Consider the following 286,829-nt stretch of genomic DNA (forward strand, 5'->3'; position numbering starts at 1 on the left):
AATAAGTGGCCTTTCCCCTAGGGAGTTAGGCCAACACATGACAAGGTGGGTGGGGGGAAGGACACCTCATACAAAAGGCAGAAAACCCAGTCTGAGAGAAACTACAATCGAAGAACAAAGACACTCTACCAAAAACTTGTTCAGGAACATTCACAGCGCCATTATTCATAATAGCTAAAAGGTGAGAACAACCCAAATTTCCATTATTTGCTGAACGGATAAACAAAATCTGGTATATCCACGCAATGGAATATTATTTGACCATAAAAAGCAACAAGATACTGATGCGTGCTCCAGCGTAGGTGAAACTTGAAAGCATTATGCTAGGGGCGCCTGGGTGGCTCAGTTGGTTAAGCATCTGCCTTCGACTTAGGTCATGATCCCAGGATGCTGGGATCAAGCCCATTGGGCTCTCTGCTTCTCCCTCTCCCTCTGCTTGCCCCTCCCCCTGCTTATGTTCTCTCTCTGTCAAATAAATAAGTAAAATCTCTTAAAAAGAAAGCATTGTGGTAAGTAAAAGAAGCCAGTCACAAAAGATAATATTTATATCATTCCACCTACACAAAATATCCAGAAGAGGCAAACTATATAGACAAAAAGTGGATTGATTAGTGACTCTTTAGGATTAGGGAGTGGGAGGATAGCAGAGTACTACCCAAAGGGTACATGGTTTCGTTCTGAAGTGATGAAAATATTCTAAAATTGACTGTGCTGGTGGTGGCACACATTTGTGGATACCCTAAAACCCACTGAAATGTATACATTAAATAGGTAAGTTTTGTGGCATGTGAATTATAGCTCAAGAAATCTGTTTAATAAAATAAGAGCTAGAGGGGTGGCTGGGTGGTTCAGTCGTTAAGTGTCTGCCTTCCGCTCAGGGCATGATCCCAGGGTCCTGAGATCAAGCCCCACATCAGGCTCCCTGCTCAGTGGGAAGTCTGCTTCTCCTACTCCCACCTCCCATTCCCCCTGTTTCTGTTCCCTCTCTGTTGTCTCTCTCTCTGTCAAATAAATAAAATCTTTTTAAAAAGTTTTCTTAAAAAAATAAATAAGAGCTAGTAATGTTGTCAAAGAGACTCATTTAAATCACCCCCCCCCCCAAATAGCTGCAGAAAAAATGCGATAAAGGCATGGGAAAAGATTTTTCTAAAAAAGCCACATTTTCTGCAAAAGCTTATGCTGTAATATCATCACAAAACTTTAAGAAGTCCTAGAAGGTGATGCATCAGTTCAGGACCTGTCAGGAAAACAGAGACCACATTGGTTAATTTAACAGAGGGAATGTGGGGAATTGGTCAGGCTGACAAAATAAAAGGTGTGAGGAGAAGCATGATGAGGGAGTAGAATTAGTCACTACAGCTGCCATCCCTGAGGAAACCAAGAAAAGAGGGGGACGTTAGCGGAACTTAGAAACAAAGGAGGTGGCCCACAGAGTTGGGACTTGGACCTCTGGGGAGGGGGCACCCTGGTTGCTCCTACTACCTCGGGATTTGGAGAGGAGTCCTCAGGGGAGCAGGGTCTCAGTCCTCTGAGGAGGGGGGCACTGTTCAGCCACTGCTCAGCTTTCCCAGGGAGGATCAGCAGCCTGGTTCTGGAAGCAGGCAAAGAAGTCAGAAACTGGAACCAACTCCTGCACTTGGGCTGAGGTGCTGCCTTGGGATTCTGCTGACAGGAATAACAAGTGGAAAGAGCAAGAGGCTTCTCTTTCCCATCCTCTCATCTCTTTCCATGTGCCCACTATTGACAGTGTTTACCACGTTGCCCACTGGTGAAGAAGTGCCATTTGCAGAATCCCAGTCTCAGCACCGCAAAGTTTGGAGCTGGGAGACAGTAGATTAATAGCACAGGTGATGAGGAAACATCAAAATGAGATGAAAGGGATGATTGGAGAGCTAAGGAAACATCAAAACCAACGGTGACATTGCATCATTGACATTTTGGCTGAAAACTGAATTTATAACATGGAGAAAATGCTTGATGTAATCATAGTGAATTCAGAAGAAAAAGACAAAGATAGTAAAGCAATTAACAAGGAGATGATACATGTGAAGGACAAGATGTTTCTTTTTTTGTCCCCCAATTTCTTTTTTTTTTTTTTTCTGGAGATTTTATTTATTTATTTGACAGAGAGAGAGAAAGAGACAGCGAGAGAGGGAACACAAGCACAGGGAGTGGGAGAGGGAGAAGCAGGCTTCCCACAGAGCAGGGAGCCCGATGCGGGAGCTGAAGACAGACGCTTAATGACTGAGCCACCCAGGCACCCCCAAATTCTTTTTAAGAGTGTCTTCTCATTGGCTTTAAGTTGTACAAGATGTTCCAAATAAAAATAATTGTTATCCATGAAGTAGGAAAATCAAAGGTCAGAAAAAAATATTCAGGGCTGTTATGCAGAAATATTTCCCTGAAATGATTAAAGAACGTAATTTCAAATATCACGGTTATACTGTAATAGCAAGAAAATCTGTTAGGAGCTGATTGACAGCAAGATACGTTGTGGTTAAGACATCAAACTTCAAAAGTAGAGAAAAAAATTCTTAAGTAGGTTAAAATCAAATCAGCCGAAGACTTTTCCGTAAGAGTCTTCATAAGCACAGTGTCCACAAAGTCCTGGGGTGTGAGGGCATTGGAGGGTGCGGGGAGACAGCAAGACTCGAGAATAGTTGTTTAAGTTTAAATAAAACAGGAAGGCATTTTTTAATCTTCTTTTATTTAAATTCAATATTAACATACAGTGTATAATTTCAGAGGTAGAATTCAGTGATACTTCAGTCTTATACAACACCCAGTGCTCATTACATCACATGCCCTCCTTAATGTCCCTCATTCAGTGACCCCATCCCCCCACCCCCTCTTCCCTCCAGCAACCCTCAGTAGTTTGTTTCCTATTTTTAAGAGTCTCTTATGGTTTGTTTCCTTCTCTGATTTCATTCTGTTTTATTTTTCCCTCCCTTCCCCTATGATCCTCTGTTTTGTTTCTTAAATTCCATGTATGAATGAGATCATATAATTGTCTTTCTCTGATTGACTTATTTCACTGAACATAATACCCTCTAGTTCCATCCACATCCTTGCAAATGGCAAGATTTCTTTTTTTGATGGCTGCCTAGTATTCCATTGTATATATACACCACAGCTGCTTTAACTGTTCATCTGTCGTTGGACATCTGGGCTCTTTCCATAGTTTGGCTATTGTGGACAGGTCAGCTATAAACATTGGGGTGCAGGTGCCCATTTGGATCACTACATTTGTATCTTTGGGGTAAATCCCTACTAGTTCAAAGGTTGGGTCATAGGGTAGCTCTATTTTCAACTTTTTGAAGAATCTCCATACTTTTTTCCAGAGTGGCTGCACCAGCTTGCATTCCCACCAACAGTGTAAGATGGTCTCCCCTTTCTCCACATCCTTGCCAATATCTGTCTTCTCCTGGCTTGTTAATTTTAGCCATTCTGACTGGTGTGAGGTGATAACTCGTTTATTCATTTGACAGAGAGAGAGAGCGAGAGCACACAAGCAGGCAGAGTGGCAGGCAGAGGGAGAGGGAGAAGCAATCTCTCCACCGAGAAGGGAGCCTGATGTGGGGCTCAATTCTAGCACTCTGGGATCATGATCTGACCTGAAGGCAGAAGCTTAATGACTGAGCCACCTAGGCGCGCCTTTCTGCCCATTTCTTGATTGGATTATTTGGGTTTTGGGTGTTGAGTTTGATAAGTTCTTTGTAAATGTTGGATGCTGGCCCTTTATCTGACAGGACATTTGTAAATGCCTCTCCCATTCTGTCAATTGTCTTTTGGTTTTGTCCACTATTTCCTTTGCTGTGCAAAAGCTTTTTATCTTGATGAAGTCCCAATAGTTCATTTTTGCCTTTGTTTCCCTTGCCTTTGGAGAAATGTCTAGGAAGGCATTTTCAAAACTTCAGGAATATCAGGCTTTCAAAAGATTGCAAATACACACAAATTCTTTGTAGCTTCTTTCATCAAAAGATAAAGTCTGTTCCTTCATCTTTTAAATCTGGGCTGGCCTTACGATTTGCTTTGGCCAGTGACGCAGCAGAAGGGACATGACATGAATTCCAAGCTGGCAGCTTCTATTCTCACTCTCTGCCACCGTGCGACCAAGCCTAAGCAAGTCTCCAGGAGGGGCTGTGGGTGTCTTGGTTGACCACCAGACCTGAGCCTCGCAGCCCCAGCCAGCCTCGATACCAGCTGGCCAGTTTCACAGGTAGGTCCAGAAGAGATCAGCTGAATTTCCCAGTTGAACCCAGCCCAACTGACCAACCCACAGAACTGGTAGCTAGGAAATGATAGTGGGGGGTGGTTTGTAACCCACGTAAAGGCTAACTGATAAATGATGAAATCCATGTAACTGAATCAAAATCAAGTCAGAAATGAAGAAGCCATACATGAGAAATACATTTAAATACTGAAATTAAGAAAAAGCAAAAGAAAAATGGATAAAAATAGAATGTAAATGGTATAAACCCTGACATGATGAAAAATAATATGAGCCAAAAATTAGGAAGTACGGGGAAGAGGTAGAAGGAAGTGAAAGAATGTTAATCTCTCTTTCATAGCAGGGAACTCACTACTGAGCAATGTTGGAGCACATAGTTGAAAAAGTCCCTCTGTCCTAGTATGATTTTTTTTAAATCATGTTAACCTTTGAGAAACCTTTTATGAATCAGTCTCTCTGAAAATGAAAAAATATGCATCTGAGCAGTTTCTTCACTTCTTTTGTTAAATTCAAGTAAGACTAAGTTCAACACTGTATTTTTTTTTTTTAAGATTTATTTATTTATTTGACAGAGAGAGATCACAAGTAGGCAGAGAGGCAGGCAGAGAGAGAGGAGGAAGCAGGCTCCTCGCTGAGCAGAGAGCGGGATGCAGGGCTTAATCCCAGGACCCCAGGATCACGACCTGAGCCGAAGGCAGAGGCTTTAACCCACTGAGCCACCCAGGCGCCCCTCAACACTGTATTTTAAAATAGCATATGCAAACTGAACCTATTCCTGTCTGTTACCCTACATAGCTATCTGTCCTTCTATCTGTATTTATGCTTGTAACAATGTTGTTCACTACATGTGGATATTAGTATTTCTGTGATATTAAAATTGGGGTGGTTTGAACTTTTCTTTATTTCCCGAAATCTTTTTTTTTTTTAAGATTATTTATTTATTTATTTGACAGAAAGAGAGATTAGACATAGGCAGAGAGGCAGGCAGAGAGAGAGAAGGAAGCAGGCTCCCTGCTGAGCAGAGAGCCCGATGTGGGACTCGATCCCAGGACCCTGAGATCATGACCTGAGCTGAAGGCAGAGGCTTTAACCCACTGAGCCACCCAGGCACCCCTATTTCTTGAAATTTTTATAAAGGGCTTATTTACTTTAAAGAAAAAAAAGATTTTATTTATTTATTTGACAGAGGGAGAAAGAGCACAAGTTGGCAGAGAGGCCGGCCGAGGGAGAGGGGAAAGAGGCTCCCCACTGAGCAGGGAGCCTGATGCAGGATTCGATCCTGGGACTCTGGGACCATGACCTGAGCTGAAGGCAGATGCTTAACCGACTGAGCCACCCAGGCACCCTGCTTATTTACTTTTATAAAGACAACAAAGTTGGGTGCACCTGGGTGGCTTAGTGGGTTAAGCCTATGCCTTCGGCTCAGGTCATGATCTCAGGGTCCTGGGATCGAGCCCCATATCGGGCTCTCTGCTCAGCGGGGAGCCTGCTTCCTCCTCTCTCTCTCTCTGCCTGCCTCTCTGCCTACTTGTGATCTCTCTCTGTCAAATAAATAAATAAAATCTTAAAAAAAAAATAAAAACAGCAAAGTTGTAAAAAGAGTTTACAAGAGGTTTCATTAGCAGTCCCAGTGGAAAGCAGTATTTTCATAGAGAATATTAAAATGGCATTATGCTCCAAGATTGGTCTGTCTAAACTAGTAGTATGCAATGGCTACATGTTATAATCACCAGAGAACATTTTTAAAAATATCCATATCCTGGCTTCAGCCAGAACAGAACCATTGAATCAAAATCTCTGGGAAGGGGCCTGAGAATGATACAATTCAGATGTTCCCCCAGGAGATTCTGATGTGCAACTCTGGCTGAGAACCACTTGTCTTAACAGGCCATATAGACACATTCCTAAGACACAACGTGTGTTGCTTGGAAATTAGGCTACTCCTTCCACCCTGTGCCTTTTCTGGCCCACAGGGACATCCAGAGGATCTGTTACTAAAGCAGACAAGGAGAATGAATACTCTGGGTGGACTACTAGCAGATAGGATTCCTGTTAGCACGAACTGGGGGCAAGATGCTTTCTTGTTTACGTCCAGAAGGAGAGAGAGCCAGGCTCCCTTGCCCCCCCACACCCCATGCTTTGAGTTGGCACGTTTTTGTGTCCCACAGGCTCTAAATGAAAAACACACCCACTACAGAACCAGTTCCTATCAAGTGAGAGGGAATTTTTGTGATTGGGTTACCAGTGCTTCTTATACTTTATTGTGTAGAGAAATTGCCCAGGAGTCTTGTTAAAATGCAGAATTTGATTCAGTAGTTCTGGAATGGGGCCAAGATTCTGCATTTCAAACAAGTTTCCCGGGTGATTAGAATGGCTGTCAGGCATCAATTACAATGTCCACCTTAACTATCAAGCACACCTGATATTTACAGTAGCTGAGGAATGCATTTTTTTTCCTTGTAGGTGAATATACAAGAGAAGCCAATTATAATCAGAAGGTGCCTAATGAGCAAAGCCAGATTGCAAAGCGTGTGTGAAGGCACGGAAGCAAGAACCTGCTCACGTGCCCGGTGAATCAGGAGCTGGAGGTAGGCGGAGTCAGGTCGCTAAAGGGTTGGACTTTGATCCGAATTCTGCAGAGCACAAAGCCTTGAAAAGAGATTTACCAGGAAGAAACGTCTTCCATTGTCAAATTTGTTTGGGAAGTGCTGTACACACTGTGTCCCTCACTTGCATATTTACAAAGCATAATTTGTTTTTAAAGATACTAAGAAGGCTTTTGTCAAATGAAGATAATACTTCATAAACAGTACAGGTTATATAATTTGTGGAGCCCAGTGCAAAATGATAATTTATCTTTTCCTATTAAGACTTTCTGGAAGGCGATGACAGAGCATTAAACCAATTGTGGAACTCTTTTAAAGCTTCTAAAGCTTTAGGCCTTGTAGAACTGCACAGGCCACATGCCCATGAAGCTGCCCTGTTCATGGGGATATTGAGAGCATTAAATGAAACAATGTATGAAAAGTGCTTTAGGGGCGCCTGGGTGGCTCAGTGGGTTAAGCCTCTGCCTTCAGCTCAGGTCATGATCTCAGGGTCCTGGGATCAAGCCCCACATGGCATCAGGCTCCCTGCTCAGCAGGTAGCCTGCTTCTCCCTCTCTCTCTTTGCCTGCCTCTCTGCCTACTTGTGATCTCTGTCTGTTTCAAATAAATAAATAAAACCTTGGTGGGGGGAAGTGCTTTAGTGCTCACCTACTGTTAGCACCACTACCAAAGCTACAGTTGGGTGTCAAGCCTGGAATCACCACTACCAAAGAGGCTACCAAAGCTTACATCCTGTAAGCACTAAATAAATAGTTTGGATGGTTTTCTCACAGCTTTTAGTTAGGACTCTAGGTTGTAATAGAAACCGACTTCATTTAGCTTAAGCAAAAAAAGCAGAATTTGTTAAATGATCCAGGCATGTGTTTCAGAATCCAAGGGTAGAAGCAGCTAGCAAGGTACAGGAAGAAAGGGCTCTCCTTTTCTCTCTCAACTCCAGTTTTCTTTATGGGTTCCTTGTCCACACTGTGGCACAAATCAGCCCAGAGGTGCCAGGTTCAAGAGACTTCCCAGAGGGATACTGGGGTCTCTTAGTCTTAATTCCACATGCTGAGGGAGGGCTTTGATGGCTCCATCAATTTTCACCTGGATTAGGCAACTGTACATAAAGACTCTTCAGCCATTATCAGACCAGTGGAAGGGGAAGAAGAAGGCAACATATGTGCATCTCAGTGTCTCCCATACTTACCTGATCATGAGACATTTCTTGAAGGAACATCTATTAGTATTGAATAGAACATACTCGGGAAATGCTGTCGTGGGTGATAGGAAGCAATGGAATGGCTAAAGGAGAGGCAAGAGAGCCAGGAATCAGATGTTCATTTTAGATGGCAGGGAGCAGGACTAGAGGGAACAAGACTGAACACAAGAAAGCAAATTAAGAGCTTGCTCTAGATATTCAGACCTGGGAAGCAAGGCTAGTATTAATGAGGATATACGAGGAAAAACCGTCTCCAGAAATATTTGGGAAGTGAAAATTCTATATGGGGAGAAAGGTATAAGAGAAACAGACAAGGATGGTTCAAAGGACTAACTTGGGGTACTCAATCGGTTGTGGTATACCAACTGTTGAGCTAACACAAGAATTGGGCGATGGGTCTAAGTTGTTTTTGTTTGGTGCCAGGAAGAATATTCAGCTGGAAATATCTAGAAGCCTGAAATGAGGGCCACAGGTAAAAGTCTTGAGGCAGATTCAGATGTCACATGCTTTCAGTAATAATTAAAAACCGAGAAGTTCAGGCATTCAACATATAATCTTTGAACACTACTATGGCCCAGGCCCTGGGGGGACACACACACACGCGCGCGCGCGAATGAAACACTCTTGGTCCTGCAGCCCCTCATGGAGCTTACAGTGGCCCAGGAAGATAAATTACAAAGCACTCCTTTTCAGAAGTACAGAATGCCAGAGTGTTGTGCCAACCATGGAGAACAACAGTGCCAGTGCCCCTACCACATGACAGCTGTGTAACAGGGACAGACTATGGTTGGGTCTCAAGCCTGGAGTCATCACTACCAAAGCCACGGGGATAGGACGACAGCGCGGGTTCGGTCTCCAACTGCTGCGGTGGGGATCGGGGTGCGGACCGGACGGTGCACTTGGCGAGCTCGGGTGATGAAAAATCGGGCGGCGAGTGAGAATCACTAGGCCAGTAGAACGACCTGGGTCTCCTTTGTGTTTACCCTGGCCAAGCACTGCGGGCCGGCAATGTTCTGAGCTGGGTCCACTTGCCCAGGAGGCAACTAGAATGACAGTCCACTTTAAGGGGTTCACTTTTCCACCCAAAATGCGTCTCCATCGTCTTGTTGCGGGAGAGGGGGAGGATGAACCCCTAAGGGCCTGGACTACTTTCCGGCTCCTGTGGGTGCCAGCACCCCAGAAGCGAAGTTCGAGGAGTACTGCGCGATCACAGGCAACTGACATCCGCACAGGCAGCGGCGGAGAACAATGAGCTACCAGGGAGGAAGCGGAGGGTAAGCGAATTCGGAAGTCGAGGCTGCACGCGGGAAGACAGGGGCGAACGCGGCGCTCGGCGACACCACGCCTGCGCCGGCCGAGCTCCCGCGCGCGTCCCCGCCTGGCGCAGCCCCGAGCCTAGCACCAGCTGCGAGCCCGCAAGGTGAGGGCGGGGGAGCGCACGCCCAAGGGACGGCCGAAACGCGCGAGCGCACAAAGCGTGCGCACGCGCAGAGCTCCCGCCGGCCGGCGCCAGAAGCGCGGGAGAAGCGACGGAAGCCACTGAGAAGAGCCGCACGTCGGTGAGTGCTCCCCCCTCCCCTTTCTCCCGGAGTGCCTTGCGCGCGGCCGGTGGGCGGGGGGGGAGGGGAGGGGAGGCGGCGGTGGCAGCCATGTTGTTGTGAGTCTCTGTGTCTCACCCTCGGTACTTCGGTGGTTCGGAGGAGGAGGGGGAGGAGAAGGAGGAGGTGGGGTGGGGGGGAGGGAGGTAGGTGGAGAAAGAAGATATTGCCGCCACCGAAGGCGGAGGAGGGAAGGACGGCCAAGAGCGACGCCGCCGTGTGCCCAACGGTCGGTGTCCCCGGCTGAGGCAGCGCGGCCGCAGCAGCCCCGTAAGTCATTCCGCGTTTGCTCCCTCTCCCCGTGCTCTGGCGCCACAGAAGCTGGCTTCCCGGGCTTTGTGTGGCCGTCTCGGCGGGAGCATCCCGCAGGGCGAGAGGGCGGACGGGCCTCGGGGAACCCAGGGCAGCTGCGGCCTGGGGCCCGGGGCCCGCTCGCACAATGCGGGGGGAGGGGTGCCGGAAGGGGGTGTGCGCCCGGCGCGGGTGGGGGGATGCTCGGCTCTCCCGCTTCCTTTCCTCCCCCACGCCACTGCCTTGCGGCGCTGGGGGGCCCACCCCACTAGTCCTGGGTTTCTCGGCGCTTGGGGTTAGGGACCGAGCTGTCCCTTCAGCCCCTGGTCGTTAAGAGGGGAGAGGCCGGTAGATTCAGAGAAGTGTGCGAGTTGGAAGTGGGCGAAGAGGAGGGAGTGGGTGTATGAACACAAATGTGGGAATTCTTGGGGGCCCGAGTGTGTCCAGGAAAAGCTTTCGGCAGACAGGTGTGGATATGAAAGAAACAGCGACTTGGGTTAGTTAGACTCGTTAGGTGCTATTATTAAGGAATGTTATGTTTGTTACTGGAACAGGCTTTGACACTCAGATATATAAATTAAAACGAAAGAAAAGATTAGAGGCTTCAGACATTTTAGCAGTAGTTTGGGCCACGTTTGCGGATAATTGTTCAAAGTTTTATCCCAAACGCTTGTAAAAGTTAGGCTGCTTTCTGAGAACTCAGCTAGGGAAAACCCATATTTCTTAACTTAATTTTTCATTCTAACACATATTTAAACATCATGAGGGTTAATATTACGAACATATTAGGTGTAATAAGACAGTAATGTCAGTTAAAATCAGGATTTCGGGTATTGTGAGATCTTAAGAAAAGTGGTGATGGGTTTTTTCCGGTAAAGGTTTTTAGAGAAAGCTTTATTAGACAAATGCTTTTAAACGCTTAAGAGAACTGTAATATTTGTAAAGGTATATCAAGAAAACAATTTTAATAAAGGGAGTTACCTAAGGATTTTAAAAGCTTGTTTACTGCTTAGATTTCGTGTTTAATAGGTGACTCACCGTGTGACCTGGAGTATCGAGGACAATTTAAGGAATTCTGGCTAGAAATCCTATTTAGAATACAATGACAAATATTTTTAATGGGCTTAAGTTTCTGTTCTTACTCTTTTAATACTTTTTTTAATAGAGGATTTGCTTCATCTGCACAGGCATAGTGAATAGTTGTTAATATTTCCCTTCGCATGAATGTCTTTTAAAGTTCAATTTTTGGTGAACTTTAATTATTTAGAATTGTCTTTTGGTGTCCTGAAGGGCAGTTTTTGTACCCAGTAAAGGCTTACACTGATGTAAAAAATTAGTTATATTTCAGAATCCTGGTTCTTAAGCTTTTTAAGTTCTTTTTTCTTATTTGTGCAAGTCTGGCAATTAATCTTCAAGTTAAATTTGCTATTAACAAACTTGAACATCTTCAAGAAAATTTAAACTGTTCAATTTTTATACGTAGTTTTCTTAATCTGAGTGTTAAGTTCCCTTAGACGTTTTAATATTTAGTAAGGTTTCAGCTTAAAAGTATAAATTACTGCCATGTTTAAATTGGTCTTACAAGGTTGTCCGCTGTAATAGACCAACTTTTCTTTGGCATTACAAGCATATAAGCCAAACTGTGCAGTCTCAACAAAGATAATACTAGGATTTTGTGTCCCTTAAACCTTCCATACTTGTTTATAAGTCCTCCTGGTGTTGAAATAATAATTTGTCTTCCTGTGTATGTACTTAGCAGAAGTAACTATGATCAGGGATTTGGGCCAGGTGTGACATCCAAAGCCAATCTGGTCAGTGACCAGATAGTCTTGCTTTTTATGGATTTTTTTTTTTTTTTAAAGATTTTATTTATTTATTTGACAGAGATCACAAGTAGGCAGAGAGGCAGGCAGAGAGAGAGGGAGGAAGCAGTCTCCCTGCTGAGCAGAGAGCCTGATGCGGGGCGGGATCCCAGGACCCTGAGATCATGACCTGAGCTGAATGCAGGGGCTTTAACCTACTGAGCCACCCAGGTGCCCCGCTTTTTATGGATATTGATAAGATCTTCATAATTTCAAGTGGAGGTTGGTTCCTGTCTCCTGGACTCAGGTTCTTTAAATTTGTTGGATTGCTAACAGAGCAAAATATTCTGTATTTTTTTTTCATGTTCTTAAGATTTAGGATTATTTTAAATACCTGAATTTAAATACGTGGCTTGAATTCATAGTTTGTGGCTGTTTTACTGATAGGTGTGTAATTAATAAAAAAATTGTACTAATAACTAATAAATTGGTTTGTGATGTATTAGGTAGATTTCTTGCTGTTTTTGAGAAGGTATTAAAAATAGTCTGGCTTGGCACCTCTTGTCCCGCTTTTTCACTCTAGCCTGAGGAATTTGTAAGAAGGAACTGGTAAGAGTATGGCTTAGCCTCTTTCCTCTCTTTCTCTTTGGAAGTCTGCCCCCTGCAGAAAGCACTTTGTTCTGCTTCTTGAGGCCACCATGATAGACTGCCCCTTTTTGGAGGACCATCAGTTGTCCAGTGCTATCTGTGACCAGTTTAGGATAATGAAGGGGCGTGGTGGTAGGAACCCCTCTGGCCTAGCTCTAAATTAGTCATTCGATTGTAGCTTGGTCAGTAAAAGGAGAAACTTGAATTGCTATCAGTCTAGTTCTGTGTCTCTCACTTCTGAATTCTGATGTGGTGGAAAAAGTTTCCCTTCAAACCTCATTATTTAGGAGCTAATATTTTTTTAAGATTTTATTTATTTATTTGAGAGGGAGACAGAACATGAGCAGAGGGAAGAAGACAGAGGGAGAAGCAGACTCCACACTGAGCAGGGAGCTGGATGCCGATCCTAGGACCCTAAGATCATGACCTGAGCCTAAGGCAGACGCTTAAGCCCAACCCACTGAGCCATCCAGGTGCCCTAGAAGCTAATATTTTAATAATGATATTTATATTTAGGAATATAGATGGACCTTTTTCACTTAAAATGTATTGTTTCTGTAGTGGGAAAGTGAATTTTTACAGATTGCTTTTGAAGCTTTTCCAATGAAACAGTATAGAAGTAGTACATAGGTTCATGGCAGATGCTTTTTTCTTCTCAGTTTCAGGTAGCGGTATGTTACCAGACAAAAGGTTAGTGTATTTTTTTCTTAGTGACTTTTTTGTCCAACTCAAAAGATCCAGCTTCTTTATAAATGAAAAGCTAAAACACTTCTAATTAAACAGTGTCACCTTCTAGAGAGTCATTTTATTTATTTGTCAGAGAGAGCGAGCAAGCACAAGCAGGGGAAGTGGCAGACAGAGGAGCAGCAGGCTCCCTGTTGAGAAAGGAGCCTGATGCTGGACTCAGTCTCAGGACTTTGGGATTACGACCTGAGCTGAAGGCAGATGCTTAACTGACTGAGCCACCCATGTGTCCCAAATCAGTTAATTCTTTTTTTTTTTTTTTTTTTTTTTAAAGATTTTATATTTATTTACTTGACAGACAGAGAGCACAAGTAGGCAGAGAGGCAGGCAGAGAGAGAGGAAGGGAAGCAGGCTCCCCGCCGAGTAGAGAGCCCGATGCGGGGCTCGATCCCAGGACCCTGGGATCATGACCTGAGCTGAAGGCAGAGGCTTTAACCCACTGAGCCACCCAGGCGCCCCCCAAATCAGTTAATTCTTAATGAAATTGTGGACATTTTTGTCTTCCCTTGACTTTGGGGGGGGGCAGATTTTATTTATTGATTGATTTGACAGGGATAGAGAGAGAGAGCACAAATAGGCAGAGGGAGAGGGAGATGCAGGCTCCCCGACGAGCAGGGAGCCCAGTGCGGGACTGGATTCCAGCCAAAGGCAGCAAAGGCAGACGCTTAACTGACTGAGCCACCCAGGCGCCCTTGTTGACCTTTTTTTTTTTTTTTTTTTAATTTCATTTATTTATTTTGACAGACAGAGATCACCAGTAGGCAGAGAGGCAGGCAGAGAGAGAAGGGGAAGCAGGCTCCCCGCTGAGCAGAGAGCCAACTCGGGGCCTGATCCCAGGACCCTGAGACCATGGCCCAAGCTGAAGGCAGAGGCTTCAACCCACTGAGCCACCCAGGCTCATGTTGACCTTTTTCTTTTTTTCTTTTCTTTTTGTTTTTAAGATTTTATTTATTTATTTGACAGAGATCACAGGCAGGCAGGAAGCAGGCTCCCCGCTGAGCAGAGATTCCCGATGCAGGCTCCATCCCAGGACCCTGGGATCACGACCCAACCCGAAGGCAGAGGCCTTAACCCACTGAGCCACCCAGGCACCCCAATGTTGACCTTTTTCTTTCTTTCTTTCTTTTTTTTTTTTTTTTTTAAAGATTTTATTTATTTATTTGACAGAGATCACAAGTAGGCAGAGGCAGGCAGAGAGAGAGAGGAGGAAGCAGGCTCCCTGCTGAGCAGAGATCCCGATGCAGGGCTCAATCCCAGGACCCTGGGATCATGACCTGAGCCGAAGGCAGAGGCTTTAACCCGATGAGCCACCCAGGCGCCCCTGTTGACCTTTTTTTTTTTTTTTTTTTTTTAAAGATTCCATTTATTTATTTGACAGAGATCACAAGTAGGCAGAGAGGCAGACAGAGAGAGGAGGAAGCAGGCCTCCCGCCGAGCAGAGAGCCCGATGCGGGGCTCGATCCCAGGACCCCGGGACCATGACCTGAGCCGAAGGCAGAGGCTTTAACCCACTGAGCCACCCAGGCGCCCCGACCTTTTTCTTAAATGAAGTTTTACTTGACCATTTCCTGGCTCCTTTCTGTATTTTTCTAAAGTGCTTTAAAGAATTAAAAAAGTATGGGCTATTCAAGCACATTGGTAAAGTCATAGGTTCTTTAGTATATTTCACCTCTGTGAATTTAGCTGCTGTAATCCCATCCATTTTTAGTTTACATATTATAGATTTTTACTTCTTATTCACTTACTATTTTCTTTTAGGGAGATAAAAGATGTTGGAGTAGAGTACTAGAAAAATGGAGTACTAGAAAAACATACAAATGGGTACACCTTATGTTCATATCCCGGGATTTCACTATAACTGCCAAGCACAAAAAAGGGAAAGAAGTGTGAAGGGAAAAGGGGTAGGTAGTACTTGGCATGCCAGAATACTTTGGACTGAAAATGGGATAGGGAAAGAAAAAAGGCAGTCATTATTGCCTACCTAAGGTGAAAGGTAACATTTGAACCACAAAACTTGCATTCCAGGAAGGGATTTGGTGAAATTGACTATAAAATGACATTACAAAACCAACCTTGAAGATAGATTTTTGTGATTTTTTTTTTAAACATACATTATTTGAGAGAGTGAGAGCACACAAGGTGGGGGGCGGGCAGAGAGAATCCTCAAGTGGACTCCCTGCTGAACATGGAGCCCAGGGCACTGCTCCATCCCAGGACCCTGAGATCATGACCTGAGCCCAAATCAAGAGTCGGTGCTTCATCAGCTGAGCCACTCAGGCACCCCAGATGTTTGTGATTTCTACTGTAGTGAACATCTCATATAAAGAGTTCTAGATCTCAAGGTGGTGATCTTGTGATTTTAGGCACTGGTTTTGAAAGACTTACTTAGGGATCAGTGGAATATTGTCTCAACTGTGTAAAATGCAACTGGTTTTATTCATTCAGACATTAAAAAAGGTGAATAAGTAGTAGAAATAAGCTTCCTTAAGTATAGGTCTTTGCTAGGCAGTCAGATAAGGCAAATTGTAGGTAGAGAAAAATATGGATGGTTTTGTCTGATTTTGTTAAATACTAAAAATTATATACAGATAGGAGCCACTTGTGTTTTCCATTTTGGTGACCAGGTCATTTATTACCATCTGTTTAGTATTCTGTCAGCACTTTTAAGTGTGAGTAAATGTAAAATATTAAATTTTCTGTAGTACAGTCTGAATCTTTACAATCTGATATAAATAAGACTTGAAATTTTGAGAAGATGATAGCTGAAGTTTTCCCTGGAGATGTTTTCTTGGACCACCGTGCAGTTGAAGTGTAATAGATTGCTGAAAAGGGATCCAAGGGAAAGTTTTTTGTTTTTTTTTTTAATTTATTTATTTGACAGATCACAAGTAGGCAGAGAGGCAGGCAGAGATAGAGGAGGAAGCAGGCTCCCTGCTGAGCAGAGAGCCCGATGCAGGGCTCGATGCCAGGACTCCGGGATCATGACCTGAGCCGAAGGCAGAGGCTTTAACCCACTGAGCCACCCAGGCGCCCCCCAAGTGAAAGTCTTAACGTCCCTTTGTTCACTCCTACACTAGTACAAAGGGGAGTACTCTGTCTAGGAACTTGTCAAAGATAAATTGTTTGCTAGTTTTTATTGTAAGTCTGGTTGAGAAGATAGTCATGGATTATTATTTGAGGAATATTCAGTCCCATTTGTTACTCTGGATGTTCTAAGTTTTATTTTCTCATTAAGGTAGGCTACCAGAAACTTGCACGATATTTTTGAGATTTGTAGGCCTTTGATGTACCAGACTTTCTTTATTTTTTTCTTTATTATTTTTTAAAAGATTTATTTGAGAGAGAGAGAGAGAGAGACACCACAAGTAGGCAGAGAGGCAGGCAGAGGGAGAGGAGTAAGCAGGCTCCCTGCTGAGCAGAGCGCCTGATGCCGAGCTCAATTGATCCCAGGACCCTGAGATCATGACCTGAGCCAAAGGCAGAGGATTAACCCACGGAGCCACCCAGGCGCCCCCAGACTTTGTTTAGATATTGGTGGTACCAGGTCCTTGTTATTGAGTGTAAAATTTAAAAAAAAAAAAAAAGATTGGAGAAATGAACTTAGTCAAGGGGTAGGTGAAATGGCCTCATCGAGAGGGATTAGTGTGGGTAGAGACCCTGATAGGGGAGAATGGCAGAACTTGACGTGGAAGTAGGGAAAATTGAGAAGATATGACTGGACAGGGCACCTCTGTGGCTTGGTAGGTTAGGCATCTGCCTTCTGCTCAGGTCGTGATCCTGGGACCCTGGGATTAAGCCCCATGTAGGGTACCCTGCTCAGTGGGAGCCTGCTTCTCCCTCTGCTTGTGCGCTCCCCCCTGCTTGTGTGCATGCACGCATTCTCCCCTCCCTCAAAAATCTCTATTTAGGGGCGCCTGGGTGGCTCCTTTGGTTAAGCATCTGCCTCAGGCTCAGGTCATGATCTCAGGGGTGTGGGATCAGCCCCATGTTGGGCTCCATGCTCAGTGGGGGAGTCGGCTTCTCCCTCTCCCTCTTCGCCTCCCCACCCCTTGTGCTCTCTCTCTCTCTCTGTCTCAGATAAATAAAATCTTTAAAAAGATTTTTATTTAAGGGGTGCCTGAGTGGCTCAGTAGGTTAAGCATCGAGTCTTGATCTTAGTTCAGGTCTTGATCTCAGGGTTGTTGTGAGTTCAAGCCCTGAGTTGGGCTCCATACTGAGCTTGGAGCCTACTTCAAAAAAAATTTTTTAGACTTAAATGCATGTAAGTTTCATTTAAATTCTGCTTAGGAATATTTCTTCAGAGGCCCTTTTTTGGTATATGATTTAGGTAGTCCTTGAAACTTAACAGATTTGGTTTCTCTTTTCAGACCTTTGTTTGAAATATCTGAATTTCTAGGCATTTGTTTTTTTAAGTTATTTATTTATTGTTAAGGCTTATTTATTTATTTGTCAGAGATAGAGAGTGCACAAGCAGGGGAAACCAGGCAGAGGGAGAAACAGACTCCCGGCTGAACAGGGAGCTTGATGCAGGACTCAGTCCCAGGACCCTAAGATCAGGACCTGAACTGAAGGCAGACGCTTAACCAACTGAGCCACACAGGCACTCAGAAAAGTTTTTTAGACTTCCAACATCTTTAAGAAACTGATTAGGTTAAAGAAAGAAAGAAAGAAACTGGTTAGGTCATCTCGCTTCAAGTTATTGGGAAAAAAGTAATCACCAATTCAAGGCTTGTTCATGAAAATTTGAGGGATTTTAAAAGTCACAACTCATACTTATGACCTAAAAGATTACTCTTATGTAATTGAAAAGTTTGTACAGCTCATATATTTTTTTCATAGACTATCTGCAGTAGTCATCACAGACTGAACATATTCTAAAACTTAGCTGTTGTAAGTTGTGGCTTTTCCTAGACAAAAGTTAAGGGAGTTGAAATGTTACATAATTTTTTTTTCTTTTTCTTAGAAATGACTAGAAATACTGCTCAAAATAACTTCTTTTGCATTAACATATTTACAGAAGAAAGTTATGATAATACTGGATTAAAGTTAAGCAGTTTTAACTGTGGGACTTACTGTGTGAGAATGAATTCTGGAATGACCATGTGCTCAGTTTGCAAAAGAACAAATGGGTACCAGGGAGCAGCATATCTTCAGTATATTGGACAGGGAACCTTATTTTAAAGAACATTGTGAATTGGTGATTAGGGAAAACAGTTCGGAAAATTGTGGTCTAAAGAAAAAAAATACCGGACTCCAGGGTGACTGAGTCTATCTACTAAGTGTATTCTTTTTTTTTTTTTTTAAAGATCTTATTTATTTGTCAGAGAGAGAGAGAGAGCGAGAGCAAGTGCGCGCGCACAGGCAGACAGAGGGAGAAGCAGACTCCCTGCGGAGTAAGGAGCCCGATGTGGGACTCGATCCCAGGACGCTGGGATCATGACCCGAGCTGAAGGCAGCGGCTTGACCAACCAAGCCACCCAGGCGTCCCTCTACTAAGTGTACTTAAGCTCAGGTCTTGAAGTCCTGGGACTGAGTCCCTTATCAGGCTCTCTGATCAGTGGGGAGCCTGCTGTTCCCACTGCTTTTGTGCGCTCTCTCTCTCTCTAATAAGTAAAACTATAAGAAAAATAAAAACATTTAGAAAAAAAAATCTTAAAACTGCATTCAAGTCTGCTGCTTAGAATGGGTTTTATTTTTTCTCAGTTGTCTCAGACCATGCACTGAAATGACTCCCTTTAGTTCTGTTACAACCTTTTCTTTAGGATATTTCTCCTTGGTGCTATATTGGTTCTGATTGATTATGTGTAACAATTGAAAATTACTAGATAACCATTTGAGCATTTGAGACAAGTCTTCACTTGTTGAGCATTCAACCTAGTACTAAAGTGAATTGAAAATAACACAGGATCACTCACTTGTACTTTATTCTGTGATAAAGCCTCTGAACTGTAGTGCATTTAAATAGTATTAATACAGGACCTTTAAAAAAAAAAACTTGGTTTTGCTAACTTTAGTGAGCATTACAACACAGAAAAAAATGTAAAGATAAAGCCAGTAGTACCTCCTCTCCTATCAGAGTTCAGTTCAGTGCTAATTTTGTCATAGTCCACACAGATACATAATTGTATTACTCCTTTCTTTTAAACAAAAATGGGTTGGTATGCTACAACTTAGGTGACTAGGTATTTTTATTTACTATCATAGACATTTTACTCTATTTGTACCTGTAACTTAAAGCATTCAGTACGTAGATTTTTATTTTGCTAAGCCATTTTTCTGTTGAGTTTATGTTTTTATTTTTTATTTTTATTTTTCATTTAAATTCACCTGATCAACATACAGTGTATTACTAGTTTCAGAGGTATCTTGTTCATTTCTTATTTTCTAACCCCTGCAAGCAGTGCTGCAGTAAATGTTCTGTAGTTCATTCTTTTCATGTTGGTGGTGTTTATGTAAATTCCTGAGTTAGAAGATTTTATGTTGATTTTTTAAACAAGAAAATAGTCATTCATTATGGTAGATCATTAATACTCTAGAAAGCACTTATATTTTAATTTCATATATTATTTCATTTATTTTTCACGGTAATCCTGTGAGGTAGGCATATACTCATTTGCAAGTGGGGAAACAGGACCAGTGTTCAAGTGTTCTGAGTTCATTCACCTAGTTTAGGACAAACAAGGAACTTTATTCTGATCTTTTGATTGAGATTCTTCTGTTACACCATGATGAATGATTCAGAACTTTTTATTTGGAAAAGCAATAGGGTGTTTGTGGATATATTCCTTAGCTCTGTAATGTGTAAGGGTCTCAGTCCTGTCTGTACAGGGAAGCATCATCTGGAGAACTTAAAACAAAACAAAACAAAACAACAGTAAAAATCTGCACCTGTTTCCCTGCCCAGACTAACTCAAATAAGTTTTATGTAAGTGGGAACTGAGTGTGCAGTTTTAAATCTTTTGCCTAGGTTCTGATGCACTGAGGGTTTGAGAGCCATTGGCCTTAAAATTGGGGTGCTCCATGCCAAATCTTAATGTGTTATGTTTTACTGATGGTTAAGCCTTTAGGGCACAAAACTTAAAAAGTTAGCTTCTTTTAGTGGTTAGTCTCATTTAGTCATAATTCGTTCACATTGCTGTTAGGAATGAAAACATAGAACTGGATGGAGTATTTTGGCTTCTTTTGGGAATTGAGATCAGTGATAGTCTTGGGCAGTAGGAGTAATGGAAAATTAAAAACAAAACAGGTCACTGTGGGGTGTCTGGGTGGCTCAGTTGGTTGAGTGTCCAGCTCTTGGTTTCAGCTCAGGTTATGATCTTAGGGTCATGATGGAACAGAGCCTCCATGCTCAGCAGGAAGTCTGCTTAAGCTCCTCTCCTCCTGCCCTGCTCACACATGTACTTTCTCAAAAATCTTTTTTATTTTTAAGATTTATTTGAGGCAGAGTGAGGGCAAGTGGAGGGAGGGGTAGAGGGAGAGGGAATTTCAAGTAGCCTCTGCACTGAGCATGGAGCTAAACATGGGACTCAGTCCCAAGGCTCTGAGGTCATAACCTGAGCCAAAATCAAGTCAGGTGCTTAACCAACTGAGGCGTTCAGGCGTCCCCAAATAAATCTTTGAAAAACAAAATAAAAACCTAAAAAACACTTCATGTTTTTTCTAAACCTTGCCAGCGCTTACTAAGCAGAAATAATACTATGAGATTTACTTTGAAAGCAAAAAATATGGGGGTGTCTGGGTGGCTCAGTTGGTTAGGCATCTGCCTTCTGCTCAGGTCAGTGATCTCAGGGTCCTGGAACAGAGCCCTACATTGGGCTCTCTGCTCAGCGCGAGTCTGCTTCTGCCTCTCCCTCTGTGATCTCTCTCACTTTCACTCTCTCAAATAAATAATCTTTAAAAAAAAAAAAAGCTAGAAGTATGAAAGTCAGATACATTGAGGGGTTTAAAAGGTACAATTTGGTTGGTTCCTTTTTTTTTTTTTTAACACTTTGAGAAATATATCAAAGTGTAGGGCAGAACTAACTGAGATGAAGTGGTTAGAAAACTAAGTACTAGCTACATAAGTGCAGTGCCTTTAAATCAGGTGATGAGACAATATTTAGATCTACAAATATTCTGCTTTTTTAAAAGATTTTGTTTATTCATTTCACCAAGCCAGGGGTGGGGGGTGTGGAGGGTAGGGGGGGTGTACAAGCAGAGGGAGCAGCAGGCAGAGAGTGGGGCAGGGGTGGCGGGGGGGTGGGGGGGAAGCAGGCTCCCATGCAGGACTTCATCCTAGGATCTAGGACCTGAGCTGAGCTGAAGGCAGCCAACTTAACAAACTGAGCCACCCAGGGATCCCTAGATTTCTGCTTTTTTAAAACCCAAAGTGTCAGGAAGGTGTGGCTAGAGATATTAACTATAGTAGGTATTGGGTATGCATGTAAAGTCCTCTATACTTCCTTAAAAACCCTAACAAGTTTACATATAAGACCAGAATATTTTTCTTTTCTTTTCTTTTTTTTTTTTTCCCCCCCAGAATATTTTTCTTTTAAGTGATGGCCTAGTTTATGGGAAAGATGTTTTTCTGGTATGTTTCTTTGTAAGTCATATATAGCTTATGTGTATTTATTTGCACAGCGAAGGGGGCAATACAAGCAGGAAGAGAAGCAGGCTCCCCGCTGAGCAAGGACCCCCCCGATGTGGGGCTCAATCCCAGGACCCCGGGATCAGGATCCAAGCCCAGGACAGTCACTTCACCAGCTGAGCCACTCAGGTGCCCCATGTATAGGTGTACTTAAATGTTTTTTTTTTGTTTTTTTTTTTTTTTAAGATTTTATTTATTTGTCAGAGAGAGAGAGAGAGAGAGCGCGGATCACAGGCAGACGGAGTGGCAGGCAGAGGCTGAGGGAGAAGCAGGCTCCCCGCTGAGCAAGGAGCCCGATGTGGGACTCGATCCCTGGACGCTGGGATCATGACCTGAGCCGAAGGCAGCTGTTTAACCAACTGAGCCACCCAGGCGTCCCTGTATAGGTGTACTTAAAAAATACTTGATTGAGGGGCACCTGGGTGGCTTAGTGGGTTAAAGCCTCTGCCTTTGGCTCAGGTCATGATCACGGTGTCCTGGGATCAAGCCCCATATCAGGCTCTCTGCTCAGCAGGGAGCCTGGTTCCTCCTCTCTCTCTCTGCCTGCCTCTCTGCCTACTTGTGATCTCTGTCAAATAAATGAATGAAATCTTTAAAAAAAAAAAAAACAAACTTGATTGAGTTCTACCATGTATAAGGCATTGATTTCCAAGCTAACTTGACAATAAGAACTAATGTGTTTAGTGATTTCCAGCATGTATGTATTTAAATATCTTCAAAGAGATAAGTAGTGAGTGGGACGTATTGAAGGAATAAGTAACTCCTAAATGTACAATAAAAATTATGCATTCCTTTTTCCCAGATGTGTTACTAATAACAGTTGTGTCACAGTTTCTGATTGTTTCCTGTGTACATATACATATGTATGTTTTTACCCTGTTTTTACAAAAGTTGAATGGTAGACTGCTTTTCACCTTGTCTTTTCACTTATGTCCTGGATTTTTTTTTCCATATATGCCTAAATTTATCTCGTGTTTTTAAATGGACTCATAGTTGATAATGTTATCAGTTTCCCTCCTTGTTAAACACTATCCTTAGTATTCTTCCTTTGGTCCCCTCTCTCATTTCATGGAACACTGGCGTGACCAGAATAGTTTGCATAATTGTGTTACATGTTTTTTCTATATTAATTCTGATAATAGAGAAGTTTTAAAGTCCTAACAGGTGGGTGCCTGGGTGACTCAGTTGAGCGTGTGCCTGTGGCTCAGGTCATGATCCCAGGGTCTTTGGTATTGAGTCCTGCATCCAGATCTCTGCTCATGTGGGGATCCTGCTTCTCCCTCACCCTGCTGCTTCCCCTGTTTGTGCACTCGCTCGCTCGCTCTCTCTGTCAAATAGATAAATAAAATTTAAAAAAAAGAGTCCTAACAGGTAATATGATGTTATTAGTATATTGAAAATACAAATTACATGCCATGGGAGTTAAGAAAAAGATTGTTTGGGAGTAGGTTTTGATGGAGAAAGTGGCATTTGAGCCAAACTTTGAGTTTGTAGTATTTGCATATGAACAGATAAATGGTAAAGACCTGTCCAGGGGACTTGAATAGTAAGCAAAAGGAGACTTGCGGGGTGGGGGGGGGCGGCTTTAAGAGAGTTGTATAATTAACATATAAGCTGACTTAGAGTTTATGCTTGGTTGATAGGGAAAGAACGTGGAGCCCTTGGAGTCTTGACAGTGTAAAATCTGCCATTTTAGTAGTTTTGTCTATTAGGATATGGAAATTGGCCACAGTTACCTTACTTGCAAAGTAAGAATTCAGTATCTACTTTGCTGGATAGTGGTAAGAATCAGATATAATGTGCCTAGTACAATCTCTGGCATGACATCGAGTGTTAAATAAATTTTGTTCCCTGGGGGCACCTGGGTGGCTTGGTTGAGCTTCTGACTCTTGATTTTGACTCATGTCATGATATTAGGGGTTGTGAGGTCAAGCCCCATGTTGGGTTCCACACTCAACAGGGAGTTTGCTTGAGATTCTCTCCCTCTCCCCACATGTGCATGCTCACTCAAGATTTTTAAATAAATATTTTAAAAAATATATTCTTTTTGGGGGATGGTATTTGCTAAAAATTAGTCCAAAGCTGTTTGTGTTCATTTGGAAATCAATTTGGGGGGGGGATTTCATTTGCCACTTGTCAAAAATATGGTTGAGAAAAGTAATCAGTGATACTCAGTTTATACAATAACTTAGACCCTAAGTCAGTAAACCTTGTGGAGAGTAACTACCTTTGTAAGCTGCAGTTTATAAATACTTTGTTCAAAATAGGAGGACAGGTTTCAGATTGTACTTAACCCTCAGGGCCCAGCTTGAATACCACCTGCTTCATATGGCCTTCTGTCGTTATTGTTATATATAAATTTTATTAAGCTTTATTATGGACTGTTAAACACAGAAGAAGAATAGTGCCTTGCATCTTCAGGTATCTATCACTGATATTCAACTTTATGTGAAATCTAATGTTTTACTTTTTATAGAAGAGTATTTCAAAGCAACTCCCAGACACCAGGCCAGTTTAACCTTAAATTCTCCGGGGCGCTGAGTGGCTCAGTCAGTTAAACGTTCGACTCTTGCTCTCAGTCAACTCAGGTCTTGATCTCAGGGTTGTGAGTTCAAGCCCCTCATTGGGCTCCACAGTGGGTATGGAGAAAAAATATTATATATTTTTTATATATATATATATATATTTGCATAAATTCTCTTACTAATGAGGACTTACTAAAATATACAATTCTTGGGGGCTGGGTGGCTTAGTCTGTTGAGCGGCTGCCTTCTGCTCAGGTCCTGATCCTGGAGTCCTGGGGTTGAGTCCCACATCGCCCACTCTGCTCAGTGGGGAGTCTGCTTCTCCCTCTGTCCCTTACTCCTGTCTCATGCTCTCTCTTAAATAAATAAAATCTTTTTTTTCCTTAAAGGTTTTATTTATTGATTTGACTGAGAGAGAGATCCCAAGTAGGCAGAGAGGCAAGCAGAGAGGGAGGGGGAAGCAGGCTCCACACCTAGCAGAGGGCCCAATGTGGGGCTTGATCCCAGGACCCTGAGATTATGACCTGAGCTGAAGGCAGAGACTTAACCCACTGAGCCACCCAGGCGCCCCATAAATAAAATCTTAAAAAAAAAAAAGTAATTCTCTTGCGATTATTACCACTAACAAAATTCATGAATATCGTATATACTCATTCTGTGTTTATATATTTATATTTCCCTGATTTTCTCAAAAGTTTTTTTTTATAGTTGATTTATTAAAATCATGATTCAGACAAGGTTTCCATAATATATTTGCCTTTGAACCTCTTAATCTGAATAATACTCTTTTCTGTCCTCTCCCTTTCCATATTCTGGATGAGGTGATTACTTCTTGTGTTACCTGTTGACTTTGTGCTTTTATATTGCTCATGTTTCTGATAAACAGTATTTAGATCTGGTGACTTTATTAGATTAAGGTTTAGTGGGTTACTTTTTTGAGACAATTTTTCGTAGGTGGTGATGCTGTTTCATATTTTATCATGGGGCATTTATTTGTTTATTTTACTTTTAAGATGATAGCATATTAAATCACATAAAATGTTAATTTAGAAATATTCCCATTGGGGGAGCTCATTTCATAATATATCTTTGATATTTCACTTGTATCTTTGACTCATTAGGATCACTTTGTGTTATCTAACAGTTTTTTCTAGCATACCATCTTTACTTCCATGTTAATTTGACCTGCTTCTCTCAGCTGTTACCTAAAAGTGTCAAAAACCAGGATTGATTGAGGTCGATTTAGTTTGGAGATCTTCTCTAAGGAGGTAGGGTCTTTGAAGAATTCTGGTTTCTGGAATCTATATTAATACTCGAGTGTGTGTGTGCGTGCACATGCATGCCAAATTTCATTCAAAATGTAAAACTTGACTTTTCCTTGGTATAGTTGAGTCAGTAATACTGACTGGGAAAACAAGCATATATAATTACCCTATGAAGTATGTGGACAAACAAGTAGCAAATTAAAAAATGTTAGTGTGGTTCTTGGCTCAACTACTAGACTAGCTAAGTGACTTGTTCAACACCATTAGAAAAGTGTATGATTCAAGGGAAACAAAAGCAAAAATGAACTTACTGAGACTTCAAGATAAAAAAACCTTACTCACAGAAAGGAAACAGTCAACAAAACTAAAAGGGACCCTTGAGAATGGGAGAAGATATTTGCGAACGAAAGGTTAGTATCCACAGTCTATAAAGAACTTATAAAACTCACACCCAAAAAACAATTAATGCAGTTAAGAAATGGGCAGAAGACATGAATAGACAGTTTTCCAAAGGCTTCCAGATGACTAACAGCCGCATGAAACAGTGCTCAACATCACTCATCATCAGGAAAACACAAATCAAAACCAAGATGAGATGTTACCTCACACCTGTCAAAATGGCTGCATTTAACAACATAAGAAACAAGAGATACTGGCCAGGATGCAGAGAAAGGGGAACCCTCTTGCACTGTTGGTGGGAATGCAAACCTGTGCAGCCACTGTGGAAAACAGTATGGAGGTTCCTCAGAAAGTTAAAAAAAAGAACTACCCTGTGATCCAGCAATTGTACCACTAGGTATTTACCCAAAGGATACAAAAATACTGATTTGAAGGGTATGTGCACCCCAGTCTTCATAGCAACATTATCAACAATAGCCACACTATGAAAAGAGCCCAAATGTCCATCAACTGATTAATGGATAAAGAAGAGGTATATATATGCAGTGGAATATTACTCAGCCATCAGAAAGAATAAAATCTTGCCATTTGCAACAACATGGATGGAGCTAGAGTATATTAATACTAAGCAGAATAAGTCAGCCAAAGAAAGACAAATACCATATGATTTCACTCATGTGGAGTTAAGAAAGGAAATAGATGAGCATATGGGAGGGGTAAAAAAGAGAGGGAAACAAACCCTAAGAGACTCTTAATTACAGAGAACAAACTTACAGGTTGATGGAGGGAGGTGGGTGGGGAATGGGCTAGATGGGTGATAGCTGTTAAGGGGGGCTACTTGTTACAAGCAGCACTGGTTGTTGTATGTAAGTGATGAATCACTGAATTCTATTCCTTGCAACCAGTATTGCACTGTATGTTAGCTAGAATTTAAATAAAAAATTTTTAAAGCCTCAGTATTTAAAGTTACACTTAATAAAACGTATACACACACACACAAAAGAAAAGTGTATGATTCAGTTCATACCTCGAGAAAAAGTAAGTTACTAGGTGTTGATGGTGATTAGCAGAAACTTGCAGTGTTGGGGCACCTGGGTGGCTCCGTAGTTAAGCACCTGCCTTCGGCTCAGGTCATGATCCCAGGGTCCTGAAATCAAGCCCCCGCATCGGGCTCCCTGCTCAGCGGGAAGCCTGCTTCTCCCTCTCCCACTCCCTCTGCTTGTGTTATTTCTCTAGCTGTGTATCTCTCTGTTAAATAAATAAATAAAATCTTAAAAAAAAAAAAAAAAAGGAAAGAAACTTGCAATGTAAAATCTTTTGAATGTTAATGGTCTACTACAGATACTTAAGCCTGGATAGGTTTACGTTTCTCGTGGATAAGAAAAGGTTACTAAATAAATTTGTTGGTAAATTTGCCAAAGTGATTTAATATGCTGAAGAAATGAAGATACTCTTAAGCACTTTAGCTCCTGTTTGTTTGCAGTAGATACCATTACAGCTCAATGATTATGTTTATTAAAAACTATCCAGGAAGGATGATTACTAAGAATATTTCATAAGCCTCTTAAGTAACTCTTCACATTGGCTTATAGTTAATTAAGTTTTCATGTAATTTTGTGTTTTTTGTAATCGATGCACAAGTAGCCTTCAGGTGTTACAGGACTAATATGGAAAAGTAGTGCCAGTGGGAAGTTATCAGACATTTTATGTTGATAAATGTCTTCCTTGTTGCAGAAAGTCTGAAGAAGAGCCTTGTTCACTATCCCATTAGAATGAGCATTGTGTATTAATATATATGAAGGATTTATAAGCAGTTACTATCCAGATACTTGGTTTTGTGATCTGAATTTGCATTTCATACCATAAAAAATAATTCTTTTTATTCAAGATATATTGAGCATTTATAGATAGCTAAGACACAGTTCCTAGCTGCCTTGACCCCAGAGCTTAATTTCTACTATTGCCTTAAAGTAGAACTAATTATAATACTATGAAAATGTGATTAGTGTCCTGTGGTAGTAGAAAGTGCTTTAATATCATTTATTGTAGCTCTGAGTGGTTTTCCCCCAACTTATTTTTTATAGTAGGCATGTGGTAAGGAATTGGATCAGATGTTGTCTGAGAAAAATTAGTACTCTTAATCGTATAAATGTACTTATTACTAAAGCATATTCTTGTTTTTTTTACACAAACTTACTTGAAAACCTTTTGAATTATGTGTTAGTAAATATGAAAACTTAGAGCTTAACTAAATTGTTGTTTGAGGTGCTTTATCTGTTTTTTTCATGTGATTAGCAATGATGCTGCCTACAAAAAGTTGGCATTTTTGTTAAATTTTGGAATTTCATGGGACACTGTTGTTATTTTAAGGAAACAAAGAATCAACCTCAAAACTTAACTTTTTAATTCAGATTTACGTAGGATTACAGAGTGTCTTGGCCATAGAAAAGTTTCTGTTACGTATCTTCTATAGGAACCAGATCCAGTTGTTTGTTAAAGAAATAATATTGGGGGAGTTCCATGGCTTAATGTCACAAACAAACAAAAAAAATGAAGACAGACTTTACACCCCAGGCAGTACTGTGTACCATAACTCTTGGATACATTTTCTTCAGATTAACATAGTTCAATATGCGTACCTGGATGCTAGATACTCTCCTTGCTTGTTAGAAGAAAAAAGTGCTCTTTCTTCCTAAGATCTAACCATTCCGGATGAAGTTGTTAAATTCATGTCCAAATTTTTTTTCTCTTACCACCAAATGATACCAAGATTTGTAACTGCATAGGACATAGAAGATTGGCATTTTCCAGGAATTTTGAGAGTCCCACTTGATGGTATATGTGTGACCCCCCCACCGCCTCAACTTTATTCTGTTACTAATACGGAGATTATTGGCCTGAGAGTTTGTGTTTACTTTCTATCCTGTTGTTTTGCCCACTTTCTCCTCCAGTGTTTTCATGAGTGAAAAAAATGGTAGCACCGTAACCTGCAAAGCTGAGTTCGACTGTTCTACAGATATTGTTTTCTTTTGTATTTTAAAGTCTTTTCCTCATGACCTACTGAGTCACCTCCATTTAAATGTGACCTATAATACCATTCATTAGAAGAAGAAAATATTCCTGGGGATAGTATAAATGAAAAGCTGGAAGCAAAGCCCTAATGTTTAACTTTTGGCTTGCTCATATTTGAAAGTGGATTATCTCCCTTTGATTTTTTTGTGTGTGAAGCAGTCAAACCGAATCCACTAGAGCAAAGATCAGCAAACTATAGTCCAGATCCGGCCCACAACCTGTGTTTTTTGGCTCACTTTCTAGAGTTGGTTTTTAGATTTTTTTAAGTAGTTGGGTGGAAAAAGAATAACATTTTGTTACACATAAAAAATACATGAAATCCAGATTTCACTATTCAGAAGTAGACTTTTATTGGGACACATTCATGCTCATTTATTTTGATACCTGTGGCAGCTTTTGTGCTACAGAGGTGTTGTTGAGAACAGAGATCATATGACCTGCCAAAGCTAAAATGTTTACCATCTGGCTCTTCACTGAAAGTTTGTTGACCCCTGCCCTGGGGCCTGATTCACCACAAAAGAAAGTATGGATCCTTGAGACTTCCCATGTTTATTGATGGTTCTTTAACTTAAAACCTCATTTATTTGGACCACAGATGAAAACCTGGAAGTAACCAAAGAAAGGCTTCAGTAAAGCTCTGGTCCTTCTTTACTCTTGAGAAAATTTCTTGTCTTCTACTTTGGTGTTTTCATTTTTCTTAAAAAAAAAAAATCTCCCTCCTGGGACCCCTGGGTGCTGAGCCACCCAGTCAGTTGAGCGTCTGTGTGCCTTTGACTCTGGTCATGATCCCAGAGACCTGGGATCAGGTCCTGCATTGGGCTCCTTGCTCATCAGGGACCTTGCTTCTCCCTCTGCCTGCCATTCTCCCTGGCAGTGTTTTCTTTCTCTTTCTCTTTAATAAATAAATAAAATCTTAAAAAAAGATTCTTCTTCTTTCTCTCATGGACCTGTAGAAAGGTAATAAAATACAGATAAATAGATGAAAAAAATGGTGTACTCTGGTCACTTAAGGACTGTATGAATTTTGGGTTATTTACCCAAAGTCTTTTTTTGTGTTTTCAAATACTTACTTGAAAGAGCACACTAGTGAGTGTGAGTGGGGGGAAGTGCGGAGGGAGAGAGAGAAGCAGACTCCCCTCTGAGCTCAGATCCCCAGCGCCCAGCGCAAGGCTCGCAGGACTCCATCCCAGGACCCCCAGATCATGACCAGAGCCAAAAAGTCAGATGCTTCACCAACTGAGCAACCCAGCCTCCTCTCCTTTCAGTCTTTCTTAACAACTATCTAAGCATTTTCTTAATTTCAAATTCAAATATTTTTAGTAGTTACATGATACTCCATTTTATGAATGTGTTGTGTGGCAGTTATGTGGTTTATAATTTCAGAATTTCTGTAATCTGCAAGTAACACTACTGCAAGCATGCTTGTAATAAAGCTTTATATATATTTATATATTTGTCTTTACAGGTTGTTTCCTTTCGGAGACTTCTCAGTTTCCAGCATCTCTGGTTGCCCCAAAGTCTGTCCTTTGGTTCTTCAAGCCTTTTAAGATTGGATTCTTTATAGGAATTTCGGCACCCTACCTCCAAACCCAGGCCTGTCCTCAGGCAAAGAAAGCCATTAAAAAACTCACTCTATGCCAGTCCTTTCTTTTAAGTGTAGACTCTCTTCCAGTTTGTTTTTTGTTGTTTTCTATTACCTTCAGGTTTCTGTTTGTCCAGAGTATATAGGTATCTGTAGAGGATTTAGGTTAAAGGAGCTATACCTCCAATTACCAGGAAACCTGTGCGATTCATTTTAACTCTTTTAAGAACAGTGACCATATTTTTTTTTAAAGGTTTTATTTATTTATTTGACTGACCGAGATCACAAGTAGGCAGAGAGGCAGGCAGAAAGAGAGAGGAGGAAGCAGGCTCCCCGCCGAGCAGAGTGCCTATTGCGGGGCTCGATCTCAGGACTTCAGGATCATGACCTGAGCCAAAGGCAGAGGCTTCAACCCACTGAGCCACCCAGGCACCCCAGCAGTGACCATATTTTAACTTGCTTTTTTCTCTACAAAATCTGACACATTGAAGATGTCCAATAAAAGCTTACTGAGTAAATGAAAGGGTGAATAAAATACTCACTTTGTGAAAACCATTAATGAATCCAGCTTTTCTAACAAGAGAATAGCTTATATGCCATCCATATATCTTTTTTGATGTAGTATCTGTTAGATCTTTTGCCCATTTTTTAAATTGGGTTATTATTTTTAAAGATTTTACTTATTTATTTGGCAGATCACAAGTAGGCAGAGAGGGAGGCAGTTGCAGGGGGAAGCAGGCTCCCCGCTGAGCAGAGAGCCCGTTGTGGGGCTCCATTACAGGACCCTGAGATCATGACCTGAGCTGAAGGTGGAGGCTTAACCCACTGAGCCACCCAGGCGCCCCAGGTTATTATTTTTTGAGAGTTTTTTTTATTTTTTTAAGATTTTATTTATTTGATGGAGAGAGAGTTAGTTCAGGAACACAAGCATGGGGAATGGGAGAGGGAGAAGCAGGCTCCCCACTGAGCAGGGAGCCTGGTATGTGGCTTGATCCCAGGGCTAAAGGCAGTCACTTAACAACTTAGTAGTTACCCAGGCTTCCCAAGAGTTTTTAATACATTCTTGATACAAGTCCTGTTTTGGGATATGTGATTTCCAAATACTTTTCTCCTGGTCTGTGGTCTTTTCGTTATTATCAGTGGCTTTCGTATAGTGTGTTTTTATTGATGAAGTTAAATTTTTTAGACATCGGTTTTTCTTTTATTGACTCTGGTTTTGATGTTAAAAATCATTACTAGATGCTAGGTCACACAGCTTTTCTGTTTTTTTGAGAAATCTTATAATATTAAGTGTTACATTTAGTTGTATGATACATTACTTAATCTTTACATAAAGATGTAAGGTATGAAAAAAAAATTAAAAAAAAAGATGTAAGGTATGTGTTGAGCTTCATTTTTTGCATATGGATATATCATTGTTCAAGTATCATTTGATGAAAAGATTGAAGAGCTTTTTTTTTTTTTTTAAGATTTTATTTATTTATTTGACAGAGATCACAAGTAGGCAGAGAAGCAGGCAGAGAGAGAGGAGGAAGCAGGCTCCCTGTGGAGCAGAGAGCCCGATGCGGGGCTCGATCCCAGAACCCTGGGATCACGACCTGAGCCTAAGGCAGAGGCTTTAACCCACTGAGCCACCCAGGCGCCCCATGAAGAGCTTTTTTAATAGCTAACTTTTTAAAAAGATTTTTATATTTATTTATTTATTTCACAGGCAGAGATCACAAGTAGGCAGGGGGGGGGGAAGCAGGCTCCCCGCTGAGCAGAGACCCCGATGCGAGGCTCGATCCCAGGACCCTGAAATCATGACCTGAGCCGAAGGCAGAGGCTTAACCCACTGAGCCACCCCGGCGCCCCAATAGCTAACTTTTTTAAAAAGTTTTTATTTTTAAGTAAGGTCTACACCTAATGTGGAACTTGAACTTACAACCCTAAGATCAAGAGTTGCATGTTCTATGGACTGAGCCGGTCAGGCACCACTTTAATAGCTCAGTTATGAATGCTTATGTACCCAGCACCAATTTAAGTGTTCTTTGTTACCTTTTTCAGCTTTTACAATAAGCCATGTGGCAGCTGCTGCTGTTACCCTCCCATGAAGAAATTGAGAAAAAAGTTTAGGTTACTTGTCCAGAGTTCTAGAGCTAGTAAGCTGTGAGAACTATAATTTGAATCCGGTTCTGTCCCCTTGTAAGCTTAGGAGTTTGACCTTTATCTATAAGTCAAGGATTAAAATACGGGAGTTATATGAACAAAGTATAATTCAGAAATATAACTGATTACACTTTGGAGATTAGATTATATGATGGGGAGATGGGAGAGGATCATAATATTTTAGGTAAGAGATCACAATATTTTAGCTAAGAGATGGTGGTAGTCTAAACAATCAGACAGCTGGTGGGGCACCTGGATGGCACACTTGGTTAAGCGTCCAACTCTTGATTTTGACTCAGGTCATGATCTCAGGGTGGTGAGATCAAGCCTTGTGTTGGAGCTAAGCCCGGGGCAGGGAACCTGCTTCAGATTCTCTCTCTGCCTTTCCCTTTGCCCCCCCGCCCCCCCAAAAAAAAACTTTAAAAAAATCACACAACAATAACCAGACAGATGGAAAATGGTTAGATATAAGTGAGGTTGACATTAGTGACTGGATATTGGTGTAAGAAAGGAAAGAATTAAGTTATAAGTGGGGAAGAAAGAAGAGTAAAGTTGAAATTTTGCCCAGGGAATGGGAGGAAGGAGATAGTTGGAAATTTTTATGAGGAGAGAGATTTTGGTTCATAAATAGAAATGTTAGAGCCAGGGTTCTAAGCATGTATATAACAATGAGAGTGGATTAGATTGCACGGGATAAAGGGTAGAGAGGAGACTACTATGGATAGAGTACTAGGAAACACTAACATTTAAAATGAGTTGAAGAGACAAATGGAAGTCTGGGAAGAAGCCTGAGAAAAAGCAGCTGGTGTGTGGGGGGGGGGCGGTGTGAGTAGAAGAATTTTAAGAGACAAAGTAGGAACAAAGAACTCCTCCCTTACAGGAAGGGCAGAGTGCTTTGTAATGTCATATGCTCTGGATTTTTAAAAAGAGAGAGACTGATTGGGGGAAATAATAGGATTATATTGTAAGACCCAAAAGCTTGGAAAGCTAAATTTGTAGTGGCCTCGGTGTTGAGTGATTTTTCCGCCACAGTGCTTAACGGTAGGAGGTAAGGGCCTCTGACTAAAGAACACATTGTCATGTGAATAATAAACTAAACAATTAGAAAAGGAAAGACAAAATACACTTCAGTTTTGGTGTAAGGAGAAGGGAAAGGAGCTTCTCTTAAGGAAATTTCAATACTTTCAGTGAAAAAAAATTTTTTTTTAAGATTTTATTGATTTATTTGACAGACAGAGATCACAAGTAGGCAGAGGCAGGCAGAGAGAGAGGAGGAAGCAGGCTCCCTGCTGAGCAGAGAGCCCGACGTGGGGCTCGATCCCAGGACCCTGGGATCATGACCTGGGCCGAAGGCAGAGGCTTTAACTCACTGAGCCACCCAGGCGCCCCTCAGTGAAATTTTTTTTTATCATTGGTATCAGATCTACAAATAATGAAGTGCTGAGAAGTTTTGAAAAATGTTAACTGAAGTAAAAAAGTAATTTTGTAATTGGACCTATAACAAAAAATGGACTATTTTAGTATTTGAGCTTGCTGCTTTTCTTCTTTTCTTTCCATCTGTTTTGTTCAGCTAGTAGGGGTTTCTCTTGATAGACAGACTAGCCCAAGAACCTTTGACCCCAGGGTTTTAATTTTAGTTTTAATACAGATTGCTATTATGTGCTCTCTTTAGGAAAATCTGTCTTCATAGAGAAATCTGTTTTTGCCTGTCTCAGCTCATGCTAATAGCAGTAATAGCAGCAATGTAATATAAAAATATTTGATGCAGTCTATTTAAATTTTTCTTTTATCTAATTTTTGTTTTTGTTATTCAACAGGTTTGATCTGTGGATGAAATGAATCATGATTTTCAAGCTCTTGCATTAGAATCTCGGGGAATGGGAGAGGTAAATATTTATTAATACTGAGAATGTATACCTCACATTGATTATTTGAGCCATTGAGACTTATTCTTGAAAACCATAAATATTCTTGAAAATAGTGGTTATGTCTTCCACATATGGGTTTTTTAAAATCTTGGATTATACAGTTTTATAGTTGTGGTGATTTCAGTTTTTGTTTTTGTGTTTTTAACCCCTAGTGGTAATTTTTAGTGAGATTGTGTCTAGTTGATTTGATTGACTTGGTTTAGATCATGTTTTATATTTTGGTAATGAACAATAATTACTTTGCTCTGAAAAGAGCTTTTCTTTATCCTTGTCCTGCTGTTTTATATTTGTATGCTGTTTGCTTTTGCCACACTTAATTGTTCACTATTCTCTTCTAAAAAAAAAAAGTCTCCTTGTTCAGTGTTTGCTTAATAAACTTCTAATCCTCTACAAGACTGTACTGAGAAATGAGTCTTATCTATTGTCCCATTGCTATCTGTAGCAGAATTACTTCCTCTTCTGACTTCTCATAGATCTTTGTACATATTTTTATTATATTACTTTGTTACAGTTTTTATATTAGTCTCTTATGTAGATTGTTAGCTTTGAATGAACTGACACATCGTGAGCATTCTCAATTTTTTAACAGATTTTATCAGTCCTGTTAATATATGATTTTCATTGGGGCATTCCATTTAACTGCACCATTACATAATTTAAGGCATAAAAAATGCTTAGTTTTCCATAAACCTGAAGAATATTTAGAAAACTTTAATTGCTTATAAAAACCCTTGTGGTCACATCTTTATTTTGTCGTGTTCTGTAGTACTAACATAGTTGGACTTTGCTAATAGAACATAACCGTGAACAGACATAAGATGTGTAATAACTGCTTGCTCCTGGAGATTATTTTACTTTGGTAGATTAGAGACCTTCCTGAGACTCACTCCATCCAATGCTGTGCTCTTCAGATGCAGAAAAAGAGTCCAGTCACTCCTCTGGGCCACAAGAGGGCACCCTGCAGCTAGCTAACCCTTCCCTTCTCCAGAACAGCGTTTTCCAAAGAGTTTGTCATTTTCAGAGGACTGATTTAAGGGTGAGTTAAGGTGCTTAAGCATAAGTATTGCCAAAGTAAACTTGTTAGTCTAGTGCATAAGGTAAAATTCTGGTCCCTAAGAAAGATTTGAAAGAGGGAATAATTTTTTAGACAAAAAACAACAAACTAGAGCTTCACTGCAGTACAGGGGCTACTTAGGCTTTATTTACGCTATGGGCGAATAAAAAAAAGCAGTTGAAAAGGGCTTTTTGTTTTGTTCCCTGCTATTTGTTTTCTTAGGTTATTCTGCTTTCTAAAGACCAATTAAAAGCAGGTTTGAACACTGTTTCAGCCAAGTCTGTGACAAACTTGAACTTGATTTTTTTTTAAGATTTTATTTATTTGACAGACAGAGATCACAAGTAGGCAGAGAGGCAGGCAGAGGGAGAGGGGCAGGCTCCCCGCTGAGCAGAGAGCCCTGTGTGGGGCTCCATGCAGGGCTCGATCCCAGGACTCTGGGATCATGACCTGAGCCAAAGGCAGAGGCTTTAACCCACTGAGCCATCCAGGCACCCCTCGAACTTGAAGAGCGAGTAAAGTCACACCATTAACTTAATTCTCTTAGACCCACCCTCTTCTCCAAGCACTTTACTTCCTACATCTACATTGTATGTATATTTACCAATTGGCTCTTTTCCCCCCTCCCTTTCCAAATAGTTGATAAAGGTAAAGACATCTTTGCAGATTAAAAAAAAAAGTTATGATCAGAAACAGTTGGAAGAGTTTGGTTAGTTATTTGGGGGTGGAGGAAGTATACTTGAGGTTTTTGGGAAAAAGAAGCTTGGTTGGAATAGTATGTTAATCTAAACTTAAAGCTAGGCTTTCTTAATGGAAATTTCAGATATGCCGAGTAAAAATGGCTAGGGTATAAAAGTGGCTAGGGTTAAGACTGCCTGCTTTTTTGGGCAGATAGCAGTACATCAGTGCTTCTGTGAACTTCATTCAGTAGAAATGTATTTTTAAATAAGCTGTTACCACTAATTATTTTTTCTTAACAGTTTACCAACTAATTCTGTTACCTCTAGGAGATAGCTAAGAAACCTCAGGTTTCTGTCTCTGGGTTCTCTCTCCCACAAGCCTTTCTATCTTTCCTCATCTCACAGGCAGCAGGGAACCTTCTGGGATTTCCTTCTTTGCCTGTCTCTCTCTCACCAGTCTTCTCCTCCTTTCCTGACAGGTGAGGTTTTTTTGTTTTTGTTTTATCCCAGAATTCATTCATTTTAATAAATTAAAAATAGCCCTGAGTTTCTGGCTCTTCAGTTTTCTAAAATTGCTTGTTTATTTTTTTAATGTGACATCTTTTTTTAAAGCATTGCCCTATTCTTGACTTTTTCTTCAAAAATAAAGTTTTCTTTATTATATCTTAAGTTGTTGTAGATCTTTAATGTAGGAAGCACTGCATTATGTATAGGACTGTTTTCAAATGTACTGTATAGATTGTGATACCTTTGCTGGCCCATCATCGGAAGGGCAGTCTTTTCTATTTGGTCATCCAGAAATGGGAACAGATCTGTATTCATCCATTCATAAACTCATTCTTTCCATATTTTTCATAGCATGTTCTTGTCAAAAAACACTGATTTGTATTACATCATATTGCTTCAAAAGAGCAAAGGTAATTCATAGGAGGTTGGACTCAGCTTCATTAGTATAGTGTTTTAAAACTACATTGCAGAGACGCGTATCTGTTATTTTATACGCACGCTCTGTTTTCCTGTTTATTTTTTGAAATGGGGGAAAGAGGCCTCTGCCTGAAATTCTTTAGGAAACCCAGAATTTAACTTTAAGTCACTGAGTTAATGTGTTTTATTTGGGGAGTATTCATAGCTTAGTATGATAAATAATGCCCCCTCCTTTCTTACACAGTATGTGTGTATGTATTTATTTATTTATTAAGGTTTTATTTATTTGGCAGAGCGGGGGGGTCACGAGGAGGTAGAGAGGCAGGCGGGGTGGGGGGAGCAGGCTCCCTGCTGAGCAGAGAGTCCGATGTGGGGCTCCATCCCAGGACCCCAGGACCATGACCTGATCCGAAGGCAGAGGCTTAATCCACTGAGCTACCCAGGCACCCCAGTACACAGTGATATTTAAAGAAAATTATCTGCCAAGATCCCAGGTGGTGTGGTGAAGTGGAATACTGGAGAGGGGAGTAAGGAGACTTCTGTTTTCCCTGATCTACCACTAGTGCTATGACCTCAAGTAAGACTGGCTTCATTGAAGACAGTAATAAGAATAACCTTTTGTATGAATTATATGTATCTCAAATGTTATAGCTCTGACCTGAGCTTTTAGGGATGACTGGAATGGAAACCAGCTACTTGAAGACAGACCATAGTTTTGTCTACATAAATCTTTATCTTAACAATTCTACCTTAAACTTTATCCACTATAATGAATACCCACATTATATAGGCTGAATTATGATAATACCATTAAAGTTTATTATATCTAGTGGTATTCTACTGAGAATTTTCAGAAATGCTGATGATTTAGACTGATTGAAAAGAACCATCTTCTGTGGTTCTTAAGTGTGGTAGTTAAGTGTAAGGAGAATGAGCAGTGTAATTATACAGATTGATGGATTCAAATCCTGATGCTGCCACTTACTAGCCACATGTATAACGTTGGTTCTGTTTCCTCATGCAGAATGGGACTGTATTAGGCATCTTGTTTATTTCATGATCCACTTAAAATACTCAGATGGACTTAAAAAAGAAGGCAGACAGCTATAGACAAGATTTTATAATGGATAATGTCATAGTTCTTAAATCAGCCAGTTAAATGTTGCTGGTTAGTATGTTATTTATATTTTACAATATTAGAAGGTTACTATTTTTTAGAAGTAAAGATATCTAATATTTATGTGTCTGCTGTGTGCTAGATACTGTTCTAAGCAGTTTACTTACGCTATTTCATTCTAGCCTCAAGAAACTCATGATAGTTGCTTTATTATTATCCTTACAGATGAGGAAACTGGGGCTCAGAATGGTTAATTAACTGGCCCAAGATCATGTATAGTACTGATGGAATGGATGCCTTGACTATTTACAGTAATGCTTCCTATTAGAAGTGATGACGTCTAATGTTTTCTGTTAAAGCATATTAGGAATGGAGAAGAGTTGGTGAAGTTGTAAGATTTGAAAAAATGAAAAAGTATTGCTTTCTTTTATTAACAGAAAAGATTAAAGTCTGGAAAAGCACTCTTCTGGGGTTCTAAAGAATTACCTTGTGGTTTTTTTTTTTGTTGTCTACAGATTTAGTTATTAACATCTGTGCCTCTCTTTTCTGAATTTCCATTCATAAAGAGAGTCATCTTACATCCTGATTTGCCCAGACAGTCCAGATACATATCTGTTGTCATGGCATAATTATTATTATTACTGTTTTTTAAGATTTTATTTATTTGACAGCAAGAGAGAGAGAGGGAATACAAACAGGGGGAGTGGGAGAGGGAGAAGCAAACTCCCCCCTGAGCAGGGAGCCTGATATGGGGCTTGATCCCAGGTGCCCTTGTCATGGTATAATTATTAATAGCACCCCCTTCCTCAAAAGTGTCCCACTTTGGATTTTTATGAACACCTTAATTTAAAACACCATATTGTAGACATAAAGCCTTTCAAATTCTTTTGATTCTTAGGATTATGTTAATTTGGTTGGTTATGTGATTTTTATGTAACAATTTGCATTAAAAAAATCAAGTACACCTCTAAAATTCTAGAGGAATTTAATACATATTTTGAGGCAGCATGCTAGGTTTTGACTGATTTCTTTGAAGATGGAGAGGGCAAGCCATAAATGCTTCTTGAAAGAAGGAACTAATAAAATGGTGGACAGTTGGGGGATGAATTTGTATGTTCACCCAATCATTTCTGACTTGGAGGACAGAGTTGCAAGTTGACAAATACTAAATTGACCGTGGTTTAAAGCTTCTGTGAATTGTGGAACTAATACCAAGTGGTAGTGGATCATGTATTGTACAGATCTTTAAGATCTCTTAGCCCTTGTTTTGTATAATATTCTTCCCCATTTCTACTGTAGTAAAAGAGTCTCCAGGGGCAAATCTCTATTGCTATTCCAACCAGCATACTGCCTAAATCTTTTTTTTTTTTAACTGTTCTATCCCGCATTATTGCCTTCCCCTATATTTAGCTCATTTTAATTTTATTCTTGGTCACAAACTAGTAGTTTCTGAAAGTATTTGGAATCGATGTCTAAACTGTCACAAAAAGTTGTTTCTAGAAAGTACAGGCCTCTGTCAGAAGTGGTGTTAATTTTATTAACTACTAAATTGTTTTCCTGTGCATGATAACTTACACATATTTGCAAAATGAAAAGATATTCTTAGTATAGTGCTTGGCAGAAAGTAGGCACATTGGATAAATGCTTAACATTTTTTTTTTTTCCTAGTTGTATAATTTGTATTTTAAAGCAGGAATATATGAACTTCTCTACTAAAGCACTGCATGGCACTTTATCACAAAGGCTTTGGAATGGTCTCAGAGAGTTTCTATTACTTCTGCTACCTTAGAAGATTAGTTTTAAGTCTTAGAAGACTTCTGTGTCTATGATGACTGCTTCTATTAAGTCAGAATTTTATTCTCAATTCCTTATTTGTTACTGTTACTTTGATATAGAGTCTTTTTTCATGATGTATAAGTTTATTTTCTCAGGAACCATAATTTTAAGGATTAAGTTGGGTTTTACTATGAATGAATGTTCAGTTATTTATATCAAGTATAGTTTTTTAGTATTATATTAATCAGCTTTGCATTTTGTTTGAATATTTACATGAACCTTTTATAGTGAGATTTAAAACAACAACAACAAAAACCCAAAGGAAGAGGTTGCAGATTATTGTTTAAAATGTCTGTGCTTTCAATACAAATCATTTGCAGCCCAGGGTGTTCCTAACGTGGAAAAATTATTCTTTTTAAAATAGCAGAAGTTGCTTTCCTTTAAAATCAAATCTAGTTTAGCAAAAAATCTGTAGATTAGGAACATGCACAAATTGAACTTCCCCCCCTGCCTTCAAAGCTGCTTCTGTAGTACTACCATTTACCTTATTACCCAAATTTAAAACTTTATCAGTTTCCTCCCCATTCATAATCAGATCCTGTTGACTGCTACTAAATATAAATAACTCTCAAACCATTTTATTTTTCTGGTTCTTTCTGTTACTACCCTGTTTTAGTTCTTACCATCTTGGCCCTGTTGTAGTTCTGTTAAACTGATTTCCTTGTCTGTAGTCTAGAATATCCATTATTCTTATAGCTTACAACTTGAGTTGTTTTCTGAAATGTAATGTCACTCTTAACAACCTCTCTGGATTCCCTTTACTTCAAAGTAATGTGTACTTTTCTTTAGCTTGTCTTTAAGGCTCCTCAGGATCTGATCAAGAAAGCTTTACCAGCATCATCTTTGACATGCTCTCATCTGTTCATCCATCTCATACCTTGTTGTACACACAGTGCAATTTATTAGGTTGGGCCTTTGTTCATGATTTACTTTATCTTTTTCGCCTTCCACTCACGCTTTCACCACCACCCGCCGCCCAGTTTTATTTCTCAGATCCAGTTCAGGTTTTACTGAGTTCGTTTTATTACATTTAGTATGTTTGTGAGCTCTCTGAAAATAAGGTTACCAAGCCCCTAAGGAGGCAAACACAGGTAATTTAGTGTGATAAGTGTAGTGTTAGAAGTATACAGGTTTAATTATGAGCACTGAAAGACAGGGTACCTAATTATGGGCTGAGAGGGAGGAGGTCTTAAGAATGCTTATTTAAAATGCCAAATGCATGTCTCAGAAAACCAGTCTATTGTTTTCAAACAGACATATCTCCAGTCCATCTCTGAGTGTCAGGGAAGGTAGAGAGGAGAGGCTTGGATAAGTATCATTAGGAATTAGCCAAATGTACATTTTGAATAATCAGTGAATCATTCTGTCAACATAGTTTTAATGTGCTGTGTGTGTCATATATATGGTAGATAGAGCATGGGGCTTTTAGATTATTTCAGAAGTATTTGAGGTTCCTTTCTGTGTGTCTTCCACCATCCATAGATTCCTGATTTGAAATTGATAGATTGCTAGCATTCCAGACCTAGGAAGAGTCATGAGGTTAACTTCCATTGAATAAGTAAAGTAAAAGTGAAGATGAATTTTCTATCATGGAAGCTGTGGGATAGGAGATGATCCAAGCGCAGTCCTTGGAAGTAAAGGAGAGGTTTTCATCTTTTGTATAGATGTTTTTATTTATATTGAGTACAAAATTTAGTAAGTTTTTTGAAAAAATTTACAAAGAAAGTCACATGGTGGTAAAACCATTTCAAACATATAGACAAGTCAGAAGGGGACTTTGACTAGGGTTCAGGTTTTAAATTATTAGAGCCAGTCCCCAAACATTAAGCTTGGGATTATTTTATTTTTAACAAAACAAAATAGAAAATAGTTCTCTCTGAATTTTCCTTAATATTGAAAACTAATTTCATATTGGTGGTAAGTTTGCTTTCACAAACCACGTAGAATTAGAATAAATTTGCAATTAGAATGAAACTTAAATTAATATTTTTTTCCTCCTGAATAGCTTTTGCCTACCAAAAAGTTTTGGGAACCTGATGATTCAACAAAAGATGGACAAAAAGGCATATTTCTTGGGGATGATGAATGGAGAGAGACTGCCTGGGGAACTTCTCGTAAGTTATTGCTGTTATGTGTGAGAATTACGACTTGACTTGAATTTTTTGAAACCCTGTCTATCCCCAGACAGTATTTAGAGCAAATTTGTGATGTCTTTGTTGAAAATTTTATAAGTCATTATAATGTACATTTTTAATGTAAATTAACCCTTATCTAATGGTCTACTTGATAATTAGAAGCATTTGTCACAGTAAAATACTACTGGATGATAATCAAACTAAACTTAAATTTTGAGTGTAAATTACCTGGGTGTTTCTTTATTTTCCCTCTGCCCTCCCCCCCCCACCCTTGTGCTTTCTCTTTCTCTTGCAAAAATAAATAAAATCTTTTTTTTTAATTAATTTTTTTTAAAGATTTTTTTTTTTTTATTTGTCAGAGAGAACAAGCAGGGAGAGCTGCAGCCAGAGAGAAAAACAGGCTCCCCACTGAGCAAGGAGCCTGATGTGGGACTCAGTCCCAGGATCCTGAGATCATGACCTGGGCTGAAGGCAGACACTTCACTGACTGAGCCACCCAGGCATCCCAAATACAGTCTTTAAAATAAAATAACGTGTGTTTGAAAACTTGACTGGTAGACATGTTTTGATTTTTGTTTTGAAGGTTGAGTGCTTAATTACTTTATTTACTAGAACCAAATATTTTTTAAAGCATTCTGAAGCAAAACATCTTGAGCACAACATGGTAATGAGAGATTATTTCTAAGATGGATGGTTGGGAAGTATTTTTGGTATGTTATATTTGGAGGATAAGCAATAAAACATTTAAGCAACATACTTATATATTTATTTTAGTGTCAAGTTTGTATTTTGAATTTCTTGTTCCACTTCCTTTTGTAACTTAACTTTTTTTAGTTGTAGGGATAAAATTTTAAAGATAAATATTAGTCTTTACCCAGAGATATGAGGAAATTAGGAATGAATAAAAAATGAGAATTTATTTTGTTTATAAAACAAACATTTATTGAATGCCAAGTATGTACAGAGTAATATATTCCTTGTTCTAGAGGAATTGTTCTAAAGAAGAGTCTTTCCATGACTGCAGGAGACTTTATCATATAGTTAGTTTCTCTAGCTGAAGTTACCTTTTCACCCTCATGTTCACCTGTTTTTTTGCTCACTTTAACTCTTTACCCTTCATATCACTTCCTTTGGAATTCACTCTAATACTGGGAAGGATTAATGCCCCTTCTTTTTGTTTCCATAGTATCCTGTATCATTTTTATTTTTTTTTATTTATTTATTTTTTTTTAAATATTTTATTTATTTATTTGACAGAGAGAGATCACAGTAGACAGAGAGGCAGAGAGAGAAGCAGGCTCTCTGCTGAGCAGAGAGCCCGATGCGGGACTCGATCCCAGGACTCTGAGATCATGACCTGAGCCGAAGGCAGCGGCTTAACCCACTGAGCCACCCAGGCGCCCTCCTGTATCATTTTTAATGATGCACTTTTACTCTGTTATGATTGCTTTATATTAAACCTGTGATCTCTTTGAGGGCAGGAACTGTCTTGTTCTTGGAATCCCCATACATAGTACAATGCCCAGCATACAAGAGACTATAAACCAACATTTGAACTATGTTAATGAATGGGTGAATGATTGAATGAAAAATTATAATGACTAATCCCTTGTGGATAAAGGTACTATAATGGAAATGTTTTAATATGCCTTAACAAAATAGTAGTCATTTAAAAACATAGGGTTAATGAAGTGATGGCTGAGTACCACCATGATAGTTCAGCCTCTTAAGGACTAGACTTAATATTGAGTATTACATGTGATAACAAATGAACCAGAGTTAGCTTATTGGTGCCTTAAAAAAAATTTTTTTGGTAAATCTATTTAAATGTTGCCTCAAATGTTTTATTATATTTGTATTCCATTTGTTCTCTAATCTTACTGTTTTTTTTCTTTTTGTCATAAAAATGTGTAGAAAAGGGAGGCAAAGTGGGGGGCTTACGAGGTAGGGAAGGGAAAAAATGAAACAAGATGGGATCAGGAGGGAGACAAACCATAAGAGACTCTTTTTTTTTTTTTTTAAGATTTTCATTTATTTATTTATTTGAGAGAGAGAGAAATCACAAGTAGGCAGAGAGGCTGGCAGAGAGAGAGGGAGAAGCAGACTCCCCACCGAGCAGAGAGCCTGCTGTGGGCCACGATTCCAGGACCCTGGGATCATGACCTGAGCCGAAGGCCGATGCTTAACCAACTGAGCCACCCAGGTGGCCCTAAAACAAACTGAGGGTTGGTGGGGGTAGGTAGGGAGAGGGTAGTTGGGTTATGGACATTGGGGAAAGTATGTGTTATGGTGAGTGCTGGGAAGTGTGTTAGCCTGACAATTCACAGACATGTACCCCTGGGGCTAATAATACATTATATGTTAATTTTTTTAAAAAGCATACAAAATGTGTAGAAAGGTATTCATACCAGATGAATAATTTTTTTGTTAAAAATGAAAACCTTTGGGGCGCCTGGGTGGCTCAGTGGTTTAAAGCCTCTGCCTTCGGCTCAGGTCATGATCCCAGGGTCCTGGGATCGAGTCCCGTGTCCGGCTCTCTGCTCAGCGGGGAGCCTGCTTCCTCCTCTCTCTCTCTCTGCCTGCCTCTCTGCCTACTTGTGATCTCTGTCTGTCAAATAAATAGATAAAATCTTTAAGAAAAAAGAAATGAAAACCTTTAAACTGGGAGGGACTTTTATTTATTTATTTATTTATTCTAAAAGATTTTATTTATTTGAGAGAGAGCACACAAGCTGGGGGAGCTGCAGGCAAAAGGGAAAGGAGAAGTAGGCTCCCTGTCAAGCAGGGAGCCCAATGTGGTGCTTGATCCCAGGATTCTGGGATCATGACTTGAGCTGAAGGCCAATGCTTAACAAACTGAGCCACCCAGGAGCCCCTAGAAGGGACTTCTAAAAATAATGTTTAGGTGACAGTTTTTACACCAAGAATAGAAAATTCTCTGATATTAACTGATTTTTTTCCAAACTTACTTGTTTGTGTTTATAGTCGTACAGCCATGTGTTCTGAATCCATCCAGTATATATAACTATGAGCTTGAGGTGTGCCCCTGCCAGTTTGGGAGTTATTTTTATTCTTCTAGGTTTCACTTCTAAAGGTTTTTGTTTTGAATTATTATGAATCACTAAGAAAGCTTTAGTATTTAACAAGATCCTTATTGGCAGCTGAGCCTTCAGGTTAACGTTTCTGTCTCCATTGACCTTTCTGGTTTGACTGTTCTTATATCAGCTTTTTACTTTTTTTTTTTTTTTTTTTTTTAAACCAAATGACTTGCTTTCTGTGTTCCCAAGAAATGTGCCCAGGCCAGCGAGTCTCAGCAGTATGAAAGCTTTTTATCAGGATCATAATAACATTTAAAATAAAACAAGATGCTGATTTTTTTACCTTAATATGTTAATTTATGTAGATACATTTTGATTAATTTAAAAGTACAAATGTATAATTGTGTTCTTCCTTCCAAACAGACCATTCTATGTCCCAGCCTATTATGGTACAGAGAAGATCTGGACAGGGTTTTCATGGAAACAGTGAAGTAAATGCAATACTGTCTCCGCGATCAGAAAGTGGAGGCCTTGGTGTGAGCATGGTAGAATATGTATTAAGTTCTTCTCCTGCTGATAAATTGGATTCTCGATTTAGGAAGGGAACTTTTGTAAGTATTTTGAATAAATAAATATTTAATAATTATTCAGTGGTTATTTGGTTATCTTTAAATTCATTTATTTTTTTGGCTCTTCCCAGAGCTAGAGGAAATCTTCGTGCTGTTGGGCTCTGGTTTTCTTCTCTTGGCCACTTCTTGAAATACATGAAATAGAGAACCAATGGGAATATAATCTTAGCCATGTTACAAATATCAACCATAGTAGTTAAGAAACATAATTTGCAAGATTTTAATTGTTTATTCATGGTAGTGCTTGATGTGGAAGTAACTAAACAGAATCATATGCCTTAAATAGAATTTTAATCTTGTCTGTGGTGTTACTGCTTTTCTAGCACCGCTATAGTTAAGGTTGCCTTAGCCCTTCTGTTATAAATCACTGTTTTGTGCTCAGTTTTTTGGCCTTTGATAAATTAGTTGATTACAACATTAAAATAAGATACAATGCTTTTATTGTTTACATGCACTATAGCATAGTTTTAGGTCACCTTACGGTGCCTTTTTTTGTGTTCTATTAAATATTCAGAATCAAACAGATTCTTTTTCCTCAGGGCACTAGAGATGCTGAAACAGATGGACCTGAGAAAGGAGATCAAAAAGGCAAGGCTTCTCCATTTGAGGAGGACCAAAACAGAGATCTTAAACAAGGAGATGATGATGATTCTAAAATAAATGGCAGAGGTTTGCCAAATGGAATGGATGCCGATTGCAAAGATTTTAAGTAAGACTTTAACTTTCTCAAGAAGAAAAGCATATCTTCAGGGATGATACTACTAGTTGATGTGATTGATATAGACATTTTCCAGTTTTGGTTTATTTTATTTTCCTTTGTATCTTGTGTTAATCCAGTAGATTTAATTTTTTTCATAAGGAGTATTAGTTGATTATGCACCATTTAAAAAAATAATTCCTCAAAATAGTCTCAAACAGTGCATTTCATTAAAGGAATAATGTTAGAAGTTGCTGTTATTTTTCTGCTAATATGATAGTCTAAATTTTAACTTTTTCCTCCCTGCTAAAATTTAGTGAATTTTAGGTTTAATCTGGTTTTTCTTGGCAGACTCCTTTGGGGTTGCTCTTGAGCAGCTTTCTGTGGAGTTTCCTCTTCCTTCTATCCCTGTATTGTATCCCCAACACCCCCACCCAATCTAATTCCTAATCTCAGAAATGAGGAAACATAATTATTTTAGGATCTGTGACCTTCCTTATTAGTGTATATGAATTTATGGTAATACTTAATATTCCTGAATTTAGGAGGTAGGGAACATATTAGAGATTTTAAAAAGTTAGCTTTGCGCTTAGAAATCTTTAAGTTGTTAACGTTTCAGTTCTCTCTTTATGGCAGTTAAATAAGTCTTCTAGCTTTGATCTCAGATTAGACAGTATACATTTACCTAGATAATAGGGAGTTGTTTTCTTCATACTGAATTCCTACACTTTACACTTCATTAGTCAGATGCTTTGGGGCTTATACCTGAAAAATGAGCTGTTTCATTGAGATCCTGTGAACCATGGAATCTCAGTTAACTGAATATAACCATATATGTGGATGGTATGCTTTTACATTTATTGCCTGTAATTATCAAAAGCAGAGTAACAATGCTGCTTAAAACAGTGCCATTTGTGTCTGTTAAGTGCAAAAAAGCATCCAAAACCAGTAAACCTCTTTGATAAGAAATAAATTTTAATGTTTTTCAATTTGTTTTAGAACCTTATCTTGATTTTACTTTTCTGCAATTACCTGATCTAAGTTTTAGTCAAGGGCATATATTTAAAACTGAGTTGATTATGAGCCCTTCACAGTATGCATTTATAATTGAAGTGTTAATACACCATTAACTATAGCAAGAAAATAGCACCACTTAGTAGCGCAGTGCCTTTTTTCTATTATATCCTCTATTTATTGCTATATTAGAGTTGTTTGTTTGAAAGACTATGCTTCTCCATAATAAGAACTTCATTACATTTATTAGCATTCCAGTTTTACTCCACTAAGTTTGGGGTATGCATTTAAAGTTGTTTCTGAAATATTCTAGATACAGTATTATGTTTGATAGTGTAAAAATGTTTTGGGCTAATAGCTATGGCCATATGGTCACTATGCTAACATACCACTAATATGTACATTAATTGATATAGCATCAGTATATAATCACTGAAGTGTAGAACTGAAAGGAAGTGAAGAACTATAGCAGGCTTTTTTTAAAATTAAAGAAGATCCTTTCAGGTTTTTTTTTCCTTCCCATATATTCTGAAAGAAAAACCTTCAAATATTCACATGAAAAATTAGGTATGGTTAAAAGGGGAAAGGAATTAGAAATTTCTTCTAAATATTGCAAGGATAGTGGTTGATTTTTAAATAAAATGTAAGTTCACCTAAATATCTGGAAACCAATTCTTACAATTAAGTAATTTCATTAAGTAATTACTTTGTAAAATGCTCCTTACATGTTAGGAAATTTATCTCGATGTGAAGCTCCTGAACATGGGGGAAGAATTACATAAGTGTTAACAACTGGCCCTGAAAGCCAGGTAAAATAGTTACTGTTACTTACTTAATGTATTTAATGTTTGCATATACTGTGAGCTCATGTTCCTCAGAACAAACTTCTTGTGAGGGAAGAGATCTTGCATAAAATATTTCTGTAGAAGAAAAGACACTGTAAATGAGGATAGATTATGTCTAGGAATAAAGTAAAAATAAGGTTTAGACCATGAAAGATGTTGATAAAAAGGGAAACTCTGATGCTCAGTTTTTTGAGAAAATTAAAAAGGCTTGTTAATAGGGGAAATTGCTGTTTTATATGAAGTATACTCTTTTCTATTGTTGGGAATACTTAATTCTTGGTAAATATGTTATAAATTTCCATTTCTTTCTGGTACTTTTTTTTTTTTTTAAGTAAAGATTTTATTAACTTAGTTGACAGAGAGCAGGAACACAAGCTGGGGGAGTGGGAGAGGAGAAGCAGGCTCCCCGCTGAACAGGGAGCTCAACTCGGGGCCCTATCCCAGGACCCCGGGATCATGACCTGAGCCAAAGGCAGATGTCGGCTGAGCCACCCAGGCGCCCCTCTTCCTGATGATTTAAACTGAAACATTTTTGTGTGATAAAGATGGTTTTTGGAGAGTTGTCATAGAGGCTTTTCACACTTCATTTTTTTGCCCTTACTTGAAACAAAAAGCACAAGAAGGTTATGTCTTTAGTCTCATTTAAGAAACTAAGGCCTGGGAGATGAAATGATGTGCTCAAAATCATATTTAAAGACAGACTGGAGTCAGCCTTCATCTTAGTTCATGTCCTTTTGCATTGTATCTCACATTTTACACTCTGAAGTCATGAAAGCCGTCCTTTATGGCCAGTTTCGGTTTTTTTCGGAACCGTTACTAAGCAGGATATCATGGCATAATTTTATGCTGGTGGACAAGACCAGAAGTGTGGTAGGTGGGTTTTGGTTTTGAGTCTTCCCATATTTGTCACTTGATAGTCTGCTCTTCACACTTACCATTCATTTTGTCTGATTTGAGAAAAGTTTCAGGTAGTCTAAGCCTAAATTGTGATATTGGCCAATTTCCTTAAGTGTAAAATTGAGTTACATCTTTATGCCATTCAAATTAGAGCGATCGTTAGTAGTATGAACAAAACAAAACCATGTCTGTTCTTAAGAGGAAGTTAAATTAGAAAAAATTGCTGAAGTGGAGTACGTTAGTGACCTGGTGTGCCTGATTTGCCCTCTGTATTTTACCGCCATTTGTTTTTCATGATTTTCCTACTTTTCCATTCCACCTGTGACTGACTGACTACTTTTAATCATAAAGCCTTTCTGTTTTCTTTATATAGTCGTACTCCTGGAAGTCGTCAAGCCTCTCCAACTGAAGTAGTTGAGCGCCTGGGCCCCAGTACTAATCCCCCAGAAGGATTGGGGCCTCTTCCTAATCCTACAGCTAATAAACCACTTGTTGAAGAATTTTCAAATCCTGAAACTCAGAATCTGGATGCCATGGAACAAGTTGGTCTGGATTCCTTACAGTTTGACTATCCTGGTAATCAGGTACCCATGGACTCTTCAGGAGCAACTGTAGGCCTTTTTGACTACAATTCCCAGCAGCAGGTAAAGCGTGACCCTCCTTTAAAGAAGCTCCTCTTAACTCTGTGTTGGTGTAGCTGAAGTGCTGTGAGGCTTTGACCTGAATAACAGGAGTATTCTTAAGTACTTGATGTTTTAGAAATAAAATGTTTTTATGGTTGAGAAAGTGATTGAGATCAGTGTTAAAATACACTATTCACAGCTTTCTAAATAGAAATGAAATGCTTTGAGACTAATCTTGGCATCAAATATTTTCTCTAATAGCTCTTTCAGAGGACTAATGCGTTAACAGTTCAGCAGTTAACTGCGGCTCAGCAGCAGCAGTACGCGTTAGCTGCAGCGCAGCAGCCGCATATAGGTGAGTCCAACCACTTTGATGAGACTGTTAGAAAGTCTTGTGTTAGTGTTAATTAGAACGCTTCATTTTTCTATTGAATGGTGTTACGTCGTGATGTTTTAAAACATTTCATTGAGATCAAAGAGTAATTAATTACATGGCAAGAATATAGATTAACTAGGAAAGAACCGTTTCTGATTATTGTATCCTTGATGAAATGAAAATCTGTATAACTTGATGAAAGCTGTTAGCACATATGTTTTTTTTCTCAGTGTGAAGTTGAGTCAGACACTTGGAAGTTCAAATGTAGGTCTGTCTATTATCAATCAGAATGTTTATTGTTTTTTTTTTAAAGATTTATTTATTTATTTGACAGAAACACAGCAAGAGAGGGAACACAAGCAGGGGGAATGGGAGAGGGAGAAGCAGGCTTCCCACCGAGAAGGGAGCCCAATGCGGGGCTTGATCCCAGGACCCTGGGATCAGGACCCGAGCCTCAGGCAGACTCCCTAACACCTGAGCCTCCCAGGTGCCCCTAAAATATTTATTTTAAAGAATTATATTCCCAAGAAAATTCCTTAAAATGTTTTCTTCATTAAGTTATTTGGGTCTTTGACCTTTAGCTTTCAATGTGAATTACTGTAATTATGCATTTGTTACTGCTGAAGCATTGGTACATGTTGTCCATGTTGGGGTTTTATGTTTGTTTTTTCACCTTTTTTTTTTTTTGGAAATAATTATAGATTCACTTGGAGTTGCAAGGAGAGTACAGAGAGGTTTCCCACCAGCGTTCCCTATATGGGTACATCTTACATAATTATAGTGTAGTACCTAAACCAGGAATATGACATTGGTAAATGTGTATATATATATATATAGTGTTATTTTATCACGTGTAGATTTACGTAACTGTTTTTATGCCTGATTTTAGCTGATCTTAATTTATTTTCTTGTTGGAGAAGGTGTGACTATTCTTCACATCGTAATCTATGAAAGCAGGCTGGGAGCGGGGTGGGGAGAGGTGATAGAAACTAAGTTGATTCTCTTCCCTTACCTTTGTATTGTTTTATGTCAATCCAAGAAGGTCTCCTAGGTCCCTATTTTATTTTTGGTTTTAATCAAAGGTGACCGCATGTTTCTGGATGGCTTCTTTTCTTTTCTTTTCTTTTCTTTTCTTTTCTTTTCAAGATTTTATTTATTTATTTGACAGATAGAGATCACAAGTAGGAAGAGAGGCAGGCAGAGAGAGAGGAGGAAGTGGGCTCCCTGCTGAGCAGAAAGCCCAATGCGGGGCTTGATCCCAGGACCCTGGGATCATGACCAGAGCTGAAGGCAGAGGCTTTAACCCACTGAACCACCCAGGTACCCCTTCTGGATGGTTTCTAAAAGCAGTATGCATTCTTTGCCCCCAGCTTCCTTTATTCCTATACTTAGTCCCCCTCATTAGAAATGTAGTGATTCAGGGGGCACCTGGGTGGTTCAGTCGCTTAAGCATCTGACTCTTGATTTCCACTCAGGTCATGCTCTCAAGGTCATGATTGAGCCCCTTAGAGGGCTCAGCACTGAGTTGGCTTACGGTTTTCTCACCCTGCTTGTGCATGCGTGTGTGGGTACTTTCTCTCTTTGAAATAAATAAATAAAATTTAAGAAAAAAGAGTAATGGGGCGCCTGGGTGGCTCAGTGGGTTAAAGCCTCTACCTTCGGCTCAGGTCATGGTCTCAGGGTCCTGGGATCCAGCCCTGCTTTGTGGGACTCTCTGCTTAGCAGGGAGTCTGCTTCCCCCTCCCTCTCTGCCTGTCTACTTGTGATCTCTCTCTGTCGAATAAATTAAAAAAATCTTAAAAAAAAAAAGAGTAGTGTTTTCCTGTCTTCTATACAGACTGGTATAACCCTTTTTTATTTCTCGAGGCTTTATGGTATGTTTTAATATGTGACAGGCTAGTATACCAATTGCTCTGCCTTTTTGAAGTTTTAAATTTTCTTTTCTTAATTGCCTTTTTATATGCATTTCAGTAATTTGCTTATTTATTTACTTCCAGAAGATTGGGTTTAAATTTTAAATTAACTTCTGGAAAATCTACATCTTTATTACATTAAGTATTCTAACCAGGACATGGTGTATCTTTACTTTTGTTAAGTCTGCTTTTGTGTTGTTTATCAGTACTTTAAAGTTTTTATCACCTAAGTTTGCATATTTCTTGATAAGTATGTTTTTATGTATTTTGTCTTTTGCTGACCTAGTAAATGGCCTTCTATCTTTTATTAAATCTTTAAATTGGTATCTATGGAAGCTCTTGGTTATAGCAGATATTAAAGTTTATAAGTATTTTCTAATTGAATCATTCTTGTGTTCATGGAATAAAAAATGCATATAATGTCTTAATGAGCTCTTTCAGTTTGTTCATGTTTTATTTAGGATGTTTGCATCAGTAATGTGTACATGAAATTAATCCTTAAGTTTGCATATTTTGTATTTTTCTCAGATTTTGGAATATGATCACTGCATGAAAAGAATTTAGAACTATTTCCCCTTTGAATACCTTAGAGTATTTCAAGTAACATTGGACTCACGTTGTCTTTTAAGTCTTGGCAGAACTTTCTGAAGCCATCTGGGAAACCATGCACATAAATTTGAAAACCTGAATAAAAATGGAACTATTTCTAAGCATAATTTACCAAAACTGACTCCACCTTTTAATCTTCGTTCCATAGTTAAATATGTTCATTGTTGACCATCAGTCTTAGTATCCAGGTTTGCCTAGTCATCTCTTGGCTAGCTGAAAGCCCATTTTAGAACAGCATTGTATAATAGAAATATAATATGTGCTACATAGAATTTTAAATTCTTTTGTAGGCACATTTTTTTTAAGAATTTTTTTTTTAAAGATTATTTATTTGACAGAGAGAGATCACAGTAGACAGAGAGGCAGGCAGAGAGAGAGAGAGGGAAGCGGGCCCCCTGCTGAGCAGAGAGCCCGATGCGGGACTCAATCCCAGGACCCTGAGATCACGACCTGAGCCGAAGGCAGCGGCTTAACCCACCGAGCCACCCAGGTGCCCTTGTAGCCACATTTTTAGAAAACTATAAGGAAATAGATGAAATTAATTTGAACAGACTATTTAACCCATTAGATCCAAAAATGTCATTTTAAATGTGACGAGTATAAAACTTACTATTGAGAAATTTAAATTCTTCATATGAAGCTTTCCAAATCAGGTATGGATTTTTCCACTTTAAGCCGATCTCAATAGACTAATCACATTTCAAATACTCTGTAGCTATATGTGGTTGTAACGTAATAGTGTGGCTCTAGAAGATTCTTCTAGAGTGGGGATTGACAAACTTTTTTTATAAAGGCACAGATAGTAAATATTAAAATTTTTGCAAGCTATATGGTTTCAGTTACAACTACTCAGCTCTGGTGTTAGAGCACAAAAACAACCTTAAATGACATAGGAATGAGTATGGCTGTATTCCTATAAAATACAGTGGACACTGTAATTTGAATTTTATGTAATTTTCATGTGTTGCAAACTATTATTTTCAACTACTAAAAATGTTAAAACTGTTCTTAGTTTATATCAAAATTATTTTTTGTAAATAGATATCTACACTGAAAAGGGAAAGAAAGAGAAAAGAAAAGGGATTGTTGAGGTGGTTTGGAAATTTTGTAGTATAGGAAAACGAGAGGTAATCCATGGGAGTAAATAAAAATAAACTGTATAGCCTGCAGAGGGCTGTAGGAGGCAAATAAATAGAGGGCCTACACACACCAGGATTGGAGTTTGAGTCGTGCTAACCATGGGTATAGTAAGAGCACCCAGGTCACAAATATAAATAAGACTTGGTTTGGAGACTTAACTTCATGAGGTGTAGTTGGCAGTCTTGATACCACCTGATGCACAGGTGATTATGAGAGAATCTCTCCAGTAGTATTGCAAACAAAATTCACTGTGCAAACAAGAAAGATGAGCCAGAAAGCAGCCAGTTGTGTAAAAACAGTAGAATTTACACCCAAAATGTAGAAATAAGGGAACCCTAAAGTTTCGGAAAGAACTTTAAAAGTTGATTCATAATCTTAGGAGATAAAGGACTTAAAGCCATCAAAGATCAGTCTTGAAACAACAAAATGGTGTGAAAATCAACGTTTTCAGAGTCTTGTAAGTAAAAAGACCTAGGTGGGCTTCATTATTGAGTAGCTGTCACCTAGGATGAAATGAACTGGAGAATAAAAACTTAGGAAATGTCCAAGAACACTAAACCCAAAATGATCAAAATGATCAGTACTTGGCAGAGACAGAGAAACTAGAAGCTAAGGATTGGAGTCCTACTAACTAAAGACGTGCAACGCATAGCTGACTATACCTTTTCCTGAAGTCTCGAATGAATGTGGACACAGACCTTTGAAGAAAACTCAAAACTATGAAGATGTCACTTTACCTAAATTAATTTGTAGATTTAATGTATTCTTGGTTGGAATCCCAGTAGGATTTTTTTTGGAACTTTAAAATTTGTTTTTGATGTTTGTTTTAGAAAAGTAAAATGAGAAAATTAATGGAAAACTAAAGTGGAAAGGGGGACCTACTCAACCATATGTCAGAAGTTACTGTTTTCAGTGATTGAAACAGTGTGGTACTAACCTAGGTATATACAGGTAGATAACAGACAAGAACACTTCACAGTAGACATATGTGCAAGTGTGTGTCTGTTTAGTGTGCAGGGGTAGATTTTAATTTTATTTTTTTACTTAATTTAATTTAATTTAATTTTAAAGATTTTATTTATTTATTTGACAGAGATCACAAGTAGGCAGAGAGGCAGGCAGAGAGAGAGAAAGGGAAGCAGGCTCCCCGCTGAGCAGAGAGCCTGATGCGGGGCTCTACCTGAGCCGAAGGCAGAGGCTTTAACCCACTGAGCCACCCAGGCGCCCCTAGATTTTAATTTTAATTGACATCTCAAATTAATAAAAGAATGTATTTAGAAAATAGCTTGGAGATAAATGGGTCCTTTTCCTGATAGATATAAAGTTTAAATGAGAGGGGAGCCTTGGTGGCTTAGCCAGTTAAGCATCTATCTGCCTTTGGCTCAGGTGATCTCGGGGTCCTGGGATTGAGCCCCACGTTGGCCTCCCTGCTCAGTGGGGAGTCTTCTTGCCCCTCTCCCTCTGCCCCTCCCTGCCCCACTCGCTTTCAAATAAATGGATAAAATCTTTATTAAAAAAGTGTTTTTTGTTTTAATCTCTAGTTCTTTGTCTATCAGAGAAAGAGAACTTTATCTTAAAAATTTTTAAACATTTTATTTATTTATTAGAAAGAGCCAAAGAGATCACAGAGGGAGAGGGAGACGCAAACCTGCCTCTGAGGCCAGAGTCCAGTGGAGGGCTCAATCCCAGGACCCCAAGATCATGCCCTGAGCTGAAGCCAGACACTCAACTGACCGAGCCACCCAGGCACCCCTAAAACAAAAAAAAAAATTTTTTTTTTAAAGATTTTTATTTATTTATTTGACAGCAAGCCAGAGAGCACAAGCAGGTGGGGAACAGCAGAAGGAGCAGGAGAAACAGGCTCTCCTCTGAGCAGGGAGCCCAATGTGGGGCCCCAGCCCAGGACTCAGGATCATGAATTGAGCAGAAGGCAAACGTTTTACCATCTGAGCCACCCAGGCAGCCTAGATTATCTGTTGACATAGAAAGGGACCTGTGATTAATTGGCAAGTGAAAACATATTGAAGTATCATTATAGTCTACAGTATAAAATGTGTGACTGTATATGTGCATTTAAAAATGTAGAAGGATGGGGGCACCTGGGTGGCTCAGTGGGTTTAGCCGCTGCCCTCGGCTCAGGTCATGGTCTCAGGGTCCTGGGATCAGGCCCCACATCGGGCTCTCTGCTCAGCAGGGAGCCTGCTTCCCCCTCTCTCTCTGCTTGCTACTCTGCTTACTTTGCTTCCCCCCCTCTCTCTGCCTGCTACTCTGCCTACTTGTGATCTCTCTCTCTGTGTCAAACAAATAAATAAAATCTTTGAAAAAAAAATGTAGAAGGATGTATATTTTTATTAGCGTATATGTATAAACACACAGATACAAACACATTTGTGTATATGTATGTGCAAACATAAATAAGTATTTATGTAATACACAAGCATATTTGATGTCTAGCATGTTGTAAATATTTCTTAAATGAATCGTGAGCTTAAAACAAGTAAGAAACTTCTTTCAGCAGAAGGTTCAATATGTATCCATTAGGTGGAACTAATTCCTTGTTTTTCAGCTATCTGAAATTTCATATTTAACATAAATGTGGAGAAAGCTATGTTAAAATTATTTCTAAAATTGAAAGATTTAGAAGACTATAAACCAGTGGTCAGTAGAGAGTACACAAGGACTTGGCTTTACATTTTGTATGCTCCAGTAGTATTTGAGATTTTAAAAGCAGTCTTTTAAAATCACGAAATAGGGGTGCCTGGGTGGCTCAGTGGGTTAAGGCCTCTGCTTTTGGCTCGGGTCATGATCCCAAGGTCCTGGGATCGAGCCCCACATCAGGCTCTCTGCTTAGCGGAGAGCCTGCTTCCTCGTCTCTGCCTGCTTCTCTGCCTGCTTGTGATCTCTATCAAATAAATTTAAAAAATAAATAAAATAAAATCACAAAATATGGAATATAAAAAAATTACATCTTGGCTTTGAGATTTTGTAGTGGTAGGAGACAGCATGAATATCATTGCATCCATTGTTTGCTACTGTGATAAAGATAATTTGTGGTAGAGGAACCAGAAGGAGATCTTGAAACCTTTGCCCTCAGGTGTATTTAAGGATCTAATTCTGAGGAAATGAATTTTTAAATAGTGCAGGGATTTTTTTTGGACCCTTTGATTCTTCCTCTATTAAAAGCAGATTTTTCAAATGGCTTTTTTGTGGCTGTGCATGAAATCAGTGCTGTGGGCTATGGCCACTATTTTTAGAAATGAAATAGATTTATAGAAATTAATGAAAAGCAAAATTAAGTAGAAAAATAGAAAATAGGTTATGGTAGAACTTAATAAGGATAATGTTTTTGAGATTTTTGTGGCATGTATATGTATATATGGCCACTGGGTCGATGTGAAATATATTTCATACTGTGGGTCACATTCAAAACATTTAAAAACTGCTGTAATGTAGAATGAAGTTTCTGAATCTTGATTTTAAGGTACAGATTTTAAGATAAGTGCTTCTTTTGAATACTTTTCTTAAAGTTACTTATGTCCACATGTTTTTATATTCCTATGCCCTCTTCTTAATCAAACTTACTTACTTATTAAAGATTTTATTTATTTATTTGACAGAGAGATCGGAGGCAGGCAGAGGGGAGGGGGGAGCAGGCTCCCTGCTGTGCAGAGAGCCTGATGTGGGGGCTCTGAGGGCTTGATCCCAGGACCCTGATCTGAGCGGAAGGCAGAGGTTTAACCCCCTGAGCCACCCAGGTACCCCTATTTATTTATTTTTAAAGATTTTCTTTTTGGGACACCTGGGTGGCTCAGTTGGTTAAGTGTCTGCCTTCGGCTGGGGTAGTGATCCCAGGGTCCTGGCATTGAGTCCTGTTATCTGGCTTTTTGCTCAGCAGGGAGCCTGCTTCTCCCTCTGCCTGCCACTCCCCCTGCTTGTGCTTGTTGTCACTCTCCCTCTGACAAATAAATAAATAAAATCTTGAAAAAAATACAAATAGTTTTTCTTTTTAAGTAATGTCCTCCCCCGACATGGGGCTCAAACTCAATAACCCCAACATCAGGAGTCATATGCTTTACCAACTGAGTCAGTCAGGCACCCCATTAATCATATTTTAAAATTGAACCTTTTTGATCTCTTTTAACTTTAAACACGCCCCTTTTATTATCTCCTCACCTTCAACTCGTCTCCATTATTTTCCAGAAGACACACCTCTGGTAGTTAGTACCTTATGGTAAATATTACACACAGTGATTCCTCGATACCAGCAGTTCTCTTGTCTAATAAGTACTGCAGATGAATATTTTAAAATTTTTCCTAGCCTTTACGAAGTTTACATTGGCATACATTAGATGCAGAAGTGGCCTTAAAGTCACTGTACTGCTGAAAGCCCTTCATTTTTCTTCTGTTGCTTTTGGGGTAAAGTCCAAACGACTTACCATAACCCAGGAAGATCTTTATGGGTTTTCCTTCTGATTATAACTTGTTTTGTCTTCTCTTCCCCTAGAGCCCCGCTTCATCCTACCTACTGCTTCTGAAGCTTAAGTACCCCTTCTATCTGTGCCCATAGCACTTACTGTACTTTATACTAATTGCCAATTTGCTTGCTTGTTTTTCTCATTGGATGGATTGATTTGTGAGGGCAGATTATATCTGTCTTCATTGTTGAATCCCTAGCATATTGTAGAGCTTAATAGATTTAATGAAAAACTACTGTTGAACAATAGTACTAGCTCTCAACATTTATTGTGTGCCTGTTCTAGTTTTGTGTAGTCATTTCATACTCAGTATCATTTAAATTCTCACAAAAAATCCTCTTAAGATGTGGTGATACAGCTGTTTCATAAATGAGGAATCTGAGTCAGGTTGTGTTAGTTACATGCCCAAGCTCATTCAGTTAATCACAATTTGAACCATTACATACTCTCTCCTCCCCCACTTTAGATGAAGTATAGAAATGATTTTACCTAATGAAGAAAATCATGCTTTTCATTTTCACTCATTATTTCCCCCTTTTTTATACACAGCTGGTGTATTCTCAGCAGGCCTTGCTCCAGCTGCATTTGTGCCAAATCCGTATATTATCAGTGCTGCTCCTCCAGGGACTGATCCATACACTGCGGCGGGATTGGCTGCAGCAGCAACATTAGCAGGTAACTCACTGTTCAGCCTTGTTGCTTATTATGGATTTAGTTTTAATTCTGGTAGAAGCTTTATTTTTGTCTATTTGGTCAATTTGAAGTACCTAGGAAATGAAACATTTATCTAAAATGAGCTGAAGTTTTCCAGAGTTAGTTTACTATTTTTCTTATTGTAGTGCTAGGAAAAAGCCTAAGCCTGGTAACTCTTTCCTCATGTACATAGTTGATTTACATTTTAATTTTGTAGTTTTAGAAATCTTACATTGTCCACCACAGATCTTCCCTTTTGTGACCAATGCTATTAACCACAGAGACATTGCAAAGTAAAGTCACTTCTCATAAAATAAACGGGGGGTAGGTGCTATAAATACCCATGTCAGGGAGAATATGAGGTAAGGAGCTTCAGCAATCTTGAGAGAATGAGTATCTAGAAAGTAGTTAGTTTATTTAGCTATATTAAAACATGCAAGCCGACTGAGGGGCAAAATGGAGAATTGGAGTTGGAAAGAACTAACTGCCCAAACCGAAACTACCACTAAAAATCTAAAATGAAAGCCAAAACTATACAATGTTACATGTTAGTGGTATAGCAATAAAGCTGGGGGGCAGATATTTTTAAACCCCAAACTATATTTTTAAACCCCAAACTATATTTTTAAACCCCAAACTCTGCTTATTTAAGTAAGAAGAGTTATGTGCTGGTCAGGTACCATCCTGTTGAGCAAAGCAATTTGTTGATCTTATGTAGGATTATGAGGAGGTTATTTTAGACTAAGTTGGGTATAGAGACAAATTAATGAGTCTTAGGTACGGGTTATTATGTTGGTCACAGAGGCAGAAACAAGGTGATATCAGCTACAGGGATGTATGTTCACTGGAGTAAGCCTGCCAGTTGAATTTCATAACTCTAGACTACCGTGTGTTGTTGTTGTTTTTTTACTTTGTTCACTGATACGAATTGTCACTGATGAATAAGACCATTTTAAACACCACTGCTGGTAGTTACTATCATGACCAAAGAACAGTTAGTCTTTTCTTAAAGACTTTGGTATTCTCTATTTATACTCAAAGACTTTGGTACTCTTTATTTATACTCAAGACTTAAAATATTAAGAAGTGAGAAGATAAATGTTAATTTCAAATTTTTGTTTGATAGCTTGCTTAGCAAACTGAAACTCATCTGTCATACTCAGTAGTTTTTAGTATAGATCTGCATGTGATTCCATAAAGAAGGAATGAACTGTCTTGGTGCTGGTTAACTGGGTGTTAGTATGTAAAGTTCTGGTTTATCATACAATCTATGGAATCGAAAGAAACTCCTTTAAGAAATTGTTAGTTTTGAGAGTAAGCATTCTAGGCATTCTGGGCTTAGGCAAAAGACCAGTGCTACCCAGTAGAAATATAATGTGAGCCAAATCATGTAATTTAAGTTTTTCTAGTAGCTACATTATAAAGTAGGTAAAAAAACATAGAATTAATTTCAATATTTGATTTAGCCAAAATATCTAAAATATCATTTTAATATAATTTTAATTTACTAATAGATCTTTTACTCACACACACACAACACCACTCTGGGCGGAGTCCTCAGAATCTTGCATATGTATCATACTTCCAGCACATCTCTGTTTGGGCTATCCAATTTTTTAATTCTTATGTAGCCGTAAATGGCCTCTGGCTTCTGTTTTAGACAGAGAGGTTCTAGGTAGGTGTCTTGACTTTTTTTTTTTTTTTTTTTAAGATTTTATTTTTATTTATTTGACAGACAGAGATCACAACTAGGCAGAGAGGCAGGCAGAGAGAGAGGAGGAAGCAGGCTCCCTGCTGAGCAGAAAGCTCGATGCAGGGCTCCATCCCAGGCTCCTGGGATCATGACCTGATCCAAAGGCAGAGACTTTAACCACTTTAACCAGGCGCCCCGTGACTTTTGTTTTGATAATCTATTCTTCCTTCATAAATCCTGTTAATAGTTCTCATTACAGATTTGTTTAAACTATCTTCAGAAATATATTTTATCTAAATTTTTTTAATGCTTTTTACTTTAGTTGATTCAGTCAATTGTACTGGGGTTTATTTTCCTCCAAAACAAAGTAAAACCAAGAGTTTAACTTTACAAAGTGTTAAATAACTATACTAAAATCATATCTGTGGGATTTTAAGGCCCTCTTTATTATATCAGTCAGTAATCATGACATCTTACTCATCAGCTTACTAATGGTGGGCCATGTTGTGTACATGCTCTTTCCTCTCCTAGAAGCAAATGTTACCTTAAATAAAGTAGAATAGAACAATAACAATTGATTCTATTTTTCCTACTTCGCTTTCACATGTCTTTGTCTTTGCTTCATATTACCTAGTTCGTTCTTGTCTTTTTTTTTTTTTTACGTTTTTTTTTATTTATTCATTTGACAGAGAGAGAGATCACAAGTAGGCAGAGAGGCAGGCAGAGAGAGAGAGAGAGAGAGGAGGAAGCGAGCTCTCCGCTGAGCAGAGAGCCCAATTCGGGGCTCGATCCCAGGACCCTGAGATCATGACCCGAGCTGAAAGCAGAGGCTTAACCCACTGAGCCACCCAGGCGCCCCAGTTCTTTCTTGTCTTGACTCACTAGTCCATTTTCCTAATCATACAAACACTGAAGTTTCATTTGTTTTCATGTGATTTTCAGTTGTTTGTGAGAATTGTGACTAATTCTGTTTCAAATGTGAAAAATATGTTTAATAAAAACTTAATTTAAAAAAGAATATTTTTAAATTGAAGATTTACAATTCAAGTAACAGTTGTAGGGAGCTTGGTACCAGAATGTTTCCTATTTTTATGTTACAGGTTGCAGATAAAAAGATAAAAGTGTTTTTATTGTTGTAATTCTTTTCAGTAGTCGGAAAATGACCTTTTTAAAGAGAATTTGAATTGAACATAGTAAACCCTACAATTTTAAGAAATCTAATGTTCCCTAAAAATACTATGTGTTTTCTAGTATCAAACCCATCAGCTGGCATTCAGTAAATGTTGCATTGATTGCTAAGTGTCCTGTCAATTCATTGGCCCTCTTGACTTTAGCTTTATCATCTCCATTAAGGCCATTGCTTCACTCCTGAATACTTTGTCTTTTAATAGTCATATCTGAATGAGACTGTCCCCCTAATAGAATCAGAAAAAAAATAGAAGGTATGTAGCAGGTGTTAAGTGGGTAGAGGATTATAAGGACATTTGCTCTAAGTCTTAATATGCTGTTCCTTTTTATGATCTAATGGTAACTGACCTCATTTATCTATAAAATGTAAGTAACTTTTTCTTTGGGGGGGTGGGGTGGGTTGTGGGGTTTAGGTCCAGCAGTGGTTCCACCTCAGTATTATGGTGTTCCGTGGGGGGTGTATCCAGCCAATTTATTTCAGCAACAAGCTGCAGCTGCGGCGAACAACACAGCAAATCAGCAAGCAGCATCACAAGCTCAGCCTGGACAGCAACAGGTATAGGCCTGCCTTCATTAAATTAATACCTGGAGAGTCTTTGAAATTCCAGGACTTCTTTGTTTTCAAGATCTGTGTCTTTTCATCTTCTTCAGTATGTAATACAGTACCTAGTATCTAGTTGGTATACAAGTGTATTGACTACATTTTTTTCTAATTATATAAATTTAAAGATTTGGATGTATTCTATTTCTATGTTTGTGTTATGAAACTGTCTTGAAATTTCTAGCAATTTTTAATTTTCTTTTCATCACCTCTTCAGGTGTGCTAATTTTCCTATCCAAGTAATTATTATTTCATTTTCTTCTCGGTACTTAAATTACTATTTTGAATATTACTATATATCTGATCAGGAAGGGATTCCTGCATACTTTATATTTTTAAGCAAGAGGAAAGTATTTTCACTAAACATTAGATTTAACTTCTTAAAATAGAAAATGTTTATTACACACGTGTCCCCATCCCCCACCCCTGATCCCCCGCTTTCCTGGAACTATTTTAATAAATGTGGAAACACTATTGATTTCAGAATTCTGGTTGTCAAATTCTTCCTGATTACACCAAAGAAGCAACTTAATGCCAGTGTTTACTTAACAGCTAAATTTTGTCTAAATTTCCTTTATATATTTGAATACTATATTGATGTTCTATTGAAGCTTGCCTTTGACTCAGTCTTTGTAGATTATACTACAGCGTGATTTAATAAATTCTTTGGGCAAACATGAAAATATACTACCTGAACAATACACAGACCTATGTGTGAGGCTTACACAGGTGGTGTTAACAATGAATCCCCCTTGTCCTGAATTGTTTATCTGTCTTTGTGAAATTAATATGATCTAAGATTTTGCCATTCCTCCCTCCAAATAAATTTCTCTTATTTTAATACTACATTGGTAAGTTAAAGAGCACGAATACTAGAAATAATTTTTCCCAAAGGCCTTCTAAAATCTCCATATTACTTACTTAATAGATTGTTCTAGTTGTCAAGAGCCAGTGATTGTGTTTTTGAATTTAAGTATTTTATATTTTTTCATGCTAAATCAGCATTTCATTGCACATAATAAATACGTTCAAAGACTATCCAAAGACCATTTATCATATGTACAGAGTTGCCTGGGATAAATTTATTTATCTGTTATTTGATAATTTCATTTTTAAGGAAATCATTTGTCCTTTGTAGGTTCTCCGAGCTGGAGCAGGTCAGCGCCCTCTTACTCCCAATCAGGGCCAACAAGGGCAGCAGGCAGAATCACTCGCAGCAGCAAATCCAACTTTGGCCTTTGGTCAGGGTCTTGCTACCGGCATGCCAGGTATATGGTTAGTTAATTGTGGAAGTTTGCATAGGTTTGAAATGTTAAATGTAGACACTTACATTGAAGAGTGAAAAAATCAAGAAATGTCTTTAGAGTCTCGCCTGCCTTGTAGTTAGTATTTTAGAGCTCAGATGCCAGTAGTTGAAATCAGTACTATTGTGAGACTTAGCAGGGATGGCATACATGTACTACGGTTCTTAATGTGTCCGTTTTTTTCTTCTGTTTATGGCATAAGCTATAGCATTCTCCCAACTCAACACAGCCCAGAATTCTTGAAGCAGTCCTTCAAGAAATAAAATCAGTTTAGAGTTGGCATGTAAGATGAATCTTGTTTCTGTTTGCCATTGCAGCCACAGAAAGTCATTTTGTTAATACTGAGAAAATTTTCCACTTTGAACATTGTTCCATTGTGTTCAGCTCATTTTATAGTATTTTAAACTATTGATTTTTTTTAAAAAGATTTTATTTATTCATTTGAGAAAGAGACAGTGAGAGAGAGAGAGAGAGGGTCAGAGAGAGAAACAGACTCCCTGTGGAGCTGGGAGCCCAGTGCAGGTTTGGATCCTGGGACTCCAGGACCATGACCTGAGCTGAAGGCAGCCGCCTAACCAACTGAGCCACCCAGATGCTCATAAACTGTTGTTACTTATAACCTGACAGTGTCTTTGAAAATATGCCTACAAAAGCCTAATACAAAGAAAGTTATAAAGATTTCTTCCCATTAACAGACTACAACTCTCAGAAAGGGCCAACAAAATACATTTTTTTGTGAAGTAGATTTTTTTATACAAAATTACAGATACAGAGTTAACTACTTTAATAATTATGGAAGGAAGTTATTTTTTTAAATCCGATACAAGCAGCACTTGTTATGTTTTTAAAGTGAAATTTAAAGCTGCATTTGAGGGGTGCCTGGGTGGCTCAGTGGGTTAAAGCTTCTGCCTTCGGCTCAGGTCGTGATCTCAGGGTGCTGGGATCGAGCCCCACGTCGGGCTCTCTGCTCGGCAGGGAGCCTGCTTCCTCCCTCTCTCTCTCTCTGCCTGCCTCTCTGCCTGCTTGCGATCTCTGCCTGTCAAATAAATAAATAAAATCTTAAAAACAAAAAAAAAATAAAGCTTCATTTGAATATCAGTAGGTAGTAGGTCACTTCCTATTCTACATTCTCTCCACTCCTGAAGACTCACTTTTTCTTTTAAGTATGCTATTTTTTCACTCTTAGTATATGAGTAGTTACATAGATTACTTATTAATGAAATATGAGTTCTAGTTTCCATTTAATCGTAATGTAGTTACATTTTCTATTCATATCACTTAGGAAATGTGTTTAAAGTATGGGAACATATATGTCATTGAGGGTTTCTTTTATGTGTTCTGTTGCTGCTGAATACTTCTATATGTTACTTTTAAGGATTTCTCAATTCATTGCATTCATTCTATTTTCTCTAAGATTTTATCATCCTGTCTAGCCCTCTGGATAAAGAGAAGATGTTAGTACTGCAGTCCCTGAAGTACAAATAATAGAATGGATGTGGTTCTCATTTTTTTTGTTTTTTTTTTTTACCCCAGCCATGTACTTGCTTCAGGGAAGCTACTTTCCTGGAGCCATTGTGGATTAGAGACCTTTGAGAACGTACTGTGAAGCTGAAGTTGTAGATGTGGAGAGACATGGAAACAAGGCTAAAGGGAACTGAGCTGAGAGTTTATTGAAGACACTGCTAAGACTACTTTGAGCTCCTCTTTCTTTTTTTTTTTTTTTTTTTTTAAGATTTTATTTATTTATTTGACAGAGATCACAAGTAGGCAGAGAGGCAGGCGGAGAGAGAGGGGAAAGCAGGCTCCCTGCTAAGCAGAGAGCCCGATTCGGGGCTTCATCCCAGGACCTGAGATCATGACCTGAGCCGAAGGCAGAGGCTTAACCCACTGAGCCACCCAGGCGCCCCTGGGCTCCTCTTTCTACCCCTCACTTAACTTTTAAGCCCTGCTTCCATGATTCCTTTGCAGTAATCCTAATATTAACTCAGTAACAACTGCAAATTATGACCTCCTTTCCTCCATTCTTAGTTTTCTCAGTTCTTTGTTGTATTTGATCATATTGACGATGTCCAACTCTCTACAACTCCTCTACCATTATACTACCTTCTGTGATATTTTATTCTCCTGACTTTCCTACCTTACTCATGCTTTTTATCAGTCTCACTTTCCTCTGTGTATAACGGAAAGTATCTTCCTTAAAAATGGAAGATAGTTTGGCTTAGTGATTAGACTCTGGAATCAGGTCTCCCAAATTGTTGTATCCCTTAGTTGTGTGACCTTGGCCAAGTTACTTCCTCTTTGAACTGAACTTCCAATATTGGGACAATAGATACTTTACTTTTTTGTCAGGAAAAGTTTATCTACTTTGACCTTTTCAGCCATCATTCCGACACCAGTATACTAAATGAGTTTATGTCTACATCTTGGATTCTTTGCTGGACACTTAACACATTTCTGCTTTCGTATAGGACCTACCATGTGTGTGTTTCAGCCACTCCTCAAACTGACAGTGTCAAAAAATGAACTCCTCTCTCCTAGATTTACTTACCTTTCTATGTACTCTATTTCACTAATAATTCCACTGTCTTCTTTTTTCCCTACTATCCAAACTAGTTTTATTTTCAACATTAACTAAGCTTAAGTTGTCCTAATTTCTGATACTTAAAAATGTGTATTCACTTAACTAGACACACCCACATATAAATACATACAAACATAATTCCTATCCATAGTAATACTTTGAGTTTTATCTATACAATTAATTTCAAGTCGGGTCAAATATTTCATCTTTTACAATAAACCTAATCTGTTCATGAGACTCTTCATTCTATCTGAGGTAAGGAATATAGTCCTGGATAAAACTGGGATGTGCTACTGGGATGGTCAGAACTGCCACTAGCCCATACAGGTACGTTGGTATAACTTAGAAAATGAGCTACATTGTCTCAGTAGACACAGCCATAGACCACCCATAAACTCAGCTTGGTGAGTGGAGCCTGACAGGATTTCAGCGGTCATGGGTTATCTCAGCCAGGTGCCCTTGTACAGGGCATGACCTCCATGTAGGTGGCCATCCTAGGGGGCTGCTCAGTGGTGGTGCAAGCAGAAAGGAGTGATCAGGCCACCTTTGTACAGCTTTACTCCTTGTTCAGAAAGACTGATTTAATTTGTCTGGCTGAATTTGGTCAGATGGGGGGGGTGTCTCTTCTTTAAACCATTAATGTTGATTGAGCTCAAGAGAAAGGTCTCCTGATGGAAGATCATCTTCACGCTCAAGTTTGCACATGGTTGTGCTACATGTAAGTGGACTTTCAAGGTTTAATCTTAAGAAAATAACCCAGTGTTGATTCTTGACTCCTGAAAATTATGCTGTCCATCTGGCTATAGTGTTGAAGTACAAACTAGAAGGTAGGCCTATTCCAAAACTATTAAGATGAATTCACACTTGGAGTGGGAGCTCAAACCACTGCTTTTGGGGCCTCGGCTTGGCCGCCTTTACCTAGGAGTAGTGTGGAGGGGTTGAGGGGAGGAGAGAGAAGCTAGCAAGCAATCTGCTGCACCCTGGCCCCAGGCCCATGGGCCAGAGAACCAGGGCCATGGACACCCCTAATCTGCACACCTCAGTGAGGCAGGTGCACTTGGTCCCACACCTTCGAGGCTGTCCACTATCCTCTGGAACTAGAAACTTTTGGTTTCAGCTGCAGTATCATCTTCAACTCTTGATTCTCTTCTGTGCTTCACATTAAGTAACTTGTCTGTTCTTATTCATTCTGTCTCCTGTTCATTTCTTTTATCTCTGCTATTCTTGTTCAGCCTTTTCCTTATCCTCCCACTAACTCTTCCTCCAGCCTTTTCTCTTCATCATTTTTTCTCCTTTCACTTACCATTCAAAAATACAGGTTTATACCATTCTGGTTCTTAACAGTTTTAGTGATCTAGTCCCAGACTAATTGGTAGTATCCTTCTATAGTCCTATGCTTTAACACACTAGATCATATTCTGCCCCTCAAAAATACTTGTACTTTGATGCCTCTAGCCCTACTAACTAATGGCTTTTCACTTAAATACCCTTTTATACATTTTAAGCAGAATTGAGATGTAGAGTTTAACATTTTCCTTTTTTTGATGTAGCTTAATAAATAAACATTTTGTAATTAGCTTTGCTTGTCATTCTTTAAAATCCTTTCTATGATATCTTCTTAATTTCTTTACCAGTGCTTTTTCATCAATAATTACTCTTCCTTTTCCCTTCTGTAGCACATAACTTGCACCTTTCTTTAGTACTGCTGTCTGCCTCGCATTTCATTTAGCTATCTTTGTGATTTATTTTCTTTAGTCTGCACTTATTACCATGTTTAAAGGTAGAAAATGTCTTAAAGTGGAACAGCTTTTTCTATTTCTCCCTGAAAGGTAGTTTAGTAGATCAGTGTCATGTCTTAAAATGGCATCTTAGAATTAAGGAAATGGTACATTACCTCCTCTACTATACAGTTCTCAAATGTGGAGACCATGACTGTTGTTTTTTTTTTAAGCCCCTGTGTCTTTTTAGACTTGCTCAGTAGTCGGAAGATAAATAGAAATTAGAAGCTTTTGAACTGAATAATCATGAAAATGCTAAAAATTTAAGCTTATGAACTACACCTAAAACAACATAGAAGTGGGGACTATAAGAGGTTCAAATGCGTACAGTAGAAAGTAAGTTTCTACATAGGAACTATAAAAGGAAAAGAATAAACCCAAAGATTTGAAAGAAGGAAACCAAATGATAAAGGTGAGAGCTGATGTGAATGAAATAGATGGCAAATCTACAGTAAAGAGTCAGGTTATCCGAAAAGTTATTTTCTTTGAAAAGACTTAATAAAACTGATAAAACTCTGACTTATCAAAAAATTTAAAACAGACATAAATAGCCGTTATCAGAAAAATTAAATAATCATTGGAAGCTATTAGGAACAATCTCATATTAACAAATGGAAAATTTAGACCAAATGGACAAATAACTAGAAAAATGTAACTTACTAGACTTTAGGCTATATAGAAAATCTGAAGTACATTACCATTAAGAAAATCAGTGGAGTAACCAAAATTTTCCCTCACAAAATCTTTAGGCAAACATAAGTGCTGAATACTAGGTATTTGAGGAGGAAATCATTTCTATTTTTTTATTTTTTAAGATTTTATTTATTTGACAGAGAGAGACAGTGATAGAGGGAACACAAGCAGTGAAGTGGGAGAGGGAGAAACAGGCTTCTCACTGAGCAGGGAGCCCGGTGCAGGGCTCGATCCCAGGACCCTGGGTTCACAACCTGAGCGGAAGGCAGACACTTAACAACTGAGCCACCCAGGCACCCCTAATTTCAATTTTTAAAATTCTAGGGAATAGAAAAAGAGGGTTTACTTCCCAAGTCATTTTACAGTACTAGCATAATCTAAACACTAAATAAATAATATCTATCACATTCACTGTGTACTCTATCAAAATACTACCGGCATTTTTCATAAAACTAGAACAGTCAGTCCTAAAATTTGTATAGAACCACAAAAGACCCCAAATGGCAAAAGGAATCTTGAAAAAGAAAAGCATAGCTGGAGGCGTCACGATTCTGGATCTCAAACTATATTACAGAGTTGTAATTGTCAAGTCAGTATGGTACTGGCACAAAAATAGATGCATACACAAATAGAACAAAATAGAGAACCCAGAAATGGACCCACAACTGTATGATCAGCTCATTTTCAACAAAGCAGGTAAGACTATCTGGTGGAAAAAAGACAGTCTCTTCAATAAATGGTGTTGGGAAGATTGGACAGCTATATGCAGAAGAATGAAACTGGGCCATTTTCTTATACCGTACACACTAATAAATTTAAAATGGATGAAAGACCTATATGTGAGACAAACCATCAAAATCCTGGAGGAGAACACAGCAGCAACCTCTGACATCAGCCATAGCAGCTTTTTACCAGACAAATTTCCTAAGGTAAGGGGAAACAAAAGCAAAAATGAACTACTGGGACTTCATCAAGATAAAGTTCTGCACAGCAAAGGAAACAGCAAAACTAAAAGGCAACCTTCAGAATGGGAGAAGATGTATGCAAATGACATCTCGAAGGGATTCGTATCTAAAAATCTATGAAGAACTTAATCAAACTCAATACCCAAAAAACAATCCAGTCGAGAAATGGGGAGAAGACCTGAATAGACATTTTTCTAAAGACACACAGTTGGTTATACTAGACACATGGAAAGCTACTCAACATCACTTGGCATCAGGAAAAATACAAGTCAGAACTACAAAGAGATACCACCTCATACCTGTCAGAATGGCTAAATTCAACAATATAGGAAACATGTTGGTGAGGATGCAGAGAAAGGGGACCTCCAATACACTGCTGGTGGGACTGCAGAATGGTGCAGCCAATGTGGAAAACAGTAAGGAGGTTCCTCAAAAGGTTAAAAATAGAGCTACCCTGTGATCCAGCAATTACACTAACTAGGTATTTGCTCAGAGGATGCAACAGTACTGATTTGAAGGGTACATGCTCCCCGATGTTTATAGCGGCATTATTAACAATAGCCAAACTATGGAAAGAGCCCAGATGTCCATTGAATGATGAATTAAAGATGTGCGTGTACACACACACACGATGGAATATTACTCAGCCATTAGAAAGAATGAAATCTTGCCATTTGCAATGATGTGGTTGGAGCTAGAGTGTATTATACTAAGTGAAATAAGTCAACCAGAGAAAGATAAATACCATATGATTCAGTTACATGTGGAATTTAAGAAACAAAACAGATGAACGTGAGGTAAGGGGGAAATAAAGGGAGGCAAACCATAAGACAGACTCCTGTTAATAGAGAACACACTGAGGGTGGGTGGAAGGATGGGTATTAAAGACGGCACTTGTAGAGGCACCTGGGTGGCTCAGTGGGTTAAAACCTCTGCCTTTGGCTCAGGTCATGATCCTGGAGTCCTAGGATCGAGCCCCACATCTGGCTCTCTGCTCAGCGGGGAGCCTGCTTCCCCCTCTCTCTGCCTACTTGTGATCTCTTTCTCTCTGTCAAATAAATAAATAAAATCTTAAAAAAAGAGAAGGCATTTAGCTGAGTACTGGGTGTTGTATGTAAGTGATGAGTCACTAAATTCTACTGAAACCAATATTACACTATATGTTAACTAGAATTCAAATAAAAACTTGAAACATAAGGTAACTTCAGTATTAAGTAGAAATAAAAACATGTAAATTTATATTGATTGGAAAGTAAAAATCTTTCTACCATAATCCTTCTTAGTCTTCATCTCTTCATAAAATCTGCTTTAAAAATACAAATCCTTAAACATAGCCAAATATTTTGGGGGGCCCTTGGGTGTCTCAGTCGGTTAAGAATCTGCCTTTGGCTCAGGTCATGATCCCAGGGTCCTGGGATCTAGCCCCAAGTCAGGCTCCCTGCTCAGCGGGAAGCCTGCTTCTCCCTCTCCCACTTCTCTTGCTTGTGTTCCCTCTCTCACTGTATCTCTCTCTGTCAAATAAATCTCCAAAAAAAAAAGTAAAACCTGTCAAGGACTGTATAGAAAAGAAAAATTACAGGCCAGTCACACTTAGAAATAGGATTTAGAAATCTTAAATTACATATTAGTAAGTCAGATCTAGCAGATAAGCAGGATAATATATGATGAAGAAGTTGATTTTATCCCAAGAATTCAAGAGGAACTTCAGGAAGACACATTGTAATTTGCCACATTAAAAGATTAAAAAGAAAGCAATCTCAAGGAATTCTCTAAAGATACAGGAAAGGCATAACAAAGTCATACATTGACTCTAAAAACAAAAAGCCTCTGGCAAGTTAGGATTAGAAGATAACTTACTTAATATGCTAAGGGGGGAATTGACCCCCCCCCCAATGATTAACAACTACCTCTTTATGGGAAATATTTTGAAAAGTTTTCTTAAACAGTCTTGAAACGCTGAAAAAATAAAATTAAATTTAAAAAATAATTTAAAAAGTTTTTAAGACTGGGAACAAGACAGGCTTCAACATGTTAGAGACCCTAGCAATTGCTATAACATGAGAGAGAAATGAGAAAATTCTGTAAAGGAAGAACTAAAACTCACTATGAGAAAATATGATTGTCTATTAAATGAATCTGTAGATAAAGTATTAGAATTAAAGTGTTAAGATTTTTGGATATGAAAATCAGTTTAAAATGTTTTACTAGCATATTGTTTGAAAATGAAAAATTAAAAAAAATTTTTGGGGAGTGAGTAAGAGCATGAGGGGGGCTGTTGGGGTGAGGACCAGAGGGAGAGGCTGAAGCAGACTCCCTGCTGAGCAGGAAGCCCCATGGGATTTTCAGGATCCAGAGATCATGACCTGAGCCAAAGGCAAATGCTTAATCATCTGAGCCACCCAGGTGCCCCTGAAAATGAAAAAATTTAAAGCTGGTTACTTAGAGCAGTAGCAAGTACCTCCGGCTAAATTTTAAAAAAAAAAATTAAAGATTTTATTTATTTAGGAGAGAAGGTCAGAGGGAGAAGCAGACCCCCCGTGGAGCTGGGAGCCGCATGTGGGACTCATACCAGGATTCCAGGATCATGACCTGAGCTGAAGGCAGTTGCTTAACCACCTGAGCCACCAGGCGCCCATAAATTTAAAAATTTTTTTATGGGAAGTGTGATTTCTATGGGAAGCAGGTTTGCTTAGACATTAAAGGATACCTGAACAGAGATAATTCTGGATAGGTTGATACTTTAAATATGTCACTTTTCCCCCTATTAACCTGTAGTTTCAGTCATTTTCAAACAGAATTGCTAACAGTTCTTCCTATGGTATTTTGACAGCTGGTAGGAAAATTTAGTGAAAATGGAAGGGGTCAGTCATGATAAAGCCACACAGTCTTAACAAAAATAAGTAAAAGGACTTGCTCTACTCTGACTTACTCTGGAGTCAGACTTACTCTAAAGCTGCAGTTAAATTACTGCATGGAGAGAGAAACAGACCAGTGGAATAGAGTAGAGACCCCAAGGGTGAGCTCCCCAGAGAAATGACACCTAAGAGCAAAGAAACCCTACAAAGCTGTAAGGAGGGGGAATAACTTTTTTTTCAAGAAAGGTGAAATACAGTTGATTGGGAAATAGATGAAACTGAACCTCAGCCCTACTTTGTTAAATAACCAACTCCATTTGGAATTTTAGACCTATATATGAAAAGTGGAATTTAAAGCAGTTAGAATATAGGGAACTTATAAAAACAAAGGAAATAATAAATTTGACACCATTACCGCAGACGTCTCAGTTAAAGAGAATAGGAGGTCAGGCTAGGAATGGAAAAAGATACTTGATACATATTAAAAAATAGTGAAAGATACAACAGAAAGAATTCTAAACTAGTAAGATAAGGCAGCCCAATAGGAAAATTGGTAAAAGACTTGAACAAGCCCCTTCCAAGAGAAAATCCAAATGTCCAGTTGGCGTTTGAAAAGTTGTTCAACCTCTTATAGGAAGAAATCAAAACCACAACAGATTACTTCTATTTATCTTCCAGATTAGCCACATTTAAAAGTCTAAGAATATAAAGTCGTGTTAATGTCACAGAGCAGTTGAAATACCTAAGTAGTAAGAGTGTAAATATGCACAACTGTGTCAACTCCCTAGATGACATACCTTGGAGTAGAAAAATCTGCACACTTTATGTACCAGGATACATGTACCACAGTGTTTATAGCGGTACTATAGGCAGTGTCCCCAAATGGAACGGTGTAAATGTAGAACAGATGAAGGCATTGTGGTATCGATCCAGTGAGATGTTGTACAATAATGGAAATGTATGTGTCTATACATACATGCAAATTTTTTTTAAAGATTTTTATTTATTTGCCAGAGAGAGAGAGAGTACACACAAGCAGGCAGAGAGGCAGGCAGAAGCAGCGAGAGAAGCAGGCTCCCCGCTGAGCAAGGAGCCCGATGCGGGACTCGATTCCAGGACCCTGGGATCATGACCTGAGCCGAAGGCAGCGGCTTAACCAACTGAGCCACCCAGGTGTCCCCATACATGCAAATTTTTAAATCAAAACAAATGATGGTTAAGGAGGGAGGCATTTATGGGTAGTAGAGTAGTGTGTAACATGAAGAGATTATGGTAGAGCATGAGAGAGAGAGGGTTCTGGGCAGTTTTCTATTTCTTAACTTGGATAGTGATTACAGGTTTTTTTTCGTTGTCATTATATTGTACTTTTCGGTTTTGTACTCTGTGTTTTATTTCAAAATAACAGTAAATTTTTAAACACAAAGTATTGTGCTTTGTTAGTAGAGTACATTTTCTGTACTTGAAAGAAAATTAACTCTCAGCATCTGCTTTCTCCCCTATGGCTCTTTTTACAGCAGAACTCCTTGGAAGCATTGTCTGTCCTTGTTTGTGGTTCTCCATTCTTGACTTAATTTACCACAGTTTGGCTTTCATCCCTTACTGTAATGACATCCATGTCGCTAATCCCATTGGTCAGTTCTGAACTCTTAATAGCTTTTAGCAGCGTTTGACATTTTTGATCATTGAGCCTTCACTGAAATTCTTTATCCTTTGGCCTACAAGAGGCCACATTGTTCTCAATTTCTTTCATCCTTACTGTCTATTCCTTCATGGTTTCTTCCCTGATTCCTTCTCTCTCCAACCTCTTAATGTGAAGTTCTCTGTCCATAGATCCCTTTTTAATTTTCTTCGTGATTTCATCCTTTATAGCTCCAGCCTGGTCTTCTAAAGTCAGGACTTTTATATATTAATTTTTAAGATTTTACTGATTCATTCATGAGAGACAGGGTGGAGGGGGATGGAGGCAGAGGGAGAAGCGGATTCCTCACTGAGCAAGGAACCTGATGTGGGACTCGATCCCAAGACCCACGGATCATGACCTGAGCCGAAGGCAGACACCCAGTAACTGAGCCATTCAGGCGCCCCTAAAGTCATGACTTCTCTTTGACATCTCCCTTTGGATATCGAATAATCTTTTCTCAGGTTTATCACCTTTATTCTGTGAGGAAAGGGCTTGAAAGCTCTGCATTTCCTCCTAGATTTGCCCTATATGTCTATTCATTTATAATGAAACTTGCAAAAACAGTCAGAATTACTGTTTTTAATTAAAAACAACCTTTGCATGTGAAAGTGTTGGCCTTAGTGGTGAAGGTATTATTTGAACTTAAAACTATCAGAGGTTGCCAGTGCCTTTTTGCAAATGGTTGTGGGACTGTTGAGCCTGAATCCTTGTTGCAGTATAAGACAGCCTTTCTCAATCTGACTTCTGGGAGGGGAGAAGCTTTCCTGCTTAAAGTATCTTCTGTATGTAGTTAATGTCTCTCCTGTGCTTCTGGAGTGGTACTTGTTATATACTATCCTTGGGAGAATTGGCAGAGTAGTCACTTTTCCATTCACAATAGTTCCTTTCTGCTCTGTAGTTAAGATAAGGAATTCCCACTTAGAAAGGCTGCTAAGATGTAGGCCTCACTCAGAAAGGCTGCTAAGATGTAGGCCTCACTCTCCTGTAGTTCTGAATAGCGCAGATTGTCACCTGCCTTGTGCTTAAGGCTATCCTAAAGCTAATGCCTCCATGATTTTTAGCAACTTTAGCTTGAGAACCTTCACAAAAAGAGTTACCATACAATTTTAAAGTATCTGTTATATCATGACTTAAGTTTTTAAATGGATGTTTACAAATGAAAATCTAATTGAATGCTGGTAATGAAGCACTTGGTTTAGAACTTTATTAAAAATTGCATAATAAACGATTCTTACAGTGTTCTGCCTTGCATGCCTTTGTCTTTCCTCCTCCTCTCAGAACTATTAGGTAATATTTTTCAAGTATCCGTGCTTGATAGCTGGTAGTTTTGTATCAAAGAAGGTACCTCAACATTCTGTGGTCCATAAATGGAAGGCAGCTCTTAAAATTTAGAGAAAACAATTTTATTTACACTCTATCATGTTTCCATATATTTAGTAAATAATATCTTCCCAGATTTGTTTGCTTTTCGTATTATAACTACTTAATGATTTTATATTAACAGTATGTAATTATATTTTCTGGTTGATAAACACAAAAGCAGGGGTAAATAAACATGCATGTTTCTGTAATGTTTTCATTAGTAAACATTTATTTTAATATTATCTAGGCTATCAAGTACTAGCTCCAACTGCCTATTACGATCAGACTGGTGCCTTAGTGGTTGGCCCTGGAGCAAGAACTGGCCTTGGAGCTCCAGTTCGTTTAATGGCTCCAACACCTGTTTTAATTAGTTCAGCAGCAGCACAAGCTGGTAAGTGTAACTGACGTTTTCAGGGATAATATTTTTCTGGTGTTCTTTGAGATAATTTAAAAATAGAAAATAGTCTTTTGAGCAGTTTCAAGAAGTATCTGAAATTTATTTTCCAGCAGCAGCAGCAGCAGCTGGAGGGACTGCCAATAGTCTTACAGGCAGCACAAATGGTCTCTTCCGGCCAATTGGCACTCAGCCACCGCAGCAGCAGCAGCAGCAGCAGCCGCCAAGCACGAATCTGCAGTCTAATTCATTTTACGGGAGCACGTCTTTGACTAGTAGCTCCCAGAGCAGTTCTTTGTTTTCTCACGGACCTGGCCAGCCTGGAAGTACATCTCTTGGCTTTGGAAGCAGTAGCTCTTTGGGTGCTGCTATAGGCTCAGCCCTCAGTGGATTTGGTTCATCAGGTAAGTTGCCTTTTAAGATGAGTGTACTCTGCTAAGTGGACATGAGGTATATGTATGTGTTGAATAATAAATATTAATAAATAGCTTGTAGCGTAGAAAGGACAGGAATACAACACTGGTTTATTAGTTTAATTTTGTAGCAAAAAAGCTGCCTCCTGCAAATCTTTTCAGTATTTTTGAGTGTTTAGCTCATTTCAGGCAACCCATGTTTTCCTTAGCTATAGTCATTTTTCCCTGGCTTTAAGAATTGTATTACTGAAATTTTTGTTTTAGGAAGGTTTGTTTGGAGCAATATATATTATACTAATGACTAGCTCTTCCTTATTCTCTATATGATTGAGGAAGTAAATATTTTGCCATCTTAAATTTCTGGTATTTTAAAATAATTGTTTCAGTGTGCTTATCAGTTAGTTTATTCTTATTAAATGCTAGTGGTTCATTATGATTTTCTTTAGTTGGTATGATATATAAAAATAAAATGAATGTTCTAAACAGAAGCCGCTAGGAAACTACCAATGTGCTTATCTTTTAGACTAAATAATTGGGCCTTTATCACTAAAATTTCATCTAAAAGGATGTTTCTTCCCATATCCTAGTTTTATACATACTGCTTAAAAATTTAAATTTGAAGTACCTTCACAAAATAATTTACCCACAACACAGTGATTTTGTAACTGAGGAATGACTAGCTGAAGTCAAAAGAGGCCCACATTGACTCCCCATTGACATACCTTGTGTTAGCATTCTCTGAGGTTTCCAGAGTAGTCAGGAAATATTAGAGGAAAAACAGTGTACCCTAGGTCTGTTGGTACAGTGAATTGGCAGCCTTGTCTTCATGAGGGGCAGGGCAGTTGATTCAGACCTCAGGAGATTTTCTATTTTTGTTAAGTTCTAGAATCTGTAATACCTGCTTCTCATCTGTTTTCCCACCACCTTAAACTATATGGTTTTCCGGTGAGGAAAATGGCAAAACTAACACGGGCCAGTTTTTATTGAGTATGTTTGCCTATTTTCTAAGAAAGGATCTTCTGAACTTTCAACATTCATACTTACAAGAGGAATGGTCTAAAACAAGTATAAACTTTTAGATGGAGGATGCTTTTTTGTTATAATGAAGTACAAAAGGGAAATAATTACAGTTGCAGAACAAAAAGTTACCTAAAGAATGGGTACAAGAATTTCTGAGGGAAAATCAAACGAACATGGAGACTCTTTAATCTTTTAATTTTCCTACTTGAGTTTTTCATTCCTTTTGGAGTTCAATATTTTATTTCTTCCCAAGCACTCCCATAGGACTCATTTTTTGTTTCTAATACACTTGACAGGCATTTTCCTCAAGTAATCCAACATGCTAAAGAAAACTGAAAGAACGTATAACTTAAACTTTGTAGAAATAACTAGTTTCTAGAGATTATAGAGAACAGAGAAGAGCTTTGATAAATCTCCTGTTTCCTTTTCTTATAAAATAATGTCACTGATGGTCTGGAATAGATTTGTAGGCCCCATTAATCCAGTTCTTCCAAATTCCCATTTGTCTCTTAATTGCCCCCAGCATTCAGGAACGGTTGGCATGAACATTTGTTCCCTACAGATACTCCTGCAGATGCCTCTGTCCCAAAACCTGATCTTCTTCATGCCTCCCTTATTTATAATCATTGCTTACACAATTCTGACTACTAGTCTGGGTGCCTCTGTTTATCTTGCTTCAGAGAGCATTAGCAATTGCCACTCCTGGATGCCAGTGCATAGTCTGTCATCTTCCCCTTCCTCTTGGACATTTTCTGAGAGTTCATTGAAGTGCTGCACGTGTGTACTCTTAAAACAGGTCTACCCACGGCGGTTTCACATTATGGCAATTCCATATCTCTGTGAAATCTAAAATGATAGTACGGTTATGTGCACATACACACACACGATCAGACACACATTCTCCTATCTATATGAGGAAATTATTAACACTTACAGTATTAAATACCCTAGTTTATAACACAGTTGGCTAGGAAGCTTAGCCATTATAATATAGTAATTAAATCATCCTTTCTATGACCCATTATTTAGAAAGTATTGGAAGTTTGTAATTTACCATTTTAAGCACAGTTGACAGGTGATTAGTGACTCCACTGTTGGTCTAACTTTTTAGATATTTTAGGTATACTTCGTTTCATATTTTATAGTCAAAGTGTTGCAGAAAATTTAGGCATATAGTAAAAGTTAAGGAGCCAGATTGTTTAGGTTTAAAATAAAGCTATTTCTTAATTACTTTTAAATGTTTGGCTTGGCTTTTCCTTTTTGGAGGAAAATAATACTGCATGTGTCAAAACTATGTTTTTTTTTGTTTGTTTTCTGTTTTTTTGCCAGGGGAATGACAGAGCTACTGCTCTCATTAGAGAGCTGTTGTCTTTTCCTTGTCAGTTAAATTGTTTTCTGAAATAAATAGGAATTTTAAATTTAACCATGTTCTAGAACGATCACTTTGACAGTGTCCTTTTAAATTAGCATAGTTAATGTAGCATATGTTTGACAATTTTGCCAAAAGCAACTCAAGAAGAAGTATTATTACATTAGTGTTTATATTTGGTTTTGCTGTTAGAATGCATATAGTTAAATAGTACCCCTGGTACAGTATCTTAAAATGTGCAATTTTCAATAAAACATGATTAGTCTTTCAGAAACCGTACTGTCTGGTATAAAAGGTTGACTTTTTGTTTTAATATTTTGCCTCATACAGTTGTGTGAGCCTGGTATTTTTCTTTTATAAGAATCCTCAATTTGGCAAAACCATTGTAATTGTTTTCTATCTGTATTATAAGCTTAACTTGGTCTACCCATCATGTGCTCTGCTTAATTTTTCTCTTAATTTTTTCATTTATGCCCTAATGACCTACTTATAATTGACTTGTGATTAGAAAACCAAGACCTAATAGAAACTTTAAAATTCTCTTGAAAAACGTTAATAACCATATTGGTCCGAATATAGAGCTTGTTCTTCAAAAACTTGACAGGAAACGTAGTATCAAATTCTCTCAGGTGTAAAAGGCATTTAGTTAAAAAACAAACAAAAAAAAAGGCCAGTGTTCAGAAATAGGAAAAAAGCACTTGAAAATGTGGCCTCTAAGTGAGACTTCAGAATTGGGAGTTTTGGACAACCCTTTTAAACACTTGGTAAAGAATTTGATTATCCAGATGTGTTGATTAACAGATCTTGGGTTATTTTTTTGAGCATTCATCAGTATATGGTAGTGAGATTCTACCATCATTTTATGATTTTGTGGAGTACAAAAGGAAAAAAGGACTAGAAGGTTGAATTTGGGATTAAGTAAAAAGAATTTAGTATGTAGTTCAGTGAGAGATGTATTATGAGAGAATTGTATATTCGCTAAGGGAAAAAAAGGTTTATCAGTCTTCACTTAAGTAAGGGGCTCGTAAAACTGGTAGTAGATACTTAGGAATGGAAGATCCCAAGGGGTAAGTGAAAGCATGTCTTTGGTGTGATAACAGTAATGAGAGCTAATAATTTTCTAAAAGGAAGTTTAGTTTTTCATATCTATTTTGTAACTTACTTGTTGAAGGATAGGAACTATGTGTAATGTGAAAAGTGCCGAGAAGTTAGTTGTCATCTGTATTTTGACTGATATTCGGGCCAATATGGACTTCAGGACTATGGTTTGAACACAAGCTAGAAGCCAAATTAAATGTGAATGGTGAGGGAAATGTATTAATAATCTGTTTATCAGTGTAATCCTTTCTTGGCATTGAGTTGAAGTCTAAGAACCTGATTCTAGAGATTAGGACACTACCAAAATTTAACCTTACTGGAATTTAATCTCCAGCATCTCCTAAAGCAGACACCTTACAATTTCAGGGTTTATAAATCATACCAGGGTATTAAAGCACAGTAATCATATGTGTCAATGGTAAATATGTGTGAAATAATAAACATATGAGTGCTCTGTTAAGTATTTGGTTACTTTATTGGGGTGCATTTATACCCTTTTATGATTAATAAGTTAGTTTATATAGTTATCACAGTAATTATCTTCTCCATAATGTTTCTAAAAATAATTATTGTGATCACTTCTGTTATTTCCCAGCAAGAGTTGGGGATAGGTTTTATTCAGTTAACACATGTATGTAATTAGGGTTTTTTTTATTTCTTCTTCAGTTGGCAGTTCTGCAAGTAGTAGTGCCACAAGGAGAGAGTCTCTATCTACTAGCTCTGACTTGTACAAAAGATCTAGTAGCAGCCTAGCACCCATAGGGCAACCATTTTACAATAGTCTGGGATTTTCCTCCTCTCCAAGTCCAATAGGCATGCCTCTGCCAAGCCAAACTCCAGGACATTCACTTACGCCACCGCCATCACTTTCATCACATGGATCCTCATCCAGTTTGCATTTAGGTAAAAAAAAAAAAACAAAACCCTTTTTATTTGTATGTATACATGTAAGTGTGTTTGTGTGTGTGTTTATAATATATGTAAAATATTTAATGTTGGATAAAACATGCCAAATTGCTTTTGCTTTTAGATATTAGCCTTTTGAAAAAGTTCTACTTTTGTGAAAATTCAAAGTGAGGGTCTAATGTACAGTAAGGTAAAGACCCCTATTGTATCTTATGTTTCTTTTATGAAATACAGTGGTGTGTTTTTTCTTGTCTGTGCTTTTGATTTGTGTGTGTTTTAGATCATCTGAAAAGTCAACTGTTTAAACATGATAGTAAAAGAAATTTCACTGTTGGCAAGTTTTTGCACACCTAAAGGAAAACATTAGTCACATAGTTACTGAAATTCAAATAATTTAGTTTAGTACAATGGTTTCTGCTTTGGCCTTTGAATGCCTGGCCATTTTACCAAAGGTTGTATCAGGGTATATGACTTAATACGTTTGTGAGTTAGAATCTTAAGGGTTTGGTCCATATGCTCTTACTTTTGAATATGTCTTTTAAGAAAAAAAATGTTTTAGTCTTGTTATATCCTTGAATTTGGAGCATTTAGAACTTTTGTTTCTTTCTGTATGTTAAAATTGCCCCCCACCCCAAGATTATTGAGATGGTGGTTACCCTTTTTCCTCTCCAGGAAATATTTACTCATGTAGTTAACAGAATATTTTTAAGAGATTTTGGATATCAGAGGCTATGTATGAATCTGTGTCTCTCCAAGGAAAGTATTTGATTAAAATTAGATTCCGAATTTTTGTAATTTTAGTTAACTCAAAACTGAGATTTGTGCTTGGAAAGATTAAATCAGCTTGTGATTTAAAAAGAAATGTTGCTGTTATTAGCAAAGCAAAGATAAGTTAGTGATTATATTTGACCCCTGTCCCCAGTCATAAGGGTATAGCAATTTTTTCCTAAAGTTCATTAATCTGAGTGTCCATGTAACAAAGGGATCTTTTGCAGTGATCATCATTTAGATACATATCAGTATGAAGTGGCCTAGATTTTTAAAGGCTGGTTCTGTGCCCCAAATACTGGGTCCTTGCTCTTTTGTAGATACTAAATGTATACAACTATTTATTTGGGTGGGGCCCTAAGATCTCCTATACAGCACTATTTGTGTAAACTTAATCAGTTTTTAGCCTGACACCTTTGTTCATTTATCATCTTTTCTTGATCATGGGAGCTGCTTAGTTCCTGATCTGTATTACTCTACTCAGACCCACTCACTCCCACTACTCCCATGGAAGACATGCCTTTGAAACTTTGAAATGGACACAAAAATTTGGAACATAGCAAGCCTAAGAATAGGTCTTTCATAATAGTTTTGTGTTTTATTTGTTAAAAATTATATTTGTCATGTCCTGTCCTTACATAGGTAAGTTCCAGATCAGATTCCTGTCAACTGTTACAGCTTATGTTGTGCTTTAGGGCCTGTAAAAATGGCATTAATTATTCTACATAGCTTATTTAGAAATTAGAAATATAAATGACTTTTTAGGCGTATCTGTAATTAAATAGCAGTCAAGATATTTTTCTTCAGACTGTAAAGAATCCACCTGTGTAGGTGCTTAGGAAAGAAATTCTTGTTACTTAAGAGAAATAATCATCACTTGGGCCAGCATTTCTGCATTATAGCCTGATACTTCTGTATGCAAAGTTAAACGCCTTAGTTTAGCATTAGTTGGAAATCTGTTATTTTAATACATCTCTGATTGGAATTATCTGTAGATGATTTTCTTTTGTAATCTCCCAGTTTCCTTTAGTTTTAGTTGTTGTGTGACTGACAGTGTTAACAAGGACCATATGCACCCTGCCAGGTTGGAATAATTTAATAGATTTCATAAATTTGCTCTTTACGTAGTGTTCATGGAAGTAATCTATTTGCTTTCATCTGATTGAATCACAGTACAAGACTTACATGCTCTCTGGTCTAAGAACATAATTTTAAGTTGTATGTCCTTTAGTGGATTTCATCATGAATCAAGTCATCAAAGCAGATAATTTAGAAAATACCTATGGAAATGAATTTGCATATCTATTTTTAGAAATAATCTTCCTCAGCTCACATATTAAGAATAGAGTATCATGGGGTAGGAGTTCTCAATTTCATTATAATTGGTTGGAATTAATTGGTTCCATGTTATTGTCTTGAGAGATTTTCAGACAGGTAACCATTATAGTTACTGATAGACCTTCCTGATACCTACGTTCTAAAAGTCTTGAATGGCACACTTTTTTTTTTTTTTAAGCCAGCTCTCCCTTTGCTAGTTATTTGATTCACAGAAAGGGCCTAATAGCAACATTGTCATGTGCTTCGTTCCATAAAAGATGTTTCCTTTTTTTTTTTTTTTTTTTTTTTATTTTTTTATTTTTTTTTTTTTTTAAAGATTTTATTTATTTATTTGTGAGAGAGAGAGAGAGAGCGCGAGCGAGCGAGCACAGGCAGAGTGGCAGAGGGAGAAGCAGGCTCCCTGCGGAGCAAGGAGCCCGATGTGGGACTCGATCCCAGGACGCTGGGATCATGACCTGAGCCGAAGGCAGCCGCTTAACCAACTGAGCCACCCAGGCGTCCCAAGATGTTTCCTTTTTTAAAGTAGTTGTCATTTGATCAACCTAAGTATTTTCAGTTTATGACTACTATTCACTTTTTCATTAAAGAACAAATATTTCAATTGATAGGTTTGGGTTGTTCATTTTTTATGAACTAAAATATTTCTGGTTTTGCAACCTTATTTTTTAAGATATGGAAGTCAGAAGCATGAAAAAATTTTATTCTTCCATTTCCTAGTACAAAAGATAAAATTCCCTTTCTTTTTTTTTTTTTTTTAAGATTTTATTTATTTATTTGGCAGAGAGAGAAATCACAAGTAGGCAGAGAGAGTGGGGAAAGCAGGCTCCCTGCTCAGCAGAGAGCCTGATACCGGGCTTGATCCCAGGACCCAGAGATCAGGACTTGACCTGAAGGCAGAGGCTTAACCCACTGAGCCACCCAGGTTCCCCAAAATATCTTTTTTAAAAACAAAATTATACTATCGTCTTATCCTTTTTTTTTTTTTTAAGATTTTTTTATTTTTTGACAGAGCACAAGTAGGGGGAGCAGTAGGCAGAGGAAGAGAGGGAGACCCTGGGATCATGACCCAAGCTGAGGGCAGACGCTTAACCGAATGAACCACCCTGGCACCCTATCATATTTTTTAAAATTAATAATATCTCATTATTCTGTTTTCCCTAATTGACTTAAATGTCTTTTTGTGGGTCCTTACAAGACCCGTACATTGTATTTGTTTGATGCGCCCTTCAGTCTGGAGCCATTTCTGCTTCCTCTGTTTTTTCTTTCCATTTATTTGTTGAAGAAACTTTGTCCTGTTGAATTTCTCACATTCCTAACTTTGTTGATTGCTCCCCCATAGTATTTAATGTGTTCCTCTGTTCCTGTATTTCTTGTAAAATGAAATTAAATCTAGAGGCATGGTTTTATTGTTTGTTGTTTGCTGTTTTTGGCAAAATGGGTTCTGTATTTTCTCTGCTGGCACCATATCAGAAGACCCATCTCTGGCTGTCCATTTGGGAGCTTGTCAGCCTGATCCACCTAATAGCGTAGCAGCCTTGGATCATTGTCTGTTTTTTCAGAGGTTATAAAGTGGTAATACTCTAATTCTGTCATACCTTCAGCATTTATTAGCTGGAAGTTCTTTATGAAAAAGAACTTTCCGTTAGTTGTGAGGTTGGAATATAGTTCATATAGGAGTCAGGATAATGCTTATTTTCTAACTTAAGAGAATAACTTTTGAGAATGAGTTGATGCCCTAGCAATTTCTGTATGTAACCCCTGTTCTTTTAATCGTCATTGTTACCTGTAAATTGATAACTTAGGGTAGTGGATAGCTTTTAGTCCATTGCAGTCTGAGAGGTACCAATTTCATAGCTTTTTTTTTAATCTTGAAATTTTATCATCTAGGGTGCCTGCATGGCTCAGTCATTAAGCGTCTGCCTTCAGCTCAGGTCATGATCCCAGGGTCCTGGGATTGGGCCCTCTGTCAGGCTTCCTGTTCAGTGGGGAGTCTGCTTTTCCCCTCTCCCCCAGCCGTCCTTCCACTTGTGTGTTCTCTCTCTCTCTCAAATAAGATTTTTTTTTTAATGGAAGATTTCCCTGCGGAACTCCATCCGAGGACCCTGGAATCATGACATGAGCTGAAGGCAGACGCTTAACTGACTGAGCCACCCAAATATCCCTCAAATAAGATCTTTTTTTTTTTTTTAAGATTTTATTTATTTACTTGACAGAGATCACAAGTAGGCAGAGAGGCAGGCAGAGAGAGAGAGGGAAGCAGGCTCCCTGCTGAGCAGAGAGCCCGATGCGGAACTCGATCCCAGGACCCTGGGATCATGACCTGAGCCGAAGGCAGAGGCTTTAACCCACTGAGCCACCCAGGCGCCCCCAAATAAGATCTTTTTTAAAAGATGTACCATCTTTGGTTGTTTGGAGCTCTTACGATGGACTCCCATTTGACTACAGGTTTTTAAAAGCAGCGTTTAAATACTGGGAATCAAAAACAAGTGGGAAAGGAACAAGGAAAGAGAAAAAATTTAAAATTAATGGCTTTTATCTTGAAATGCAAAGAGCAGTGTCATATTCTGTGCTTCAGATTAAGTGTTAAACATTAAATGAATTATTTTTTCATGCTATCTTAATCTGTAGAGCTGGGGGGAAAAAAATCTACCTGCAGTTGTTTCTTTAATCATTCTCTCTGATAGAAGTCAGTATCTTATTTTGAGGTACTTCATCTCTGAAAAAAACATTAAATATTCCCAGTATTATTTTGTTGTTCTTGGAGCTAGCTAACAAATTCTTTCCTTCTCTGTTTCTTTTTCCTTTTTAAATAAGCTTTTAAAATATGTTAGTGATTTCTGATTTATTCTTATCTTTGTGCTCATAGTAATCAGATTGATATGCAATTTCCTGGGTATAAAACAACATTCTGTATTTTTATTTAACTTAGGACTTGACAAACTGATGGTTTATTCCTTGTACTTCTTCATTTTTTAAAAAAGATTCTATTTATTTATTTATTTGTCAGAGAGAGAAAGAGAGAGGGAGAATACAAGCAGACAGAGCAGCAGGCAGAGGCAGAGAGAGAAGCAGGGTCCCTGCTGAGCAAGGAGCCCGATGTGGGACTCGATCCCAGGGCCCTGGGATCATGACCTGAGCCAAAGGCAGCAGCTTAACCAACTGAGCCACCCAGGCATCCTGAGTACCTCTTCATTTTTGAACTGGCTTGTTTTTCTTAAGAAAAAGGTACTAAAAAGTGTAATTGAAGCTTTGAGGTCAGTCAGTGAAATTAGTTTATTAAAAGGTAGCAATCGGTTCTGACAGTTCATTGTCTTATATTCAGTAATTAAATTCAGTACTTTTATGGATTAGGAGATTTTATAACCTATTCTCTCTAAGATTTTATTTGAGAGAGAGAGAGAGAGAGAGCAAGTACGGGGAGAGGTAGGAAGAGAGAGAAAGGGAGAAGCAGAGCTGAGCAGGGAACCTGAAGTGGGGCTTGATCCCAGACCCTGAGATCATGATCTGAGCCAAAGGCAGACGCTTACCCAACTGAGCCAACCAGTTTTTCCTCCACCTATTTTCTCCTCCAATTGCAGAAAATTTTATATTAAAAAATTAACTGTTGGGATCATTTTTCCTATTAAGTAGAAGTTAATGTCTATTAAAATTCCAAACTTTGGCCGATTTTGTCAGCTCCTTCTCTTAGAATGAAATGTTTAAAAATTAAAACAAGTATGACCAAGTTGGTTGTATGGCAGTGTGCAGTTTTTCTAAGTGTCATATGTGGTCCTTAAAGCAGAAAATAATAAATTATTTTGAAGCTTTCATTAAAAGCACTATTATCCTGGGGCGCCTGGGTGGCTCAGTTGATTAAGCGTCTGCCTTAGGCTTGGGTTGACTGAGCCCCACATTGGGCTCCTTGCTCAGTGGGGAGTCTGTTTCTCCCTCTCCCTCTGCTGCCACTCTGCCTGCTTGTGCTTTCTGTCAAATAAATAAAATCTTTAAAAAAAAAAAAAGTACTATTACCCTTTAAGTAATAGTTTCCCTATGATTGAATAGCATTTGAATAGTTTTCTAAAGCACCTTCATATTTATTATTTCATTTTCGTTCTAATTCTTAATGTAGACTGGCTGAGCAATACGGCCATTAAAGATAAGAAGAGTGTAGGTCAGGGCACCTGGGAGGCTCAGTCATTAAGCATCTGCCTTTGGCTCAGGTCATGATCCCAGGGTCCTGAGATTGAGTCGGGCTCCCTGCTCAGTCGGAACCTGCTTCTCCCTTGCTGTTTGCTCGTCATTGTCGTCCCCCCCTCCCCCCCCCCGCCCATGCTTTCTCTCTCTCTGTCAGATTAAAAAAATAAAACCTTTAGGGGTACCTGGTGGCTCAGTGGTTTAAGCCTCTGCCTTCAACTCAGGTCATGATCTCAGGGTCCTGGGATTGAGCCCCGCATCTCTGCTCTGTGAGGAGCCGACTTGCCCCCACCTCTCTCTGCCTGCTTGTGATCTCTCTCTCTGTCAAAACAAACAAACAAACAAAAAAACCTTTAAAAAAAAAAGTTTTGAGGGATAAAAGTTTATAGATGAGAGAAAATTAAAAAGTCTTTTCTTTTTGTGTGTGTTCTTATTTTTTTTTTAATTTTTTTGTTTCTGTGTTTTTAAATGCTCCCCCTGCCCTTGATAGGAATTTTACAAATTGGAGCTTCTTTAAAATTTTGCTGATTATATGTCATTATTTGCTCTCATCTTACTGTTTTCATTTTTATTTGTTGGCCCTCCCTCCACATTTGCATTTCAGCTCCCAATTCAGTTATTTACCTTTTTCTTTTTACTGACGTAACAAATAAGTCCTCAAGTGCCTTAAAAATTCTTTTAATCTACCAAGACCTCACCTAGAATTTACATCATTTTGTTGTTTATACACTAACCAATGTACATTAAATAAACAGGATCAGAAATACAGCTCTTAAAATGTATGCACATGTACTTCAGGAGAGATCTGTAGCTTTAACCAAATACTCTTTGAAAATGAAAACAGCATGTTCATGGGGTGACATTGAAAATTGACACATACATTGAGAATATTTTCATGTGTGTTTGTTTCCTTATAATGTATCCAGGAATAGGTCCAGTGGAGGAAGGGTAAAGAGGACGGGGCACCTGGGTCTCTCAGTTGGTTAAACATCTACCTTCAGCTCCAGTCATGATCTCAGGGTCCTAGAATCAAGCCCCACATCAGACTCTCAGCTCAGCGAGGAGTCTTTTTCTCCCTCTGCCCTTCCCCCACAGCTTGTGCGTTTGCCCTCTCAAATAAATAAATAAAATCTTTAAAATCTTTTAAAAAAGGAAAGAAGTTAAGGCAAATAAATGGATGAACTTACAACGTTTGGGGGTTGAAAAATTCATTATTATAAAGACAACACCTTTCTTAAGTTGATGTATAGATTTATCACAGTCTCAAGAATTTTTCAGGCTTTTTAAAGAAATTGACAAGCTGATTTAAATAATGTAAATGGAAAGACAGCCGAGAACAGTCAAGACAATCTTGAAGGACCAAGTTAATATCAAAATAATGCTATAAATTTACAGTAACTAAACTTGTGACGTTGGCACAAGGATAAGTGAAATAGAATAGCGGATCCAGAAATAAACATCATTTAGTTACCTGATGTGTGCCCACTGTGCCACCCTGGCATATTTGGGAAGGACGGTCTTTTTAGTAAATTGGACTAGAGCAATTGAATATCCAAATAGAGAAAAATGAACTTTGACTCCTCTTACACACTACACACAGACAGACACACTTTATTCTCAGAGAAATTAAATAACTTGCTTACAGTCACAGAATTAGTAAAGAACAGAAATCTTGAACCCAAGTCTGTCTGGTTTATTCCAGGATGTCATACTGCTTCTCAAAGAATGCTTTTATTTCTGTCTAGTATCTCTCTAAATAAATATTCCCTAAGTTCAGAACTTTTTTTTTAAGTTCAATTTTAGTATATGTGCTGCCGAAGCGAGCACTTTTTTTAAGTTCAGAACTTTTAATAAAATGGTGAGTTGGTGGGAAAAGTGAGTTTGAATATTAGCATATTGGCAGCTTTATGGTTTTTCACTTGTTAACAATTGACCTTTAATCCGAACTAAGTAGTCTTTACCTCAGTCTCTTAAAAATATTTTATAACTAATTTTTAAACTAAAACTAAAACTGATGATACAAGGTCGTCTTTATGTGATATTTTATATAGAACAGGAATTAGCTTAATTTTTAATTTATTTTAATTATAAATTATAATTTATTTTATTTATAAATTATAATTTATTTTAATTATTTTAATTTAATTTATTAATTTAACATTTTATGTTAATCTTTCATGGGTAGTTTTATTGACCTCCATTTTATAATTTTTGTGTCTGATCAGAAATTTTACTTATTAGTTCATTCAGCCAATAAAGAACACCTACGTGCCACACTCTGCTTGACTAGAGATGCTTCTTTAAGGAAAAAGACATCATCCTTACCCACCATCATGGAGTTCGTAGTGTTCGTAGTTCGTAGTGTTGTGTTGAATGTAGTAGACATGTATACCAGCACTGAAAATATGATGATTGTAGTGCTCTTTCCTTATTGCACTTTAATTCCATTTTATAAAAACATAATGAGTCTCTCCATTAGAATTACCATCTTTCCTTCATATAAATTTACCACAGACTATACTTATATTAGAATTATATTAGAATTCTGGGTTTATTTTAGATAAGAAGCACGAAAGCCCAGGGCTTTCTCCACAGCTTTAAAAGTATTCAGATCTTAACAGAAATTTGGGTAACTGAATTTGAGGGATTTTGTTTTTTTGTTATTTTATTGATGAAACTGTTCTTGGACATTGGCTACTTTCTTGTTTCAGAAATTATTTTACATTCTACTTGGATTTCTACACTAAAGCATCATTTGGTTGTTCAGTCAGTGTGTTTTCTGATAAGTGTGTTAGGATCATCTCTTCAGAATACTGCTTCATGACAGGAATTTTATATTGTGTATATGTGTGTTCTGTGGGGTTTTTTGTTGTTTTGTTTTTGGTTTCTGGAAATGAGTTTAGGTCTGGGTTTTTCTGGGTTAAATGTATCTTTCACATTACCTTCCCAGTTCAGCCCTCTTCCCCCCAGTGTAACAACCCCATCATGAGAGAAAATTAGTGTGCCTGTGTTTGTCTAGGATCAAAAGTTTTTGTTTTCCCCAGTAAGTCAGGGCAGCTGACCATGAAATCGCAACAGGAATCTTTTAAAAGAAGTGCAGATGTTGTGTGTAGCCTGGTTTGTTAACTGTCACCAAAAGTATTAGCCAAAGAGAGGAATTGAAGTCAGTTCTGAAAGGGTGATTTGGATCAGGCAGTCAGTGAAGTTCACCCCACTACTTAGGATTTGGGGCTCATAGGCAGTTTTTATTTTATTTTATTTTATTTATTTATTTTTTTAAAGATGTATTTATTTATTTATTTGACAGACAGCGATCACAAGTAAGCAGAGAGGCAGGCAGAGAGAGAGGAGGAAGCAGGCTCCCCTCCAAGCAGAGAGCCCGACTCGGGGCTCGATCTCAGGACCCTGGGATCATGACCTGAGTCGAAGGCAGAGGCTTTAACCCACTGAGCCACCCAGGCGCCCTTCATAGGCAGTTTTTAAAGTGTCCTCATTTTCAACAGAGAGGTAGCTTTTCCTAAAGATTAAGGTGCAGGCAGTTTTTGAAACCAAACAGAAAGTAGCCTTTTTGTTGGAAAAATGGGTATCAGCGAGTGAGTTAGTGATAGAAGTGATGTAATACTAGTCTGAAGACTATAGTTCATATGTTAAAATGCCAAGTCTGTTTAAATGCTCTTTTTTAAAGGAGGGAAGGTTATCAAATATCTTGTCATGATGGTCTCCCTCTTTATATTTTTAGAAAGTTTACACCTAATTAGAGGCTAAAAGGTAAGGTTACTTTAATTGCTTTTAGAAAACAATTATAAGCAGTAGAAATGGAAACAACAGATTGTTATTTTGGTTTGTAGTTTGCATCTAATGTTTGCTTTACATTTTGTCATAAGATGTACAACTTTAATGTTGCATACCAGCCATGTTCATGCTTTTTGCTTTATATATTAACCTATTAAAAATGATGTGGAAGACAGCCAGAGAGGGACTGCAAGCAGGGGGAGTGGGAGAAGCACGCTTCCCGCTGAGCAGGGAGCCCAGCCCAATGTGGGGCTTGATCCCAAGACTCCAGGATCATGACCTGAGCTGAAGGCAGACGCGTAATGGCTGAGTGATCGCACCCATGACTGCTTTTAACTAGAATTGTATTGGTTTTGGGGACACCTGGGTGGCTCAGTTGGTTGAGCATCTGACTCTTGGTTTCGTGTCAGGTCATGATCTCGGCTGTGGGAACGAGCCTAGAATCAGGCTCTGCATTCAGCAAGGAATCTCCTGGAAATTCTCTCCTTCTCCCACTGCTCCTCCTCCCTGCTTGCTTGCTTGCTCTCTAAAAAAACAAGTAAATAAAAAAAAAAAAAAAACAAGTAAATAAAATCTTTTTAAAAACCACATTGGTTTTTAAACTCACTGAAGCCTGAGTCTTTTTCCAGTAACATTTTTGTGTCTTTGTATGGCAAATATGTAGTTAATAATGATTAAAGAAATTTTATGTGATTTATTCCCCATGTAACTTGTACTTGAAGCATAACCCAGATTTAAGAATGTCATACGGCATTTAATGTTCTTCATGAGGTATAGCAGAATTATTTAAGTGAATTACTAAGACATAATGGTTTAAAAAAAAAAAAACCCTTCAGTCTAATATTATTTATGCATCCTTGAATAAGGTATTTAGTGTCTCCAAGCCTATTGTGTCACAAGTAAAATGGAGATTATTTTCTTGTCCCATAGGGTTGTTAAGAAGATAGCATATGTATTAGTTTTCTAGGGCTGCTGTAACAAACTGCAACTGGGTGGCTTAAAACACAAATTTATTGTCTCATACTGCTGAAGGGTAGAAATCAAATCAAGGCAGGGCCATGTCTTTTTGAAGACCAGAGAGGGCAGTCCTTGCCTTTTCCTAGCTTCCAGTAGTTGCTGGCAAACCTTGGCATCCTGTGGCTTAGTAGCTACATCACTCTCATCTCCACCTGCCTCATCATGTGACATCTCCCTGTGTGTCTCTGTCCTAATAGTTCCTCCTCTTAAGAGGATACCAGTCATTGGGTAGAGGCCCAGCCTAATCCAGTATGACCTCACTTTAACTTGGTTACATCTGTAAAGACCCTGTTTCCAAATAAAATCAAATTCACAGAAACCAGGAGTTAAGAATTAAACATACTTTTGGGAGACTCAGTTCAACCCTGTATAGGCTGTCCTCTGGCTTCCCGGGTTCATGTTTTGCCCACGTGCAGAACATACTCATCCAAAACCAGCAACCCCAGGAGTCGGAACCCATCCTCCCATCAACTCAGAGTCTAAAATCTCATCTAAATAACTCAGAACTAAGTCCAAATTTCATCTTCTCTGTCAGGTGAGACACTGAATATGGTCCATCCTGAGACAAAATTCTTCTCTATCTGTGGACCTATGAAACCTACAAAACGAGTTACCTGCTTCTAAAATACTATAGTAGGACAGGCATAGGATAGACAGTCCTATTGCAAAAGGGAGAAATTGGAAGGAATGAAGCAAGCAAGTGTGAAAGCCAGCAGGACAAATCCTATTTGTTACAAGGCCAGAGAATAATCGTCTATGGCTTAGATGCTCTGTCCTCTAGATCTACTGCTGCCCCACCTCTCTAGCCTCTGCATCTGGGGCTCTGTGCTCAGAGTCATTCTTCATTTTGTCCAATCTCTGATCCTTTCGGGCCAGGCTGGCAGTATTTTTGTTGATAGAAAATTCTTAAAAACATTGTTGGTCTGCCGTTAATGTCAGGAGATTGTCCAGCCACACCCACTGGCTCTCTGCTGTCAGCATTCTATCTCGATAACCTAAGATTTTTTTCCATATCATCAAATGCTGGTTTTCTTTTGCTTAACAGTTCCTTCGAATTACCTTTCTCTTATTTTACCATAGGCAATTAGGAGAAACCAGAGCACACCTTTAACATGTTGCTTGGAAATCTTAGCTAAATATCCATGTCGGTTCTGTTTTGTACTCAACAACACGTTTCAGTGTGGTTTCCCTGTTTCCTGTGACATGTTTTTCTTTTTCGCGAGACCTCACTTGGAGCATCTTTAGCATTCATATTTCTACCAACGTTCATGACAAACATACGTGTTCTCGAAGACGGTAGCAGCTTTTGATAGGTGCTCATCACATCTATCAGTCCTCACCAGAACTGTCTTTAATATCCACATTTCTGCCGTACCTTTCAAGGCAGCTTAGCCTTTTTGTTAAGCACCCCCAAATTCTTCCCAACCCCAGAGTCACTTCATTTTTAGCACTTTTTATAGTAGCACTTCACTCTGAGTACCAAAATCAGGGCGTGTTTCCCAGGGCTGGTAGGGCAGATTACCCCAGCTGAGTGGCTTAAAACAAAACAACAAACTCGAGGAGGCACAATTTCAAGACCATATAGCATTTTATGCAAAGTTCACATTCTCTGTCCAAGAAAGAGTGCTCAATAAATGGTTCCTGCCTTTTTAAAAGGACCCTCATGGACCCTCAGGGTCTAGCGCATAGTATCAGTTAGGAATATTAAGCTATTAAGTGGACTTTCTAAAGTAGGTAAAGAAACTGATTATGTTGAACACATAATAAACCCTATTTAAAATGATGGCACAACTTAGGACAGAGTTCTGACCAGTGTGTCCTTCAAGAAGTTTTTGGAGTTAGGAAAGTGTAACCAACATCCCAAAGTAATTCATGTGCATATTGAGAAGCACTGCTCTGAAGTCATTTTTCCTATCAAAGTATAACATATGCATATAAACATAACAAGTCAAATTACTCATGGCTGTTATCATCTGCTCTAAATGTTCCATGTACTTCTTTTAAAAAGTGATCATAGAAAAAATACTGAACTGAAAGTACTACACTTGATCTTAGCCAGAAGGGCGAGAAGCGATGAAGTGAAAGTACTAAGCTGACCTGTTTATGGGGTTGAAGTAACTAAAGTTAATGTCATAAAGTAAAATAGACTATCCTCATTTTAGATTCTTTCTACCACTCTGTATCATTAATTGTTGCCTGCTCCAATTAACTGGTCATCTTTGGTTATGAGCTTATGATTTCCTTTTTTTTTTTTTCAGCTTATGATTTCTTGAGCTTTCTAGAGCCTTGTCTTCTGAAACAGGCACTGTCTAGTAGCTTATATACAGTTGTACCCTTTTTAGGGCCCCAGATCTACTAGGATTACCATTTTTATTTGAAATAGGGGTTGACAACCTGGTATAAAATGAAACCTTGAATTATCTCAAATTACAATTCATTAGCCTCCAAACTCTTCTATCAGAATAACCTTCAGATTTGATTTTTTCAAAATTTTGTTTTATTTTCTAAGATTTTATTTATTTGACAGAGATCACAAGTAGGCAGAGAGGCAGGCAGAGAAAGAGGGGGAAGCAGACTCCCTGCTGAGCAGAGAGCCTGATGCGGGCCTCGATCTCAGGACCCTGAGGTCATGACCTGAGCCGAAGGCAGACGCTTAACCCACTGAGCCACCCAGGAGCCCCTCAGATTTGATTTTTTTTTTTAATAAAAATTACCCACGGAGAGTAATTCAGTAGGTCTTGAGTAAGGCTCATAAATCTGTATTTTTAGAAGAATACACAGGTCTGATAGGGTGAGGAACTGCCATTCCAGGTCCTCAGGAGGTAGAAAATCAGGAAAAGAGTAGTCAGGTTTATTTACTTTGTGGTGGTTTCAGTTGTTACATTGTTTTTCTTCTTTGTTTTCCTTAGTATTTTATAATCTTATATTTTTTATTAATAGGAAGGATTCTAAAACAACAAACTTCTCAAGGAAATTAATGAAAACTTATAAAATCATATTATTTCTACTAGGATAATTGTATGGTGTTTGCCTTACTCAGTTGTAATGAATGAACTTGAAAAATTCTTACGTAAATAGCGTGTAAGGGGCAACACACTGTTGTTTCATAAGCTCTAGCCAAGAGTCCTGGCTGACTAGCTGCATGTCACCCTAGTGACTTCATCTGTAAAATTATAACATCGTTAGCCAAGTAGCGATTAAGAAGTGGTAAATGATAAGGGGGGATGTCAGTGATGAATTGAAAGACTGTTATCCCTTTAACACATTTGATGCAGAAACATACCTGCTTATAGACTACCACTAGCAATGGTATGAATATAGATAGCCTGTTTGTGTGTTTGTCTTAATTTTGGAATAATTTTAGACTTTCAGGAAAGTTGTAACACTGATACAAAAACATTCCAGTCTAACCTTTATCCAGATTTTCCAAATGTTATTTTACCACATTAACTTTATCATTCTTTTCCTCTCTCCTCTCTGCATAATCCTTTCCCCTCACTCTTGATACTTTGGAAAGGATGTTGCAGATACATTGTCCTTTACCCATAAATATTTCAGTATATGTTTTCTAAAAATAAGGACATTGTTTTATGTAACCACAGTTATCAAAGTCAGGAAATTAACAATGATACAATACCACAATCAGATCAACCAACTTATTCAAACTTTGCTGGGGGGAGGGGAGAGAGTAAGGATTGGGAAGGAGATTGATTAGGGGGCTCACATACAGCACTCACTTGTCATGGCTCTTTATTCTTCTTCAGTCTTGCACTGTTAGTATTTTATGACTTAAGCATTTTTGAAGAATATAGGTCAGTTTTGTAAAATGTCCTTCAATCCCATAATCGGTTTTGGATGGCACATTTTCATTGTTCAGATAACTAGATTTAATGTGTTTAATGTATATTATCAATTGGGTTTTAAATGCTTACTTCATTTGTAAAGAAAGAAAGGTTTCCTATCCTGAGAGAATTTTTTTCAATTTTGCAAATGGAAATACTAATTAAGACTTCCAGGACTGAAATTCTGAGGTTTTTAAAATTCAAGGCAATTTAGCATTGTTAGACCTTTTAAGTTGGCAAAGAGCATATTAGGTGTTTGGTGTTAGGGAGCTGATAGAATATAATCAAAGAATATCTAGGCATGGGAGATATTTCTGTTAGATATTAGACATACCAAATAAAATTGGAAGTCATTATTCCTGTGGTAATGTATTGTGGGGGTATCATAGGGGGTAGGTATGTATGTTGAATTTGGTGTTGAAAATCTTCAGTTCATTAAGGTCAAAGAGATGTAGGATTGGGCCTTATGTTTGAGGTAATGATAAGCAATGTATAGAGGTAATAGGAGGAGAAGTGAACAATTAAATTAGGATTCTATTAGGAAATGTGTGTGGGAAATTGGTTCAGAATAATGACTTGAAAATTAAGCTGAAGATTTTAGAGAATGTACTCTAGCAGGATGTTTTAATGTAAAGTGACATCATCAAAGTAGCTTTGGATGGGACATTGTAGTTGTTCTTTGTAAAAACAGATTAGAATGATACGCAGAGCACCCCTACTCTACAAAAAGAATTGTTAGAAATTCGAATGGGCTAGTGAACAGTTCATGGCACTGTATATTCATGGAACTTTTTAAATAGAAATATTAGGAGCTAGAGGGTTAAGAGTATTGAGGAAATCAGTCAGCTGAGGTCACAGTCTCGGGGTGGTAGGATCAAGCCCCTTGTTGGTCTCTGCACTGGACCTAGAGCCCACTTAAGATTCTCTCTCTCTCTTTCTCTCTCCCCTCCTCGGCCCCTCCCCTCTAAAAAAAGAGTGTTGAGGAAATCAAGACAGTATAAAAACACTGAATTCTTTCACTTTTTAGATTTTTTTATATATCAACACTGAGATAGTTATATAGACCTTGAATAAATATGAAAATTTGATGTTAGTGGCTTTGGTGTATAAAATGGTTGTTAAATTACACACTTTTAAGAAAGACAGTACAGAACTGGACCTTGGGCAGTTTATGTTACATAAAATACTCAGGAATATCATTGTGTACCCACTGTGTATCAGACATTGTTTTAGGTGCCAGGTATCTAGCATGTAGGTAGGTGAATGTAACTTTGTAGCACTTAACATTGGAAAGGGGACTGGAAAGTCATATAAATTATAATATGTATAATTTAGATGGTGGGAAATTGAACCAAAAAAAGCTAGAACTATGGGGACTAAAAGTAAAAAAGGAAATGTGCTAACACAATTCACTCTCCAGGATTCTAATTCTCTTACTACTCCTTGTCCCTATAACTCTTCTTGCCTTTAAATGCCTCTCTGTAACTTTGCAACTTTGCACTGACAGTGTGTCCTTGGTATCATCTTTGGCTTGTGGTCTGGATTGTATACTTAGCACTACTCTACATTGAGATGGTATACAGTAGTGTAAAGCTAATGGTGAATTTTGTTTGACCTACTAAATCTGCACTTAATGGTTTTCTATACATTTTTCTTTTTTAAAAGGACACTGTCAAGTACTTTTAAATGGTTATTTGTAATAACAATTTTCTTACTGTATTTTTTGTTTGTTTCTATTGACTGCCCTTCCTTTAATTTTCTTGTTTGGAATGTAATATTAGTTAAAGAGGTTTTGTAATTTGTCTCAAATGATCAAGATTAAAGTTCTAGGAAAAATAAATGTTTATTGCTATTTCTTATTGGTAAAATAATAGTATTTTATGGAGAGTATTCCTTTAAAATTTTAAATGTATTTTAAAATAAGATGTAATTTGGATTTATTATTATTTAATACTGTGGGATTTTTTTTTAAACTTCAAAAAATAATCAGTGTGTTAACTTCTTTAAGAAATGGTTTTTCGGGGCTCCTGGCTGGCTCAGTCAGTAGAGCAGAAGCTCTTGATCTCAAGGTTGTGAGTTCAAGCCCCACCTTATGCATAGAGTTTACTTTAAAAAAAAGAAAAGAAAAGAAAGAAAGATTTTCTTCACATAGAGGTATATATGACTTAATGCATCTTTTTATATACTAGTCCAAAAAAAGTATGAGTTTAGCCCTCAGTGTTCCATTAACACTGTAGGTAAATTTCAACCCAACTCTGTTTCAGTGGCTTAAAATCTGAGTTTGCTAGCTATTGTAACCTTGTTAATACTGGAAATTTTGTTGGTGGTTTCAGTGTTCTGGTATTGATACTAGTATGTATATTAGTTGCTATAATTGTGTTTTAAACTAAGCTTCCAAGAACAAATAAAAGTTTTGTGTATGACATTAGATGTTAAAATTATTATTTAAACTGTCAAAAACAAATACAGGTTTATTTTTCTTACGTTTTCTAGTCTTTTCCCCCCAGATCCTATAGCCACACATACATTAAATTAAAATGTGTGAGATTTCTCTTTCAATTTTAATTTCCTGTTATAACATATAGGAATTAATGGTTAGTGGAATGAATATTTTTTGATGGAATTTTTAGTTAAGTAAGTCTTACTTGAGGAATGGCCTTGTCAAAAATATTTGCTGACCACAGCTGCTTTGTTGTAGGAGGCCTGACAAATGGTAGTGGTCGATATATCTCTGCAGCACCTGGAGCAGAAGCAAAATACCGAAGTGCTTCAAGCACTTCCAGTCTGTTCAGCTCCAGCAGCCAGCTCTTTCCTCCTTCTCGACTTCGGTATAATAGGTCTGATATTATGCCTTCTGGCCGAAGTAGATTATTGGAAGATTTCAGGAACAACCGTTTCCCAAACCTTCAACTTAGAGACTTGATTGGACACATAGTTGAGTTTTCTCAAGACCAGCATGGTTCTAGGTAGGTGATTATCATTTATGATACTCTGCACTGTATTTTTGCTTTGAAAATTACTGCCTTGTAAGAGCATAAATTTTTCTTGACTGGGGTCATTTAATCTGCCTGAAAGTTGGAAGTTTTTAAAAAATAAATACCCGATAAGGATTTTTTTCTTTGATATTAGGACAAATGATTAAAATACAGGTTTTTAAAAATTATTTATGGTTTCCAGTTTTCTATAATGAGAGTATTTTTATAGTGAATATATAGCAGTGCCTTTTTATTGGATTATTTTTATTACTTTGACTCACTTTAATTTTCCTTTTAAAATAATACTCTGAAGTACATCTCTGGACTTAAGTACTTGTCCCTGATGTAGACTTTGTCTTTAAAAAAAAAAAGGAGGGGGGAGTTAAATGTTTGTGCTCCTTTATAGATTTGTATTTGATGTGATGTGGGTTGAGACATTTCACTTGTAACACATTTATTAAATTTGAATTGTGTTTTCCTTTTATAGTTTCATTTTACATCCCTATGGTTGAAAATTCCTTAAGAGTAGCACATCAACCTTGTATCACTCACAGTGGGTAGATTTTATTTGTAAGAGCTTCTTTTATTGGGTCGCCTGGGTGGCTGTCATTGAGTGTCTGCCTTCGGCTCAGGTCATAATCCCAGGGTCATGGGATCCAGCCCTGCATTGGGCTCCTTGCTCAGCGGGAAGCCTTCTTCTCCTTCTCCCACTCCCAATGCTTGTGTTCCTTCTCTCACTCTCTCTCTTTATCAAATAAATAAAATCTTTAAAAAAAAGAAAAAAGAGCTTCTTTTATTATGCTCTAAGCCTAGATATTATCTAGTAATATTATGAAAAAATATGTGAATAACCAATAAAATATAATTTTTCTTCATTGATTATAATGCAACCAGGACTAACTTAAGTGTTAAACTTCTTTATGTCCAGACTTTTTACCTAACTAGTAGTTACTTCAAATTAAGCTGTTACAAAGGAAAAAAAATAAGGTGGTATAAAGAAATGCTTCGTAACTTTTATCTTTTTTGCTTTAAATTGGCTGTTCACAGTACTAAATGTGTTAGTACTATTTCTGGAAATAAATTTATGTGTATATATGTGGGGATGTGTAATAATACTCAAGTCAGATTTTTACAGAAGCTGTTTCCAGTGTGTTGTCATGGCTTGTAAAATTTTTTCTACATAGATTCATTCAACAAAAACTAGAGAGAGCTACTCCAGCTGAGCGACAGATGGTATTTAATGAAATTCTACAAGCAGCCTATCAATTAATGACAGATGTTTTTGGAAACTATGTTATACAGAAATTTTTTGAGGTAAGCACACATACGTGTTTGTATATCTATCCAACTATATGTTTTTAATGCTTAGAAAGGTCCAGGAAGTTGGGTAAGAGTCATTTTCATATAAAAATATGTGCACTTGGGGGGCATCCTGGGTGGCTCATTTGGTTGAGGGTCCTTTTTTGGCTTGGGTTATGGTCTCAGGGTCCTGGAATCAAGCCCACATTGGGCTCCCTGCTCCGTAGGAAGTATGCTTCTCTTTCTGCCCCTCCGCCCGCTCTTGCGCTCGCTCACTCTCTCTGAAATAGATAAAATCTTCAAAAAATAACATATTTTATATATATAAAGCTTTATATATAAAGCTCATTACGCACGCACGTGCACATGCACACACGCACACACACATCTATATAAAACTCTCATATATGAGCTTGGGAGAAAATATTGGCAAATGCTATATCTGATAAAAGATTTTATATCCAGAATATATAAGAACTCCTAAAACTCAACAGAAAGACAACCCAATTAGAAAAAATGTACAGGAGGGGGTGCCTGGCTGGCTCACTCAGTCAGTGGAGCGTGCATTTCTTCATCTCAGGGTTGTGGGTTCCAGTCCTATGTTGGGTGTAGAGATTACTTAAAAAATCTTTAAGAGGACTTGAATAGACATTTCTCTATAGAAGATACACAGCCAGTGAGCAGCACATGAAAAGAAGCTTGCACAGTTAACATCAGAATATAGTTGAGAATTATCTGGTTTGAATGTATGGCTCAGAAATTAAAGGAGATTTTGTGTTTAAAGTGAAGACTAAAGATGTTTAAAAGAACAACAGGTTGTTAATGTATTAATAACAAGGAAATTATAGATAGTGAGACTTAACCCCCCAAAAAGTCATACAGTTATTTCAGGCAGCTCTGGATTTATCTTAATTTTTCTTTTCAAGATTTTATTTATTTGACAGAGAAAGAGAGAAATCACAGGTAGAGAGGCAGGCCGGGGGGTGGGGGGAGCAGGCTCCCTGCTGAGCAGAGAGCCTGATGCAGAACTCGATCCCAGGACCCTGAGATCATGACCCAAGCCGAAGGCAGAGGCTTTAACCCACTAAGCCACCCAGGTGCCATTAATTTATTTTACTCAAATCCTCCTTTCTACATGATTACCAAATGTGATACTTTTAAAATAGAATGAATAGGATGCAAACAGTGGGTTTTTCAGGTTTAATGAAATGATATAATGGTTTATTTCATTAACATTAATTTCTTTTCCATCAGTTTGGGAGTTTGGATCAAAAATTAGCCCTCGCTACTCGTATCCGGGGTCATGTTCTGCCTTTAGCCTTGCAGATGTATGGCTGTCGTGTTATTCAGAAAGCATTAGAGTCTATTTCATCTGACCAGCAGGTAATTGTAAGTTAAGACAAAATTTTTGTATTTTATTTGGTTTTTAAATTCTTACTTTATAATCTTGGAGTGAAAATTAAATATTTCCACAATTAGAATAAAATACTTAAAAAAAATCTGTCTCAAACAGTACATTATTGTTGTCCAGTAGATCTTTGATCTGTCCTTCATTTGCTTCATCTTTTCATCTTTAAGTGAAGATACTTGAGTGCCTCCTTTGTGGTAAGCAGAATACTGCATGATGGGTATTTTTATTATACTTGCTTATTTGATTTTCTGTAGTATCAGGAATACTGTTCACTATTTCCAAAGTGTACTTGGATTGTACTTAGTTCTATCATAAGAATAAAAAAATGTTTCATTGAGTAGAGTGCTCTTTATTTTTAAGTTTTATTTTAATTCCAGGTAACATACACCTGTGGAGCACTTCACAGATTTGTGAGTCATCTGTATACAGGCGCCATGTTAATCTCTATACCATTCCCATTTTAGTATATATGCTTCGGAAGTGAGCACAAGAATTAAAAAAAATTTTTTTAAACCAGTTGCATTCCTATATGCCAGTTAAAAATTACATAAATAAAGTTCTTTAAAATTTCATTTAAAAACTTCTTTAAAAATTCAGTAGGAAAAGTAACCTAAGAATTTTATTAACAACATTTATAGTTTTTAAGGTAAAGAGGGAAGAGAACACATATAAATTAAATGGGAAGATACTGTATTCTTGATGAAAAAATCTATTAAAATTTTATTTTAAATTTAAAAAAGATTAATGCAAATTCCCATCATGTGCTCATGGGAATTATAACTGATCAGAATAGACAGGAATATTAAGAGGATGAGGATAAATGCTAGTCTGCTAGATTTTTAAATTGTGAAGCATTATCAGTAGTGTGGTTCTTGTAGGAGATTAAGCAAACTTTAGAAATGGAATTCATAACCCCAAATAGATACCATTATATAAAATATATATATGTGTGTATGTGTGTGTGTATAAAACTAGTTTATGTAATACAGTAAACTCAGAGTAAAGGAAATAATTATTTCTTAAAGGGCATTGGTAATTAGTAAATTTGGGAAGAGATTACATTTGATTCTCCACCCACGTACATTATTGTATAATAAAGTAAATTCCAGAATTAAAAATGGTAATAATGCATACATGGATATGTGTGTGTATGTGTAAAAATTTGTGAGAAAATAGTATGACTTCCGTGGAGGAAATCCTGAGTTCTAGAGTAATTGAAGATACGTCACAATGGAAAAGATCGACAAATTTTGATTATTGTAGATGTTTACATAGCTGCTCTACCATAAGTCTCAAGCTCATTTAGATACTTTAAAGAATGAGATCTTGGGCGCCTGGGTGGCTCAGTTGGTTAAGTGTCTGCCTTCGGCTTGGATCATGATCTCAGGGTCCTGGGATCGAGTCCTGAATCTGGCTCCCTACTCTGGGAAATCTGCTTCTCCCTCTACCCTTCCCCCTTTCTCATGATCTCTTTCTCTCTCTCAAATGGGTAAATCAAATCGTAAAAAAGAATGAGATCTTGCCACTTGAAATAACATGAATGGGTCTAGAAGGCATTATACTAAGTGAAATAAGTCAGAGGAAGGACGGATACCTTTGATTTCACTTATAACATGGAATCTGGTAAACAGAACAACAAACTCTTAAATACAGGGAACAGACTCCTGGTTCCCAGAGTGGTAGTGGGTGGCAAGTGGGGGAGGCAATAGGTGAAGGAGATTAAGAAGTATAAACTTACAGTTAAAAAATTAAAAGGTCAAAAATAAAAAAAAGTCATGGAAATGAAAAGTACAGTGTAGGGAATATAATCAGTAATGTAATAATGTTTCATGGTGACTGTACCTTTTGTGGTAAGCAGTGTGTAGGGTGTATAATTGTTGAATCACTGTGTTGCACACCTGACACTAATATAACATTGTATGTCGATTATACTTCAGTAATAAAGATATCTTAAATGTCTTTAATATTTGAAAATATAAATCAGTGAGAATAAGCCTTATGTGCACCTGCTAATAATGGTATTCTTTGGAGACTTTAGAATATTTTATTTTGTTACTTAGTTTATAGCTAAACATCTGTGTTATGTCTTAGCTTAACAGAATTCCTGTAGAGTTACGTCAGTATGTAGTTGAGAGTTCTTTGGGTGAGAGAGACTTTAATGTGATAGCTTCACATACTGTTTGCACTCCATTTCTTCACAGGACTATTTCCTGTGCACTAGTAAGGGATACTGATTATCATGTGGCTGCCTGTGTTTTTCTCTAAGGATTAAGATGTTTATTTAATAAACGCTTATAATTTTATTTTAAAAAATGAGGATCACTAGCTGGAAGAAAATGCAGTTAGTAAATAAACCTTACTGTAAATAAGCTTAACCTTACTGGTAAGCAAAGAAACAAATGAAAGAAGTTATTTTTGCCAGTTCACTTAAAAAAAAAATCTAAAATTTCCCTAGAATTCATTTCCAAAGAGACACCTAGGTGGCTGAGTCAATTAAATATGTCTAACTCTTGATTTCACTCAGGGTTGTGAGATCAAGCTCCACATCGCTCCCTCTCCATCTGCCCCTCCCCCCATTTGCAAGTACTCTAAATAATAATTTTTTTTTAATTAAGAAATTATTTTTTGAGGGAAGGGGGTTACTAAGTAGAGAAAAAGTATAGAATTCTGAATTACATATATTGTTAGCTGAGAAGGATGATGTAGAAGGTCTATACAGTGAAGAGAATTGTTTAAATATGGCACTTTCAGCATCACTAGCTTATTTTTCAGGAAGTGTCATTTACATTACAATCCTATAAAATGTTTTGATCTCACCATCAATGACTTGGACAGGAGCAGATTTTAAACTTTGATATCTAAAAAATTGCAAAGAAATTTTGAGTATGCTTTTGTACTCTATATTTTTAATCCTGATATCTTGCCTGATGAGGTAATTTTTTAAATGTCATCTTCTTTTTGCAGAGTGAAATGGTAAAGGAGCTAGATGGTCATGTACTCAAATGTGTGAAAGATCAGAATGGAAACCATGTTGTGCAAAAATGTATTGAATGTGTTCAGCCACAGTCACTCCAGTTCATCATTGATGCTTTCAAAGGACAAGTAAGATTGACTTTTGCCTACTAATTAGTTAGGGCATTCTTTTAGAATTTGAGTGTTAACGTATTTCTCGTAAGCCACATGATTACAAACATACGAGACGAAACAGTAAATTTACAGTGATTTCTGCCTCTTTCATAGAGTGCCTCAGTTAGATAGCTTCATTTTTTTTGAAGCTGAAAACTATAGAAATAGGAGTTTAATAATATTACTTTAGAATTCCAGCTCTTCGAATTATAAACCCAACAGTGTTTTCCAAATTTTTAGGGAGACGAAGGAAGACTTCAGATCCTTCAGCAAGACACAGAAAATAAATACCAATAAGTAACTAATACATAGTAATAAATAGCTGCTAATTATATCATGACTACCCTCGCCCTGCAGTCTGTTTGTTTTCATTATTACATGCCCCTCATCTTCTGGTTTGGTACCTTTTGTTCAAAATGTCTATTAGCTCCTGAGGTGCCTGGGTGGCTGTCAGTTAAGCATCCTACTCTTAGTTCAGCTCAGGTCATGATCTCGTTGTGCGATTGAGCCCCACGTTGGCCTATGCTTAGTGTGGAGTCTACTTCAGATTCTTTCTCCCTGTCCCTCTTATTCTTTCTCAAATAAATAAATAAAATCTTTTAAAAAAATGGGGGCCCTGGGTGGCTCAGTGGGTTAAGGGTCTGCCTTCAGCAGGGTCCTGGGATCGAGCAGCATCAGGCTCCTTGCTCAGCAGGGAGGAGCCTGCTCCTCCCTCTACCTGCTGCTTCCTCTGTTTGTGCTAGTTTTCTGTCTCTCCAACACATAAATAAAATTTTTTTAAAAAGAGAGAAAAGAGAGTATCTGTTAGCTCCTAAACTGAGCACCCCTTTTTCCAGTCTTTACTAACAGGTTGATGGTCATACTGAAGGTGACTCCCCACCCTTCTATTTTAAATGAATTCTGCATGTCCTCAGGAACCTGTCTACCTCATAGAACTTTCCAACAATGTCAGATAATGAAAATGTATTTCTTCTGATTGTTTTAAGGTGTTTGTACTTTCAACTCACCCTTATGGCTGCAGAGTGATCCAGCGCATCCTAGAGCATTGTACTGCAGAGCAGACCTTACCTATCTTAGAAGAACTCCACCAACACACAGAGCAGTTGGTGCAGGTATCAACTCCCTAATAGTCTTAAATGTTTGTGTTTTTGAAAATGGTTCAAAACATAGGCAAGTATAATGTATTGCTAAATGTAGAAACACATAGTGAGACAAAAAACCTGGTATATTCTCCTGACTGTATACTGCTGAATTTTTAGGAAAAATAATTAACATCTTTTTAAAGAATAATCATTATTCTTAAGGAATGACTTAAGGAAAGTAATTTTTAAATATCTGTACTTAGGATCAATATGGCAATTATGTTATTCAGCATGTGCTGGAACACGGGCGACCAGAAGACAAAAGCAAAATTGTTTCTGAAATCAGAGGAAAAGTGTTAGCCCTGAGTCAACACAAATTTGCCAGGTATTGCAATGTTTTCTGATACCAAGGGTCAGTTCTTCTAATTCTTTGGCTTTTATTACTAAACAAAGTAATACATGTAGACTAGCGTTAGAACATAATCTTTCTTGGAATACCTGGGTGGCTCAGTGGGTTAAGCATCTGCCTTTGCCTTGGGTGTCCTGGGATCGAGTCCTGCATCAGGTTCCTTGTTCAGCGGGGGGCCTGCTTCTCCCTCTGCCTGCTGCTTCTCCTGCTTGTGCTCGCTCTCTGATAAATCTTTAAATACAATTTTAAAAATAAAAATAAAATAAAAAACTTTAAAAAATATAATCTTTATTTTAGGAGAGGGGAGAAGCACATACCAAACGTTGCTTTTATTCTCACATGACAAATTTGTTTGCCCACATATATTCCATTTTTAAAGTCTGTATTCAGAAAATGATTTGTCTCCCCAAACCTGTAAGTGCAAATTCCTTAGTGCATGTTAATGAAAATCTCAGACCTTACTGATGACCTGGTTTCCTCTTTTTTGAATTACAATCGTTATTTTAAGAGGCACATAATTAAACTTGTGGGTATCCAGTATGGGTTCTTCTGTGATACTAATTTCTGTTTTAAAAGTAAAGGGTAAGAGAATTACAAGGGAATACCATCTTGACTTACATCTTCGGATGTGTTGAGCAAATTCTTTCAAAAGCAAGGATATTTTGCTGTAAAGAAAAAAGTAACAAAATACAGGGTGCCTAAGTGGTGCAGTTAGTTAAGCATCCAACTCTTGGTTTTGGCTAAGGTTGTGATCTCAGGGTCAAGATTGAGCCTGGAGTTAGTCTCTGTGTTTAGCCTGGAATCCAGTTGGGTTTCTTTCTCCCTCTCTTTCTGCCCCTCCTGCCCCTGCAGGCATGTGCACTTTACTGCTCTCAAATAAATGAATCTTCAAAGAAAAAAGTAAGACTGGGTGGCTCAGTCTAGGCATCTTCTTTGGCTCAGGTCATGATCCTGGGGTCCTGGGATCCAGCTCTGTGTCAGGCTCTCTGCTCAGCGGGGAGTCTGCTTCTCCCTCTCCTTCTGCCTCTCCTCCCCACTCTTCTCCCCCGCCCCCGTTTCCTCTCAAATACATAAATCTTTTAAATAACTTTCTGTGTATATACTTAATTTTTAGCAATGTAGTAGAAAAGTGTGTTACTCATGCCTCCCGTGCCGAGAGAGCTTTACTGATTGACGAAGTTTGCTGCCAGAATGATGGTCCTCACAGTGCCTTATACACCATGATGAAGGACCAGTATGCCAATTATGTGGTTCAGAAGATGATTGATATGGCTGAACCTGCTCAGAGAAAGATAATCATGCATAAGGTAATATAGCTTATAGCACTTAAAATAGATGATTCCATTTGTGTGACTCAGACTACAATTTTAGCTTCCTAGGTTTTAATTTCCTCTTCTGTTATAACTGGAGGGGTAAAAAACCAGAAAATCAGTGGATAACCTTTGAAAAATGTAGGTGTGGTGTACCATTTCATTAAATTCCTAAAGTGGTCTCAATAAAATTGCGTTCATTCTTATCTATTTACATGTCTTTAGCATTGCCCATCCCCGTCTTATTTAAATATATTTGGTTTGCCGTAATACATGGATTGAACATTAATTTTAAAATCTAATTAGGTTTTCTCACTAACCTAATACATTTTCCTAAAGAGAGAATTTATTTTGATTGGATTTTTTTTAAAAACAAGCTATTTTCTCCCTAGAATCTAATGATTCTTTTAAAATGCATTGATTTCCATGGGAAAACTGCTAAAAAGAATCTGGACGAAATGCTACATACTCAAATCTTTTTCTAAATCAATTCATTTAAGAAACAGGTGCCTGGTGGCTTGGTTCAAATAAATGTCTGCCTTCAGCCCAGGTCATGATCCGGGACGAGTCCCACATCAGGCTCCCTGCTTGTGCCCTGGCTTTCTCTCTCTCTTTCAAATACAGTAATAACATCTTCAAAAAACAAACAAACAAACAAAAACAGGACATATAACTTCTTAGGACCTCTTGTCATATAAAGAGAAATATAAGATCATAAGTTTTTTACCTTTTTAAAAAAGTAATACTTCTGCTTAAAAATATATACTTGTTCAGTCTTACTTTTAAGAACTAACTACATTATTTAACCAGTACCATATTTATGACATTTGGATTGTTTCTATTTTTATAACTGTCATAAGCAGTGCTGTATATAAATGTCTTTGCATCATCATCTGTTTTTGTAGGATGAATTCTTAGGTGTGGAATTGCTGATGCAAAGTATATGAGCACGTTACGTGTTGATAGATACTGCCAGGTTGCTCTCAAAGAATCTGTACATGTTTGCACGTCTACCAGTGTTGAAGAAGAATGCTTGTGTCGTCATGATCTCATCAATACCAGTTATTGTTCCTTAAAAAATTTTTGCCAGTGTGGGCACCTGGGTGGCTCAGTCGGTTAAGCATCTGTCTTCAGCTCAGGCCATGATCCCAGGGTCCTGGGATCGAGCCCCACGTCAGGCTCCCTACTTAGCGGGGAACTTGTTTCTCCTTTCCCTCTGCCCCTCCCCTGACTTGTGCTCTTTCTCTCCCTCTCTCTCTCTCAAATAAAATGCGTAAAATATTTAAGAAAAAAATTCTTTTTGCCAGTCTGGGTAAAAGGATGATATGATTCTTTCCATTTGCATTTTATAAACTATTAGTGAGATTTTGAACAATTTAAATGTATTAGCCATCACATATCTGATTACTTATTCATTTCTTTTCTCCATTTCCTATTGAATTTTTATCCAGCAGACTTGAGCTAGAAAATTCTGTCTTCGTCAACTTTTTAAAAGCTTAATAGTTCACTAGCGATGCTTTCCTGCTATGTTTGGAGCCCCTCTGCTGTTTGCATTTGTAATAGTGTAGAAGTAGCAGTTTATTTATTCATTGAACAATTGTGAGAGTAGAAGTTTGGAGAGATTGACTAGAATGAACTGCCTTTGCAAACAACTTTTCTTTAAAGGATTTGAATATTAAAATCCGATTATTCTTCATCACTGAGATTTAGGAGCGCTTTTTTAAGAAACCAGAAAATAAGATTTACTAAGCAGATTATTTGTTTTTCAGATTCGACCTCACATTACTACTTTGCGCAAATACACATATGGGAAGCATATACTGGCCAAGTTGGAAAAATATTATTTGAAAAATAGCCCAGATCTAGGGCCTATTGGAGGACCACCAAATGGAATGCTGTAAAGGGAAAAGAGAAAGAAGATGATGTAACCATGTGAAAAGAATGTTTCTTTTGTGAATTATCAAAACACAACTCAACTATGAATCTTCAAAATTTTTTTTAAAGCAAAACTATTTATTGACTTTATTCATCCATTTGTAAATTTTTTAAGGTTCTTGTGTATATTTGGGGGGTGGGGGTGGTGAATTATAAATTATATTCAGCCCTGAGTGGAGACCTATCAGATTGGATTGCTGGCAAAGCACAGAATGCCTGTATATGATGTAACTATCAAAAAAAAGCTGTCACATATTTTGTAAATTTTTACCTTGTAAAGTCACAAAAATAGTTTTTAAAGGAAAAAGTACAGTATTCTTTTAATAAACTGGCTTGCAGTCTGGTAGGTCTGTGGACCCCATAGCACAACAGGTTTATAGAGATGTATATAGAAATATAGTCCTTAATTTTTTTTTGTCCTTCGTGTGAAGCCTTTTATAACCGATTAACAATCAACTGCATAAATATTATTAATATTTTAAAAAAAAGTTAAGTTGTATTTTGGTAATTCACAAACTATCATGAAAATAAAAACTCGGCAAGTAAGATAAGAATTAAATGATTTGAGATGAAAAGAACTTATATTATTTACAGGATGTGATTTTAATACAAATACTGCCCTAAAACGTCTCTGGCAATGTACAGATGTATTGTATATACTCACATATGTAATTGTTGTAAGAGGTAGAAAAAAAACAAAATCATGGTGACACTTCCATTCAGTTAAATGCACTAATTGAAAAGTTAAGTCCCTTTTTAACTTTTCAGTTTGGTTTGCAATCTGAGAAAGAGTGGAAATTTGTGTATTGTTTTGCTTATAGAATTACAAGGACATGTTGAGGAAGTGTTGAGCTTTATTTTGCTTTTTCATAGTAGATTTTGAGAAGGTAGGAACCAGATAGAGGTGAAAGGGGCCACTGAAAAGTGAATTTGATAGCTCAACATTTAAGCATGACTACATATTCTGATAGCTTTTTTTGCTTCCTATAAATATATGCATTGTGTGTGTAGTAATAGATGTAAGTTTACACTTTGAAAGCAAATCTTGTTTCAATGTTTATTATAAAAGCCTTGCTAATTTAGTAGTGATGCTTTCCTTGGTTGTACAGGTGTACATTTGTAAACCTTCATGCTGTAAATGGAATTCGTTTTATCTCTTTGGGAAACCTTTGCATTTTAGTGTACATTTATGTCCCTGCCCTCTTTGACCTGGCATATAGTGTTGTATAATGTAAATTTATTTCTCCAAATTGAGAGTGATTTTTAAGAAATTTTTTATCTTTATATGGTTTCAGAAGTATGAACCAGCTTTCTTTTTATTATTGTGGGAAACATTTTCTTTTATAACATAGTTGTTGACTCTGTTAATATGGACATACTAGGATTTGGATCACTTTCAAGAAGTCAGGGTATTGTGCATAATAGAAAGTATTGGACTGAGATATTTGGTTACCATGGAGGCCAATGCTTTTTCCATCTTATTAAATGTGATGTGATTTTTTCTTTGTACAGAAGAGTACTGTATTTTTGAATAGCCTATTCCCAAGTAAGAGCAAATCTGTATGATAACATTTTTTTCTCTGGACATAAGACATAACAGTAACATGATGTACATTTACAAGCGGCCTTATGTACATTTCCCAACAATCTTTTTAAGGCAAAATTGTGACCATATGTGTATAATTAAAATCGTTTTTAATCCTTTGCCTATGAAAATATTTTGGAAAAAAAAACTTGCTTTGTATATTCAGTTTCTGAAAGATAAAAGAAAGTGCTTTGTATTTTGTTGAAGTCAGTATTTTGTATAAAACCATTTATGTTGACCCACTTCTGTTTAGTGCTGAAAACTAATGAACCATGCTATCTCCTTCGATTGAACATGTAAGGGATTTTTTTATTCGAAGTCTGCAGAAGAAAAACATTCTTCTGAGCACAATATTGAATATAAAGGTTTTATCACTTAGCTGTGCATATCATGAGCCTAAAAATAATGGCATAAAGTTTGGGGTGCCAGGCATACTTTTTCATGTTTGACGTTGAGTTATTCTAATTTTCTAACCCAACATTCCGTGTTGAGTCCATTATATCCAGCCACTTGTCACTGTCCCCTCTCCTAGTCGTACTGGTTCATAGCATGTCCCAGTCACAGTGGCAGTGCTTTCCCCCCACATGTAAAGCTGCTCTCTCCCACCCCATCCTACTTTGTTTTGCCAGCCTCAGAGTGTCTTGGCCCCGTGTTGAAATTTGTTCCCAGTATCAGCTCATGATTGTGAGCTGATACCCAAGTTGTTCTTGCTGGAGATTGGTAGGTGACTTTCCTGGATTTGCATAGTTGAATTCCTGGTTTTCCTTTTTCCTACCCTCTGTTGGCACGGGCAGTTACCTCTGCAAATTTAGAAAGCCCTAGGGGATGGCTGGGAGATGGAACCTTCTTACGGTTTTGATGTTCCCATGTATCCCAGTGTCGACACCCCAAACTTCCCAATACTTTGGGGCCTATTCTAGAAGAATGTCTATTACTGTAGAAATTTTATGGTCTGCCATTTTGGTGCCCACCTCTCTGATTCCACCATAAGTTGGCTTGGAGTTTGCTAAAATCGGAACATCACATTTCAGAATAAAGAAACTTTAATTGGGCAGAACCACTTAGACTTTACTCTTGAGTGTCTCCTTTTGATATGGATTGTTTCTGGACCAGTTTGTCTAAGTCCTGGCTCTTCTTGGTTCATATGAAATAATGTTATCTTCACTTTGTATATTATGTATAAATTAGAAAATGAAAAATGTGTGAATAACATTGTATGAAATAAACCTGGTCTTGTGTTTTTCTCTAGATAAAACACCCTTCTGTACCTCAATTATAATTCAGATTGCCCATTCAAGTTTACTCTGATTTAAGGAAAGGCAAGTATTTTTATCACATGGGTGCAAATCTGGGGCTACTGATTACTCTGATGGTATTTCTACCTTTTGATTAGTATTTAGGATCTCTTGTCTAATTACATAGAATGATTACACACTTCATAGGATGAAACTTTTAGCCTGTTTCCTTGATAAAGTGATACTCAAGGTTGTTGTGAGGATTAAATTAAATCACTTACCTTTACCTATAGGTGTTTGTTTCCTTTCCACACGAACTTCCAGAGACTGTTGTCTAAAGAAGAAAATAGTTTGGGTTCAGGCTTGGATTTGAAGTTTACCTTGCGACTTACAAACCTTGTGACCTTGGGTGTGTTAACTCAGCCTCAGTGTCACCCCCTGTACCATGGATGAGTACTATTTAGGTCATCGATTTTAAGAGTTGAGAGTATCTTAAAAAGATACATAGAACATAGAATACTAATACAGAATACACAGAATGCTAACACTGTTTCCATTTTCCTCTCCCTTCTATAGCTATTCAATTTTAGTTTTTTTTTAAGATTTCATTTATTTGACAGAGATCAAGTAGGCAGAGAGGCAGGCAGAGAGAGAGGGGGAAGCAGGTTCCCTGCTGAGCAGAGAGCCCGATGCGGGACTTGATCCCAGGACCTTGAGATGATGACCTGAGCCGAAGGCAGAGGCTTAACCCACTGAGCCACCCAGGTGCCCTGCTATTCATTTTGTTTTAAACCATACAGATAATTTGATATAACCCAAAGTAGAGATCTACATAAAACTACATTGGAAAAGGCATTTTCATCATACACATTTTTAATTTTATGCCAGTTTTAATTTCATCGTGTTTTGTTTCTGTTCTAAGCTGAAAGCAACACTTCTGGATTTGTTGACCTATCCCACATCTTAGAGATGAAATTAAGGGACCCTAGAAAAAGTAAATACTACATCGTCCCACCCTAGATTACTAACCTAAGAAAGTCAAGTTTCCTAGGGTTACCTGGATAGTAGTTGTTTTAAGTGCCCTCCTGACTGGTTTCCCAGGACGGTTGTGGTTGGGGCGAGGCAGGGGGGAGGCGAAGGAACCCCAGAGGAGCAGTGTTTACTGTCTACCTTACTGGCCTGCTTTCCAGGTCTGATTTAACATCGGATGGGACAGGAAGCTGCTGTGCGCAAGAGTGCCCAGCTCTGTTGTGTGATCCTGGCCTGCTAGGCCTCAGGGTTACCCATCCGTAAAGTTGGAATACTGTTGGCCACCAGAGTGGCTCAGCTGATCAAGCCTCTGCCTTCCGCTCATGTCATGATTCCAGAGCCCTTGGATGAGTCCCACATCAAGTCCTGCTTTGGGCTTCCCGCTCAGTGGGGGGTGTGCTGCCTCTGCCCCCCCCCCCCCACTCATGCACTCATGCTTTCTCTCTCTCAAAATATTAAAAAGATGGAATACTCGGCTGCACACAGAACCTTGGATCTGAGGAATGTTTGGTACTAAGAACCTAAGAGACCTACAGGCAGATCTATAGGAGGCTCACAGTTTGGTAACTTTTTTTTTTTTTTTTTTTTTTTTTTAGATTTTATTTATTTGACAGACTGAGATCATGAGTAGGCAGAGAGGCAGGCAGAGAGAGAGAGGAGGAAGCAGGCTCCCCGCTGAGCAGAGAGCCCGATGCGGGGCTCGATCCCAGGACCCCGGGACCATGACATGAGCCGAAGGCAGAGGCTTTAACCCACTGAGCCACCCAGGCGCCCCTGGTAACATTTTTATTTAACTTCATTACCTCCATATCCTGTAGACAGTTTCTCATTTCTTCAATGTTTCAGTCACAGAACTTTTTTTTTTTTTCTAAATATTCACCAGGAATTTAAATCAAATGAAATAGGCCTGTAGTTTGAAGAAAAAATTGACTAGATTGAGCTTAATTCAAGTTTTCCTGGACATCAGAGTCTTACGGTTCAGAGTCAGGACTCTGGGATCAGCCGAGATTCCAAACCTTTAGCTTTTCGTCATTAGGTAAATGGTTTCAACTTTTAAGCTTTCCTCTCTTCATGTGTAGACAAGGGAAATGAGACCTACCTACTAGAACTGCAAGGGTTAAATGAGATATGTGATGTCCAGGGGTGGTGAGTGACTTCTGTTACAATGAGTTAACAAAAGGTTGGGGGAGGGGTTTTAATTTGCCTACATGTAGCCTCAAAACATTGGGGTTGGAGCTCATTCATGTTTCTGCATATGAGCTGATAAATCTCTTAAGTTGGTAGGAAAACTGTTAAAGATACGATTAAGGAATTTAACAGCATTTTAGTTATTGGTACATTTAATCTTTTTTTTTTTTTTTTTTTGGTACTAATACAAGTAATAGCTTTGCCCTCATGGCTGCCAGGATGTGAATAGGGAGTTGCCCTACGTCCAGGAGCAGTGGAGTGACCTGTCTGCATGATGGGCAAAGCCTGGAAGTAGCAAGAACCTGGAGGGAGGGCGAGGTTGGCACTGCAGATTACAGAGAGACGTCCCCATCACGACGTCCAAGCCCGTCTTACCTCAGTCTCACCCCAAGTCTTTCATGGGAAGAAGCCCTGAAAAGTTGGGTCTCAGCACCTGGTGGGCCCGTCCTACACCAAGAGTCAGGAGGGAAGCATGGGGATCACCCTGGAGGAGAGGAGGGATGTTAGGGAGCCTTCCCTGCTCCTGCTTTGAAAGTCAGTTCTGACATCATCCAGGACACGTTCTATTGAGTAGAATGCAGTAGGTTTCACCGAAGAGAATTAGAAAAGAAGGCCAAAAATATACCTTAGAAATACATCTACTACTAGAAATATATCTTAGAAATGTTTAAAATACATTTCCTGATAACTCCCAGGTTGGAGATAATCTCATCTGGAATAAGCCATTTGAGCCAACTTCAAAATGAGTAGCAGTGCTATGTATCGAAACTTGGGGGACTTGGGCCAAAGGCTACTCAGAGAAGAACATCTCTCCAAGAAAGTCTGAAGATAATTTAAGATGCTAGTAAGGGGTGCCTGGACGGCACAGTCAGACGAGTGGCTGACTCCTGGTTTCTGCTTGGGTCATGATCTCAAGGTTGTAAGAGCAAACAACACACGGGGCTCTGGGCATGCTCAGCACAGAGTCCCCTTCAGATTCTCTCCCTCTCCCTCTGCCCCTCCCCCTCCCTAAAACAAATCTTTTTTAAAAAGGTAGTAAAATAACAAAATTACAAAAAATACAGAAAGGATTAATAATAAACTCCACAAAAAAGGAATAGGCTTGATTGGTTAAAAAGAAAAATGAGACATAGTTTTGGCAAATCAGAATTTTAAAAAATAGGTGAAAGACACAAATGGGATTTATGAAATTGCAAGGTTTTTTTTAAAAATTATAGAACATTATATAAAAAGTCTACCTATAGGGGTGCCTGGGTGGCTCAGTCAAGTGTCTGACTGGATTTTGGCTCAAGTCATGATCTCAGGGTGGGGAGATCGAGCCCCGTGTTGAGCTCTGTGCTCAGCAGGGAATCTGCTTAAGATTCTGTCCCTCCCTCCGCCCCTCCCCCTGCTCACTCTCCCTCTCAAATAATTTTTTTTTTTTTAAGATTTATTTATTTCACAGACAGAGATCACAAGTCAGACAGAGATCACAAGTAGGCAGAGGCAGGCAGAGAGAGAGGGGGAAGCAGGCTCCCTGCCGAGCAGAGAGCCCGATGCGGGGCTCCATCCCAGGACCCTGGGATCATGACCTGAGCCGAAGGCAGAGGCTTTAACCCACTGAAACACCCAGGCGCCCGTTAAATAAATCTTTTAAGAAACAAGTCTAATTATAAATTAAAAATCAAGTTTTCTAGGGAAATGTAAGGTTCCAGAATTAAGGAATAATAGAAAACATAAATAGACTAATAACTATAAAAGTAAGAAACTAGTCAAAAGAATAAAGTTGAAGGTCTCACATTGCCTGATGTCAAGACTTAACTACAAACCTACAGTAATCAAAACAGTGTTTGGGGGGCACCTGGGTGGCTCAGTGGGTTAAGCCCGCTTCCCCCTCTGTCTCTGCCTGCCTTTGCCTTGTGATCTCTCTCTCTCTGTCAAATAAATAAATAAAATCTTTAAAAAAAACAAAGTGTTTGGATGTTAACGACACATTGTGATCATTTTACAATATATACAAATACTGAATCATGCATGTTATACATCTGAAACATACAATGTTTTATTTCAATTATACCTCATTTTTTTTATTAAAAAATAAGTGTGGTACTAGCACATGTTTGTAGCAGCATTGTTGACAATAGCTAAAAGAAACAATCCAAGTACCCATCAATAGATGAATGAATAAACAAAATGTGGTCCATACATATACTGGAATATTGTTCAGCCTTAAAAAGAAAGGAAGTTTTTTGACACATGCTGTAATGCGAATAAACTTGACATTATGGTATGTGAAACCACAACAAGGCATATTATCTGATTATAAATATAATAATAAATATAATAATAGTAATAATAAATATAAATTATAGAAATGAGTGGTTTCCTGTTCAATGGGTATAGAATTTTAGTTTTGCAAGATGAAAAAGTTCTGGATATCTGCTGTGTAACAATGCGAATTACTACTGAACCATACACCTAAAGATGGCTAAGATAGTAAGAAAGGAAAAGGAAGGGAGGGAGGGATAAAAAGAAAAAGAAGGAAAGAAAAGAAAAAAGGTAGTCAAAGATGTATAAGGTCATGAGCCCAGACTCTTTAAGGGATAGGTTGTGTAAATTTTTTTTTTAAAGATTTATATGTATTCATTTGAGACAGACAGATACAGAGAGAGAGAGAGCATGAACCAGGGGAAGGGCAGAGGGAGAGAAAGAAGCAGACTCCCTGCTGAGCTGGGAGCATAATGCACATTTCAATTCCAGGACCCAGAGACCATGCCTGAGCTGAAGGCCAGTGCGTGTAACCGTCTGACTCACCCAGGTACCTCAAGTTCTGTAAATCTTTAAGGAACATACAATGCCTAGGAGCATGGAAAACAATGAAAATTTCCCAGGTTATTCTACGAAACTAACAACCTTGAAAACAAAATGGAACTATAGTGCACACAAACCATAAAAGTGGGCTATTTTGGGGGCACCTGGGTGGCTCAGTAGGTTGATGCCTCTGCTTTCGGCTCAGGTCATGGTCTCAGGGTCCTGGGATCGAGCCCCGCATCGGGCTCTCTGCTCAGCGGGGAACCTGCTTCCTCCTCTCTCTCTGCCTACTTGTAATCTCTGTCTATCAAATAAATAAAATCTTAAAAAAAAAGTGGGCTATTTTCATATATCATATAGATGCAAGACTTTTAATATGTAAATCAGTCCAATGCGATTGTATTCATGTATTATGAGATTAAAAGGCAGTCTTAACATATTACCCAATCATTACGTTCCTACGTATTTACCCAAATGAGCTGGAAACTTAGGTCTACACAAAACACTGCACACAGACTTTTACAGCAGCTTTAATCGTAATTGCCCACTTCAAAGCAAACAAGATGTCCTTCAGTAGGTGAGTGGATAAGCGAACTGACACGTCCAGACGAAAGAATATTATTCAGAGATGAAATGACCCATCAAACCGTAGGACATGGAAGAAGCTTAAATGCATATCGCTCTGCAAAAGAAACCAACGTGAAAAGGCTACATACCATATGATTCCAACTACATGACATTCTGGAAAAGGCAAAACTAGACGGTAAAAAGATCAGGCATTGTCAAGAGTTGGGGGGAGGTAGGAAGGGATCAGAGGGGCAGTCGGGATTTTGGAAAGTTTTACCACACTGTGGTTATGTGACCTGGGGAGAAAACAAACTGTCCCAATCAGGGAAGGCCCTTTCCAGTCTCCACAGGGGTCAGTTTTGATCCTGAAATCATGAGCTTGTACCAGAAGCAGTAACAACAGTAGCTGGAAAGTACAGGACACTTACTAAGTGCCAGGTGTTAAGTGATTTGCATATATTCTCCCATTTCCCCCCAGGACAACTATGTTAGATGGGACTGGTCTGTCTGTCTGTCTCTCTATCTCTCTCTCTATATATATATATGCCGCCCTGGGGGCTTTTGGTCACCTCTGCCTAATACAGTCCCAGTACCGAGAGGCAAAGACACCTTCTGTCTGTGCGGTGAATGCGCCACAGGCTTGGGCTCCATGCTTGTACCCGCAGCCACATGCCAGAGCTCCTTCCCCTTCAGAGCCCACCCCAGAGTCTCCCCTGGGGCCTTAGAATGCCTCACTTCTCTGCTAGCTTGGTTTACCAGGCCTGGGGCCAAGGGCTAAGTGTTGGCTAAGTGTTGTGTGTGCGATCTCTCCTGTAATTGTCACAACAGTCTGAGTTCAGGAGGCTTCAGCATGTTGGTCCAGGTCACAGGGGAGAGGGCTGCAAAGCTGAGGCTCTACCTACCTCTCCCAGACCCCCGTCCCGTCCTCAGCATCACTCACATGCAGGCCCGGTATGCCCAGCACTGGGCTAAGCCCTTCATGGTGCTTATCTCATTTAGTCCTACTCCTCTGCGTAGGTACTGGTAGTTCCCCAGTTCATAGAGGAGTAAATCAAAGCACAGAGGCTAACTTACTGGCTCGAGGTCACATAGCTGAGGCCCATGCTAAGAACGTGCTGGAGGAAATAGGATCTCGCTGCCAGCTGAGACCGCAGGGGTGCGTGAGACAGACACAGCGTGCCACTTCCCCGCTCTGAGAACATCAGCCCCTGAGCCTCTTGCCAACAGTGGTCTGAGTCAGGGAAAGCTCAGCGGCTTCTCAGATGCCAGGTCCCTGGGAAGTAGGGACAGGCTGCCGTGGGCCAGAGACAAGCAGCCCCACCCCAGGAAGTGGCACCAGATGAATCAGTCTGACGGCACCTGGGAGGGTGAGGCTGGCGTTGGCTCGCCTGCCTGCCGGAGAGCTTCCTGTCCAAGCCTCCCACAAAGGCTGCTCCCGAGGTGGAGCTGGGCAGCCCTGCAGCTCTGGACACGTTTTATCAAATGAATGAACAACAGTTCATCTTCCTCCAAAAACAAAAAAACAGAACAAAAAAATGCTCATAGACAAAGAATCCTTAGGTCTCCTTAGGGTGGCGGGATAGGCAGCATCAGGTGATAAACACAATCCCCCCCAGGGGAAGGCTTCAGGGAAGTAACTCTGATTTGGATGTGTGGATGGCAACAGAGAAGCGGCGTGTGCAGTTCAGTCAACTTGCAGTGCCCCAGGCACTGGCGGCTTCGGACACACCTGAGCCCAGGAGTGCAAACAGACCCATGTAAGTTACACGGCTCCGGCTCTCCATGAAAACATACATGCAACAAAAACTCCCCCCACCGCCTTTCATTCTTCACGGGTCCCCCTGGACTCAAGCAGAGCCGCCTGCAGACCAGGGTGAAGGCTTCCTGTGGGACCCCCGTAGCATGTCTGCCACCCTGTGAGAGTGGCCCCAGCCACGTGAGTAGAGCAGAGGGACTGCATGGAAACACCCCATCACTCCAACAACGTCTGAAAACACCCCTTCACTCCAACTTCCTTCTCGTCAAGATTTCTTTTGGAGACAGAGGTTGTTAGGGGATGTGAATCAAATCCAGAATTTAATACAGTCCAGGACTGGGGAGCTAGTGGGGTCACCCCACCACCACCCTGGGGACTTATCGGCAGCACCTTCAGAAACACCCCTCTCTCACCTCCCCCCACACAACTGCCCTCCCCACACTCTTCTGGGGCAGGTGCAGAAGGCCAGGTTGACCAGTGTATTGTCAGGGTTAGATTCCCTGGCGAGGGTAGAAAATCCGGATAACCGTGTCTGAAGAAACGCGGAAGTCGATCCCTCCATCACGCACACAGCTGCGTGGGCAGTCCCAGGCTGGTGTGCTGCTGCTTTGCCTGGGGACCCATGCTCCTTCTAACCTGGTCTTCTGCCGTGCATGGTCTCTGTTCTCAAGTTTGCTTCATGTCCAAGATGACTGCACCAGCTGCATCCATCATATCTGCATCCCAGCCAGGAGGAAGGAAAAACAGGGAAGGAGAAGAACCTGTTCCTCCCTTTGACACTTCCCTCAAAGTATGAACACCGTCTCTGCCCCTGTCCCACTGACAAAATCCTCATGGTGCCAAAGATAGTCTTTATTTCTAATGGCCAAGAGGCCTGTTAAAATGTAGCAGTGCTGGGGTGCCTGGGTGGCTCAGGGGGTTAAGCCTCTACCTTCAGCTCAGGTCATGATCTCAGCGTCCTGGGATCGAGACCCGCATTGGCTGGCTCTTTGCTCAGCGGGGACCCTGCTACCCCCGCCCCCTGCCTGCCTCTCTGCCAACTTGAGATCTCTGTTAAATAAATAAAATCTTTTAAAAAAAATGTAGGGGTGCTTTTACTGAAAAAAAAAAAAAAGGAAAAAGCAAATACGGGGAGCAACCAGGAGTGTCTGCCCAAGTAGCCAGCAATAAAAGACTTCAGTAAAACATTTCATAATAATAGGGGTCGGTCAAAATCAAATGACAATGAGATGTTTTACTTGCATCAGACTGACAAAATATATAATGTCCAATAAATGCCAAGTTATATAGAAGATGTGGAAAAACGGGAGCTCTCATAACTGCTGCTGAGTATAAATTGCTATGGACCCTTTGGGAGAACAATTTGTTTGGGCAAATTAGAGCAATTCCTAAAAAGCTGAATACAGTTGTATCTAAAACCCAGCTGTATCTACCTTTAGAGAGAGTCTCCCATGCACTCCTGGAGAAAGGTACAAGAACTGACGGCAACATTGTGTATAGTACTGAAGAGCTGGAAACAGCCAAATGTCCTTGGGTAAACAAACTGTGATATATGCATCCGATAAATGCTAACACAGCAAAGAAGGTAAGCAACCCAGAGGCCCCAGGGAATAACAGGGTAATCTCAAAACGTAAATTGGGATGACTCAGTGGAATCGATAATGTTTCATTTCACACAAAAATAATAAAAAGAAAAGAAAAAAAGATCATGTTAAGATTTGATAAACTGAGTAGTCATTGCATAAGTTTTTATTATATTATTATTTTGGGAGGTAGGTATTGCAAGGGAGCTGGAGTTTTTTTGCATTCTTTTTATTGTAAAATATATATAATGGAAAACTTACCATTTAAAAAAAGATTTTATTTATTTGACAGAGAAGGGGGTGGGGGGGAACAGCACAATCGGGGGAGCGGCAGGCAGAGGGAGAAGCAAACTTCTTGCTGAGCAGGGAGCCTGACCCAGGACTCCCACCCCAGGACTCTGGGATCATGACCTGAGCCGAAGGCAGACACTTAATGGACTGAACCACCCAGCTCTCTCTCTATATAGATTGATATATCTGAAATTAAAAAACTGAATAATACTGTAGACTTAAAAATTCTCCTACCCTGTCACCATCCCATTTTCCTCTCCTAGAAGAAATATTTTTTTCATACATGCATAGTCAATGTACATTACACACGTTTTTGTTTTAAAAAAATTGCGGCTCTACCATATAAAGATCACTCCTTTACTTACTTTTTTCACCTAAAAATAGGCTTTGAAAAATGTTGCATGCCAGGACTTAAACACCTGCTTTATTTTCAAGACTGTTGTACAGGGATGCCTGGGTGGCTCAGTCCGGTCAGCCTGTGCATTGGGGTCAGGTCCTGATCCCGGGGAGTCCGCTTCTCGCTCTGCCCCTCCTCCTGCTTGTGTGCTCTCTCTCACTCTCTCTCTCAAATAAATCAATAAAATATTTTTTAAAAAAATAAAAAGTGTTGCATAGTTTTCCACAGGGTGGGAATGCTCACATATATTTCACTTTTCCTTTACTGATGAACATTAAGACACGCCCGTTGGACCCTGGGGAAAACTCTTGGGGCGAGTAAGCTCACCAAGGCAGAGCTCCCTAGTGGAGAACTAAGAACATTTTAAGTGTTGATAGATGCCGACTTGCTTGAGGACACCTGTGCCAGTTCAGTAAAGGGCAGCCCTGCACCCAGGGTCCCACAGACGCCACGCGGGCCCCACCTCTTGTGGTCCGGCCCCTCCCCACTTGCCGCCCCCCCGGGGAGGGGGGGAGGCAGCCGTGTGCATTGCCCCACAATGACGCCCCTGGTGCCTGTGGGAAGAATGAGAGGAATCGGGTGGGGGAGACACTGGCCCTGCCTTCCTGGAACTTTCTTTCTCTTAGTGGGAAAGGGAAGAAACATTTAAGGCAGTTAGGGATTCACCAGGGATGATACGGAACGTATTTCATAACCTATGTTAGGTGTTAACACAGATCAGGACGAGGACCCTGCCTTGGTTCCTCCAGGCAGGAGGCTAGAGGCCCCTTGCTCAGTCAGATATTAACTCTCTAGTTGCTAGATTTATGAAGGTCTTGGAGGGGGTGGGGGTGTGTCCCAAGGTAGGGACCTGATGAGCACAGCAGGGGCGGATGGCCATATCTGTGCATATGGGCTCATGTCAGCTGCTTTCAAAGAAAAGGCTAGTTTGTTGACATCGGGCTGGAGGAGAAGCAAGCAGGCCAGGGGGCAGCTGGGCCAAGAGGGAGCCCTGACCCTCTACTTCCCTCCCTTCTGTCCATGCCCCCTTGTGGCCTCTCTTTTGGGTCCCTCCTCTTCCTAGTCTGCCCAGAGAAATCCACATTGATCTGGGGCAAATGTACTGTCGGAAAGAAACACTAAACTGGTGGTTTTTGAAAAGACTCCATCAACCTCTCACCTCCCCTTCTCTATTTTGTGCAGTAGTGAAAAGGAAGATTCCAAACTGACCTATTTTTTCCTCCACATTGGGTTGAAAGGACTAGAGAACTAACTTCAGACCACGGAGCCAGCTCCCAGGAGACACACAGTCTTTCTACTGAAAGGGCTTTTTAACCCACCAGGACTCCCGGAGCTCCCAGAGAGAACCTGCCTGGTGTCATGCTATTGGGTGATCCGTGATACCAAGGCACTCAGGGACCACACATTAGGTCCCCCAAACCCTGATGAACATCTATCATCCCCTAAGGCAGACCTGGGGAAACAGACCCCAAAATGGGGAATTGCCAAGGTCACCCACGGTCTGTCCCTCCAGAGCAGGGACAAAAACAGGGCTGAGTGCTGTTCGTGGGGGCATCATCTTTTAGTGTTCTGGTTGGGGAGTGCGGCTGCATAGGTCTGGACAGGCCTGCTGGGAAGGAGGAGAACCCAGGGGCCCACAGCAGATCGTCCCAGCTTACCTGTATAACCAAGACTCAGGAATGTTTAAATGGTTTAAAGAGAAATACTGGGGACTGCTGAGAGGCCCAGACACTTCAGAAGACGTTGTTGGTTCCCAGTTCAGGCCAACTGAGGCCAGCCAGCCCTGCCAGCTGCGGGAAGAAGATGGGTGAGGACACGCCATCTTTGATCTCCTGGTCCAGGTACGAAGGTCATTTGGCACCAGGTCCACCGCCTACCAGATGCCGTGCAGGGCCGGCAGGTTCTTTCCCCTTTCTCTCAAGGCCCGTTGCACTACACCCATAGGCCTTCCATAACCTCTTTGCACAGAGGTTCCTGAAGGGTGTTGGGCACACTGAGACGCAGGGCCTCTCCAGGAATCACAAAGGATCAGAACTCCAATGGCTCTCCTCAGATCTGCAGGCCAGAGGAGGCCCCACCTGGGAAGAAAGCCCTTCAGTTTTCCATTTAGCCTCAGAGCGTAAAGAGAGAAGGTAGTCTTCTACAGAAAGACACAGAAAACGGTTTTTTTTCTTCCTTTTTTTTTTCCCTTTTCTTTTATAGCCAGTCCTGAGCATGTCCTGCTGTTCAAAGTAAGGCCCCAAGTTTTCAGCACTTTCTGGAGTGCTGGCAGAAGGCGAGGGCATGTGGGAACCTGTCCTTGGGGAAGTGCGGACGCTGGGACCCCTTCCGAAGCCGGACCAGAAGTTGGGGGAGGGCTCCATCGGTTTAAGGCCCCATCACCCCGAGGCCCCGCACAGCCCGAAAATGTTCCCGCTGCCGGGGTCTGGGGAGTCTAACGCACCTGGAGGACGCTCGGTGCCCACGCCCAGAGGGCGCTGCAGACTGGCGCTCACGGTCGGAGACCGACGCCCGCCTCTCCCGCCCCTCTCCCGGACAGCGCCCCACTACACTGGGCTGGGGCGGAAGGGGGTGCGTCCCGGGCCCCGCCACCCAGGAGCAGCAGAGCTGAAACGCCCGGCACAACAGCCTGTGGGGGACCACAGCTCCGGAGGAAGGCGAGGTTCTCCTGCTTCGCGGAGCGAGAGGGGGGCGGGGCAGGGGGCGGGGCCAGGGCGCCGGGGGTGGGGCGTTGCAAGGAGGCCGGGCCGAGTGGCTCAGGGGGCGGGGTCCTAGGGGGTGGGGACTGGGGCTGGCCCGGAGACCTGGCGAGCTGGGGGTGGGGGGCTAGTTTTTGCAACGGCTAAGGGCCTGTGGGTTTATTATAAGGCGGAGCTCGGCGGGAGAGGTGCTGGCGGGAGGCGAGCGGAGAGGAATCCAGCGGCAGAGAGCGGACTGTAGCCGACGGGTCCCGCAGCCCTCGCGGTAGACAGCTGTGCGCGGGGCAGCGCCCGAGGGTGCTGAGCGCAACGACCCGGCGGAGCCGGCCAGGAGCCCGGAGCAGTCCGTGCCGCGCGGCGCCGCCCCGATCCCCGCAGCCTGCCGCGCTCCCGCCGCCGGTCCGGGCAGCATGAGGCGTGCGGCGCTCTGGCTCTGGCTGTGCGCGCTGGCGCTGCGCCTGCAGCCGGCTCTCCCGGTGAGTGCGGCCCGGGGCCGGGCAGGGAGCGGCGGGAAGCCGGTGCTTGCAGACCCGCCGATGCAGCCGGCGGCACGTGGAGGGGGAGGGGAAGCGGGGACTTTCCTTCCCGCGCTAGCCGGGCCGGCCCGGGACCGTGACCGCGAAACCCGGGCTTCCGCCTCAATTGCCTCCGCCGTCGGTGGGCGCCGCGCGGGTTCCGCCGCCAAGGGCCGGGGGCTCGGGCGTCCCGTGGAGAGGAGCCTGCGCCGGTGCCCCGCGCTCAATTATGTGAACCCGCTCCACATGGGTCGGAGCCCGCCAGCGTGCGGCGGCGCCGGGGTCACAGGCTCCCCTCCGCTCCGCCGGCGACCTGAGAAGATCCAGTGACCGCGGCCACGACGCCCCGCCCGCAGAGCCTAATTTAAAGCGGACTCGCCGAGCCCGGGCGCCCAGCCCCTTCGGCGGAGACGAGTTTGGGCGCAGCGGGGCCGGCGCGCTGGCAGAGGAGCCGGGGCCAGGGCTGCGCGGGGGTCGCGGTGGCGGCGGAGGTGGGGCCCTCGGCTTCCAGTCGGCTGCCCAAAGGGAGCGGGGCCGAGCTGGCAGCGGAAGGTTCCGGGAAGTTGGCCCCCGAACATCAGAGCCCCGCAGGAACCCAACTTCGTTGTGCTGAAGTTGTGCTGCCCGCGGAGGGGCGCGTGCGGAGCCGGGCACGGCCGGCGCGGACTGCGGCTTCCACGCGAGTGGACCCCGGAATGGCTCTTCCCCTCCCCCGGCCTGGCTTTGTGCTGGAGCCGCGCGGAGGGAAGGCGGGTCCCTTGGCCCGCCCAGTGGAGCCGAGGGGAAAGAGGGACAAATGTGGAGCCCGTGGCTGAAGGAGGAGGCCTTCGGGTAGGACTCCAGAGTCCACCTTTGGCGAGGGGGTGGGTCCCCCTTTAAAGAGGGACCTGGCCGACCTAGAGCATCCCGAGGGCCCCCAGAAAGTGATCTCCCGCCCCCGCGGCGTCCGCTAGCCCGCCTTCCCCAATGGGGGCGCTTTGTTCTCGGCCCCTGTAACCCTTTCCTGGGAACCGCCCCGCCGCGCCGGCCCTGCCGTGGGCCAGGACGCGGGCGGCCGCCAGGTGTCAGCGCTGGCCGCCGGGCGTCCACGTCCACTCCCAGCCCCCACGCCCGCTGCAGGGGTCCCGGGGCCCTCCCCGCGGGCTGGCTCGGCCATCCCCGGGGATGGAGAGGGGAGGTGCGGACGGAGCGGGGTGGGGGGGGGACTCTTCCCCTTCCGGAAGTGGCGGTCTCTCGCCACATCTGGACCGCTCGACTTCCCTAGCTCTTGGTAAGGGAGGCACGTGGGTAGAGAAGGATCGCGGCCGGGTGAAGGGGGGGCGGGTGGGGGGAGGTGCCGGGTCTTCCCCTGGTAATGTGGCATCTGCGCAAGTCTCGGCAACGCCGACCGTCTGGAAGCGGGTCCCTCTACAATGATAGAAACTACCAGCTACTGAGAGCTGGCGGGTATTTTACAGGGTCTGGCTCAGGTGAGGTGTTTCCCAGGCTCATCTGGGAAGAGCCCTCCCTGCTTTCCAGGCGATTGTTGTTTCTGGAAGTATTTTGAAGAGTAGGGTCCCCGATGCTTCTTGAATTGCTGATGAGTTGGAGGTGGGGGGCCGAGGGTGCCAAATCTGAGGGAGCCATGGGGACTGATGGCATTTCTGAACTCCGTCTCCGGTGCATTCCTGGCTTTCAGGTCCAGGAAGTTGGCATCTGGCTTCTTCTCTCTTCAGGGTTGCAGTTTCTGTGGGATTCAGTTGGTGCCTTGAATCATAGTTAATATTCGGGAGAAGAGAGTGGAGGTGTGTGGCTTACTTCCGTGGCCCCTTCTGGCCTTACCTCGCTGCTGCACTCTCTCCAGGTCCAAGATGGGGCCTCAGCAAAGATTGCTGAGGTGGGGTTCTCCACCTATTTCCAGCAGAATCGGGGGGAGTGTGGGTGGTGGTTCTTTTGCCCGCCTTGGTTGGGGCTGGCATTCTCCTGAGCTGGGATCCCAGGTGTCTGTTGACCTGGGGGAAGTGCATGGGATCTGAGGTTCTCCGTGGAGCGTGTTTCCCAGTCTCCTGTGTCCTGGGTAAGGGCAGATGCTGCAGGAGGAGGCATTATGTCTTGCCTAGAAACTTTGAAACAATACAGAGGGAGACACAGGACTGGGAGGCAGTTGTGTCTCAAGGGGGAAAGGATGAAAGGAGGGAGTCTCCTTAGAATGTGCTGGTGGGAGGGCTTCCTGGAGCTGGTGGCTGAGTGGAGCCTGAAAGCACTAAGCTTTGGAGTCAGACCTTGGCTTGGAGTTCAGGTTTTCTTTTTTCTTTTATAAAGTGTAGCGTGTTTTCTCTTGCCCAGCCCTGCTTTTTCCTTTTACAGTGGATGTCCGTGTTGGGTTAAAAGTGGGGACATAAAGTGGCATAAAGTATCCGCCCCTCCCCCCTTCCTAAAAGAAGTAAGGCAGTGGGGTTTGCCTAAAATAGGAGGCGGTGTCTACAGGTTGCAGACATCTGGTCTTCTCCCAGGGTTCACTTTGGTCCCAGTGGGAAAGCAGGTCAGAACCCCCCTGGGGACCAGTGAGGTAGGGTGTGATCCTGGGCACCTGACTTTGAATGGACAAGGGAAGTCTGCTAGGGCAGAAGGTTGCTCGATACCACTCCCGAGAGACAAGAACAGGTTTGCCTAAAAAGGCTTCTGAGTGTGTGTTTCCCCTGGTCTTTTGTTTCTTCCATGCCAGGAAAATTGCTTGTTCTGGAATAGTTACTTGTTGTTTTTCTCTCCTTCCCTTTTCTCTTTCTTGAAAGGCATAAAATCCCTTTTTGCCCTAATTATGGGGGCCAGTAGAGACATTTCCCAAAGGCATGGCAGAGTGGGTGGGGGGTGGGAGAGGCCTTAGCTGCCTCCTCCTGGGCTCGGAGCCTTCTAGAGGTGATGTCACTCCTGGCTTCAGCTCTTCCAGGAGGGTGGAGCTGGTTTTCGCCTCTACCTGTGGCTCATGGTGGGTTCCAATAAAACCTCATTAACCAAGGCTGGTGGGAGATGGTTGAGAGAGGAGAGAGGCCTGGAAAGAATTAGAAAGAAGTGAAAAGCTTGAATTTTGTAGTATTTTTTTTATAGAGGACTGTTTCCTATTGCCAAATTTTGGATCCTGAAATCCCTTGGGAATGAGGTATCCTTGGTATCCAGGTTTCCTTAGTGAGCTAAGAATCCACATTAGCCTCAGAAGTATTCTTACTTTGGGCAGGACTGTCTGCAGTGTATTTTCCTTCCTTTAGTAACAGAAGGATACAAAGCATAATCTAATCCGGGGAGGCCACGGTCCTCACTTGTCACTGTGTTACGTTAGGCATTTAATCTCCTGGGTTGTTGAGCTCCCAAGACTACTTTGCCTCCTGTGCGGGGTGCCCCCGGTTGGTACCTTTTGAATTCTGGCTTGTTCTTCCTCTTTCACCATCTCTGATAGCAGCCCGAGGTGACAGTCGTGGTCGTGTAAGTGCAGCCAGCAGCTTTTCTGTTCGGTTCTAACTTGCACTTTTCTCCAGCAGTGCTAAGACACTAATCAGAGTCGGGAGAACCATTTCTCAGACGACGAGTTTTCCGCGCTGAGAGTTTTGATTGTGAGCCATGTTTGTGATCCGTGACATGTGCACTTTGCGCCTTCATGGGCCCAGCTGGGACCTCTACAGTACCCCTGACGGTACCTAGAATAACAAAGGCTGTCAAGGGACGTGCTTAAGGCTCCCTCGGTGAACAGGTGTGGATGACCTCTGGAAGGAGGCCCCTAATGACCCCCATGTTGTGAGTTCCCCCATCTGGCTTGAGTTATAAGCGACTCGCTAGTCACAGAGGTAGCCTGGACCAGGCGAGGCTAACTTCTTGTAACTCGTAATCGGAAGGGCCCTTATTCTCAGCATGAGTCCTGTCTCTGTCTCAGGCCACAAACAGCTTTGGATTAAGTAGAGCCCCAGGACCGAGTCTCAACCCTGCCACTGATTCACCGTGTAATCTTGGGTGAGTCACTTCACTTCCAAGTCTTGGTGTCCTCTGAAAAGCGGACATCATACCTGTTCTCCCTGTCCTCTTTCTGTCGTTTGCGTGTTCATTTCATAATGAGCACTTGAAAGTGTTTGGAAGTGAAAGTGCCGGAGGAGAAGGGAGCTGTGGATAGGATTACAGGGCCCTTTGTTTGAATGCCTGCTGTCAAGCGCTCACTGCTTCCCTTACATTCTTATTTCATTTTTACCCAAACCTTTACGAGATACGTCATTGTCCTCGTTTTGTGGATGAGGCCTCTAGAAGTGAGCCCCTCCAAGAGGCCAGTGTGGAAGAAGCAGGATTTGTACAGATGTGGGGCCATTATGTGTATGGCATGAGTGAGTTGCTGGACTCTGACTTCTCCCCAGTGAAGCCCAGTAGAGGAGGCTGCCTGACACTTGCAGGGCCCTATGGGTGATTGCTGTTCTATCTCAGAGAACTGTGCGTAGACATGCTTTGGATGGAGAGGGCATTGCGCTGGACAGAGCTGGCCTGAACGGTGCCTTTAGGAGAACCCTGAGCATTGGCAACATCCTGGGCCTGGGTTGGGTTCAGCCCACGGCTTAGGGACAGGCAAGAGTTGCTCCCAGGAGCCTCAGTCAGGAAACGGTGGGACCCAGGAGAGCAGGGTAGGACGTGCTCCCAGGTCTGATGCCCATGAAGGGACCCTACATCCTTGGCTTGGTGCAGAGTGGCCTGATGGGGCGACTGTCCCCATGTTTGGATGGTGCCAGTGTGTTTGTCCCCAGGGCAGCAGCCGGTCTCCACGGACTTTTCATCTTAGGCACTGGGGAAAAGTTTTTGGAATTAGTAGACCCATTTTTAAGCTTGGGAGGCAGACACCATGGTACCAGCCAGGTGACCGGACACCCAGGACTCCTGGCTCCTGGGTTGGGCTCCCGTGCTGGCCCCCTCCAGCTCCTGCTCTCGCCGCAGGAGCAGCCCTGTGAAGAAATGGTCATTCAGTGCTTTCTGGTCCCGGAACCTTGCTAGTTTTACAGAACGAACGATTTCCTGATTTCTTCCTTCTTTTCAACAACCAGTCTTGGAGTCGTGGGTTAAAAGCTACCCACTACCCCCACCCCCCACCCCGAGGGCCTGCCTAAGTGTGTCTAGAGAGAAGGAATGGGATTAAGGGAGTCTGTGGAAAGAAGGCTTTTGGCGCCAGGTCCCTGCGCCCTGGAACAGACTCAGCACGGTGTCATTTCCCTCTCAGCTGTTCCAGCAGACGTGGGGCTTTAGATGGGAGTGTGCCTTCTGGAACCTCCCTCCAAGTGGGCTGGGGAGTGCCGAGGAAGGGCAGGCAGTATCCCTCAACACAAGGAGGCCCATTTGAGGCCGCAAAGGCCAGACCGTGTGCCCCACGGTCACCTCAGCAACTGTGACTTCAAGACACGGGCAGCATCCCACACAGCCTCTGGGACGGCCAGCTCTGTCTGCGTGACGGCACGGCTTTGTCCTGGCCTCACGAAGCTTACGCTGGGAGGGGAGTAGGCTCCAGAAGTTCTCCGGTATTTCTGGGCCCGAGACAGGGTCATCTGGTCAGCTCAGTGCTCTGGGACCCAGAGGAGTGAGCCGGTGATGGGGGGTGGCCTGAGGGGAGGTGGGCTAAGCTTCCTCTGGAAAGTGTCCTGCTTCCTGTCCTGCTTTGCAGGTCTGGGGAGCCAGGGTGTCTGGAGGGGCGCAAGCTCGGGGAGGCAGGCTTATGGGGGAGGGGAGTACAGTGGGCAGCCTTGGGGCTTGGGACCACAGGCCAGGAGAGGGGAAGGCTGGTGGCTGGACCTGCTCCCCGACCCAGTCGTCTGCCCACTGGTGTTTCCTTGACTCATGAGGTTGGAAGCTTCCAGATGCACCCCCTTCTGCCCCTGGAACTCTTTGGAGGTCTCTCTCCTCCTGGCCTCTGTTTATGGCTCTAAGGGCTGCTTGGTCGTATGTGGAGGCTGCTTCTCCTCTAGCCTTCAGTGCTGGGAAAACTCCTGTGACTCCCCCCACCAGGCTGCGTGCGTGCGTGCATGTGTGCGTGTACACAGGGGGTGGGATAGTGGACACGCAGCGTGGGTTGAAGCCAAACCTAAGCTTTGCTTGGGGCATCCTGACTCTGTTTCCTCAATGGGCCTTTCTACTGGGTAGGCCGCAGTCTGTTTCGGGGGGAACCTGGTTCCCACCTGTCTACAGCTTCCTCTCCAGAGGCTAGCAAGTGGTCTTCCTCTCCTTTTCTGGTGGGCTTTTCCCTCTTTAGCTACAACTCTTGATGCTCCTCTGTCGCTGGCGTTAGAAGTCTTTGGAAGTTCTTCCTAGAGAAAAGGGCAGCCAGGACACTTGTCCTTCCTAGTCCTGGTTTAGCCTCTGACTGGCCTGCGCAGGGCTTTCCGTCTCTGTGCCTCAGTTCTCCCATCTGCTCAAGGGGTTTTGTTCCCCATCTTTCGCTCTGATGGTCACGTGTTTGCAGAGGGACCTTGTCCTGGGGACGGTGAAGGTGGCAGTGGGGGACATGGCAGGGGTTTGAGGTCCTCTGCTGTTATTCTTCTGGGGCCTTGAAGGGACACTCACTGCCTGAGAGGTCCTCTGTGGAGGGCCGGGCAGGCTGCTTGGAGGAGATGGACTTAGAGCTCAGAGTGGGAACCAGAGGTGGACAGGGGACCCTGGGCAAGGTCAGACTTGGTGATGTTCTGTGCACACACCCAGGCATCCTGGCCCCGTGCCCCAGGTCCGTTCATCGGCAAGAACGGAAGCCCCGTCGGGCAGGTTGGGGCAGTGGGGCAGGCGGGCGTGTTTATCGCTCCACTTGTCAGCTGAGTCATGGTGCCAGGCCCACAGATCCTCCCCTGACACTCACCCAACCAGTCTTGACCACGAGCCCACGATGAGCCAGGCACGGGATGGGGAACAGCCCAGCGCGGCTGAATAAGGCTCTGCTTGCCTGGCTTCCAACCCTGGCCCTCCTCTTTGCTGCGGAGTGACTTTGTGCAAGGGCCTGTCTTGGCCTCAGTGAGCCCATCTGTGAAATGGAAGGAGGGGGCAAAGAAGCCGGTGACCATCACGCATTGGGGTGTTCATGATGTCCTGCTGGGTCACGGGACTGGGGGCGGGGCCTACCTCTGTTCCCGCTGCCTCGGTCCCTGAGGGTCCTGAGCCCTTCCTGACTTGACCAGATCTAAAGCCCAGAGCCTGGGCACCTGCCATGTACACAGCCCCGTGCAGGTGTGGAGTGGTCTACACCTGATCGGGGGGCCCACGCAAGAGAGGGTGGCCATGACTGGGACCAGACAGGAGGCTTGATCTGTGCAGACGGGCCAGAGGGGCCGTGACAGTAAAGATCCTTCACTGGGACAAGGTTCCTCCCAGAGTCCCTCAGCGGTATCTAGTCAGGAGCTCAGACCGCAGCTCGCAGGTCATTTTCTGGCCACGGGAAGTACGAGGGAGGGTGGTGCCCTGCTGAGGGCAGTAGGGGTGGCCGAGGCTGCCAGTCCTGCTCCGGGACCATTCACGGGCACTGTGATCTCCGGCGGTGTTAAGAGTCCTGTCCCATCACAACCACGTTGAATTCGTCTTTCCCACTTAGGGCTGCCCGGCACTTTCTGTGGCCACACCTGCCCTCCTTGGTGGCCCTCTGGCCTTGCGTGGGTGGAAGGTGGGGAGGTAAAGAGGGGCCTTCTGCAGGGCCAAGGTGTGCTCATCCGCCCCAGACCGAGCAAGTAATGACAGCGGGCGGCCCTGGGGGACTCAAGGACGGCTGTGTCCGCGCCCCTTGCCCCACCGTGGCCGCTGATGTTCGGGGCCTCGCCGGCCTGCTTGGGGCCTGGACTGTGTCGGCAGCACCGGCTCTTCTCTCCATGGCTTGTCAGCGTCCCTGCTGCCCAGGGGACTGTCCCGGGCCTTGGAGTCCCATCTCTGGCGAGTGTCCCCGACGGATGTGTGATCAGGTTTGGGCTCGCAGGGCCGCAGGCTGCAGGTGTTTTGGGAGGCCTCCGAGACTGGCAGAGGCTGACGTCACTCCACCTTCTCCCAGAGAGAACCGCAGGGGTGCGGCCCTGCTGTCTGTGGGGACCGCACCTCCTCCAGGGTGCCTTGTGGGGACTGTCAGGGCAGCGAGACCTCCAGGCTGGCCAGGGCCTGCGGGCTGTGGGCTGGGCTAGGAGAATGGGCCATCTGTGCAAGGGAGCTCCTCAGACTCTGCCCCTGCCTCCTCTCCCCACCCCCAGCAGGCATCTGGGGGTATGGGGTGGGGGAGGTCGGGGGGAGGAGCGAAGTTGCAGTGTTTTCCTGGGGTCATCCTGGTTGTTGTAAGGTCCTGGGAAGGCCCTGAGGTCTGGGTCCTCATCCTGGGAATTGTGTGAGGAACAGAGAACCTGTGACCTTAACCCGCCCCCCGCCCCCACCTCTGCTGAACAGGGCCATCCTTCCACCTAGGGGCTGGGCGTCCAAGGGACATCCTGGTCTACCTTTCCCCCAGTGTGACAGCAGCAGCCTGAGCCTGATTGTTTGGGTCTGTCTACCTTTGGGGTGGGTTCTGGGGTCCTGACGCTCTGGGGCTGGGCAGGCCCGGTGGGGTCTAGAACTGGTGGGCTAGTGGGCATAGGTGAGCGTGCCCAGGGACTGGAGCAGGGAGAGGCGACCTGTGGAGGCTGAGACGAGCACTGGACATGGAGTTACCAGGCTCCATCATTACCAGGCTCCCTCGGTACCTCCGGCCTGTTTCTTCACCTGCCCCTAAGCCTCAGTTTACACTTCTGTAAATTGGGGGTTTTCATCTGCCTCAGAGGGCTTTGGACAAGATCCCAGGAAGTAATATATGTGGCATGAGTGAGAGCCCCTTCCTTGCCTGGGCTCAGAGGAAGTCTAGGGGAGTTTGGGGGCTGACTCTGTGGAGGGGGTGCCCTGGGGAGACCCCCTGCTGGCTGTCTGACCTGTCCGGGTGTGTTGTCCCTTCTTGAGAGTGGCCGGCTGGTCTTCCTCCCGTGTGCTGATACTGTAGGGTCTGAAAACAGGGGTTTTGTTCCTTCTTGGAAATTGGAACTTCCCTCGCAAGGCCAGACTCTGCTCACCTGTGCCCGAGTCTCTGCCAGGGGCAGGCTCCTGACCCCAAGGAGGTGTGGGCTGAGCCGGTGGGTGGTGCGAGGAGGCCGGACACCAGGGCACCTGGGTAGGGGCGCAGGCCAGCTAAGCAGGGACCCCCAGACTGTGGGGGGAGAGTGGCTTGTCCCTAGATCTGCAGACTTAAGGTCGCCCAGGAGAGGGAGCTGGGCTAGGCTGGGCCGCAGGATGTTGGGGGAAAGGGCCCCACTCCGGTCCTTCCTTCTGCACTTTCCCCTTTGCCACGTCCCATGGAAACGATGGCTCCTTCTTCCTGAGGGCAAGGGAGCCACGTGGTCCTCACTGAAGGGCGGCTCACAGCATGCCTGCTGGCCTGCCTGCCCGTAGGCCCTCCCCCTGGCCCTTCATTGGCTGTGTGCCCTGGGCCTAAGGACTTGTCCCCTTTGCCTCAGTTTCTTTATCCGGAGGATGACTATGGTACTAGAATCTAAGGTTATTATGAAGATTAATTAATTCAGCTAAAGTGCTTAGATCAGTGCCAGGCACAGAGTACACAATAAATATTAGCTGTCATAACTATTTTTTTCCCCTAAGGCCTAATTCAGGTATTTCTGTTTGTCGAGTAACCCCCAGCGCAGGTTAAAGCCCGAGATTCTTACTGCGACCCCTGACTGTCCTTGAGCCCTGGGGATGGTTTTAGGGCTACTCCCCCTCCTGGGTGCCTCCTGGGTGCCTCCGAGCTCCTAAGACTGGGGCTGCATCCAGTCTCCCTCAGCTGCCTTAGGACCTACTGTGCGCCGGTGCTGCTAGTGCCTGGGAGCTCAAGGCTGGGCGTTTGAGGCTCATTGGGCCTTCCAGCCATCAAGAAGGCCCTGGCGGATGGTAGGCTGACGGTCAAGGGACCCAGGCTACTCTGCTTCTGTGGAGGTGGGAACCCCCCAGTCACCTGGGGAGCAAGCTCAGCCTATTCAGACCTGGTCTTCATGGAAGATTCTGCCGCATCTTGCTTATGCCCCAAACTCCCAGTTCCGCTTCGCGGTGGTACCCCTGTGGGACTCCTTCAAGGACACTTTGCCCTTCCTGTGTCTTTGTCTGGGCTCCTAGCAGCCTCAGTGCCTAATCAGTCTGAATTGTACTTTATTCCAGAGGCAGGTTCCCAGGCTAGCCCATTCTTCTGCTTGGGAGGAGAAGCCATGTCTGTAGCTCAAAGTGGTAACAAAGAGAAGTTAGTCTTTCTTAGGTGTGGGGTTGGCTGGCAACCACATTCTGACACAGGTTAAAAAATTTGTTCTTGGCATCTCCCAGCCTCTCTTTTGTAACCTTTCCCATCCTCCATAGCGCCTACCCACCCACAGTGCCTCACTTCCAGAATGAGCACATCTCCCTTATAGAGCTGCTTTATACTCTAGTGTGAATGACTAGCACCGGATAGCCTTCCCAGAGGCATTTTAATGGGGATACTCTGCAATAGCAGGGACACCAATGGGGTAAATGGGTGAAGAAGAGCTCCCCTTCCCTGCATACACAGCTGGAGCCCTGACTGGTTGCAGGTGTGTCCAAAGCTACAAGTTTCTGCCTCTGTGAAACTTGAGGATACTTTATTTAGAGCGGTTGGGGGGAGGGGGTTGTCTCTAGAGGCCCGTGTGCCAGAGGTGTCAAGCCCCCAAGCCTGGTGGAACCTGGGGGTTAATCAGCTAGAGAGGAGTGCAAGGGGCCCCCATGAGGGCCGGTGGGGAACCCTACACCGAGCTTCTGGTTTTCGCTGTCTTGTTTGGATAGCCAGGGTCGGGGAGGGACAAGGCTCTGGAGGCCTTAGCCGCTCCCTCTGTCCTCATGGGTTGCCAGTTGCCATCCCAGAGTCCCCTTGGTTTGGGACATCTCCAGCATCGTGCCTGGTCCATAACCCTTCTCAGGAAGCTGAGAGCAATGACCTTGAGGCCCTGTGATCAAGCACCCTTACCCCCACGAGCCACAGTGGGTCCTCTGCCCTCTAAGCACCGTGTTTGTGGTACACCCCTCAGGTGGGCGGTCGGCTGCGGCTGCTGCACCTGCCTGCCGCTTGAGGGCGGGTCTCGACCTCCCAGCCTTAGACTGGGAACTAGGAGCCCCCTTGCCGTCACTCGTTGGACAGATGGGGAACTGGAAACAGCGTGTTTTCCAAGGTCATCCAGTAAGTTGGGAACAGAGCCCAGGCTATAACCAGGTTTTCCTGGTGTTGGGTTTGGTCACTTTCCCCTGGCCGTCCCTTGTCTGGCTCCCGGGGCAGCCCTGGCCACAAAGGCTGGCAGGGCCAGGCTGGGCAGCCTTGCTCAATGCCCAGCCTGGGGCGCTCGAGGGCAGGGTTGGGGGGGCAGGAAGCTGAGGAACTGGTCTTCCAGCTCCGAGGCCCCACACCCAGCCCTCAGCTGGGCCTGTTCTGAGACGAGTCCCAGCACGTGGGCCGTGAGGCAGGCGCCAGCTCCGGGGAGGGGTGGGTCTGGGGGTGCCGGTGGCAGCTCTCACCTGGCTTGGGTATCGGGCCTGGGGCTGGCTGCCAGGATCCTCCCTCCCTCAATGCAGCCTTGTCTTCCCTGGGTACTTGACATAGGCAGAATGCACCAGGGCAAAGGGCGCTGCGACCTTGACCTAAGGTTTCCATTTGGAAAGCCCAACGTTAGTGTTGTGGGAAATGCTACCACGGGGCGGGGCGGGGGTGGGTGGGTGTTTCCAAGGCCGGTATGGACATGCCCTGCCCTGGAACCCCCCACGTGGTGAGGCCTGTGTCTGAGTGGCAGGCTGGGGACAGGTCAGGTGGGTTGTGTGTGTGAGTGGGGGGAAGGGTACACGCGTGGGAAGTCCCCTGAAAGGTGCTCCTCCTGGTAGAAGTGCCGATGGGGGTTTGGGCCTGGGTGCCCTCATGGCTGCTCAGGCTGAGGGCAGAGTAAGTCCCCTGTCACCCAGCTGCTGCTGCCCGGGCCCCTGCCGCCCTAGGCCAAGCCTGTCATGCCCTCTGCAAGTCCCGGCTTGACCTGGTTCTGGTAGAGAGACACTGAGCTGATAAATCACGGTGCCTGTCAGGCCGGAAATGCTGGGGTGGCTCTGAGGCTCTGGTGGGGCCCCCACCTCCTGGGAGTGTCTTCAATGGGGGCAGGTTTCAGGGTCTTGAGGCCAAAGCTGGGAGACTGGTGCCTCTCAGTGTCATAAGCACGTCTCCCCGGCAGCTCCCAAGGTAGGAAAGAAGCCTCCGGAGAGAAAGTGATTTATGTGCCACCACTGGGATAGCCTGGGGCAGGAGGGAGCCCGGTGTCTTCCTGGGCCCTGGCCGGTTGTCCTGCCCCTCCTACAAACCCCGGTGTGGCAATCTGGGGCCACCGTGTCAACCGCTGACAAGGAGCTGGGGCTGCTGCTCCCATGTCCCAGCCTAGCCTGTCAGAGCACTAAAGGAGCTTGGGGGACTCTAGCCCGGCCCCTTCTGTTGTCTGGAGAGAGGCAGAGAGCTGCCCAGGTCACCCAGCAGGGGAGCAGTAGGGCTAGACACACCCCGGGGCAGCCACCCTGGTCAGGCTCCCCTCTCCCCGCAACCCTGGCTCTGGTGATTTCCCTGAGACCCCGGATCCAAGGTGCTTTGGGTTTGACCTGCCTGGCCTGTCGGGTCCGTTGCCCAGGTGCTAAAGGAGGGGGTACAGGTGGTGTCCCGGATGAGGAAAGTAGGGCCCCAGGGTGTTGGGTGAGCCATAGAAGTGGGGCTGCGTGTTCCACAACATTCTCTTCCCGCCACCCCCTCCCCGTCTCTCACCCCATCCTCCCCCACCATCCTGGGAAAGCAGATGCCCCTGAAAGACTGCAGGGGAGCTCAGCAGCCCCTGTTCCCCACCTCAGTGGGCCGCCCGAGAGACCCCGCTCCTCCTGCCGGGTCAGTGCCTGAGGCCTGAGATCCCGCTGGGGGGGGGGGGGGGTTGGCAGCCCCGGGGCCGGCAGGGCGGGCTGCTCGTGTTGTGAGCAGCCAGAGGGCCCGTGCCTCCCAAGTTCAGGGTTTCCTCAGCTCCACGGTGAGGCCCTTTCGCGGACCAGGCAGGCACTGTGGTGCACTGTTTGTGGAGAGTGGCTGCATCAGAAACACAGAGAATGTTCCAGAGTCATCTTGGATCTCTTTGCCACTAGGGCTTGTTTATGGGGCCCTGTTGCTGTTTGGGACCTCCTCCTTGAAGATGACCAGAGCGAGGGTCTTGGGACCTTCTAGGGGTTTGCCTTCCCCGGCACCCAGGCCCTGGGCAACTCCGGGCTAGATGTTGTCCTGTTCAGATTAGTGTTCTCCAGGAATAGGCTGCATCCCTACTCCAGTGGGGACTTTGTTCGCTATCAGAGTCCTGGGCCTTTGCCCCAGACCCACTGAGTCAGCCTCAGGGATAGTGCCCAGAAGACTTCGTCTCTGACTGTCTCCTGGTGATTCTCGGGATCCTGAGAAAGAGAGCCCCGGGCCTGGCCAAAGGCGATGGTTTGGGTGTCCCCTTGGGTCAGTTTGGCATCTTGATGCATAGGTGGGGTTCGAAGGCTGGGGTGCTATAGCTCTGAGATCTCAGGACCCAAGAGTTACGAACTGTAGGTGTGTGTGTGGGGGGGGGTGGGAGGGATCTGCCCATTCCCTTAGTTCCATAGATCTGACCAAGAAACTGAGGGAGTAACAATTCATAAAGAAACTATGAATCTCTTAATCCTCCTCAGAGTGTCTGTTGCCCCGGGGGATCTCAGTGGGTGGGAACAGTGGGTGTTTGTCCTGGCAGGAGTGTGGGGCCCGTGTTGCGTTTGGCCCCACAGCTGGGCTCCTGGAGCAAGTTGGGGGCCCTCCAGTCAACAGCCCCAGAGCCAGCGCCACGGCTGGCTGCCGACGAAACACTGCCGCCAGCCCCTTTAGCTCTGGCTGCCTTGAGACCAGGAGGGCTGTGGACTCCGTGACTTGGTCCTATCACAGCAGCCCTGGCTTCATCATCCCACTGGGACAAATAACGGTCAACGGATACCTGAGCCTCCTTCTCTGTGGGCTGTCTATGCCTGCCACATTCCTGAGGTACCCGTGTCGCCGAGCTTAGTGACTTGGGGCTGAGCATTGTCTCCAGATCTGCCTGGGGAGTTTCAAGGCCCAGCTTCAGTGTCCCCTGGAGGGTCACCCTCTGTGCCCCAACCACCTGTTTGGAAGCCTGAAGTGGGGCTCCTGGCTGTGTGCCTTGGGAGCTTGCCAGGACCAGACCATATCTTTTCTCTCCAAAGGCCCCGGATGGTGATCCCCTGAGTGTTGGTGTCAAGGACCCTGTTTAATATCAGTCTGTGACCTCCTTACACCATACTGTACTTTTAGCCACGTGTTGGCTGAAGAGCAGCTCAGTGATGCTTTCTAAAGGCTTCGTGTTCTCCATCACTAAGTCAGGCAGCCGGTGACATGTGGTTAGTGACTCAGGGTCACTAACCTGTCGTTTGGAAACCACAAGTCTTTGGACCTGTTGGCTGCAGCTGACGGAGGGTGGGAGTCCAGGGAGCAGGTGGACAGGCATCCTCTTCCATGAGTCCGGACTTGGAAGCCCTGGGGTCCGCCATCCTCCCTCGAACCTCTCTCAGATGTCCACTTGCTGTCTTGACTTGTGAGCTACCATGGACATCTTGGCCCCAAGATGTCTTGGGGGGCTGCTGACCCACGGTCGCACTCCTCTCGGCCAGCCAGGGTGGAGGTTGCACAGGAGGGTGGCGCTGTCTGTGGCCAGTGCGGGGTGAGCGCCGGCTGGGCTTGGCTTGAGGCTCTGCCTTCTTGAGGCTCTTCTGCCGACCTCCGCCCACAGACTCCCTCCCGATCTGTTCTCGGGAATGGCAGGCAGCAGCCCCATGCAGACTCCCAGCCCTTGGCAGCCGTGATGCGTGGGCTGGCACCTTGGTCCTCTTGGCTGCTGGGGTAGGGGTCAGGCATTCTTACTCTGTGACACTCTCATCCCGTAGCTCTGGAGCCGGGGGCGGCTGTGTTGACGAGATTGACATCTTCGTCTATGTGTTGCAGAAGCGTAGATGGGCAGCTTAAACCGGATGGGCCTGCCAGGGGGTCTTTGGGGGCTGGAGGGGAGGGAGAGAGCTGGGTAGGTGAGGGGAGCACGTGCAGCCACAGCCCATGGCCTTGGGCAAGTCCCTGCCCTCGTCTGTTTCAGTTCCTTATCTGTGCAAGATGCTAATCTCAGGCCTGCCCGCCTCAAATAGAAGGGTAAAGGTGGAGAGGGATAGAAAGTATTTCCAGTGTGCGAGAGTGCCTCAGTTTCTCATACCACCTCTTTTCTGCTCTGCTGGAGCCCTGACCCCGGGTCGCCTCTCTCAGTCCTTCCACGCAGCTCGGGTGTGGCCAGCAGCTCTGAGATGGAGGTGGGCTAAGTTCCTTTCCTACTCCCTGTCCCCCAGCCTCCATGTGTCTGCCCCATGACCCGTGCCCTCCACTGGAGCCAAACCTGGCTTTGGCCTCTTGGGCCGCTGGGCTTAAAGGTCTGGAGCAGATTGGCCCTTCCTCTGGGCAAACTGAACGTGCAGATGTTTAGATCTTCCTACAAGGATTTTGATGTGTTAGAGGAAAAGCTGAGCTTCCTAGGATTCTGCAGAGGTTAAAGAGCCCCATCCAAGGCGTGAGCTGGCCTGCCGTTACCTTCCCAGGCTACTTGAGGTGGGTTCCGAGCTGGGCCACTCACCTGTCCCCCAGCAGCCCTGACCTGTGGCCACGTGGTGGTCTCTGAGGGGCCCTAGGCGGAGACAAGGCTGCGGAGAGTCCCACAGGAGGCCTTGGGGGCAGCTGGCCACAGACTCTTAGCACAGCTGCCTAAGTGAAACCGGAAGTCTCACCCAAAAATGCCAGTCATCTGGCACCTAGTGATCCAAGTTCAAACTCAGCAGTTTCTGCTCATTGCCTCCCCAGGGAGTGGAGGCCCTCACTAAGGTTCACGCCGCAGGAGGGGATCAGGAGGTCACTGCAGCCCTTCCCCTGCTGGAGACCTGGCCCTGAGAGGGGAGGGGCTGCCCCGAGGTCAGGGAGCTGGTTTCAGCAGAGAAAGCGTTTGCTTAAGAGCTTGTTGTGTAAACAAGATCGCACAGGGATAAGCCAAGAGGGAGTTGAGGGAACAAATTGTTTTTAGGGACTGGGCAGATTCACAGTCTTATCTGGTGGTGAAAGAGGGCCTGTGCTTGGGAAACGGGCTCACCTGTTGGGGCTTCTCTGGGTAGGTGAGAGGCTGCGCCTCCTCACCGTTGGCCTCCCCTCACCTGGGCCCGAGACTCCGGCTTCTGCCAGGAGATTTGGCCCTCGTTTCGGTGCCACCGCGGCTGCTCTGGCTGGCGCCCTGACCCACCCCCGAATGCTTGTGTCTCCCCCCTGCACCCATGCCCGCTGCCCTGTGGGTGGCCGTCTGCTGTGGGCCTGGGTGGGGGCGTGTTGGGGCGGGGGGCCTGCTCGGTGCCCGCCTGGTGAGCGGTATTCTTTGGTCCCGTCGGGTGCAGGTACAGGCCTCGCGGAGGTGAGCTCAGCGGAGACGGGCCGGGTGTTGAGAGCACCACCTGGGGACAGCGTAGGCAGAAGTGGCCTCGGGCGGGGAGAGGACAGGGACTAAGCCAGTTGGTGTAAATGGGCCGCGAGTGCCCAGACGGGCCCTTCTCGGGCCAGAACCTTTTTCGGGGGGGGGGTGGGAGGAGAGGTAGAATTTGGGTTTTGCACTTTCAGAGGAAGCTCAGTGGTATTTCTAGCCTGGTGGTTTCTACACGTGTCTGAAGTGTCCCTCTGACCCGAGGGTCTGGATGGGGAGCCTCCACCTGGCCCAGCTGTGCCCCAGGCGGCCTCAGGGAGGCCAAAGGTCTTGTCTGTCTCTTCCTTGCTCTGCTCCACCCAAGAGTGAAACCCCATGGCCTGTGGCCAAGACCCAGGGAGGCCTCTGGGGCTGAGGAGGCCTCATTGCCTGGAGCCCAGCCTTGGGTCTCCTGTGACCTGGCTCTGTCCTGCCTCTCTTCTGTAACCCCACCACCTCCATCCCACCTCTCCCCCAGAAGGCACCAGAATCCTCTTATCCATGCTGAGCAGCTCTCACTCCCCGAGTTAGAGCAGCGGCTGCTATCGGTGCATAACCTCTGAATTTTTGTAGCAGGCCTGAAACGTAGATACTACTACTTATCCCCATTTTACAAATGGAGAAACTGAGGCCCTAAGAGGTTTAGTGATGTCCCCAGGGCCACTCAGCTAGTAAGTGGCGAAGGGCAGGGAGTCTCCTACCCCGTGTGCTCTGAACTGTACTGCTCTGCCTGTTTATTCATGTTTTGGGGGGGCCCCTGACCTTGGGGACCCCTAGAGATGGAGGTGTCACGAACTCATCTGGGTCAAAGGCTTGTTGCTGAACAGGACACTCATAGCTACCCTTCTTGCCACCTAGCCATTGGGTCTTCCCTTCTCCGACTGACGTTCTGGAACTAGTGTTGGGGAGCCCTCCACACCCCGACATCACCAGGCTCTAGGCTTCTCTGCAGCCTGCTGGGCTGTCTGTGGTGTGTCTTGCCTCCTCCTGGCCTGCCCACTAGTCCTGCATCGGCAGCCCCTGCCTCGCGAGTCACCCTCTGGCCCCCGCAGCCACTTGGAGCTGCACTGCGCAGGCAGTGTCCTGGGACTGCTGTTTGCACACAGGGTCCCTACCAGGCCCATAGCCTGTGTGTCGGTGCCTCCTGAGTGCTGGGCCTCTTCTAGATCAGTCTCATCTGTCCCTAGCCTAATGGGCACCTTGTCTTTGCTTCCCCAAGGGGGCCTGGGCCCAGTCCTTCCCGTTGGTGTGGGAGGGAGCACGGCCAGGCCTGGGACTGTCCTATGTGGCTATGTCCCATGCCCATCCCTGACCTTTCCCCTGAGACCCTTGATGTCCATACCTTGGTGTCCTGCATGCCTCTCTGGAGTCAGGTTACTGGGGGATTGTTCCTAGGGCTCTAGAAAACCCCAGTCTTAGACCCTGAAGCTCCCTGGCCAATGGCCCCATTTTCAGTATAGGCTGAGCTGATGGGGTCCATTGGGGCCACAGTCTCTGTTCCCAGTAATGACATCTTCTGTGGCTCTTCTAAGAGGTCCAGGGCCCCCTTACCAGGCTGAGTTTCTTGGGGTAAGGGCCCTGCCCTCTCTGGCATGTTTTTGTACCCCCAGCACCTGGTGCAGGGCTGGGTCATCATAGCATTCGGGGGTGTGTGGGGGACCAGAGGGCTGCCCCGAGCTGAGGGTCCTGGTGCCACACACAATGGTTTCTTTCCTTTGCTGTGTGTGTGTGTGTGTGTGTGTGGTGCGGGAGTTCAGCTGTCTAGGACAGGGACCCCAGAGTAGCAGGGCCTTGGCCAAGCTTCCACTCATACCCTTTTGTATCCTTTTCCAGCAAACTGTGGCCATAAACGTGCCCCCTGAAGATCAGGATGGCTCTGGGGATGACTCTGACAACTTCTCTGGCTCGGGTGCAGGTGAGCTGACACAAGGGACCCCCAAGGTGGCCATCAGGCAGCAGGGTCTGGGGGGTGATGTTAGGGAAGAGAATGAGGTCCATGCTGCAAGGAGAAGGCATGTGTGGGTTGGCGGGGAGTGAGTATTGGGTTTCTAGAAGGCCCCGGGGGCTGTCCGCTGGAGACAGACTTGGGCTCATAGCGTCCTAACTCTCTGGACAACCTTTGGAAAGGAGGACTTCTCCGGGCCTCTCTTTCTTCATCTGTAAAATGGGAATATATCTTGACTTCATAAGATTGTTGGGGGCTGTAAGGTAACACAGAGCCTGGTGGGGTGTAGATCTTCCATAAATGTTCCCGTATCTTCTCCTATTTCCCCTTTCCCTGGGGGAGTGAAGTCCTTGAGTGGGAGGCGACCAGGGAGGCCTCCCAGAGGAGGTGCTCTTGAGCAGGATTTTGGAAGAGGGTTGAGGCCATCTGTGGGGAAAGTGGCCAAAGTAGGGGCCTGAGAGCTGGAAGTAGGACACAGGTCTCTGTTCTTGGTGGGGGTGTGCTAGGTCTTTCTGGGGAGAGGGCAGGTGAACAGGGAGGGGGCCAGAGAGGTGTGTGTGCGGGGGACAAGGCTCCCGAGAATGCCCCCACCCAGGTAGCAGGCTTTTGCACTGCAGGAAAGCTTCCTTCCCAGATGGCCTGGTGTGTCGTGGCTCGAGCCACCACGCTGTCCCCAGGCACGTGCAGCAGAAGAGGGCAGCTTTCCTCTTCCATTTTCCAAAGCAGAGTTTCTCCCACGGAGGGGTTTGCTCTGCCGGCCGGGGAGTCTTTGGGCAGGCCTTCCCCTGCAGGAGCTTGGCTGGTCTAGATGTCCTGGGCCTTGCCTGCTCCAACAAGCTGCTTCTGGGCCTCTAGGTGCTCTGCCAGATATCACCTTGTCGCAGCAGAGCCCGTCCACCTGGAAGGACGTGGTGCTCCTGACAGCTGTGCCCACGGCTCCAGAGCCCACTGGCGCAGAGAACCCCACCGTCTCCACCTCCGTCCTGCCCACGGGAGAGGCACCCGAGGAGAGGGAGGCCGTGCTCCTGGCCAAGGTGGAGCCTGGCTTCACCGACCAGGAGAAGGAGACCACCCACCCACCCGGTGAGACCACGCCGCACCCGACCACTCACCGGGCCTCGACAGTGAGAGCCACCACGGCCCCGGGGCCTGCCACCTCCCATCCCCACAGGGACATGCAGCCTGAGCACCGTGAGCCCATGGCGGGACCCAGAGAGCTCGACCCTCACACTCCCCATGTGGAGGACAGAGGTCCTTCTGCCACCGAGAGGGCTGCAGAGGATGGAGTGTCCACTCAGCTCCCAGTAGGCGAGGGCTCTGGGGAGCAGGTGAGTGCCCCCCGCTGTAGTCATCTGTGTTTCCAGGGTGCCGGCTGCTGGGCACGTGCGGTGCACGGTGCTGAGGGACTCCGGCTCAGTCATCGGGCACCCCCAGCACCCTGTGTCCTGTAAGCATGTCCCATCCCCCGCCATGAACAGAGGGTCACAAGGTCCCACCTTCCCCCTGCCTCCAGGGCCAGGCCCAGGGCAGGACAGACTAAATAGGAGACCAGAGCAAAGAAGTCCTTCAAGATTGCCTGTGAGATGTCTTCCAAACTTAAGCAAGAGAGTATAAAAATTCTACTCGATCTGACTTTCTGTCTTGCAGTCATGGTAACTTTACACTTTACATTAAAATGACAGTATTTCTTTTCTTTTTAAAGATTTTTATTTATCAGAGAGAGAGGGACAGAGAGAGAGGGTGCGCACGTGCATGCACACACAAGTGGGGGGCAGGGGCAGAGAGAGGGGGAAGCAGACTCGGCGCTGAGCAGAGAGCCCGATGCGGGGTTCCATCCAAGGACCCTGAGATCGTGACCTGAGCCGAAGGCGGACACTTAACTTAACTGAACCACCCAGGTGTCGCCCTGTCTATTTTCATATAAATACATGTGCCTTGTCTCACTTGCTGTGATGTCTCTGCCACAGTCCAGCCGGGGTCTGGTGTGATAGGATGAGAGGCTTTGGGGGTCCAGGAGGTCTGGGTTGGGTGCATCTGAGCCGGTGGCAGTGGTGACCAGGGAGGCCTGAGCTGCTTCTGGGTTGGGAAAGAAAACTGGATGCTGCTGCCAGAGGTGGCCCACCCCAGCCTGAGGTTGTCCCTGCCTCCCGTAGGACTTCACCTTTGACCTGTCTGGGGAGAACGTGGCCGGGACGGCGGTGGAGCCGGACGAGCGGAATCAACCCCCAGTGGACCGTGAGGCCTCACAGGGCCTCCTGGACAGGAAGGAAGTGCTGGGAGGTAAGTTTCTCTCAGCTGGGGGGTGGGGTGGGCTGTATTTGTCCCTGGGGCGGGGCTGACCACGGCCGCCTTGGGGGGACCCTCCTGGTGCGGCGGGACTGCTGCTTAACCCACGCTGAGCCGGCCTCCCTGCCCTCACAGGGGTCATCGCTGGAGGCCTCGTGGGGCTCATCTTGGCCGTGTGCCTGGTGGGTTTCATGCTCTACCGGATGAAGAAGAAGGACGAGGGCAGCTACTCCTTGGAGGAGCCCAAACAAGCCAATGGCGGAGCCTACCAGAAGCCCAGCAAGCAGGAGGAGTTCTACGCCTGACGGGGACCGTGCCCCTCCTCCCCCTACCACTCGCTAGGCCCCCACTTGCCTCTTCCGTGAAGAACTGCAGGCCCCGCCACCACGCCCCCCTCCCAGCGCCCTGCCCTTCCGGGCACGCGGGGGGCTCTCGACTCTGCTTCTCTGACTTCTGCCTGGAGACTTGGGCGCTGGGGCTTTCTCGCACGTGACCTTTCCACCATAGCCAGCACCTGGCATCTCCTCCTCCTGACTCAGTTTCTCCAACCTGGAGCAGCCCCTCCCCCGGCCCAACTCTGGAGGGAAAGGGGACCCTGCCGCTTTGGCCCTGAATGGGTCTGCTGGCCGGCGGCGGGTACATCTGTAGCACTTGCCGGCAGAGACCCCTGATCTGGGGGCGTTTCCTCCCCCCCCCCCCGAGGGGCGAGGGGTGGGGAGGGGAGTTCGGAGCTCCAGCAGATTCCCATTGTTTTTGGGGGGGGTCGCCTTTAGATACAACTTGTTTTTGCACATGTTTCCTCTAGTTTCTCTGTTCATAGCCCAGTAGACTTTGTTACTCCTGAGGTAAGTTAAGTAAGTTGATTCGGTTACCCCGTCTTGCTTCCCCTCATCTATGGCAAGGAGACAGCATCAGGGTTCAGACTTTTCTGTTTTGTTTGTTGTTGTTTTGTTTTTTTTTTTTGTTTTTTAAACTAGGAGAACCAAATCGGGAAAACAACATAATAGGCCTAGTTTGAGGGTTGTCTCTGAGTTGTCACTCATGTGTGCAACAGGGTATGGAACGTCTGCCGGGTGGCCCTTGGGCTGGGCTGGGCTGGGCTGGCTGATCCTGGCGGCCCACGGGCAGTCGCCGCTGGAGCATCCGTGCCCGAGGCCGTGGGGCCGCCGCGGCCAGGCTGCTGTGAGGCAGAGGAGCCAGGGGAGAATGGAATCCTGGCACCTCTGGCCGGGGACCGAGGAGAGAGGACTGTGGGCCGGGAGACGGGGCAGTGGGCCCAGAGAGTCTCCCGCAGACTGAGCCCTGCCTTGGGTGCCCCAGAAAATGTCTCTGGGGGACATCTGCTTCTGGAAGGTGATGTGAGGGGCCTGGGCACACCTGGCACAGAGCTGTTCCACGCAGGACCAGGTTCCCCTTCGATGTGCTTCTGTGGCCCTGCCCTGGGCTGGAATCAGGAATGTTCCAAAGAGTGATAGTCTTTTGCTTTTGGCAAAACTCTACTTAATCCAATGGGTTTTTTCCCTGTACAGTAGATTTTCCAAATGTAATAAACTTTAATATAAAGGAGTCACGTGAACTCTCCTGCCTTTGCTGCTTCTCTCTGTGTTGGTCGCGTGGACGTGACCAGCTTTTTCTCTAAACACAGATGATAGCGGGAAACTTGGCCCAAAACTCTGTGCCTCTGTCTTTCCCATGAGGAGGGATTCTGGGGACCAGAGCCCCTCTGGTTGCTTTGCTTCTCATTTTTTGGTCTTTGCTGAAGTTCTTCTGGAGGTCAGTAAGTCCAGCCAAGGTTATAGAAGGCCTGATGTAAATTTCTGTTGCCAAGCTCGAAGCATTGTCGCTTCAATGGCTGGAGAAGCCGTGGCGCCTCCGGCCCAGCCTTCGGCGGAGGCCACTGGCCCCGCAGCGCCCCGGAGCCAAGGCCTGCCTCTCAGACACCTTGGACGGACCTCCTCTCACACCTTCGTCAGGACCGGAGGCCCCCAGCGCGACCCTCCTGGGAGCCCCTGTGCTTGGCTGTTTAATTTGACACCGTTGCAGCTGTTCCAGGGTGGGGGCCGTCTGTGACCCAGAGAGGTGCGCCGCCAGGAGAAGGGAACCTGCGCTCAGTACTGGGACTTTCTGTCCGGAGTGTGTGACCGGACACGCCGGGGGGTGGGGGGAGGGGTGTGGGGAGAAGGGTGGGGAAGGGTCTGTTACTGCTCATCTCTGCTCATCCTTGGGATGAGGCCAAGCCTGTGGCTGGGCCTGTTCGTGTAACTGTAATAAACGGCACTTGTCATTTTGGGCTGTGGTGGTGGTTGAGTCTCTTCTTGGCCTGGCCGTGCCCTCACCTGTCCTCTTCTTGGAGGGATCCCGGCTCTGGGCCGTGCTGTTGGTTGGTGAGGAACATGGGACCAGTGCCGGGCCGTCTGCAGTAAGGGAGGGCTCTGTCCTCCTCTGCCCTGGATCTCGCCTTTGTCATCTCACCTCCTTCCAGAGCTCTTGGTCTTAGTGTCTCCTGCCCAGCCCGCCTTCTTGCTCTCCTTCTAGATCATTCCCTACCTTGTGGATGTGAGGGCTGTCTGCCGACCCAAAGTTTAAAAACGTGCGGTGCACTGTGGAGCCCCGGTGTTGTAAGGACATCTGGCTGCCCTCCCCTTACTCGGTCCCATCCAGGCTGATGCCCCCCAGCTGTCCCTCTGTGGCAGGTCTCTCTGCCTGCGGCCCTTGGCATCTGCCCCTCTGGCCCTGGGTGCTGGCAGGCACCCCAGGTGTGTCCTGGGAGCACAGGGCAGGAGGGAGGATTCCCTCCAGGGCCCTGCATCAGTGGGTGGGGTGTGTGGGGTGGGGAGAGCAGGCTCCAGGCTGCTTCGCAGAGTGAATTGGACTTTCCCTGACAATGCGCTTGAAGGGTTTGGAGGCTGAGACAAAACCCTTAACTCACTCACTTGTTCAGCATCGAAAACCCTGAACGCCCATTGGTCTGGATGTTGAGGGCTCGGTTGCAGAACAGGCAATTCCTACTCTGACTGAGCTCACTGTGAGCCAGACGCTGCTGGACACCACCCCCACCTCGCCTTTATCTCCTATCTCCTTCATTACCGACTTCTAACCTGTCTCGGAGACGGCACCACTGTTGCTATAACCACTTCACAGACAAAAACTGGCCCAGAGAGGAAGCTGCTTGCCCACAGTTGCATGCCCGTGGGCAGGGGAGCTGGGCTTTGGAAGCAGGCTGCTTGGCCCCTGAGCCCACCCTGGCCGTGTACCCCCTGAGAGCGGCACTAGGAGCCAGGAGGGTTGATGGCCCTTCCACATGGGACCTGCAAGGTTCCAAGCCCCAGTGTCCAGGCCACCTGCTCCCTTCCTCTCCAAAGGGCGAAACTGTGCCACTACCCACAGCTTCTCTTGCTCTGCTAAGTGCCTCTCCTGATCTGAGCGCCCGCCAGAGTTCCACTCCCCACCCACAAGGAGGACACTACCCCTACAGGATGGGCCATAAAACTGGCTTCACTGAGGAGCCTAGCAGGGAGAAAGCTGCAGTGTGAGGGGTTACACAGCATCTCCAAGTGCCTCAGGCACCCAAACTTCAAGGAATTTCTCTGCCTCTCCCTTCTCAGGCCTCAGCTTGCTGCCCTACTCCCCACGACCTTGACCGGCTTCTCCCCTGTCTTCTTCTTTCCCGTGACTCTCCCTCCCCGCTCCTGGGAATGGAGCAATGGAGCGCTATTTCCTTTTCTCCTCACCTTTTCATCATGTGCCTGTGTGCACCTGGTCACGTGTCCCTGCATGGTGTGGGGGCGGGGCACTCGTGGAATCGAGCTATTTTCTAAACGAATGAGCTGTCTTCTCTTACATCGATGGTGTTGCCTTCTTCGTTTAAGCCAGTTTCTGCTTTAAATGGCACTTGCTGCCTGGTGGCCTCTCAGGTTTTGCTTTGGCGCCCAGACTCGTCCTGAGCTTTCATTTCCAGAACAAAGATGCACAGTATTGCTCTCAGGGGTGTCACCGTCCAGGGGTGCAGTGTGGGCTGCTGGGGGGAGGTGGGCACCCAACCCAGCATGGCGTCAGGGTCAGGGGAGGTGCACTGGAACTGGGTCTTGAAGGACAGCGGGATGAGGGGAGGCTTTCCAGGCAGAAGGCAAGGCTTTGGCAAAAGTAGGGACTCGGGAGACTTGGTATGGGGAGAGGTGTGGGGAGAGGTGATGCTGGGATGGCGGGAAGTCACCTGCAACTTCTCTGAGCGTCTCCGAGGAGCAGCTCTGGGAATTGCACAGGGATGCGGGGCCGAGGCCCAGGCCAGTCGAGAGATGGGGAGGAGGGGCTGGCTTTGAAACCTGGTTTGGAGTAGAACTGGCAGAACCTGTGAGGCCCGTCCCCACTCCCCTGGGCCTCGCCTTGCCCTCCCCCGGGTGCACTTCTCCAGTGGAGCCTGAGGTTGTCCTCTGGGCTGGCCCATCACAGGGTGGGGGCAGGGTAACGGGCAGCAGAAGGGACAGTAGTCCCACTGGTCTCATACCCCCTCTCAGGCTAGGCTTGTGGGTAGGTGGACCCCGAGCAGCATCTGGAGAAAAAGACTTCTTTTAAATGGGTCTGCAGAGGGCTCCTGTGCAGAGAGGAGTGTGGGACTGTGCTCCCACCTCCGAGGGATCCCTGTCCTCTCTCCCCATCAATCCTACCCCATCCCCCATCTCTCCAGCCTGGAGAGCAAGACAGAGGAGCAAGGCGGGTGGTCTGCCCTGGAAGAGGCGAGCGCTGGTTCCTGGACTTGTGGGAGCTGGAGGAGAGGGCCCTGAGCCAAGGGACCCTAAAGGGACGTGGGATCCTGCCGGCTCTGCCTGCCCATGGGCACAGCCCTTACCTGGCTTTCTTGCTTCCTCCCACTCCCGAACACCATTGTACCCTGTCCTGTCACCCAGTGCCGTCTTTGAGCCTTGCCAGCTCTACACCCACTCGCAGAATGTGCGTATGAGTGTGAACACACCCCCAAACGGGGCCCTTGGCTGGGCTATCACACACCCGCTTCACTTCAAGGCTGGGCTCACAGCTCAAGGGAGGGGCCCTGTGTCCTCTATGGCCCTTCACTTCTGGCACCTCTCACCTTGTCCCTGAGGTATTTGCTTCCACGGTGGCTTTCTGCTACCCTGGGTGTCTCTTGAGGGCAGGCACTTTGCTAGGACCCAGCGTGACACATGGGCTCAGCACACATAGCGAGTCTTGGCCTTTGGGATGCTCACTGTAGCCACTTGGTCTTGCTCTGAAAGTTGGGCACCACCACACCTCCCCCAAAGGCTGACATTAGAGATGGACGGTAGTGGCGGGGGCGGGGGGGCTGTGGGGAGGAGTGCGCCGATGGATGGGAGCACTCTGGAGCAGTATCTATTGAAGACACACATCTGCTTTCCATATAATCCAAGCAGAATGAGAGCATGTGTGTGCTGGAATCTTCATTGAGCACAGCCCAAGCCTGGAACCAACCCTCAGACAGGACAACGGGTGAAGCAACAGGTTCATTCATACCACGGAGAGCTACTCAGCAATCAAAAAGGACACACTACAGTTTCACATACAACAGAGATGAATATCACAGGCAATGTATAAAGCTCCAGGAACCAGACGCCAAAGAGCACCTACCACATGACTCCATTGGGAGAAAGCTCAGGAACAGACAAAGCTGATCGATTTTTTTTTTAAGATTTTATTTATTTATTTGACAGAGAGATTGCAAGTAGGCAGAGAGTCGGGTGGCGGGAAGCAGGTTCCCTGCTGAGCAGAGAGCCTGATGCCGGCTGGATCCCAGGACCCTGAGACCATGACCCCAGTGGAGGGCAGAGGCTAAACCCATTGAGCCACCCAGGTGCCCCAGAGCTGATTGATGTTGACAGAAGCCAGGGGTGCCCCTGCTGGGGCTGTGCGGTTGGCAAGGCGGGGACATGAAGGAACCTTCTCTGGCAGTTTCTTTGGCTTGATGTAGGTGGTGATTACAAGGGTGTCTGCGTCTGTACGGAAACCGTCAGGCTCTACACCAGACCAGTGCACTCTGTATGTTATTCTGCAATAAGAGAGTTAAAGCGGGTGGCGGGGGGAGGGGGGAGCTTTTAAAAGGGCTTCTGAGATTCTAATTAGTTCCTTTAAACCCCACTGTAGCTTTTTCAGCAAAAAACGAGGGAGGCCCACATGGCCTACGTTTTCTTCAGGATCCCAGAGGATTCTAATTTATGGGCAGAGAGGCCCAGGGCAAAAGCCTTCCCCAGTCGTGAGCTGAACAGAGCAAGTGGGCTGCTTCCCGGGGGTGAGGAGGGAGGGGGTGGGGGGAGGGGGCGGGGGGAGGTGGGCAACGGGCCGGTGGAGTGGCCTGTCCGAATCCGGCCTGGAGGGCGGGCACCGGGCACAGAGGGCCGCCCCGAGGACCCCCCCCCCCACCTCCCCTAGCTGCGGCCAGACCCCGCTTCTCCTTGGGTTCCTGGAAGCTGCCCGACCCAGCGGGGTTTCCAGCACTCAGGGCTGGGAGCTAAGCCGCTCCTCCACTCCAGGAAAATATTTGTTCAGGGCCTTGGCACCCGCCAGAGAGGAAATAGAAGCCGGCGTGGAGCAAGCGGGCGGCGCTGCTGCGGGTGGCTCCGTCTGCCCCTGCAGACTGCATCAGGGGACCCCGAGGCCCCGGGACCCCACCCCGCAGCCAGGCCGGCCGGGGGCGGGGGTGGTTTGAGCCTGGGGGCCGTCAGGGTTGTGTGTCCCTTCCCCTCCGGCGGTCACCTGTCCGATCTGCCCGCAACCGTTCCTGAAGTGTCCCGTGTGCTGGGCCCTGGTCGCTGTCGCTGACACGGGCCCTGTCCCCACCTTCCAGGTCAGGGTGAGGAAATGCGGCCGGCAGAAAGGCCCTCCCCGCCTGATGGGAGCGCTGGGTTGACAGAGCTGAGGCCTGGGTGCTGGGGAGCGGGCCAGGCCAGGCAGGGCGACGCTGCCAGTGGGGGGAGGGTGGGCAGGCGCCTGGCGCCGGGCTGGAGGAGGAGGAAGGCGAGAGGAAGAGGCAATCAGAGGGGCCGACCGTTCCAGGTAGAGGGAACAGCACGGCCGAAGGCCCGGAGTTAAGAGAGAGCAAGGGGCTCCGGGGTGTGGAGAGCGATCCGGGTTGGCTGTGGCAGGGACGCAGGAGTCGGGAGACTGGAGAGGAAGCAGCCGCTGACGCTGAAGGACCTCCCAGGGCGAGCTCAGGAGCATGGACTTTATCCCCAGGGCAGCGAAAGTTTTTGTTTGTTTTGCAACATTTAAACACATTGATTTTGATTCTTTTTGATATAGAAAAGTACAAAGAAGAAAACCAATTGGCCTCACATCCCACCCCCCAGATATTTCCCGGTGACATTTTAAAAAAATCAAAGTACTCTGTGCCCACGATTAGAAATCCAGGCAGAACAGCAAAGCACACCAGGAAAAGGGCAAGCCTCCTTCTCCCCACCTGTCTCCCTCGCCAAAGGCAATTTCATTTCACAGGGTTTTCGGTGCGTGCCTCCAGACGTTTTTCCATGCATATCCTTGTGAGGATAAGCCCGCGCTTTCAAGAGTTGCAAGCGAGGGAAAGGCTCTCACTGAGGGGGAGATGGGCAGCTCCTTTCCCTGACCAGCGTCATCTGCGCCCTACTCCTTTCTTGTTAACGTCTGCTGAGCATTTTGTTGTCTAGACAGAACATGACCGACTCGACTCTCCCCTCTTGGGGGGCATCTTATTTGCGGGCTCTGCTCTGTCAGACCGTCCGGGAAGCCGCCCCGGCAGGCCGCTCCCACACACGGCAGGGGACACAGACAGAGGACACCGTCTCGAGTACACACCACGGGCCTCTTTAGAGCACGGAGTTCTGGATGGAAGGAGGTGTCCCTCACGGTGACCCTCCAAAATGTCACCACTGGGCCACGGCTGTCGCCACATCCAGACCGCATGTGAGAGATGCCGGACACCCCGTCACGGGTCACCACGCATACCAGCCACGGGTTGCATTTTCCTTTACCCAGGAGGTGGGGGATGCAGACGGTGTCGTACAGTGGCTTTGATTTTATTTCTTTAATTCTTTGAATAGGTTTTTGCTGTTTGCTTTTCTTTTTTCATAGGGCAACTGCTTCTTCATGGGTTTTGGCCTGTTTTCCTAATGGGCCTTTTGTCTTTTCCTAGTGGATTGGCGTGGGCTCCTGGTATACTGGTGATTTCGAGGGAGTACCCTGTCAGGTTCTGGGGTCCCTCTGGCTGCAGGAAAAGGGGGATGGGGGTGTGGTCAGCTGGGAGGCCGGCGCAGGGGTCCCTGTGAGAGGTACATGGCCTGGAGCGAGCGGTGCTCTTGGGGAAGGGAGGTGTGAAGACATTCAGACCGGAAGATCAACAGGACGAGCCCGTGGATTGATTTTTTTTTTTTTTTTTTTTTTTTTTTTTGCACAAGAGTCCAGGGCACTTTGGGGTCAGTAAAAAAAAACCAACATTGCCAACTGCCCTCCTCTAAAGTTGTGACATAGGTAGGATTCATACCGATAAGCCACCATGTAGGCCTGAGCCGCCTGCCCACTAGTTTGTGCTCCCTCCTTCCCTGACTGTGTGGGCCATGGGAGGGGTGGGGTGACAAGGAGGAGGGACGTGTCAAGGATGGTTCCCAGGTTCCCACTTCAAATATTATGGTCCCATAAACCATGGAAACGTCTCGGAAATTCCAGTATTTCAGCACAGTTACCGACTGACCCATCAGTCAGCATGAGGCTGAAGCCATCCAGAGTCCCCTAAGAGGGAAATAGGGGTGCCCTGGGCCTGAACACGCATGTTGGGAGGTGTGGGAGGAGGCACGGGCTGAGGACACGAGCTGAGGAGGAGCAGGGGTGGGGGGTCCCCAAGTGAGCGCAGGCTTCTAGGTGCCGCTCCCTTCTGTGGGCAGAGCAGAGGGCCTGGCCCGCAGGAGGCACATTGGAAATATCCACTAAGTCAAATTCATTGTTACTCAAATTTATGTGGAGGTCAAAATGAATGGAAAAAGGGACAGAAAGGGAAATGTAATTTTCTTCCTTTTTTTTTTTTAAGATTTTATTTATTTGTTTGACAGAGATGACAAATAGGCAGAGAGGCGGGGTGGGGGGGGGGAAGCAGGCTCCCTGCTGAGCAGAGAGCCCGATGTGGGGCTCGATCCCAGGACTCTGGGACAATGACCTGAGCCGAAGGCAGAGGCTTTAACCCACTGAGCCACCCTTGTTTTGTTTTTTTAAATTGAGATCTGTTTTACATACAGGAAAACCTGTTCTCATTGTCGTACAATTCTTTGATAAACGCGGACTGCCGTGTACTGCCCTCCCCAGTAGCACAGAACAGCTTCAGCGCCCTGAAAAATCCCCAGTACCCCTCTGTCGCCCAAACCCTCCTCCGCGCCTGGGCCCTTGGCGACCACTGATCTGTTTTCTGTCCTGGGAATTTTGCCTTTTCCAGATGTCTTACGAACAGAATCATATAGCATGAAGCTTTTTGAGCCAGCTTCTTTCATTTCGGAGACTGCCTTTGAGCCCCAGCCAAGCTGCTGGTGTCTCAGGAGTGTGCTGCTTTTTATTGCTGAGTTGTATTCCATGGTACGGATATGGTGACTTTACTCGTAATCACCCCAAACTAGAATGAACCACATGCTCTTCAACCGTGAGGATTTCCTTATTTCTAGATTCATACATCAATACTGCCTTTGTCCGAGTTCAAATCCTGATTTCAGACCAGAAGGCATGGTCCCTGTTGCCTGAAGAAGAGAAGTTCTCAGAGAGAGCCTGCGGGAACTTGCAGGCCCCTGGGGAGGAGAGAGACCCGGGCCAGAGGCAAGACAGGATGGGTGCTCCAGGACTCTTGGAGGGACTGTCCCCGCTCCTTTGAGGCAGGCCCACCCTCAGCCCATGCAGCACCTCTGGTGAATTAAAAAAGACTCCCCATTTGGGGCTTAGCTCAGCAGATTATAAGAGCAAGGACCTTTTCCTCTAGGCCCATGAACCTTGAACCTGGAAGCCAGGATATTGGCCCCTGTTGGTCCGTTGACCCAGGCTAAGGCTGCACAACCACAGGGGCAAGCCAGATTGGGGCCTCTCACCCTTACAAGCCGCAAAATGCTAATCTCTGCAGATCCGGGAGGCAAGCAAGCATGAGGGCCTGTGTGAGCCTCAGAGGAAGCCTGCATGGTGTCCTTGGGCTGCCTCAGAGCCTCCCCCTCACCTGGAATGGGAGGTCTGGACCCCAGAGACCTTGGCAGGGGAACATCTTCAATCCTGGGTCTGTAGAGCCCTTCCTAGGCCAGAAGCCCTGACCGGCCAGGACCCACACCGGCTGGCACACCTGCCGCACCAGCCCCAGGTGTGAGGGCTTCTCAGGATGGGGGCTCCCAATGCTCCTGTTAACCCCTGAAGTGAAGGTGCTGTGGGGGCACAGGAGAGGTGGTCACAGCTCAGGGAGAAGGCAGAAGAGCGTGGTGGTTGAGGTGAAGACTGGAACCAGAGGCTTGGCTTCAGAATCCTGGTGGTTCGGTCTGCCAGTCACATGATGTCCCCCATGGGGCGTCCTGAGGACTCCGTGAGGTACTAGGTAGACGGCATTTGGTCTGCTGCTGCCTCGTGGTAAGTAACAGATGCTGTGATTAAACCTGGGCAGCACCACGGACTAGCAAGGCGTCTGGGGCCCCAGCGTGGACATCCCCAGCCAGTGTTCTCTCCCTCTGGACACTGTCTCCCCATCTCCTAGGACACAGACAGGGTGAGATCACCCCTCACACCTTCCAGAATCCTTCCAGAGCAGGGTGACCAGACCTGGTGCTAACCAGGCCCAGGGGCTTTGATGAGGCAGACCCTGGCAGTTACCTTCCTGGGGGTGGGGGTCCCTGCAGCCTAACGGTCAGGGGCAGAAGGGCTACACCAGGCCCCAGGGGTCCCTAGTGCAGAAGTTGCTGTACCCCTGGGGTGGGTCCAGCCTGGCTATTGTCAAGCCAGAGCAGAAGCTGAGGCTTTGCTCCAGGCCCACTACTGGCCAGCGGTCCATAGTCTGCAGAAGGAGGAAGAATTTGATCAACTGCTTTTCTCTGTACAATGGGTCCTCAAGGCTATATGAAATATTTATATACTTTTCTCTCTCTCCTTTTTTAAAAAGATTTTATTTGTTTATTTGACAGAGAGAGCCACAGCAAGAGAGGGAACCCAAGCAGGGCGAGCGGGAGAGGGAGAAGCAGGCTTCCTGCGGAGCAGGGAGCCCAATGTGGGGCTCGATCCCAGGACCCCAGGATCATGACCTGAGCCGAAGGCAGACGCTTAAACACACTGAACCACACAGGTGCCCCTTTTTCTCTTTTTAAATTAGGATGTTTTGCCATAAGTACCCAATGTGTTACCACTGGAACCCATTAGGGAAGTCTCTCCTGGTGGGACAGACAAGCCACTGTCAGGCTTCAGAGGGCAGACGCAGAGCCGGTGTCGCTGTGGGCAAGGTGGGCTGAGCCATCCCGAAGATGGGCCCTGCCCCTGCGGCTCAGTGCAGGCTCTCAGCCCCACCCCGACCCCCTCCCCGAGCTGGGCTCCCACCCATGGGGCCAGGCCAGGCACGACCATCAGCCTCTCACGTTCTCCTGACGTCCTGGGACTGGGCGCTGGTGCTGGTGTTATCATCATTCCCATTATCCAGGTGGGGACGCAGGTCTGGAGAGAAGAGAGACGTGCACAAGGTCCCAGGGCTGGAGCTTCAGGTGCCCCGTGCCTCCCTGCCTCCATCCCAACTCAGTTATGTGGCCCAAGGTAGGGGCAGAAGAGAGGGTGGTGGAGGAGGTGGGGAGCCGGCCTGTCTGCCCGCTCTCGGACCGGACCCAACAGCCAGCCCTCTCCAACCCTGTCTTTCCAGCCTTCTTCCCAGTCAGCACCCGCAGACACACCAGGCTTCTCCCAGGAGCGGCTCGCCAGCCCTCCCCCCGCAGAACACAGGCCCAGGCCCAGAGCCTTGGACCTGGTGCTCAGCCCAGGTCTTCGGGAACTAGCCATGGGACTGCAGAGAAGCCCACACAGCCCTGGGTCTCTGTTTTCCTCATCTGAAACCCAGGAACACAAGTGCCTACCTTCAGGTTCAGGTAAAATTTGAAGGAGATTTTTAAGAAATTCCATCTCCGGACAGTAGGATTTTGGGTAATTATTCATAAGAGCTACCACCTATCATGGGCCTGGAAGGTGCCAGGCCCCACACCCACCTGCCCTCAAATGTGTTAGGGATGCAGGATAGCATAGCGGTGGGAGCAGAAGCGTTGTGTTGTACCTCACTTGCTGTGTGGCTATAAACTCCTCGGAACCTGTTTTCTCATCTGTGAAATGGGGCTAGCAGGTCTGCTGCTGTAGGGCTCTGAGGGGATCACACAGATAATGTGAGTAATGTGAGTGGGTTTTGCTGTGGACACTTTGCAAGGACTCCATAAACAGTGGATGTTACTCTGATGTTCACAAAAGCCCTGAAAGGCAGGCGTAACTACATTTCACAGACGAGGAAATCAAGGCCCCACGCCGGGGCTTTGTAGAGCTACTGAGCGGCCGAGCTGACCTGCAAGTTCAGGTCTTTTTCCCTTGGAAGTCCAGAGCCCTCCCCGTGCCTTGCCGCTGCTGCTTCCTGTGTCTCCCATTCTGCTCACAAAGGACCACCTGGGCAGCACTGGGTGGGCGGGGCTCTCCCAGGCCCGGGCTGCCCCAGCCACCCCTGAGGCTATTCCCAGGCACGGGAAAGGGTGGCCTCCCCGAAATGCCTGGATGCTGGTGCCAAAGTCAATAATGATAGCCCGCCCTGCAGGAAACCATGGTCACCAGGATACAAACAACTGGGAACGGCAGGTCACTTGGGCCCCAGCACCCGCCAGCTCTGCGCCCCTCTGTGCCGGAGGAGGGCAGGCTGGGGCTGGCACCTGGTGACTCTCAGACCCAGGAGTGGGGAGGGCGCCCCTTCCTCCAGTACGGGCCATGTCCCCTGTCCCTCTCTGGCAGCTTTCCTAGGAAGCTGGCCAGGAAGGTGGCACTGGGCTCTGCTAGGAAGGACCCAAGGGAGGGCCTTGGGTCCCCGGGTAGCTCCTCCCATGGAACCCTGGGCCCCAAGCTTGCTACTCCGTGCATCTCACTGCCTCAGCTCAGTCTTGAGGCCTCCTCTGGATCAGGGGCTGAGACCCAGAGACTCCAGAACATGGCACTGGCCTCTGCAGAGCCGTCAGTTCTGTGACAAGGACAGGCATGCTTTATTAAATAATATAGATGTCCAAGGGCAGTGTTCTAGGGTCACAGAGGAAGGACACTAATCGGGCTTGGGGAGTTAGAGAAGATAGCCTAGAGGAGGGAACATCTGCTTTGGGTATTACCAAAGGAGCTGGCCAGGCCACACAGGAGATGGTGTTTCTGGCGAGTGCTGGGCTCGCTCAGGGACCTACAGGTGCCCTCCCGCGTTCAGTGTCTGCATGGGGGGTGGGAAAGCAGTGAGAGATGAGGCTGGAGGGACAACGGGGGCCGGGAGAGGAGGACTTTGCACCCTAGGTCAAGGGGAAAGGGGTAGAGATGACGGTGTGCTGAGGTTAAGAACTCCTGGCTTGTGAGCGCTGATGGGGCACGAGTTCGGCGACCTTATGCTGTTACTTTGAAATCAGCTGGGGTGGGAATATTTACACCAGGGGACCTGGTCAGTGCTACAGACCAAAGCCAGTTGTTAAAACACACACACACACACATGCACACACACACACGCACAGGGCAGCCTTTGGTGGAGGCATGGGATAATTAGTTCTGGCCGCTGCGATGTGAAGGACGGGTGGGAGGAATGGGCTTGGAGCCTGGAGCTGGGCCCTGGGTGACCTCCCGGGGAGGGTGAGAGGCTGCCCACAAAGGGCTAGGTGGTGGGAGAGGACGGGCCCTGCTGTGTCGGCGCAGCCTGGGGTGGGGGGCGTGGCGGAGTGGGGACCTCCTTCAGCCTTCTTCAGCCAGAGCCTGAGAACCCGGAATAAAAGCCTTAATGGGAAACACCTGGGCTCTGCCTGCCCTGCTGAGAGCCAGGGACGGGAGGGTGAGGGATGGAGGGCGAGCAGGGAGGACTGGCTCCCCACCCCTTCCTTCGCTTGTGCTCCAGTCTTGCTTGCGCTTCACGGGACTCCCTGGGCCTGGGCTGGCGAGCTTGGTGAGGTGCGGAAGGAGGCGCGGCATGGGTCATGGACACGGGCCCCTAGTGATCGCCTGAGCCAAAGCGCCGGTTGCGTGGGTATCTGTTCTATGGAGGCTTCTAGGGAAGGTCCCATGTGTCAGAGCCACAACCAGCCTAGGTCCTGGCTCTCCCCTGGCTTCCCCACAGAGGCCTGGGGCTGGGCGGGGGTGGGGGCTCCACTGGAGAGAGTGCGGGGAGGAAAAGACTGAAATGGGGGAAAAGATGTTCTGGCCCCGAGAGGACGAGAGGACGCCACTTTGTTAACTGCGCTCCCACCTGTTATGCGCCTTTCAAACCCTCCTCCCCCCGAAATTCCCACCCAGGGATGGGTGACTCCCAGCCCAGGCTCAGGGCATCAGGGGCAAACAGATTATCTCTGCGCACGTTAGAAACAGCGCCCCCGCCCGACAGGTCCCGCTCTGTGGCAAGGGGGCTTGGTGAGTGGACATGGCCTTGATTGTCATTAGAAAGGAGGACGCTTGCTTTAAGCCGTGACCAGTGTCCCGGAGGAGTGGCCTTCCCTTACACACATGCAGCGCTGCCTTCTCTGCCCTTCCCCCATCCACGGGCCACCCCAGCCCTCCCTAAGAATGACCCGGAAAAGGCTGGGAGGGAGCTGCAGGGCGGGGAGGAGGGCCTTGAAGGCAGAAGTCCTCACTCGCTTCAAGGGCTGGGGGAGGTGTAGCCCACTCGAAACCCCACGCTAACCGCCCACCCCCTGCTGACAGTTCTGCCGCAGGCCGCCTCCAGGAGGGAAAGCTCCGCGCTCCTTCTGGGCACCATGTGGGGAAGGAGGCCCCGGCATTTGGAGATGAAAGACACAGGGCAGGGCCGGCTGCAGGGTTTCCCTCTGCAGCCATGTGGTCCCATCCAGCGCCCACCCTACCTCCAGACCCACGGAGTCAGCAGTGTAGCCATAAACGCTCTTGGGTAGAGGAACTGGCCTTACCAGCCGGGCCGTGACAGGCGGTGCTATCATCCCAGCCCTTGAAAGGCGAACACCCCTCCACATCCTGGGCCCTCTTTAGGACACTGACCTTCACGGTGTGTCTGTCCTCAGGGGAAGACGGGGAAGGAGCCCAGAGCTGTGGGCCAGCAGGCTCGGGGACAAGCTCACGATCTGGGGACATTCCTTCCCTCCTGGGCCTCGGGTCTCCTCATCTGTGAAACAAGGTCAGAGAGTTGGGTCGTGGGCCAGTGACAGGCAGAGCGAGGGTTGGAACCCCACAGCCATGGCTGCAAACTTCCTTGCGGCCAGAGGGGCAGGCCGTGCTGAGTGGGTCACCCTTCATGGATCCCTTAGGACGTGGCCGCCCCTCAGCGCTCCCCACACATAGGAATTTCTGGAAATGACAACATGGAGGATTCTTAGGGTTCTTGAGGCCGTAGTCTTGAAGCAGGTTCAGAGGCGAAGAGTGCCTGGCTCATCAAAGTTGCTCCCAGCGCAGTACCTCTCCACTCTTCAGGTGGTCGTCTAGGCCCCAGTGGGTGACACTGCGTGCACGTGGCACCTGGATTGTGACTGGGGCCTCCTTCCCGCCGGAGGGGATAGTCTCTCTGGAGAAGCAGAAGCAGATGCGCCTTCCCGCATGACTGTAGCTGTCACATGCGGCCACCCTTTCCCTTCGTCCCCAGTTACTGACTCACAGAATAGCAGTCAGTTCCTTGAAGAGAAAGGAGCCGTGGCCGGGGACTGGTGGGAGGTTGCTGAGCGTTCCCTGGGCAGGTCATTTGCTAAGACCAGGCCCCGAGTTTGCGCAGCCTGGAAGGAGCCCGGCTCCTGCCTGCAAAGCCTGGGGCAGGGCTGCACCCACAGGCAGGAATTCCTGAGGCGCAGGTGCGGGGACCGGGGAGGAGGAGGGGGCAAAGGGGCTGCTGCTGAGGGTTCGGTCCATGGCTGAGTTCCCACCGAGCACCTACAGGAAACCCAGCCCTAGGCTCCCTAGTGGAATAGGCCATTAGGGACCCCAAGGTCCTGCTGGGAAGACACCCATCAGACTCGAGCACTTGGCACCATGAGTTGCCTCCAGGCCCTGTAGGAGCAAGAGGAGGAGGGAGAGGCCTGCTGAGGGCTGTGGGTGCCGGGGGGTGGGGTGGGGGTGGCTCTCAGGCTGGTCTAGAAGGATGGGCAGGATTTCTGATCGGGAGAGGTCTAGAGGTAAGAAAAAATAAGGAGCTAAGAAACCACGTCCGGCAGGGGAAGTGGGGCACTCCAGTCTTTCTGGGTGTTGCTGAAGTGGGTGCTGGTTCTCCAAGAGTGGTTTCCTGGTAGCAGGCGGCACAGGGGCCAAAGCAGGCCACCCCCCCCCCCGGGCAGGCCACCCCCTTGGACGGTGCAGGGATGGTGAAGACATGAGCTCCCGCGAGTCAGGGTTCAGGAGTGGCCCCTGATTCCCAGCACTCCCTCCTTGTTCAGGGAAGACTTCCTGTGAGGGTTCAGGACGAGGGGGTGAGCTCTGTGGGTGCCCCCAGGTGGGGAGCCAGACACCAGAATTAGTGTGACCCCTATCCACTTAGCACTGCCCCGTGTGGGGAGGCGGCTTCTCTGTAGCCTTCTGGATGCTTCTTTTTTCCTGTCCAGGAAAATCTTCCCTCTTACGTGCTGCCTCTTCTCACAGTGCCACCTGTGCCACGGGCAGCCACCTGGGAGAAAGAAAGATCCTCAGGAGCTGGGGCCACACCCCCCCCTGGAGCCAGCCTCCTAGAGAACAAGAGCCCCGGGATGGACCTTGTGGCTTCTCCTCTCTCTCCTTCCTCCTCATCCCACATACTTTTCTGGCCTCTGCTTCCCTTCATTACTTTCTCAGCCGCTGCCCACTGATTCTAAGACTGCCCACATTCACAGGGCAGGCTTCCAGGAGGAGGTATCACTGAGCTGGATCCTGGAGGGCTGGGAGGATCCTTCTGTAACTCTAGAAGCTTCCAGCAGTTTCTAGGAGCCTTCCAGGACAGGGCTGAGGCTGTGAGTAGAAGCAGCTCTGCCTTCCGTTACCCACCCTTACACCGACCCACAGATTCTCCTCAAGCCCAGTGGCAGTGGGGTGCAGGTTTGAGGAGTTCTCAGTCCACGGGACAAAGAATTTTGTCTGCCTGGTGGGATGTGCAGGTCTGGGGTAGCTGACTGGGGACAGAACGGGAGGATTTAGAACCCAGAGGGAGGGAGAGACAGGAATGGGCACAGAGAGAGAGAAGGGGGTGAGACCTTCTCCACTCAGTGTCTCCACCCTCCCAAACGCAGGAGTGTCTGAGACCCTCACACCAGTGTCTCGGGGTGTCTTTGCCAGATGCCCTGTTTTCAGCTTTTTGCTGGAGCTCCTGGTGATCTTAGTTCAGGGGCCTTGTCCCTGGGCTGTGCTGTGCTGTCGTGGACGCTGTGCGGAGAGCCGGCCCTGTAGCCAGGTGCACAGACGGGCGACAGCTAGACGCTACCTACTCGTGACAGTGCCGATACCCCGCCCCTCCCCCACCCTGCCACCCAGACTGATGACTTCCTGAAAAGGGGTTCAATGGGGGATTTGTGACATGGAACATTTGATGTGACCTGAGAACTTCCTGTTCAAGTGACCCCTGGGGCTCCTGACCTCTGAACGTGTCCGCGCAGTCAGAAAGTCAGAATGAGCCCTGGGGCGGGGGGGGGGGGGGGGGTGGTGTCACAGTTTCCTAAACAGAGCTGTTGGCAGGCCCCGCTTGCCCTGGGCCCCAGAATCCAGACTCCCCTGCTCTGTAGGCTCATCTGACTTTTTGCCACAGAGGCTGCTTGGTGACCTTAAGGCTCAGGAAACCAGCCGGGGAATCCCAACAGGAAGCAGATCTTCCCAGCTGAAGGTGTTTCCCACACCCGCCCCCTCCCCAGGGCACTTAGGAAAATGGATCCCGAACTGAGCCTTGGGAGCTGGTACCAAACCCCAGGCCCTCAAGGCTCCCAAGTGTGAAAGCACCCCAGGCTGCTCCTCAGGGCTCCTCGGATTTCCTGATTGCCCGTGGGTTTCCGGAGAATGCCTGATGACGCCCTCGCTCCGCAGGGACTCCTGTGGCACCACTGCTTACACGGGCGGGACTGGGAGGGATGTTTACCGTCATACTGAGAAGTCCTCGAGAAGCCTTCATCCAGGCGGCTGATTCTCATCAGAAATGTCCTAGTTCAACACCGTCTTGTGCGAGCTGGGATGTGTGTTCAGGAAAAGTCTCTAGCCACTGATTTCTACCGAAACTTGCGTCCCTCCAATTCTGCGACGCTTGGGCTGTTCTGCGATGGGATCTGGAGCCCCTCGTTGGAATCTGAGCCCCGGGGGCTGCAGTCTGTGGGGCACCTCTCAGTGTTTCTGGGGAATTTTGTGGTGGGAAACCTGCTTCTTGCCTGAAGTCTGAGCCGAAAATGGTTTGGCCAAAACGAAGATGCACGAACTTGTATAACGTCTTTTTTTTTTTTTTTAAAGATTTTTTAAATTTATTTGACACAGAGAGAGAGAGATCATAAGTAGGCAGAGAGGCAGGCAGAGAGAGGAGGAAGCAGGCTCCCTGCTGAGCAGAGAGCCTGATGCGGGGCTTGATCCCAGGACGCTGGGATCATGACCTGAGCTGAAGGCAAAAGCTTAACCCACTGAGCCACCCAGGTGCCCCTGCATAATGTCTTTTCATTCTGTCCTCCCCCCTGACCTGCTTGACTGAACTACAGGTTGATTGCCTCATGCCTACTAAGGTGTAGGTTCAGTAGGTAAATGGAGCTAAGCCTAGTGGAGCTTCTGGGGAGCTCAAGTCCTCCTCAGTCTTTAGCATGTCACAGAACGATCCAGAAAGCAGTGCTCAGCCAATTAACACCCTGTGCAGTCCAGGCAGGAGTGAGTGCTGGGTGCCCACCCTAAGGAGGGGTCTCCGGCCCAATGGCAGAGCCAGGAAGCCTCTCTGGGCAAAAAGGCCTTCCTGCGTGTTTCAAGGTTTCAGCATCACCTGGTGAGTCAGAAGAAAGGGCTGTTCTATGGGCCCTGTCTCAGCCTCCTCGGGCTGAGGTCCACAGAGCTGTTCCTGTGCGCTCTGGGACCATTCAACTTGACCAACCACTTGGCCAGACCTGGGTTGCCTAAAGCATGAGCTGTCTGCCTACTAGGGCTGCCTGGGGAGCGATGGGTCTGAATCAGACCTCGACTAGACACTAATGAATACCAGACCTGGAGACTGGGGCTTAGGTTGTGGGGGTGGGGAGCTTGGAGGCAGGCCAGCCTCGCAGGAGAAGGAGATGGGGTAATTCGTCGTGGGCACATGGAGAGAAGCATTGGGCAAACCGCTGTGCTCTCAAAGGCAGGGAATCTGAGATGAGACTCCAACTGCCCAGCGTTCTGTGGGTGAGAGAGAGCAGAGAAGCCTGAATGCCCGTCCCAGGAGAAGGTCAGGCATGGCTGTGGTCAGAATGATGAAGAGGCAAAGCCAGAGTATGTTTGATTTCCTGGGAGAAGGAAAACTGAACAGTGACTCAGCTGAGAAATATTCAATCAAGTGTTTGCGGAAGGACAGCGTAATCAGAAGGCAGTGCGGTGATGAAGGACATGGGGCCCTGGAGAGGTCTGAAAGCAATGCCCTGCCCCTTGCCCCTCACGTGCGCCAACACCAGGACCCCCTCTGGAGGAAAGCCTGGATCAGAACTCCTGCCCCCAATAAGTCACAATGATGGGTGGTTAAAAGGAAGATTTAAAACCAAATATATCTGGGGCGCCTGGGTGGCGCAGTCATTAAGTGTCTGCCTTCAGCTCAGGTCCTGATCTCAGGGTCCTGGGAACGAGCCCCGCATTGGGCTCCCTGCTCGGTAGGAAGCCTACTTTTCCCTCTCCCACTTTCCCTGCTTGTGTTCCCTCTCTCACTGTGTCTCTCTCTGTCAAATAAATAGATAAAATCTTAAAAAAAAAACCAATATATCTCAAATTGAGGTGCCTCATCGTGTTCAGCATCCTTGGCTGATGGGCGGAAGCATCCCTTGTCAATATATCATGGGCTGGGTGGCTCTGGCTTTAATTCACCCATGGCCCCTTGGGGATGCAGTTCTCCTGGGCCTCTCCTGAGAGCCCCAGCATGCCCTGTCACTCCTCCCTGCTAAGTTCATGGATCCAAGACCTTCTCCCTGCATCTAAAGGGCCGGCAACCATTTACGCATTGACCCCTCTCCAAGGCTCCCAGGCTATTCCCAACATGGTGGTGGTTAATGGTTGGGTAGAAAATTGGAACTGTAGGAGGGCTGGGGTACACCTGTCATCCAGCCACTTGGGCATCCTACAGGCACTACTTCAAACTCATCATTTCCATTGCAAATACCTGCCTCTCCCCCTGGGTATCCTCTCCTCCTGAGTATCCTCTCCTCTTGGGTACCTTCTGGGTGTCCTGAACATCTCCGTCTTCCTGGTCCCAACTCTTTGTCTCCCTCACAGTCCCATTGCTTCACCTTCTTTCATCAAAATGACAGTGGTTTCCCAACTGGTAGCTCTTTCCAGTCTCAGTCTCTTTGAGTCAATCATCCAGGTTACCCTCAAGTTCAGATAAACAGAAACATTTGCGAACATGTGAGCAAGGGGCAGGAAGACGTTGAGAACTAGTGCGGTCAGCCAGGCCTAGCGCTTTGGCTTTCCCCCGCCAGCGTGCAGACACCCTACAGAGAGTTAATGCCGGAACCGGTCTCTTTCTTTCCCCCACCTCCTGCTGGGGCTCCCTGTTGGCTGAGTCTGTCTGGCGGTGGGAGCGTGGAGGAGCGGGGCTGACGCTGTCCTCACAGGCTGGTCTCCCCAGCCCAGGGCAGCAGGTGGAGCAGGGATCTGGAGGGGAAATGGAAGGAATTCATGCATAGGCTGACCCATTCTTCACGTGGCCACCAGGGAGGTGTTTCCAAAACCTGTATCTGAATTAAGTTCCTGCCTAAAATCTTGAGAATAAACAAAATAATGGCATGAATTAATAAGGGCTACTCCTCCAAAGCCGCCCTCCCCCCCCCCCCCCCGCCAGCTGGCCCCATTCATAGGACTTTCAAGGTCAATGGCATGTTCCATTTTACAGCTGAAGTGACTGAAGCTCAGAGAAGCAAACACTTGGGTCTCCATAGCCAGAGTCTGGAGACGTGGGAACCTGAGCCCGGGCCCCACACTGCTGTGACAATCCCTCCCGTCAGAAGTCACCCCGGGGGTAGCTCCAGCTCTCCCCGGTCTTGGCCCAGACTCCTTCCCCACTCCTGAGGCTCCCGGGCTCTAGCTGATCTGCGTAACTAGCTCTCTGAGGCCTCCATCTGCTCTCACCTCTGTGAGGGCAGAGGCTGGCCAGCTGTGGGCTCGTGGCTCCCCACCTGCCTGTCTTTGTACAGCCTGTGAGCTAAAAAACACGTTTTACCTTTTAAACAATCAAAACATTTCAAAGGATTGCATTTTGAGACGTGAAAATCATGCGACATTTCCATGTCCACAAATAAAGTTTTATTGACACGTGGCCGTGCTCGTTTGTTCACATCCGTCCGTGGCTGCCCTGGGGCTCCCGTGGCAGAACGGAGTCATTGTGACAGAAAAAATATGGCCTATGAAGTCTCAAATATTTGCCATCTGGCCCTTTACAAGAGAAGTTTCCCGGTTCCTGCCTCAGGGGGCTGCTTTTTGACACGCTATCAGTCTCGTGTTCCAGTGCGTTTCAGTTTTACCTCCAACATGAAAATCGGTGCTCATTATAGGAGACTCAGACCAGGCAGGGGGGTGGGGGTCTGTGGAGCCCCGTCCCCATCTCCTGCCTGGGGTTGCTGGCACTATTTCTTCCGTCCTGGTTGCCCCAGGCTTCTCTGACAGACTCCCATTCATACCTCAGGCCCAGCTCAGCCGCCACCTGGTTTAGGAACCACTGGGCCATTCCTTTCTTTTCAATGTTGCTTTAGAGGCGGCCTATCTGGCGGCCAAGAGCACAGGTGCCCTGGTTGGACTGCTGGCCCTGCCACTTACCTCCTTGGGCGACTTACTCAACTTCCCTGCTCTTCTCTCATGAGCTACCGTGGGGGGCATACCTTGCTGTGAACCTCATGGGATAAAACCCAGTAACTACGTGGGACCCGCTCAGAACAGGGCCTGGTATCCAGACGGTGCTGTGTAGAAGGCAGGCATGGCCCCCTTCGTCGAAATTCTGACCCGTTCTCTGCCATTTGCTCACATGCCTGTCTCCCCCACGAGGTCCTGTGCTCCTGGGGCCAGTGAGCAGCTTCTGCTCTCTTCATGTCAGGAGTGAGTGCCGAGTAGAGAAACAGATTTACTGTAAGAAGGCTGGAGGGAGAGGCCCAGGCAGGGGTCTCACATGGCCCTGAGAGGATGAGACCCAGGCTCGGGCGTGGGTTGGTGCTCTGGGAGAAGAAACAGGATGCCTCAAAACTTGAGTTCCTTGAGGCTGGGCAGGTGAATCTGGGCCTGAAACAGTCAGTCAGGAGGAGGCCACCCTTTATTTATGGCTGAAAAGTTTGCAGAAAGCCTAGGGTCACGGTGTCCCCAGATTATGAGGAGAGACCGGACAGCCCCGGCGCGCCCAGGCCTTCCTTAGCGCCCCCCCGCTGCTGGGGACTGTGGGGAGGTGGGGGACAGTCCTCTGAGGAGCACGCGCAGGTCAGCTAAGACACCTCATTGGCCCAGCAGACCGGGCCTTCCTGGAATATTGAGGAAGGGGAGAGGGGTAGGAAGAGGGTCAGCCCCGTCTGCGGCACCCGCTCCCGCTCCGAGCTTCAGAGAAATTATCTTTCCCTCCCTCACCCCGTCTCCCACCCACACGGCTCAACCCTCCCTGGACTTCTGAAACTTCTGAAACCTGGAGTGGGCACAGGACTTACGCAGGACAAAGGACATGCGCAGTTCATTCAGCTAAGGGAGAGGCCCAGCCTCCAGGGAGGCAGGCGCCAGGGTGTGGGCCCAGCAGCGCGTCTGGAGGCAGCTTTGGCCCAGTCTGAACGGAGGGTCACTGCCACCACCACTCCAGGAATCAGGGTGCCCCTGCGGAAGGGGCCCCGGGGGTGGTGCGTGGGTGGGCGCACCAGGCCGGGAACATGCGTGTGCATGTGCGTCCCGGTGCAGCCGGGCCAGGGGTGGAGGTGCAGAGGAGGGAGCTGTGTGACTCCACTGGCCGAGGGCCTGGAGCGGGGGTGCGGGGGGCCCTGGGGTGAGCTCCTGCCTCCTCCAGTCCGAACTGCGTATGCTGGTCTGTGGCTGGACAAGAGGGATGGGCTCAGGTGATAGGATTTGCAAACACGTCCAGCAAGGCCGATCCCCCCGAGCCCTGAGGCCGGGGTCTGCTCCTGGGATCCACGGGAGCCCCCAGAAGTGGCCCCGCAAGCTGGGGACCAGAGGCGCAGAATGTGGCGGTGATCACTGGCAGCCAGGCTGTCCCTTGTCCTTCCAGGGGTGTCTCCCCAGCTTCTTGGAGCCTGCCTGGCCCTGCCCTCCCTGGGTCGCCCCTGAGCCCGGCAGGCGGGTGCGGCAGCCGTTGTGCAAGGGCTGAGCTCACCCGAGGAGCCCGTCCCGGCCTGCGCCGGCCTGCTCACTGCAGTTAATCATTGTTCAAAGGCCCTGGCTGGCGAGCAGTCTGCGGAGGAAGACGTGATGGGCAGGGCCACCCCTGCCAGGTCTCAGCAAAGCTCCTCCCGTAGGCCTGGGCTGGAGCCATTCCCCAGGACCCTACAGTGAAACCCAAAGGCGGGCCTGAGACCACCTCCCCGAATTCTCCAGTAGGAACTGAGCGGTTGTGTCTGACCGCAGCAAAGAACGTCCCTTTGTGGATCTCCTCTTTTCGTCAGAGCGGCCTCAGAGCAGTGTGGTTGCCAAGTGCGGAGGGCAGGTACCAAAACCAAATGCCTTGGTTCGAACCACAGCGATGCCACTTCCCAGCTCTGGGACTCGGGCCAAGCATCACCACCTCTTGGGCTCTGAAAAGTTGGCGGTGTCGTCGATGATGCTGCTTTCCTCAAAGGACTGTTGTGAGGCTTAGGATCTGTATCAAGTGCTTTCTATGCCAGTAACGCAGAAAGCCCAGGACCCCAAACCGAGGCTAAAACACTCATCACTGGGCATGGCTAATCCCCAAGAGGAAGCCAAGAGGCCACCAGGCGCTGGGCTGGACTGTTGGTGTACATTGTGTCGTCGTCCCTCAATGCGGGCCCTTGTGAGTTAGGTACAACTGTCCCCATTTCCCGGAGGAGGACAGCCAGGCTTAGGGGAATGAAGCGACCGCCCCAGGTCACACGGTGTAAATGACAAAGCCGGGACGCAAGCCCAGGTCCATCTGCCCCCAGATCCCGAGTTCTCTCCCCTACCCACAATGCCAGGTTTGCAGATCAAAGATGCGAATCCAAACTTGCCAGGCAATTAACTTCTGCCCACACTCATTGACATCCTCTGCGCGTGGGGGCGGGGGTGGGGACGGGGCGAGGGGGTTCAGGACTGAGTTCTGTTGTGGGAAAGACAGAGATCAACAACAGCCAGCCCCGGCCCTCTGTCTGCGCTCAGAGAACCTCCGATGGATGAGGCCAGAGCCAGCGCCATGCACAATCCCTGTAGAATCCCAGTGCTGCTGTGGGCTGGGATCTGGGGGAGCTTGGAACCCCCCGACAGCCACGGCGTGGGTGGGAGCTGGTAGGAAAAGGGCCTGGAAGCAGCATACTTGTTTGGGTTTTTTTTGTTGTTGTTACAGTATATGTTTATTTGTCATGGTTGGGGAAGGGGAGCTATGGGGATGACAGGAGGCCCAGAACCCCTTCTCCCTCCCACCGGAAGCTTCCTCATGGTGTAACTCTTGGCCATAATGGCCTTGTGCCAGAGATCCCCACTAAACAGAAGAACACACGTCTCCAGGGAGGCTCTTGGCCTCCTGCAAGGACTCTTCTGTCTGTTTTAGAGGTGTCCCTTGAGGGAGCTAGCCTTTGGGCCAGTGGGAGCATTTGGGGGTCTCATGGGAGCTGGCACGGTATGGGATTAGTAGCTAGAAAAACTCCATGTCGGACATGTAATCTGAGATCTTGGGAAAGAAAGGGCCATGAAGCTAACTAACACAGCCCAGAGACCTCTGGGTGTGCGTGTGTGCGTGTGTGTGTGTGTGTGTGTGTGTGTGTGCACTTGTGTTGGGGACTGGCTAGGGCAGCAGTGCTTCTCCTCAGAATGGTGCTGTTAGTGGAGTTCATCTCGTGACAGCTCTAGAAAGTTCTCTCTGGATCCTCCCGCCTCCCTCGGTGTACTTTCCCTGAGATGCCCACCCCCTTCCCCACCCAAACACTCAGTGCTCCCTGCCCTCTCCACCTCTCTTCAGACAAATAGGCTTTCAGAATATGCTCCGATAAGCACACTTGCTCTGAGCTGTTGAGGGCTGAAAAGAAGGTTTCCTGAGTGGCCCTCCCAGCTGGTCTCACTGTTCACTGACCATCGCCCTGCCCCTAGATGTATGGTTCCCTCTTACGTCGGGGGCAGGAAGCCCAGCGCTGAGCAGCCAGGCCCCCCTGGCTTTCTAGGACACCGAGGCAGCCTGTTCCTGCCTGGCTGCTGCTGGAGGCCGATGAAAGCAAGCTGAAAGCCAGTCTTGGCCACCGTGACGAATTCCAGCCCCAGAGGCCAATCTCAGGCCCCAGAGCTGTCCTGAGTGTTTACTGCCCTGCCTTGGGGGCCCTGGGCACAAAGAGACCATTTCTGGCCATGGCTGAGGCCACGGATGTGGGTGTTGGGAGACATGGGTGAGACCCTGGCAGGTGGGGAAAGGTGTGAGACATAGCACTGGTGTCAGGAAGGGAAGCGATACTAGAAAGATACGAGAAAGATGCAGAAGGAAGGAAAAGGTCCAGTCTCCTCTGCCATCTGTCCCCCCGCCGCCCACCACCAGCATTATCCTCCTGATCTCGGTCATCATGGCCATTCCAGGATTCTCAGGTTTTTAAGTAAACATTGGTGTGTCCTCAGGGACTAGGTGGGGGCTCTGAGACTTCAGGTGATGGGATGTTATAATGAAAGCAAATTTCAGACCAGATTCTGCCACCATGTCCTATTTTTAATAGCTAGTAGGCATAAAAACCAGCATTTGAGCCTCTCCACTGAGCCTAGGGCTTCCCCCTTCTTTGTCCTTACGTGTGTCAGCAAGTTCAGTGCCCCAAAGATAAGCCTATGTCCTTTCGGCAGGACCAGCCCACCTTCCAGTTGGATCAGGAGACAGAAACTTCTGTTGGAGTTGGGGGAGAGGTGGTTGGGGCTCAGAGAGAGACCCAGAACCAAATGGGAACAGACCCAGAGCACCCATCCATGGGTGTTGTTCAAGTAAAGACGTGGGTGCCTGTACTATCTTTCCAGCCAAACATGTTTCTTGAATATCACTTCACCTATGACACTTATCTAGAACGCCTCTCATGCTAACTAGTGAATTTGGGGGGTCAGATTCAGATAACTGTGTTTGAAGCTCTTGCTAGCCGCTCCTATGGTGTGAATTCCTTTCAGGGTTAACTAATCATCCCTAGAGCATAAATTACAATGACTCCTACACAAACATACCATTCCTCCTGTTCATGGATTGGTGCTTTAAAGTAAATTATAGACAATGTCACTAGCCCAGGTACCCCAGCCACAGGACCACTGACACTTGGGGCTGAATAATGCTTTGTTGTGGGAGCTGTGCTGTGCAGAGTAGCACAGAGTCCTTGGCCTGTGCCCACGAGATGCAGTAACACGCACCCCCAACCCCATGTTACAACAACTCAAGATGTCACTAAATGCTGCCAAATGTTGGGGCAAAATCCCTCCTGGTGATTGAACTAGAGTGACCATATTTATTATCCAGTCTGGGATGCTTCCTTTTTAAACATTTTTTTTTAAAGGGTTTTATTTGTTTGAGAGAGAGAGAAATCGAGAGAGAAAGAGCATGAGTGGGTTGGGCAGGAGCGGCAGAGGGAGAGGGAGAAGCAGATTCCCCACTAAGCGGGGAGCTAGATGTGGGGCTCGAACTCAGGACCCAGAGATCACAACCTGAGCAAAAAGGCAGATGCTTAACTGACTGAGCTACCCAGGTGCCCCGTTTTTAGATTTTTTAGAGTAGACGATTTCACAACGCAGAGTACTAACCACTATACGATCACGGCTAGAGTAGACGATTTCAAATGAATATTGTAATACAGTGGTATAACTCAGTGGTATAATGAAGCCCCATGTATCCACAGCAAACCTCGACAATTATGAACTCTGCCAATCTCGTGTCTTCTCCACTCCCGCCTACTCCCTGCTGCCGTCCCACACCTCAGCTCATGTGGAAGCAAATCTCAGAAAACATTCAGCTATGAATATTGAAATATAAACCTCTAAAGATAAGATCTCTTTTTTTTTAACATACCTGTAGCGCTCCTATCATACCTCAGAAGTTTAAAAATAATTCCATAATATCATAAAATATCCAGTAAACAAAACCAGGATACTTTTGAGAGTGTAACAGGGAGTTAATGGGGATAGCAGGCATAAATCGGGACCGTCCCGGAAAACCAGGATGGAGCCAGGCACACTGGAACATTCGGTTTCCCTAAATAGAGCACTTCTAATGCACATGTCTAAAAAGCCACTCTCCTGCTCGATAGCCTCCAAAGGCTCCCCAGTGCTGAAGCACAAAGTGCTGACTCAAGCAGACCCCCAGGGCCCCGTGATATGGTCCCACGTGCTCTGCCTTATCCTCCCATAGTTCTTCTGCGGCTGCTGCCAAGGTTGTATCTGCTGACCAATGCTCCTGGGAACGCCAACCCCTGCTCCCTGCTGCCCAGACGCCTTGCTGGCACATGGGACGGGGGGCTGTGCGTGCGGAGAGGCCCTGGGACTGACCAGGGCGTGCTCTTTGCTCCCTTAAGTTCTAGCTGTCCCTTCCAGGCACCTGGATTTGAATATTGGCAGAAGTAGGATGTTTGATGTTTTCTGTTAAAAAAAAAAAAGTGCTGGGCTAGAGGTTAGAGGTGCCCGAATTGCTTTTTTGTCTCTTTTCCCCTTCTTTCTTTTTAAAAACACAATATCCAGGGTCTGCTTTGCTCTTGTGGGACCAAAACGACTCCCTCCAGATGCCAGGGCCCCTGTCCGTGCTCAGCCATGCCCAGTGAAGGAGCTGTGGCTCGGCCGGGCGGGAAGAGAGAGTTGCTGAGACAGGTGGTGCCATCCCAAGAGTGCAGACGGACAGACAGAAAAGCAGAGTTCAGCTTGTTTGACCAGAGTCAGCCCTGCTGCTTTCTGGGAGGGGCTCCCAGGGAAGGAGTCTTGCCCTCTCTGGTTAGAAGGGGCAGAATCTCTTCCCTCTCTGGCAACCCGAGCTCCCGAGCCGGACTGGCCATGTGTGACCCCCCCATCTCCATGTGCCTCTACCAATCTCCCGAAGGTTGAATTTGGGGGTTTCTGGAAGAATGCAACTCCGAAGAATGACAGCAAGCCGTGCTCCTTGAGAGGAAACGAAAGCATGACCAGAAAAGTCTTCCAGATCCTGCAAAGGCTTGATCCTCAGTTCTGGCTCACCCCATGTGCCCAGGACAGGCCAGAGACCAGCCCTGCAGGCCCCAGTCACTCATCACCAAGATGCCTTCAAGATCGACCTGACCCTGGTGCTTCCCATTCCTTGGTTTCACCCCAATTAGTTTAGTCTCTGTCTACCTCTCTGTCTCAATCCCCAGCTAGTGCCTGGCCCAGGCCTTGTGTTGACCTGTGGCCCAGGTCACGTTTGCCTTGTCCTCTTGGTGGGTGCCCTTCCTTTCCTGCAGTCCTTTCCTGCCAACATGTCTTTGCTCATTTATTCCCTACACAAAGATTTATTGAGGATCTGCTATGTGCCAGGCCCAGGAGCAGGTGCTGGGACACGTAAGCAGTAACACCAACCCACCCCTGGCCCGTGGGCTCACATTCAGCCACTGAGACGACTTTTCACACAGGTTTTGGGACTCCTCTCTTCTCAGAAGCCCTGGGATTCTCATGAACACACTTCCCCTCTTCCCAAGGGACCAGGTTTACAGACCAAAGGACCTGAAAAGAGATGCCTGCCCTAGTCGGGCCACAGAAAGTTGTGTTATCCCCTTACCCTCGAGGGTGGGTGTCTCCAGCCCCTATGATGACCACGAGAGAGACCTGCCCCATGGCTTTTCTCTGAGGAAAAGAGGCCCGTTCAAGGTGACTCGCTCTTTCTATTGGTGGGAACAGGATTGTGTGTGTGTGTGTGTGTGTGTGTGTGTGTGTGTGTGTGTGGCAGTGGGAATTTAGGCTTCCAGGAGCCGTCTGGTGAATTCGATGAGGATTTTATATGGCTTCTGAAAGGGTTCTCTGAAGCTTCTACATGGATTTCATTAAGATCTCGTAAGGATTTTATGTTCATCCACGAGAAGTAGACACGGCTTCCAGAAAGACTCTAAGAGACTTTAATGTGTCAAGTGCCTTCGCCCTGAAGGGTGAGGCCGCTGAGCGGTCCTTTGCTCTCAGCTGTGCCCCACTTGCCACACATGGGCTTTCACCTCCCCTTCCCCTATAAACTGTAGCATTTTTCTTTTCCGCTGGGTTCCTTCTTTTGCTCTTTACATAACCAATTTAACGAGATGAATTTAAAAACGAATAAAAGGAAAACCCCAGAGCAAACAGCACATGGGGAGCTTAGCCAAGGACATCTTCTGACATCAAAGGCTCCGAGGCCATTGAAGAGGCTGTGAAGCAAACACACAGTGCTCTGCCCACCCCCACCCACCGCCTCCCTCCTGGGGCCAGCCGGTACCGAAGGCCAGCGGCTTCTGGATGGCAGACAGAACCGGATCGCCCGCAGCGCCCGCCAGCTCCCTTTCGTCAAAACTCTCTAGGATAAGGAAGGAAGGTGGGCGGTCCTCTAGCTGGCCCCACCCCAGCTGGGCCACAGTCCCCAGCTGCTGCTCCTTGCAGGTCCCCGTCCCTGCAAGCCCCATTGTCCACCCCGGGAGATGGGACAGCTGCAGACAGGCCTCAGGCCAGGTCAGCCCCGGTACTGGGGCTGGGGCTGGGCAGGAGGGGCAGGAGGAAGGGCCTGGGGGTGGGCCCTGCTCTGGGTCGCTGGTCCTTCATGGCCTCCTCCGAGACCCGCTCCTCCGCCTGTGGCTCAGTTCCAGTGGGCTGAGCGCTGCTTTTCATTTCATCTGACTTTGTTCCTTCCAGGGCCACTGCTGGAGCAGGGTTTTCTGTGATGATGGAAATGTCCTCAGCCTGCACTACCCAGCCCATCACCCCCGACCAAAGGTGGCTTGTTTAGGGCTGGCAATGTGGCTAGTGTGCCTAAGGAATGGGATTTTATGTTTTGCTTAATTTTAACTAGTGTCAATACAAATTGTCCAATGTGGCTAGCAGGCAACTGAATGGACAGTGTGACTCTTTTTTTTTTTTTTAAGGTTTATTTATTTGAGCAAGAGAGAGCACCTATGCATGCGCCAGTGGGGGGAGGGACAGAAGGAGAGAATCCTTGGGCTGACTCCCTGCCAGTCACAGAGTCCCGCTGGGGCTCCGTCCTATGACTCATGAGATCATGACCTGAGCCAAAACCAAGAGTCCCACGCCCAGTGAACTGAGCCCCCCGGGAGCCCCCCACATGGACAGTGAAGCTAGTGGGCCGTGCCTTCTTGGGTCCATTGACGTTCTCCTCACAATGTCCCCCACGGGTCTGCGATAGCCCCTCAGCAGGGCCAAGGCTGACTCCCATTCTGCCCTCCTAAGCGTCTCTGGGCTACTGTTGGGCCTGAGGACCAACTTCCCCATCTCTGACACCAGCAATAAAGTCACATTTCGGAGCATGTCCATGCCAGCCTTTGGGAAGATTTCCTAACCTCAGCAGAAGGCCGACAGGAATCCAGCATCTCCACCCCACTGTGAGGCCACAGGGACCCCACAGAAGCCCTGTAAAACCCCCTGTCAGAGACCTGTAACATTTCTGTAGGAACTTAGCAAGGACCGCACTCGGAACGGAGCATTTTCGTGTATCCCTGGATACTCCACCTGGAACGCGCTGGCTTCTGTCTGTGTGTCTCAGCCCTTGTAGTGGTCATTCAAGGCCAAGTTCAAGGTCACTTTCCCGACTGAATGTGAGGTTTTACTCTCTTGCTCTTGACAACTTCACTCGCCCGCTGCGTATCCCTTTCTTAAAACTTCTGTCGCTGTCCCCGGTGGGATGGCGTTTCTCGGCTCCCGCCACCGTAGGGGCACAGACCAGGCCTTCCACCGCCCCTGCACGCCGTGGCAGGACTTCCGGGCAGCACAGTCACCCGCCCCCACGGGGTGAGGTGCGCTCAAGAATGAGCTGCCCCTGCTGGGCCCTGCTGCCTTCTCTCCCTGCAGGCCCGGGGGCATCTGTCCCACCTGCCGGCCCCTTTGTCACCTGCTCCTTCCACACAAGTGCCCATGCATCCCAAAGCAGCAGAACCCTTGTGGCATCACCTCGGGGCTGGGCGCCCACGTAGGTCCTCTCTTCTTCAGTCTGCATCATGCTTTGTCACCTGGGCCTCAACGTAGTTAGCTGCTGGGCTAACTATAACGGGGTGGTCATAAAGTTCTTTATTTCAGGAAAATAAGATGAAATAAATCTCTTTTCAGTTTGTGTCTCTAACCCTTATGTCCACACAGCCTCAAATGTCACACAGCCCCGGGGACCCGAACAGGTCCCATCCCCCATGACACTGTGTTCTCCCCGCCCCTTAGCCAAAAACTCCGGGCCCTGGAGGTTTCCCTTTTTTCGCAATAACACCTCCCCAAATAAATAAAAGGGGAAAAGAAAACCTTTGGGCAAACCTACTCACTGAAAAGGATACCCATAGGACTGCCAAAGAAACTCACTGTCAGTCTTGCCCAGAGAGTCTGTTTAGGGGGGCCCTCCCGATTCCATCCTGCATATTTGGGATCCCACCAAGCAGGGCTCGATCCCAGGACTCTGGGATCATGATCTGAGCTGAAGGCAGATGCCTAACGACTGAGCTACCCAGGCGCCCCTTTTTTAATGTTTTAAATCGAAATATAGTTGTTTTGCACAATGTGACATTAGTTTCAGGTGTACAACATAGTGATCTGACACATCTGTGTGGTAAGCAGTGTTCACCACTAGGGTAGCTCCCGTCCGTCACCACGCCGTGATACAGTAATACCACCGGCTACAGTCCCTGTGCTGTACAGAGAGTTTCCTCAGCGGTGTCTAGTCTACTAACAAACCCATCAAAGGCATTCCTCATTTCTGCTTGTGTTTTTGATCTTTAGCATTTCTTTTGGTTCTTAGAATTTCCATATCTCTGTACATTGCCCATCTGTTTTTGCCTGGTGTCTACTTTATTCATTAGCGTCGTCCACATCTTAATTATAGTTGTTTCAAATTGCTGCTCGGAGAATTCCAACATTCTAGCCACGTCTGTTCTGATGCTTGCTCTGTCTCTTCAAAGTGTGTTTTGTTTTGTTGCCTTTTAGTATGCCTTGTAACTTTTTCTTGCTAGCTGTACATGATGTATTGGATAAAAGAAATTGCTATAAGTAGGTCTCTAGTGATGTGGTTGTGAGGTATGGAGTGACGGGAACGTTCTATGGTCCTGGGATTAAGTCTCGGTCTTTCGGTGAGCCTATGCTTCCGGGCTGTGAGCTTCACAAGTGTTTCTCCATTTTATCTCCCCGCTCAGGTGGGACAAGATGACTAGACTGGGTTAAGCTGGGTATTTCGCTTCCTCCAGGTCAGTTAGGCTCTGACAAAACCCCAGCAGGTTAAGCTCTACTTAACAAGTGTCCCCCAGGGTGGGGCTTGTTAAGAAGAGCTTTCAAAATGGTTCCTTTCCCCTCTCGCTGTGGGAAGCGAGGGGATTTCTCTCTGTGGGAACCTGGGAGCCCTTGGAGATGAAACTCACAAAAGTGCTCCTCCCCCCGGGACTGGGTCCCCTGTAGTTCTCCTCTCTTGACCTTGTCCTCACGGAGCCTCCGGCCATCTGCCCATCCCCATTCCGGTTTCCTTGCCCAGCATTGGCTCCGGTGGAGGTCTCTGCCCCCTGCCACCTGCAACGCATTCACCCATCACTCTGCTGGCTCTGGGGGCAGTGGTTTGCCCAGTGCCCCACCTCGCTGAACGATCTAAGAAGAGGTGTTGTGTTCTCAGTTTGTCCGGCTTTTGACTTGTTGTTAGGAGTGGCGACTTGTAGCTTTGTACATGTTGCACGGGAGAGAGGAAGGGCCCTCACAAGTTTATAGACACACAGTTTCATATATATATATTCCCCCCTGAGAAAATTGTCTGTAGGTTTCATCAGATGCGCCAATAACTCTGAGTCCTGTGTCATCAGGCCAGGTGGTGGATGGAAGGAAGGCTTGGTTTGGGAGCCACGGCTTAGAGTTCTCACCTGATTCCAAATTACTGTGTGAACTGGAAAAGCCACTTTATTCTAAGCCGCTCTCTATAACAGGACCATAGCCCCTGTCTTGGGTGTTGAGTTAAAAAACATGTTCACAGTCATGGTCACACATTTTTTGGACATGCTTCCCATCCAAAGGCGGAATCTAATTGTCCTCCCTTCAATACTGGGGAGGGGGGGGATTTGATGACATGCTTGCAGTGCAGAGAGGCAGAAATGATACTGTGTAGCCCCAGATTCTAGGTTAGAAAAGGGGATTTGGTGTCTGCCTAGCTTTCTCTTGCCCGGGAGCCCTGAGCCCATGCAGGGCCTGGCTACCCGGCAGCTGCTGCGGAGAGAGGTGTGTGTGAGGAGTCCCAGCTGTTCCCGCCCCCAGCTGCCGGCTCTTCCCAGGCCAGAGCCGGGCGTGCGAGTGGCCTCAGACGACGAGTGGATGCAGCCTTCCCGCTGATGCCAAGTGGAGCACAGACAAGCAGGCAGAATTAGATGATAACCAACACCCTGCCTATCTCCGAGGGACGTTGTAAACACCGCTTAGCACAATACCTTCCACGTGGTAGGCACTCAATGAAGCTAAGTACATGTGATCTGGAAACTGGGTGGGTGTGAGCAGCGGTTGGTCACGTGACAGGATGACCTGCTTCCTCCTGCTGGGAGTTCTGTTTAGCTAAGTTGCTCTGGGTTTTCTGGAGGTGCAAAGTGTCCTTCACCCCAGCCCAGCCAATCAGCTGGTTCCTTGAACGGGGGCGGGGGCATGCATCCCCAGGACAGAAATAGGGCCCGTGGGGTAAGTGTGGAGAGGGAGGGTGTTCTCTGTCCTGTTGGCCTGACTCACGACAGGCTTCCCAGGAAAGGGTGGGGAGAGTGAGGCGGGCCTGGGAGCAGTGGGCTGAGGCTGGGCTGGATGATGGTGGTCCCCACAGAATCCACAGTCTGCCCTTCAACGCTTTGGGGTCTATCCGCAACCCCTGAGGCCGGGGCCTCCCCTCTGTGCCTCCTAGACTGGCTCTGCATTCCCTTAGTCTTGCTCCCCTGCAGATCTGTTTGCTGCCACAACCTGGAAGGCACCGTATTTTATTTACGTTGTAACCGATAACTGAGTACACAAGCTGGCAAGAGTGTGATGTCATTGGAGTGTCTCACCACATAGCGGGGGCCAGGGCATGCGCTGGCTATGAAATGAAAGGGCCCCACGAAGGCTCACTGGGCTGGTGGCAGAAGGTCCAGAGAAGGTCCCAAGCTGGCCCCATCCCCCACCTTCCCAGTGGGGAGAGGAGACCCTGAGGACAGCCCTCTGACCTCAGGCCAGTTTTGAGGTCCCTGCCTGCTCTGAGCCCTGCATTCCAAAATCCGATCCCTTGGCAGTAACCTGCCCAGCATCACGAGTACTGTAGGACAGGGATCCCGTAGCTGGGGTCCCCACCGGCTCTCCATGCACTGATGGGCCGGTCTTCCGGATCCCTTGCTCAGTCACAACTGTCTCCTGGCCCGTCTCATCCCACACGCCACAGTCTGATATCAGTTCTGACTGCTGTTTTCCCAGAAAGGGTTTTGCCCAGACCCAGAACTCAGAATCCACGTCAAGAGCTCCCCAAGAACAGGCGGAATCGTCTGGGGACACTGAACCTGAAAGGAAGTGGCCTGGCTGCCCCCTGTCCCTCCCCCAGCCTGCACTTCCTAGTAGACCCAAAGCTTTCCAGCAGGAAGGCCTGCCTACCAGGCCTCTGGACCCTGGGTCCTGGCTGCTCCCTCTGCCTGCCCGCCCCGTGCCTGGATATCTGCCCCGAGCAGATGTGACTTAACCTGCTGCCGGAGAAACAGCTGTGAACATTAACCATCAACAGAAAAGCAGCCTCTCCGGCCCAGGACTGGGCTGTTGGCAGAGCACCCTGTGGCTGGGGCGGTCTCCATGCCGAGGCTGGGGCTCTCCCATGTGCACAGCTCTCTCCATCCTCCTAGAGCCCCCAACACGAGATGTCCTGGCCTGAGATCACGGAGCTACTCTGACAGAGAAACAGGCCAGCCTTGCGCCGTGTGACCCCGCTGTGCCTCAGCGGTGCTCCCAGGCCAGGAGGGCCCGGAAGCCACACCTTCTAGAGACAGGGGTGGCATCTTTCTGAGCGCCGGTGTGGGCCGGAGCTGGAGCAGCAGGAGTGCGAGCCGATGGTCTGAAATGAGCGGGAAGCAAGGGAGCAAGGAGGACGACGTTCCTCTGGCCGTGGTGTGCCCAGAGATTGTGAGGACCAGGGCCCTGGCTCTCAGGAGCACGGACTTGACAGTGGGGATGGTGGGCGCGGTCCCTCGCCTCTGGAGAACAGCTGCCGGGGTGGTGGTGGGGCTCTCCTGGGTCCTCTGGTTCTTCCACTCCTGGCCCACCTCCTGCCTGGAGCTACCACACAGCTTCCAGGAAGGGGGCAGAGTTGGGGGGTACCTGATAAGCTGGGCAGGGTTTGCTGGTCACAAGTCCCAGGGCTCCTGTCTGCCCGCTTGCTCTGCTGTGCTGGGGACAGAGGCTCTCAGAGCCCACTGCCCTTAGTTGGAAAGGGAACTCATGCCCCGACTCAGGGGGCCAGAAACATGAGCTGGGCAGGCCGGTGGGGCCCACTGTGTTCCTGTGTCCCCAGGTGGTGGGCTGGATTTTTTCTTTCTTCCCACATTGCCCACACTCCCCTTGCTGGGGCTCAGCAAACACCTTATCCCTGGCGCACACCAAGGCTGGGGTAGTAAAAGGGTCATTGAACTCATGGTGAAGACAGAGGCTCTAAGCGTAATTTCACACCGACTCCCTGTGGTAGGTGGCCCGTCGCGGTAACATGCGTGGACGACTGACCCGGGAGAACCGTAGTGGTGGGATCTGAAGCCAGACTCCCACTCTCGGGACATCTTTAGAGTGAGACCAGATGGAGTGCAAGAGCTGGCCACACAAGCCAGCGGTCAGGGGACAAGGGGCCAGTGTCCTGCCAGAAGGGAGAAGGGCACAGAGCCTGAGGGCCATGCCGGGGAACAGAAGAGAGAGGCCCAAGGGGGTGAGAGCTGCGATCTGCAAGAGGAGGGCGCTTGAGAAGAAAGGAGTGAGTGGAATTGGGCCACAGCAGACCCCCTTTTCCAGCCAGGCCTCCTCAGGGGCTGGTAGACATCACGCAGACATAGGGGCCCACATTTGCTTGAGGGCTCCCTGGAAGGGCCCGATGGACACGATAATGATAAGACCGTTGACAGCTGATGTCGGGGCTGGACCTGGGGGTTGGCGTGCATGACACACACACACACACACACACACACACACACACACACACACACACACATACACACACACACACCCCCCCCGCTGGGATGACATACGCTGCAGACAGAAGCCCTGAGCAGAGCGGGCAGTCATCGTTGTGTACTGACTGTGTCTCTGTGGAGCCGCCAAGGAAGAAGAGGACCTTTCTGCCATGGGGGGCTTCAGTCTGTCTGGGAAGGACACCCCCCCCCACAGGCCAGACACCCAGGGGAGAAGCAGTGCATGAGTAAGCCCGAGGCGGTAGCTGTGTCACCCTTGTGTGTGGTGTGAGTAATGGGGCCAAGCAACGCCATGGGACCCATAGAAGGCACTCTGGGCTCAGGAATCTCTCTCTTCTTGGCCTGGCATGAATCACAGCCGCCATTTTCCAGACAAGAGGATCCATAGAATTTTGAGGTCGTTCTCCCTAGAGACTGTGAGATTCTCCTGTTGTCTGGAGGGAATCCCATTGAAACCCATCTTTCCTACAGTATAAGTGGCAGGGAGCCTCAGTCCCCAGGAGCTCTGGAGGGTTGAAGTGGGGGGGGGGGCGTCTGCCATAAAGTACGGAAGTGCTGAAGGAGAGGCAGAACCGAGCGTCCAGGCCCGTGTAGTCACAACACCGTCCTCCGGTCCGGCTGCTGGGGGTAGTTGTGGGAACGACCAACCAGCTGGCCTGTCGTCCCAGAGACTGACTGCCTGAAACTCTTGGCTTGAAGTGTCCCCCACGCCCTCAAAATGCTGAGGCAGCAAATGGAAGTGATGAGGCATGTTTTGCTGTAGTTGGCACTATGTGTGTGTGTGTGTGTGTGTGTGTGTGTGTGTGCACCTGCACACACGTGCATGTACTGGGGGGATCAGATCTTGCTCTGCATGGCCAGGGAGGGTGGTGAAACTACAAATTTCATATCCGGAGATCCTGGTGCTTTGGGAGCACCCGGGCCAGGCTAGTGCCCTTCTATGGACAGAAGAGCTTCCCTGCCTTGGCTTGGTGTAGACAGGGAGGGGGAGGAGGTGAGGGAAGGATGCGTCCAGCCCAACACTCATAAAACCTCTTTGTCTGAGTGTTTATGGGCCCAGGCCCCCGCGGTAAGCCTTTAAAGTCGCACAGGAGACTGCCGTGTGTTCATAAGATCCTCGTTGTCTATAACATGCTGCTCCAGCAACACCTCCCTCCCAGGCCACCTGGTCTCCTCCCACGTCACGGCCCCTGGGAGGTGGGGAAGCAGAGGACTGGAGAGTCCATCCCAGGGTTGGGGGAAGTGGAGGCCAGGGGTGCGGTGTCTGGGCTAGACGCTGCTTCTGGGCGGCGCAGGTTCTCCAGCCTTGCAAGGAGCCTCCCCGTTCCCTCATCTTCTGCCCAGCTACCTGGTGGAGGGCAGGCTGGTGACATCCAGCTCCTCCTCATTCCAGGGAAAGCAGGGGAAAGGGGGTTGCCAGACAAAGCAAAGATTGCTCAGTTAGATTTGAATTTTAGGTGAACAACAGGTAATTTTTTTTAGCACAAGTATGTCCCAAACACTGCGTGGGATGTGCTTATACAAAAAAAGTAAGCCATTGTTTATCAGGAATTCAAATTTAATTCAGTGTCCTCTGATTTTATTTGTGGAATCTGGGAACTTGAACTTGAAGGGAACCACAGTTTTTGTCCCAAGTTGTTGAGAGCGCCCCTTCTCAGCAACAGGTGAGACTTTGCATACATTATTTCACTTAAACCTCACCATTATCCCACAACCCAAATTTGGGTGATGTTTGCCATATCTTTTGCATACCACTTGCATTCTTTTTAAAAAAATTTTATTATGTCAGCTAGCCAACATATAGTACTTATATTATTCTTTACTTCTTTATTTAGATCAATTTCTTTTGAAAATTTTATTTATTTTTGAAGATTTTATTTACTTACTTGACATAGAGTGAGAGCGAGCGCAAGCAGGGGTACAGCAGAGAGAGAGGAAGGGTCCCCACTGAGCAGGGAGCCTGACGTGGGGCTCGATCCCAGGACCCTGGGATCATGACCTGAGCTGAAGGCAGATACTTAACGGACTGACACACCCAGGCATCCCCAATTTCCTTTAAAAAAAAAAAAAAAAGCCACTTACTTTTAAATTTTTAAACTTTTACTTAAATCCACTTACTTTTAAAGCGAATTATATCCAGTAGCACTTGTTATAAATAGCTGCACAATTAAGTGCAATGTTACTGTTATGTTGTCTGCTGGATACCATCGTCTAAGGGGAGATTGGAGGCAGGGGTATTCGGCAGGGGTATCGGAGGCAGGGTATTTTAACCACTGTCTGAGAGGTTCCAGACTCACTGTGACTGACCCTGGTGATCTATAGCCTTCTCACACTCCTCCTCCAAGGGGGATAAATACACTATGCTTTTCCCAGCCTCCCTTCAGTCAGTGTGGGATTATGGCCCAGCTGTGGTCCCTGAAATCTGAGTGAAATCTCCTGGGACCTTCTTGGAGAGCTCTAGTTCTCTGTTTAAAAAATAAACAAACCCCGGAAACAACCTTAATGCCCATGAAAGAATGAATGGATAAAGAAATGCAGTCGATATATACAACGTACAATGGAATATTATGCAGCCTTAAAAAGGAAGGGACTCCTGTCATTGGCTACAACGCGGGTGAACCTTCAGGGCATTATGATAAGTGAGATAAGCCAGGCAGCAAAAGACAAATGCTGTGATATTCCAGTTATATTTTTATGAAATATCTAAAGTAGTCAAATTCTTAGAAACAGAAAATAGAATGGTGGCTGGGAGTCGTTAATTCAGTATAGTGTTTCAGTTCTGCAAGATGATAAATCTCTGAGAGTTGTTGTACAACAATGCATTCATTAGTGTACTATACACCTAAGAAGGGTTAAGATGATAAATTTTGTTATAGATATTTTTTACCATAATAAAAAAAAATTTAGAATTAGATGGTTGTGGTGGTTGTATGACCTTGTGACCTACTGAATAGTTTGTCTTGAAATGGTTATTTTATGGCAATTTCACTTCAATAAAACACTGTGTGTATGTGTGTGTGTGTGTATGCCTCAAAATAAACAAACAAAGGGCACCTGGGTGGTGCTGTTGTTGAAGTATCTGACTCTTGGTTTTGGCTCATGTTATGTTCCCAGGATCATGGGATCAAGCCCTGCATCAGGCTCCATGCTCAGCCTAAGTCTGCTTGAGATTCTCTCCCTTCCTCTCCTTCTGCCCTCCCCCTTGCTCCTGCTCTCTTTCTCTCTCTCAAATAAATAAGTAAATCTTTAAAAATAAATAAATCACACAAACTGAGGGTTTTGGAGGGGAGGCGGGTGGGGGGTTGGGTGAGCCTGGTGGTGGGTATTAAGGAGGGCACGTATTGCATGGAGCACTGGGTGTGGTGCGTAAACAATGAATTTTGAAACACTGAAAAGAAATTAAATTAAAAAAACAAAAACAAATAAATTGCAACTTAAGCTACTCTTAATGTCTCTAAATAACATTAAATTATATGTCTTAACGTATAAAGACCTAAAGTACATGTCTTTACAGATACATACGAATCCTGGCGCAGGGGCAGCCATTTTGTAGTGGCAAAGGAAGATGCCCAAGAACCAAGCCAATGAGAAGATGAAGAAAGATGAGAAGAACGTGGGCCTTCGATGACTCCACTGCGCTCTTGAACTTCTCTGGAATTGCATTCCCCTGTAAGGTTACATGAGGTAATGCATTTTCCTCATTGTTTTATTTACTTTTAACCTGAGTGTTTGATTATTGCAACAAAAGCATCCCAACTTAAACAAGTACTAGAGACTTTCTTCTTACGTAATCAGAACTGGACGAGAAAAAAATGAAAAAGGAATACATTTATCAGCAGGTAATTCATCATTATTTAAGGGTATATCCCCGTACTATGTAAAATAACCTATTATACCACCCAATATCTCCCATAAAATAAGCATTCTACAACTTGGGGCACTTTGTAGAATTATTATCTCTATTTTTTAGACGAGAAAAATAACAATGGTCACAAAGTTAAGCTGCTGAATCACCTTCATTTACTAAAGAAACCCTGAATTTGCATGGTACAGTTGAAACTAGTATTTCAGGTGAGGAAGAGCCGGGCAGTTTCTAGCCTGAGGCTTTGTTCCCTCCAGGGGCTCTCTGCCTACTTCCCTCTGACACCTCCACACTGGCCTCCGAGATAGTCATTCTCTGCTCCCTTAGATGCTCCTTCCCTCAGGCTCCTGACTCAGCCAAGATGGGCTGGGGCTCTTCCCAACAGCATGATGAATCCTGAATGAGACAAACACGGGAACAAAGAAGCTGAGTGTCGCACACACCATTAAGCCCCTCCAGCACACTTCTGATTCAGAGAAGTAGACTCATAGCATTCTTGCTTTCCGGGCCATCCCTCCCCACATGCCGCCTTATATGGTGGCTGCTTTAGGAGTCGTTGGCCAGGTCCCTCAATTCCTGCTGTAGGCCTGCCTTCCCAGAGAGGGTGTCACCCCACACCCTAGTGCTTGAGGGCTGGTCTCCTTCATCCCTGGACCCCTTTGCTGCCTAACCTAGGGATTTGATTCAAATCAGGCTTTCCCACACTCACCTCTCACCTTGTCTTCCAGAATGGTCAGTCAGTGGCCTGGTCCCCACTATCAATGCCATGGTGTAATGATCCTTTAACCTTTTAATGATCATGGCATTCACTTAGCAGGTTGGACCCTAGGACCTACATATAGTAGGTCTTGGTCACAGAGATGGGTAGAAGTGCAGGTCTGGCCTGGGAGAGACAAGCTGTAAAGCAAATGGAACACAGTGGTGGGGGGGAGGTAGGGTGTGGAGTGCTGTAGGTAAGTCTTCTTAGAACCTCACTGAGGGAGGCCAAGTTAAATAAAGCCATCAGCTGGGTCTCCACTCATCAAGTGAAAGAGACCCCTCAGCTTTGCTGCCCTTCCCACCCTCCACTCCAGAGCCTTCCAGGCCATTCCACGCACTCGAGGGGACAGAGGACCTGCATTTGGCCCTGGGCTTCACTCTCTGAACTCTAGTCCTTCACCAAAAAGTTCCTACGTGTATCCTATGGGAACATACACATGGAAAGATTTTGTTCCTACATGATTATGACCAGTTTGAAAATATGTGTGAGAAAAGATCCTCTTCACAACACAATGAAAACTCACAACCTATTTAGGACTAGTCCTAAGAAAAAACTGAGATAGGTGCTTGGGTGGCTCAGTGGGTTCAGCCTCTGCCTTCAGCTCAGGTCATGATCTTAGGGTCCTGGGATCGAGCCCCACATCGGGCTCTCTGCTCAGCGGGGAGCCTGCTTCCTCCTCTCTCTCTGCCTGCCTCTCTGCCTACTTGTGATCTCTGTTAAATAAATAAATAAAATCTTAAAAAAGAAAAGAAAAGAAAAGAAAAACAATGAGAGACTTATGTGGAGAAATCCACAAAACTTAATAACAGACAAAAAGAAGACTCAAATAGAGGGAGATATATACTATAATCGGAAATCTCTATACTATGAAAATATCCACTGTAGAAATTATCTATAAATTCAGTACAATTCCAGTAGCCATCTCACTGGGATTTCTAGTTAAAATGGACAGTTTTATTATTATTCACATGGAAGAAAAGATGCAGAAGAAAAGACTATTTTGAAAAGGAAGAATAGGGAAGGGAAATGTACCCTGCCAGGTATCAAAACATCCTGTAGTTATAGAATTAAAAACAGCATAACAATAAATAGACAAATAGACCAATGGAATAGAACAGTGAGCGCAGAAACAGACCCATGAACACATAGAAACTTAGTATATGATAAAGTTGGTATTTTAAGTGAGTGAAAAAATACTCAATTAAAAACGCTGAGAGAAATGAGTAAAAAAAAAAAAATGGAAATCAAGTTTGCACCCTACTCCACACCATTCAACATTAAAAAAAAAAACCAAAAAACTCTAGAGTACTTAAGGAATGAAACATTTTTTGAAAACTACAAAAGAACAGAAAAAAATATAGGAGATTATTTTTATGGTTCTGTGGTCAGGAAAACTTGTGAAACAACTATGATTTTTTTTGTAGATGGAGACGAATTATTCTAAAATTTATACGGAAATGCACAGGAACTGGAGTAGCTAAAAGAGTGTTGCAGAAGAAAAAATGAAGTAAGCGTTAGTCTACCCAACTTTGCAGGTGTTATATAGCCACAGTAACGAACACTGTGGGTTGTTGGTGTGAAGGACACAGATTGGTGGGACAGAACAGAGAACCCGGAAGAAGACCCACAAATATGCCCAACTCAGTTTCGATAAAGAAGCAAAAGTAACCCACTAGAGGAAGGACAACCTTTGAAACAAAAGGTGTGGAACATTCAGACAATCCAAACGCAAAAAAGTGACCCTCGATCTAGACCCCATAGCCTGTATAAAAATTAACTCAAAATGGATCATAAACTTAAATGTGAGACATAAAACTATAAAACTTTTAGAAAAACAAACGAACATAGGAGAAGAATCTTTGGAATTTGGGGCTCAGCAGAGTTCTTAGCCTTGACACCAAAAGCACTCTCTGTAAGAGGAAACATTGATAAATTGGACTTAATCAAAATCTAAAACTTTTGCTTTGTGAAAGGCCCAGGGAAGAGGATAAAAAGATAAACTGTAGGGGCGCCCTGGTGGCTCAATGGGTTAAGCAGCTGCCTTCATCTCAGGTCATGATCTCAGATGTCCTGGATTTGAGCCCCAGGTCAGGCTCCCTGCTCAGCGGGAAGTCTGCATCTCCTCCTCCCTCTTCCCCTCCCCCGTCGCTCATGCTCTCTCATGGTCTCTCCATAAATAAATAAAATCTTAAAAAAAAAAGACAAGCTGCAGATTGGTGGTGTTGGGGGAGAATATTTGCAAAATATTTGCAAAACACATATCTCATAAAAGAGATCACTATCACCTAGGGGTGGCTCAGTGGATTAAAACCTCTGCCTTTGGCTCAGGTCATGATCTCAGGGTCGTGGGATCGAGCCCCGCATAGGGTTCTCTGCTCAGCAGGGAGCCTGCTTCCCCCCCCACCCCCCTGCCTGCCTCTCTGCCTAGTTGTGATCTCTGTCAAATAAATAAATAAAATCTTGAAGAAAAAAAAAAAGGACTATCACCTAGAATACATAAAGACCTTTCAAAACTGAGCACTAAAAAAACCAACCCATTAAATTAGAACGTGGGCATAAGACATGAACTGATATTTTACCGAAGAGAATATTCTTGTGGCAAATGAGCATATGAAGAAAATCTTCAACATTCTGAGCCATACAGAAATGCCAGTTAAAACCCCAGGAGATAGCATCACACGCCTATCAAAATAGCTTAAGGAAATACAGTGACGACCTCAACTTCCGACAGGGATGAGAGTAACTTGGATCACCTCTGCTTTGCAGTGGGGATGTAACATGGTCTAGCCCCTGGGAAACAGTTTGGTGGTTTCTTAAAAAACTAAACATGTAACTGTCATTCAACCTAACAATTTTGTATTTTTGAACGATCTGTACACAAACATCCCTAATAATTTTATTTGGAATAGCCCCAAACTGGAGATGACCCAGATGTTCTTCCACAGACGAAGGGTAAGCAAAGCGGGTGCCTTCCCACCCTGGAATGAATGCGTCTTAGCAGTCACAAGGAGCTAACTATTGCTACCCAAGACAACTGGAATGATTCTCCGGGGAATTATGCTGAGTGAAGAAAGCCAATTCCCAGAGGGGAATTGGAATATTGGGTGATTCCTTTTATAGAACATTCTTGAAATGACAAAATTGGAGAAATGGAGAACAGATTAGTGACTTCCAGTGTTCAGAATAGGGCAGCAGTGGGGTGGGGGGTGGGGGTAGGATAGCGAAAATTCCATGTGGCTCTAAACGGAGAACAAGGGGGCTCCTTGCATGGAGGGACTTGTTCTGGATCTTGACTGCCCCAGTGTCAATGTCTAGGCTGTGGTACTACACTACAGTTTTGCAAGTGGCTACTACTGCGGGAAAGTGGGTAAGGGAGGCACAAGATCCTCTCGTATTATTTCTTTCAACCACATGTGAATCTACAATTATCTCAAGATCAAAAGTTGAATTAAAACAACTACATAAGAGGAGCGCCTGGCTGGCTCAGTCAGCGGAGGGTACAACTCTTGATTTTGGGGCTGTGAGTTCAAGCCCCGTGCTGGGTGTAAAGACTACTTAAGAAAAAAATAAAATCTTTAAAAACAACAATGGTTACAAAAGAATTAGAGAAAAACACAAGATATTATTTTTATGGATTTGTGACAGAGAAAGCTTGTGAGACAAGATACTCCACACAGAAGCTACTAAGGAATGGATATCTGTAAACTCAACCACATTGGAACACACCATCACCGAGACTGAAAACCAGCAACCAACAGGGGGAAATACCTGTAACGGTTACAATGTGCACACAACTAATATTCAAAAATATGTGTATATTATAAATCAGTATGAAAAAGTAAAGTGCACAAGGAAACAGTGCAAGGGATACGAAAAGACAAATTCACAGAAGGAGAAATCCAAATGGTGAAGAAACATAGGGAAGGGTGTAATACCTCAATAATGAAGGAAATGGAAAGGAAAAGAATGAGAAACCACTTTTTATTTAACAGATAAGCAAAACAGAAAGTTTGATTGGTGTAGGGCTGATGAAGATGTGGGCTGTTCTCATATTCTGTTGGTGGGAATATAAATTAGGAGAATTACTTTGGAAGGCAATTGAAAGAATCTGTTAAACTTTGAAAGGCACTTACCTTGTAATCCAGTAAATCTGCTTCCTGGTATATTAGGGCAACAGTCCTGTGTACCCAAGGCAGCAGGTAAAGGGCTTTCCTGTGGCTTCCCTTCTCATGGTGAAAACTGGAAATGGCCTCAGGGTCCATCCCTGGGGGAATGGTTACATAACGCCCGGCGCCTCAGTGATATGAAATACTGTACACATAGCCCATCGGAAGTAGTAAAAGCAAAGCTGCCGAATCATAGAGAATGAGAGATAACTATTCATGTAAACACACACACGGTTCCTGGAGGTCATTTTCATTTTAAGTTCATGACCACAAATCTCAAATGATCATGCCAGACAGCCTGGTAATCCTAAAATGTTTCCCTCCTAAGTTTATTTTCTCTTTCAAAAATCATTATTTTGTATCTTCTCCCTCCTCACCTCTCCCACACACCCTACCCACTTTACATCCAGCTGGTGACCTTGGTTAACACTTCAACTAAAAAAAAAAAATTAAAAATAGAATTACCATATGATTCAGAAATCCCACTTCTGGGTAGATGTCCAAAAGAACTGACAGTAGGATCTTCAAAGGTTATTAGCGTGTCCATGTTCATAGTGGCATTTTTTTTTTGAAGATTTTATTTATTTATTTGACAGAGAGAGATCACAAGTAGGCAGAGCAGTAGGCAGAGAGAGAGGAGGAAGCAGGCTCCCTGCTGAGCAGAGAGCCCGATGCAGGGCTTGATCCCAGGACCCTGAGATCATGACCTGAGCCGAAGGCAGAGGCTTAACCCAGTGAGCAGCCCAGGCACCCCCATAGCGGCATTATTGACAGCAGCCAAAAGGTGGGAACAACCTAACTGTCCACCAGCAGATGAATGTGTAAACGAAAAGTGTCATATACATATCATGACATACTATTCAGCCTTAAAAAGGAAGGAAATTATGACACATGCTCCAATGTGGCTGAAGGAACTTTGAAAGCGTGCTGCCAGGTGAAATAAGCCAGACACAAAAGGACCAATTATGTATGATTTCACTTACCCGAGGTACTTTTTTTTTTTTAATATTTTATTTATTTATTTGACAGAGAGATCACAAGTAAGCAGAGAGGCAGGCAGAGAGAGAGGGGAAGCAGGCTCCCCACTGAGCAGAGAGCCCGATGCGGGGCTTGATCCCAGGACCCTAAGATCATGACCTGAGCTGAAGGCAGAGGCTTAACCCTCTGAGCCACCCAGGCACCCCACTTAGAGCTTACTGGGCCCTGGGGAGAGGGAAGAATGGGAAGTTCCCATTTAATGGGGACAGAGGTTCTGTTTGAAATGATTAAAAAGTTCTGGAGGGGCGCCTGGGTGGCTCAGAGGGTTAAAGCCTCTGCCTTCAGCTCAGGTCATGGTCCCAGGGTCCTGGGATTGAGCCCCGCATTGGGCTCTCTGCTCAGCGGGGAGCCTGCTTCCTCCTCTCTCTCTGCCTGCCTCTCTGCCTACTTGTGATCTCTGTCTGTCAAATAAATACATAAAATCTTAAAAAAAAAAGAAAGTTCTGGAAATGGATGGTGGTAAAGGACGCCCAACATCATGCATGTATTTAATCCCACTGAACTGGAACACTAAAAGAGGTTAAAACGGTAAATGCTGCATTTGTATATATTTTATCCCCTCAGACCTACCAAGAGAGGGAGGGGATTTATTATTCATTCTTCTTCCTGGCAGCCAGACCCACCAGACTACAGACTACTAGGGAAGGTTAAAAAAAAATCTACCTCGTTTACAAAGCTATCCCCAGCTCCCTTGGGCACCAACACGGAGGTGAAAAAGAAGGCATCTGGGTTGGATGGTCGGCATCTGGGTCCTGGCAGCACCAGCCGCTAGCCCCTGCTCCCGGGGTACTGCTGCTCGCTGCTCTAAGGAGTCCTGCCCATTTCCCAGAGCTCTGCAAATTTTGGGAGTCACGGAGGACCCGGGCCCGTGCCAGTCTGCAAACACCAACCAAGACAGTCCCTGGGTGGGCACCACTGACCAAACTTTTGCCAGCAAATAGGAAGTGGCAAATAATTTAAAAAAATAGGAGGGTCTGAGGGGAGCTTGTTCATAAATTGATGGCTTGTTCCAGCTCAGTCTCTGGCCTCCACATGTGCAGGTTTTGAGCCTGCTCCGTGCAGCTGAGGTTTGCATCGGAATCTGCCAAGCAGAGCCTGCAAACGAAACCAGGCGAACGAAATGGCCTTTGGCTCCTCAGATTTTATACATCCTTCCAGACTCCCACAGCCCACATCTTCTGCCCGCCACCATGTGCTTCAGGAAACACAGGAGCAATAAATCAGATTAATCCCGGGAAGGTCCCTTGCTTCATGGAGCACAAGGACTCCGTCAAAGTAGCCACAAGGCGATGGGCTTTTAAGTGAACCTCATTTTCCCACTGACTCTCGTTCTGAAATCAGGAATATGCTCTTCTGGAGAAAAATAATTGGCCATTTAGTTTTTCAGCTTTATTGAGGTATAATTAACACATGAAATTGTATATATTTAAAGAGTTCAACACGATGATTTGATATAAATATACATTATGAAATGATTCCCACAATCAAGTTAATGAACACATTCATCATCTCATGGTTACTTTTGTGTGTGTGTGTGTGTGTGTGTGTGTGTGTTAAGATCTATTCTTAACAAGTTTTAAGTATATACCACAGTATCATTAACTATTTCCCCAAGCTGTACACTAGGTCCCCAGAACTTCTTCATCTTATAACTGAAAGGTTGTGGCCTTTGACTAAAATGTCTCCATTTCACCCTGACACCCCCAGCCCTGACCACCACTACTCTATTCTCTGAGTTTGTGAGTTCTATGTTTTTTTTTTTGTTTGCTTTTTCTTTAGATTCCACGTATAAAGTGGACAGTATTTGTCTTTCTGTGTCTGACTTATTTCACTTGGCAAAATGTATTCTGGGTTTATCCCTGTTGCAGAAGACAGGGTTTCCTATTTGCAATGGTGGCATGATATGTCATGCTGTACAATCACATTTTCTTTACTTACTCCCCGGTCAACAGACACCAAGGTTGTTTCCATAGCTTCATTCTTCTGAACATTGCTTCAGTGAACAGTTCTTCTTTTTAGGAGCTGAATAATATTCCATTATACATATAATAAAAATAAAGGTACATTTGTGGATTGCATGTATAATGCTGGGAGTACAGATACCTCCTTGAGACGCTGGTTTCATTTCCTTTGGGTACAGACCGGAAGTGGAATTGTTGGACCATAGGGTCGTTCTATTTTTAAGTTTTTGAGGAACTTCTGTACTGTTTTCCATAATAGCTACACCAGTTTACATTCCCAGGGTTCCTTTTTCCCATATCTTTACGAACATTCATTTTTTTTTAAACAATAGCCATCCTAATAGGTGTGAAATGAGATCTCCTTACAGTTTTGGTTTGCATTTCCCTGATGATTAGTGATGCTGGGCACCTTTGCATACACCTATTGGCCATTTGCATGTCTTCTTGGAAAAATACATATTCAGGTTGTTTGCCCATTTTTATTTTTATAAAGATTTTATTTATTTATTTGACAGACAGAGATACAAGTAGGCAGAGAGGCAGGCACAGAGAGAGGAAGCGAAGCAGGCTCCCCACTGAGCAGAGAGCCTGACACGGGGCTCGATCCCAGGACCCTGGGATCATGACCTGAGCGGAAAGCAGAGGGTTTAACCCACTGAGCCACCCAGGTGCCCCATGTTTGCCCATTTTAAAATCAGATTATTGTCTTTTTTTATCTGTTGATTTCTGGTACATTTTTTGTCAGTTCCTCTGAGTACTTTATTATGAAAATTAGCAGCTCAGAAAGACTTGACCTCTCTAAGGTTTGCTTAGCTATTTACACATGCATCCCAGATTTATTAAATACCTACAATACATCTGTCACTAATAATATCATGGTATTCTTGTCCTCATAGAGCTTATAGTTTTGTGGGACAGTCAGACATTAGACAAATAATTATATACATCTATATACAGATATATATGTGGATATATACATATATATACACACAGATATATATACATATATACACATATAATAAAGAAAAAGTTCAGAAATCAGAGCACTTAATACGAGGGTTATAACCCAGAGAAAATTAAACTGAGGAAGTAAGGTGTGAACTGAGCTCTGATAGATTATTACTTACTTACTTAGTTAATTCTCTCTCTAGATATTTATTGAATGTTGACTGTGTTCTAAGCTATGGGGATATAGTGATGAGCCAGCCAAAGTCCCTGTCTTCATGGAGCTTGCCTCTGGTCACAGTTCATGAATGACCTTAGGGTCATGAGAAGGGCAGTGAGAGGGAGAGCAGGAACCAAGGGCCTGGGGCAGACAGGAACATAGCGCTCTCAAGGGACAGCCATGTGCTGTTTGGCTGGGCCCCAGAAAGGGAGAGGTAGCTACAAAAGAGGCTGGACGGGTAGAGAGGGGCCCGGACCAGAGCCTAGGGACTTCGGGTGCCAGTAATGCAGCCGCTAACGTGCCCCATTCCCAAGCTCGACCCACTGGCTTCACAGCCACTGATGATGGGGGCCCGCCGGACCCGGCAATGCGCTGAGTGCTCCAGACGCAACCTGACCAGCTGGGGTTTGCTTTCCCGCGTTTGCGTAGAGCAGATGACAGCCGCCTCAGCAAGCCGGCCACCACAGGACAGGGTGGACTCACGGGACACCCACAGCCCCCAGAACGTGTGTGTGTGTGTGTGTGGGGGGGGTCCTTTGAGGAGACCTTTTCCTTGCTTTTACAAGCCACTTACTAACCTGTGACCACGAGAGGGTTACCCAGCCCCTCCGGGCCTCAGACTGTCTGCGGTCCTATGGAAGGTTCTAGCACCTCCAAGGCGGCGTTGCGCCACGATGGCTCCTCGGGTGACACGGGGAAATGCGAACGCGCGTGCGGAGCCGCGCGGCCGGGTGCCCGGAATTCGGCGCTCGGGAGACTGTGCGAGAGCGAGTCCCGCTCATTTACCCCCCGCAGTTCGGAGGGTTGTTCCGAGAATTTTCTGCGGAGCAAGTGCTGTCTGTTCTCAAATTACAGCTAACTGCTATCTTCCGGGCCGGCGGTGATTAGCCCGGCTTCCTCTGGCGATGGTGCAGGACCAGCCGGCGGCGGAGACGCTGGGGAGGGGACCCTGGCGCTCCCGGGGCGAGACTTCATCCCCTAACCGAGCGGCAGCGAGGATCACACCCGGGCCTTTGTCTTCCCTCTTTCGCGGGGACCAGCGGCCCCGGGTTCGCGGGTAGCGCGGGTTCGCGTGTGAGAGCGCGCCACGTGACCACGCCGGCGCTGTAGAGCCAGTGCCTCTGAACGCTGCTCTCAAAACAAAGTAATTGCATGCAGACATTCCTTTTGATCACATCCTAATACCGATTTACAGCTCTGCTTCCTCGCAACCCCAAAGAAAGCCCTAATCATGGAGCGCATACCCGAAATGCGGATTGGGGCTGGGTAGGGGTGGGAGTCTGTAAGGATGTGTTTGTGTAGGGGCAGTAAGCGGAGATTGACTAATGCTTAGTTCTCCTTCCCCAAATTAAGCTCTCCATGTGGCTAGGGGGATATTTTCATCTGAGTGGCTCAGTTGAGCACTGGAGGCAGAAGACAATTTTTTTGTGGTTTGCTGGAGGCCAGGCAGTTTTTCCATTCTGTTCTTTTATTATGATCATGATTACTTCATTACCTACCCCTGATGGGGTTTCTTTGGGTCCCAGTCTGTTTTTAATAAGAAGCAGACTAAAAACAAAGTTTTGGTTGTGTTTGAAATCTTCAGCTCTTTTTCTGAAATAATAGGTTAAAGAATTTTTTTTTTTTTTTTTTGGTCTTCTGAAGTTCTGAGTTTGGCTCAGAAATGCTCTGACCCAAGTCCTTTGGGGAACAGAGTGATGGCACATAGAATACCACCATCAAATGCAGATTCCTGGGCTCTGTCCCCATCCACTGAATCTAAAGCTCCAAGGGGAGGCCCAGGAAACTGCACTTTTACAAATATTCCAGGTGATTCTAGTACACATTAATCTTTGAGAACAGAGTGAAGGAAGAAAAACCCATCAGCAGTACTTCTCTCTCTTTTTTAAGCAATATTTCTTTTTAATTGTGATATAATCCAAATGCCATAAAATTCATTATTTAAAATGTACAAGTCAGTGGTTTTTAGTATATTCACAAGATTGTGTGACCATCACTATCTGATTTCGAAGCAGTTCTAACCATCCCCTTCCCCCAAAGAAACCTTGTAAGTTTTAGCAGCTAGTCCCAATTTCCCCCTCCTCCAGTCTCTGGCAACCACGAATCTCTTTTCTGTTTCTATGGATTTGCCTATCCTGGATATTTCTTTTCTTTTCTTTCTTTTTTTTTTTAAATCCTGGATATTTCATATAAATGATATAACTTATGGCTTTTGTGTCTGGCTTCTTTCACTGAGCATAATGTTTTCAAGGTTTATCCATATTGTAGCATGTTAGAATTCATTCCTTTCTGTTGCTGAGTAATATTCCCTCACATGGATGATTTACGTTCTTTATTCATTCATCAGTTGATTATTAATCAGTATTTACCGTGTGCCATTTATGTGCAAGATGGTCTGCTGGGGTCCCCAGAGGATGGAAATGGATTTGCTCTAATAGTGCAGGGAATCAAGAAGAGGAGGGGATAGCATCTGGGATGAAGCAGAAAGAATGAATGAGTGAATGAACCAACGAATGAACGAACCAGAGGTCACACACATCAGAAAAGAAAGTTACCTGGAGAGGCAGCATGGTGCCAAGCCAGGTGGTGGGTGACACAGTGATGGGGACCCACTCAGGACCCAGGTGACTTTTACTGAAGGTTGGGTCTGGTCCCCGAAGTCCCAGAGAGGAATCAGATGGGATCTACCCCATGGAGCTCACAGACTATGAAGGAGGCAAAACACGGACCCAAGTTAGTACAATACAGGGTAGCCATGGAGGGTAGGGCAGAGGGGGTAGAGGGGGAAGCCCCTTCCAGCTCAGGGACTGGAAAACATGAAGGGAGAGGCAGCCTTAGAAGTGAGCTTGGCAGCCTGGCTAGGACTTAAATGGTTGATTGACAGTGAGAGCAAGTTACCAAAAAGTCAGGGACAGAAATGTCTGACATGAGCTCAGGGACAGAGTTCTGGGACACCTGTCTTAGGTCTGTTGTCGTGAACGCTGGGTGCACATCAGAGTTGCCTGGGCACTTAAAAAACCCCAAGAGCCCTGCCCCTCGAGATTTTGTTTTAATGGGATTGCTTGAGAGTGACCCCAGGCAGTTCCCCAAGTGATTCTAATGAGGAGCCAGAGTCAGGAACCACTGACTTGGAGGGTCTGAGGAGAGAATGTTGGATACTAACCTGGAACACTAGGTTGAGTGGACTGGGGACAGGTTGGTCACATCACCTATTGTCCCTGAGAGGAGGTGCGGTTAGTAATCATGTCAGGGCAGCAGGCATGAACCAGACCGCCCCAGACCAACTGGGCCGCGTGGTCACCTTAACCGTGGGAGACCCTGACCGTGGGCTGTGGGGTTTGCGCTTCACCTCATCGCAAGTGGGAGCCATTGGAGGTTCTGGAGCAGAAGATCAACACCTACTGAAACTGGTGCCTTAAGAAGATTAAGGAAACAGCAGGCTTTTGGCAGATTGGAAGAGAGAAGCTGGAGGCACGAAGGCAGAGGAATCTGGGCAGGATTGACCTGGGACCATGAGAAGGCAGATGACGTGCTGGGATGAGAGGTACACCCCAAGACCACTCCAAACACACTTGCCATTCAAATAAAAATGGCGCACTTGCTGCAGTCTTCGCTTCAACACAAGTCCATTCCCCGAGTCATTGCCTTTTTCTTCTACACGAAGGTAAGACGTGAGCGGCTAGTCAGGCTCCCCCAGTGCCCGAGGCAGCCTCTCGTAGGGAGGTCCTCTGAGGGCAGTTTGCACAGTTGACTCTACTCATTTGTGAACTGTGAGAAGCCCAGGAAGCCTGCCTTGGTGCCCTGGCCCAGGCCTGCTATGTCCAGGCCACTCCCTGGAGAGTTTCTACCTCTTGGGTAGACCCCAGTCTTTCTTTTCTTCAGCTTCCGGATCAATCCGTCTCTCTTCCTTTGTCTCCTGTCTTGTGGAGCTTGTTAGGTGAGATATACACTTGTCCCACCCAGTCTGAGGCCCCAAAACTGGGCGTGTTTGGCCGTGAACATGAGAGTTTGGGGCGGTCTCTATGCCTGAGTGCTCCCCTTCTCAGAGGCTGGTGCTCCAGCGGATGGCACCAAATCAGGCCTTTGCCTCCATGTCCCCCGATACCCAAAGTAGATTGTGGTAGCCCACGGGCTGGAGTAGGGGAAGGAAGACGCAGAACCCCCCTACCTCCCCACCACCGGGCTGTGCTCCCTAGCGGAATCCAGTGGGGCACAGAGGGATGCTGAACACATGGTCCATAGCGGGGGTGGGATGTTGGGAAAGGGAGAGCGATCGGCTCCCAAGCACTCCACCTCCTCATTTCCCTCCTTTCCAAATTGGGGGAAATATGTTGGATTATCTCAAATAATCTCAGAACATCAACACATAAAATGCATACCAAACTGTTCCTCCCTTGCACTCGTCCTTGTGGAGGTCAAGGAGGGTGCCAGCAGCGGGGACAGTCCCAGACCGGCTTCTAGCATGTCTGGGAGTTGACAACAAGATGCCTCCTCAGCCAAGACAGCAGGGGACAAAGTGTGGCTGCCTCTAGCCTAGAAACCAAATTCTCCCTGCCCTTGGACCGGAGGGGTGACCACAGCTGCTCGCGGAAGCCAGGAAGCGCGGCTGGTAGTTCAGCCCTGGGTTCCGTGGCCTGGGGGCTGGGGCCAGAGGGCAGCTCGGCTCCTGCCCTCAGGAGAGCAATTCCCGATGTGTCAGTGTGAGGGAACTGCTCTGTGATACAGTCTTCAGTGTTGGAGGCTCAAGAAGTAAGTGGATAGTCTCAATGTCCTTGTCTGGAGAATGGGCATATTGCAAGTTCGCTGGTTCCAGGTAGTTTTCCAGGCCACAGCAGACTGCAAGACCGTTCTCCATAGAGACGCCACGGTGCTGTTCCAGAAGCAACGGGAAGCAGGACCTCTTGATTCTCCCGCGCGTCTCTGATCACCACTTGCAGTCAGAATTACCCTCAGGACTGAATATGCCCCCAGTTTCTGTGGGGCAGTGGGTGTGGAAGACTGGGTGTGGGATGAGGTTTCCTGTTCATAGGGGAGCTCAAGCGATTGTTGAATAAGTAGAAGTGACTGAATTTAAGCCCCAAACTAGTGAAGTGTGTTTGCTTAGGAAAAAGTCCAGAAAGTTATACAACAAAAAGTCATTAGTCATTGCCATTCGCTGGTCAGGGAGCAGGTGATACTAGTCTTTTTTTCTTTTCATTTATCTGTATTTTCCACTTTTTTCCCCTACAGCACAAGCTCACGTAATTACTTGAGTTATTAAAAACATTTTTATAGTGGCTCAGAATGAGTTATTATTATCTAGCCATCCCCATTGGGAAGCCTACATTATGTCTGCTCTCATCTACCTGCTCCAGGAGGTGGAGAAGACTCTGTGTTTTGGAAAGATTTTTTCTTTTCTTTTTCCTTTTTTAAAAAATATTTAATTTATTTATTTGAGAGAGAGAGAGTGTGCATGGGGGTTGGGCAGCAGGAAGGGGCAGTGGGAGAGGGAGAATCAGACTCCCCGCTGAGCAGGGAGCCCAATGATGAGGGGCTTCTTCTCAGGACCCCGCGATCATGACCTGAGCTGATGCTTAACCGTTGAGCCACCCAAGTGCTCCTGGAAAGATTTTTCCTTCTTTTTAAAAATTTATTTAAATGCGGGGTGCCTGGGTGGCTCAGTGGTTTAAAGCCTCTGCCTTCGGCTCAGGTCATGATCCCAGGGTCCTGGGATCGAGCCCCGCATCGGGCTCTCTGCTCAGCGGGGAGCCTGCTTCCTCCTCTCTCTCTCTGCCTGCCTCTCTGCCTACCTGTGATTTCTGTCTGTCAAGTAAATGGATAAAATCTTAAAAAAAAAATTTATTTAAATGCAATTAATTAACATATACTGTATTGTTAGTTTCAGAGGTAGAGTTCAGTGATTCATCAGTCTTATATAACACCCAGTGCTCATTACATCACATGCTCTCCTTAATGCCCATCACCCAGTGACCCATCCCCGTACCACCTCCCCCCCTCCAGCAACCCTCCCTTTGTTTCCTATGATTAAGAGTTTCTTACGGTTTGTCTCTCTCTTTGATTTCGTCTTGTTTTGTTTTTCCCTCCCTTCCCCTATGGTTCTCTGTTTTGTTTCTCAAATTCCACATATGAGTGAAATCATATTTACCCCAGAGATACAAATATAGTGATCTGAAGGGGCACGTGCACCCCAATGTTTAGAGCAGCAATGTCCACAATAGCCAAACTACGGAAAGAGCCCAGATGTCCACCGACAGATGAATGGATAAAGAAGAGGTGGTGTATGTATATACAGTGGAAATATTTTTCTTAATCACAAATAGCTAAAATAGAGAAGTTAGGTGCCTACGTGTGTGTGTTCAGTTGTCTGGAGAAAATCAATTACCGGACTCAGCAGAGCTTGACCCACAGTGATGAGGAAGACCAAGCCACAGCGGGGAGGGGGGCTTGTTAAAGGGATGGGGGACAGAAGATGCGCATGGGGCCAGGTGTGGGGCATGATTTCCAAGTCTCTGAGGACCGCTACGGAGACTGGGAGCCAGGGGCCCTACTGCGTGGGACTTACGAGGGATGACATGTCAGGCAGGCCATATACGGAAACTTTTCCAGTCCATCTATGAATGGGATGTCTTAGGAAATGCTGTAATGAAATGACTTCAAACTCCCAACTGACAAAGATGTTTTGTCTGGATCTGATTACATCATCTTAAACATGACAGGAGAGTCAGTGAGGATGGGGAAAAGGTAGGACAGCTAGTCCAGCCAAGAGGCTCCAAAGAGAGAAGACAGTTGGGGCACATGTGACACCAACAGTCATGGCCAGCTTGGGAAGGCTGGGTTCTCGCTGATGTGGACATATGGAGACAGTGCAGGTCCAGCTGGTAGAGGTGTGAAAGAGGCAAGGGAGGGTCCAGCTCAGAACAAAGTTACCTTGGGGAAGGGAGGTGTGAAGCTCAAACACTAGCCCATATCATGCATTTGTGCAAATTAGGAAAAGGTGTCCCAACTGGGCAGATGCCTCCTTGCACTAGGGGACATGGGTGAGTGGAATGTGGGATGGATTTTATCTCTCCATTGGCTCCTTCAGACAGCTGCCCTTGTTCAGTAAACAGACTGTGCATTTGTACATGGTGGCCCTGGACAGTCACAGGACAGTACTGGGTGGCTGCCTGTCCACAAATGACCTCAGCCAGCACTGGGGAAACAGGAGTAGGATATGGTACCCATGAGGAGAGCTACCCCATGTACGGCATGGTAGCGAGCCTGGTTGTAAGGCCAGTCATCAGCCAGAGTCTGAGTCAGGGAAACTGAGGCAGCATCCTTTTTGTATGGACAGTGGCAAAGATGCAGGCAAATGCCTGGAGGGTGTGCCTGGAGGGTGCCTAGCCATGTCTTCAGGGCATCTCTCTGACCATGAGACCTGCCTGCAGAAGTCCTGCCTGATTGAGAGGGAGGGATTCCCTGCGAGGCCCAGCAAAGTGGGTTTGCAGGGGTATCAGTGAGCCCCACCGGGGACCAGGACTGGCAGGTACAGATCAAGAACCAGACCTACTAATGCTTTTTGTTATTCTTTATGGCAAGAAGAAGAACCACACTTGACCATGTGCCCGAATCATCTGGAAGGCTTGCTGGGCCCACGCCTAGGTTTGGGGTAGAGCTGGAGGATTTGCATTTCATATTTCTAGCAAGTTCCTACATGTTGCTGATGTTGTCGGACCAGTGACCACACTCCGAACAGCCCTGCTCCACGAGCTGTTCTTACCTCCTGACGCACAAGGCGTTCCCCGGGAGGGGGCAGACACCTGGCTCCTGTCTGCTTCCCCTGTCAGCTCTGGGTCCCCGGAGAGTCCCCTCTACACCATCCCTCCAGGCCTCTGTGAGGCGTACTTAGTCTCTTCTGCCTGGGCGGATCTTAGGACCTGTTCCCTCCTCTGCAACAGGTGATCTCTCTGAGGAAGAAGGATTGGCCTCTCCGCGCTTTAGGCTGTGGTCGGGGCTGGGGGAAACGTTTGATTGCCTCCTGCTCCTGGCACCTCGGTGCCCAAGGTACAGCCACAGACCCCAGGGAGTCTGGACCCCAATTCTGGGCCCTCCGGGCAGGTGTAAGGGCTAAGAGCTTAGTTACTGGCCGAGCAGTGATTCTTTCCCCTGACATCCTGATGCAGCCCTAAATCTGTCCCGTTCAGTGGAAGAGCCAGGTTCGAAACGTCTCACAGCCTGTGAGCTGGCCCAGCTCTAAAGGGAAGCTGCCCCAGAGACTCCTGCTGACCCATCCCAGGTCTAGCATTTCTTGACTCCGAGAAGAAGAAGGATCGGGGGAAAGAGGGTTTGCTGGCAAGGGGTGGGGTGAAGGTGATGTCAGCCGTGGTGAGCTGGGCCTGGGCAGGCAGCGTGAGTCACTGGGCATGACAAGGAGGGGCTGGGGAGCCAGGGAAGGCTTTCAGGAGTCATGTGGTCAAACTGCTGGTGAGAAGGCTGGGGCCGGCAGGGGGGCTGGGCGTCGGGGCCATTTAGCCTCTGGCGCAAGGAGCTGGGTCTTTAAGACAGTGATGGCTGCTGGAGCCCTGACCCGGGACTGCGTGGGCAACGTGTGGGAGGCCTCTGTGGAGCCAGGCCCTGCTGCCGAGTCTCACGGGCAAGGGGCCTGCCTGATTCTCTTTCTCGAAACTCCAGTCCCGGGGTCACCTCACACCGGTTCCTGCCCCTCTGCCTGTCCCTTAGTGCCTCAAAGGCAGGAACCAGGAGGCCCCCCTTTTACAGGGTTGGTTCCCTCCTCCGTAAGTTCGGAGCTGTTACTCCTGAGTGACCGGGTTTCCCGTCGAACGGTGGGTGCTACGCCAGTGGCCGGTGTCGTCGTTACTGTCAATCACCGTGGCTGGGTCCCTGGATTCCTGGGGCTGGCCCAAGCTGGGGCTCTGGGAGATGTTTGGGGGGTGCACAGGCACTTGGGCCCTTGAGAGAAAAGAAGGTCCTGGGAGGGAACCCGAGGTGGCGGCGGGGGGCGGGGGAGACCCTAAGTGGGTCATGGTTGGGGGAGACAGTGCCCCCTTAGGCGGGCTTCTGGTCAGGTGGGCACTGGCTTGGGAGGTTATCTGAGGGCACAGGAAATATCTGGAATCTATGGGAATGGGAACTCAGGTCAAAGGTCACCTCAAATTAAAATTTAAAAAGCCCTCTGTATGAAGGGAATCAAAGGAGGTAAAGACATTTGCTCTTCCGGAGTCTCCTGCACCCAGATGTTTGCAGTTAAAATTCTTGTGGGGGCGGACAATGGGCGCTGAGCGGGCTCCTGAGGCCCCGTGGGGCAGCGCTGCCCAGGGATGAATGCGGTTCTCAGGAGCCCTCCAGGACACTCACCCCAGGTCTGACGGAGCAAGCTGGTGCTGTGGGGGGATGGGTGCCCTGGGCTGGGGGTCAGGGGCCCTCTGTGTCCCCCCTTCCTCCCCCCCCCCGCCCCCACTCTAGGCTGGCTTCTCCCAGAATGAAACAGGATCCGGGATCCTGCTCTGGTCTGAGCCAGGGCGGCTTGTTAGCTGGAGGCCCAGCTCCTTCAGATTTATGGTCTGGAGCCCCTCATCTGAGGGCCGAGGTCTTTTGATCTGAGCTCAGGGTTAGGGGCAGGGGATGCCTGGGTCTTAATTGGCATCAGCCCGGCTGACGCTGACCAGGACTCCGTTCCAGCCCCAGCCACTATGGCGGATGCTGATGGGCCCGGCAGAGGTCTGGGAGGAGGACAGGGGTTTGGTCCTGCTCTGGGGCCACGAGTGCAGAACGTTAATTCTCAAGCGTGAGAACTAACAGCTCCGAAGGATCCTTTTCCTCCAGCAGCCCCAGCCTTGACCCATCCTGACCCTGACCTCTTTCCCTCCCCGCTCTGAGCTCCCCCTGACCCGGGAAGCGTTCGTCCTTCTTGAAGGGTCGCCCTGCGCCTAGCCCAGAGCCGGGCACCGGGCGGCTGCAAGGCCGGTCCCGCAGACAGGCGAGGTACACGTCCAGCTGGAACTAACAGACGAAATAATAGGCCGTGCTTTGAAGTCCCAGACTCCCTCAGCCCAGGGTGTCCATTTGCATGAAGGTTTTATGATGTGCTGTTTGTTTTCTGGCTGAAGGAGGAGGGAGGGAGGGAAGCTTGGAGACAGACTCTCGGGAGAGGAGGGGGAGAAGGAAGCGTGGGGAGGGGGTCCAGCTCTTCCAAAACTTAGCTTAAAAGGCCAAGTCTTTCCACATCTGTGCCCCCCTAAATTCTCTGTGGGCGCAAGTTAGATGGAGCTGGGCTTCCCTCCTGAGCAAGAGGGAGTAGCGAAAGAACGAAGGATGACAGTGTTGATGACCCGGACGTTTCTTCTCAAGCCTCGGTAGCACGTCCCACTCCTGTCCCACGCTGGGCCCTCGAGGGAGGGCAGCCGCTACGGTGAGGGTCCTGCACCCGAGTCGACCTTGGTTTTGAGAAGCCAACCCTTCAAAGGGAAAGTTGCCGCGAGATGCTGTCGTTCTGGGCCAGAGAGGCAGAGAGACGAGACCGGGGCCCGCGTGGCCCTGTCGGCCAGACACGCTGGCCGCGGGGAGACAGAAGAGTATCTCACTCCTGAAAAGACGACTCCTTATCACCCACGCAGGCTGCACGAGGGTCTCTCAGGCAGAACAGGGAGGAGCGAGGGTATCAGGGAAGGGCTCAAGGTTCGGATTCAGGCAGAAAAGCAGGGCCTACGTGCACCGAGGCCAGAATCCATCTATCCCTAGGGCCTCTGTAAGGCCAATTGTTCTGGGATGCTCTGGTACTGGTCACTCAATTGCGTGTTTCTGGGAAGTGCTAGATACTTCCTCAGGTAGAGAAACCGTTCCTCACATATACGGCCTGGACCGCGTTTTCCACGCTGGAAGAGCTCCTCCCCACCAGCCTCCCTGAGGTGTGGCTCGCATGTAGTAAAATTCCCCCCTTCTAAGCTTACAGTTTGATAAGTTCCCCCAGATGGAAATCACCACACACCTACCACCGAACAAGATATAGAGTATCTTTACCGACCCCCCGAAAGCCCCCTCGTGCCCTGTTCCAGCCAGTCCCCAACTTCGCTTCCCACCTCAGGCTTGCCCTAAAGAGCTTTCGATCCAGCTTTGTGTGGTCCACACTTCACGTACACGGAACCACACGTGTAGTCTTTGGTGTTCGTCTCCTTCCATTTAGCTGCGAAACTTTTGGCTAAAACTCTGGCAAAGCAGCCGTGTGTTTGGGGTACGTGACTGCTTTGTTCCTGGTTATTACTGAGAGTCACTGTCCCTTCCCCAGCTGACGAATGTTGACTTTTCCCAGTTTTGGATATGCTGGCTGAGGCGGCCCGAAGGCAGGGTGACTGTCTGTCGCACCGAGGGGCCCTCTTCACTCTCTGTCACCTTGCCCAAACTGGGTGGGCGGGAGGGAGGCCAGAGCCTGACCCCATGGCACCACGGGACCCTGGGAAGGGCAGGGCCTGGGAACTCGAGGGCCGGGGTGTTGGAGGGACTTCCTAATGATAACAACTACTATGGTCTCAGACTCCACTCTCTGTGAGGCTCTCCAGTCCTCAGTGAAGCCATGCCGGGCCAGTTGGGGGTGAGGGGGGCTATGTCCCTCTTGACGGCTTGAGCAAGCTCACTCACAAAGGCCAGGCAGGTTGGAGTCGTAGAGCTGTTGGCAGCTGGTTAAGATCCAGCCTCCGCAGTTTCTGGGCCTCCAAAGCCCCTTCTTCCCCACGCTGTCTTCCTGTGGGACATGGGATTATCCTCGGAGTTTGGGAGGTAAAAGGCCATGAGACCATCTGGGTCGGGGAGGCAGGTAGAGGTCTTCTGAGGTTGGTAAGGACCCTTCTCAGAGTCCCCCATAACTGGTGGTAGGTAGGCTGTCTGCCCCCAGGGCCTGCAGAGGAGGGCAGGAAGCTCTCCTGTCTCCTGAGGGCGAGGGGAATGTTCTCCCACTGCCCTGGGGCGTCCGAGGTGAGCTGTGAAGTGGGGTGGGGACAGCTTTGGAGGAACTGAGCAGTAAGGACCGGGAAGGGACGGTCCCTGTTGCCCCCGACCAGGGGAGACGTGGGCCTTCCCGCTCTGCCCCCAGGCTCCTGCCGTTCCTAGTCCGTCTTAGGAGCAAGGCCTTTTCGTGGGGTCTGGGAGCCTCACCGAGGGCTTCCCGCAGGCAGAATCCCTTCTGTTCAGTCTCAGCGGCCTGGGAGCACCTCCTGAAGTCTCTGCTCAGGTTATGATTTTTTTTTTTAAAGACTTTATGTATTTATTTGTCAGAGAGTGAGCACAAGCTGAGGGAGCAGCAGGCAGAGGGAGAAGCAGGCTCCCCGCTGGGCAGGGAGCCTGATGGGGGACTCGATCCCAGGATGCTGGAATCATGACCTGAGCAGAAGGCAGACGCTCAAGCAACTGAGCCACCCAGGCGTCCCGGCAGCTTGTGATTCTTTTCGTGCTGCTCCATGGGGGCTGGAGGGGCAGGAATGGGGCTGAAAGTTCGGAAATCTGCGCAGTCTCGGCTCGGCCACTGCCTCGCTGTGACTGTTCCTTTCCCCTTTCTGGGCCTCAGTTTCCCCAACTATAAAAGGAAGCAGTGAGTCCTGCTGCATCTGATTCTAGATCTTTGTGGAGTCGCCAGTGAGTCAAAGAGACTGAAAGCAAGAGGCCCCTCGAGGGAGGTGCAAGGTGCTGTCCCTCCTTCTCTGCACCCTCTGGGCCTCTCCTGGTGGAGCCTCTCTAAGGAAGGGGCTTTTCCAGGGCCCCTTGGAGAACATCCCCTTTGCTCTCCTGCCAGAGCTCCCTGGGGCTGCAGTGAAGACCCCTCCCCTCGCCCCCCCCTCCCCTGCAGAAAGCAGGTGGAGAGGGGGAGAGGTGGGGGGCAGATGGAAGCAGCCACAGAACCACGCTGTACCAGAGCAAGAGCTGTTCCGTCGAAACCAGGTCAGCCTCTCACAGCTCCTGACTATTATCCCAGCGAAACTGGGAAAGCGCACACCTGGGGCCATTTGCTTGGCGTCCCGGTTTTATGATCAGGGTGCCTGAGCCGAGGAAAAAATGAGTTCATTCCCGCTGCCTCCACCTCTCTGAAGGGCTGGCTCTGTGTGGCCCACGCTGGGCCCTCGGCCTCCGCAGCCTGGCCCCAGGCGCCACGTCTGTGGAATGTGGGAGGAGGCTGCCAGCATCCCATCCACTCCTAGGGTTCTAGAGTGGGCTGCAGACGCCTGCGGCAGTAGGGACAGGACAGGCCTGGCTCCCCCCTTCCACGTCCCCCAGCACCTGTCTCAGACCTAGGGACGTGCAGACGCAGCTGGAGTTAGACACAGCCCAGGTGATTCTTACCTCTCCGGATTCCGGGATGTTTCCCTGGAAGTCTTGGAATGCTTGTGCATCCCGGAAGGTAGCCTCCCCTCCCCCACCCGCTCATTACCAAGCCTCTTTCTCCTGCTCTGGGCCTGGACTCCCTGTGGTTACACCAAAGGCCCCAGACTGAAGAACAGGCAGACTTCAGGGAAGAAGTCCACTTCCTGAAAGCTTTGTGCACGTCCTGGCCCAGCAAAAGGCCCTTCGGTTGTCATTTAGGGTAGTCCTCTGCCTGATCAGGCCACAGATGTTCTTGAAGCTCTGGCTGCCTTGCCCCCAGGCCCCCTCTTGGGGACCAGCTCTGCCAGATGTCTCAGAGACTTGCCCTCATACCCCAAATGCGCTGCGACCTACAGAAAACCATTCTCCTAATCTGCACCATGGCCTCCGTCAGCTGCTCCGTGACTGCCCTCAGCCTCTGGTCCCTCGGTCAGGTGTTAGCTGGGGCTTCCTGGGCCCAGGGACATAGGTAGTGGGGTGTGGGCTGCAAGGTGAGTTGGAAGATGGTAGGACCAAGGCCATGGTCCTGGTTCCCAGGGGTTGAGAGGAGCCAGTGGAATGGGGCAGCAGGCACACGGAGCAGTGAGGGCGGTCTCGGAGGCGTGGTCCCAGGATAGGAGCTTGAACCCAGGCAGGACCTGAGGTTGGGGGGCCTGGAGTCCATGGGCGGCCCAGCTCCCTTCATTTCTGCTTTCCTGCTTTGCTTTGGGCTCAAAAATAACCACCTCCATCCAGCAGCATGGCTCTACCCGTCCAGTAGCCTTTGTCATGTCTGTGGCTTTCCCGTGTCTTTTGAATTTACGTCCTATGTCTGGAGAATTTTTCACGTTATGAGTCCCCCCAGTTAAGGCAGAAGTCAGAACTTGTTCCTCTGCCTGCCGAGGGGCAGTTACTGTGAGGAGGCTCTGCTACTTCCACGTCCCTACATGTGACTTGTAGGGGTCCTCTGTGGGCAAGCATGGTGGTGGGGGCATCTGGCCCTTCTGGGCAGCAGTGGCAATTTCTGGGCCCGTGCCTAGAGCACGGTTACGTGTGGGTGGTGGCGCCATTTTGTCTTCTCTGGGCAGTTCCCGCAGTGAGGCTCGGCTATATTGTTCTTGGCTTCATGGCGTCCAAGTCTGACTCTTTGACCTCCTGGGGGTTCCATGAGCCTTATAATATCTTTTAATGACCTGCTTTTTGCAAAATCCAGCTAGAGTAGATTGTGTTGTTTGCATTTTGGATCCCTGACTGGATTATCTTTTCTCCCCCAAAGACCCTAGCCCTCTTAGAAAACTCACCCCAGAAGGGGACACAGAAGGAATCCTAGCCAATACTAACAGTTATTAACCCTTTAAACCAGCCGGCGCTCATAAAGCATGTCTACATCCGCCATCTTACTTGCTCCTGTGTGACCCATCTCTGAGTGGTTAGCACAGCTCCAAATTCTCCAAGATTATGGAATTACCCTTTTCTGTAATATATAAATGCATTGGCTTGAGTCTCTATCACAGATAAGGTAAAGACCCCAAGATACATTGTGCCCCCCCGAGTATCTTGGGGAAGTCTTGGGGACAGTGAGGTTTACTCCACTGTGTCTCTAGTGTTCTGCTTCTGCTTGAAGTCCTCTCCTTTTCTGCATCACGTCACCCCTGCCTTGACTCCCCACTCCCTCCGGGCTCCCTCTGTTCCTCAGAGGACCCCACAACAAGGCTGTGACCACCAACACAGGCTGTGGAGCAGAATTTAATGAAATTTAGGAATAAGAAAGTGGAGATGATATCACATAACAGCATGGTAGACAATCTTTTTTTTTTCTTAAAAAAATTTTTTTAAAAGATTTTATTTATTTGTTTACACAAGTAGGCAGAGAGGCAGGCAGAGAGAGGTGGGGGGAAGCAGGCTCCCTGCCAAGCAGAGAGCCTAATGCAGGGCTCGATCCCAGGACCCAGAGATCATGACCTGAGCCAAAGGCAGAGGCCCAACCCACTGAGCCACCCAAGTGCCCCTTTCTTAAAAATTTTTTATTGTGAACTCTATCACACACAAATAAAAGCACATAAAACATCAATATATATTTTAAAAAGTTATTTTAAAGCAAACGCTTACGTAACCATCACCCAAGTCAAGACACAAGACATTGCCTCCAGAAGCCCCGCATGTGCCCCTTGTAAATAATCTGTACTGTCAAATATTTCACACATCCCGAAGAGTGTGTTGAATGGGTAGATGCGATCTGAAGGACGTTCCTAAGACAAGCACCCGTGGTGTGCGTGTTACACGTAGTGTTACTAGTACCTTAGAATACTTTTGTGCGCCACGCCCCTATTGAATTACCCCCCAACCCCAATCCTTTTGTTCAGTTTTCTGTGTGTCTGTGTCCCAGACAGTGGAGTGTCCAGTGGTTTTGTCCATCAGCACCCTGGCAGGAGACAGCACACAACCAGGGCAGCTTCGGAAAAGATCAATGAAGAGACTGTCTACAAGGTGTGAGTGTTGTGAGCAGAGTTAAGGGACGCCAGAGCTGGTAACAGTGGGGAGCCATTGCTACTCTGAGACCTGAGGAATCAAGAGGAGGAAGCAGTTTCCAGAACCCAGAGGGAAAGCCATGGTCCTAGGACAGGGCCCCAACACTGGAGCCTTAAAAAGATGGTGGAGCCACCTTCTGTGATGAGACCAGAAGGGGTCAGGGCAAACTTGCTTGGCCGTGCTCTCCTTTGTCTTCCATGTCCTGCTACTACTTCCATTGGTCAGACCCAACTGGATACCAGTGAGCCCGGTCCATAAGGGAGACCAGCCAGGTGACCGTAAAGGTCAGCTCCTGGGTTTGGAGTGGAGTGGAGAAGGGTGAGGAATGGATCTGGATTAGGTGTGGGAGAGAGGGGCAGACAGAGCCAGAATTGAGAACCAGAATGGCAAACACAAACCTGGTATCGAAGGGAAACTCTGCTGGTGCTGGTTGAAGATAGAGAAGATCAGCTGAAGGACTCCCTGGCCCACTGTTGGCTTCTGAATCACCAAGAATTTACCAAAAACCCCTGTCTGGGGACATGGCCAGACAAGGCCACGAGTGAGCCAAGGGCTTCTGGGAGGGCTGGGGTGTGGGCCACGTGGAGGACACCTGGCAGGAGAGTGAGCTGCTTTACACTTTCCATTCATTATAAGCTAGTCCTGTTTCGGGAGCAGGTAAACCAGAAAGTCCTGTCCGGTGGCCACAGGCCAGGACAGGAAGGCATGCGCTTCTCCAGCACATGGTCAAGGCAAGCCCAGGGCAGAGCAGATCTGGGCCAGGCTCACCCAGGCCTCTGTCCTCAGGATGGCGAGACAGCCCTGTGCCAGTGGGCTTGCTGGTGGTGGGACAGCTTTCCTGGGGCTGGCTCTCTGCTTCCTCTCCGGGTGGGCTCTGCTGTGTCCTTTCTTCTTCCCTCAGTTTACTCTAAGTTTGGGGAAAGCATCGTCCGGCAGTTTCCTGAAAAATATTTCCCAGGGGAGATTGTGATGTCATACATCTCAAGTTGTCTTCATCCTCATACATTATTGGTCATTTGGCCTGATGGAGGGTTCTAGACTGGAGAACATTTCCTCTACCATCTCAGATACTCCTTCATTGTCTTCTTGTGTCCCAGTACTGCTGATGAGACAGTCAAAGCCATTCTGATTCCTTGGCATGGGACTTGTTTTCTGTCAACCCTTAACGCTCAGAGAAGTCCGTCTATGGTCTTCAGTGTGTGCACCGTTGCACATTTGTGCCTAGCATGGGTCTGTTTTCACCTTTCCTCCAGGCTCTTCTCTCTGTGATTTCTGTCCCGTGAATATCAGATCTCCCAGGCCAATTCTCCAACTCCAACTGAGATCTTTTCTCTCCTACTTTCCATTTCCGTGTCTTTTTTTTTCCTTCTGATTTCTAGAATTCCTCAACTTTTCCTTCCAACTTTATCTTCCAGACCTCCTACTGCTGCTATCATGTTTTCAATGTCCAACAGTGTTTTGTTTTTGTTCTCAGAGCATTCATTTTTTTTAGTCACTCTAGGGTGGGGCTGGCCAGACTTTGCTGGAGAGACATCAGGGTGTGGCATTTGTCAGGACAGCCCCACATACCAGTACTAAGGTTTTCCTCTTGAGCAGACCAGGCTTTTCCGAGAAGACTCTTCCAACCTCCTGCCCAGAGGGGGAAGCTGTATCAACCAGTGCTTTGGGGTGCCTGGGGGCAGAGGGAGTGCTGGGGATGGGGTCCCCCAGTTTCCCTGCCTTCTCTTTAGCACCCCCGCAGCAGGATGGGGAAGGGGAAAGGGGTCCAGCCATCTGACTGGTCCTTGAACACCCTCCGACCAATCCCCCCTTGTGACTCCCTCCCTCCTCCCTCCTTCCTCCCCGCTGCAGAGATTCCTGCTACCCCAGTTTCTAAGCCTTTTGAGCATCCTGCTTGCCCTTGGGGTTGGTGCCACCCCCTCCCCCCCACCCCCCACCGGCTTTGGGACGCCTTTCTCTGTTGGTTCCATCAGTCGCTGCTCATCTGCCAGCTTCCCAGGTTGGGCTGTGGTTATTCCCTCTTTGGTTTTCCTCATGCTTCCCCTCTCTTGCTGTTTTCGTGAGATCTGGAGGAAAAGCGGCACTAGATGGGTATGTTTAAGCTGATACTTTAACCTGAAACCCTCAAGTATTCGTCTTCCATGAGCTCCCGGGCGCATCCTGAGAGCAAGAACTCTCAGCCCTCTCCCTCCCGCTCCTCAGCTTCCCCAGTGCTGCTTGGATGCCCTCCCGGCACCCCCCTCCAAGGCCCTCACCCCACCATGAGGTCCAGGCCACACCCCCGATTCTTCTCAATGTCCTACTCCAAGCCATCCGGCCTCTGTCCGGCCTCCCGCTTCCCTCCCCCCTTCATCCAGACCGGATCCCTGTTGTCTGCGGAAAGCGGCCATCCGTGGGCTCTACTGTCCCAGACCACAGAGCCCCCCTACACACCAGGCAGGACCGTGGCGTAAGGCAGTGGGGAGCCCCTGGCCAGGTGGCTCCTTCAGAGGAGCAGTGGCTGTGGACTCGGGCTGTCACTTCTGGGGTTCGGGGCCGCAGGTTCTCAGTCGACCTGAGTCTGGCACAGCCGCTGTGGACCCTGCCAGGCGTGTGTTCGGGTCCCACCTCAGCATTGGCCTCAGTGGCTCTCTGTGTTTTTTCCTGGAGGGTTTCCTGTGAAGCTGTAAAAACTGGGCATCCCCCGTAAGTGAAGGGTGGCTAATGTGCCCCGGGGGGGGGGGCGCACCTTCAACAAGGTGGGGGAGGGGTGTGGTGAGGAGGTTAGGAGAGATGCCCAGACATTCCTCCTCCATACATTCCCCCTGGAGCCGAGCCCCAGGTGCCCGTGGCAGGAACCAGCCCTCCCGAGCCACCCCCACTTCTTCCTGGGGTCCCAGTCCCAATAAACCAGTTGAGCCCAAGTCCTGTCCTAGGCTCTGCTAATGGGGTATCCCAAACTAAGACAGCTGTGAATGGGGACATGAGGGTAGACCTTTATGTTCATGTTCTTCCTGGGAACCTTCCCCTCGCTCCCCAATCCACGTCCTGCCCCCCACCCCCCTGCCTTATGCTCTGCCTTCACCAGGTGTCCCTCCAGGGGCCAAGCTTAGCCAGCTCCCTCCTGCCAGCCCCACCCACCGCGGCTGGGCCTGCCTCCTCACCTCTCTTGAGAATGACAGCCACATCCTCCTGACTTGTCCCCTTCAGCTTCTCTGCCCCAATGGGGTCAGGTGGCTCTGTGAAACTCTCCAGATTTGGGGAGGTTTGTGGCAGTAGAAAAGAGCCCTGGATTTTTATAATGCAAAGGTCTTTCTGCCCCCAAACCCTTCCCACGGTCCAGGCAGGGAGTGGGTTTGGCTTGGAGTGCTAACAGCTCTTGGGGTGTGGGGTGCAAGGGGCTGGGGCGTGGCCATGAGGAAGGAGTTATTTCTATTTCTAGTCCTGGGGTCTCAGTTCCCTCCCCACCCCCATCTCTGTCAGGGGCAGCTGCCCTCCCTCTGCCCTCCTGCCCGGTTCTGGCACAGATCCAAGCTCCAGGAGGGGTTTGTGGGTTTTTGAGACCTGTCCAGTGAATCTGCTCAACTTCGTCTGGAACTTTGGCTCTAGCAAAGATGGACGGTCAATGATGGATGGTCAAGAAGAGAAACAGACTGACAAGGCAAAGACAAACATGGAAAGACAGGGGGACATGGGAAGTGGGATAAGGGGAGGGGAGAGGAACAGGGAAGGTTTGGAGCCCAGGAAAGGGGCTCGAGTGGAGCCCTTGGGAGAAGAGTGAGGCACCCATCATCTGTGAGTAAGCGGAGGAGGGCTCCCAAGGCGGGGGAGTCAAGCTGTGCTGGCAGGCGCTGAGGAGGGTCTCTGGCACAGCGTGGGGCTGGGAGCGAGAACACCAGGGCTCCAGTCCTGCTCTGCTGGAGGTGTACTGGGCTCCCCTCTCTGCGCCTCTGTGGAAAGAAGGGGCTGGGAAAGCTCCTCTGTCATTTAGTCTGCATCCCTCTCTGTCCTTCTCTGCTCCTTCCTCTCTTCTTCCTGGAGATTGCCTCCTCCATGCAGCCTCCCTGATTTTTCTCGCCTCTCTGGCTAATGTCCCTTCAGTCACAGCCTGGGCTCCTAGGGGAGCAGGACCTCCACCTGCTCACAGTCCACTCTGGGGTTCTCAGTTTAGGAGGTGGGCTCTCCTGGGGCTGAGAGTACTTCTGAGACAAGGACGGCCTCTGCTTTCTTTCCAGTTTCCTCATGGGGACTCGATAGTCCCATCTGAGGCCTGTACCACGGAAGATGAAGAAGGCAGGAGCTGGGAGACCCCGAAAGGGGCATCTGCCCTGGAAATAAGGATGACAGGGCCCGGGGAATAGCGAGGCACCAGGAGAAGCTTCTGGGCCCCGTGTTGCTCTTGTCCAGGCAGACTTACAGAGAGACACTCCCCGTGCCCTGTGGTCAGTGCCAGGATATGGAACGGCTAGGGTAGAGTGGAAGCCCAGAGAAGGTGTGACCAGCCCAGCTGAGAGTATGGGGGCATCACAGGGGAAAGGTCGGGAAATGTTCTGGGCTGGGCTGAGTTGTGAAGAATGCGTATTTTGGGTCAGGCAGAGGAAAGGGTGGAAGAGGGTGGGTGTTTCAGGACGGGCCTCTGTTGGTCCATACGGTAGCTTTTTGTGAATGAGATAAAAGTGCCCCCTCTGGGTGGATGCAGCCCCGCGGCTGTGCGCGTGGGGTGGCCTCTACCTGAGCCCCAGAGTGAGCTTGCCATCAGCCATAATTCTGCATATCACTGTAATGAGCGGCTTGCAGGGGCCACGGCTCAGGGCGATCTCCGGCGGGCACAGGGACTCCCGAACACATCCTGTCCCCAATCCCCGCAGCCTGGGAATCGGCTGCTTTCTGTGGTAAAGGGGACTGCGTCGTTGGAATTAAATTAAGGAGATGATCCTCAGTGATCTGGGCCAGCCCTAAAGGCAATCACAAAGGTCCTCACAAGAGGGAAGCAGGAGTGTCAGCCTCCGAGAGAGAAGGTGTGACCCCGACACAGCGGTCAGGAAGAGAGAGCCTGGAAGAGGGTTCCCTGTTAGCCTTGCCGGTGGAGGAAGGGGCTCAGAGCCAAGAGAGGAGGTGGCATTCTGCAGCTGGAAAAGGTAAGGACATCGATTCCTTCCCAGAGCCTCCCGAAGGAACATCTTGATTTTCGCCCCTTGAAGCCCATTTCTGGACTTGGCGTCTTCTGGAACTGGAAGGTAATCCATCCTGCTGTTTTGAGCCACGGAGTCTGCAGGGGTTTGTGCCATAGGAGCTTCGGCCTGAGCCACGTGCTTTCAGAGAGCACTGTGTCTGGAGCCCAGTGAGGCCAAGAGGGGGACGGGGGAGGTACTCCGGGATTGCCAAGGGCCTCCTCAGTCTGAGAAGAGAGAGACACCACACAGGGCAGAGTCCTCTCCTGCCGGCCTCGTGCTCGAATTCCTTGCCTCGCCCAGCTGTGGGGGCGAAGCTCCAAAAGGCCGCTCGAGATAAGGTATTGACTTTGGAGGAAGAGCAAATACTGGAGAATGTTCCTGAGGGTCCAGCGGGGAGGCTGTGTGTGCCCAGTGTGCGCACACCCGCACGCGCACACATGTACTCCGGGAGGGGCTCTAGCACGCCCGCGGCCGGTCTCCTCCGCAGCCTCCTTCCGCACAGAGCCAGGGAGAGGCAGCTCACCATCGGCGGTGACAGGAGCCCTACGTGCAGCCCAGCGGGGCCTATCTGATGCCTTGTCTCCAAAGGTGACTGCCCTTCGGGGCCAGGGGTAGGTCTCAGAGATCTGAACCCTGGGCGGGGATGATCAGGGGGTGCAGGAAACTGAAACCAATTTTTCGTTGACATCTGTGATCACTGATTGGGTGAAAGTCTGGTCGCTTCATCTGAAAGATTGGGATGAATCAGATTAATCACAAAACCCCACCTGGGATGCCCCAGCCGCTCGGAGCTGCGCCAGTGCTTGGAATGCCTCCTGCTTCACCTCTGCACACATCTGGCTCTCTCTGTCTGAGCACCTTCCCCACTCCTGATCTGCCTGCTTCACCACTCCTGAGCTCCTGGCGGGCCCCCCTGAACATCCACGCCCCCAGGGGGCCCCTCTACCTGCAGCCTCACGTGGTCTCTCCTGGAGGCCGGGACAAACTCAACCCAAACTGATGGGAGCAAAAATGCCGCATGCTGGCCTGTGAGCCTCGACAACCCCACGGCTGGACTTGCGGCAGGCAAGACTTCGCCCGGGGCTCGCTGCAGGGAACTGGTCACCCTTCTTAGATGGCCCAGGTCTGTGTGTCCCAAGGCAGCTACAAGCTGTTTCAGAGCACATGCTCCCCTGTCGAATTGTCTCTGTACGTTTACATTATATAAATACACTATTTGCATTATTAAATGTGATTTTATTTATACCTTGAATATGAATTTCATATGCAATATGAAATTTACATAGAACATTTGTATATGAAATTTATATTTATAAGATAAAGGAGGAAAAAGGAGAGAATTTTAAAGGAAATGCTGTTCCCTTTCCCCCTCTTTCTCCTCTGCTGGCCTCTGCTGGGTCTCCGGGCCATGGCAGAAGGGAGTTGTAGTAGGAGATTAGAGGAAAATCTTTGTAAAGCTTAGCGGTGTGTCTCTAAGAGCAAAATGTCAGATGGAGGACTGTTAGAATTTTAACGGTACTTACTCCTGACCCCACAATTCTACTTCTATGAATGTCTACTGTAAATATATGACCCTTGTTCAAAATAACATATTCACAGGGTTATCCAGCGTAGCGTTATTTGAAATAGTGAACAGTTTTAAAAAAGCATTAATTGCCATTAATAGATGATTGGTTAAACAGATTATAGTATAGTCATATAATGGAATACTACAGTAATGTGTTGTCATTAGCCAAGAATGAGGTATCCCTACGGTAGTATGAAAGGAGCTCTAGGATACGTTAAATACATTTAAAAAAAAGCCCAATGCAGAATATTGTGCAACCATCTATACAAAGACTGTGTGTGTGTGGTGAGTGTGCATGTGGACACGTGTGCATGCAGACTTAGATTCATAAAATACAGTATGTTTGGAAGGCACAAAACATGGGCAGGGGTGTGCTCCTCTGGGAAGCCTCTTTGGGTGACATTAGTGCCTTTTGAATTTTGTACAATTTGTTTACATTTACCTATTCTATCTACATCTACCTATAATGATAGCTTACTCTTTGAAGCACTTCAAAATAATGAAAACATAAATAAAAATAAGTGACGTGCTTAGAACAGAGCCTGGCATGCAATAACCACAGGGAATTTAATCTGTTAGCCTGCTTCCCCCAAGGCTGACCTGGGTACTTTTCAGGGTCCCTGCTGTGTTGTGTACACACCTTCATTCTAGGATTATATTAGTGTGTAATAATTGTGCATATTCACGCTTGTCCATTCAGCTGGACCAAACCCGCCTCCCGGTCAAGCACAATACTTTTTCACCTTCTGTACCAAACAGAGACACTGGCAGATAGTAGATTGTTGAGTGAAGGAATGTATTAGAGGGCAAAATGGAGCCATAGGCCCTGCCCTCTAGAAGCTCAAGGCTTAACTGTGGGATAAGAGTCGTACATGACACGTTCAAGCCACATATGACAATGACCCTGTGAACCTGGAGATCTGGAGGAAAGAGAAGATTCCCAAGCACAGGGAAGTGATCACAGTTGCAGGGGTGGTGTTCAGGCCTGCAAAGACGGAGTCAGCAAAGAGCCGGTCTGGGGCCGATGAAGCATGGAGGTTGCAGCAGAAGGACGGGGTCTGGGGTGCTTGGACAATTTGGAGGGACCTGGTCCTGAGCAAGCCAGTGGGGCTGTGCTCAGGTGGCCCACTTCTCTGTCACCCAGGCTGGGAGGTGGCTCAACCATCCTACCCCTCCCCTAGGGCCTTCATCTCAGAGCCATGCAAGGGCATATGAGGGGTCCCTGAGCTCCGCCATCTGCTTCTCTGGGCCACCGCCCAGAGAAGGAGCTGGGTGGCCAGCCAGTCCCCTTGTCTTGGTCTCTGGCCCTGTGGAAACTGTGATTTTTAGAAGTTCAGCCCTAGAGTCTGGCAGCACGTATGCATCTGTTTCTAGGCTCGTCCTAAAAATTGGCCGGCTTGCTTGGAATGGTTATCAATATGATAATTCACTTGGTCATTAACCAAGACCTGACTTAACCATGTTAGGTCTTGAGGGGCAGGGAGGAAGGGGGCAGAAGACTCAGGAATACCGGTCAGTCTCCCCAAAGGGTTGTTGCTTTACAACAACCACTGTTTAATTCTCGTGGTTCTGTGGATTCCTGGGTTCAGCCGGCTGGTTCTGCAGGCCTTGCTTCGGGGTGTCTCCTGCAGGGGCACTCAGATTGAGGCTGGGGCTGGAGTCATCCTCAGGCTGAACAGCTGAAACTCTCTTCCTCTCCATGTGGGCTCTCCACATGGTCCCTTCAACAGCGTAGCCAGATGTCTTACGTGGCGACTCCAGGATCTCAAAAGCAAACCTTCCAAGAGAGAGAACGTAGAAGTTGCTGTTTCTCCCTAAAGGCTAAGGCTGGCACTGGCACTGAAGACCTCTGCCACGTTCTGTTGAACAGTGTGCGTTCCCGGCCAACCTGGATTCAGCGCAGAAGGGGGACTCCCTCACGGCCTGAGCGTGCCTCACTGGGGACCATCGTTGGAACCCAGCTTACGCAGCCCTGCAGAGTGACACAGGTGAGAGCTGAGGCACCGAGGAGGGACACGAGGGGTGGTCTGTGAGGTCGATGATGATCCTCTCCTCTCCACTCTGTGCCGATCTCCATTCTCTGACACGTAAGAGCCGACACCAGCCGGATCTCCTTTATACAACCCCCTCCCCACTCCAGCCACACATCCTGCCTGTGCTCGTAGCCTTGACCCCGCTGTCCTCTGACTGGGTGCCCACCAACTGGCCACTTTAATGCACAGGCTGAAGGCAGCCTTGAGCTTGGCTGTGAGCGTCTGGCCATCATGGGGGAAGTCCCAGGTTCATATACCCCACTGCTTCCTGGGCTGTTCCATCCAGAGGTCCCAACGGCACCTCAAGCTCAGTGTCAAGAGCTGATCCCCCACCTCCTGCTTCTGAGAGAAGCTTCAACCGGGCGCTCCAAGGTCACTTGTCCTTACAGAGGAGATGGCTCAAGGGACTCCAAGTTGATTCTCTATCATAGTAGAAAAGAAAAATCAAGTTCAATCAAATCCGGAAGTGCTCTCGATCTAGGGCAAAATCGGGGGGGGGGGATACCCATGCCTGGTTCACGATTGTCTCCTGATACGCACACTGGACAAGTTACGTGGAAAAGTTTAAAAGTGTAAAATGCTATAGCAGAGGGAGGGACTGATATTTAAGGAAGGGGTGTTGGACTTCTGCCGGCTTACCTGTCGAGTGGCCATTCCTCGCTTCTTTAAAACAGGGCCCCTCTTCCGCTTAAGAAACCTACTCCACGTGGTTTGGATGAGGCAAGGCTGCTTGAGAAGTCTATACGTGCCGCAGGCTTAGCCAGTCAGAGAACTCCAGATCGCTGGCCTTCAGGATTGGTTTGGAAGTGGGCACGGGACCTCAGACAAGACCAATCAGAGTCCTCCATGATTTTTCTGCAGGAGTTCTTGGCAAAGATAGTTTCTAGTCACCTAAGTTGCTAAAATCAGCCTGGCATCCCACATGGGGAGAATCCAGTTGGGAAATACAGAAAGACATCCTTCTGGCCTCTGGATCCAACACTGCCTGAAGCCAGATCAACCCTGACTTTTCAGTTCCATGCGTCAATCAATAATTATCTTTTTTTTGTAGCCTGATTCGGTGGGTCTAAAACCAAAATCACCCCTAAACCCTCTTTTCTGTTCTTTTTCACGTTTCCATGACTGACTTCAAGACCTGACTCGAATTCTCTTTTTCCAAGAGGCCTGCTTCAGTAACCCTGTCATGCAGGATACATATGGTTCTGATTTCAATACCTTGTACTGCTTTGTCTATAATATTATAAATGTTTTGGGAAGTGAGTGTTTCTGGAACCCACGTGGTCCTTCCAAGTAGCATGGGAGCTTCCGGAGGGCTCGAGCGGGTTATGTGAGCTGTGGATTTCTGCATACTGGGTTCCCTGCTTGGGTCAGGGTGGGTGAGTGTGTGAGGGGATAGGCACCTGTGTGGGTGTGTGCGTGTGACTAGAGCAAAGGTGATGTGCACACCTGCGTGTGTGATCATGGAAACAGAAAGAGAGGCAGTGAGACTGGTTCCGGGACAAGTCCCTGCAGGGCTGGCAGGAGTGTCCCTGGTTCAGCCTTGAAGCCCAGGCACATGTGTGGCAGAGGAACCCAGATGTGCCCTCCGCAGAGTGGCTGCGGTGTCATGGTGTGGCCTTTGGCTGAGACTTTACAGCTCCGCTCAGGTTCTCCAACCACAGAGGCCTCAGTCCTCTCCTTTCTGACTCCCCAGCAGCCAGCGCAGGTCCCGGCATGTTGTCAGAGCCCAGTGGGTCATGTGGAAGGGACCAATGGAGGAAGGAGTGCCCTGCATCAGATGATGGCCTCCCCTGCCTTCAAGCAGCCCAGGGAGGAAGTAGCACCCCTTCTCTAGTCGAGCAGGTCAGATGGTCTGCGGGGGGGTGATCCTCTGACCCCCTCACTGTACTCTCCTCTCCTCTGGCTTTGCATGGTCAGGTGTCCCTGCCTGAGACGTGCTCCTCTACCTCCCTCTACCCCGCACAGCCTGCCATCTGGTAGGTCTCAGATCAGACACAGCTTCCCCAGGAAACCGCCCCTGCACAGGCTCCCACACACTCTAGGTAGGTGCTTTTTTGAGGGGCCCCCCAGCACGGGTCCTGGAATTTATGGAAGCCCTTATCACATCGCATTATAAATGCCAGTGTGTCTCCATTGGGCCTCCACGTTTGAGTGCTTGGGGGCGGGGATCAAATTCTGCTCCGGTCTCCTTTCCCCTGCCTGGTCTCCGTGTGTTCATTTGAGGGATAGTTGTTTAGTGAACACCCGCTAGTGTACCAGGCAACGTTCTGGACGCAGGCGATGTGGAAATGAACATGACGGAGAAGCTCCCTGCTCTCGTGGACCTTCCCCCTTAGTGTGGGAGAGCCAGGAGGAGACAACCAACAAGCAGACAAATACTTGAAACAGAAACAACAGATCATTTCAATGAGGCTGAGTGCTGTAGAGGACAGAAATCATGGCGACACCACTGAGAGCCTTGAGAGCCGGGAGGGGTCGGAGAATGCCTTTTTAAGGAGCCAGTGTTGGCGGGGAGACAGGCCGCAGTCTGGGGGAGAATATTCCAAGCAGAGGGAAGAACTCCCCTGAGGAGGACACGATGCCCGGCCCCCCGAGTTCGCACAGCAGGATGAAGGCTGAGGCAGAGGAGGACGGGGACGAGTTGAGGTCAGAGAGGCAGGCCGTGGCCCTATTTTTATATAATTGCAGGCCATGGTAAGGAATCCGGGTTTTATTCAGATTACAATAGGGAAGGGCCATGCTCCTATTTGAAATCTTCCAAGATCGTTCTGGCTGTTGTGGTAGAATGGATTGTAGGGAACAAGAGGAGATTCACATCCCATGGGGGAGACAGGCTGTCACGGACATGGAGAAGGGATGGACCAGGATACACTGAGTTGAATTTACACGACCTATTGATGAATCTCATGTGGCTTGAAAGAGAAAGGGGGAAACCCAGGAGGCCTGCTAGTCTCGGGAGACTGAGAGCGTGCTGGTGCCAGTTATGAAGACGGGGCAGATCCGATTGGGGTGGGGACAGAAAGCAAAAGTTTTGTCTTGCCTGTGTCAGTTTTGAAACGCCTGGTAGATATCCAGAAGAGATGACAAGGAGATACGAGCCTGTAGCAGAGCGGAGAGGTCAGAGTTGAAGATGCAAGTGTAGGAGGCATCAACTTACAGATGGTTCGAAAGCCTTGATGAGATCATCTAGGTAGCGCATGTTTAGAGACTACTAGGACGATGACCAGGCCCTGACGCATGCCAACATTTAGAGGTTGACTGAAACCAACAGAGGGGCCTGTGATGGTCAGAGAGAGAGAGAGACAGAGAGAGAAGAAAAGTGGGGAGGTGGTTTTCCCTGAAACTGAGAGAAGAGAAATTTCAAGGAGGAGACCCAGCCGACCATTCTGACACTGCTGAGGGATCCCACAGCAGAGAAGTGACACGGGCTTCAGCAGTGTGAAGGTGGCTAGAGACCTTGACACAGGAGTGTTAGTAGACTGCTGGTAATGGAAGCCCAGTGAGGGTGGGTCCGTGGAGAGAATGGGGGTGAAGAAGTAAGAGTACTGGGGAGGGAGATCTTCCTAAGGGACTTTCACTGTGATGGAGAACAACCCATCTGGGTAGACGCTGCTGGAGGAGATGGGGTATCCAGAAATTTTAAAATTTCTTTTCTTTTTGTTTGGATTTTTGCTTTTATTTTATTAATTTCTTTGACAGAGATCACAAGTAGGCAGAGAGGCAGGCAGAGAGAGAGAGAGGGAGAAGCAGGCTTCCTGCTGAGCAGAGAGCCCGACATGGGGCTCCATCCCAGGACCCTGGGATCATGACCTGAGCCAAAGGCAGAAGCTTTAACCCACTGAGCCACTCAGGTGCCCCGGATTTTTGCTTTTAAAGAGATGGGAGCTCCTAGAGCATTTATGTATGTTGGTGGGAAAGATCCTGTGGAGAGGGAAAACTATGATGGAGAAGGGAAGATAATAAGAGAATTTCATGAGCAAACATCTTGGCGGAGCAAGAAAGATGGGATCCAGAGCTCAAGACTCAGCTGGCTTTAGATAGGAATTGGGTTGAGTTGATGGCTACAGATCCAAGTAAGCTTAGAGTTGTAGTGGTGGGAGAACGAAGCATTTCTATTTTCCCAGTGTTATATAGGACAAAGTGAGGAATATTTGGCCTTTGGGGACAGAGAAGGTAGAGTGGACATACCAGCGATGTGTAGGGAGAATGCCATGTTGGGTGCCCATTTGAGAATTCTGTCAGATAACAGTGCGACCTGTTTCCCTCCAGCCACATTCCCCCACGTGGGCCTTTGGACAGCCCAGAGTTTGGGCCTGATCTAGAGGATGGTCTCATTTGAGAAGTGTCTCAAATATTCCTGCTGACCTTGGCCGCACCAGCAGAGAATCCTGTCCCATCCCTGCCAGCCCCCACTATGTTCCGAGCTCAAAACCACATCAGCCCTTTCGACGGCTGGGGCAACTACCTGGGGGCGGGATAGAAGGATGAGATCACTGAATGGAACGCTCACTCCTGCTCACCCAGCCCTCCTCACCCCCGCTCCAGCGCGACGTACAGTGATCACTCCCATATGGTGGACCCAGGAACACAAAGATAGCACAGTGTGGGGCTGGGTCCCGGCCCCTGACAAGCAGGCTGTCCCGGGAGCCAGCCCAGCCACAAAGAGCTTCTCAGAGGAGTTTTATTGGGGTGCGTGTGTGTGTCTCTCTCCTTCACTGTCAGGCACCCACTTGCCTCTGGAGAAAAGGCTCCTTCATCCCTGCGGTTAGTCATCTACTCCTGCACAAACAACGGGCCCTTTCCACAGCTTTCTCACCCACCGTGGGCCGGGGCCGAGCACAGTAGCTGCCACAGAAGGGCGCTTCAGAAATTCGTATTGAACAAATGAATGAGTGGCCACATCAAAGCAACCATCCACCCAGGACAAACCCTTGCGGGTCGCCCTCCCTCATCTCTCCCCTGCAGTGCGGCCGGGATAAACGGGACCGGCTCAGGCAGAGCAGGAAGGTCTCCAGATTCAGAGGAAGCTCCCCCCCGAGAGGGGAGGGCAGAGACAGTTCTTAAGGGCTGAGGTGAGAAAGAGTCTTTCCCCGCCTTGAGGCCAGTACAAAAGGGCCGGGCGTCAGTTCAGCTCCGGACACCGTGCTGGGCATCAGCTTGGCTGTCTTCTCTCGTGGCCTCCTGGTCATAACGCTTTGGGGGCCAGAGCCACAGGCCCTGGCTGCTCACGGGGTGTAGTGAGGCTCCTGACCTCAGGCTGAGGGCCCTCGGAGAGAAGGGCCACCTCGGTGCCTGCAGGGCCAGGAGGTCATCCAGTCAGGGATCACAGCAAGAGGCAGCTGTCACGTCCAGTAGGGCTCCCAGCTCAGGTTCAAGCCGAAAGGACTGATGAAGCAGACCTTCCCCCGGGGGACCAGGCCTGAGGGGAGACGGGCCGTCGTGCCCAGTCTCCTGCTCCTCTATCTGTTCCCGCCTCTCCTTTGGCTCCAGGATTGTCCAGAATTCCCCGGTCAGCTAGGGGAGGACCGGAAACCCCGGCTGGCGTTCTGGAACTCTGAGCAGTCAGTCTCAGGAGATACTTGCTGAGCCCTCCTGGAGGGGGTCTCAAGCTGGCTGGGAGCCAGGAGAGAGAAGAAGGCCAAGGGGGCTGAGGGCCCAGAAGTGGCACAGGTGAGAGGGGCCCACACGTAGCCCCAGACTCCCGTGGACGGGCTGACCGTGCCCTAGTGGGTAGAAGCAGGCCTCACCTCAGCCGCGAGGCTGCTAGCCGGAGACAGGCCCTGAGTGCCTGGGACGCTTGAGAGGGCTGATGGCCTGGCCGGGGCCGGTGAGAAAGGGCGATGGCCGAGAGAGGAGCCTGTCCTGCCCGGCAGCGCCCAGGTCCAGGGAAATACCGCCCGTGAGAAGGCCTTAGAGGAGCTTTCGGGACAAGCAAGGAGGCCCCTTGGGTGATCCCTTCTGTTACTGTATTCGTGTCCTGGGGCCTCCGGAGCGAGGCACCACAGGTTGGGGGCTTAAGCAATAGAAATTTATTTTCTCACAGCTGCCAGCCTCACAGGTAGGCTGGGAGTCAAGATCAAGGTGTTGGCGGGTGGTTTTCTCCTGAGGCCTCTCTCCTGGGCTTGCGGATGGTCACCTTCTCCCTGTGTCCTCACGTGGCCTTTCCTGGTGTCTCTCTCTCCTTACAAGACCACCAGCCAGATTGGATTCGGACCCGGCTTAGCCTTGATCACCTCCTTGAAGGACCGCTCTCCACATGCAGCCACTTTCTGAGGTAGTGGGGGCCAGCGCTTCCACACAGGAATTTGGGGGGACGTGGTGACTATGGGAAGGTTATCCTCATTGTGACTATGCATGTCGTAGAACAGACTGCTGGGCCCAAACAACACCAACACCAATGACAAGAGCAGGAGTTCCTCGTGTGTGTGTGTGTGTGTGTGTGTGTGTGTGTGTGTGAACACACACAGGCACAGCGCCTGCTGTTTACCCAACAGGCCCAGTTCCTTTGGCTCAACGGATTGGCCCCAGAGCATTGGAGGACAGCCATTATTGGCCCATTTTACAGATGAGCTGAAGGAAGTTGCCCAGGTCGCACGGCAGACAAGTGGCAGCCCTGGCACGATGTCCCAGGCTGCCTTGGGGTCTCAGGTGCTCCTGGTCCACTGCCTCCCACTCCCCAGCAAGGTCACGCGTGATGGTCTCACACCACGCAGCTGGAGGAGCCCCCTGCCCGTCATCGGCGTGCTCTCTACCTGTGCGACGTAGGAGGAACGGGGGCGACAGGATGCTCCCTGGAGGTGAAGGGATTCGGGAGGCCCGTAAGATTCCTGGCTGATGCACTGTCTTATCTCCTTGACTCACTTCATTTTCAGGCTCTGACAAGCTCGTGATTTGCCCAGGGTCAGACAGGTCCTGGCACCCAGAGGGCAGGGCTTGTTTCCAGGCCCCCCAGAGGCCTCGTGCTGGCTTCTGGAGACCTCCCCTGAGTGCATCCCTCTGGGGTGGGCTATCGTGCCACAGTACCCCCCCCACACACAGCCTCTGCCCCTGCTCTCTGGGGGTCTCGATCCCTCCCATACCTGAGAACCCTGTACCCCGGGCCTCACCCTGGTCTCTCCATGGGGGTGTGAAGGGGCTCAGCTCACCAGTCGCCTTCCACGGAGGGGTGAGGGCTGTGGCAGGCAAGGTCGGGTGTGAAAGGCAGCCAGGACGCCGGAATGCCCGGTCTCCAGGACACTAGGCAGTTTGTCGCGGAAGCCGTAAGAAGCGTTTCTTGGAGTTAGCCCTGCCTGGTGCCGTCTAGTAGGGAAGCCTTGCTCACAGGCTGAGGCCTTACTCTGGTTTCCTACTGGAAAGCTTCATCTAGATACTTCCAGGGAGCTCACGCTCTCGGGTGCCTTCCTCTGTGGCCGTGGCAGATGAAAGGCCAGAAGGCAGGTCCTTCCTGACCTGGCCGGGGCCGGTGGGGGGTCCCTGGGAGGACCACCATGACCTGAAGATCTGCTCATCTTTGACTGTCAGTGTCTTCTAGCCAAGTGAGCACTGAAGGGACCCAGAGGGTCCCATCTGCAACTTCGGGTTTATCCGTGGCTGCTGGGGCCTCCCTGTCTGACCGCAGCAGCCGGCGAGGGCATCCACAACCCCCAGCTGGCTTGGGCCACTTAGGATCTCTTCTTCTAATCAGCCCCAGCATTAAGGCGCAGCCTCGCCAAGGCCTGCACACAGTAACCAACCGCTGCCGGCTGGGTGGTCCCCTAAGGACCCTCTCACTGACAGCGCGGACATGGGGCCAGAGAACCCACTTGCTCAGGTCAGGTCTGTGGGCTGCCACTCGCTTCGCCTTAATCGTGCTGTACGCCAAGCTGACCCCAGCGCCTGGAAGGTGGTGGACATTCAAGCGTCCTTGTATCTGTTGAGCGAATAAACGGATTCAGGTCCCCAGGTAGTTCAAGTCCCCTTCTTTGGGCCCCTCCCAGCAGGGGGCATGGGCGAGGACTCGAGATCGGCTCGCCCATTGGTGCAGGCGCCAGGGACGTCTCCATTTTCACCAGGACCCCACAGGGGCTTGCCTGCACGGGGAGAGACTGCGGGTCTGACCAGAGCCGTTGCTGTGAGCGTGGGGCTGTTCAGGAAATAAAGAGGCATTGATTGTGTGGGACCTCTTGGCAGGTAATTGAGACTGCCTGATTCCCCTCAGACCAAGCCCTGAGGTGCTCAGGGCTGTGAGCTGGCACGGAGGTGAGAGGCGCTGCCTGGGGCCTGGCGGGACTCCAGCAGGAGCGGCGTGGGAACGTGGCCTTCAGCGGCCGCGTGTAGGGGAAGTTGGCCTTGGGGGGGAATCCATCCAGGGCCCAGTAGCAGGGCGACCTCTGATGGATGCTGCTGTGTGAATCAGGCTTCCAAGGGCCCCGCGGCAGCCAGGACTGCCTTTCCTGGGCTGAAGGGGCTCACGGGAGCTCCCCTCTCCCCATGAGAGGACGTGGCTGTGGCCGCAGGGTTGACCATCATGTCCTTCTGCTGCCCCTCACAAGGATGGCACCTGGCCCACTGGGAGGAGGGGTGAGGGTGCCCAGGGGACCCTCGCTGCACCAACCCTGTGCTCCCTTTCCTCCATACCGTCGATAAAGGTAGTTTGCTAAGTTTTGCCACTCCAGAGGCTATCACGGGGGACCGGGGCTGGGGTAAGGGGGTGCTTGCGTCTAGGGGTTGTGAGTGGCTGGCCTGGCGGGCAGTGGTGGCCGCCAATGGGCCTGTTCTGCCAGATCTTCTTGGTCTGGCCCGGCTGCCCCAGAGCCCGAGGCCAAGGCCGCAGGAACCCTGCCTTTCCTGTCCAGCCCTCCCAGGCCCTGGCAGGCTCCCTGGTGGGGGCAGGGCGCTCGCACCAGCTCTCCCACAAAGCTCTCTGGGGTCGGGTTCCCAACAAACAAGATCTCACTCTATGGGGCCCACTTGCTTTTTCCTTCTCCTCCGTCTGGTTCAAAAGAAAGTGATCGACGGACCTGGGTTCACGTTCTGGCTCGAGTTCTTCCCAACTGGGACCTGAGACAAAGCCATTTAAACCAAGTGGTGGTCGTGAGGATCATTTGAGAAGATAGAGACCAAAAGGCCAGGCACACTGGGGGCTGTTCCTGGTGGGTAGTTCTTCCCCTCCAACTCCTGAGCCCTTCATTCGCCCGCGCCCCTGGCCTGTCCCTGCTGGCTGCTCAGCGCCCCCAGAGTCAGGCCTCGTTCTGGAAGCTCTTGCTCTTGTCCCCTTGAGCCCCCGGCCAGCGGCTCCTGAGCAGTCCTCGGAACCCGCTGGGCTAAGTCCCACCTGCCAGCCTCGTGCGGGCGTGGCCCCTGCTGAACAGGGCTGCCCGGCTCCCTGCCCCTCCGCTGGCCCCTCCTGCTTGCTTCTGCAGGCCCCCCTCCCCCTCCTGGCTGAAGGAATGGCATCACGGCACCCCCTGAGATAGCGACTGTTCCCTGCTGGCTGCGGGATGTCTGTCCTGTGCACCAGCTGGCCCCTGGGACTTATCAGAGAGCCCCATCCACACCTGCACTGGAAAATTTGCTGACCACTCCGGGTCTTCGTGGAGGAGCCCCTCCACACTCTGAACTGGCTTTGATCAACCCCAATGCAGCATCCTGCCCTCTGAGAGGGTCAGGACAATCATGCCGACGTGGTCATGCCTCCCATCTGCTGGGCTCTGAGGGCTTCATGCTCGGGATCGCCAGTCCTCCCAACAACAGTCAGATGAGTGATATTGTCCCCATTTGCACAGGTGGAAACTGAGGCTCAGAGAGGTTAAGTGACTTTCCCGAGGTCACACATCTCGGAAGGACCAATCACGGACTTGACCCTAAAGTCCATGCACTTCCCACTGAAGGGAGCGCTTCCTGGCAGGGGAAGGCAAGAGTGAGGAGCTTTCTCAGGGGCAGTCATGGGGTGGGGCTTTTCCCCCTTGGGTCTAGCTCAGTTGTCCAAAATTGACAGCAGTACCTCTGGCCTCCGAGATTCATCTTCAGGGGTCCCCTCCTCTTTGCACCTGTAGTGTCTGAGGCAGAATTCTCTCCACAACTCCCATGGCGGGGAGCCCCTCCTCTCACCCGCCAAAGCCCGCCAGCCTGCCTGCCACTCTGCCTGCCCCCTCTCACTCCAGCCCCCTGGTTCTGCCCCGTGCAAAGGGGACTGAAGATGGGATGGGAAGCTTCCAAGTCAGGTCATTTTATGGGCTCAGGAGCTGCCTCCTAAGGCCCAGGATATGTCAGAAACACTTCATGGAGAATTGCAGACAGATCTGGACTCTTAGAGCAGCTCCCACACTTATCAGCATGACACAGTGAGAAGTGTATTTTGCTTCTCTGAGCCTCAGTTTTCCCACCTGTAAAATGGGTTATTGTGAGGATTAAATAATGAGGAGAGAAGAAGGCATTGGGCATTGTGCTTGTCATCTAATAAATGCTCAATAAATGGCCATAGTCATTACTAACCTTCCTCTGGATCTGGGTATTCTGGGTAAAGTCAAGCCACGCAGCACTTTAGGAAACTTCTGGATTTCCCTGCTGCTCCCTACTGAGAGTTCACAGGTGGGGAGCTGAGATCAAGGGCAATTCACTAGACAGGGGAACCTCCTGTGGGATCAGAAGAGTCCATGGTGGGACGAGCCTTTGCTGGGGTTAAAAGAGGCAGTGAGATCAAAGTCAAGGGCAGCAGCCCATCTCCTCCAGGGGCCTGAGCCCTGCCCCCTCCTCAGTCCCTCTGCTCACCTGCAGCCTCACTCCACGGTTCCAGTAAGCAGGACGGTCCCACAGGAGCCTGAGCTTCGAGGATGGGATGAAGGCACTCTCTGCTCTGCAGTCTTTGTGGAAGGCCATCCCTGCCTCTCATTGCTCAGACCAGACGGGGCAGGGCCCAGAGCAACACCAAGTCTGGGAGAGAGCAAGTGCCCAGGAGGGCCTCGGATGCTAGGGTCACGAAGAGGCTGTGCTTTATGCAACAGGGTTTGGGAGTTGAAGTGAGAGAACCCGGAAGGCAGCCGGCAGCTGGCCGGGTCAGGGAGCCGTGGGGAAATGGATGGTGCCAGCTGGGGCCAGCGGTCTTTTCCCAAACCTGTAACTTGTGCTCTGCCTCTTGGGGGCCACCGTGTAACAGGGCTGCCGGACTGGATTGTGGCTGGTTACCAAGCCCGCCTGGAGGCTGGACATCGGTCCCCTGAGAGCCAGGCCCCAGCACAATTGTGCTCTCCAGCAGGAAAGCTCTCAACTGGTTTGACTTGATTTCCAGAGCTCCCTGGCTTAGGACTGGGACCTCAGAGAGGGGGGCTGGGGAAGGCAGAGCTTTCTTCGGCATAAAAAAAACTGGTAAGGGGAGGATTTAAGATCTGTCTCCTGGTGGACAAAGTCAAGGGCCGGCAAGATTCGCAGCGAATGAGCCCAGCCCAGAGGTGGCCAGGCATTCCCACTCACACGCCCTGGCAGCTTTGCTGGTCACAGCATGGCTGCAAATTACATGTTATTAGAACAGTCCGGATGATGAAGTCACTGCAGCTCTAATCCTATTTATTTCAATGACAGCTTTGGCAGAGCCGTAAATCTTGCTGCCAATCCTGTCTCTTGCGGCCGGTTCCCCGAAGGAGCTACCGTCAGACGTGACTACAGGGAGGCGTCCTTGTCAGAGCCGTAATTCATGTTACCTTTTTCCTTCAAATAGAAAATTCTTCCAGAAAAGCCTGCCGTGAGGCTTTTATATTTTATAAAGATGGCCCCGGTGGCATCTCCCATCTTGCATGTTCTCCTTGACATTCCTCCCCACAGGTAGTGGTCTGTGTCCCCTTTCATTGAACTCGGATGGGATTTTGTGACTGCCTTGACAAGCGGAAGTCACCACAGAAATCACCTTGTGACTTCCAGAGCTAGGTCAGAGACATGCCATACACGGCCACCCTTTTTTCTTGGAGCTCTTGCTCTCGGAATCCAGCAGTCAAGCCAGGAGGAAGCCCAGGTCACCTGGAGAGGCCACATGTGAGAGATCTGACCAGCAGCTCCCGCTAGGTCCTGGCTGACCACCAGCATCGGCCAGACCAGCCATGTGAGTGAGGAGACTGTCCAGATGACCGACCCAACCAGCCTCTGACTGCAGGTTTCCAGAAGGGCCCTGAGCAAGAACCACCAGGCTGAGCCCAGCCTGTCCCCGGAACTGGGAAAAAGCATAATAAAATGATTGCACAGTTGACTTTGAACAACACAGGGGTTAGGGGCACTGACCCCCACCCCATGCAGTTGAAAATCCATGTATAGGTTGTGACTCCCGCAAAGCTTAACTACTAATAGCCTATGGTTGACCGGAAGCCTTACTGATAACATGAACAGTTGATTAACCTATATTGTATATGTTGTGTGTATTATACACTGCATTCTTATAATAAAGGAAGCTGGAGAAAAGGAAATGTTATTTATTAAGAACTTCATAAGGAAGAGAAGATACACGGACAGTACTGTACTACATTTATTTTAAAAATCTGCCTATATGTGAACCCGTGCAGTTCAAACCCGTGTTGTTCAAGGGTCAAGTGTAGTTCTTTTAAGCCACTAAGATTTGAGGTGATTGGCAGAGCAAGAGGTCACCAGAGCACTCACAAATGATGATAATGGACAACCTTTGCCTCTGAGGCTTCCCTACTATGGAAAATATGAGTGCGCTCCTTCCTCCCAAGCTTTCCTTCTTAGGTTCTGGAACATGGTAATATCTGGGTGATTCAATCTCTCAAAGCAGGATTTGAGAGCAGGCACATTCTGATTTTCAGAAGCGGGAAAACTACCCTCTTACTCACTTTCCCAAGGAAGTTATTCTCTTGGGCATTTTGACTGAGACAGGCAGTTACGATGTTCCAGAAAGATCATGACTCAAATGTCAGGTAGACCCAGTGTCTTAGTCTGTTCTGGATGATATAACAAAATACCAGAGACTGCTGGTTAGAAACAATGAACGTATTTCTCACAGTTCTGGAAGCTGGAAGTCCAAGGTCATGATGCAGATAGATTTGGTGTCTGGTAAGAGCCCACCTTCTGGTTCATGGCCAGTGCCTCTGGCTGGACTCTCACGGGGCAGCAGAGATAGGCTAGCTCTCTGGGGTCTCTTGCACAAGGGTTAACCCCAATCATGTGGGCTCTGCCCTCCTGAACCCCAAGGCCCCACCTCCTAAGACCCTATGTTGGGGGGGGGATGCAAACATTCAGACCATGGCCCCCAGGTACAAATCCCAATTCTGCCACCTCCTGGCACTCTGTCCTCAAGTCAGTCACTTGACTTTGTGCTTCAGGAGCCTCAGCTGCAAAATGGGAAAGCGGATACCTACCTTACGGGATAGGTATGACAACCTGAGATTCTTTATAACTAGTCTTGTTCTAAAAAAGGAATTGAGACAGGTTTTGGAAATGATGTGTGTAAATGATCTTGCGTTATCAATAACAGCTCATGTTTGTGAAACACTTGTGCGGTTTTAAGCACTTGGCGCATATCAACATATTTGACAGTTACAACAATCCAGTGAGTGAAGTATTACTATTACGTGTATTTTACAGATGGGGAAACCAAGGCACAGAGTGATTAAGTCACTCTCCCAAGGCTACACAGGCAGTAGGTAGTAGAGCTGGAATTTGAACTCGGGAGGTTTGACCTTAGAGCCCTCTCTGCCATTCTGTCTCTTGGTAAATGGTTAACTCTGGGTTAGACGTGCCTCTGGCCTGAGTGTCCAGCACATTCCCTTCCTGAAGAGGCAGTCTGAAGAGATCCAGGGCTAGAACTAAAGTGATACCCACGATGGGTTGCCTAGTGCTGAGCTGTGCTAACGTGGGAGATGCAGCAGGGGTGAAAGTCACGCCCAGGGCCTCCCAGGTGCTGGGTTGGAGGGGTGTGGGCAGTGACAGCCAGAGTGGAAAGAAACGCTAAGAGGACAGTTTGCAACATTGGGACAGTAACGTCCACCTGGAGCCCTCGCGGGCTGAGTCATCCCGAGAGGGTCAGTCATGGGGAAGTGGAGCTGCTGGAACTGTCCAGAACACTTGACACTGAGACTTGCCCTTCTGCCTCCGCCATGGGACCCTCCAGTGAGTCACCCACCCTCGTCTCCCAAGTGCTGAGAAACTGCGCACCCTCCAAATGAAAGGAGGGGCACAAAGTGCTCAGACACCAGAGATGGAAGCTGCCACTTCCTTTTCTTGCTCGCAGAGGACGTAGTCTTTTAAGCTTCCTTCAAACAACTTTAACTGTTTTGTGGGGAAACGGACGTAAAACGAGCAAGATGCTTCCTTAACCTCTCAGCCAGCCACTTGAACGTCATTTAATTTTTCTTAGTGATTCAGGGTTAATCATTAGGAACATCATTTCCATACTGAGCTGCAAAGTGACACCAGGTGAGAGGGCACTGCCTTGCCTAGGTGTGGCTCTGTGCCCCGCGCCTGCCGGATGGCCCCAGGCGGCTGGGCTGACGTCCTTAGGATAGCGCGGTCCCCAAAATGGGTCTTAACGCTCATGAAGGCTGCCAGCTCTCACCCGTGCGTCAACCCAAAGCAGCTTCACGATGCTCTGATTTGTTCCTCCTAATCTGTTGTGAATTTACTAACCAGATGCCTGTGTTTGTTAGAAATGTTCATAAAAGCAGGGATTCCAGAGTATGAATCATGGAATCCAACAGCTCCAGTTAGGAAAGGTGCGATTGTAGCTGGTGACCTGTCCTTGACCCTCTTTTGTTTAGTTATTTAGATTCTTGGTGTTTTACATACTCCGCCTTCCAGCCACTGGTGTGTATTGTCATTCACAGTAACTTCAGGGCGGGGACTGCTTCTCTGGTCCTGCCTCCACACAAGCTCGACCTGGCCTCCTCGGCTTACACCTGACAGGCATTTTCTAAGTGCCCCTCTGTGCCCGGTGCCCGGCCAGGCACTCCGCGTGGGGCTGCTAGGACGGGCCGAGCCACAGCCCTGCCTTCCGGGAAGCCACAGCCGTAGGCTCCACCGGAGGCTAATCCTGGCCGATGCTCAAGTTCCAGAGAAGGCTGGCGGGTCAGAGGTGTGGGCCTCCCGGGATCCCCTGAGAGAAATGAGGAGTGGCTAGTTTCGGAAGCATGGTTGGAGCCCCTCAGGGGTATTGCCTGATGAAGACGCGGCGGGCCTTCCTCCGACACACCCGGGGTCGGGGCCGGGGCAGGGAGGACACCGGGAAGCAGAGAGCGAGAGCGGACCGGGCTGACGGGAGGTCAGAGTCCAGGCTGTGCGGAGGTGGCCTGCGAGGTTAGGGCGGGGGCAGATGGCACGGAGGGTGCCCGAGCTCCCCCAGCAGCCCTGGGAGTCTGCCCAGGCTGAGCTCAAGACAGTTAGTTCAAGGCCCAAGCTGCTCCAGGTTCTGGCTGTGGTGCGTGGTCTCTGCAGCCCGCCGGAATCGCAAGATCGGAGACAGGAAGCCTCGTGTTCGACCCCCCGCAATTTGGTTTCAGGCACTGTTAACCGAGCGTGCACAAGATCTCCCTCACACACCTCTTGCACACACACAAGAAAGCAGTTTTCAGATTTACCATGGGTGGGGAGCTCACTCGCACACAGGCAGGAGGGGCTGGGGGGCCGTTGTTGCCCACCCCCTACGCCAGCAAGGCAGTTTGGTTTGAGGGCAGAGATGTCCCAGGAGATACGGTACTGAACGTCCCAAGGAAGACCCTGGAAGGGCTTCAGAGGTGCCCTGTGGTCGACTGACGTTGTTAGCACTCAGATAACCAGTGCATGGTCCGTGCCCATCCTGAGACGGGCCTTGCCCCAACGCGCCTGGCTCCCAGCCCCCCGGGGGACACTGAGAGCCTCGGAGGCAGCGCTAGCTTGCAGGAGCGTGGTCCTAGAAGGGCTCCGGGCCTTCGCTCCAGAGACCTCGGGAGTGGAGCAGGGACGACTGCGTGGACATCGCAGCCCTCACCCCCTTGCCCTTCTATTGAATCCTCGGGGTAGACGGTTGCGTCTCTGCTCTGTCCAGATGAGGCCTCCCAGGCCCAGAATGGTGCAGGGTCATCTGGCAAAGTACAGACTCGCTGCGGCTTTCAGGCCCCACATGACACAGGAAGGCCACCAGCCTGGAGATGGGGGGACACGAAACTCCACAATGTGGAAACCTACGGAGGCTCCTGGGTTCCACCGCGACAAGGTACAAGGGCCTCTGGTCATCCCGCGCGTCCCCAGCCGGCCGCCATCCAGGCAGGGCCGCGCCTGCTCCAGGTACCCTGCTGGCCCTCCCCAGGGAGGCGCCCGGGCGGCGAGAAGCGCAGAGAAGCCCGAGCGGGCGCGGGCGCGGGAGCGCAACCGGCCGGGCACCCACCCCCCCGCGCGGCCGGAGCCGGAACTGCCGCGCGTCCCTCGTCCGCCGCCCGCCCCGCCGCGACCCTGTCCTCCAGCCTGCGCGGATCATCACCGGGTGCAGGGAATCCGGAGTCCTTCCCGTGGCCGCCCGGAGTCAGGTGACAGAATGGGCAGCAGAGTGACCGATGCCGTGTGGGAGCAGTGGCAGGAGAGGAATGTTGGGAGGGGAATGCGACCAGAGATCCGGGAAGATCCATCCCGGTGGGACAGGAGGGTTCCGCAGGGAGAGAAGCACAAGAGTAGGGACAAAGGTTGGAGGCGTGAGGCTCCAGGGTCTAAGGCGGGACGCCTGCTGAGGGGCCTCAGCACCTCACAGAGGAGCTGGGACTTCTCCTGGGGATGGGTTTTTGCAAAGGAGAGTGGGGAGCCCCCCACCCCCACCCCAGGCGTTTCATGACCTGCCAGGAAATCCAGAGGTCACAAAAGACACGTGACTTGCCTTTCTTGAGTTTGCCTGAGAGCACATAAATACATAAACTTAAATTTGTAAAGATGGATGACTTATGGAACCTGTAATGCAAAACCCCCAGGCACTTAAGGCTAGAACAGGAGACTTGCACTCTGTGTGAGCCTGGCGGGCTGCATCAGGATGTGTCCTCGGGTCTGGGGACACCATTCTGGCCACCACTCTCTGAGCACGTGTCTGTGCACAGGCAGGCGAAGCCCTGGGAAGTCCTTGGAGGGGACGGCTTTATTGGGAAGTGAGAAGAGGTGAGGTGGCCTCTTACAAAGATCCCTCTAGCCCTCTGGCCGCTCCAGTGGAGGGTAAGGAGTTGGGGGACTGCTGCAGGGGCCAGGGAAGAGGGGAGCAGCCACGAAGCCTGTTTTAACCTCGGGGCTCCCCAAAAGGGCCCTGGGGACCCTCAAAGAGCCCCAGACCACTTTGAGAACTACTGAATGAAGAACATGGGCGCATGAATCTCAGGCCTGGGTCCAGATCTAGTACCTACCTTTTTTTTTTCCAACACCTCTCCTTTGGAGTTTGGATTCCCTTTCCTTTGCTCATCTGAAGAACATACAGTGCACTGAGGCAGGCAGGTTTCGTGCTCCGTGGTGTTCTGGAAGCTGAATCAGGGCACTGTAATGGGACCTTTGCTCGTGTGTTAAATAAGTCATTAAATGCAGGCAAACAAACATATGTACAGATACTATTTTGTTCTCACAAGTCATTTTCCTACATAGGGGCATAAGCAGAGTTATGGGAGATTAGAGCTAGTAGGACCCTGAAAATTCTAGCCCAACTCCCTCATTTTAAGGTTGACGTTACAGTCCAGGAGATCATTTCAACTCAGTTCAACGAATATTGAGCACCTATGATGTGATGAGTAAAAGTGAGCAGAGTAAGAGACCGGGGACTGACAAATGGGATGTTTAGATAGAATGTCCAGAGAAAGGCTCTCTGAAAGGTGATTTTTGAGTTAAAGCCTGAAGGAAATGAGGAGCCAAATTCATGGGATGTTTGGGGGAGAAGTTCCAGGTAGAGGGAATAGTAAGTACAAAGTTCCTGAGGTCAGAGGATGCCTGGCACGGGGAGGAAACAGGGGACCACAGGAGACCACTGTGGCTAGGCCATGGCGCGTGAAAGGCAGTGGTGAGAGGTAGGAGGTGAGCTCAGAGTGAGCCCAAGGCAGATCTTGTAGGGCCCAGAAGGCCACTGAAAGAACTCGAGTTTTGTTCTGAGTCAGATAGGAAGCTAGTAGAGGATTTTAAGCAGAGCCATCACATGGTCTGACTTCGAACTATCAGTCATGGCAGAGAGAGTAGAGCAGGGCCGGAGAGCTGGGGCAGAGGGAGAGTCACCCCTGACTTAGGAGGCTCCTGCACTAATTCAGACAAAAGATGATACTGGCTGCGAGCAAGGATGAACACAGAATAGATGTGGGGAGTGGTCAGAATCTAGAAACATTTTAAAGTAGGGTCTTCCTAAAAGGAACTCACCCAGGTCACACACAATCAGGAAATGGTATGGCCGGGGCCTCAGGTCTACGGAATCCCTGGCCAGCATCTTTGAGTCCTACCACGACTGGGAAAAGGGATTCCATTAGTTTCAGTTTTATAGATGAAGACACTGAAGTTGAGAAGGACAAAGAGAACGTCTCCAGGTCACATAGGTAGTAAGTGGCTGGCTCAGAACCCCACCAGCCAGACTCCTCCAGAAACCCCTTTGCCCAGGCCCAAGGTATCACAAATGAACCCCTCCTCCCTGGAAATCTCAGTCAATACTGTCATGGGGTCAGCCTCAATGGTGAACCCAGCCTCAAATCCCCTGCCCTAAAAATGTCCCCTTTAATGGTTCTTTGAAATGTTTGAAGTCCCTACAGCAGAGATTTCTCTGAGGGGTAAGGCCTTAGAGGCCACTGTCTCCTGTGTGGAAAGTGATCATTAAACCTGGTGAGGCTCAGGGTTTGAAGAGCTGCCCAGGGACCTCGAGGGGGGCAGAAAGTAGAGTGCCCAGGACCAAGCCCTCTGAGCAGTGCTCTTGGGTGGCAAGTGTTGGCTCAAGGACAGGTCTGTTTCTGGGGACAAGCAAGAAATCTTTCTCAACTTTTTTGTTTTAGAGGAAAGAGTGTTCCTTGCTTCTTTCTGCTCAGGGGTCCAGGAGTATCCGGAACAGATGGTTCGGCCGCCTGACAACATTAGCTGCCCGCACGGGCTCCAGGGAGGGACCGGGCAGGAGGGTGGGTGAGAAACTCTCTGAAAAGTGCTCACCCAAATGTTGGCGACTCCCTGGAAGGCTTGCCCTCCTGCCTGCGGTGGGCCTGAGGGTCAGGATCTCACGGGACACAGGGACCATTTGGGGGCTTTTCCTCCTCTCTCGTGTATAGAGCACTGTGGGAGCACGCTCCCTGCCCATCTCAGGGCTATGTGTTCTTTGGCTAGTGAAGAGAGGGGAACCGGAATGGCAAATTAATGGCAATGGCATTACCAAAAATACTATGTTCTAGACCTGTACCCAGGTCTGTGGCTCATGTGTCTATATTCTTAACTCAGCAGTTCCCATAGTTCTCTGGGGTCCCCTGGGGGCCCCCAAGACCCTTTCAGGGGGTCCTGAGGTCAAACCTGTTTTCACAAAAAATACTAAGCTGTTATTTGTCCTTTTCACTCTCATCCTTGCATGAGCGTACACGGGAATTTTCCAGAGGCTGCGTGACACGCAACATGGCAAGAGGCTGAATGCAGAAGTGAACATAAGACTCTAGCTCTTGTTTTCTGATCCAGACTAACAGGTTTGCAAGTGTGTAAAATGCCCTTTTATATTAATTTTTTTCATGTTAAAAACTAGTTATTTTTCATTAAAATGTGTTAATATGGCTTTATTATTACTATTTTTAAAAAGATTTTATTTATTTATCTGAGAGAGAGCGGGGGGGAGGAGCTGAGGGGGAGGGAGAGGGACAAGCAGACTCAGCTGACTGAGTCCAGAGCCGAATGCTGGCTGAGATCCCACAACCCTGTGACCTGAATGGAAACCAAGAGTCAGATGCTTAACGACTGTGCAACTCAGGCGCCCCTATTACTGCTATTTTAAATGAAGTGATGCATACTTTTAACATTCTCAACTTTAGTTTCTAACAGTATAAACCAAGAGATAAAACCCACACCAACGTCCTGGGACCCTTGATCATTTCCAAGAGTGTAAAGGTGTGTGGCGTGTAAAGGGACAACCGCTCCGTCTGGCTGCTGCTGCTCCCGCCCGCAGGGGCTGACCCTAGCCTGGCGTTTCTTCTCAGGGCGCCCGAAGTGGGCCCAGCGGCCGGGGACAAGGAGAAATCGCAGGCAGGAGACCATCGCATGGAGATGGAGACTGCGGCGGCCTCGACCGAGTTGACATTACCCCGTAGTAACACAGGGGGGCGCCCTTGCCAATCAGCAGATCCGCCCCGCTGAACCTGAGATTACCAACGGGAGTTTTACTCACAGAATTAAAAAAAATTTAGTCTCTTGTCACTGGTGATGTAATTCTTTTTTTTTTTTTTTTAAAGAAATGTGCTTTCTCTGATTTTTTTAAAGAGATTTTTTTTTTTATTTGACAGAGAGAGAGAGATCACAAGTAGGCAGAGAGGCAGGGGGGGGTGGGGGGGCAGCCTCCCTGCTGAGCAGAGAGCCCCAATGCGGGGCTTGATCCCAGGACCCTGAGATCATGACCTGAACCGAAGGCAGAGGCTTAACCCACTGAACTACCCAAGTGCCCTGGTGAGGTAATTTTTAACCTCTCTTGTGTTTCCCATGTTCAGTGTGTGCTCCAGTAAGTTTGCACGGTGTTCTTCTGGGTCACCTCCGTGCGGGTAAATGGCCCTGCTCCAGCCCCTGAGGAGGGTGTCGGGAAGGCATGACACCATGCCTATGACACCGAGTCTCCTGAAGTGGCTGCTGAAACCTCCGCCTCTGGTCAGCCCTGGTGAGGAGTGAAGGACGCATTTAGGACACGGAGCTCCCACGGAAGCCACGGTGCTGTGGCAGCCACCACCAGGCAGGGCCGACATTGGACACTGCTGTGTCATGTCACAGGCTGTCTTTCTTGTTATTGTTATTGTTATTTATTTATTTTTTCTTACTCTGTGCCATCATCTCTGTGATCACCCATACCTGAGACCGGTTGGTAACCACCAGTTAGATGTGGCCTTTGGAGGGGAGCAGCACCAGGAAGAGGACGCGCTGAGGTCAGGAATCTGGCTTCTGCATATGCCTCCTGAGTGTTCTGGACTGCTCATGGGTCCATCCTACGGGGCCAAGGTTCTTGTCTTCCAGAAGGCTTCTCCCTGGGTCAGAGGGCTCTTATGGGTATCAGATGGCCCATCTGTGCAATGAGCATCATCAACTCTAAGGCACTAAGGTATGAATTGTGGAGGTTTATGGACTGCTCTCCCCTACTTTGGGAGGGGAGGGCAATGACAGGATTTTAGTAGGGAAAGGATACATAGTCTGTTTTGTGTCTTAGATTTTTTGGAGGATGTTTTGAAGGACAATACAGGTGGAGGGACATAAGTTAGGAGGCCATTGTTACAGGCCAGGGGAGAGAAGATGAAAGCCATCCTGGGGAGGAAAGGAAAAGAGGGGGAGGGGAGTGTGTTGAGAAACCTCAGAGGGTGAATGGAGGGGGCCTGGTAATGACAGATGGGACAGGGAGGTTCTAAGATAGAAATAGCCTGGGGCCACTCCCAGGCGTCTGGAGAGAAAGGAGTTACACATTCCTGGAGATGGACGTCCTTTTCCTCACCTGCTCCAGGCTCTCCAGGTTTGTTCCTTCCCTAAAGGTGGGGCAGATGTTGTGACTTGCTGCCCCCAAGGGCTCTTGGGGCAGGGGTGGGGAGGGGGGGAGCTCAGTGCCTCCAGCTGATGGGACATACATGCCCATGAACATTATGCTAAAGAATTCGTTAAACACAGGAAGAAAAAGCACACAGTTACTATTTTGTTCTCATTTACAACTCATTTTCCAACACAGTTAGCAGAGTTATGGGACATTAGAGCTAGTAGGGCCCTGAGAACTCTAGTCCAACCCCCTCACCTTACAGATGGAGAAATTATAGCTCAGGGAGTCCAGCTCCACCCAGGCCAATCAATACACACTGAGCACCTATGATGTGGCGAGTAGAATTAAGCAGAGTAAGATGCCAGGGACTGCGAGATGGGGTGTGCTGTGTTCTGAATGTTTGCGTTCCCCCCCAATTCATGTGTTGAAATCCTAACTCCCAGAGGCAATGGTATTAGAATGTGGGGCTTTAGGTCATGAGTGTGGAAGCCCAAATGAATGGGATTAGTGTTCTTACAAGAGGGACCTCAGAGAGCCCTCTCGCCCCTTCCAACATGTGAAGACACAGCGGGATGTTGGCAGCCTGCAAACCGGAAGAGGGCTTTCAGAGAACCTGACCATGCCGGTGCCATGACCTTGGACTTCCAGCCTCTAGAGCTGTGAGAAAATAGATGTTTGTTGTTTACAAGGCACCCAGTTGATAGTATTGTGTCATTGCAGCCCAAATGGACTGAGACAGAGTGTGACCTTAGGTGGGTTGCTCAGAGAAAGTCTCAGTGACAAGGTAGGACTTATGGACAGGTGCCTGGGCACCTTGTGGACATGAGAAACCTGATGTGTTCTAGGACCACAGAATCTGCTTACGTTGGAGAGAAATAGTATCTCCGTTTATAGCCAGGACATAGGAAGAAAAATCTACTGTCAGAGGACATCCTCAATGAAGCATTTCAAGAACATTTCTTAGACCTGAAGGAAGGGTTTCCACATTGAAAGGGACCAGGAACAGTGGATGAAAAGAGAGCCAGCCAACAGTGGATGAAAAGAGGCGCCCCAAAAAACAGTGGGGCGCCTGGGTGGCTCAGTGGGTTAAAGCCTCTGCCTTCAGCTCGGGTCATGATCCCAGGGTGCTGGGATCGAGCCCCGCATTGGGCTCTCTGGTCAGCGGGGAACCTGCTTCCTCCTCTCTCTCTCTCTCTGCCTGCCTCTCTGCCTATCTGTGATCTCTGTCAAATAAAAAAAAAAAGAGAGAGAGAGAGAGCCACAGCAAGGCAAGCCGTGGTGAATTTTTCCAGAACACTGGGGACAAAAGAAAATAAATGGGATTTAAAAGGAAAATCCTGTCCCGTACAAAGGAAGCACAGATCAAAATGTTTTCGTATTTCTCAATAGCAATAATTTTTAAGGCAATGGAGAAACATTTTTACAATTTTCAAAGACAATGATCTTCAGCGTAGAATTCTGTTTCCAGCCCAACCATCAATCAATTGCAAATGTAGAAGAAAGATTTTTCCAGATATCCAAGTGTTGACAAATTTGCCTCTAATGCACTTTTCCCCAGGAAGCTACTGGAAGATGGGCTCCACCAAAATACGAGGTGGGGGGCAACGAGAGGAAGGCAAGGGAACATTAACCCAGGGGAGGTGATGAGTATCCTTCATAGGCCTCTGGGGTCGTCATTCAGATGAGAGCTTCAGGAGGGATTCTGAGGAAACAAAACTGGTAGGCTGCCGCAGGGGTCTGAGACCCTTGAAAGGAGATGTATATACTCTATATTACTCCAGATTTATAACACTGGAGTTTAATTTTATTTATTTATTTAAGATGTTATTTACTTATTTGTCGGAGAGAGAGAGAGCACAAGCAGGCAGAGTGGCAAGCAGAGGCAGAGAGAGAAGCAGATTCCCTGCTGAGCAAGGAGCCCGATGTAGGACTTGATCTCAGGACCCTGGGATCATGACCTGAGCCAAAGGTATTGGCTTAACTGGCTGAGCCACCCAGGTGTCCCTGGAGTTTAATTTTATACTTTGGGGTTTAATTAGTGATAAATAATTAGAAACCTAGCCAAAACAAAACCAAAGACGATGATTAATTTTAGGAAAAGCCAAAAATAAGCAAGCAAAAAAAGCTATCATTGTATATCGTTTAATTCAATATCATTAGCATATTAATAGTAATTAGTAGTAAAGTAAATAAACAGTAAAAAATAATAAAGAAAATAGTAAAGGCAAAATATTCATCTAGCTGAAGTTATCATGTAACTATATTCTAAGGGATAGGAAATATGTTTAGGTTTAGTGGGAAAGAGTGAAATCCTCATCTTCTGTGGTGGGAATTCCGTGAATGACATTCAAAATTGGAAAATCAAATAGTGGTAATATATGTCATATTTATTTGTTTATATATCGATTTATTTTAGAGAGAGAGAATGCTAACGAGTGCACAGAAGGGTGGGTTGGGGCAGAGAAAGGAGAGAGAATCTCAAGCAGACTCCACACTGAGTGGGGAGCCCAAAACAGGGCTCGAGCTCACGACCCTGAGCTCACGACCCTGAGATCATGACCTGAGCTGAACCCAAGAGTGGGAGGCTCAACCGACTGTGCCCCCCAGGTGTCCCTCTATGTCATATTTAGAGCAGGGGAGATAAATACTAAACCAACTGGAAGCGTGGGGAGGGGGAGGAGGTGAGAGGTAGGTCTGAGGACAAAGGCCTCCAAACTACGAACAGGTAAAACCGATGAAGTTCCAGCTAAAGTAAAACGCACACTCCCCTCTGCCAGGCCTTCTGTGTTCTTTGAGATTTGTCCAAAAATTAGGCTGTTTTTCTAAGTTCATTTTACACTGTCTTTCCTCTCCCCACATACCTGTGGTGTTTCAGCCTCCGTTATGTCTCCCATCCAGAAGCTGTCACCTCTGCCCAGGATGACTTCCCCCACCTGTCCCTTGTCAGTTCGCGAGGTCATCCCACTCACCAGGGTCTCTGGCTCAGTGCACGAGGCTGCCTCCCCACCAGGCCATGAGGTCTGGAAACCCTGATCCTTGTCTCCTACAGGACCAGCACCGCCATGTCTGGCCCCTCATTGGACTTGTTCCATCTCGGTTTTTCTCATCAGGGCCGGATGCATATGGGGAGCATTCCCAAGAGATCCAGAAAACCAAACCCTGGCCTGTGATGTGAACTGAATGGGACTTTCTCTTGCCCTCAAGACCAAGACGGCCCTCCTTCCTCTGCTGCACTGGCCTACAGGCTTCCCGGAAGATGGTCCCCACTCACTGGTGTCCCAGCGCTCCCCTCGCTGCTCTGTCCCTCTGCCTCCAGGCACTCACCCTCGTTAAGTGGCAGGCGGGTACAGGAGGGGTCAGATTTCCGAGGAAGAGGTGAGGGACAGTTCACGGAGATATTAATGTGTTCACCCAGTGTGCTTGGTAAGTTCTTGCCTGGGGGCGGGGTCAGGGGACTTTGCAAAGCAGGGCTGGTGTGTCCTTAATAAAAGCCCACGCGCCCAGAAGAGTTCGGCTGGTGTCCTGCAGGGGGCGCCGTTGAGAGCAGCGCTGAAGAGATGCTTTTCCCCAGTTGAGGGAGATCGCCCGGAGGCCTGTGAACACAGGGCTGGCACCGTGTGCGCATCAGGGCCTCCTGGACCCCCCACCCTGGGGCTTCCAGCCGAGCCACATAGTCCTGTGCTGGGAATGTCGCCCGGAAAGCATGCAGCCACCCGACCCAAGGGCCCACACCAGGCTGCCTGAGTCAGTAGGTGTCTTGAGCAGTTAATGAACAGGAGCCAGTTTTACCCCCTAACTAGCACCCCACATCTTCAACAGTTAAATTAATCCCAGAGTTAAAGTAACGTAGAGTGAGCTTATAAAATGTGGCGTCACCATCGCTCTGAGCGACTGAGGCTTGGACTGGGAAACAATGGGCAGAATGAGTCACTTTTCCTGGAATCTTGTGCCTTTGAAGACTCCAGAGAACATAGCGCCACGGTGGCACCTCCTGGAGAGCCCTGCTTCCCATCATGGTGTCGCAGGCGCCTGCAGCCATGGCCCTGCTTCCAGAAGGGGCAGGGGACCCGGCGGCTATGGCTGAGTCCATGGGGATCTGACAGCACACCCCAAGGGGGCAGTGGTGGCCACTCCAAGTACCTTTGTCTAGACTCGCCCCCCCAGGTAACGTCAGCCTGTCCTCGTGCACACGTCCGTGAGAATTAGAAGAAGCGGAGCCCGGTCTGGACAGATGAATTACGAGGCAGCCCCTCTCCTCCGGTCCACAGCAGGGCTTGACGGAGGGCTCTCAGGCTGAGATTCAGCCTTGCCCCAAGGCCAGACGGTCCCCCCGGACATCCATGAAACTCCACAGGGGAGCCAGATGTGCAGAGAAGGGAATGGGGGATGTCAGGAAAGGTGGTGGGGGGCTGGTGAAGCCCTCTGACTAGAGCGAAACATTTTTAAAATCCAGAAGAATATAAAGAAGAAAATTGAAATCATCCATAATCTCGATATCTGATGTTTGAGGCGCAGAAAATTTGATGTGGAGAGAAATCGGATCCAGAGGGTCCTCTGGGGACCTTCCTTTGGACGATGAGGTTGGGTCTTGCTGGCCAAACTGGGGCCTGTACTAGACGCCAGGCCTGCGGCTCCCTCTCCAGCGTGGGAGCCCAACCGCGGTGACCTGCAGGCTGTGCTGGACCACACCGCTGTTTCCTCAGCAGCCTCGACCTGGGGGTTCCTCTTCACAGGACCCCAGCTGTTGGATTCCTGGGGCTCCCGGCCCTTGGAAGTTCCCGACCTCTGGAAAACCATCCATTGACTCATTCTCATTCAAGATTATTTCTGGAGCATCTTCTCTGCCCCATTTGTACCCTTGAGGAAAAAAAAGTCACAGTGTGTGAAAACGAACAGTTGAGCCCCTCCCCCCTTGCCCACGGGGGCCAGCTGCTCTAATCCCCTGCAGCTGTCCCTCTGCTCAGAGCCTGGCATCCCTTCAGCCGCCCATCCCAAGACACTCGGCCACGTGCCAGAGATGGGCTCCACGCAGATCCCCGCCGGCAGCCGTTCCCAGCCGAGGGCTCCTAATGCTCCTTCACGCTAGTCTCGCTTTGGCAACATCCTTTAGAGTGTCCCAGGACAAGGCCCTGCCATTGTCTGCAAGGTCCCAGCAGATGACAGAAAGTGATTGCAATCAAAAGAAAAGTATCAGACAAAACTCCAAGGAGGAGGTGGGTTTGAAGGACTGAGGTTCTCAAGAGGTAGAACTGGCACGGGGCACCTGGGTGGCCCAATCGGTTAAGCGTCTCCCTTTGGCTCAGGTCATGATCCTGGGTTCCTGGGATCGAGACCCGCATTGGGTTCTCTGTGTAGCCGGAAGCCTATTTCTCCCTCTCGCTCTCCCTCTGCCTGTCGCTCTGCGTACTTGTGCTCTCTTTCTCTCTGTCAAATAAATGAATAAAATGTACTGAAAAAACAAACAAACAAGGTAGAAATGGCAGAAGAAGGCTATGGACTCTTGGGACATCCAAGGAAGCCTGTCACCATGTTTCCACACGTGCGAACGTCACGTGCACGCTAACATTGTACACCCCCATGCTCACATCTGTGCACAGGGCTTCTACCTAAGGCTGAGCCCTAAGAGCTTTCACATGTGCATAGGGGGAAGGGCTTTCACACGTGCAAGTGGCTTCTGGCACCAGGGGTGAGCGCTTCCATTAGCCTTTAGAGCAAACCTATTCTTTTCTCTTTCCCTCCCTCCCTTGCCTCTTTCCTTCACCCCCCAAAAGGGCCTTTGAGTCCCACAAATATAATATGACCATTATTCTCGGGGAAAACTGTAACGATGTTAATTCATAAAGGATGATGTCTGGATGTGTCTGAACCTTGTCACCAAAGCTGCTGGCAACGTGTGTGTGTTGTTGGCAGGGGGCGCAGAAGGGAGGAGGAAACCTGTGGGAAGGGCCTGGGATGAGCAACCGTTGTTCGTGGCTGAGGAAGTAGGTGATTGTTACAATACAAAATAGGGGGGCACTGAGCCAGGCATCCTGTGATTTTTTTTTTTAAGATTTTTCTTCAGGACTATGAACATTCTAAGTCCTTTAACACCACATACATGTTAACAGATAATTGTATAACCTTGTTTTGGGGCCGTAAGACTATTTCTTAAAAATAAGACTCATAAAAGCTGCACCATTAACAAGCATTAATGAATAGTTGATGTGTGCAAATGCAGATGGTCAGGAAACAGTAACTTTTAGTCTCTTCCCAAGCTGGTTCTCAGGCATGTGCGTGTCATGTGCGGCAACCCCACGTGGAGAGGAGCTCTCGGGGTGTGCACGATGAGCAGAGGGAGCTGCGGTGAACCCCCCCCCCCCACACACAACATTCCCTCTGCTTCTTGAAAGAGTTCACAGACTCCTTAAAGCTCAACCAAGGATGCCAAGTTCAGAACAGCAAAAACTAGAGGAAACTCTCTCCCATGGGAGAAGTACCACAAATCATTTGCATCAAGCCCTTGTAAGAAAAATATGAAGGGGCACCTAGGTGGCACAGGCGGATGGGCATCTGCCTTCAGCTCAGGTCACGATCCCAGAGGCCTGGGCTCAAGTCCCACATTGGGCTCCCTGCTCAGCAGCGAGTCTGCTTCTCTGCCTCTCCCTTGGCTTGTGTGCTTTCTCTCTCTCCCTCTGGCTCACTCTCTCTCTCTAAATAAATACATAAAATCTTTTAAAAAATATGAAAAAGACATTTGGTGCTCTTGAGTTAAATTTACAAAGAAAACTTGACATGGAAAAGGTAATCTTATTCGAATGCTACTGTGTGTATCCTCAGGGGAGCAGTGCAGAAACCAGGAGTTGAAACATACATCAGAAAAGTCCTCACTCTACCAGGACAGTCCCTGGCCCCCAGGATCCCTGACCCCGTGTGACACTTCCAGCTGTGGGAAGAATTTCTGTCCCCAGAGCAAATGCAGCAACGATTTATTGAAGAGAAAAAATGTAAACAAACCAAGGTCATCTGATTCTAAAGTCTGTGTTTTGGGTTGTTTTTTCTCATTATACCACAAGTACCAAATTAGGCAGATCTTTAGTTATTTAATAACTATAATTAAATCGTTGAATTATAATAAAAAGGATGTAATTTTAAAGGAAAATCATTGTGTTCGCACTGCCAGCACTGCGCCGGAGGGAAAGCTTAGAAGAAGAACGTTGAATTCTGGTCAGGGAAGAGGGACACATAGACAACAAGTCGGAACAAGGCTGCCCATCGGGACAGGGGGGACCCCTCACTGTGCGTCCAGGTCCTGGCTGGGAGCCCTGCTGGCTTCCTGGTGCAGACCATAGTAGGTCCAGGAAGGCTGGTTGACTGGAGAGAAATAGCATTAAGTGTGTCCTTTCCCCTTATCATGCCTGAAGTTTCATGTCTTGCCCATAAGGGGGTGAGAACAGATTTCCCCGAGGGCCTTTCCAGCTCTAAATTCCATGGCTGCTCAAAGGAATAGCATAAGCAAAGGCCCTGAAGGTTGGGTCGAGCCAATGTGAATTTCTTGTTCACCCGGGAGCCCTGCTGGCTCTGAGGAGGAGAAGGCAAAGACTCGGGGGATGCTAAAGAGCTTGAACTTGGCCCTGTAGGCTGTGGGAGCCCTTCAGGGTCCTACAGGAAGGAGGTTGTAATACCTTTAACCCAAACCTTTGGAGGGTCAGCGAGGAGAGGAGAGAAATCTATATGTGACCTGTGTTGGATATTTTTTGTCTGTCTCTCTGCCCAGATCTGTTCTCTGTCCTGCTTGGTACGAAGGACCCTCAGAATACTGAATCGGGGCCTCCTTTGCTGAAGGGCGGTAGAGCAGGAGACCAGAGGCATTTCCTCCCTGCTTTGCCGAGTTCTGGGCTGACTGATTCTCCACTTCCCAGGAGCTCCAATCACCTCCCGCAGGCCCTCTCGGCCTAGTTCCTGCTCTAGTTAGTCCTTGGGTGTGCTCCCTTACTCAGTGTTGCCAGAAACTAATACAAGATGCTCAGTTGGATTTGCAGTTCTAGTAAATCAAAAATAATTCTTTAGTATAAGCATGTCCCGAATATTACAGTATTTATCCTAAAAATATGATTCATTGTTAACATGAAATTTAAATTTAACTTGGCATCCTATTTTTTATTGGCTAAATCTTTATTATTTTTTTAAAGGTTTTATTTATTTATTTGACAGGCAGAGAGGGAACACAAGCAGGCAGAGTGGGAGAGGGAGAAGCAGGCTTCCCACCAAGCAGGCAGCCCGATGTGGGACTCGATCCAAGGACCCTGCGATCATGACCTGAGCCAGGCAGATGTCCCTAGTAACCCCATTTTAATCCCCCTAATCCTGTCCACACTCTGTAATAGTCGCTTCAGTAAACCTCCCAGGATCTTTCATTTCCTGCCCTTTCACTTCCCCAGACGTTCCACTTCCCACCGGGGCTCTTGCGGTTACAGCAGTGCCATCAGCAGCCGGCCTGTGCCTCAGCGAGGGGGAGCCTTCGCCAGTCCCCGGACCTGGTGCCCAGGTCAGCCGGGGTGCGTCCCCTTCTCTGGCCTCCTCTTCCCACTGTGCATGGTGCATGGAGGTCTCCAGGGAGCCCCTCCAGTGAATCAGAAGGCAGGGGTGCCCGCACAGGCAGGGCCCACGTTGCCCTGTGCCTGGGAACCACCGTTGAACAGACCCAGCCTCCCCCCAGGCTTCCCTGGTGATGCTGCGGTCACTGTGGCCATGGGGGCTCACGGCAGGGGAGCGGAATCCCGGCTCCACCACTTAAGGGCAGAGGGCCCTGACCACTCTGAGCTCCGTTCCCCACTGACGACTTGGAGATGGACTCCCTCCCCAGGGCCAGCAGGAGGAATCCTGATAGAATGGACATGAAAAATGTATATAAATTGTGCCACAGCGCCTAGCGGCCTTTCCCAGAATGGGAGCCACTGTCATTATTGCCGATCGTGTCTCCGTCCGTCTCCGCTCGAGGCCAGGAACCGTGGTGGCTCACCTCCGTCCTCGCCGCCCCTGCCTGGGCCTGGCAGAGGGCAGGGCTCAGAGGCATCCACGGAGTGTGACCTAAGCTGCATGAACAGGGGACAAAGGTCGCAGACCTGGCAAAGCGAGGGCTTCCACTGTGCCCTGAGCTTCTGAGACAGGAGAGCACAGGGTGAGGGACCAGGTTTGGGCCTCCGAAGGCCCTGAAGGCTGAGTGTAAAGCACAGCAGAGGGAACAGGATCCCTGACCTCCGATGGTGTTTCTCCGCTGGGGCTGCCCCTCCCGCGCTCCCGTGTGTGAGAGGATCCAGCTCTGATGCACTCAGCGTGAGCTTTATCGGCTCCTTCCTGGACCAGCACTGGGGGTGGGGGTGGGGGTAGGAAGGTAGGGGTGATGGGGGTAGTGGGGGGTGTGGGGTTAGGGGGGGTGGGGGGATTAGCTGGGGCCTCCCACCAGATGGCAGTCAGGCTCCCCACAGCCCTCTGGCGGCTTCGGCTCCAGAGAGCGAGGACTTGCGCCCCAGGGCCACAGTCTGGCAGAGCCAGTCTGATCTGGGCCGGTGTCTCCTGGGCCACAGCTCGCTCGTCCATGCTGGGGTTTTGAGGCGGACTGTGGAAGGGGTGGGGGTGAAGGGGTTCTTTCAGGGAGCTCAGCAGGGCAGCTCACACACCCCTAGCCCCAGGTGGCCGCGGGGGTTCTGAGGACACTGGGGGGCGCCACTGGGTCAGCTGAACACGGGGTTGACGTGGGGCTGGGCGTGGGCGCCCTCACAGACCACCCGGCGCGGCCTCATCTGGGCTTTGCCAAATCAACACGGTTCGCAGCACCTGGCTACACAAAGGCCGGAGCCCCTCCCCGACTCGGACCTCCGGGGCTCCCATGACTGAATCCAGCGCCTGGAGCCAGGCCAGGCCGGGGCAGAGGTAAACCAGACAAGGGAGGATCAGAGCCACTGCACAGATCTAAGGGCCAGTCCCGCTGTGGTGGGGACACAAGCCACAGACCCACCCCACCCACATCCCAGATGCCGTTGTGCAGAGAGGCGGGAGGAGGGGCTCGGGAGCCCGAGTAACACCGTCTGGAGGAGTCATGGAAACTACTATACCAGATGAAGCCAGTCTCTGAAATGAACTACAGCCGTTTTAGTTTCATTTCTGCTCAGTGGATAGTAGCTTATTGGGAAGGTTGGATCTACTCTCTACAAAAATGTAAACGTCTGTTTTCTCTGTGGGTCTGAGTTGTGCTGTGGACCAATTTGGGCCCCTGGGGCAGATGGGGAAAGCCAGGCGATAGAGTGAAGACTTAGCGTGCCAATGGGGAGCCAGGGGTGTTTTGAGGACGTTTCTGAGGCTGACTTCCCGCGCTGCCTGCTTGCACATCTGTTATCAAGGGGACACGAACCATGACATGGAGACTTTCTGAGCTGTCCTGTTCGGCTGTTTTAGCAATAAGCTGTCTCTCTGTGGCCCTGTATGAGGGGCTAGAGGACTTGGGCTCAGGACGTGCTTTCGGGTGACCATAGCTCTGAGGACAAGGGAGCTGTGTGTAGCTATGGAGCAGCTGGAGAGCGGGGGTGGGGGGGGGCGGTTCCTGCCAATCACCGCGGAAACAGCCGATCCAATCCCACACCCACACCCAATTCTCTCCCCAAGTGTGTCATCCTGGACTCATGTCGGTGTCAGGCAGAAACTTTGAGAGACACGTTTCCTCTTTTTTCGGGGGCAGCAGGGCCCCTCACACAGCCACCTGGGCTTGTTTTAGGGAGGCCTCGGAGATGATGTGGTGTGTCCCTCTTCCCACCAGTGGGCGAGCTCTCCCACTTGGCAGTGGCTTCTCCTCCAAACCCCTCATTCTCCCACACTCAGGGTCCTGGTTCCATTCCATTTGCCCCCCTTCTTCGCTCTGACCACCCTGGGAGGCTGACAAACCCCGATCGCAGCAGCTGGGCAATGAGGACGCTTTCTATCGCGTTTCTCAGATTCCGCTCCTTCCTCCAGCCCCTCACCTCGGGGGGTTTGCAGAGGTTTGATGATCTGAGAAGATTTGGGAGCTGCTGCCTGGGTGTGTCTATGTACAATGGTCACCTTTAATCTAGAACAAAACTTTGTTAGTTCCTGGATGCTTCACCAAAACCATGGCAACCTCTCTAGGAGACGGATCTGCTGCTGGACCTATCCTGGGACTCTGGGAAGATAGGGCACCATTGTGACCACCACCATCACCACTGCTATCTTAGGGACATGACTAGAATAACACCGGGGTCAAATTTGGGTCACACGTTGCAGAGGCTGAGGGGAACCGGGCCCCAGAACAACCAAGGGCACCCTAGGCCTTGGGCACCTGCACCCCGCAAGCTGAGAGTTTGCTCACTTTCCACCTGACACGATTATCCTAAACCCAGCTCAGTTCTCCAGTGTCTGTGAGGTCTCATTCCCTTAGCAGAATGAATGGATCACGTTCCTTTGGGGCTTGAGGACATCGCATTGTGTTATCGGGGGGTTTATGCCGATCTTTGTCCTCCCGCCCAGGGCCATCCCAGACAACAAGAATGGGAGCTCTTCACGGACAGACCTCGTCTTCATCCCAGTCGAATGAAAGAATGGCGGGATGAACTAGTAACTAGTTTCCACTTACTAGACTGAGAACTAAACCATGTATTGTAATAACACCGTAAAGTGACAGATGGTAGCGACATGAACGGGGAGCAGAGTGTAATGTATCCAGGTGTTGAATCACTACCCTGTGCCCCTGAAACTAATGTAATGTTGTGTGTCATCTCTGTTTCATTTAGGAAAAAAACAACTGAACTGTGCATGGGTTGGGTCAGGCAAATCGCCATTTTCTAGACGGTCACCGAGTATGGATTACAAAACATGTCTCATGGGATGCCTGGGAGGCTCAGTTGGTTAAGCATCTGCCTTCGACTCTGGTCATGATCCCGGGGTACTGGGTTGGAGCTCCGCGTTGGGCTCCCTGCTCAGCGGGGAGACTACTTCTCCCTCTCCCTCTGCCTGCCAACTCCCCCTGCTTGTGTGCTCTCTGTGTCAAATAAATAAATAAGTAAAAATCTTAAAAACAAAACAATGAATAAAAAACCCCACAAAACATGTCTCACATTTAATTTGCCTGGGATCCAGGCCAAGAAATTCACGCAGTGAGTTTCATTTGCCTTTCCTGAAGACTGGGGGTAGTGGGGGAGGGGGGGCAGGGGAGACCAGAAACATCCTAAAATTTGCAACGATTGGGAAACCCGCTCACTTCACGGTCATCTCCTTTGCCAAGAAGAATTAAAGAGGTAGAAGCCGCTAGGCTCATGTCAGGAGGCCTCAGCTGTGCCGCAGGCTTTCCTGCCGGCAGCTGGAGAGCCTCAGCCCTCAGCCGGTCTGCAGCTCGGACTCCTCATCTGCAGGAAGTCAAGGCAATGATGAAGCAGAAAACCTGTGAAGTTGGAGTGCGCGCCCCACGGGAACCTCGGCGAGGGCGGGAGTCCAGCTCCGTGAGTCCTAGCGTCGCACACCCCACAGAAGCCACAGGGCTGGGAGGAATGCGTGTGACCGAACCGCAGACGGGCTGTTTGGACCTGCTCCGTGGAGTCCCGAGCAGCCCCGGATTTGGAGAAGGCGGATTTGGGGAAGCGCTGGAGCTGTCTGGTTTTCGAGGACAAAAGAGGAGGTTGGGGTGGCAGAGAGGGAGAAGGAAGGAGGAGCTGTTCTAGGAGAACTCGGCAGATGCGCAGGGTTTTCCGAGAGAGAACGGATTGGAATACCATCTCCTCTTCCCCAGCGCGTCTGCCCTGCACACCAGTGCCTTGAAACTGGCTTTGTGACTCAAGGGGCTCTGGGGATAAGCTGTGATTGGTCACTAAGCAAATGTGTGATGAAGAACACGGCTGCCCCCAAAGGCCTAGTCACTTTGGACCGTCCAGGGCTGGGCTGATTGGGAAAGGAGTGTAGCAGGCAGGGCCAGGCCTCCCTCCTCATATTCAAAGCCCACTCGCCCCCTCCTCTCCAGAGTGTGGCTACAGAGTAGGGGTCAGCTCTTGAGTCTGCTCATAGAGATCCTGGAGATCCTGCTCTTGTCATCCAAGAGTGAGCTTAGGCCTGGACTGAGACCTAACACGTTATTCTCCCCATCTGAGTGTCAAGGTGGTGGAAGGTGCTAGAGAAACAGAAGCCAGTTTCAGAAAAAAATAGAGGTAATCCAAGATTAAGCTCTGTAGCTCTGGGAGCAAGGAGGGTGAAGAAATGAGTTCATAATGGTTTAATAAACCAGATTATTGCTGATTTGAGCTATAAGAAAATGGTTACTGGGAGAGATTTAATTTCCATAGGACCTGAGGGAAGACTCTTGACATTTGAATATAAATATACAATATTTGCTGCCCTGGCAATGGTCTTGCCTCAAATCACAGTGTGGGGCCAACCCAGTGTGGGGCCAACCCAGAAAGAGTTGTTGTGTATCGCCATCCTTCCTTGTGCTCCCATTACGTGCTAGGGAGGGACAGAACCACCTCTCCAGCTGCTGAATGCTCTTTTGTGATTTCTGTTCACCTGGTTCATTCCTGGCTGCTAACTGCTCACAGAAGTTAAGGGGAGCTGGTACGCCCGAGAGAAATGAGCACTGATGGTAACTGAATGTCGTCCTCATGGTAGGCGCCGTGCTAGGCCATTTGCACCTGTTCTGTGTATTGCTTGAGACGATGGGGTCTCATCTACCATTGGGTGCAAGGTTCTACGTGTGAAGAACGGTGGAAGGTCTATTGTTTTATCCTACTTGTAGCATAGTGACTTCGCCGTTTAGACTTTCAGGAACACTGACAGAAGACAGGAGCCTTCTGGGTCAGAAACAATGGACTTGATTACCATGCAGCAGGGAGTATGTGCGTCCTAGCCCCTGGCCCCTTGAGGGCCACAAGGCGATGTGGCAGGGCCCAGGGAGATGCTAGATGTGCCTCCTTCACAGCTGAGGATCCCCAAACTTAGGAAGCTCCAGTTTTATAATGGACTATAAGCAAACTTGCTCAGATTTTGCTCTGGAAGGAAAAATTCATCTAGACTATACTGGACAACGAACAAATTATTCCTCAGCTCCAAAGGGAGACACAGTCTGGATATTATTCCAAGGCCGTTCACTACGCAAGCATCCTTGAACAGATATCCCTGGCAAAAGCTGCACTGATAAGGTCTGCAGAAGTATGAGAGAGACCAATAGAGAACTGCCTTGCTTATACTATGTAAGTACATTAAATCACACTGGTTAACTTTTTTCCCCCAAAATCTTTCTAATTTTTTTTGTGTGTGTGCTTGATACATCAATGGTACGTGATGGAGATACGTCAAATTTGTTAATTTCTCCCTGTAAAAGTCTTTCATTTTTGCTTTATGTATTTTGAGGCTATTTAAATAAGCACAATATAGGTTTATTTAACTGTAATATCTTCCTGGGTGAATTGAACCTTTTACCCTTATGTTGTGATCCTCCTTTTTCCTAGTAATGTTTTTTATCTTAAAAATCGAGTTTATCTGACATCATCTTTCTTTTGGTTACTATTTTCCTGATCTATCTTTTCCTATTCTCTGATTCTCAGTTTTTTTTTTTAATTTTATTTATTTATTTGACAGACAGAGATCACAAGTAGGCAGAGAGGCAGGCAGAGAGAGAGGAGGAAGCAGGCTTCTGGCTGAGCAGAGAGCCCGATGTGGGGCTCAATCCCAGGACCCTGAGATCATGACCTGAGCCGAAGGCAGAGGCTTAACCCACTGAGCCACCCAGGCGCCCCTCTCCGTTTTTTTATATTCTTATTTCTAGGTACATCTCATGTAAAGAGCACATAGCTGACTTTTTTTTTTTTTTAATCTGATCACAACCTTTTTTTTCTTTCTTCCTTCTTCCTTCCTTCCTTCTTTCCCTCCTTCCTTCACTTTTCTTTCTTTCTTTCTTTCTTTCTTGGAGGGAGAGAGAGAGAGAGAGAGAGAGATATGGAGGGGGAGGGGCAGAAGGAGGGGGAGAGTGAGAATCCCAAGCAGGCTCCATGCCTAGTGTGGAGTCAGATGCAGGGTTCCAACTCATGACCCCGAGCTCATACCTGAGCTGAAACAAGAGACAGATGCTTACCTGACTGAGCCACCCCAAGTGCTCCTTACAATCTTTTATTTTTTTATTTTTTATTTTTTCCATACAATCTTTTAAGTGAAAAATTAAGAACAGTTAAATTTATTGCACATTTCATACATATGTACTTGTTTTTAATACTCTCTTACTTTGTGCTATCTGCCCCATTGTTCTGTTTTTCTCCCCATCTCCTGCCTTCCCTCTGATGGGTTCTTTCCATATAGAGATTAGAAAGAAAATGCCAAAGGAGGATTGGAGTAAAGGGGACTAGGCTATAATGTTTGCCAAGAAAAAGAAAACAATACTTACTTTAATAATCCCCAAAGGTAAGCAGGGTGAATGACTGGTTTTCATCTGATCTACTAAAATAAGTGTCAGTCTCAAAAAATTTAATCTGCTTATTCACTGTTTTTCTTTGGTAAAATTTAAAAAAAAAAGTAAAAAGAAAATTAAAATCGCAAAAAATTGCAGTCAGTCAGGCGACAACCACTTATGGAGCTTTATTTAGTGCCCTGAGCCAGAGTCTAGGAGCTTCCATGCCAAGGGGGAGACCAGCAATAGACAAAGTACACAAACACGCTACCTTCGGCACGTGATAAATACCGAGAGTAGATTAAAGAGGATGATATTAGAGACAGGGCCTGGGGTCAGGGTAGAGCGAGCTATTTAAGAGGGATGGTGTGAGATGGTGGAAGGAGATGGTGGTCTTGAGAAGGCCCAGGAGGACATCATGAAGACGTCCAGGCAGAAGGAACAAGAGGGAAGGAGCCCAGATTGAGAAGAAGGGATAAACCTGGCCTGCTGAGGGCAGAACGGAGGCAAGGTAGCTGATGGGAGGGGTGAGGCCGAGAGTGGTTCCAGAGCAGAAAGGGATGAGGAGGGAGGGAGGTGAGATTCAGGTGACAAGAGGCTTGGAGGCCTTAGTAAGGAGTTTGGATTTGAAACATGATTTGATTTTTTTTTTTAATTTACCATTTTGTAGAAGGAATTTTGGACAGGGAGAACAAATCATCCCCGATTGCCTTTCAGTCCTCAAAGTCCCACGTCCTGGGAGACCCCTCTAACTGGAGCAAACTGGGACGACCCTAAGTGTATCATAGGTATGAATCTTGATCCCCATTCGATCCCAAGAAACATTGCTGTGTTTCTAGTAGTTCAGCCTAATTCTGCCTCAAGCCCCTTCCTTCCTGAAAGGTCATTCCTGAGACCCCCTTCTCCTTTCAGGACCACTCAGAACTCTGGCTGAGGGCCTCTAATTGACTTGGTAATTGACTTGGTTACAGCAGATATCCTGACGGTTCAAGACAAGGGTGGTCCCCTCAGTGACTCTGTGCCCTGGCCATGGGTAGGGTCCCCCTTCCTTGGCACCCTGGGCTGCTAGGCTGTCTGATTTAGTTCCTTCCTTCCCTGGAGCCTTGGCTGGGTTCCTCACAGCTCTCCAGAACCACAAAGAACTGTCTCCTTTCCCACTCTGGGACAGTCTCAGGTCTGACTCTGCGGTTGGGTCCAGACATACACTCTCTCCCTATGGCCCCTGGGGCATGTAGCAAAAAAACCGTCTCCCATCCAGGCTCCGACAGATACAGACACGGGCCGCTTCATAGCCTTTCTGGACTTCCAAGATCATGGGATCATAATGTTTGTCTACCTGCCTGAAAAATGAAATGCAGGCCGAGGGAGTGAAGCAAAGGGTGGAGATGTGGAGGGGGAACTTTTCAATACTTTTTTCTGCCCCAGGGGAAAGCAGAGAGACCAGAGAGGAAGCTATTGCATATTCCAGGTGACCAAAGGTGGCAGCTTGACCGGAGTGATGGCAGTAGAGACAGAGGGCAGGGGACACTGGGAAACCATACTTGGGAGGGAGGACCCAGAGTGCGTGCTGATGGAGGGAGGTGGGAGATGAGCAGACACTAGGGCTCAGAATCAGACATGGAGTAGTGGCTTTGACTTGAGTGTTTGGTGTGAATAACTTGGGTCCGATTTGGAGACCAGACAGGAATGTGAGGCAGGCCTTGGATTTCTGCCTCCAGGGGGCAAGCTTGGGCAGGAGGGTCACTGGCTGTCTGGCAGGGACACAGTTCTGTCACATGAGCCGCCGCTGGCAGTGTTATATCTTGGAAACTTTAAGAGGCCTTGGTTATATTTGTCTTTTAGCATGTGGCCCCAGAAACATATGATGCAAGACAGTGAAGACATGAGCTGTCCTTTTCTCAAAAATGCACAAAATTGTGCTGACACCTCTTACAAGAGTACTGGAAAAATAAACAAGATTTTAATTATAATTTATATCGAAAAAAACACCCTTACATTAAAAAAATTTTTTTTTATTTTTAAGATTTTATTTATTTATTTGACAGACAGAGATCACAAGTAGGCAGAGAGGCAGGCAGAGAGAGGAGAAAGCAGGCTCCCCGCGGAGCAGAGAGTCCAATGTGGGGCTCGATCCCAGGATACTGGGATCATGACCTGAGCTGAAGGCCGAGGCTTTAACCCACTGAGCCACACAGGCGCCCCCACCCTTACATTAAAAAAAAAAAAAAAACCAGCTAGGCTGGTGGGGCAGACTCCTTTTTAAAAAATTTTTCCTGAGGCACCTGGGTGGTTCAGTTGGTTAAGCCTCTGCCTTTGGCTCAGGTCATGATCTCAGGGTCCTGGGATGGAGCCCCCCATCAGGCTCTCTGCTCGGCGGGGAGGCTGCTTCCCCCTCTCTCTCTGCCTGTCTCTCTGCCTACTTGTGATCTTTCTCTCTCTGTCAAATAAATAAGTAAAATCTTTTAAAACAATTTTTTTTTCCTTTTGATTTTATTGGGACTTAGCCGTTGTTTCTTCACTGGGTCCTGAGCCAGGAAATGCTGCTTTTCTGGAAAGAAGGGAAACGAGAGAAGAAAAAAGGAATCTTTTAAAGAGTTCCTTCCTCCTCGCTCCTCAGAAAGAAACTCCAACCAAGCGACCTAACAAAACCCCAAAGATCTGTTTGAAAATGTGCCCATGGATTGACTAAGTGAATGGCCCTTGGGGCTGAGGCTCTGTTCACTGCTCTAAGGAGTGGGTGGCGTGGTCAGGGCAAGGTGGGGAAGTAGGGAACCAAGTCAGCCTAGAGTTTGGGGGGAAATTGGAAGATGCTGGAGAAGGGGACGAGGGAGGTCAGAGGGCGGGGAAGAGGAAGGAAGCTGGAGGAATTTGGAATCACACAGCAAGCAACAGCGTGCTCCTAACTACTACCATATGTTGATCATGAATTTGCAACACATGCTGGCTTTTTTTTTTTCTTTGAAGTGAAGCCCTATTATTACAGAGTTCGAATCTTTGCGAGCTGGAAAAGCAGAGAGTTTAGCAACTCACCCCCTGCAAGGATTTCCTCTGCAGGCCCCCTTGTGAGCAGGGGGTCTTTTTACACAGATTTGTAAGCTGAAACCGTCAGGGCAGAGTCTGGTCTGTAAACAGAAAGAGATTTCCTCTGGGTGGGGTTAAAAGCTCCTGGGACCTATGTCATCTATCCCATCCTCAAACTGGGAAGTGAGCAGGCCAGATTTCACTGCAAAGCAAAAAACACGGCTTGGTGAAGCCATATGCTCCTTGGCCCACTCAGACCCATCCTGGCTCTCACAGGCCCTTCCGAGCTCCAGCTGTGATGTCCTGGTCCCTGGCCTGCACCAGCCACCCTGCAGCAAGGAGGGGATGTTGCACTCCGGGGCCCTGTCCATGCCACACTCTGGCCTCCATCCCTGCCCCTCCCCCTTGTCATCACTTTTGCTCTGAAGTCACTGCCCCTGTGTCTGCAGCCCTCAAGGGGAAAGGCTGGGACACATCTCTAAGTCATGCTGCTGGGATCTGAAGCCAGGGCTGCTTCTGCACACGCCGTCAAATTTCAAAAATACAAAAGACAAGAGAGTGAAATAAAAAATAAATCTCCTTTCTTTTCTCTTTCCCAACCACACAGTTCCCTTCTTCAGAGGTAACTTCCTCCTTCGCCATACCGATGTCTGGCACGTCTGTTAGGAAATATACTATGTGTCTGCAATCATAACCATGTGTCTTATTAAAATATTTTTATAATGGTAGCATATTTTACATACTGTCTGCATCTGGCTTTTTTCACTTAATAATGTGTCTTGGACATATATTCATTTCAGTATACATATAGCACTGCTTTTCCTTTTCAAGGGCTGCATAGTATCCCATCCAAAACTCTGATGGTTAATTTTATGTGTTAGCCAGGCTGGGCCATGGGGTGGGTGCCCAGATACATGGTCAGACATTATTCTAGATGTTTCTGTGAGGGTGTTTTGGATGAGATTTACCTTTGTTATTTATTTTTTATTATTTATTTTTGGATGAGGTTTACATTTAAATTGGTATACTTTGAGAAAGCAGATCGCCTTCTGTTGTGTGGGTGGGCCTTATCTAATCAGTTGAAGGCCTGAAAAGAAAAAAAGCTGACCTTCCGGGGCACCTGGGTGGCTCAGTCGTTAAGCGACTGCCTTCAGCTCAGGTCATGATCCCAGGGTCCTGGGATCGAGCCACACATCAGGCTCCCTGCTCGGCAGGAAGCCTGCTTCTCCCTCTTCTACTCCCCCTGCTTGTGTTCCTTCTCTCGCTGTCTCTCTCTCTCTGTAAAATAAATAAATAAAATCTTAAAAAAAAAAAAAAAGCTGACCTTCCCTGAGCAAGCAAGAAGTCTGCAAGCAGGCTGCTTTTGGACTTAAAACTGCAACACTGGCAGGACACCTGGGTGGCTCAGTTGCTTAAGTGTCTGCCTTTGGCTCAGGCCATGATCCCAAGGCCCTGGGATCCAGCCCTGCATCCAACTCCCTATTCAGTAGGGAGTCTACTTCTCCCTCTCACTCTACTCCCCTCCCCCCACACTCGCTTTCCAATGAGTAAATATATAAAATCTTTAAAAACAAAAACAAAAACAACTGCAAATTGACTCCTTCCTGGGTCTCCAGCCTGACTGACTTTGAACTTGAACTGCAACTTTTTCCTGAATCTCAAACCTGCTGGCTTCCTTCATTAGATTTTTAGACTTACCAAACCTCCACAATCACATAATCCAACTCCTTAAAATAAATCTCCTTTTATATATAACACAGAACCTATGGTTCTGGTTTTCTGGAGAGCCAGACAAATACTATAATCTATTTGACCACGTCTCTATGAATGGACACTTAGGGTTTTCATTGCTTTGCTATTACAAACAAGGCTGCAATGAATATCCTTGTATGCATGTCATTATGCCCTTGCCGTGCTCATGTTGTAACCACTATGATATTTTGCTTCTGTATATAGGAATTTAGAAAATCCTCTCCCCTAGCAGTAGCCAGGGTAGCATGGGTAATGCCTGCCTGCAAATATTATTGTGAATGTCGCTAGTCATTACGGAAGTGCATTGTGAGGTACCCCTATAAACCCACTAGAATGGCTAAAATTTCCAAGACTGGCCATATTAAGTGTTGGCAAGGATGTAGAGCAACTGGAACTCTCACACCCCGCTGGCGGGAGTATAAAATGGTGCCAGTATTTAGTAAGAGAGTTTGGCAGTTTCTTAGAAAGACAAAACTACAGCAATGGTATGATCCAGACATTCCGTTCCTAGGAATTTGCCCAAGAGAAACGCAAGGGTGTGTCCACACGAAGACTTGTACACAAATGTTCGCTTTATTTGTAATAGTCCCAAATGAGAAAAAAACAAAATGTCCATCAATGGGCAAAGAAACATATTATGGGACATCCATGCCATGGAATATTTCTCAGCAGCAAAAAGGAGTGACTCGCTGATTCATGTAGTGGATCATGGGGTAAGTCCCAAAATATTTATGCAGACAAAACATGCATAAGTACTGTATGAGTCTTTGTATATAAAATTCTAGAAAATACAAATTAATCTGTAGTGATGGAAAGCAAATCAGTGGGCATGATAAATACGTTCACTGGCTTGATTGCGATGACTGTTTCACAGATGTATACACATGTCAAAACAGTATACTTTGAATATGCGCAGTTATTGTGTTTCTCTTTCTCTCTATATATGGTGTTTCAATATAAAGCCCTAACATCGTATTTTAAGTGTCAAACGGTATATATTAGTGCTTTCTTTTTTCCCATATGTTTTCTAAGAAAAAATTTTGATCTTCCTCTTGTAAATGAATGCCTCGGGACAATCAGATCATGTCACGTACCCGGGATGATAAAAGGGAAAAGCACGCTCGTATTTTTTCAAACCATTAGCCTGGTTACAAATTGATGTCGTGAGCATGCCATCTAGCCCCGACCCGGCTCTTCAGCTTTGTCTCCCGTCACACCCCAAAGCTGAGATGAGCTGCTTCTCACCGAGCTGTCGGTTCCCCAGAGACACCAGCTGTGCCCCTGGGACCCGCAGAGCAGGCAAAGCCGAGCCCATCTGCTGGGTCTCCAGAGCAGGAACTCGATGCCTGCCTTGGTGGGAGGAACTGAGGATGTCCAAGGAGGACGCCCTTCCTTGCTCTGAGCTGACCTCTCCTTGCCTGGTTGCAAGCTGTAGGTGGAGAAGGCGGAGTCAGGGTCTGCGACTGTCACTGCTTGGCAGCCCGTGCAGATGCCCTTCGGCCAGGCCCGGACAGGCAGCTCCTCAGATGCAGTGCTGGATGCCGCGTGAGCCATCGGAGCTCCTATTAGGATGCAGCCAGTCCCTCTTGTGTCTCCGCGCAGGCCAGAAGCGAGCAGACGACAGCTGCCTGCTGCAGGTTAGAGCTGAAGGGGCCAACACCACCTCGTCTGGCCTCCCTTTGAGGCTGCACACCAGAGGCCCAGGAGCCTTTCCAAAGTCTCCTGCTCACTGTGCGTCAGCAAGCCCTGCACCCCCAAGGCCTGGCCCTGTCTGAAGCAGAAGATTCCAGCAAACTCTGCTTGTCTTCTCTGCAGTTTTCACTGGCTCCCGTTGTTGGTGCAACCTGTCCCCATCCCCCATTCCCCAGCCCAGCCTGGTCCTATATTTTCCCAGCCCCTGATAGAAGGATCTGCTGGCCTCCTTACATTTTTCTTGGACCCCAGAACCATAGTCTCAATTTTATGAGTTGTACAGAAAATAAGAACACATCGTGCCCATCCCTGCTCACCCAGGGATAAATGTGAATGGAAACCAGGTTGCTTATTACATCTAAAAAATTATAGGCCAGGTGTGTGGCCGGTTCAGATTCGCAGGATCAAGAGGGAGATGCTTGAGAGCTCAGATATTGAAAACAAAAAGGTGAAGGGCTCTGGGTTCTTTGGTTTCACTTGGCCAAGGCCCACAACTCTGTAGATGCTCCCAGTTTGCAGGATCGCTTTGGCTCACAGGCTCGGAATCCTTGCTCTCCCTGGAAACTCACACACTTGCTTATGCTCCTCCGCAACGTGTCTTCTTTTTGGACGTTCAAGAAGAGTGGTTAAATTGAACGATGAGGGTGGTGGGATATTCCTTTCTCAGGAAGATGCATTTAGAAGATTCTACCATTAATAACAACATTCAGTAAACAAAGTGTGCCAAGAATCCCAAGATCAAGTGCTTGTGAGGCATCAAAGTCAAAAGGTCTCATGAGACTCAGAGGTCTCATTTTACCCTACCCAGAACGTACCTGTGAGTAGGGGCAAATTTATTCTGCCCAGGTAGAAACTGTTGGGCATGCATTGTCAAGGTTATGAGGGCCTGGACTAAACAAACAGGGGGGTCTTGATGCATATTTCTCAGAAATAATCTGGAGACTACAAGTCAGGCCAGAGGTATATTAGTCAGGGTTCAACCAGAGAAACAGAGTAAGTATTGAGTGATTTATTGTAAGGAACTGACTTATGTCACTGTGGCGGCTGGCTGGATAAATCTGTAGGAAAGGCCACCTTTCCCTCCTGTAGGAAGGGCAGACTGGAACTCAGGATGGATGGAAGCTGCTGTCCACAGAAAGAATTTCTTCCTCAGGGAAGCTGTGGCTCTGCTCTTAAGGCCCTTCCACTGATTGGACCAGGCCCACCCAGATTAGTTAGGATAAGCTATCTTTTTTTTTTTTTTAAGATTTTATTTATTTATTTGGCAGACAGAGATCACAAGTAGGCAGAGAGGCAGGCAGAGAGATAGAGGGGAGGAAGCAGGCTCCCTGCTGAGCAGAGAGCCCGATGCGGGGCTTGATCCGAGGACCCTGGGATCATGACCTGAGCGGAAGGCAGAGGCTTAACCCACTGAGCCACCCAGACGCCCCAGGATAATCTATCTTATGTAAAGTCAACTGATTACGGATTGTGATCATAGTGATAAAACACCTTCACTGCAACTCCTAGGCTGGTGTTTGAATAAGTGACCCATCGAGCGGACACAGAAAAAAACATCACTGCAGATTCTGCTTATTGGTCTCAGGCTAAGCCGTGTCCATGGAATCCTGAGAAGTCTGGAGGACCAGTAGGTGAGTGGCAGCTGGGCCTCGGAGGGATGGGGCCCCCTGCGGTGGGTGAAAGGAGGGCCCCCAGCCGGCCTGGGACTTTAGGCCGTGGGGTCCCAGGAAGCCCAGGGCCTCAGGGCTGGGTGAACCTTCAGCCAGTCTTCATTTGAACACTCCCTCTGTCCCTTGAGAAAACTGTGGCTCCGATCAGTGAAAAAGCCCAGAGCAGCTCGAAAAAGAGGTGAGGTCTCCCGTGTGCAAGGACGAGGAAAGAATGAGAAGGCAGAGGGGAAGCAAGGAAGGAAGAAGGCCTGACAGAGAAGGAAGGGCAAACAGGCTCTCACAGCTCGGAGCTGAGAGGGACCCTGGGGTTCCCTCATCGCACCTTCGGGGAACCTGAGGCCCAGCAGGAGGGAATTCCTCTTGTTCACCCTGTGGGTTGAAGGAGGGACTGAAGGCAGGCCCACGTCTTCCAGGAAGGTGCTGGGTGCCCTCCCTCCGTCCCCAGCCCCACTGCCCTCCCAGGGAGCGGGAGACACTAACATTGACTCCTCTCACCCTCAGGCATTTGCCGTTTGGTGTTCTAAGAGAAAAAGAATCAATTCATTAATCTGAACAATCGGTTTCAGAGCCAGAGGGCTTGGGGATTGTGTCGTGGGAACAACCACAAACACAGTCTGTACCTGAACAAACATAACCATCTGCGTCCTGGGTGTACAGGCGACTCCCCACCTCAGCCCTCCAGGTCAAGGGCACCAGGGAAGCACTGGGTGGCTCTGTACAGGCTTCCCCCATCCTGGCTCCCCAGTTCTCACCCCAAAGGGACACGTGGCTCAGGACAAATGTTGTCTGGATGGCAGGGTGGGGCACCATCTTCTTGTTTTTCTCCTGCATCTTGCAAAGGGCATCACGGAGCCGAGCGACCTAATCGGCACGTGGCCATCCAACAAACCACTGCCTGGAAACTCCAGTCCTCCAATTCTCCATTCAGCCTCTTGCTTGTGCCTTTTTCCCACTAACTCTCACTCATATCCAGCAGGCAGGCCAGCACACAGGCAATGCCATAGAAGGGCCTGGAAGTGTTCTCACTACGTGTTAGTGGGCAGATGAAGGTAGGCAGGCTTGAGAGGGCTTGATAAGGTGTAATTTACTCTAACTCTTAGGTTAAAGGAGAAGTATTCGAGGATGATTTTGAGGACTTGTGCTTCAAAAAGCCACCCAGAGAGATACCGCGGGCCCCAGGGAGAAATGGGAGTCTTGGCGGCTCCGTGACCGCATGCACAGCAGTTATGACCGTGACTCATCCAGACCCCACTCTGGGCTCTGCAGAGGGCGTCAGTTCTCCCTGTGGCTCCCCAAAAGTCCCCGCTCAGAATGGAACCCTTCTAGAAAAGAGGAAACTGACACTTGCAGCAGGGGCAGAAAGCCACTACGGGTCACGTCACATCACTGCTCAGAAACACCCTGTGTCGTGAAAGGTCACATTTCGAAACGGCTAATGTTAGCACCAGACGCCAAAGCTGGGTGGAATCAGGTTCACGGAGCTCTAACGCAGGTTAAATAGTCCTTTTATCTGTGATTTGGGGTCGATAACCCCATTTCTGGATTGTCCATCCACCAGCAGGTATTTTCTGGGCTGGGTTTTGTGCAGGGTGATTTGGTGTATAGATTGATGGACCTGTCCTGGCCCGCCGAGGTAGTAAGACGAACTCCTACAGATACTGAATAAAACCAGCCTGGGCGTGCACATAGAATGCCGCCTGAGTGGTGCTCGCTGGAGTTGGGCACCGTGGCAACCCTGGCCACTGGGGTCCAGGCCAAGAGCTCAAAGTGGGGGCAGATCCCAGGGGTCTGGGCTGCTCAGAGACGACAGCTGTTCAAGGACCCTATCCCTCCTCTTCCTTCCTCCTGTGGGCAGTCACTGGCTGGGGCTTTTGCCACTAAGGGTCGGAGCCTGGTGAAGCAATGGATAAAGGAGGGCAGAGATCCCCTTCCCATCTTCCTTCCTTTCCCCCAGCCTCCTTTTTTGAAATACCAGTGGGGAAGTAGAGAGGGTTAAGTTGTCTTTACCTTGGTGTGAGTTGTTTGGATTCACTGTCTCAATAGAAACAGGGTCTCCAGGAAAGGCAGGCCATCCCCCACATCGGGTCTGTCTGCTCTGGATCACCCTGGGAAAGGCCCCTTTCTGAGATGATGACCCCTTGCTCTGTGTCCAAAAGAAAGAAGAAAGCAGGCAGACTTGGGGAGACTTGAAATCTCATCTTCGGAGGACGGTCTAAAGGAAATTTTATTTTCCAAACTAAGTGAGTATTTTTTTTTAATAAAATGATGACATTTGAAATTGTTTCAAGAAAAAAGGTGGTTATAATCACAATGATGTAATGACCGGAACCAGAAGACCAAATCAGGAACTTCCCAGGACTGGCTGACGGAGGCACATGACCACATCCTGTCACCAGGCTAGCGGTGACACTCACACAGGGAAGTAAGGATGATGAAGGCAAATGAACCACTCTATCAGAAAGCTGTTCTCAAGGGCACCTGGGTAGCTCTGTTAGGCATCTGCCTTTGGCTCAGGTCATGATCCCGGGGTCCTTGCTCGGTGGGGAGCCTGCTTCTCCCTCTGCCTGCTCTTCTCCCTGCTTGTGCTTGCTCTCTCTCTCTCTGACAAATAAATAAATAAAATTAAAAAAAAAAAAAAAAAGAAAGTTGCTCCAAAAATTAGTTCCCCCTTTTTTGGCTTTCCAGAGATGTGCTTGGCTCTAGTTCTCTCAGTATTCCGTCCATTCCAGTCCATTCTACCCCAACAGGTCATTTCATACTGTCCTCAGGGTGGCAAATGGTGTCCATGTGGGTAGACTTAGCCCTGCTTCTGTAGCTGGTCAGTCTCCCCAAGGTCATGTCTGACCTCGTGCACTCTTACAGCTCCGAGGGATCTGATTCCATTCCCCTGATGCAAGTCTTGCAACACCGAGCTTTTTATGACATTACATCTGCTTCTTGGGTGAACTTGGGAGCAGCCAGATCATGCCCAGTTGCTTGCTCTTATTTTAGGCTCAGATGCTAACAAATACATTGATGAAATCAGCTTCTAAACCTTTTGTATTTTCATGATTTTGATTAAGTGACACACACATAATTCAACAGTCATAGCCTGCTCCGCGCTCAGGGAAAAGTCTTCCTCCCACTCTTGCCTCTCATATGCTACCCCCTCCCACGTTCTTTCTTATTAGATTTGTATGTTTTTTCCCATAATACATTTTTGCAAATATATATAAACGTGAATATGTATTTTATCCCCCCTTGTTTTTTATTTATAGAAATGTTATGTGTACATTGTTCTGTGCCTTTTTTCTAAGGTCTTCGAGATCTGACTGTTTATACAGAGAGCTTCTTCATTCTTTCCATTAAAAAGGTGAAGATTGCTTATTAAGCCAGTTTCTGTTGCTGACAGGCTAAGCCAGTTTGGGTGGTCTCAAGCTTTTGCTATCGCTAACACCGCTATGATGTATCACATTGTTCATTCACCATTTCACACATGGGCAAATGCATCAGTCCCATACATGCCCGGAAGTTGCATTGCTGGACCAAGAGGTGTGAAGACACTTGAAATTTGGTGAATTTTATCAAATTGCCTTCCACAAGGGTTACCCTGGTTTATAGTCTCACTGGCAGCCTATGAGAGGGACTGGCTTCCCACAGCCATGTCCAAAGTGTGTATTACCAAACGTTTGGATTTTTGTCAAGCTATTAAATAAAAAATGGAGGGGCGCCTGGGTGGCTCAGTGGGTTAAGCCGCTGCCTTCGGCTCAGGTCATGATCTCAGGGTCCTGGGATCGAGCCCCGCATCGGGCTCTCTGCTCAGCGGGGAGCCTGCTTCCCTCTCTCTCTCTCTCTCTGTCTGCCTCTCTGCCTACTTGTGATCTCTGTCAAATAAATAAAATCTTAAAAAATATATATTAAATAAAAAATGGATTTTATTTCAATTTTGGGGGTAGCTAAATTTTGATATAATTTTTAAATTCTTAAAAAGTGTGTAAGAGTATACAAAGAGTAAGCAAAGGCTTCCTATATATTCTTGGTTTGACTGTAATTTGCATTTCTTCTATGAAGAGTGAAGTTGTAAGTAAAGCCAAAGAACTGACCACGGCATCAACAAAACTAGGTACCAGGTGTTCCTTGTATGGACATAACATAGAAGCAGGTGGAACAAATCCCTGTGAGCAGTAGGAGCTGCTGGTCCCGGTTTCCATGCAGGAGTGGGGAGGGCAGGGTGAAGGTGGATTCTGCTCGGGACTCCGCAAGCTGGAGAAGCTGCATTCCGCAACAGATGGTCACAGGAAGCTCGGAGCGCCACTCTTGGAGGGCAGCACCCTTGCTGGAAGGGTGCCCTGCCGGCTATAGGTTGTGAGTAAGGACAGCTACACCTGGCTGGCAACGTGGGACGGTGAGAACCCTATGAACTCTCAAAATGAACCAACCCATGATCGCTTCCCAGACAAAGCCCCATGTTGAAGAGAACTGCTGGGATTTATCCAAATCGAACGCGGGGACGATGGAACGGAGGAAGCAGGAGGTCGGATGGAGGTGGAAAACAGAGCCAGCAGGCAAGAATGACACCACATTTTTCAACACTTTTGAGAAGAGAAAGCCCAAAGGCATGCTGGCAAATGTACAGAACGATGTATGCCATGATATTGACTGCAGCGCTGTTTGTAACCACAAGAAAACTGGAAACGCATCCCAAAATCCGTCAATAAGAGAATTAACCACAGTGCATCCACACAAAGGACTGCTGGGCAATTCTAGAATGGAATGAGTGCTACGTGTCTACTACCAGGGCGAGATTTCCGGGATACAGGACTCCCCGAAAAAAGCAAGTTGGAGAAGCGTTGAGTACGCCGCTATTTATCGAATAAAGGGGGGTGATGGGAACATAAGTACACATGTGCTTAGATTAAATTCTTTTTTAACTAAGAAATAGCTATGGGAGAGAGGGGGACAATATACAGGGGACAGGGATAAAAACTGGTTACCTATGCATATATTTTGTTTTGTAGTTTTGACCTTGGAAACAGGTTGGTTTTACTTAACTGCAAGAAAAAGTAAACCAAAAGGAAAATACAGCCCTTAAAAGTTGAGGAAAAAAAGTCAATCAGATGTAGCTGTGTATCCAGTTGATGGAAAAAAAAAAAAACCCATACAGAGAGGAATGACTTCAAGTTACTTTAAAAGCCCAACATTCGACTTGTGGGGAGAGGCTCACATCCTTTAGGTTTTCCTGCCCAAAGTTTCTCTCTTCTGGGGGGAAAGGGGTTGGGATGGGGCGGGGCAGCAACAGAGCACTTCTTGGATGTATGGTGTTGTGGGGTGAAATGTGCGCCCCCCCAAATTCACATGTTGAAATCCTAACCCCCGTACCTTAGATTGTGACCTTATTTGAAAATAGGGTCATTGCAGATGTCATTAGCTAAAATAAGATTAGCTCATTAGGATAGGCCCTAATCCAAAGGACCCACTATCTTTATAAAAGGGGGAATTCGGACGGCGACACACATAGAGGGAGAATGCCACATGAATGTGAAGGCAGCGATCAGGTCCATGCTTCCATAGGCCCAGAAATGCTGACGATTGCCCTGATTCATATTTTGAAGACCATGGATACGTGCTCTTAATTTTGCTGAACATCAGGTTCACTGATTTGGACATCCTTCTCGATGTTTTTCTATGATTTGAAAGAGAAGCAACAGAAAGATGCCAAACCTATGTTAGCACATTCACATCAGAAGTCCTTAAGGTTAAAATTTAATGCCACAAGCCCAAGTCGTGATTTTAGCCAAATGCAGGGTAAGTCATTTTCCCATGGTGATAATTACATAGTACTTTTCGTCTCCAGGGTTCAAGGGGTCACACTTACCAATTGCTCTTTGCAATTCCCTGGGGGCAAGTAAAAATAGAAACCACGTATTGAATTTGGCTGAAGGAGATAATTACCAATATTAGCAGACAAGAAATACCTTGAGGGATTAGAGATGAATAATTAAATTGTGGTAGGAATATTTCAAGGGATAATTGCCTTTCGCTTTCATCAGGGTAAAGAAATTATGACTTCCTTGGGGAGCAAAACGTATTTCCATTTTATAAATGAAGAAACACATCCAGACAAAAAGTTTCTTGTCCAGGCAAATACCTATTAGCCAATAATCTAAAGGGAAGTTAAGGTGAGAGCTGTAATAAATCTACAGTATTATGAATTTTGAAAATCCTGAATCCATTTTCTTCTCTGTTAAAAAAAAAAAAAAAGTTGCTGATGACAGCTCTTAGTAACCATTGTCCACTGCAGCGGTTAGAAGGCTTAGGTTAGGGACGCCTGGGTGGCTCAGTGGGTTAAAACCTCTGCCTTCGGCTCGGGTGGTGACAGGGTCCTGGGATCGAGCCCTGCATCGGGCTCTCTGCTCAGCAGGGAGCCTGCTTCCTCCTCTCTCTCTGCCTGCCTCTCTGCCTCCTTGTGATCTCTGTCTGTCAAAAAAATAAATAAAATCTTTAAAAAAAAAAAGGGCTTAGGTTAGTGGTTCTCAAACTTTTGGGTCTCAAAACCCTTTATATTCTTAAAAAGTATTAGAAACACCAAAAAGCTTTTGTTTACCTAGAATATAGCTATTGATAGCTCCTATATTAGGAAGTAAAGTTGAGAAAATTTAAAAATATTTATAAATTCATTTTTAAAACAATAAGGTCATCATAAGTTAATAGAGATGACATACTTTTATGAAAAATAAATATATTTTCTAAAATTTAAAAAAAGCCATTAGAAGAATGGCATTGTTTTATGTTTTAAAAGTCTCTTTTTGATGTTTGGCCGGACTCTCACATCTTCTGATTCAGTCTGTTGTGATATGTTCTTTAGGTTGAAATTTATGAAGAACATCTAGCTGCACACAGATATGTAGTTGGAAAAAGGGAGTATTTTAATAACCTATTCGGTAATTGGGGCTATTTTTCTTTTATTCTACACAAAAAAAACTAGTAAGTGGTAATTCCTTTTTTTTCCCCCTAAGATTTTATTTATTTGGGAGGGAGAGAGTGGGGGAGAGGCAGAGGGAGAGGGAAAAGCAGACGCCCCCACTGAGCGGGGAGCCCCAAGCTGGTCTCGATCCCAGGGATCATGACACAAGCCAAAGGCAGGTGCTTAACTGACTGAGCCACCCAGGTTCCCCAAGAAGTGCTGATTTCTTAAAGGTCAGTTGTAATGTAGGATATGAAACCATATCATTAAACTTCCAAACTATTACACTAGAAATTACTAGTCTGCCTTGTATTCTGATTGCCTCTTTTACTGTCATGATTCTGTAACATCACGCCTTGGTTACCTGGGAAACGCTGGTTCATTGAGTTACATGGATATTCAAATATTGACAACATTATGCAACATAAAAAAAATCCCATTTGTCTATTTCACCTCAAATCTCATCAGAAAACTCTCTCATTATTACTGTCAAGCTCCTGGTGGTAGATGCAAGTCGTCCAATATTCTCACTTTAACCTTGAAACCTATGATTTTATCCTTGGCAACAAATTCTCTAGTTAGGACAGGATCCCTTCATTCATTTCAAGAAAATGACTGCCAAATACCTACATCTGAATCTTTATATTTTCCTGTCAGTCATTCTTTCAAGTAAAAACGGTGCTGCTCTATGAACAAGAACAGTTGTGGTCCTAAGTCAGACAGTCGCAGAAGTGCTTTATGTGGACTTCCCATTTTGTTACACAGAGTACTTAAAAAATGTGGTCTCAAAGGTCAGCGTAACAAAATTAATAACTTTTTGTTCATCATGAACATTCTGAATCCAAGCTAGCATTTTTGAACTGCTGATGTGGGACAGGGAGGAACGCCAGGACGACTAGTTGCGCTCAGTACAAGGACCACTGTTTTGATTTGTGCGAAACCTCCAGGGGCCTCATCGTCCCTTGATTGTGCGCCACCCACAGGGTGTCAACACAGTGAAACAGCCAAATGATGTATTGTTGTGAAATTAATTTTGAACTCAGGTCCTCTGAAAGGGCCTTGGGGATCCCCAGGGATCAGCAAATCATACTTTGAGAACATTTGGATAATGTACCTGAGTGAATCCTGAGCCCAGTCAATATTTAAGAAATTGACATTTTGAAATCATTCCTGACATAATCATTAGGAAAACAAAGTGAAAGAGACAGATGATGGGTGGATGGATGAGTGGATGGATGGACAGATTTCAGTCTGGCTTTGGAGGCTTGACATGTTGTATATAAAGGCAGCACTTCTTTATACCTAGTACCCCATCTTCTTCCCTCACTTTATGATCTTGCTTCTTGTAAACTATATTTTATCCTTGGTGTCTCTCCTTCTCATTTTTCACCTTCATTTATTTCCCATCACCACTGCTCCATTGAACCTACTCTCATAGACCTCACTAAATCTCCCCAAAGATTGGGAGTTGCTAAATCCTTTTCTTGAGACTCCTAGAGATCTAACATTATTGACTACTCCCTCCCTTTCATTCCAAATTAATTGCATATTTATCAAATTAATAATACATATAGTTATAAAAAATGAAATAATAGACTTGTTATATCCACACAGATAAACAATGCTGGCAAGAATGTGAAATGAGTGGTTATTAGTATACGTCTAATGGTAACGTGATAACAATTGTCCAGAAAATAACATATGTATATACAGTAAATGTAAATAGATATTCTTCAAAAAGCATTAAAATGTTTGTACTTTCTTATCTAAGAAACACATTCCTAAGACTCCATCCTAAGAAAATAATAATTTTTAAAATGGCTTTAATGCAAAAAAGGTGCTTGTTGCAATGCTATTTATACTACTAAAATACTAGAATGGTTAGTAAATTATGGTTTACCCCCCCAATAAAATATTATATAGTCATCAAAACGGATTCCCATAAAGCCTATGTAAACATAAAGAAAACCATTTTTTGACTATAGTTAACACACAGTGTTACATTAGTTACAATGTACAACGCAGTGATTTGAAAGTTTATATATTATGCCAAGTTCACCCCAATTGTAGCTACCATCTGTCTCCATACAACCTCATTACAGTATCATTGACTACATTCCTTACGTTGGGCCTTTTGTTCCCCTGACTCGTTCTGTTACTGGAAGCCCATATCTCTCTCACTCTCCATCACTTCTTTTGCCTACCCCCTTCCTCTGGCAAACCATCAATTTGTGCTCTGTATTTATAGGTCTGCTTTTGCTTTTTTTGTTTATTTATTCATTTTTTTAAATATTCCACGTACGAGTGAAATCATATGGCATTTGTTTTTCTCAGTCGGACTTTTTTCACTTAGCATGATAGCCTCTCGGTCCATCTATGTTGTCACAAATGGCACAATCTCATCCTTTTGTGTGGCTGCATAATCCTCTGTGTGTGTGTGTGTGTGTGTGTGTGTGTGTCACATCTTCTTACCCATTCATTGATTGATGGATACTTGGCTATTATAAATAATGCTAAAGTAGACAGGGATGCATATATCTTTTTGAATTAGTGTTTTTGAAAGAAAACCAGTTAAAAACTAGATATAAACTTGTATATAGGCTGTTTGTTACAAATGTTATTTAAAAGGCCTTTAGGGGTGCCTGGGTGGCTCAGTGCGTTAAGCCTCTGCCTTCAGCTCAGGTCATGATCTCAGGGTCCTGGGATCGAGCCCCACATCAGGCTCTCTGCTCAACAGGGAGCTTGCTTCCCCCTCTCTCTCTTCTGCCTACTGCTCTGCCTACTTGTGATCTCTGTCTGTCAAATAAATAAATAAAATCTTAAAAAAAAAAAAAGGCCTTTAGAGGGGCACCTGGATGGTACAGTCGGTTAGGCGTCTGACTCCTGGTTTGAGCTCAGGTCTTGATCTCAGAGTGGTGGGATCCAGCCCGCATCAGGCTCAGCACAGAGTCTCCTTAAGATTTTCTCTCTCTCCCTCTCCCCTTCCCCCTGCTCTCTCTGTCTCTTTTTAAAAAGATTTCATTATTAGAGAGAGAAGGAGAGAGAGAGACCATGCATGCACAAGGCGGGGCAGAGGGAGAGGGAGAGAAAAACTTAAGTAGGCTCTGGGCTGATCACAGAGCCCGACGCCAGGCCTGATCTCACCACCCTGAGATCACAACCAAGAGTCAGCCACTTAACCAACTGCACCATCCACGCCCCCCAGTAAATAAAACTTAAAAAATCAAAGGCCCTTAGAGTCAATTGCAAAAAATATATACAAAAATTAAATGGACTCAGGCAAACAAAAAATAAAATAACACAGTACTAAAATACTTATTATAAAGTACAGTGGTTCCCTTCCCTAGCCTTCCCAGCTCTCCTCAAGCCCTCTATGCACTTCACCTGTCCCTGCCTTGCTTTCTCAGATCTTCTCTGCAGAGATGACTACTATCCATGCTTATACCACGTGTTCTTCCCATCCCTGTATTTACATCCTTCTGCAATGTGACTTTGCAGATCCTACCATCGACAGGGAGAGTCTAGCTCTTCCTCCCTTGAACTCAGGCTTAGCTATATGATTTGTCTGGGCCAGTGGAACTTTAGCAATGGTCACACCAACCCTGCAAATGTGCATGTGCGTTGGGTTTGCCCTTTCATGGGGTTCTTACAGAGCCTGGAAGAACTATATGACAGAGGGAAGCCTGAGTGGCTGTTGGTTTAAGAGTCTGCCTTTGGCTCAGGTCATGATCCGAGGGTCCTGAGGTCAAGTACTACATCAGGCTCCCGGCTCAGTGGAAAGCTTGATTCTCCCTCTCCCTCAGCCTGCTGTTCCCCTGCTTATGCACACTCTCTCTGACAAATAAACAAAGAAAATCTTTTTTTTTTTTTTTCTGTTTGAAGAACTATATGAAAGAGCCTGGGCCAGCTGCCTACATGATGAAACACAGATGGCTAAATCATCACCATCACCCCGGCTGACATGGAACCAACCGCCAGATGGGTGAGAACATTCCAGGCCATCCAGCCTCAGCTAAGTTCACTGGCTGACCACACAGTTCAGCTGAGCTGACCCAAACCGGAAGAAATGCCCAGCTTATCTACAGAGTTATGAGAAAGAAAAAGTTGTTTGTTGTTTAAAGCCACTAAGTTTTGTGGTGGTTGATGACATAGAAAAGCTTACATATACGTTCTTTTAGCTTCCCTCCCCCCAGCATACACACACTTCATATTTTTAAATAATAGGTATATATGCTATATTTTCACAAATCAGCTTTGGATACTATCTCTTGGCATCTGTAACGATGAAGATTTCTTACTCTTGTACTGTCATCGTCTTTGGCCCCAAATATACATATTTCAATTACATATTTCAATGTTTTGTGAAATCAATAGTCAGTGTTTACTTGATGAGGCCATGTAATCATTATCCACATCTAAAACACTGTGGTATCCTCTGGTTAAATTTTTTTTCTGACTTTCTGTTTTTCTTGAATTTACCATAATTGCCTTGTTTACTCATGTGTTCCGTTTTCTTGGCCCTTATTGTTCGCTAAGTCTTGCCACACTTTCCCAGGGACTTTTATGACAGTTTGGGGCGGGGGTGTGGGGGGTGCAGGAGCGGGGGTGGGGGGGATGCCAGTCCTGACTGGTTTTTTCCTGACTTACCTTCTGGAGACCTTCTTTCTCTTCCATCTATACTGGCTGCTTCCCAGACCTCCTGCACAGCTGTCATCCGGAGACTTCCCTTTGCTCTCAGACTTTGAAATTCCTTTTGATTTTCTCCTAGATTTGATTCCTTCTTTCCTGGTTCTCATGTCTTGCTCTTTCTTTGTTTTCACCTTGTTCTGGTGGCGTACATCTTCGAGCCGTTTCCTCAGCATGAAAACCCCGTGGAGCTGCAGCGTGCAACCGTGCTCACAATCTTCCTTCCGTGTGTTTCGCTCCTGAGTCGCAGGCTCCTTTCTGGTCTGGTTGACCCCTGCTCGTGATTTCCGGGTTTCTCCCTGAGCCCTTCATCACCTCTGGGAGTCTTCGACCACACCTCACCCCTGTCAGATCTCGTGTCCGCACCTCACACCTTCCTCTTTCGTAGCTTCCTTTCACTTCTTCTGGTGGCTTTCTGAAGTGGGAAGTAAAATTTTTGAGCCTTGTCTCAAAATGTAGTTATTCTGTCCCCATCCTTGGTGGGTAGCTTGGCTGTGTGTAGAAATAAATCGGAAATCATTTTTTTTGCTCAAGAGTTTTGAAAGGCAACCACTATGGTGTTCTAGTTTCCAGGGTTGTTGCTGAGAATTTCGAGGCTGTTTGAGTCTGATTCTTTCCATATGGCTTGTTTTTCTTCCCTGTCTCTGGAAACTCGTAGAAAGCTGCCAGTGCCTTGTTCTCTTTGTTTCCAGTGTCTCGACATCCTGCTCTGATGTGCCTTCACGTAGATCTGTTTTACTCCAATGCTACGGTCGCTAAGCCAGCCTTTCAGTCTTGGAAACTCATCCCTGTAGTTTTGAGAAATGTTATCATAGTAATGATTTTCTCACTTCTATTTCCTCTCTCTCTCTCTTTCAGGAATTTCTATTATTTACATTTGGATGTCTTTGACTAATTCTCTCATTTTCTTTTTATTCTTATTACATTTCAGTTAAACTCAGTACAAAACTCTGTCCACATGGTTTCTTTCAAAGCTGGAAGATTTGGAAGCATTCTGCAGACTAGTTTCTGTCTCTGAGTATTTCAAACCTCGTTTCCTCTCCATGATCCAGGTACTTTCAGAGCCTGTTGTTGAAGGACACGCTCACATGTAGGGAGATCCCTGGCTTTGCCTTTCATGGCACATCATCAGGTGAGTCAGCACAGTGGGAATGACAGCGGTCCTAGAAACCATTCCCAAGACAAGGAAATGCAACTGAGGCACATGAATTCCCATCACGCTCAAAATAATGAAACCCCAATTCAATTCCTCCTTCCCTGAATGCCCCATATCCCACTAGGACACCACCTGACACAAGAGGAAATGTAAAGGAGAAGCAGAGGAGGAAATAGCCAACTGTCTTACCCAGGGGGGGTCAAAAATCTCTTATTTTTTTGCGAATTAAACAAAAACACAAGATTTTCAGGCCCAAACATGGGAAAGGTCCTGAAGCTGAAGCTTGTTAGATTAAAGTCCTAAACAATTTGAGAATTAGTAGGCTTAAAGCATTTGGAAAGCCTTAATTTAGAATCAGAATTATAGATCTGGAATTTGACATCACTTAGTTTAACCCGCTAGTTTTGCCCATGAAGAAAATAAAGCCAATTGAACTACTGAGGCTGTGGCCTGGGAAAGTGGCATAATGTAAAACCCTCAAAAGTAACAGTATGGAAATTTAAGCAATGGAGAGAGTTCCTGAGGCTACCTGGATGGGGGCTGTGGCAGGACCACAGAGTTCCCCACTTATCAATTCAGAGTCTGGACAAGGAAAACCTTACTCCCATTATAAAAATGATCATAGGCAACTAACATGCTGATCATAGTTAAGCTTATCTACTCATCAGTTATGTCTTAGAAAGGAATAAAGCCAGATTTCTCTTAAAATATTCTATAACTGGTTTTTTTTTTCACCAATTTAGACCCTGGGTAAGAATTTAGTGTATTTTAAGATTGTCTGACATTTTATTATAAAATGAACTTTTTCAGAGTACCTCGGTGGCTCAGTTGGTTAAGCATCCAACCCATGGTTTTGGCTCAGGTCATGATCATGAGATTGGGCTCTGTGCTCAGTGAGGAGTTTGCTTGGGATTCTTTCTCCTTCTCTCTCCCTCTCTGCTCGTCCCTGCACTCCCCCCAAACCCCCGCTACTCCCTGCTCATTCTCTCTTTAAAATAAATAAATATATAAAAATCTTTTAAAAAATAAAATGAACTTTTTCAATAACCAAACACACACACACACACACACACACACACTTACTCATTCACTGGAAATTAGATAAAAGTAATATCATAAACCCATAATTTCTACCAGCTTAACAGCCATTGGTGTTCATTTTGATATATTTACTTTTGGTTTGTGTCTAGTATTACTGTAAACACAGTACAGACAATTTTGTATTCTCTTTTCACTTAACATTATATCATAAATATTTTTCCTTGTTTTACAATTTTAAAAACATTAGAGTATCTCATCATATAGGTATACTATGATGTACTAAACTATCACTGGTCATTAAGGTTGTTTCTAATTTTTTTCTATTATAAATAATGATAAAAGATGATAAAGGATGTCTTTGTGCAGATGATTTCTCATTTTTTAGACTTTAAGAATAGATTTTTAGAAATGGCATTACTTGGTTAGAGAATGTGAATTTATTGTGGCTCTTAATACATATTATCAAAGAGTTTTCCAAAATGGTTGAGCCAATTTATAATCCTATGAGTTATGTACAAAATATTAATTTCATGATATCATCTGATCAGGATATTATCTTTTCAAGTTATATTCCTTTAATAAAGAGAGGAATAATATTTCATTCATATTTAATTTCAATTCTTTATATCATTTTCGTGTATGATTCTTAGGAAATTTTGTCACTGGTTGTGAATTGTCCATCCATAGCCTTTGCCCATTTTATCCCTTTCTGCTGTGGTGTTTTACTTATGAATTTCTAGAATATATTTAGATCGCAAAGGTATTCAATTTGCTAGAGATTGGTTTTCACTGTTGCTTTTAGTTTGGTACTGTTACTTATACTAAAACTCAATTTTGGGGTGGGAAACAAATCAATTGATTTATAATACAGCTTAAATGTTCTATTGATTTCTAACAGTCTGTGAAGCAGAATTCAACATTGCAGTTTTCTCCTCTCTGTTAAACTTCTTTTGGGTAGATAAGAAATTCATCGAGGGACTCCTGTCTGGTTCAGTCAGTAGAGCATGCAAATTTTGATCTTGGGATTGTAAGTTTGGGCCCCATGTTGGGTGTAGAGATTACTTTAAAATCTTAAAAAAAAAGAAAAAGAAATTCATTGAGTACTATCCATATTAACGTAGAAGGAAATAAGAATTCTGTCAAACTATAGACTTTGGTCAGGTTGCTAAGTTGTTTCTATAAAGTAGTTGTGTTTGTTTTGCTGCCACTATGCTGTGTGATTAAAAGGCAAACATTTCAACACGACCATGAAATATGCCAAGACAGACTTTTAAAAAAATGGAGATGACATCAAGAATTCAAAGGAAAGAACCATTTGAGAAGATGGTTAAGGGTGTCTTTTGAACAAATGAAGTACTTTTTGAGATATTTCAATAGAACATTCAAGGGAAGCAACTGGGTTCTTTTACTTTTATTGTTTTATTTTATTAAGGAGCATTTTTCCATCAAAATGATTTTTGCTTCATTGAAGGGGATGGGGGAAAGACTAACTTGAATGCACACTTTTCAGCTCACAACTGATGAAACGATCTAATGAGGAGTAATGGAGCTTTAAACTGATTTTTAACTAATCCTCTTATTTCTTAGAAATAATGAAAATACTGTATTATAGATCCATTCATCTGCTATAAATGCTTTTATTGGCAGTCAGACTCTCCTTAGTAGAAGTCTTTAAAAATTATCTTCTCCCAGAGTGCTATGATGAAAGTTGACAGAGAAGGCTAATACAGAACACATTTTAACCATAAACTATGGTGTGAAAGATCAAATTAAAATAATGCAATGAAATAATATCCGTTGGGGCGGGAGTTTTACAGCTGAGGCATTGGCATCTGCTTGTATATCCTCTCTACCTTCCATGTCATTACTGCTCGTGTTTTATCTTTGTCTCTCTGTGCCGAGTTCTGGGTCTCTTTGTCACTGCAATCTTCTGATTCTCGAATTTTCTCTTAAAATGACTCGATCAAGAGTTTATCCAATCTATTGAGGTTTTTGGTGTTTGTTTCATAATTTTCCAGGTCAGTGTAGTTCCTCTGCCTGTTAAGGCTGACCCTTCCATTTCGCCCCAGTAGCCAGTCCCCTCCTCCACCTCCCTTTAGCAGTTTAATGAGATATAATTCACAGACCCACACATTTCACCTAAAGTGTACCATTTAATGGCTTTTAGTATATGCAGAGTTGTGCCACCATCACCACAACCTAATTTTAGAACATTTTCATCACAAAAAAGAACATTTGCAACACTGGAAAAAAAAAACTACATTAAAAACAAAAAAAAAGAAGAAACTCTGTCCCCTTTAGCGTTCATCCCCTGTCCCCCACCAACTCCAGCCACCGGCCACCACTAATCAATCTACTTTCCGTGTATAGATTTGACTCTTCTGGAGATTTCATCAAAATATCTTATACAATATGTGGTCTGTGACTCCCTTCTTTCACTTAGCGTAATATTTTTGAGGTGCATTATGTATCTTTTTCTATTGCTGAACTATATCCCATTAGTACGGATATACTACATCTTATTTGTCCATTCCTTGATTAATGGACACTTGGATTGTTCATTTTTTTCCTATATAAGTAATGCCATTACGCACATTCGCGATGAGGTTTTGTGTGCACTTGGGTCTCTTTATGTGTGTAGGAGTGGAATTGCTGATCTTACAGCACCTCTATGTTTAACTTTTTGAAAAACTGTCAAAACTTTTTCACAACAGTGCACCATTTTACATTCTTTTTTTTTCAAAGATTTTATTTATTTATTTGACAGACAGAGATCACAAGTAGGCAGAGAGGCAGGCAGAGAGAGAGGAGGAAGCAGGCTCCCTGCTGAGCAGAGAGCCGACGTGGGCCTCGATCCCAGGACCCTGAGATCATGATCTGAGCTGAAGGCAGACGCTTTAACCCACTGAGCCACCCAGGCACCCCACCATTTTACATTCTTACCAGCAATGTATGCCTTATAGAGTTATTGCTGAAAGGATGAAATGATTAAAAATAAAGTGATTGGATCCCAGCATGGAACATAGTGAAGGCTATGTAATTTTTTGAGGGGAGTGTTACTGTAGTCCAAAGTGGAGAAATGTCATAATTCATCATGAGTTAAATTGCTTCCACCCCCCAACTCCATCCTTCTGGGTAGCCTGACTTAACTCTGGCCTTCCAGATAGTTTGGAAGTATTACCCAAACTAGGATAATTGTCTGTGGACAATTCTTTCAATGTTGCAGAAGTAAACAAAGGCTCTGCTTTTTTAGAATTTACATTCTAGTGGTGAAATAATCAACAAATTAACATGTAACTTCAAGCAGTGTTCACTGAAGCCATGTCAGTGCAATAACCTTTACTCTGAATCCAGTGTGGTCTCCATCTAAAAATATACTTGACAGGGGGCACTGGGTGGCTCAGTGGGTTAAGCCTCTGCCTTCAGCTCAGGTCATGATCTCAGGGTCCTGGGATTGGGCCCCTCATCGGGTTCTCTGCTCAGTGGGGAGCCTCCTTCCCCCCTCTCTCTGCCTTCTTGTGATCTCTGTCAAATAAAAGGTGAAACCTCAAGTCTCATAAACAAAATGAACACGTGTCAAAGTTACGTGCTCACTTAATGAGGAAACCAGTATCATATCAGAACCAATTTAAAGAAGAATTTAAAGTACTCATATCGTTAAATTGCGAGCGGAAGATGAATTTGCAAATAGATGCAAAATGACTTTCTGCAAAGAGCGGTAAGATTCAATGTCAATTCCAACGGTTCTGGAGTATTTCCCGTGGCTATTAGCTACCTACCACAGAGCTGTACAGAGTTCTACAAAGAGAGATGGACAGCCCACATAGAATCAGGATACCCAGAAAGGTGTGTCAGACTTTTTTCACTGAAGTCACCCAGTAACCTTTTGGTCCATTTTAATGTGCTTCACAATTTTTCCCAGTAAAACTCATTCTTACCGGTATAAACCCAGCAACTAAGCAGTTCTTTCACTTTATTTTGCTTTTATTTTCCTCAATCCTCTTGCCTCCTTGTTGCCTGAGTTAGGTGGTATTTCTTTGCCCCCACCAAGAAGCCTTCAAAGTGAGGGAGTCGTGGAAAGCTAAACCTAACTCCTCCGACAAGCCCCCAGCCTCCACTCCCGCGGTGAGGAAGGCCCCGAGCGCGGATTAGCCCCGCCCCTTTCCTACTGGCACCGCCCCCAGCCAGCCAAATAATCGAGCTGCGCGTAAAGGTCACGTGAGCGGTCTCGGTCCCGTGACGCCTGCGAGGCAGTACGTGGCGGAGACATCACTCAAAAAAGTCGTTCGTGCCCGTTCCTACCACCAACCCTTCTCGTCTTTGCCTCTACCAATTAAATGTCTCTCTTCTTGCCGCTCTCGTCCTAGGGATGGTAAACTACCAGGTTACCCCGAACCTTTCTAGGCCTTCGAGCCAGCCCCTGCCCTCACATAAGAGGCGGGCATCGTTTAGCCCTGAGGCGAGTCGCGCTTCTGATTGGGCGTGACGTTTTGTCAATCTCCAAGTTTTTCCAATCAGGGGCCGAGTTCACCCCGCTTTCCTCTCTTCCATTGGCCTGCGTGCGAGGAAGGTGGAGGAAGAGGGGTAAACCGAGGTCGCGCGAGAGCGCCGCTCGGCACTCAGTGCGCAGGTGCGAAGGAGCTGGCTAGGGCCCGGGCCGGGGGCGGGCTTGAAGACGCGTCGTTTGGTTTTGGAAACTGTGGCACAGCTATCTGGGTTCGACCTCTGAGCGGAGAGCGTTTGTCAGGGGCCCATCCGAGAACGAAGCTTGTGAGATTCCCGATGGTGTCCATGACTTTCAAACGGAGCCGCAGCGACCGGTTCTACAGCACCCGGTGCTGCGGCTGTTGCCATGTCCGCACCGGGACGATCATCCTGGGGACCTGGTACATGGTAAGGGCGGGAGGAGCTGGAGGGTTGGGGCTCAGGGGAATGCGCATGAGCGGGAGGTGGGGGAGCCAGGTCTGAAAGGAAGGGAGTGTTCATCGGGAGGGGTGGGACTGAAAACGGGGTGTTGGGTGGGGCGAGAAGGCATAAGGGAGTCTCTTTTTAGGGTGCTGTAACTTTGAGAGAAGGGACTGTGGCCAGGAATCGGAGTGGGAGTGGGTAGGAATGGGGAGATTGTTCCTTGGCTCCAATTAGAGGAGAAAATCGGAGTGGGGAGAAGCAGAGGCGCTGTGGGCGGGCGGGGGCGGGGGAGGGGATGGAGAGCAGGGGGTAGGTGGGAGGGATGAGGGTACTGGAATTTGGTGGGGAGTTCTGGAAACTACCTGATTTCGGTCCTTTTTGTACTGGTCACGGGATCAGAACACTCTTCCACCTATGCTCCCTGGAATTTTTTTTTTTCCCGTACCAAGCAATTAGGAATGGACCTTGAGAAGTGCAGCCTGGTTTCGACGTTGTCTTGCCTGGGAGGAAATCGAAAGATCCAGCTGTAACGCAGTTGTCTGTGCTTCCTGGACTTTACTTGTTCCAGGGTGTTTGTGATGTAGGCAGAAAGGCCTGTGTTGTAAATCTGGAGATTCTCATGGAGGCAGTGCCTTTTGCCAGGATTTACGCTCGATCTGCCTTTTCCTGGTGCAACCTACCTCCTGCCCATTAGACGCTTTTTATTCCGTTTTTTAAGAGACCTTTATTGAATGAAGCCATCTCTATTCTGGCCACATATACTAGCATTTCCTGGGTTCCAAGATCAATGTAATTCTGTGTCATGACCAAATTGACAGTGTTACTGGTTGTACTTTTGTGATTTATTACCACCATCTCCAGTTTCCTTACACGTTGAAGCTAATTTATGACTGGTGGGATAGCTTTAGGCTATAAGGATTTCACTGAAGCTTTGACAAACTTCTCATATTGTTGACTTCACTGTCTCTTTCACAGTGACTTTGCTGTTTTTGTGGGGTTTTTTTGCTGTTTTGTTTTGGCATGAAGGATTGTGTCATTAATGGTACTGTGTGGTTTCTGTTAACTTCTGTGAACTAGAAAAAAACAAAAAAGGAAAGGCTTTATCACATTCATTTTGCGTTTCTTTGTTATCATTACTTCCGTACCCAGTGCCTTGAAATCATTGCCATTTGAACAAACATCTGATGAGAATAATCTTAGGCAGATACTGTTTCCTGGCTGATCCCCAGGGGACTACTTCCGACCAGGGGATTATTTCTGACCACTTTGTTTTGTTTTACAGTTTTGCTTTATTGGTGTACATTAAAAACAACAGAACTTGAATGTATAGGCTTATTTGCTTGTTTCTAAGTTTATTTTAATAGCTCTTAGTTTATATTAATATCTTTAATATTCAGAAACATCATCTTATTGGTATAATTGTATCAGATTTCTCCTCAAAAATTCCCTTTTGTTTTATATTTTAACTGATTTGTAATATTGGACATTAATCAGTTAATGGCAGTAACAGTATTGCATTTCTGACTTCGGTTTCTCTCTTCTCCATTTTGCTCAGGATCTGGGTCTTCAGTTTCTTTTGTTAGTCCTTAGTTTTGCCTTCCATTCCCTTAATGAATCATTCAAATCTTGAGGGTCCTCAGCCCTCTTCCTCAACCATGCCTCCCTCATCTCTAGAAGATGACGTCCCTCCTACTGAACTGAGAAATTGTGTCCACCAGCTGGGACTCTTGCCTGCAAACCTAATCTTCCTGTTTCTTTCAGATCCTTCTCTCCATTCACAGAACAAAGGATTTCTAACTCCTCCTCAAGAAGGAAATAACCACTATCCCAATTTCAACCATCTGAATATAATTGGCTGTATTTCTTTCCAGTCTTTTCTAGGCAGATTTTTTTTTTCTTAATGCTGTGGGCTCAGCTCATAAAAATGAAAGGAATAGCAGGAAAAAATACGAGTTATATACAGCAAAACCCAAAATGCAGGGAGAAAAACTTTAGTAAGGGCATTTATTCTCCACTGGAGGCACTTGATGTGAAAATGTTTTACATCTCTCCCTTTTTCCCTGCTGTACTTTTCACAATTTTAGTAGGAGGCCGTTCTTCTGTTGCATAGAGTTCGGGGTTAGCAGAACATTGTAAGCTTCTAAAGTCAATCTGTCCCTATAGAAGGGATTTTTTGATATTTGCAGTGTAAAAGTCTTTAGTGGACATATAAAAAGAATAAGTTACAGGGATCATTTGTTATCTTTTATATTTCTGTTAACCTGCCACACAAAGGATCACAAATGTTTCTTGTGTTGTAAATATTTGCTGTTAAGATATGGTATTACAGAGATTTTTGGAGCACATACACAAAAATGAAACTT

At 46.5% G+C, this 286,829-nt stretch overlaps 3 protein-coding genes and 1 long non-coding RNA gene across 12 annotated transcripts in view; all 4 read left to right on the forward strand.

Annotated features, from left to right (window-relative positions):
• The first annotated feature begins 9,645 nt into the window (after positions 1 to 9,645).
• On the forward strand, positions 9,646 to 112,842 carry PUM2 (pumilio RNA binding family member 2). 8 transcript variants are annotated; one of them, XM_080814598.1, is made up of 21 exons: positions 9,646 to 9,903; positions 34,553 to 34,621; positions 42,280 to 42,388; positions 45,871 to 46,058; positions 46,616 to 46,785; positions 49,903 to 50,173; positions 50,414 to 50,507; positions 59,215 to 59,340; positions 62,653 to 62,795; positions 63,979 to 64,108; positions 76,307 to 76,450; positions 76,567 to 76,857; positions 81,020 to 81,256; positions 98,888 to 99,155; positions 100,349 to 100,478; positions 101,718 to 101,852; positions 104,839 to 104,976; positions 105,987 to 106,112; positions 106,346 to 106,467; positions 107,606 to 107,798; positions 109,571 to 112,842. In XM_080814598.1, the coding sequence occupies exons 2-21, from the start codon at positions 34,571 to 34,573 to the stop codon at positions 109,700 to 109,702; spliced, it is 3,198 nt and encodes a 1,065-aa protein (XP_080670724.1). In that variant the 5' UTR covers positions 9,646 to 9,903; positions 34,553 to 34,570; the 3' UTR covers positions 109,703 to 112,842. The 8 variants fall into 8 exon arrangements, with proteins under 8 accessions (XP_080670724.1, XP_080670725.1, XP_080670728.1 ...); XM_080814599.1 differs by having other exon boundaries at positions 101,718 to 101,846; XM_080814602.1 differs by lacking the exon at positions 81,020 to 81,256.
• A 12,136-nt stretch (positions 112,843 to 124,978) lies between these two features.
• SDC1 (syndecan 1) lies at positions 124,979 to 147,757 on the forward strand. The gene is made up of 5 exons (XM_080812943.1): positions 124,979 to 125,332; positions 143,794 to 143,875; positions 144,761 to 145,233; positions 146,059 to 146,185; positions 146,327 to 147,757. Exons 1-5 carry the CDS (start codon positions 125,267 to 125,269, stop codon positions 146,494 to 146,496), a joined length of 918 nt encoding a protein of 305 aa, XP_080669069.1. The 5' UTR covers positions 124,979 to 125,266; the 3' UTR covers positions 146,497 to 147,757.
• Positions 147,758 to 156,009: 8,252 nt separating this feature from the next.
• Positions 156,010 to 167,822, forward strand: LOC308349030. Of its 2 annotated transcripts, XR_013967422.1 has the most exons (5): positions 156,010 to 156,787; positions 157,336 to 157,493; positions 157,842 to 157,951; positions 158,055 to 158,277; positions 167,400 to 167,822. It is a non-coding gene; the product is annotated as an uncharacterized lncRNA (long non-coding RNA). The 2 variants fall into 2 exon arrangements; XR_013967423.1 differs by lacking the exon at positions 167,400 to 167,822 and having other exon boundaries at positions 158,055 to 160,180.
• A 116,352-nt stretch (positions 167,823 to 284,174) lies between these two features.
• Positions 284,175 to 286,829, forward strand: part of LAPTM4A (lysosomal protein transmembrane 4 alpha) — a 17,643-nt gene continuing 14,988 nt past the window's right edge. The window contains exon 1 of the mRNA XM_080814004.1: positions 284,175 to 284,451. Coding sequence (XP_080670130.1) covers positions 284,341 to 284,451 — 111 coding nt within the window. The 5' untranslated portion in view covers positions 284,175 to 284,340. The remainder of the gene's footprint in view (positions 284,452 to 286,829) is intronic.

The sequence above is a fragment of the Martes martes genome (assembly GCF_963455335.1).
Source record: "Martes martes genome assembly, chromosome: 9".
Lineage (NCBI taxonomy): Eukaryota > Metazoa > Chordata > Mammalia > Carnivora > Mustelidae > Martes > Martes martes.

Coding starts and splice junctions, on each gene's coding strand:
- PUM2 (XM_080814598.1), top strand. CDS start 34,571: ATGAATCATGATTTTCAAGCTCTTGCATTAGAATCTCGGGGAATGGGA. Junction 100,479..101,717: donor TTATACAGAAATTTTTTGAG/GTAAGCACACAT, acceptor CTTTTCCATCAG/TTTGGGAGTTTGGATCAAAA. Junction 104,977..105,986: donor TTGATGCTTTCAAAGGACAA/GTAAGATTGACT, acceptor GATTGTTTTAAG/GTGTTTGTACTTTCAACTCA.
- SDC1 (XM_080812943.1), top strand. CDS start 125,267: ATGAGGCGTGCGGCGCTCTGGCTCTGGCTGTGCGCGCTGGCGCTGCGC. Junction 143,876..144,760: donor CTTCTCTGGCTCGGGTGCAG/GTGAGCTGACAC, acceptor CTGGGCCTCTAG/GTGCTCTGCCAGATATCACC. Junction 146,186..146,326: donor CAGGAAGGAAGTGCTGGGAG/GTAAGTTTCTCT, acceptor CTGCCCTCACAG/GGGTCATCGCTGGAGGCCTC.